The following is a 288,358-nucleotide window of genomic DNA, read 5'->3' as shown; positions in this document are numbered from 1 at the left end:
GTGCTGGTCAGGACGCACAGTACAGCGACGCCAGCGTATATCAACCGTATGCACTCTTGGCGCATGTCTCAGCTCGCCCGCCGTCTGCTCCTCTGGAGTCATCCGAGGCTTAAATCGCTGCGCGCCGTTCACATCCCAGGTATGCTCAACCGTGCAGCCGATATGCTCTCACGGCAGCAAATTCACTCTGGAGAATGGAGACTCCACCCCGAGTCTGTCCAGCTGATATGGGCGCGTTTCGGGCAGGCTCACTTTTGTGCAAGGTCAAGGAGGACGAGGAGCAGGTTCTGCTAGTTGCGCCTCTCTGGCCCAACCGGACCTGGATATCAGAGCTGTCCCTCCTCACGACGGCCCTCCCCCAGGCGGATCCCTTTGAGAGAGGACCTACTCTCTCAGGGACAGGGCACCATCGGGCACCCTCGCCCCGATGAATCATTCACTGAATGGTGTGTCTTTTGCAGAGAAGACCCCCAAACCTGCCAGATCAGTGTTGTGCTCTCTTTCCTTCAAGAGAAGCTGGAGAGCAGGCTGTCGCCCTCCACTCTCAAGGTTTACGTGGCTTCCATCTCTGCTTATCATGACGCGGTAGCTGGCGGCACCATGAGAAAGCACAACCTCATCATCCGGTTCCTCAGAGGCACTCGGCGAATTAATCCAACTCGCCCCCCTCTCATGCCCTTTTGGGATCTCGCCCTCGTTCTCACGAGCCTGCATACAGATCCCTTTGAGCCACTCGAATCAGTATCCTTAAGATTTCTGTCTTAGCCAGCTCTGCTGGTCGTGATGGCCTCTATTAAGAGGGTCGGGGACCTGGAGGCATTTTCGGTCAGTGACTTGTGCCTGGAACTCGGGCTGGATTTTTCTCACGTTATCCTGAGACCCCGCCCGGGTTATGTGCCCAAGGTTCCTACCACTCCTTTTAGAGACCAGGTAGTAACCCTGCAAGCGCTGGCCCCGGAGGAGGCAGACCAAGCCCTTTCCTTACTCTGTCCAGTTCGCGCTCTGCGCATCTATGTGGACTGTACTCAGTATTTGGATCATCTGAGCAGCTCTTTGTCTGTTATGGCGGTCGGCAGCAGGGAAGTGCTGTGACCAAACAAAGATTATCCCACTGGATTGTGGAGGCCATTTCATGTGCTTATTTGAGCAGAGGCGAGCCGTGTCCCCCGGGAGTGCGTGCCCACTCCACTCGGAGCGTTGCATCCTCTTGGGAGAATGCACGCGGCGCCTCTTTAACAGACATCTGTAGAGCTGTGGGCAGGGCGACACCCAACACATTTGCTAGGTTTTAGGTAACCCTTGGTGATTGAGGAAACAACTCGGTGGGGTGTTGTAACACGCTTGCTGTGCCGTTTTTCTCTAACACGGAGAGATGTGCACCTCCCTGTTTGTCAGTAAGTTCCCCGTCAGGTGAGCCCTGCAGATTCCTCCGTGGCCCCCAGCACTGACTCAGCGGAGGAGTCACTTGCTAGTACTTGTTGTAGGTCTGCCCGCTAGTCAGCCCACGTTATGGGTATAGGTGCCTGGTATGTGCGATCCCCACTAGGCGATCCCATATGCTTTTCGCCACGGTTCAATTCCCCCTCTTGGGTGGACCCGTGCCTTCCCTATCCGCTAACAACCTTCTTATGCGCTCTCCCCCTTCTTAGGGCTAGTCCATATGTAATTGCCATTGTCTCCCCCATTGGGTGCGGATGGTCTCCGCAGCGTACTCCCTACCAGGTTTGCACGCTTCCCAACGTACTGTCGTATTTCCTAGAATTATCTAGACGCTAGCGACTCCCAAAAAATATACCTATTCCGTAAAACTTCCCTTAAAGTGGGATAAGTTGGGGCCAAGGGCACGTTGAAGGACCGCGCCTTCCATGATTTGGGTACATCACGCTTGCTTGACTGCCCTCTCATCGGAGGCGTTGGTAAGGTGCAGTCATTATGGCGTTTTCCATTGTTCTCCCATACAGGGATTTTCTAGATCAAATCCACCTATAGCATTGGAGTTCCCCAACCGAAGGGGAACGTTCGAGGTTACAGAAGTAACCCTTGGAAATGCTATATTCCATCGCCATAATGACTGTCCCTTAGCTGTTAAAAGTCTCTTCAGTTTAATAGGATGGCGTTTGTTCGCTCCAGGTGTGCTTATATGCCGGGATAATTGGCAATGAAGCACACCTGCGCAAGCTTACGCTGTCAATTCATTGGCCCGTTCAATACTCTTTCAGACAAGTGGCTTCTGAACCGAATCCTCCCATACGTGGATTTTCTAGATCAAACCCACCTTTAGCATTTCCGTTCCCCTCCTCGGGGAACGAAGGGTTACTTCTGTAACCTCGAACGTTTCTTGATATGTTACAAATTTAATACTTGGAAAACTGACTACTACTAAAGCAAACAGAACAAACTGTAGGCATTATGAAAAATATTGTGCATAAAATAGCAGCTTTGTTGTCAAATTATCATATCATGTATCAAAATTAGGCAATCTGAACTAATCAAAAGTTTTAATTACATAGAAAAAGACATTACAATTTAACCTTTATTTTTCATTTTTAAAGGGACAGTTCACTCCAAAAATAAATAAAAATCTGTAATCATTTACACTTTCCTTCTTTTATCCCATCCTGTTTGGTTTTCTTTCTTCTGTTGAGCACAAAATAAGTTAATTTGATATATGTTGGAACCCTGTAGCCATTGACTGCCATCATACGTTTTTGATTATTTTATGGAAGTCAGTGGTTACTGGTTAATGACATTCTTCAACATATTTTCTTTTGTGTTCAACAAAAAAAAAGGAATCTCAAAAAAGTTTTTAAAAAGTGGATTGATAGATCAATAAAGGATTACAGAATTTTAATTTCTGGGTGAACTGTTCCTTTAAGCTTAGCCATTTGAATTAAGTGGAAAACCATTAAAACCATTCAACAGAAGCAGCTATAGAACATTTACTGCGTCTGCCGACACCTGGAATCTCATTTCTTTATAATGCATGCTGTCATGCAACTATAAAAGTTATTGTCAGTTATAAATTTGATCTATAACTCAAAATGACAGAGGACTGGTTTACAATGTACAAACATCCTCATCAAGTGACTCTGGTGCCCACCTGCATAATTGACGTTAACAGACTGAGAGGCAGTGCCAACCTCATTGGTGGCCAGACACGTATAGTTCCCAGAATCCTCAGGTGCAGCTCCTCTTATTGTCAGCATGCCAGACTCAGATATGCTCATCCTGAAAGCAGAGCCAGGCTTATATTAAAATATTAGTATTTTCTTCCCTCAAACTGACTTCTGACGGATCACAGGCCAGATTTATTCTGATGTCTTGACCAAAATTGAGACTATTAATGGTATGCGGATCACTTATTTAAACTGAAATTAAATATAAATGATCCGTTTTAGGAAAGTAGATAAAAATGACTTAATGTAGATGTGTAATGAGGGAAGGGAGAGGGAGATGGTTGACTACCGATGGTGGTTGGACAAAAAGATGTTGCCATGGCTCCAGAAAACCTTTGGAGGAGGAGATCCAGATGCCGAGCAGGAGATGTGTACCTCTGCACCCAGAGAGAAGCTCTGTGTCTGCGGGGAGACAACCACAGATGGGGCCTCTGTAAAGGAAACGAATATAAACTGTGAATCATCCTACACTTAAAGGAATGGTTTAACCAAAAATGAACATTTTGCCATTATATACCCAACCACATGTTGCTCCAAACCCATATGCTTTTGTTTAATTTTTCATGGGACAAAAATAGGATCTTAAAAAAGGGTCTGTACACAAAGCTTTTTCAAACTTTAACTGATTTAAAACCAAATGTAAATTGCATGACAGAATGCAGAGCTGAAAACAGAATGCAGATGAATTTCAATAAAATGAAATTAGCTGTAATTTGTAACTAGAAAAAAAAATAAAAAAAAATAAAAGTAACTTAAAGGGCTCAAGTTCATAAACAGATGAAACATAAAATAAAAGTCGAAAATACAGACAGACAGACAGACAGACAGACAGACAGACAGACAGACAGACAGACAGACAGACAGACAGACAGATAGATAGATAGATAGATAGACAGACAGACAGACAGACAGACAGACAGACAGACAGACAGACAGACAGACAGACAGATGATAGATAGATAGATAGATAGATAGATAGATAGATAGATAGATAGATAGATAGATAGATAGATAGATAGATAGATAGATAGATAGATAGATAGATAGATAGATAGATAGATAGATAGATAGATAGATAGATAGATAGATAGATAGATAGATAGATAGATAGATACGGACGGGTCTCTACTATTACTTGGCACAAAGCCTCTGAGACTGCAGACATGGGAAATGGATAATGAGGAGTGCACACACTATAATGGTATAATAAAGGTGGCAGTCTGACAGCACAAGCTCACAGTGAGATACACTTCATCGATTTGCTCGGCTATTTGTCTCCAAACGGAGCCGCCAATCTAGAATCACATTAATCTTGCTGATTCGAAACATGCAGGGCTCAATCTTGCTGGCTGAGTGGAGCTCGTGCTGTGGTTTGGAGGGTGGTAATGGAAAACACATGACGGTGGGGCTCATGAGGCCGCAGGAGCTGAGTGTTTGACCAGGTGCTGCGCGATACCTAGGACCACCAGCCAGACGACAGCCTGACTCTCTCCATGGGCGTTTGAGGCTCTGCACTGGTACGGCCCGGCATCCTGGCTGCGAACCCAGCTGATCTCCAGAGAGGAATTGGCTAGTACTCTGACCCTTCCTGAGCGGGATGGTAAAGCGCTGCCTGTCCGGTACCAGGTCAGATTGTGGCGCACAGAGCCTTGAATCTGGCAGGACAGCACTGCCACTGTACCTGGGGATGAGGTCACATTCACAGGAGGACGCAGGACAGGAGGAGGCTCTGAAATTAAGTGAAATTATGATTACAGTCTTCAACACTAAAACGGCCAAGGATGAAATGAATTTAAATATTTAGTTATTAACAACTCACTATTATTAAAAATAGTTTATACATAAAGGCATTTATACCTCTCTACAGTAAATATTATACAGTAACAGAGCCATAGTCAGTGTTGTAACACGTAAAAAAATAATGCATCAGAATAATGTATTACTTTTTGATGTGACACAGTTATGTAATCAATATTTAAGTGGTTCGAACAACCCACCCCTCATGGCCAAAAGGTCCAGAATTTGTCCTTTTAATTATTTGACGTCATTTTAAATATATACAGTATATATTATAATAAAGTGTTATTTTAAATAACTATGGCCAGTAATTCGAATCCTATTTAGCCTTAAAGCTACAATAATATGACGCGAGTCATGTCACATAACCCATCGAGCAGTAACGTTTAAATCTTTGATGTGACATCCTCATGCATATTGAGTAACGCTATGGGTCAAAACAAGAAAGACAGAAGAGAAAGCAGGCAGCAGCGTCCTTGTCACATAATATTTAACAAATGTTCAAAAAGACTGCCAAACAGGATAAGGCTAACGAAAGGGCCAGTCTGTGGCACAGGCAGTATAGGCAAATGCTAAAGTGCCATACATCCAATTTCTAAGAAAGCAGTTCAGACGCAACTTTTTGCATTCTTTTAAAAGAAGAGAACAAAAGGTATGATATATAGTTCTTCAATATAATATATGATTGCTGTAGCCGCCATACATAACCGCATTTCAGAACAGTTTAGGCAGCTTGAAACAAGTGTAACTTAAGCTGTTCAACGTTAACTTTAAAACACAGTTAACATTTTACATTGATAAACATTTACTTTAGCGATCCAGGTTTTGCCGTTAATATCTAAGTTACAGCAGATTCTAGGTTCCCTGTTTCAAAAATGAACTGTTATTTTTATCCCTAAAATCAGAACGCAAATGGTGTGATGCATTTCTAGAATCATTGTTGTCCAAATGTTGCTCCGTTTTCTTGAAAATACTTCCAAACAGCTCAGCTGCTGTACATCTGAACCTATCTGAACCTGCTGTACAATTGAACCTATCAATTTACAAGATTCAAATGCCCTGTCCTGTTTTTCTAGGCTTTATTGGTGATAATGGTTAGGAATGTTGGACCATTATCGCCTTTTTAGCATAAGAAGAGGAAAGAATATATATATATATATATATGCTTTTATTCAAGTCATAATAAAAAATATATTTGTAGAGCAACCTATGTTCTCTTGTCATTCATATTTTAATAAACTTTATTAGGTAAAACTGTCTGAGATATGGTTAAAAGCAAGTGATGCATAAAAGTTTAATTTAAAACATCTTGAATGGTTATAAAAATCTTTATAATCATTAAAATAATTTATAAAAAATAATTCAAATAAATAGTTAAAAAATCTTGAATGATAATAATGATATGACTTAGTTCAAGAAACGTTCTACTTCTCTGTTTATCCGTCTGACTGTACTGTGGGTTCCTTTGACCCGAAGGCGTCAATTATAAAAGCCTTGTCCGTTTGAGGTGCGCGTGCACTCAGCGGAGGTGCGCGATGCTGCGCCAGGCAAAAGTATAAATCAGGTTTTAGATTGTTAAAGGTTGGTGCTTATTAAAAAAAAAAAAAAAGTTTTAATTTTTATTTATTTATTTTTTTTTAATAAAAAATGTATTTAGACTTTCGTTATCATTGTGTTTGTGTAAATACAGGACACCATCCCCCTTGAAATTTTTAACAATTCCATCACTGTTTACTTATTATTGTATTGTATCAACAAACATTAATTTGTGACTGCTATTTAATGTTTATTCATCAACACTAGTGATGTTCTTTCAATCTATGTGCATTTTAAGGTAAATAAGATAGTGCTTTTGTTATAACGCATAAATAGGCTGACCCAGAATCTGCGCGAGATTTTCAACAGATTTTTAGCCCATCATTAATTCTGTTTATTCACTTGAGTAAATGTGTGTAAATATATATTTATTCCATTTTTTAATTAATTTCAGTAATATTATTGACTAATGTAAAAATATTCATATGATTTATGAAAATTGCAGTTTGTACAGTAATATTTACTTTCTTTTACTAGATTTATTATATGACGAACTTGCTTTATTTACCAAATAAAGTGAATCTAATTGGATTTGCATTTTAAACATTAAATACAAGTTAAAAGGATATTATTTTTTATTTCACATATTAAGGTTTTAGTTATGATACTCCCAAAATAATTCTGCAGAAATCCGCAGACTTTTACCAAAATTCTCAGCAGAAATAGCAAAAAACATCAGCAAATTCCGTCTGGCCCTACACATAAGTTACATGTAATATTGTAAGGTAAGGGATTACATATTTTATATAACAATAACACATTATTTTTTAAGTATTATAAGAGATAATAAACACATAGCACATCCCTTTCAGTTTAATGGTGTTATAGCAGTCAAATACAGGACCTTTGGCTGTGACCTATAATTCCTCCACAAAAGCTTTGCTCATTTACAGTCTCCTTTAATTCTGGAGATTATACCCTCCTCAGCAAACTGAAGCCTTGTTTACACTTTCACATGACCCTCCGCAGACTCTGCATGCAGTTCACGACGCTTGAGAGGCTTGACATGTTCCACATTGAACAGCTCTGCACAACGACAGAAGCAGCAGGCAGAAAATATTAGCTGAACCGGCTAGAAACAGCTGTGAAGAGTGTTTAAAACAATTTTTATGATATCCTAGCCAGGAAAAAAGATTCATGTTCTTAAGCTTCCTTTTTTCATGGTAACTTTACTGTGAAGGAATTTTCATACATATACAATAGCCTGTTTATTATTACGGTGGCTTGAGAAAGCCAACATACTGTTATACTACATAAACTTAATATTCTTCTGTCTACTTCTTTTGAGACTAATTTCTATATGCATCTCCTCCTAGACTGTTCATACTACAACCACCAAACTAACACCAAACCTCCAAACTGGTCTGACTCGGGTTGCTATGTCTTTTCCAGCTGATCCGACTTACTGTTATTCCAAAAACTGGCTGGGAACATCCAGAAAAATCCCATTGACTTAACATTTTACCAAAATTTGTGACCTCATAACTTTGTGCCAGACTGTCATACAGACTTAATGTCCAGCTCATTGAACTCAGACTACCAATCTGCCAAGCACTCATGATCTTTTAACTTACTAGCCCCACCCTAGCAAACACTTACTGCACCTTACCAACTGTCCCATAAACTTCCATTGTAAAAAACTATCATTGACTTTACATTGGACATGCTAACAACATACCAAATCATGCTAACAATATACTAATCCATACTGGAAACATTCTAACAACATACTAACATTTTAGCAACATGCTAATTCATCCTACAAACATGTTAGCAGCATACTAATTCATACAAGAACCATGGTAATTAAGTTACCAACCCCTAGCAACACCTAAAAAGCCACTCAGAACACCTTAGCAACCGCCTAGCAACACCTTAGTAATCGCCTAGCAACCACTCAGAACACCCTAGCCACAACCTAGCAATGCCTTGGCAACCATTTAGAACACTCTAGCAACCGCCTAACAACATCTTAGCAACCACCTAGCAACCACTCAAATCACCCCAGCAACATCTTAGCAATCACTTATAACACCCTAGAAACCACCTAGCAAGAAGCATGCCAACCCTTTCTAGAAACTTACTAACATATGTGTAGTTATCTATCTATACCAGGGGTCAATCACATGAGTTGCCCGCGGGCCCTGAATCTAATATATTTTGTAGTTATTCTTTTTAAATCACACTTGCATTGATGTACCTGAAAATGACATTAAGTTATATAAAAAAACGGAAAAACAAATATTTCTATAAAATATAATTGTTTTTAAAAGTGATTTCAAATTATATCAGAGCTTGCGGGTCTCGGCAATGAGTGCAGTGCAGTAAAGGAATAGGAGTTCTTTTTTACTTCATTTGGCGAAGACAAAGCGGCACAATGTTGAGAAACATTTCAGAATGTGTCAGGCAAGCTAATGTTACCATGCTAAGTACCCACCGGGCAGCGCACTACAAGTGGAAAAAGTCCGCAAACTAAAGGAAGGTTTGTGGAAACTGCAGGCTTTTTTCACGAGCTAAACATTTTTATTAGAAAAATGAGGCATTTTCAGACAGGACAGCAAAACTGTGCTTAAAGACTAGAATATTAGATTAGAATATAATCTGCCCTCCAGAGTACATTTAAGTGCATGATTTGTTAAAAATTGTTTGTGGCAAGTGAAAATATTGTAGAAGTAATAATTTGAAAATCTAAATACTAGTAGAGATGTATAGAAATAAAGTGTGGCATACTGATATTTATCTGTTACCTACCCTGTTTCTCACAATTGTTTACTACTATTGTGAGAAAGCATTAACATGATCAGTGTCTTCACATAGAGGAATTTCATTAATTATTAATAATAACATACAATTAAAAGTACATTAAGCAATTTTTTTTGTTGAGAAGTGTGTATCAAACTAGTAGCCCTTTACATTAATCGCTATAATATTTGTTTATTTAAAATAATTGTGTTTTAATATTTAGATAAAAATAATCAGAAATTTAAAATAAGTATTGCACTATTATTTAGTGCACAAAATCACATTATTTCTCTTTACACACACTCATACTGAAACAGTTAACGTATCCTACTACTTTTACCACATGTACACTCTGCTCAAACAGACATATAAAGTATATACAAGGTTTGAGAGTATGCATGACTGTGTAGCATATGGAAATCTGTACGTAAATGTGAATATCCACACAATACCTCTGACAGTAAGTTGCGTGAGAGCTCGTCCCATGCCGGCAGTGCTCCTGGCCACACATTCATAAGCTCCCTCATCATCGCCTGAAGCATAAGGAATTTCCCATGATGCTTTACCTGAAGCCCTTCAATTACAAACAAATTAGCAGGTTTAAGTGATGAGTCTTAAAGTGCAGCCTTTGATCACAAGCATGCATTTAGCTTTACACAGTACCACTTGCAAGAGTGAGGTCAAGAATGGAAAGAATTACGCACAAAATATAGTGTTACAGATTACAAACGATATGAACATAACAGATGGCGGCAGGTGAAAGGAAGAAAAGGAAAAAAGATAGCCTGATGTCACTAACAGCTAGCTTGCACAGAATACCTTTCACTTTAAGTCAATGTTATTTCATGTTCAAAACGTAACTCAAAACAGAGAGCCTTCAGTCTTTCATTTTTCAAGATGACTTTCTTTTGTGCAGTTCAACCACTGCTGTTCATATCCATTCCAGTATTGATATGTCAGCGAAAGCTCACAAATCCGTCTGAGGTTCGGTTTGTATTTCGACTGTGAATGAATGCTCAGTGTCAGCATGCTGTATCAAACGGAGCAGAAAATCATCTAGCAGATGTTCACTTTAACATCTGCTCCATTATGTTTACCTAAGGTTATATCACTGGAGAGAATACCTGCAAAAGTGTTTGTATGTGTTTAGGTTTGTTGAGAAAGAGAGAGAGATGAAGCTGATATGAAAGAGAGAGTACAAGGAGAGGGGAAACATCTTAGAATGATAGGATTAGCGTAAATGTGTGCCAGATTCAATTATAGGGCGTACAATTAACCTCCTAGGGCTTAATGTCCACATACTAGGACAGCACCTTTTAGCCCTTAAGTGGCTATTTACAATACTTTGAATTTTTTATATTTTGTTACAGACATACAGTACAGTGTCATCCTGCAACTGTTTTGCAGCTTATGAAATGTTCCAACTACTATTTTTAGCTGTCCAAAATGGGGAAATAATGTTGTTTTTTCTCTCTGATAGTCAAAAACAATTATATGTTATAAATGCATTAAAACAGTCAGGAAAAAGTGTTTTAGATATATTCTTTCTCTAAAAGTACATAATATCAAAACATGATGCTTAGGTTTTATTCTAAGGGTAAAATTAGCCCAAATAGCAAAGAAAAATAAAAAATGCGTGTATAAAAACATCTTGGGCCTTAAGAGGTTAGGCTGTTTAACAACAGGCATTTCTCTTTTAGGAATTTAGGAGATACAATTGGTCATCATCTTATGTTTTACAATATGCATTCATTAAAATGCATATTGGTTAATGCCAAATTCTATATATCTGTAGGGATATTTCAATTATGGTAGGGCTGTTCATTTATGGAAAAAAACAAATCATAATCATAATTATTTTAGTCAAAGCTGTAATCACGATTATTTAAAATGATTATGACTGGGTCATGTGGCCAACCTTTTTTGATTGATTATTTAAAGATCAAACTACAAACCTATCAATAATACACTGACCTCTGTAAATAAGGTTGTTATCATGGCATTTAGAGACAATTTAGAGATCATGCAATTTCAGAGTTCTTAAAGTCCTTAAAATATTTGAAAAGAATAAAAATAACAACATAATAAAGCAGGAACGTGCACACATAGGGCTCAACCTGTGCAGTGCATATGCCCTTTTTAGTCTTGGATAGAAAGTGCCCTTCCAAAATGAGCTAAAGTGCCCTAGCGACCAGCGACCATTTATCATGCATTTGACCATTTAGGCACACGCTAAACAATACAAGACAATACTTTACATGTATTCTATAAATCAAGCACAAGTCCCATGCTACAAAAGTTACATGATTTTACTGATTTCCATGTAACTTTGGTCTTTTTAGAGGAACAATTGTGGATTGCTTAGAAAACGTCAGAATATGATGCAATTATAATTTTGATTATTGTTTTTCATAATAGCTAAAAGGCCACATTTGAAATCTAAATAAAATTTCAATCAATTTCATAACAGTTATTTTGAGTATTAATAGAGACTGATGTGAAGAACTGATGAACTGATGTGCTTAAAACATGATATTTTTCATGCTAATATTTTGATTCGCATTAATGTCTAATGTCTAACACAAGGATTTTGTGCCTCTAATGAATCCAAAAAAAAAACTAACAGGACATCTTATTGTACTGAATTAAAGTGCAAGGTAAAACATAAATAGAGTGGAGAAAGAGGACTTGAGTAGATGTGAGTAGAGGCTCACTCATAGGTTCTTTCCTCTCCCAATGTGTCTCCACCTCTGATGAATCTCAGTTTATAGGGCAGGTCACTCTCCACAGAGCAGTCAATTACAGCAGGCTGCATGTAGAAGCCCCTCACCACTGTGGGCATCACCACCACTGGAGGCTCTGGAGGGTCATAAAAAGGGTAAACTGGTTCATCACAGTTGGATTACAACACAATACACACAAAAGAGTATTTTTTAGCACAGTCATCATGACAACAAAGCTTTCAATCATCACATTAAAGAGTATGATGTCCTTTTAAACTAAGTTTAGTGAATTTTGAAAAGAAATGAATATCCATACAGTGTTGTGAATACACCTTTAAAGCATTCTCCTCTGACCTCTGGGATCAACACGACATTTGCACCCACAGAACTGCCGCTCACTAAATATTTTCTGTTTTTTAGACCATTCTCTGTAAACCCAAGACAAGGCTGTACGTGAAAATCCCAGTAGATCAGCAATTTCTGAAGCACTCTGACCAGCTCGTCTAAAACCAACAACCATGCCACATTCAAAGTCACTTAAATCCTCTTTCTTTCCCATTCTAATGCTCGGTTTGAACTGCAGCAAATCATATTAACCATGTCTACATTCCTTATTGCATTGACTTGCTGCCATGTAATTGGATAATTAGAAATGTGCATTAACAAGCAGCTGAACACCTAATAAAGTGGCCGGTGAGAGTATAAATATTTATATTTAAACCGTTCAAACTGTTAAAAGGTCGCATTTGAATTCCAAAACAGCAATTGAAAAATAATTTAACCAAAGTAAATATAAAACTAAACAAATAAATAAGCAAAACAGCACAAAGCAAAACAAACAAAAAAAAATATTACACAGTGTTAAAATAGTTTAGAGTGTAACAAAACTAAATAAAACCAAAAAAAAAAGAACTAAAAAATATAAGCAAATAATAAAACAAAAATATATAGAGAGAGTCCAAAGCAAATTTTTAAACTTCAAATGCAAATTAAAGACATAAATAAATAAACAAAACTAAAATAAAACAGGGAAATTAAAAGGCTTTTATACAGTGCTCAATTAATTCAAATGGGTTTTAAATGACACCACATCAAAGTATTTAAAGAGTATTCAAAGTCTTCAACATGTAAACGGAGTCAAGTGGACTAATAAAAATGTTAATAAAGAGTTAAAACTCACCTGGGATGATGTTAGTATATGACACACTTGACAGTCTCTGAAAGTTGTATCCGTCGCCATCATTTCCAGACACTCTGAGGAAAAAGCTCTGAGAAGGTGTTCGAAACTCTGGGATGCTCCAGATTCCTCCAGAGCCTCCATCGCCAGGCAGAGGCACAGGGATGGTGCGCAGCGAGCGGCCGCCGAGAGACACTAACTCCATATTGGTAACCAGACCAGGAGGCTTCAGACCTGAACACTTCAGCATCACATGTGCAGGAACACCTGGAGGAAAACGGGATGTGTTAAATCAATAATTCTTAGGAAGCCTAAGTGCTGGACAATCATGATAAATGCAGTCGAAGGACTTAAATTCTGGCACAAAACTAAGTAAATAAATGTGGCAGGAGCAATTTTTAAAAAAAATGTTTTTTTTTATTATTATTATTTAAAATTAAATACATATTCAACCCTGAATACCACTAATCCTGCACCCATCAGTGGAAAAATAGTTAAGTAACCATATAAATAAAAAAAATGCTATCAGGAATTTCATAATTTTATTTTGGCTACTAAAAACATATTTGTAATATTATCATTAAGACATACATTTCTCTTACGCTTACCGTCAGCATATTTGGAGACATCTTTTTAAGCATTTTTATTCTAGAAATTTTCACTAACGATGCACCAAGTTAACGTGCAAAACCATTCCTTGATGTTAGATGGAGCTTAATGAAAATCAGAAATACCCAGGTACACAAGATGGCGTTATGCAACATTACACTTCTGACACATGTTTGTACAGAATAAGAGGTTACCCTCACACCTTTTCCACTTGTATTTATCACGTAAGCTCTTCCTCCACCACTACATCACACAAACACCTGGGGCCTCATGTATCAACGCTGCGTACGCACAAAAACTTTGCGTACGCCAGGTTTCACGCTCAGAATCGCTCACGTTTGGATTTACTAACGATAAACTGAACGTGGGAATGTGCACAGCTCCACGGCAGATTTATGGCTGGCGTACGCACATTTTTTGTGCGTGTCTGTTTTATTTCCATTGGCGACTCCTAGATGCAGTTGTTAAATTGCACTCTATAAAGTGTCTTTGAGCCTTGCAATGGCAGCTGTATGAGACGGGTTCATCTAGCAGGTATATAAGGTTTCCATACCATACAGTTGACCAGCTAAACATTAAAGCGCAATTTGCAGCGGTCGCCTGTTTTCCCAATGTAATCTGAGCTATCTACCGCACGCACATTGCTATAAAGACACTATCTGAAGATGAATTTGCATGCGTGAATCAGAAACAATTCCATTCAATAGATGTGCAAATAAAATATGATGCACAAACTTATTGATTCCTACTTGTCTTTCTCGTGATAAATAGTTGGCAAAATCTGATATGTAGCGGGGGAAAAAAGAAGAAAGAGTTCATCAGATGCTGGATTCGAACCGAGTTCATGCTCGAACGTGTCAAAACATGTTGACATGCGTCTTATGAGCTGCGCCACTGAGACTGTTACAAGTATTGCAGCATTTTACACCTATAAACCACTCTATGTTTTTCTTTTGTTGGTAATTCCGGAGAACAAACTTACAAATAACACCGCTTTTCTCCATTCTACCTCCGAAAGGAGCACCTCCAATTCACATTCTGTTCAAAGTTTCTCTTTTTGCTTGATTTTGCCATTGCTTTTTCGTTGAGTTTTGCCAAAGTATATCATTAGCATATTCATACGGGGGAGGAGGCAGGGAGGGGTTTTGTGCTCGTGCATGTTACGCTTAGTTTCACGTTCATTCAGATGTACAAAAGAATATGCGTGAGATTCGGTGTATGCAGTGTTTCATACATCTGAATTTTTTTCTGCGTACGCACATTTACAGCTTTGTGCGTACGCAAAGTTTTAGTATGATTTCCACGCAAGTCTTCGTACATGAGGCCCCTGGTCTGAGGTTTGCTCGAAAAAGTTACAAGCCATGAAAAAAAATTCAGGTTAAATGAAACTTATCACTGGAGCCTATTTGATCTGCGATTTCTGTGTACTCGTCTAAACCTTTTTGTGCTTGAGCACTAACAAGTTGTGTTTACCTTTAGCAACATATGAACAAAAGCATCAATCTCATTGGTTGACCCATTTTTAACACACACTTTGCATCAAATAAAAAGGCCTGGGGCATTTTATAATGGCGATTTTACATTTGCTGTTTTGCACATTGTTGTATGTGATCACACAGGTATGGTTGCAAGGTGTTTAAAGTTGGGTGCAATGCATATCACAGTAACGCGTTACTGTATTCTAATTACTAGATTGGGGAACGAAGTAATGTAATGAATTGCATTTTAATTTTGTGCAATTTGATTACAGTTATTAAAGTCAATGTAATTGCGTTACTTACATTACAAATATAGTTTTTAGAACAAAAAAATGCTTCTTTTAAATCACGATATCCACTGAAATTTCAGTTATTAAGCATACTCTTAAATTGCTGGAGAACGCAAGCTCACGAGAGTGTTTGCTTCTTCAAGTGGAAATACAGACATTAGGCTACTTTGATTTTATTGAGCGTAAACTAAAATATTTCTGTGAAATTTAGTCTATGTCCAGTCTCTAAAGAACTTTTAACTGCTTTTAACTCGACCAGCAACTTGTTCAAGCACTTGAACAGAAAGCAGTCTACAACAATACTTGTTGCCAAGAAGGATACTGGCACCCAAAAACACAGCCGCCCAACTCAGTCTAAACAGGCTTTTGGATTTTTGTGCACAATTGAGAGTGAAGGTATCTTCTGAACATGAAGAGAAGCATAGCTGCTTTTGAGGTCGTTCACATACTGTATCACGTCTTTTGCACATGCAAGTTTGATATTTGCAATGGAGGCGCACGGCAGGCACACCCAGTTGAAAACCAGGAGTCACATGACAAGAACTGACCAGCTTCATACTTTGTATAAAATATATACATTTCGGTAGACTAATTCATTCAGACAAACGCAGAACAACCACACACTGCAGTGCCTTTTCATACTATGGATGTCAATCGTTACAGGTATTTACAGCTTTTGTATTATTACAGGTTTTATACAGTGTTTTAAAAGTAACTTCAAAGTAAAGTATATAGTAATTTGATTACTTTTTCATATTTTCATTCATTTTCCTTCAGCATTTCAGAGGTCGCCTCAGCGGAATGAACCACTAACTACTCCAGCATATGTTTTACACAGTGCATACCCTTCCAAGCGCAACCCAGGACTGGAAAACACCCATACACTCTCATTCACACACACATACACTCAAACACTATGGAGGCGAAAGTGCTAAACACTGAGCCACCATGCCACCCCTGACTACTTTTTACATGAAGTAATTAGTAATGTAATCAAATTACACATTTCCAGAGGTAGTCTGTAATTTGTAATCTTTTATTTTTTTAAAGTAACTTGGAGGTGTTAAATGTCAAAAATAAGCACATGCAAAAACTGTCCCATTGTGCACATTCCTTAATTCTTGCACCTGTTGTGCTGATGTAGTAATACCTTTAATAGGTCTCTCTCTGGTCCTGGTGAACTCAGATACAGGTATACTAGAGAAACCAGCCCTGAAGTCTAGGTTGCTCACACCAGTTACTCTAAGTGTGTGTCTCCCACTGCAGCCCACCTACACAAAAGAAAAACAACAATCAATGACATTTTTTAGGATCATCTGTAGTGTAAATACTAGACACAAATGTGATTTATTCAAAGAAACCTTTAATGTCCATGGTCCAGGTCGAGGGTTCTTCAGGTTGACCACCCGTGCTGAGTTTGGGATGTTGAGCAGTTCTCTTAGACCCTGCCTCTCTCCAACTGTGCGGCCTATAATTATTCAGATTATCATATTCACATGTTAAGGTATGACGTATGGAACACTGATTTAAGGTCTGTACACCTCAGCACATTTTAATTGAGAAAAAGCAATCCAATCAAATCAAATAAAAGCAAATTATCATTAAAAGATTTGCTGTATTGTATAGACAACAATATTTTAATAATTTATAAAAGATGAATCACTGCCTGATCATATGAGATTAGAAAATGGATATAAACATTACAATCATGAAAATTCAATAGTATGACAACACACTAAGATGCCATGTTAGGTTTATGTTAGCCTTTTAGACTTTTTATACATAAAAAGCAGATTGTAAGGACTTTTGAATTACAAAGCATAGAATTCATGAATAACTGTTCAGTATAAAACAACATTTTGTTACCAAGAGGGTCTCTGAGTTCAATTTGTGGTGCTGGACCACTCAGCGACACGGTGACTTCTTTTAAACTGGGGTCAAAGGGCACCTCCCACTGGGACTCCTGGGCAGTTTCATGGTCAGATGAGAGAAGATGTACCTTCATGGTCTGGATTGTTTCCTCCACCCACTTAAGAACCTAAACTCAATAAACAATCACCAAACTTGTTTCATCATGTTTTTATGGTTCATTCAAAATCATCTTGACTAAGTTTGAACTTTGAACATTTCAAATACTTCATTAATCATTTTACTTTTTTGTTTGATGTAGTTTGAATTGACCAGTTTGAACTCCTAGTATTTTTTATTTACAGTAGTTTCATTTTAAATGTTGGATTTAAAATCCACAGTTTTAACTGGTCAGTTTAAACACTATATCAATACTTTTTTTCTTTCTTTGTGTTCAATTTAGTTACGTTTTACTTTGGACATCACATTTGTTTGTCAAATCACAAGTGCTTTGTTCATTTTTATTTGATGTTTGACATAATGTCAACTCAAACAGAAAGACAGGGTGAGACACCGTCTTAGCTCCTTCCAATGGGTTCTATGCACAGTTATGCCAATGACAAACTTCCGATGGAAGCTTAATTTGACAAAATTTCAATTTCACCAGGTTGTTTTTACAGCATCAATAATGTAATGTAATTAGAGTACATTCGATTAAATGGACTTAGTAATTCATTTAGTTGTTCAAGTGTAAAATGAGATGAAAGACCATTGTAACCAAAAGCGCTGTCAGTAGCAACAGGCTAGTGCAGAAATTCCATTAAAAATACTGGGGTAAAATAAAGTGACAAGAAATATTTTATTCATTCATTCATTTTCTTGTCAGCTTAGTCCCTTTATTAATCTGGGGTTGCCACAGCAGAATGAACCGCCAACCAGCAAGTTTTTACACAGCAGATGCCCTTCCGGCCGTAACCCATCTCTGGGAAACATCCACACACTCATACATTACGGACAATTAAGTCTAACCAATTCACCTGTACCACATGTCTTTGGACAGTGGGGGAAACCGGAATACCCAGAGGAAACCCACGTAAACGCAGTGAGAACATGCAAACTCCACACAGAAATGCCAACTGAGCCGAGGATTGAACCAGCAATCTTCTTGCTGTGAGGCGAACGTGATACCCACTGCGCCACTGCATCGCCACAAGAAATATTTAACAGACTAAATAGACATGGCAGGGGAAAATGGGATTGAATGCAGTGATTCTCGTCTGATCTGAAACCCACTTTATATTGTATATCTAACAGGCAGTGAAGATCGCTGATTTTTAAAGAAATTTTGTAAAAGAAAGACAGTTCATAGGATGCCCTTGGGCTGCCTAGCTGAAATCTAAAATTGTGTGTGCATATAGCTCATTTAAAAAAAACAGCCAATAGAGTTTTTTAACCAATAGAGGTTCAGGAGGAGTCTGATCAGTCGACTTTTGTTCCAGCATCCCTCCACCTCCTCATCTCCTCCTCTGTTTAAACAAAATAGCAGCAGACACCAACACCAAAATCATTTACCATGTTGATGCAGTAGATTAAGCAGGTGAACTTGTGAATGTTCTGTTAACAGCACAACTCTGCCAGTCACGACTGTGTAACTCAAGCGCCTCAGACTTCTTACATCCAGAGTCTATGTTAGCAATACTGAGTCTGACTTGTCATTTCTGATGTGTAATTTAAATGGCTCTGATATTCTGTGGTCTGTGTGGACTCATGAATATGATCCACTCTGTGCAGTGTCTCGCTGGACTGAAGCAGACTGTATATTTGCATGCTGTGGTGGTTCACATGACATTAACATGAAAATCAGACTTCCTTCATCCCAAAGAAAATCATATTTACACTGTCTAGTACAGTCTTAGTGCTATTTTCCAAGTAAAAATGGACAATGTCTGTAACAGATTTAATTTTGACACTCCTAGTTCCCTGTATGCTGACCTTGTATGTGCGTGTGCACTTCATTTTGTGCTTTTTTTTTATTTATTTAGTTTTTGTTAGTTGCATTTAAAGCCCACTTGACATGATTTAACATAAGAAACATTATTTGAGGAAAGGCACATACACTGCAGAAGAACTTTCTCCTAAATATATTTATATACTGCAGGTTTGTAACAACATGAGCACACAACAGCAGAATCTTCATTTTCACCATTTCACATATATTGCATGATCCAGTCTATAAACTAAAGACTCAAGAGGACATGTCTGGTAAAGCTCAGACTAACTCAAGACAGGGTAGCATCCCGGTGACATCATCTCTGTTCCTGCGGACTGTTCATTGTCTCACAGGCAGATCCTTATTAAACAGTGAGGAAATGAGATCAGATCATCTGTCAAAGAGAGAATGTGAACTATTCCTGCACTGACAAGCTATTCATCTCTCAAAGAGCAGCACTAACAGTAAAGGCCTGCTGTTTACCTCACACGAACATGAAGATGATCCCAGTAGTCATCCACATGGAAAAAAAAAACATGTAATGCATTAGTTGTTCTCAAACCATTCCAGCGGAGACACACAGCACTACATTCACACATGGATGATTTATAAGAACGGTTAATGCCATATTCAAAAATAAACATTTTAATATTAACTTGTCACCTTCATGCTCTTCTCAACCTTTTTGACTTTCTTTCACAAAATGAAAAAAAGCAGTCTCAGTGAGGTGAAATGACGTTCTTTTTTCTTGATTGTCTATTTGTGCGTGTCTAAAAGAAAATAACAACTTTTCACACATTTGCTCAAGTCTTGCTTCCAAAGTCAATTGATCTCTTTGATCAGCCACATTAGTTTTCACGCACCTGTTTTATGGTCATTTTGAAATATCACATCAAAATGTTTAATGGTCATGCAGAGATGGGCAATTTTTTTTTGATAATGTGCAAAGCACTTCGAGTGTGAGTTAAATGATAACATTACTTTTCTAAGTAACGAGTAAATGCATTACTTTAAAAATTAAGTGATAATATTTGAGTTACTTTTTAAAAAATGTAACAAGTTTTGTTTAATCAGCTTTTAAAAATTTAATTGCTGAATTAAAATTGAGATGTAAGTATGTGCTCATTATTTTAAATACATGGAGAAAAAGGAATTTTACTTGAAAATGGTTTGTACTTCACTAATAAAACAAAAAGCACAATAGCAGCAAACACATTGCTTTAAATTTTTAATCTGTATATACTGTACGGTATGCAAAGCTTTGGGCTCTCTCTTCTTGTTTTTTAAGGTAAATACATAAAAAACCATGCAAGTTCTGAAAGAGATCAAGCCTCAGACGAGCCTCAAGCCTTCAGAAAAGTCAAGTTTATTTCTAAACTAATTTTGAGAAGATCACATGCTTATGATTGCTTGCAGCCAGTCTTGCATCATTCAATTAATGATTCACCAATCAGATGATTTGAATATAAGTTCAATATAACAGCCATCTTCGTTTTGAAGAATTCCCCCTTCCATCCATACTCCTCCTCCTTTCCTAGATGGGTGGCACGGTGGCCCAGGGGTTAGCACTGTTGCCTCACAGCAAGAACGTCACTGGTTCTAGTCCTTACCAAGCCAGCCGACGTTTCTGTGCAGAGTTCACACGTTCTCCCTGTGCTCAAGTGGGTTTCCCCCGGGTTCCCAGGTTTCTTCCCACCGTCCAAAAACATGCAACTTAAGTTAATTGACTCATTCAAATCGGCACCATAGACATGCTCCTAGTAAGTAGTTATCTCTTTAGAGCAATCACTATGCTGCCGGTTTTCTGCTGGTAACAAAATTGAATGCACTTGGAATTTACTGTTCTGAACACTAAATAAATACTTTGTGTTCAACCTCTTGCAAAGTTGTTTTTTTAATTAATCTGTTAGATCATTCACGTATTCAGAATCTGACTCAAGTTCGATCTTGAAAATTTAAATATAAAACATAAACTCGACGTATATGAACCATATGCTACACTGTAAATAATCTGTTGCTGCCTGAAATTTTTTATGTTGATTCAAATTAACATTACAAGTATTTTCAGCATCATTTTAACTGCTTCAAAAAAGTTTTTAAAATGGTATAATTAAAAAAAAAAAAAAGTTAAAGCCTGATTAACTTGGCCATTTTCCTTTATTTACTAATAATTCTTTCACCTAAGGATACATGACTGCTGTAATACTATTATAGTACACAAAAGAAGACATGAAGTCATACAGATTGGGATTAAATAATGATGATCAGTTCTGTGTACTAATTTTTACCTCATTTATTTTGACCTACTACATGGGTCATATGCACAAAACAGCAGACATGTACAATATATATAATGTTGAGACAGTAATATGAATTTAAGTTCATTATCAAACCAAACAGCTGACTGAATGCACTGCAGTGGCCCTAAATAACTCAATTACATTTAATATCCACTATTAACGTCTATAAGTTGATAATTTGCCATTAGAATTTTATTAAATGCGCATCAATTATACCTCATCATGGAAAATTTGATCGGCAACAAAGGAAATGGAAATGAGAGTGTTTTTACGGCAGCTTATTAGCACAAGGAGAGCAACAACTAACGAAAAACTGTTTCCTCACTTTTTGTATTTTTAGATGTCAGCCATTAACTCCTTTAGCGGCAGCTGTGTGTATTTATTCTGACCTTTTTATATGGAGTACAGACATAATGGCTGCTCTGTGTCCATAACACTGAGCGAAAACATTGCTTCAGTAAACCCGCGAGAATGACGCTTATTTAACACATCTTTATGCATTTAGGAATGAGAGAGAAAATTGGAGCGAGCGTAGTCTTTGATAATTTCATTACTCAGATTCTCCCCTATTTCTTTCACTGTAGATCTCTCTCTCTCTCTGCAGACGGCAGCTGGTTCCTTTCGGAGTTTACAACTGGAAACAGCTGTAATGAGTGCCACATGTGCAGCTATCCCCCACAGAGCAGCAAAAAGTCCAGCAATAACCTACATCTGCCTAAAACTAGTGTCTGTTTCAGTGGACGCCCCATGGGAGACAAGAAGATTAGCCTTGTGATAGATAATCGACAAAAAGGCCACTGCTGAGCGATATATAGTCAACTATATTCAGCCTGTGTGGGTCTCAAATGTTGGAAAGGCACCCCAAAAGGGAACATCAAAGTCAAAATACTCTTGAAAGCACATCCAGCGTGACAATCCTTAATGGGAGGCAATAGAATGGTTTCCTCTGGAAGTTGAACTGTCATGTTTCAAAGATTAGTTGTGGAGGAGGGTTGGTCGGGAAGCAGAGATGTGAAGAGGATATGGAGGTCAGCTGAGGATGAGTCAAATTCCAACTTAGCACCCACACTGCTTGCATAACTGATGGTTTAGCCTAAATGGAGAGTTATTTTACTACTAAGTTATATGCTACTTCAGTGAAGTTGCAGTAACTTCAGACAGGAATTTTGACTTATTCAAATAAACAGAGAACAAATGTCGAATATATCCCAGGACTCTAGAGGTTATGCAGCACCATTGATGCAATCCATGACCTGTGAAGAAATGATGTCAAGGTATACATAATCCTGGACCAGGCCATATCCTGAGCTGATGATGTGGCAGTCATGGAGGAGCGGAGTGCATGAGACTAATTCTTGAAAGACCACAGTGACAGTTGAGTCTCCGCATTGATCCCGTGGGCCAGCCTGACCTACTCACACCTGCAGCTTCTCAATGATAGATGTCCAGTGTTCTCCAGCCTCCGGCACCTTGACTGCAGCTCCGAGGAGAAATGGTCATGCTGAGCCTGCTTTCATTCAAGTTTTTTTTTTTCTTCACTTTCATCAATTGGTGAAGTTTGTTCCTTGCCACTGTCTCCACTGGCTTGCTTGGTTTGGGACTTGTGGAGTTGCACATTGATGGATTTGCTCTTTAGTGTTTGGACTTTCAGCAGTGAAATTTAAACCACACTGAGCTGTACTAAACTTAACTTCAACTTTGAAATCTAGACTGACACATTTTCAGTTTACTAGAACTTCTATGTTAAGCTACTTTGGCACAATCTACATTGTAAAAGCGCTATAGAAATAATCATGAATTGAATAATTCAATCAAAATTAGAGCTTACGAATCAGAATTGCATTAAATCATGACATCTAAACTAATAGCAATTTCAATTTCATGCAGGCTTTGCATTTTAAACTTGAATCACTTAAACCTGAACACAGAATTAAACAATATTTATTTTGATTTCCTATTTAACACTAGAACTACTGAGGCAGTTTTTCCCCAGGCCTTTGAATATGCGTGTTGTTGTTACCTATCAACTTTCTGCTAACAAAAACATAATATTGTAATTGCAAGAACATAACTGTACTTAAGACATGTCTTGCAAAGCAATATTTTTTACTGCAGTGACAAAACCTTCCAGTCCTTGCTGGACAAAGTGAAGAATGCACCTTTGTCAGCAGTCTAGAAACTTTTACACAATTAGGCTACACTCAAAAAAAAAAAAAGGTTTGCTCGTTCAAACAACTCAATATAAAATAAGCCGAAACAACACAATTCTTGAGATTTCATTGGCACAAGCTAATTTTTTATGTTCAATTCACATAAACTTGTTAAAAGTGTTAAGTTAATCAACTTGTGTTGGGACAACATGAATAATTTCTGTGAAACCCTGCATTTTTTACAGTATATATTACAAAAAAGACTGTATTGTTAGGGCAATGACTTCATAAAAATATGACAACAGACATTCAAAGCTTACTTTTTAATTCTCAATAGAAGCTTTAAATGTAAACATGATGCGAAAATATGAAGTCTTAAGTGAACAGTCAGATTGACTGCTATTGCCATTCACGTGTTTATAGATTTCTGGGAGTTCCAGTTAGGAAACTGAATTGTGACTTGATTCATCAAGCTCTGAAAAGATTAATTTTAAAAAAAGTGTTATAAAGGTAGGTGTATCTGACATATAAACACTGTGTTAAGTGGTGTTGAACCACTTTTATTGTGCTACAATATGGGTAATAAACTATTGTAAAGGTCAGGGCCTGGCTGCATGAAAGCCATTAAATCATTTGACTCTGGGGTATTCCTGAGGGGGGAAATCCCTGAGGCAAGGGATTTTATTAAGAGCATTGAAACAAACATCGTAACTCTTCTCACCTAGCATTTCTACAAAGCATTTAACTTTAGTTTCTGGCAACACATGGGAATGAGTGCTGCAGTTACTATACTGCATCACACAGTAAATCAAATGTATTTGTTTTAATAAATGAACAGTAAAACTAAAAAAATACCCTCCAAAGTTGCTATTATCTTCAAAGTTCCCAATCATTTGCAGAAAAAGTATTGCATTTGCCTTAGAACTAGTTAGTTATTGCTTTACTAATAGGGGTGTAATGGTACACAGAAGTCACACCTTACCTCTGTTTTGGGGTAACAGTAGGATATGGGTTCAGTATGCAGTGCTTGGTGTTTTCTGTTATTTTATTTTGAACAAGCATACAGTAAGTGTTTTGAAACTTTCTGAAAAGCTGCTTGTGATACAAAAGTACAAAACAAGTAAAGATTTAAAAAGTTTTACTTATATTCCAACTTCTAAAAAATTAGGAGACTCTGTGTTAAACTTAAGGTATGCTAAATCTCAATCATCTTTTAAAACAACAATAAACATTAATTGTGCAATAAATTTAAGATTCAATAAGCTTCAAAACAAGTTTTCACACTGTCTTTCACTTCACATGTAAGCATTCAGTTATGACACCATAAAAAATAAAAAAAAATGTCAAGATTTACATGCAGCGCTGTGAGCCAATCAAAAGAACTTAGGGCAGACCAAGCATTGTGAGCTTTTATTTATAGTACAAAGTATATACAGGAATCAGAAAGTGAAATTCAAGACATTTTTAGAACTCTTTTCACAAATTTTAAGATGTTATAACCACTGGCAATATTTTAACTTACAGTACATTTACTAATCGTTAATGTAACAAATGAATCCAAAACTAAAACATAATTTATATATTGAATAAAAGTCTATCAAATCTAGCTAGCTAATTCAGCAGGTTGGTGCCTATAGAACTGCAGAAATTATAGTGTTGCCTTGGTTACTGCAGTAAACACAGTAGCATGATGTCAAATCTAATAGGATTTCACTGATTTCATAAACTACACAACATTCACAGATTTAATTCAAGCTATTTAGCATACAACCATACATTGCATAATTAAAAATGATATCGAATTTAATAACTTGAAAAAATAGCATTTATGACTACCTTTTAAGGGCCTTAAATTTCTATACATCTATACATCACCTTTAATTCTTTTTAAGACACCACGGACACCCTGTTGTAGCACGTTGCCATAACAGCTGTTTTATTTGGAGGCAACACAGTGGAGTAGGCAATTTTTTTTTTTTAAACCATTCTTGAGTGCATAATCTTTTGTTTTCAGATGCAAGGACGTGTTCTGTGTGAATGACCTCTAATGGCTCATTTCCATTGACTGGTACAAAACGGTACGGTTCGGATTGGTACAGGTCACCTTTATCAGGCTTGCGTTTCTACTACCAAGGGTCCCCTTTTGGTGGGCGTGGTGTATGACAGAAAGTTTCAGTCGACGTAATTTTCGCTTGAGAAAATGTCTGCAGTAAAGCTGTTCGGGTTATTCACAAATCATATGAAAAGCACTTCTCACAAAACAGATGCTTAAAAACATAATAACTTGTGTATAAATGTTTATTACTGACTTTTCTATGAACAGGATTTGATTATAACTGCAGATCAATGGCAGTGTGAAATAGTGCAAATAGACGCGCGGCGAGCACAAGCAAGAAAGCGAAACCGCTCGTGCTTCAGACTGGCTCATAAAAAACTACGGGGCACAGGGTAAATCTGCTCTTCTTTTTGGCATTGTGGACGACGACGACATGGTTTGTTTGAGCCCTAGTCCACCATGGCTCGTTATTATATATTTACGCTGTAAAAGATTTCTCAGCTGTGTATTTTAAACATGGCGGCTCTTTTGTTTTCTTTTTTTTTATTGTGTTTTAACAATACAAACATATTAATCATAGCAATGGATAACATCAAGGACAATAGTATATAAGTAAAATTAATATTAAAATAAAAAAAATAAAAATAAAAAACAAGGGAAAAAAAGAGTACAGAGGCAAATGATTAAATTAAACAATATTTACAAAGTCCTTATAAAATATCACAGTTTGAACACTTTTTTTTGCTGTAAACATTTTGTAAAGTAGTAATTAAACAATTTAATTCACAAAAAAAAATTCTGCAATTTAGGTAATGATGAAGAAAATTTACATTTGTTTTACATAATATTTACCCAATGAAATAAATAAATTGCATATAAATTCTATGTTATGTTTGTCATGAGAAAAGTAACAAATTATATCACACATGGAAAAATCAATGTTAAACTTACATTTTGATGAAAAATAGATGGATAAATCAGACCAAAACATAAAAATGTGGGTATTTGTCAAAAAGATGATTAATTGATTCGATGCTTGAGTTACAGAAGACACAATTAGAGTTAGGATTACCAAATTTAGAAACAATCTAATTTGTGGGGTAGATATTGTGTAACACATTTAAATGTAATTCTTTAACTTTGTTGGGAACACACAATTTGTAATGTAAGTTTTTTGTAATTAGTTGTTTTTTCCAATTAATTTTATCTATTAAAGAATTCCAAAGAAATTTTCCCCTTGGAGTAATTCTTTTCTTTGACTGAAACACGTTTCTTATATTTTTGGCTCTTTTGTTTTCATTCTGGCTTGTTGCATAAGCGAATGACGAATCTCTGTAAACCAATAGCGTCCAGCTGCACGTATAACTCCGCCTTCTCGTACCCTTTCTCGAGTTTGGTAACCTTTCGAAAGGGTGCAAAAAAAGTGGTATGGTACGGTTTGGTTCGCTACGCCTTTAGACAGTGGAAACGGCCATAAAAGTGAACCAAACCGAACCGTACCGTACCACTCAGTGTAAACGGGCCATAAGTTGCACCACTGTGATCTTTTTCTCCAGTTACTGGCACATCTGGACTGACTCTATTTATCATTAGAGTACATGAACCAAACTGTGATGCCTGCACCATGATGGTTCTGGATGAATACATTTATTATATATGATTTTTTCTATATTCTGTATTTAAGTTGACATAAGGGAGCTGTTTTGGTTTCTTAAGAGCATTAAAGGTCCTCTTGAAGTGCTTTGAAATGTGCATTTTTTATTCAGTGTTTGAAACATGAAGACAGAGCAGAACATAGAGTAGCCCCTCCCCTTTTTGAAAACAGCCAATAGCATTTTCTTTTTATCATAGCTCTGCTAGTTGAAGTGGTTGAGCTCAAATGCATCAAATGAAAAGCAAATGAGAAGAGTCTTAAAGAGGGCAGGACATGTCAGATACTACAGAACATTTAATTGGTCAAAAGATTTTATGAAGAATAAAAAAGTATTAGGTGATGTCAAAAAGAAATCATTGACCCATTTAGGCAGAAGTGACAATCTGCAGGTTTTGAATGTTGGTGCAGCACACTAGCTTATAGATATCCTTAAGACTAGCATTCCATCATTTTCCTTCGGCTTAGTCCCTAATTTATTTGGGGTCGCCACAGTGGAATGAAACACCAACTATTCCGGCATATGTTTTACGCAGCAGACCCAGCACAACCCAGTACTAGACCCAGTGCTAAAAAACACCCATATACTCTTGCATTCACACACACACACCCATACACTATGGCCAACTTAGTTCATCCAATTCACCTATAGCGCCTATATTTGGACTGTGGGGGAAACCGGAGCACCTAGGGGAAACCCACGCAAAAACAGGGAGAAAATGCAAACCCCACACAGAAGCAGCAACTTTTCTAGCTGGGACTTGAACCTGCGACCTTCTTGCTAGGAGGTGACAGTGCTAATCACTGATTAGTAAATAACTAAAAAGATTTATTAGCTTTAGGGCTCAGGTAATTAAAGAAAACCTCATCCCTACATTCTATAACTGACTTTCATTATTCGATCTATATTTCCCTGTGTTTAGTTAAACTAGTAAAGTATATCTCATACTAATTAAAATTATGAACAATTTCTGCAAACAGACTAAAAATGACAGAATTATAGCTTTTGGGTTGACTGCTATACTGGAAAGATACTACACTGTACTGACCTACCAAAGACACATTCACACAAAAACAGTACTTTGAATTTATTGTAACTCGCTTTGCATGAAAGCATTGCTCTAATGCATCACTGGAAGATCCAAGAATTTGAAGTCATTAAAGTGATTCTGTTTTACATTTTTGTTAATTACTTGTTATTTTTGTTAATTATTTTTGTTATTTTATGTGGTGTATTATGTGAAGAGTCAAGAGTAAAGAGTTTTTTTTTTTGTTTTTTTTTTTAAATAAAGTATATGATAAACTGTGGGATGCGATTCTGAACTGTCTTAAAATGAATCATCAGTACTTAAAGTCTTACTTCCTGCATGAATCTACATAAGTTTATAAAAGTTTATACTTCAATAATGTCTTCACTGGCTGCCCGATATCAGCCAGGCCTTCTGACTATTAAACACTGTATTGTGGTTGAGGCCTGTAACAGTTTTGTTTGTTAAGTCAATATTAAAGGAAATCCTTTATGCATTTCTAAAACCTGAGAACTCAGACACACATAGTAACAGCACAACCAACTTCATTGTCAGTGATTAGCAAGCCTCCGGCGCTGAGATTCAGTTATGGTAATGAGTGTTTTGTTTCCGCATTATGCATTATAAATACACCAATGGAAAAAGACTAATTCATCTGACCAGTCAGGTCAGAGTAGACTTTCTGAAAGGAATGGTTTAGAGAGGACCACATCTTCCCTCATTCGAATGGTTTTCATTTGATATATTCACTGGAGAATGTCTAACATCTGCTTGTCTTTTCCGGTGACACCAAAGCAAGGGGTTAATATGTTTGTCTTTTTCTCAAAGGTGGCCCACAAAGGCTCTTTATACACAGACTAGACTTTAGTGACAAAAACAGAGCAAGAGATCCAGACTAAACTGGATCTAGTTACACTTGCTCACTTTTGCTGTTAGATCTATTTGACAAACACATGCACTGGTTTAAGTGGTACTGAACCACTTTAACTGTAAATGTGTTAAAATATTGGATCGTTAACTGGTGTAAAGTTCAGAATATTAATGAATTTTTAATCCCTACATTTGTTCCACTAACTAATATAGGATATTCCTTTGTTTTGTATAAGGAGGTAGAAGATTTCCCTGCAACCCTATAAAACAAAACAATTACATTCAGGTTGTGGTGAAAAAAATTCCTAAAATTGATTAAGAGATTTGCAAAATTCATCACAGTTATTGCTTGAAGCAATTCTGCAAACTTACTTTTGAACAGAACATGGAGCTCAATGATATGACAGCCATAAACGGCTTGCATCAAATTCTTTACAAATACTACTTGAACTTAAAATAATTAATAATAAAGTTGGGAAAAGGCTAACCAAAATACAAGTGTTTATAGTGAGCTGTGTTTATATTAATTTCATAAAAATGCATATTACAGTGTGTATGTATTATGTAAAAATGAAAAGAAAATGTCAGAAAATAACAGAAAAAAATCACTAACTGTTAAAAAAAGTGATTTCTTGACTTCACTTTTTGATTTAAAAAAAAAGGAAAAAATCATTCACATTCCTTTGGTTATTTCCTGCTTTATCAGAGGTCCCCACAGCGAAATAAACCACCAAAACTGAGAACACAGCGGAAACCCACGCAGAAACATTGAGAACATGCAAACTCCACACATAAATACCTTTTGGTCCAGCCGGGAATTAAACCAGCAACCTTCTTGCTGTAAGCAGGCACAGGCCAGAATAAGAATCTAATGGTATGATAACCTTTGATAAAAAATCACAGTTTCACAGTATTATGATTACTGCTCTAAAATATATTCTTTTTAAATGTCAAGAAGTTTTTTTTCCGCTTTGAACACAATGACTGCATCTGAAATCACAGACTTACATACGATATTGGAATGCTAAAAACAGAACGCAAGCCGAGTAGTATGTCTGAATTCATAGAATTAAAAAAAAAATAGCATGTGAGAAGTACGCGGATGACCTACTACTTCTGGTGCATAAGTATAGCATAGGATAAGAGCATAGTGAATAGTGTGTCTTTTGGGACGAAGCTATAGAATTCGAAATGCAGTATGTGAGAAGTACCCAGATGACCTACTACTTCTGGCAAGATGCTGAAGTGCGCATCGGATGGATGCTACGCTATCCCATGATACACCGCGAGAGAACTCATGAATGAGAGCGAAGCGAGTATGTCACATGATAATGACAAAATAGCATCCGTAGTATGTCCGAGCTCCATTAATACTACTTACATTTATACTGTATAGAAGTACTTTTCCATCTCTCAAGTACTAAAATCAAATGCAGCACCTACTGAGTAGGTGTTTCAGACACAGCCAAATATGTTGTATTTTAAGAAATATTTAAAATATTTTAGAACAGTAAATATATCAGGCTAAATAATTCAAATGAATTTTTGACTTCTGCTATGTTGGTTAGTTTCAAAACAACAGATTTCTTTACAATTTAAAACAGCATCTTTGCATATATTTTCTGCTGGAGACACTATTGTCCTAAAAAAATGTAAAAAAAAAAAAAAAAAAAAAAAAAACAATCTTACATATACAGTAGAAAAGGTTTAACATAAAATTTTTGTCGTTTAAAACCTTAAGTTTTCCAAACCACGGTATACCTTGAAACAGTTATCGTCCCATGACTAGCTGTGAGGCAACTGTGCAAACCACTTAGCCACCATGCCACCCTGTGAGTAAACCTTATACACCCTGTGTATTGCCTTACTATTATTATAAAAATTAAACCAATTCAACTTCATAGTTCCAAGTTACAATGGGTTTACTCATTTGAGTGTAGTAAAACTATATTTATATACACAACAACAACAATATATATATATATATATATATATATATATATATATATATATATATATATATATATATATATATATATATATATATATATATATATATAATTTATTTAACAGCACTGATTCAATGTAAATGCACTGATTCATACAAACCAAACTAAATATATGAGAAAATCTGCCAGAAATGGTTCTTAAAGATAACATTTGTAGGTGGCCCTCAATTACAATGTACAGGAAGTTCTCTCTCTGCCTTCATATCTATAAACTAAAAAAGGTACAAAATTTTTAATAAACAACATCTTCCAAAAATGCTAAAGTCTTCTGTCCAGCATTATCGAAATCTCCACCTTCACCTTGAGTTGGGCCAGCCTAAAATTTCAGCCAAACCATTAGACTATAAAGCACCGCCACGCTTTCATATAGCTTTATCTGCATATCACTCCAGTGATTAAGCTTAGCCCTGTCCTTTGTTTAAGTAGTGCCTCCTCCTTCAGCTCCACAAAGAGCTGTCTGTTGGAGACGTCCAACCTGGACCCTGGACAGGCAGCTGTGCTGGATAGAGAAGGCATGATAGATCATATCCGGGATTACTAAGTAAAATAAGCCCTGCTCCCTCTATATGCCCCCTTTCCCTCCCAAAAAATTGACAAAGCGCTGTGTGTATTTGATTTGGCTCTAGCTTATTTAACTCCTATCATAGAAGAAATGCTCTGGTTAGATGTGGAGAACAATCATGAGGTTTCTGGGGATTTACGGATTTGCTTTTATTCATTTTTCGAAATCCCACCCATAGACTAATCAAAAGAAAAATGCACCTGACATGGGAGTGTGTTTTCATACCTGGAGATAAAAATGTTGAAGAATTCAAGAACATAATAACAGGGGGTGAAGAATAATTAGGGCACTGCAACATACTGCAACATATATAAATCAAAGTGGACATAAACTTGAATTGCCACAAAGCTCAATACTAGGACCACTTCTGTTCAACCTGTACATTTTCAAGCATATATAATAAAATAGAACCAAACTACTAACTGCAGCTATGCAAATGACACTTAACCCTATTGCTTGATGACTCCCTCTGCCAACGCAATAATAAAATTAACAGTTGGATCATGTGTCAAAACGGTCTTCAGATAAACAGGATGAAAACTGAAGTCACTGCATTTGGAAGAAATTATGAAGTTTTCAAGGTCAATGCATTCCTTAACCTTGATATTTTTGAAGCACTGCGAAATATAATTGCACCTGCTTCCTTAATAATTAAGGTGAAATGAAAGTGTAGTTTCAAGCCATATCTGCCTAAAAAATAACAACTTAGTAACAACGTTACAATATAACTTTCATTTTTTATTATTAGTACACGATAAGGCTGTGCAATTGAAATACAGTTGAAGTCAGTATTATTAAACCACCTTAATTATTACCACCCCCCCCCATACACACACACACACACACACACACACACACACACACACACACACACACATTTCTGTTTAATGGAGAGAAGAGTTTTTTTAACACATTTAAAGATAATAGTTTTAGTAATTCATTTCTAATAATTGATTAATTTTATGTTTACCTTGATGACAGTAAATAATATTTTACTAAATACAAGACATATCTATACAGCTTAAAGTGACATTTAAAGGCTTAACTAGGTTAATTAGGTTAACTTGACAGGTTAGGGTAATAAGGCAAGTTATTGTATAACGATGGTTTGTTCTGTAGACTATCAAATAAAAGCTTAAAGGGACTAATAATTTTTACCTTAAAATGGTCTTTAAAAAAATTAAAGTTGCTTTTATTCTAGCCAAAATAAAACAAATAAGACTTTCTCCAGAAGAAAAAAAATATTTTCAGACATACTGTGAAAATTTCCTGACTCTGTTAAACATAATTTGGGAAATATTAAAAAAGAAAAAAAATTACATTTTTTGTTTGACAGATATTGGGATTTCAATTTAATTTTTAGCTGAATTTTGTAGTCAAATTTTATTTTGTAGTCAAGCTTCACCTTAATAATCTGCATTAAAGCTTCTTACTGCTACACTGCAGTAGGTGTTAGGTAAAAAAGAACTGAAAATATATTAAGTTAAACATTTATTCAAATTTATTTTTAAATATTAAAAAATTAAATCCTTATTTTTCTCTAGAGAAAACGTAAACACAGATAAAATGACCTTACCTTATGTAAACAAGTTAAACTCAAAGTAGGGAAATTGTGTAGCTTATTACAAAAACAACAACAACAAAAATATTATTATAAAACTCAGCAAACTAACAAGGCTAAAACAACTCTAAAATTGTACCTAGCTGTTGCTTGCTAATAAATTGAGTGTCACTGGCAATACTTTCAGCTGACTTTATAGCAAGACACTCATCACTCAGCTGTGCTCACTTAATTGGCTGGTAAGATTATCACACACAGTCGACAGTCATGCATTTGCTCTGGACAGGAGAAATAAAATAAAATCGCGATTGCGAGTCAATTTCGATTAATCGCACAGATTACACAATGTAATCACAGAAAAGTCAAGCTATAAATAGAAAAATTATTGATACTCTTCAGTAATTTTTCAGTAAGATGCTAATGGTCTAATCCGATTCAATGATCAATGCTACGCTAAGCTAAAAGAGATCCACTGAATGGATTAAAAATGATAATTCTGTCTGTTTGACTTGTAAAATTACCCCAAAAAAGTGGAATGTTACATTAAGAAGACTTCATTTTCATCCAGATTACAGATAGAATGCACGAGAAAGCTTGTAATCAATGTTTTCTTTAAAATGAAAGTCAAAGTTTACCTATGTGACCCTGACCTTGAGACAGTTCTCACTGAGCGTCCAGGGAGATGAAGAGTGTTAACAGCTTAAGATTGCCCAGTCATGCTCACCAGCAGGTACAGGTGGTAAAGCTCTCAAACACAACTACCATCAGCACCCCACCCCCACAGAACCATAAATCAACAACGCAGATATCCAGTTCCAAACACACGTTCGCAAAAGTGCTTTTTTCACTTTTTGGCCCTTCTCTCTTGTTGTCTTATGGATTACTGTTTCCAAAGCTGTTGCTGGAGGACTCCGGCTCTGCCATGTCCTGTGTTGACATGCATGATACCACCGTCTCACAAAGAGGAAGGTCTGCTTTCTTTTATGTCTGACTTTGACTGAACATGCTTCAGTTTAGTCTAAGTTCCCTGAAACACGTGCCCCCTTCAGATTACTGAGCCAAGTGGATTTTGGATTCAAAACACAGCTGTACAATTAATGCTGTAGGAGAAATCACTAATGTGTGTGTCTAAATTTAGCCAGGCCAATCTGAGGACAAGTCGCCCACTCTCCCCCCAATAATTACTGTAGAATTGGTCCAACTGTACCCCTCCAAATAACTGATGTTGATGCTGCTGTGTTTTGTTAGGTTGTTAACATTTTAAAAGCAAAAATTCTAACCTCAGTGTCAAAATGACTGTGAGGAACAATCAAATGAGAAAAGACACCAGTCATTGATGCCAAACGTGAGCTGAGATGCAAAAGTTTTTTGTGTTTGTTTGTTTTTGTTTTGTTTTTTTTACACTGAAAGCACACTGCTCAGCATAATTGAGTACACCAGATTTTGAAAATGAGCATTTGTATCCATTTCTCTGTGAATGTATTGTATTTTGGTGCATTTAAACAAAACAAATTTATTACATTACTTTATTTATTAATTAATGACTATATTTATAGTCACCAAACATATTTAAAAATTGAAAGATTATACAATTAAATTCAAGCTAAATATTGCAACAAGAAAAATTACAACCTACAAAATTTCAAAAATGTTTTGCTTTTCTTGATTTTCTCTCTTTTTTAAAATTTGTATTTAATATTTGTCTAAAACATATATATGTGGCTGTACTCGTTTGTGGAGCGATGTTTTGGGTTATTTTGTTTGATATGCTCCAGATTTGGCTTCAGTACTGACTAATCTAATGTATGTATGCACAAATCTAACATTGTATAGCTTCCTATAAAAAATGTGAATTTAAAAGATAGATTCGTGAGGGGTGTACTTATAGTGAACACTGCATGTAAATGAATAAATCATTTTAATGCAAAATACATTTAACATTTTAAAAATATTATGTATATTATTTTTCTTATATTTTAAAATGCAAATAATAGGTCAAAGTAATTGAAATTGACTATTCATTCATTTACTTTTCTTTGGCTTAATCTCTTTATTTATAGGGGTCGCTACAGCACCGCCAATTCATCCTGTATATTTTTTACTTAGCGGATGAACTTACAGTCGCAACCCAGTACTGAGAAACACCGATGCACTCTCACATTCACACACACTTATACACTATGGCCAATTTAGCTTATTCAATTCACCTGTACCACATGTCTTTGGACCGTGGGGAAAACCAGAACACCTGGAGAAAACCCATGCAGACACAGGGAGAACATGCAAACTCCACACAAAATGCCAACTGACCAGTGACTTTCTTGCTATAAGGAAATATATAGGAAATATATAGATATATAGAAAATCATCATACCCTCTGAAAATCTAAACAATAACTCACATTACATAAAAGACCTGCAGGATAAAGTTGTAGAAAGACACAGGTAAGGAGGAAGCTACAAAAACATTTCAAAAGCTGGAAAAGTCATTTGGAATGTGATTTGATTTCCGGCTATATAAAATAATAAAGTACTTATTTCAAAGGGGTATTATGATTTTCTATAGCCACTATATATTGTGCATCAAAAATAGTTGCTCAAGCAAAAATCACTATTTTTTTTTAAACATGGAGCTTATTTTTAAAATACTTTTAAGCTTAAAAATGTTTTGCTTCAAAGCCTTTTTGCAAAGAGTTCTAATTAGGAAACAGTTTTGTTAGTTTGTTTATATACTTTGTGTATATACAATACTTTCTCTTGTAACATGTGGAGGAATAAAAAATTGCCAATATTTTCTTCTCTGAAAAATCATTATATTTTATGTCATAATTTTTTCATTATAATTATTATTTTTTTTATTTTCTGATGTACAACTAACCACGCTAAATTTCAAAATAATTGCTTTCACTGCTTTGTATAATTAATATATAAAACCAGCATGTTACAATGAAATACATTTTACAATCATGATTCTTTGTGTAGAACACGGTGATTTTTTTCATCATTTATTTTATCAAGACTTTAACATAATGACTGCATACTTTTGACCTATATTGAACTATTTTCCTTTCTCTTATTGGTTTTCCATCTTACTTCTAACTGCATTTCCATGCATGTGAACTTTCTAAGTGTGATCTGCAATTTACATGCATATAAATGTCACACTAGTTCATGCGTCTCACCTCATTGACTTGCTGTTTGTCCAGGTGAAAAATCTGACCGGAGCTGGTGGCAGCAATCTCCTCATAGGCCCTGTATCCCGGCTGAGAGCGATCCCCGCAGTCCCCCGTCAACACAAACACAACCTGGATTCACAGAGACGTTTATGAGAGTGAGTGTTTGGTTAGGAGATTGAGTGTTAGGGTTAAATGTCAACATTGTGTTATATTGCTTGACGAGCAGATGGATTTTTAAAATGGGCTGTGTGAGAGATTTAGATTTACAGCTTACAACTTTACAACCTTAGGGAGCAAATTTTAAAGTTGACATATTTTTTGCACCATGACCATCACTGGATGTAGAGATGCACTGATCGATCAGCCAGAAATCAGGTTTGGTTTTATTTTTGCTCCAAACATGCAATCAGCAATCAACAGTTTTTGTTGTTGTTTGTTTGTTTTTGTTAGTTCTTTTTTTTTTTTTGTATTATCTTGACTGAAAATGAAATAGAATTGGGTAAACTAGCAGTGGGCGGAGTTACACAGACCAAAACAAAACCTTCTGATATACACACATTTTCAAAGGAGATTAACTGATTTCAGCATTGTTTTTCAGATAATAAGTGTCATGATTACCAGCAATGTGAGTTCCATAGATTCATGGAATTCACTCACAATCGCTTATGGACTACAAATCCGCCATTTGTGGACTACATTTTCATACATGCACCCTGCTCACACACACATGCTTCTTCATTGTGGCTGATTACACACAGACCGCCGAAGGATTGTCAAGGACTGATTACACACGCTACTTAAGCAGCACATACACTCACTCCAGTGGCCGAGTGTTGTTTACATCCTTTGTTATGTTTTCCCGTGTTTTGACCCTCACCTAGTTTGCCTTTTTTCCCTGTCTGCCGCCTGCCTTTCGACCAATCGCCTATTATTCTGACAACGATTCTGGACTGTCTTTATACATTTGTTTGCACCCGTGTTGACCATTGCTTGCCTGACTGCCTTAATAAACCTGCATGTGGATCCGAACTCAGTTGTCTGTCTCAGTTGTCTGTTACTGTTACAATAAGTATGTTCACTTAGCACATTTCTAAAATATCTGCAAACAAGTTATGGCTTTAATGTTTTCAAAAGAGTCAAAAACTCTGAAATCTGAAGGTGATCCATCATTTGACGGATTATGCTGAGGGTGATCTATTGTAATTAGTTGCTGTAATTCCTACTCCTGTCCAGCTGATGGCGATTGCAGTATTTTTTCCCAGTGAAACGAGTGCTTGCAAGACCGGGAAATCCCACATTCAGAAAATCCAGCAAACTTCTGATCACTTCCTTTGGAGAAATGTTTCCTAACTACAAAACGCTGGCTGAAGTGACGCTACCCAGATAGCAGGCAGTAATCGGTCTGAGCTCGGCTGCCCTTCGGTGCCTCCGGCTCCGACTCGGCATCGGCGAGTGTTATGCGGGCCGAGTATGGCCCGTGTTTGTGATATATATATATATATATATATATATATATATATATATATATATATATATATATATATATATATATATATATATATATATATATATATATATATATATATATATAATTTTTTATCTACAATCTTTAACAATTTTTTTTATTAATTTTGACTTTTTTAAAAACAGAATTAGCCTTTTTTTTGTAAAAATCTGCAATCAAAATCAGCAGTGAAAAATCAAGATCAGTGTATCATTATTGTAAAAGAATTGCAATAAGACTGAAACAGGTACCTGAGACTGTCGTAGCTGTACTAACTGGAGAACGTCTCTCTTCAGCCGATAGTCTTTGGCTCGTGCATCTGTGAACACATAGATGAAGGATCCAGGTAGAGAAACCTCCAAAGCCTTCTTAATTGCCCCAATGCTCATCTCTGGACAATCCCCTCCACCCTGAGGAAGAACAACAAGGCCTTCATCATTGACATCAACATTTATACACTATCCAGAGCTCAAGAAAGCACATATTGTATTGGCTCAGGGTACGAGTTCTAGTATTTACACTAGAGCCCAAAGGGACAATAAGAACAGAGTGCAAATAAAACTGTAATGCTGAAGACAGAAGTGCTGAAAGAAGCCAAGAAATTCAGCAGAAGAACACAGTACAGAATATGATCCAATGATGATTTATGAAAAAATAAACTAAAAACACAGCATTGGTTAATTTTTATATAATAAAATGTTAACATAATAAAATAATAATCATTTTAATGTTTCTATTTAACAGTTAGTAAAAATGGTAGGTCTCTGTGGTGACCAAGGCAACTAAGCAGTAAATTGAATAAACTGGTTTGACGTACAATCTTCTTATAATTTATATACTATTGCCCACCTGAACAAACAGCTCTTGAAGATCTTTCTGAAACTTCTTTGGGTCAGTTGTGATGGAAACCGGACCAATGTCTAGAGGGAAAAAACAAGAAATCAAGAAACATTTACAACCCAAATTATTCATCCACTTAATAGTAATACATAAATCATACTTAATTTAATTATGACACATTTCAACTCATTTAAGCCTCTACTGTACGCATTATGATAGATCTATAAAAAACTTGAAGTTAGCTTGAAGTGCTGTAAAAAAAAAAAGAAAAAAATATATATTTATAAGGTATTTTATGATCTGTTGCTATACGACAACAACATCCAACAGTGGATCTAACTAAATATAAAATTTTCCTTATAATTATTAATTTTGTTGTTTGTAATGATTTAATTGGTGTTGCAGTACTGTACGCTTTAACACAGAACTTATAAATGACACCTTATACACACTTTCCAACAATTGATATTCCAACAGCTTTTATTTACTCCATTCTTTTTTGCTGAATATTATTAAAAACAAACCCTTATTGTAGTATCATGTATACAACATACAGTAAATATAAATATTTTCTCCAGTAAATATTATAGTAAATAAATAACAAGTTTAGTATATCTAGATGCATCAGAACAATGTAGCTACTAGCTAACAATGTTTATATAGTATTCTATATACTATACTACGCCTGTCTTATCTGCCTCAGAGTTAACTTGTTACTTGAACTGTCTGCATCCCTGCTCTTATCAAATGTCCAATCTGCATCATTCTCATGGTCACTAAAACCCATCTCATCCTCACTTTCATCGGCAGGAAGACCCAGTTTTGTCCTTTTCTTCTCTAAAATAACCATAGAACATGGTGGGGCTCGCTAATACACTGTTCCCTGTATTCATATCTATTCAAAAGTAGTATTGCCATAAAAACATAAAAACTTTGCATTATTAAAAATCCATAATGCAAATGCCATTAACACGACTAATCAACATTATATTATTAGCATTCATGTTGTTATTGTTACAACTTAAAAGATCCCAGCTGACCTTGCTAGCTAGCTAAACCATTGCAATATTACACATTTAATTGATTTACTAAAAACTCATTTGATTAAAACTTTTTTTAGTGATGAATATGTCATCATAACTTACTGGAGGTGATGTTTCACATTTTTTTTTTTGGATCTGAGATGAGTTGAGCCTTTGTTTTTATTGATGTTTATTTTGCATTCAGCAACTACTCACAATAAATGCCAGTCTGTCAGAAATCGCGCTACAGAAAAACACTGCATGTCATGTGACTTAAACATAATTAAACAACTTTAACAACTTTTTCACTGCGCACAAAACTTTCACATTGCCAGACATAGCAAGGCACACACCTTCACAGGCAATATAAATCATACACACGTATAGGCTATATTACAAAAACTATTTAGAGTAATGACTTATTAAATTTGATGACAGGCATTCAAAGTTTAATCCTAAAACATCAGGATAAGCTTCAAACTTTATATTAAATATAATAGAAAACTAATTCAATAATTCAGAAGTCTTACATGTACTACTTTGAAAATTGCAGTAATTACAGAATTCTGATGGATCTGCACTTAAAACATGAGCCCTACTGCAAGATGGCAACCTCAAAACTCAAAACCTGATTTGAAAATCTTCGAAATCTCCAAAATAAGTGAAGATTAAACTTTAGCAAGTCTTTCTCTTATAATTTATAACACCTAAGATTACTTTTGTTGTCATATGTTAAGAACTACACATCCACTACTTACACCTACACAATGTCTTTATAATGTCCCAACAAAAAACAATCAAGTTAACATAATAAAGTAAATTGGCAAAACAATTACATTAATTGTGTCGTTTTAAACAAGGAATTTAAACAAGCAGCAAACATTGTTTAGACAACATTAATGTTTGTTGCCTTTCTCAGTGAGCCATAACTGTGCTAATGCTAGTTCTGAGATCAGTCTCAGTCCACAATAAGCATTATTAAAGCAGTTGTTTTGTTTGAAATGCAAGAAATAACAACAATTCTGGTTATCCAAAGAAAGCGATTGAGATTAATTGACTCAACCATCTGCATTGCTAGGCCCCCTTAAAACTTTTGCGATTAGCTCCATGATCCCAGTCCCTCTTAAATCTGATATAAAAAAGGCTGCAGACTTTAGCTCCTTCCCATCTTTTAGCTCCTTCTTTTTTTAATCTACAGACCACAGCAGTGCTGGACAGGAGAACAAGGTGTGTGTCTATAGATAGTTTGTGATATCATCTACATATTTCCAGCACTTTGTTATAGATACAGTTTAATGAAAGTCAAGGGGGAGCAATCTGTTGTCCTGCATTTACCCCTCATCACACATTAGCAGATTTCCTGCAATAAAATTGTAGCTCTTGATGAACATTTCGCTATTTTAATTTAATAATAATTTTTTTTTATAAAACATATTATATTGCATGTGACATTAATTACCATACAGTCATTCACAGAAATTTGTTTGTGTAATTATTTATTTATTTAATGCCATTTTGAAGTAGAAAGGTTCAATAAATTTTATAAATAGGAAAAATGACAATTTTGAGTATACTAAAATTATTGTAATCAAATGCAGAAATGCAAACAGCAAAATTTTGTTCATTAACACTAAACAGGTGTATGTGTTATGAGAAATACTTGTAGGCCAACTTGCTTTGCATTTATTGCTCAAATGTTATATAATTATCTATGCAATGCAGTGGAATACTGCTTTAAGTGTCCCGTGAAGCATACTTTTATTTGATGTTTGTTGTAATCTCAATAGAAACATAAAATCAGAGTAGGATATCTAGTAGCTCCTCCCCTTAAAAAAACAGCCAATAGCATTTTGCTTTTATTACAGCTCTGCTAGTAAAAGTGCTTGAGCTCAAGCGCTTCCAATGAAAAACAACATCTTAAAGTAGGCAGGACTTTTTAGTTACTAGAGAGCATTTGATTGGTCAGAAAAACTGAGTAGAAACTGATGTTGTGATGTCAAAAAAAAAACGATGATCTATTTATGCTGAAGTGACGAACTGCAAGCTTCGGATGTTTATAATCCTCTAAATGCTAATTGTACCACTGTTTTGAAGCACACTATGGATATCCTTAAAACTAAGTTGCTAAAAACACTTTCATTTAAACTTTTTAAATTTAGTATACAACTTTACCATATTAGTCTAACATTTTTGATTTATTATATTTTATTTTTGAAATAATCAGTAGTATTATACCCTCATATGGGCCTCAGCCCCCTAAACTGAAAATCCTAGAATCACTCTACAATAGTAAGTTGTGTTCCAGGTAAGTTTATTTTACAAGGTAATTTAAATGAAAGTGTTTTTTTTTACCCAACATTTTTTTAGGAAAGCTTCATTGGGTGTTTTGAAAGTTTATTGAACGCTTCAACAAACAAATCTCTGAGGAGCGGAAGTTTTTAAAAGCTTAACCTTCTTCACCCCCATTAATGTATGTTAAACAGTGAGGATTATCTCCAACTAAAGCTCCTTCCACAGACACGACCCTCCTAATGAGTGTCCGTTTCTAGAACCCACTAACAACCCAGCATTAAACCCAGCCAACTTCCAATCACCAAACATATTTGTCCCGCATTCTACCTCATCAACATCTGCGATTACAAATGAATGTCCTGAACCTGACAGCTGAGGCAATAAACTATAGAGCATGCATAATTCCAGCAGTCCTCGTGCAACAGCAGACCTCATAGCGTCATTGTTTAGGACTGTCATCATCCACCTAGATAATCCCTGACCTCTTCCCCTTTGTCTCTTGTTTCTGTCTCTCCCTTTCTTTTGTCTGAGGATGAATTGTGTCCTCCCTGAATTTGGCACTTATTTGGACTCGCTCAGAATCTGATTGATTAGAAAGCTCAATATACAGCACAGCACATGGATGAAGCGGCATACAGAAGAATTTTATTATGAAGATTATTTACAATAGTCAGGTAGTATAAGTCTGATGTCCACACATGGCTTGTTTAATACTCTGACAAAAAATAATAGATATTAAAAATGGAAGACAAAGAGGTGGATTATAATTGTGACAGTGCTTTGGTAAAATGAACAGAAGAGGAAAAAAATTGGATTATGTTTGAGGTGAAATCGATCTTCTTTTTAGAGCAAATGGGACAGATCAATACAACATGATGTCATTTTTTAAAATAAAAGCATTTTTAAGTTATGATCTTCTTCATTGAATGCCAACAAACATTACACTGAATTCAAATATAGTTTTATATTATATTATATTATATTATATTATATTATATTATATTATATTATATTATATTATATTATATTATATTATATTATAGTTTTGTTCACGTTATTTTATAATAAACCTATTAAGACTAGTTTAGTTACTGGTACTATTATTATTATTATTATTATTATCATTAATAATAAATAAAATTAAACAGTTAACCACGTGTAAATTTAGTAGAGTAGCTAGACCAGCATAAAACACACTAGATAACCAGCCAGGTGTGATTTTTATTTTAATGAAATAATAATACAGGATTATAACAAAAGCACTATTATTTTTTTCTCATTTTCCTTCTATTTACCAGGTGTCACCACAGCGGAATAAACAGCCAATTATTGCAGCAAATGTTTTACTCAGCGGATGCTCTTCCAGCTGCAACCCAGTATTGGGAAACACCCAAACACACTCATATTTACACACTCATACACTATGGTCAATTTAGTTTATTCAGTTCACCTACAGCGCATGTCTTTGGACTGTGGGGGAAACTGGAGCACCCGGAGGAAACCCACTTGAACACAGGGAGAACATGCAAACTTCAGCAGAGACTGAAACCAGCAATCTTCTTGCTAATTAATCAGGGGTCGCCACAGCGGATTGAGCGGAATGAACCGCCAACTTATCCAGCATATGTTTTACGCAAGCGGATGCCCTTCCAGCCGCAACCCAGCACTGGGAAACATACATTCTTGCATAACACCCACATACACAAATATGGGCAATTTAGCTTATTTAATTCCCCTATAGCGCATGTCTTTGGACTTGTGGGGGAAACCAGAGCCTTTTTTATTTTGTGTTAATAATTTTCATTATGGCCAGAAATGCCAACTGGCCAGCCGGGATTCAAACCAGCAACCTTCTTTCTGTAAGATGATCATGGTTCCCACTGCGTCACCGTGATGACCCAGATAAAAGGACAGTTCGCCCAAAAATATATATTTTTAATTCTATTTTTCTATCCATAAACAAATACCACAGAATACCACAGAAGTCAATAGTACAGGTTACAAGTTTCCAGCAATTTAAAGAAATGTGTTCAACAAAACTAGTAAGGAGTGAGTAATTCATGGCAGAATTCTTATTTTTGGGTGAACTACCCCTTAAATCCCTCAATAAGTGAAGTTTATTAATAAACTAATTTAGAGAAGATTACGTGCTTATGATTGCTTGCAGCAAGTCCTGCATTATTCAATTTATGATTCACCAATCAGACGATTCCTAAACCACTATAAATACACCAAGTTCCATATAACAGCCATCTTCGTTTTGAAGAATCCCACCTTCCACCCCTACTCCTTCTCCTTTCCTAGATGGGTGGCACGGTGGCCCAGTGGTTAGCACTGTTGCCTCACTGCAAGAACGTCACTGGTTCTAGTCTTTACCAAGCTAGCGAACGTTTCTGTGCAGAGTTTACACGTTCTCCACTTGTGCACGTGGGTTTCCTCCAGGTTTCCTCCCACCGTCCAAAAATATGCAACTTATGTTAATTGACTAATCCAAATCTGCACAATAGATATGCTCCTTGTAGTAAGCAGTTACCTCTTAAGAGAAATTACTATCTGTTCATTAGCTATTACAGCAGGGGAGTTCTCGAGATCTACCTGAGCTCAAACTCCCCTCTCGCCTTACAAACGGGAAGAAGCCATGTAAAACTAGCACACCATCTGAGATTAGTTAAAAAAAAAAATGTTCAACAAACACTAATAAACTGAACAACTCAAGCCTCAGCTCTAGCATTCATTTTCATTCTCCACACTTTCTCCATGCCTCTCTCAGCTGTGAGGGGTCATTAGCTGTGTATCTGTCACGCCTTTCTGTCTGTCACCGGCTGTCTTTGTGATCTCAGCGGTTTACAAGATCCTCAAGGGAATGCCACATTAAAAGGTGAGGGAAGGACTGGCACCATCCCCCTACCAGTCTAGGAATGACGTCTCTCCTCTGACTGGGGGGCTGGGTCGACTCTTCCGGGGAATTGGATGGAGTTCTCGGGGGTGATTGTGTTAATTACATACTACCAGACAACATGTGCTTCTCATCAGCTCCTCTGGCACCCCCATCCCTCCCCCACCCCCCACCGCCAAGGCTAACAGATAGTTGGTTTGAACCATGCAGGCTAGATTTGTACCTGGGAACACAATGCTTTCGCTGCAGTCTGTGACCAGATGTGAATTTTAAACAGATTTAATGAGTGTGACAAACAATGAATAATGCAAACTGACAAACGAGGACGTTGTGTAGAGATTGAACAGTTCAAGAAAATCTGTGGAATTGTTTGAATAAATTGCAGGTCTGTTGTTTAAAGGTGCATTAAAAATAGTTATTTGACCCAGTGTGCCTGTTGGGTTTGACACCAATAAAGTAAAGCAGCCAAAAAGTAAAAACTAATTCCCTATTAGTTTCCTCAAGGTTTCTGGAGGTTCTCCTGAAGGTTTTTATAATGGGGTATTTTAATTTCTCTATTAAACATGATTGTTGGTAAATAAATAATTAAAATAATTTAATGCAAAAGTGTACATTTAAAAAAATAAAAGATTTGTTTCATTTATAAATTGAAAAGAGCACATTATAAAACAGATGGTAACACTTTACAATAAGGTTCATTAGTTAATGCATTTACTAACATGAACTAATCATGAACAACACATGTACAGCATTTATTAATCATAATTGAACATTTACTAATGCATTATTAACATCCAAGTCCATGCTTGTTAACATTAGTTAATGCACCATGAGTTAACATGAACTAACAATGAACAACTGTATTTTCATTTACTAATGTTAACTAGCATGAACAAATACAATAGTAAATGTATTGTTCATTGTTTGTAATATTAATAAATGCATTAATTGACATTAACTAATGAACCTTATTGTAAAGTGTGACCAAACAGATAAGTAAATCTCAGATGGCAAATTAAATTAATCTTTCATCCAGGGTGCGAATTACAGAGGGGTTTGGGGGGTGTTGACTCCCCTAATTAACGCTTGATCCCCCTGAAGGACCTCAAAACAATATGTATGGGGGGTCAATCCTCTAAATAGTGCGAATAAGTTTCCTCTGATCTGTGTTTTATATAATATTATGAATAATTAAAAGAATTGATTTTATAAGCGCATTTGATTACCCCAAAATGGTTCATACCACTGTGAATCAGTCTATGCCGGAAAAAAATCGTTAAACAGTCTGAAAACGGCAGATTTAGAGCACCGATGGACTAAAAACTATAGAAAATACTGCATAATACATGCCAGGCCAGTAGTTGGCAGTGTCACTTTGTAAAGAAGTTACAGGTTTCCAGCATAAAAAAAAAAAAAACGTGTTCAACAAAAGAGAGAAACCCATAAAGGTTTTGAAACAAGTAAGGAGTGAGTAAATCATGACAGATTTCTTTTTTTTTTGGGTGAACTATACCTTTAATCCCTCAATAAGTGAAATTTATAAACTAATTTCGAGAGGATCTTGTGCTTATGATTGCTTGCAGCCAGTCCAGTATTATTCAATTTATGATTCACAAATCAGACGATTCCTAAGCCACTATAAATACACTAAGTTTCATATAACAGCCATCTTCGTTTTGAAGAATCCCCCCTTCCACCCCTACTCCTCCTTTCTTAGATGGGTGGCACTGTTGCCCAGTGGTTAGCACTGTTGCCTCACAGCAAGAACGTCTCTGGTTCTAGTCCTTACCAAGCCAGTCAATGTTTCTGTGCAGAGTTTACAAGTTTTCCCCGTGCTCACAAGGGTTTCCCCTGGGTTCCCAAGTTTCCTTCCACCGTCCAAAAACAGAGGGTTCAAAATCATTGGTAATATAATAGTTTGTTTAATGCTTCACTTTGTAAAGAAATACTTAATGCCTCTGCATATTGTCCAGTAGTCCTCCACTGTTATTTTGCATGTCAAATGTTTGCGTATAGACTAAATGTGTAATAATATTCATGTAAATGACATGATTGGTAAATATATATATATATATATATATATATATATATATATATATATATATATATATATATATATATATATATATATATATATATATTGTGAAAACGGGTGATGTCAAATTCAATCAAGGACTTTAACTCTGATAATATATATTTTTTTACTTCTGTTTTTTTAGCCACCAAACATCATTAGCCTATTGTGTTTATAAAAGGGTTTTAGGTAAAAATTGTGTAAATGCTACATCAGTCATGGCAGCACCCTTGAGAGGCCATTCATTGTGTTTTTGTTTGTTTGTTTATCTGACAAAGGCAATAAAATAAAGACATTTCTCAACAACTCAATAACAACTTAGAAAACATTACTTCTGTAATTCTCTATATGAGAATATATAATCATCAAAAACTGACAGAGCATCTGTAACACCTCACCATGATGCCATGCATCGTTACCTTTCAGCGGTCCCTGCTGGCGAAAATGTTTGTAGCAGCCCAAACTTTGTTCATTTAGTTCATTGATATCCTTCATTTATACAACCACAAAAACTTCTCAAAACATTTTCAAGTCTCTTCTAGCTGAACTTTACTGTTTATATTCGACCAAAATGTTTTCCTTCCAAGAAATCACTTGAATAAGTCAACATAGCTAACATGTGTGATTCATAATTGACATTATTCATCATGAGACTGCAACATGCTTGTACTGTATAGCTTACCTGGGTCATGGAAAGGAACCAGGACGAAGTTTTTGATTGGTCTTGTCCTGCGGCTCAGTGTTCTCTCCAGAATCCGAGATGCACCTTCTATCACCTGTTTGAGGTCGTCGTACATGGAGCCGGTCACATCGAACACAAAGGCTAGTGTTGAAGCGCTGTCATCCGCGCCGGAGTGTCTCTTCACCGGCGCAACGGACGAGCAGCGCGCGCCGAGAGTCAGCGCCCAGATGAGCAGAGTAACGACAAACTTTTTCATACTCACTTTAAATTCATTAGCTCACTCTTTTAAACGAGTCAAACTAAATAAATAAGGAATTTAAATATAAATTAAGTAAACCAGGTGATGATTTAGATAATTCCCAACGTTTTAAATGGTCCTTGGAATGTTCCACCTAAGTGGCTTAGAAAAAAGTTCAGGTGTAAATAATCCTAATCTCGCTGGATAAACGCAACGTGAAGTAAACTCCCAACGTCTCGTCCCATCTTTGGCCGAGTTTTGGAGAAAACTTGTAAGAAGCGCGTGGACCCTCTGGAGCTAAACACTGCAGTGTTGGGGAGGGGTGTGAGAAGTCCTTACAACCTGATTTTTTGTGTGTAACTTGACCCGAATGTGACTCCCAACCACATCCCACATGGCCTGCTCTACTTTAACATGGAGCTACTCAAGAAACCCCTGCCAAATGCCATGAGACAGAGATATAGAACTACTGTATAGCGCTGTATATTATCCTGTCCATCTTCTGTCTAACAATAACAATGTCTGACTACTAGCAGCTTTACTAATTAACCACATGATGTTTATTAGAGTAACAACACTTATTTATGCAACTATTTTGAAACAGCATGCAAATGTGACTGGAGGAATTGATGGAAATTTAGAGAGAAGAGTGGGATAAGTTGACAGAATCTTTTCTGTTAAATATGTTTGAGGTTTAATTTTGAAAGGCAGTTTCTGAGTGGACACATACCTTAAAGTATTGGCTACAACAAAGCGGTTTCACAGTTTTTTTTCCCTGGAAAGAAGATAAAGTTCATTCAACACTAAAACAGAGGCAGAGCATGTTGCCCGTGAGTTGTTTCAGTTAACTTAAACAATGACTAAATAAATAAATAAATAAATGTTATTATTTTACAATAAAAAATATATTTAAAATAAACATTGTTTTACTTTTTTATTTACACAAAAGTTGTTCTGCTGCTTGTTTAAACATATTTGAAAATTAGCTGAAACAACACAATTCTTGAGATGCTGTCCTAACACAAATCGATTGGGTAGAACCCAGTAATTTTCAGATTGTACAACATTTTATATTAACTTGAAAAACTGTCAAAAACCTACATAGACGCATAAAAAAGCAAGAAATAATAAAAGAAAACACAAAAAGCAACAAAACTACTAAAACTGTAAAGTTTAAATACCAAGAGGGGGATTAAAAAAAAATTAAATACTGATTCAAAATAAAAACGTTATAGTAAATAAACAGGGTTGAGAATGTTTATACCTTTAAAAGAATAGGTTACCCAAAAATGAAAATTTTAACATCATTTACTCACTTTTAAGTGGACATTATCTTTTATGTTACTTTCTTCTGTCAAACACACACACACACACAAAAATGTTTTGAAGAAAGCTGAAAACCTTTAAAAAAATACTATGGAAGTCAGTGGTTACTAGTTTTCAGCTTTCTTCAAAACATCTTCTTTTGTGTTCAATAGAAAAAAACAGAATTGGAACAAGTATTAAAACTCACTGAACATCCGAAACAGTGCCGTATGCTGGGATGAAGGTAGGCTATTCTTTGTATATGATGGATGTATATTTGATGATGTATACATGGGGTATATTTTTTATTATCACCTCAAACAAATTGTTTTACAAAACATTGCTTGATTAGTTATGCATCAACAAACATCTGCATCTAGGAGATTCATTATTGTCACCTGTATTTAAACAGAAATGGGCAACATTATAAGAAAAAAAAACAAGAATGCTTGAGCATTTTGTCTTTTTTTAGTTGCATCTAGTATCATCATATTCTATTTTTGGTATGTTTAGATGGTTCTTCTTGTTCTGTTCAAATTCCAATGGAACCCCACCAGGCTTTGTTTGGAAGCATGCAGAGACAAATATGCAGTTGAAGTCAGAATAATTAACCCCCCTTTGATTTTTTTTTATCTCGCAAATAATGATTTACAGTACAAAGAAATTTTTACAGTATGCTGATAATATTGTTTTCTTCTGCATAAAGTCTTATTTGTTTTACTATTTTATGGTCAAAATTATTAGCCACCTTAAGCTATATTTATTTTCGATAGTCTACAGAACAAACCATACATAAGTTATACAATAACTTGCCTTATTACCCTAATCTGCCTAGTTACCCTAATTAACCTAGTTAAGCCTTTAAATGTCACGTTAAGTTGTATAGAAGTGTCTTGAAAAATATCTAGTAAAATATTATTTACTGGCATCATGGAAAAGATCAAATAAATCAGTTATTAGAAATGAGTTATTAAAACTAGAAGAAATGGGTTTAAAAAATCAATTAGTTAAACAGAAATTGGGGGGAAAATAAACAGGGCGGCTAATATTTCTGACTTCAACTGTATGTAAAGTTTGTAGGTTTGAATGGCAGCGTTCACACTTCAGTGTTCACACCAGTTCAGTGTTTTCACACTTGATTTGTTTGCTAGTCTGAACCAGAGTGCGATTCATCCCCCAACTAATTGCAGGACTGTTTGCATAGTGGCTTTTGGTTTTGAAAAATGTTTCATTTGCTCACTTCATTTTTGTGCTTAAAATTTTTAATAATAAATTGTGAATAAATCACGAGTCTCTTCACAACCATTATATTTTCACAAACATAATGTTTCAAATAAAAGCTAGAATCAATTTCTACAGCAGAAATAATTCAGACGAGCATCACAATAGTCAGGAAAGCCCTTCAATAAACACACCTAGTATTACAATATATTAAGCCAAACTAATCATAAGTGAACAACACTACATTTTTATTGCTCTCAGTGGTAGTCAACAATGCATGCGTTTTGCATTTGTAGTTGAATTAATTTGTTTAAAAAAATACAATCTACTTTCTGTCTTATATTTGTTTAGTTGCCAGTTGAAATTTAAACTCTGTAAGTTTGACATGAATGGCAAAAAAGCAAAGTTCTCTCACCAATCCTGATTCCAACACAAACCCACAATGTTTTGCATAATTTTTTGGCTATCAAAGCATAAATGAAAGCTGCTGCTGCAGCTGCCTGCATCATTTTCCCATTGTCTCTTTAATGTGAATATGTAAAGTGCACAATCATATTCAATCGTAATAAAAAAATAGATTTAAAAGTAAACCAAACATGAATACATCTGCTCATAGACCCTCACTTAAAAAGTGGCAAAAATCTGACAAAAAAAGATGGATTAAATGGAGGTAAATAGTAAATGTGTTGTGATTTGTGATCCAAGCTGCTAAAGTACCAGAAAGCAGGCCTAATAACACACACGCTTTGATCACTTCATATAAAAGCTCACTTCAGTGGTTTAGTATGACTGCCTACACTTTAGAAGCCATGAACAATATTAGAGTTGTCGAAAACTGTACACCAGACCACCCTTTTTCAGTGGTTCTGCAGGTGTGCAGAAAAGAGTTTCTATAGTTTGAAAGAAGCAAATGCTGATGATTAGCAAAATGCTAGTCTGAAAGCCACCTTTAAATGAACCAAAGCTAAGTGTGAACACATCCTTAAATAACACCATAGTCACAAATGACCAGGTCAAAAACAGTAAAACAATTATGAAACAAAACAAGCAAACAAATTCCCGAAATGAGATTACAAACCAACCCAGGCTCATTCTGAAAACATGTTACTATATGCATTTCTAAAGAGTGTCAAAAACGTCCCAGGAAGTATAATATGTGTTTATTTTACAGCTTTTGATTTTCGTGATTCCACCAGAGGTAAAATTTCTCTTGCGAGTGCCATTTGTGTCTGCTTTTCTTGCTTAAATCCACCAGAGGCCGCTGTCAACTGACTGACTGAATAACTGACTGACTGACCGATCGACTGACCCACCCTCTTCCTTCACAAAACCCAACCAATAGTGTTTTCAAAAGGAATCCAGATAAAGAAACGCCCTCGCCTGATTTTTTTTACCACATTTTCAGATTTAATCACTTTCTCACCCTGTTATTTACTTGTTTATTTTATGTTTTAGTCTTTCTGCAACCATTCTTTGCTGCACTTGAACCCTGTGGTCGTGCTTCTCAAGTCCACCAATGTACATGGTGAGCTACTGAACAAACTGGTAACAGCAGGAATGTCCTCCATAAAGAGGTATGCGGTCAGCTGGTTAGCGTGAAAAATAACGGCGTCATACCGCCCTGTAGCGTTCGTTTTAAAGACTAACACCCCATTAACACTGCCAGTTAAATGTGACCCAACTCCAATTTTTTGCTCATATGTGACACAGATCGAATCTATTCTATGACTGTGTAAACATGAAAAAAACACATGCATTCGGATATTCAGAGATCGGTTTCAGGCCAACTTCATATGTGAAAATAAATCCGATATAAATCGTATATATAAAAATGCGACTGCCATGTAAACAGGCAGATCGGATTTGTTGAGGCATTGCATTTTGCACGTCATTAAACTTGCGACAATTTGGTACTTCTCCGCAGTTTTATGACATAGAAGGAAGAGCCTGTGTGGAGACATCGACACGGTAAACAACAACAGAGGAAGCATGAAGGAAGAAAGTGGTCAGTCAACCCAATTTGCTCCCACCAGATCTGAGATCTCTCTCATACCCACAAATTCCTCTGAATGGTGGAGGACACCATATATAAACCATAGGCGCAAGCTGCGATGACGGCCCTTTCCCTCCTCCTCTGCCTCAAAATCATTATAAAGTTCACAGAGCAAAAAGCAAGATAATATCTTCTATCATGGCTAGTGTGGCGCAGATGCTAGAACCTGGCTTTACGCATACGCGACATCATGAATTATATGGCAAGTGTAAACACATGAATTGGATATGGGTCACAATTAAAAGAATGTGTAAACAAAAAGGCAAAAAAATCCGATATAGGCAGCAAATCGGAATTGGGCATCAAGACCTGACATTGTAAACGTGGCCAAAATATCTCCAGAAATGTATATAAGGCTACATTTGAGCTTGTGTTGTTACTAATACATATCTTGATTACACTTATACTGGATTTAACTTTAAATAACTTACCCTGCACTGATATGTATCAAAAATACTCGTGTCCTTAAAACAAGGTTCAATCTATCAATCATTATAATTCACTTATGTCCGCGTATATGTCAGTGTGGTTTTATAGTGCTCACTTGTTTAAACACAATAAAACCACTTTCCACTCCACTGAGGAGAACATATTTTATTCAGATTTAAGGTTTGAAACTGACACCAATGATAGACAAAACATGCATCAGCATTGCTAGACTTTTGGCTTAAAAGTTAATATCAGACACTAAAATATAGCATTTGCGACAATCATCCCCAGCCTCCCTCTACATACTTCATGGGAGTAATATTTAGTGCATGGATAGGGCTGAAATTATTTTAGGTTTATTAATAGAGTGAGTTTATACTCAGCTGCCACACTTCTAATAATATACATGCTATTCTCTGGACTCGGCATACATGACAAGACTCCAGTAGAGGCATCCCAGATACTTTCTAAAAGGAAAGACTCCGGATATGCCTCGACCCATTTGTATATCTGGATAAATTATATTGCTATTAGTAATTCTTAGATACAATCAAACTTTGTGCACCTTTGGGGAATACTTTCACAAATTGTTGCTTTGACTTTGATAGCTAAGCTGAGAATTGTGGATGAGGATGAGAAGTTGATAACAGAACAATACAGAAAAACAAAACATGTCAAACATAAAAAGGGGGAGGGGTCTTTAGTGAGATGTCAGCAACTGCATAACCTTTTAAAAATGTGTTGTACAATACATTACATTGTTAATACATTCTTCTGAAACATTAATAAAATAGGATATGGTTAGTGAAGTGTAAAGATGCCATTGTTGTGAAAATTTAATTTAACTCCAACAACAAAGTTGCTCTCTGGTCAACAATATGATCGAGATAGCTTTGTCAAATGACACTGTCCGAAATTGCATACTTTCACACTATATAGTACACTAAAAACAGTAGTATGTCCAAATTCATAAGGTGTGTACAAATCACATACTTATGCACAATTCTACACAATACAATTTTGATGTATAAATAGTGTAAGAAGTGCATTCACACTGAAAACTCTAAAAAGAATAAGAGCACTTTAAATACCAGGATAATGCACTTATTCAGTTGTTAAGATGAAGTGTGGAATTTTGGACATTTCACAGACTTAACAACCACTACTTTGTTAAAAAGCATGCAATCGGGCAGATCACGTGATGACAAAATAGGGAATGTAGTACGTCCGAGCTCCATTCATACTACTGACATTCATACTATACAGAATGTACTTTTCTAACGGCTGAGTAGTACATTTAAATTCAAATGCAGTGCCTACTGTGTAGTAGGCGATTTCGGACACATTCAAAGACAATGATTTCATCATTAGGATAGGCATGTACACTCAAAAAAAAAAAAAAAATTATATATAAATATTTGTAAATGAAAGACTTCTGTTAATTTAAACAAAAAACAAATATTAAGCCACACTGTAAAAAAATGCAGGGTTTCAAAATTCATTTAACTCATTGTCATGTTCAAAAAAAAAAAAAAACAGTCTGAGATGATTCTCGCTTTATGACATGGTGTGTTATCCTGTTAGAAGTAGCCATCAGAAGATGGGTACACTGTGGTCATGGGATGGATATGATAGATTCAGATAGGCTGTGGCGTTGACACGATGCTCAAGTGGTACTAATGAGCCCAAAGTGTTCAAGAAAATATCCCCCACACCATTACACCACTACCAGTATGAACCATTGATACAAGGCAGGATGGATACATGCTTTCATGTTGTTGACACCAAATTCTGACCCTACCATTTGAATGTCGCAGCAGAAATCGAGACTCATCAGACCAGGCAACGTTTTTCCAATCTTCTATTGTCCAATTTTGGTGAGCCTGTGCAAATTGTAGCCTCAGTTTTTTGTTCTTATCTGACAGAAGTGGCACCCGGTGTGGTCTTTCGCTGCTGTAGCCCATCCGCCTCAAGGTTGGATGTGTTGTGCTTTCAGAGATGCTCTTCTGCAGACCTCAGTTGTAACGAGTGGTTATTTTTTGAGTTACTGTTGCCTTTCTATTAGCTGGAACCAGTCTGGTTTTTCTCCTCTGACCTCTGGCATTAACAAGGCATTTGCGCCCACAGAACTGCCACTCAGTGGATATATTTTATGTAATACTTTCTGACCATTCTCTATAAACCCCAGTGATGGTTGTGCATAAACATTTCTGATGTTTTGATGTTTCAGAAAAAAAAAAAAAACCTTTGATCTCTCTTTCTCACACTCTACAACTGGTAGTCACACCTCTGTGTGATATTAGATTGATTTTAATATTATATTATTGTTGTTCATCGAGTTACAGTATAATGTTTAATGTCACTTCTTAAAGATGAACTCTTATCATGCCATAAATCTGCTTGTTAAAAATAAGAAAATATTATGTTTTTAAAAAACACAGTTTCAGTCTTTTTTCTTATTTGAGTTACATCATATGAAAATAAACCATCTATTGCAGTTTACTGGGTTTTTCAGGGATTGTTTTTCTAGCAAAAGGATTGCATAATTTACCTTCAAAAAAGTAACATATCAATACATATAAATTGCCTTTATTATATGCACTCTGTGGTATGAGTGGCTCATTACATCTTAAAAGAGCAGTCAATCCATGAAGCCATGGTTTACAGTAAATTTAGAGTAGCTCCATGTTTTGTCTGTTCTAACTTTACAATTTACCACAGCTTCACAGGGCTTATTGCTTGCTTTAATCACCATAAGTTCTTGGAAAACAAAACATTTTCTAAAAAATGCACTCCTTTTTTCCTAAACAATAACAGTCCCATATTTCAGCTCTATTCTTAGTGTCCTGACATATTAAAGAAAATGTTGATTGTATATCATATTTGTAATAGTATTCAGTTTCAGGACATGACCTCAATAATTTTTAGCTAAATTTTACTACTATTACTAATTCCTTACATTTATATAGCGCTTTTCTGAACACTCAAATTGCTTTACACACCAGCCGATTGGTGGAGAGGAGACAGAGTGATGAAGCAAATAATTAAGAGGTCATGATAGACCAAGACCCCTACTGTTTTTTGAAGGACATCCTGGGATTTTTAGCGACCACAGAGTCAGGACCTCAGTTTAATATCTCATCCAAAAGACAATGCTCACCGAGCAGTATAGAGCCTCTATCACTACACTGGGGTGTTAGGACCAATGGGTTAGGACCCACACAGACCACATGTTGAGCACCCCCTGCTGGCCTCACTAACAGCGCTTCCAACAGCAACCTAGCTTTCCCTTGTGGTCTCCTATCAATGTACTGATCAGGCGACCATGTGCAAGTTTCCAAGAGCTAGCTGCTGACTACTACACTGTAAAAAAAAAATGCTGGGTTCCACACAAGTGATTTGTGTTGGCGTGACATGATAGAATTAAATTAACTTATTAGTTTTTAAAATTTTATTGGATTGAACAAAAAAATATTGAAGTTTTCAAGAATTGTGTTGTTTCAGCTAATTTTAAATAAGTAGTTTGAACAACAGCAAACATCATTTTGTAGTTTTTTTTTAAGTTTAGTAGTCTTCTGGGACTTGAAATTAACCAATCATGTCAGCATATTTTTGGATACCAAAATTAGCATCCAGTCCAATTTTTGTGTCAATTAAATAGGGCGTACTCACACTATGTACAGTTGCCTTGAACCGGGCCAAAGCACGCTCGTCCCCCCTCCCGTCTCCCCCAATGGCCCCCATTCACATTACATTCGGGCCTGAGCATGCTTACATCATCGATGATGCACAGTTCAGTTGGCACTTTCGCTCATTACAGTGGAGATTTCTTTAGTTATATTGTTTTAGTCGTTTGATATGCAGTAACATGCAGTCAAATATTTCGCTGAACAGGTCAGCCACTTTTCATGCTCATAAACAATCATAAAGTCCTCGTGCTGCAGGAATTAGGAGGTTTGCTGAAGGTGCAGCTGTCGTGCAGTAAAGGGTTTGTGTCTTTAATAAACTATGACAGTTTGTGTTCATTGAACATTAAGAATGATTAATTAATCCATATGAAACAGTCCCGTAAAAGTCACGTCTCGCTTTCACTTTCGGCTCAGGCGCGCTTTGCACTCATGCACAGTGCCGACAAGTTAACCGTGCCTGAACCCGATTCAGAGCACTCACACTTCTCAAACGATCCGGGAAACGAGCCTGGGCATGGTTCGGATAGCATAGTGTGAGTATGCCCGTAGTGAATGCAGGACCTGGGCCCTCTGGTGTCTCTGGAAGAGATCAAGGCAGTTTAGATAAAAACATGAACAAACAACACTACCTTAAGTTAAAGGCAATTTTTCAATATTTAGTTCAATACAAGTGTAGCCGAAATAGCTTCAGAAAGACCCTTTTTGTTCCACGGAAAGTTTGTAACGACAAGAAAGTGAATAAAGATGATTTTTGGGTGAGCTGCTTAAGACAAAAATCTTAATAAAAAGATAAAAATGTTAATCCCATTTCTGAAAAAATATATTAAAGTAAATAATACCAAGCACCCAAGATTGCAGCATCATTCCAAGTCTTCTCATTTTCCCAAACAGCCAGTTCATCACCTCACTGCTTCTAACAATATGATATAAACTATCCAGACCACACAGAGAAAAAAGCAAAAGCAAAACATGTTTATGACCCTTCATGTAACAATTCATGCCTGTGCGAAACATACATTCCTGTTCTCTACTCAATGTTATTCTCTAGCTGTCCCGTGTGGCTACAGTGTGAAGTCTGTTTTGTTTTAGTGCTGGTTCTGGAAACTAAGTCTGCAAGCTGAGCGTGGGGTCTGCTTTACTTTTGTAGTGAGAAGTTTTCTGGTTAATGCTGATTCAGAAGCCCCAGATGTCATGCTGACTGGGCCACCGGCCTTGAGGACCTCATAATGAAACAGAAGACGTGCCATAGATGCACAATATGAGCTCCGTTACAGCAGGGTGAGACATTTCAAGAGGAAGCAACAAGACTTCACAAGACTTGACTGATACCTAAAACCCTTGTGTGGCTTCATGAAGTGGTGCGAGCCGCAGTGGCATCCATTCCAACAGAAAGAAACGTCAGCCATAATTAAAATGATGCTGATTTTTTGGTTTTTCAAGACAAGACCCCTATAAAAAATAATTTAGATTTTTTTTTTTTTAAGGTAACCATATTTTCAATGTAAATTATATTCATTGCATATTGCCTTTATATATATATATATATATATATATATATATATATATATATATATATATATATATATGAAGAGTTTCGTTGCAAAACGAGATATATCCATTTTGAAAAATGTTGGTTATTTGATATTATTATTTAAGACATCAACAGTCAAGTTCATTCACAATTTTTGTACATTAAACTTTTACTTTTACAACAGTAATACCATTAGGAAAAGCTAGTGAATCAATGTTTTGTTTTATAAGTAAGATTAAGTTAGTTAGATAAACAACTTGTAGCTTGTAACAGAAATAGTGAAGGGCGGCTCCTTCCAAACCACTGCTGAAAACCAAACCTGTATGATCAGAGCGGGCGGAGCCGCGGTGTCACAGTTCTCTGTGTCCACGACACAAGTTCGCCCTGTCATATTTAATAATTCATTTCACTGTAATAATAATAATAATAATAATAATAATAATAATATTAATAATAATAATAATAGCTTATTTATTGGTTGTTGTGAAAAAGCAAAACCGTTTATTTTTCTCCATAACAACCTTTGCCCTTTATGTTCCCTTATAATAAATCAACAACAAAAATAAACGTGAGGTTTTAGGCTTTAAATAATAGGTGCAGCCTTATAAATAAATCTTCAGATAGGCTACTCAGCTACATGTAAGATATTATAAAAAAAATAATCTTACAAAGGACACTATGTCGCCTTGCAGACAGGTATCTTGTGATGGGGAGGAAAGCAGAAAAAAAGGCGCTCCCTGGCCTTCCTCTTAATTGACATCAGCGGAGACTCGTTTCCTGCTGCATTTGTGTATTGTTGACAGACGCAGAAGTCTTTTTGTAAAGTTGAAGGCTTCATCTTCTATCACTAAATAAATGAACAAACTCGGAGCACTTCATTGGTGGTGACTCTCTTCCCAGGGGATGCTAAGCTCGCGCCGCATCCTTAACGTTCTATAACTGTAATATCGCACTTTGTAAAGAAACTGGTCAAGCGGATATCGCATTTTGTGAAAAAATACATTTTGTAGTAGGCCTAAAATGTTCTCAAATTGTTAAATGTTATTAATGGCAGCAATTCACACATAGATTAAGGTACATCTAAACAGTGATTTCCAATAATAAAATCCAAATATCCCATCCAAACTCTTCATATATATATATATATTTAACAGTTCTGTCTGGTTCTCAAATCTGATTGGCTGTTAGCTGTGCAATATTCTGCAATAACAGCATTAGTACAGCCTCCGCACCCTTCTGTATTACTCCACCCACATAGAGTGACAGCAGATGAATAAACTCACTACAGTTTGACAAATATTGCAGCTGATGGACATCATAATTTACTTTTGAGGCTTTTTAGGCAAGAATGTAGCTGTTCAGATTGCAACTAAGCAGTTTATTTTCAAGGACAGTGCCTATTTTAAATATTTATCATTTTGGAGATACAGCATGTTATCAGCCTGTCATGCTGAGCAAGGCTAAGACGGTTGATGTTGTCCATCCACAAGATGGCGACAGAGACAGCATAATAAGCCCTTAGAGGAGAAAAACTCAAACTGGTAAGTGGCATCTCTCTATTTTGTATGTTGTAATGCTGTATTTATACCATAGTGTGTTGAGTGTGATATGGGACTTACATGTCAGGAATGTATGTATTTTGTGTTGTGTTATCACTCTTTGTATAACCCTGAGTTGGTTGAGTGGGTTGGCCATCTGTTTGTTTCCAACGAGTCTCCTGTTTTTGTTACTGCAGACTAGTTAAATAAAGAGAAAAAAAGAAGAAATACCTGCATGTGTTTAGCATTTTTCCTAATTGCAAACACAACAGTAATCTAGAAGTGATTACGCTGCTTTGGCTTTTTCAGGGTTAATTATTGTGATCTCCCAATTGCAACAGAGAATTACCGGGAAATCTCTGTAGACTGATGGCATTTCATGCCGTTCAGCCTTATAATCTTAAAATGTGAGCAAAATCACCTGTTTTGTCATCACTTTAGATATTACACTAGAGAATCATTCAAATACTAGCTCTAAAGTGATGTTGGTGAAGTAGCAATAGTTTCTGCTGTTCTGACGTCAGTTGCAGATGTGAATAAATGGCGGAAGAAAGTAGTTAATATACAAAAGCGTTTTTAGGCTGCGTTTCCACTGCATATCTTGATGGTTAATTCTGATTTTGTTATGTATACAATTTTTTTGTTGACCGGCATACATCATCTAAAAGTGACTCGTATCCGATTGTTTGCATTTACACTGTACACGGCAAAGGCGCAGGAAAAATGAGCGCTGACTGACAGCTGAGAATAAAAGAGCACCCTTTTCTCTGTTCCTGTGTTTAATCTGTTTGCACAAGTTTTCTTTTTGACAAGTTTTTTTTACTATAGTTATGACAGAAAAGTTCTCATTTGGCCATCTTCCTTTAATCTAGGCTTTTTTAAAACAGTAGGTATTTTAATGTAATGTCCATGATTTATGCATGTGATGTATTCAACAGTTTTATATTAGTTTATATTGGTTACGTAGCGGATATTGCTCTCTCTCTCTTTCTCTCTCTCTCTCTCTCTCTCTCTCTTTCTCTCTTTTTAACATGCCTAAATACTTGTGCTATATGACAATATAAAAGCTTTTAAGCCCTCGTTTATGAGATTTAAGGTTTGGGAATCTGCTGATGTCTGTTCTGAAATGAAAGTGTCAGATTTGACGTCTTTCGCTATGGTTTTTAATAATGACGCACATTGACAGGTAAAAATCCACCTGCTTACACTGCAGACACGAGGGCCTGGATTCGATTCATATCAAATAAAATTCCACATATGAACAAGATTGAATCTGATTTGAGTAAATCGGAATGCATGTGTTTTTTTTTTCTGCTTACACATGCATGGGCCATATACGATCTGTGCCACATGGGAGAAAAAAAATCGGAATTGAGTCACAAGAACCAGGCAGTGTAAATGTAGCCTTAGACTCCATGTTTGATTTTGTTTTTTATATACACGATTATGCCATCAAACTGTTGTATAAGCGCAATATCACACTTGTAGCAGGGCGATAGGGCTCTATTTCATCACTGGTGGGACGCTAAAGCTGACACCTCCCACCAGTGCCGATATAGTCATATCACACTGCTACTCGTGTGATATTTCTATGAATAAAATCATAAAATAAATATATATTTAAATAAATAGTGAATTACTGTTTTTATTAATACGTAAAATGTAAATGTATAAATAAAAACTAACAATATAAGTAAATACAGTATAATTAAGAAAGAAAAAAAATTTAATAAAAAGATAATATAAATAAATAAATACTCTTTATATTTCCAGTTGAGCTGCTTTTTCATGAAAACTGTGACAGTTTTTTGGAATTTTAATAGATAACAGAATAATTATTTTAATGCAATTTATTTAAATTTAAATTTAATTGATTTTCTATTTAAAATGCAATATATTTAAATTAAATTTAAACATTTCAACTGCTGAATAATAGTAGCAGTATATTTTGAAATCTTACTCAGCATGCTCTTGTGATTATAATGTTACGCATGCAAACCAAGAGCTTTATTTTACATATTTTGTATGATGAATTAGATGTAAGCTTCAATTCGGGTGACAAATTTGATTACTTCCGAGATTCACTGACCAGAGAGAATTCTCCTGAAAGACTGCCAGCAAATCCATTGTGCTGATGGAATACAAGGCCCATGCATCTATTTAATATTGTACTATTGTAAGCACCATAATTCCAAATGTACCATACAGTGATAAAAATGGATACAGCCATTGTTGAAATATCAAGAGAGGACCCGTCAGATATTAAAACCTCCATCTTACTTACTGATGGCAAATAACATTAGAGGCAATTATGCAGTGACTCAAGTTTAATCTTCAGCCAGAGAGCGACTGATAAAGCATGAGACGCATTTCAAACCCCAGCCAGCACATACCCACATTACTTGCTTCGAAAGGAGAATGTCATAGTTCAAGTCTATGGCTTTTGTGTGACAGGAAAACGACACAGGAAAGACAGAAAGGCAGAAGTGTAGTTTAAGCTTAGCAGATGCAGGACTGTTTGTTTCTCCATTACAGAGGTACTTACAGCAGTTGAGGCTGATCTGGAATAACAGTGTTGTACGTCGCTCTGTTACAGTGTCTTGTTTAGCTTGAAAACTTCACAATGAGTTTTGCCAGCAAAGAATAGACTGCTCACTCTTCACGATGGGAGCTGCGTACCGCGGATATAATAAATTAATCTCCTTCCACATTCACAGTTCCAAAGAAAGAGCAAAACAGATTAAAAAGTCTTTCACTCCAAGAGGATTTTAGAAACATTGAGGCTCGTGACAGCAGCAATCCATACACTTCAAGGTAAGCAATAAATAAATAAAATATCAGCAGTCTGTTAAATTATATATGAAGAGCACATTTACAACATCCCAGCCAGGTATGATTAAAAAATATGAAATGTTTACACATATTTACATGTATAATTTAGGGTTCTCAGCATGCTTGAACAATCAGTGCCATCTTCAGTCTCCAGTGCACTTGTGAAAATCCCATGGGATCCTGTAGTACAGCATTCACACACACATACATACACCCACAACTTTCAGGATGACATGTCTCTTGTTTTCTTTCTCAGTGCTGAAATGTGATTTGCTTGAGTTGAGAAGATGAGGATGAATTCTTCTCCCTTAGTCTTAAATGTCCAGATAGAGAGGTCAGACTCATCTCCTTCATGGCACTGTGGGATGGCACGGCACTGGATCCTCTGAGGTACCTGTACAGTGAACATGATAAAATGCTCACAGAGGGTTGGGTCATTTTCGTTTAATAAACAGCTTTTATTTTATTAGTTGGTATTTAAATTGAATTGGCCACATTTAACAATTGGAATGTTACCTAAGTTTCCTAAGTGTATTTAAAGGTGCCACATAATGAAAATCTGGATATACTATATAGCTTAATAATAAGAGTTCAGTACATGGAAATGACAAAAGCCACTTTAAATCCTGAGTGTAAAATCCTGGTCAAAATCAGACAAATTAACTTTACACAACGTTACATAAATATGCACAACCAATGCTAATATTTGATTGGCCACGGTGTTTCCTGGTGAGATTACAACAATAATCTCCACCCCCACCCCTTATTTTGAATTTTTTCTAAGCTTCTATTAAACATACTATGTATGTGTATCTGTAAAACAAGTAGCCATGCGTTTCATTTGTTCACAGCTTGTCAGAAATAAAATGCTGGATATACGGATTAGGGTTGGGTCAATAGACGATGCCATTGTCCATTGCCGATGGTCAATAGACAACATGATGCTGAGCCGGCATCGCCGATCATCCGCCTCGCCCCTGTCGCAAACCCAATCGCGAAAAATACACACTTAGGCCTCATTTACACCAATACGTCTTAGTATTAAAATGCCACTTTAGAACGAAAATTATCCACATCCACACCGTGTTTTACCTAGCATTTCTGAACAGCCATCTGTCCGCACACACACACACACACACACACACACACACACACACACACACACACACACACACACACACACACACACACACACACACACACACACACACACACACTGTCATGTGCTCCTCTGAGCTCTAGAGAGCAGTGCACGTTGGACAGTTCATCAAGGATGTACCGATGTGTCGCATCACGTGATGCGGGTCAGGTAGTTAAAACAGTAGGCTACAAATAATAATTCGTTATGAATTAATTAATTATTCATAAATAATTAATTCATCTCTGCCTATGACGGCAATGAAAACCATCCATCGTGATGTGTCACATTAGACATTGTACAATGCCAAATTGGTCGACATTGCCCAACCCTAATACAGATAATACATTCATTCAGTGCCACCGAGAAGAAGCATGAGGTACATTTAAATGCATCATTTGTTAGTTTAAGGAACACCTATTTTACCCCTTTTACATGATGTAAGATAAGACTTTGGTGTCTCCAGAATGTGTCTGTAAAGTTTCAGCTCAAAACACCCATTAGATTATTTATTATGTAATGTAGAATCTGCCCGTTTAGGTGTCTGTGGACAGTGTAACTGTTGTGAGCTGCTTTTCCCTGCCCACCGCTTCGATGTGTGTGTCTGCTTCTCGTGCATTATGTCAGATAAACAGCCGTCAGTGATAGAAACAGAAATTTAATGCACATTTATGCATCATGTCGTATCACTCAGCTCTTAGTTTGAGTAAAAGAACACCTTTATAAACACTCCAATTATTTTAAATTAATTTCTGCCTCTTTTTTCATATATGCTAACGGTTCCATATACTGCATTGGTTCTATAAGTTAAATTGTTCTGTAATACGTACATGTAGGTATAGGTAAGTTAAAAACAATCTCCGGAAAATGTTTTAAATGCTAATTTTTTACTCAATAAAATACATTTGGAATCAGATTATTTTGTGTCTGTGTGTGTGTGTGTGTGTGTGTGTGTGTGTGTGTGTGTGTGTGTGTGTGTGTGTGTGTGTGTGTGTACTGGTTATGGTATTTTACAAGGACCGAAATTTGTATAATGACATGGGTAGGACCTAGTTATACTTTATTGAGGTGTTTTAAAGGTACCTGTCATGTGTCCTCATAACTCATTGTTTTAAAATCATACTTAACAGGGTTTATATCATTCAAATTTTACCACATGTTTCCTTTGTCTTAGAAGTAGGGGGAAAGACTGCTTAAGAATTCATTGGCTCGATATTGTCAAATCTGATACCAACATGAGTATGTGCAAACTCAAAGTGGTGATTAATAGAACTGTGTGGAGGGGAATGATCCATAGAATGACTGAAAATCAACCTTAATTGAACTAATGATTGATTTTCTTTGTCCAAATGAAGCTCTCAGTATTGCATTTTAGATATTACTAATTGAAAATAACAATTTTATATAATTACACTAAAAAATACACAACATGGAAGATGATTTTTTACTTAATATTGTAATGATTTCTGGCTATTTCTACAAATAAACCAGTGCAACTTAAGACTTGGTTTTGTGGTCCAATGTCACACATTTCTATTCAGCTCAACCAACCTGTCTCCTTTAGACAAGCTGCTACTATACCAGGCCATCATAAAGCGACAGAGCTTGTACAATAGAAGGATCTGCCTTTGATCCCTCCTGAAACTCCTGCAGGGTCAGTTTCCCGTCAGCATTCTGGGTACAAAAACAAAAACAAACGTTGCTGAGAATCACAACTGTGACTTACAAGCAACTGGGTTATTTTAAGAGTGTTTGTGGATATATGTTCACACATTAAAATTTTTAAAAGAATGTGGAATAGACTTAAAGGTTATATCAGTTTACAAACTAGAGGATACTTAAAAAAACAGCAATGAGGATTTTTAATTATGCATGAGAAAAAAAAACTCTCCCTCTTTTAAGTTTCTTCACATGCCCAGCAGGGGGCAAATGCTAATAGGCTGATCCATTGAGAAAACATTCACAGCAGAGTAAACAATGAAAACCTTTCTTTCACCTTTTGTAGCTGTGTAGTTCTTGTTTGAAGAAGCATTTGCAGTTATGTATAATTAAGTCCTAAGAGTAACCCTACACATTCTTATGATTTGGGAAAGGCTCTGTAGGGGATTTTTATGCACTTAACTTAAGCTATGGTCACTCTAAATGCTATTTGTTACACCCGTTTAAATCTATGACACCTATTATAAAACCCTGCTCTAGAGCTTGGTTGGTGCACTGCGGTCATAAAGGAAAGGACATGGTCTAGTTGGCTGTTTTATTGATGTTCGATTGATTCTATGATGCCCAAAGTGTGCCTAGAAAATCTGCCTCACAACATTTCACCACCAGCAGCATGAACTGCTGATAGAAGGCAGAATGGATACATGCCTTCATGATTTTAATGCTAAATTCTGACCCTACCATCAGAATGTCGCAGCAGAAATGAGTACTCATCAGACCAAGCACCCTTTTTCAGTCTTCTACAGAGCAGTTTTGAATCATATAGCATAATATATTTTTTTATTATTCACCAGTGTGCTCTTCTTCTGCTGCTGCAGCTCATCTGCTTCAAGTTTCAATATGTAGCATGTTCAGGAATGCTCTTCTGAAGACCTCGGTTTTAACAGGTGTTAGGAGCCGATCACACCAAACGCACATTTATGCCCAAAAACGCTAGGCGCATCACAATTTCTTTTTTAATGACAAGAAAAAAAGAAGCAGGGTGTGCTTTTTTTTATGTCGCTATAGACAATGACAAAATCAGCTGCGTATTGTGCAAGAGTGTTGCTGTTGAAATTAATATATTTTTAATATTTAATAATATTGTGATATTCAAGATTTGTGAAGTCATACAGCTCCTCTAAACAGCGACCACAAGTCTCTTCTCCTCAGTTCTCCACAATTGTCTTGACAACACAAACAGTGCAGCCATCTCAACAGAAACCCCGCCTCTGCTTTCAATTGATTGGAAAATGAAACAGACGCGACTGTCATAACGCACTTTTTCTGCTCAGACTTGACTTTTCTTCAACCACAAGCACTTCAAATGAACCTTTTGTGTTGAGAAGCGCCTTTTTCACATCACAAATCTTGAATATCACAATATTATTAAATATTAAAATTATATTTATATTAACAGCAACACTCTCAAACAATATCCAGCGAATTCATTTGTTGCCTTGTAGCGACATAAAAAAAGCAACATTAAATCTGTCATTAAAAAGGCACTGTGGTGTGCCTCGCGTTCTTGGAACGTAAATGCATGTTTGATGTGACCAGCCTTTATATCTGCTATTTTCTATATCTGGATATTTTCTCTTTAACAAGTTTGACGAACATATAAAACATTTGTTGGATAAAAAAAAAATATTACAATTAATAACCACGGGGAGTGACACAAACAACTGAAGTTCGAATCCACATGCAGGTTTATTAGAATCGTCAGGCAAGCAAAGGTCAATTCAGGTGCAAACAGATATATGCAGACAATCCAGAATCGTAGTCGAATAACAGGCAAGGAGGTCAATTCTTATCCACGCATTAGTTACTTCACGTCTTGACTACTGTAATGCACTTCTTTCTGCACTTCCTTCCAAACTTCTCCATAAACTCCAACTGGTTCAGAACCATGCAGCTCGTGTCATCTCTAGGACCCCATCTCACGAGCACGTCACACCACTCCTCTATCAGCTTCATTGGCTTCCAGTAAAGTATCGAATTGATTTTTAAATATTACTTCTAACTTTCAAGGCACTTCATAATCTCGCTCCTCAATATCTCACTGAACTTCTCCATATCTACACCCCTTCTCGTACCTTTAGGTCAGCTAACAACTTCACTCTGGCACCACCTCGCACTCGACTGAGCAAAAAGGGAGACAGATCTTTTAGCTCTATGGCTCCTAGGCTATGGAACTCACTTCCAGTAGATCTTAGGAGCAGTGATAGTCTTCACAATTTTAAATCACGTCTAAAGACCCATCTTTTTAAGCAGGCTTTTACTTAATTTTTTTATCATGTTTTTATTATGTTCTTTTATATTCGCTATTGCGTTTTAACTTGTTTGGTCAATGATTGTTTTTAGTAATGTTTAAGTTGTTTAGCATGTCTGCTGATGCTTACTGTAAGGCGACCTTCGGTGTCCAGAAAGGCGCCATTTATAAATAAAATGAATTATTATTATTATTTATTATTATTAGAAGGCAGGCGGCAAACAAGGAAAAAAGGATAAGCTAGGCTAAGGATCAAAAACACGGCAAAGGCAGACAAAGGAAAACGCTTTGTAATGTCACTATCATCAGTAAACAAGACTCAGCAACAGTGAGTGTTTCTGTGCTGTTTATGTAGTGCAGTAATCAGTCTAGAAGCAGCATCAGCTGTGGGAGTCTAATCAGTATAGACTTGGAGCAGGTGTGTGTGTGTGTGGCATGACTAAAAAAATATAGTCCATTTAGAAGCAGATTTGTAGTCCTATGTGTGTGTGTGTTTTTACCAGCGACCTCTGGTGGTTAGATCGCTGGCGATCGTAAAAGCAATGTAGAAGGAACAACAGAACATTTTTTAAAAAGATAAAAAGTTGTTTCTAACAAAGGAAAAATCAAAGGAATTTACTGCAGTCAAAATCAAATAATGAGATACATCCGGACAGAAATTTTGAGCAGCAATCTTTCTAGTTGTAGTTCTAAAAACTTTTACCTGAAACAAAGCTGCTTTACTTTGGATGATTAACTTTTGTTTATTCTTTTGACTTATTATTATTAACGGTGAGCAAACTCACAGTTGGTGAGCAAGAGATGGTGTCTCAGTGAAGATGGATTCTGGCTCACTGATTTGCTGAAAACTTTTTTTTTTAAATTGTAGAGTAAATATTAATAGTAAATAAACTAATTTTACATTAGTTATACTAATTTTTAAAAGATTGTTGGTAAATGTTATCGATAAAGATAAACGATTGCTGGTAAATGTTCTGATGTTGATGGCCATTGGCAGTTATAGCAAAAAATAAATTTTAGACTGCTGTGCATAAAACTCCTAGTAGATCAGCAATTTCTAAAACACTCAGACTATAGCAGATCTGTCTCCAGCAAGCATGCAGTGTTCAGACACTTGATTAACCTTTTTTCCCTCCTCCTGATGCTCGATTTGAACTTCAGCAGATCATCTCGACCCCATCTACATGCTTAAATGCATTAAGTTGCTCTAATGTGATTGGGTAATTAGATACTTGCATCAATGAGCAGCTGAAGAGTAGTTTCTAATAAAGTGGCTGATATAAGGTGTAATATGTATGCACAGCACTAAAGCCAGTGATACCAAACAGTGCAAATATATGCAAATGCACAGTTTTGAAATAGGCTTGTCATCTTTATTTCTATAGTGCTTTTTAATGTAGATCGTGTCAAAGTCACATGAACTAACTGAAATGCAATCCATCTATTCTGCTAACCAAACTAACAGCATAGCAAAACTATTTGATATAAATCAGAATATGTGATGATTATCTTTAATGCTTATATGGACTCGCTGAAACAGTTTTACTGAATAAGTTTGTTTCACCTAACCACAATTCCCAGAATTAATTTTTGATACTGGCTAAACTGTAATCATTGGAGCTTACAGTGATCCAGAGTCAACTAAAAGATTGTCTGTAAACAATCCCAAACAAGTCCTCATCTTTTAGAGACTGAATTGAGCATTAATGCTAGTCTCCAATGTTAGCAGTAGCACATGCCACACCAGCGTTTATAGTGTTAGTGACGCTAGCTTTGCCACAGATATGAGCTCTTGTTTCGTAATGTATCCCTGATCTCTCCTCCTTTGGCCTGACGATAAGGATGTGGTTAGTAACTTGAATCGAAGCTATAAATGTGTGAATGTTCTTGAGAAGATTAGTGGTATTTGCATAAGACTGCATAAAAATACTTAGCTAGTCAAAAGGGGTAGTCCACAAAAAAAAATCTTCAACTAAACATTAAATGAAATCGTTCGCAGGATGCTGTTAACCAAGTTGTTTTGGGTCCTATTGCCTTTTTCTTTTGCCCATGCAATAGATAATAAGGGTACTTGTCCACCAGAGTTTTTTTTTTCTTTCTTAAGCTTAGAATATTCTTTTCAGATGTTGTCAAAGGTTGTGCCGTGTTTTTAAGAACACCTTGAGCATGGCAAGGACAATCCATCCATTATACATGAAGCGAGTGTTCAATATTATTTAAAATGCTTTGACAGTTGAGGAAATTGGCAGTAGTGTATGTAAGTGTCTGCAAGAGTGTGTAGGTTGTGACCGAAAGGGCATCTGCTGCATAAAACATGTGCTGAATAAGTTGGCGGTTCATTCCACTGTGGCTACCCCTGATTAATAAAGGGACTAAGCCGAAAAGAAAATGAATGAATAATGACAGTTGGGAAAACACTCACAGCTAAGCGTTTTTTTAGAAGAGCAATGACTTTTTTAGCTTTGTAAAAACACGTTGGTGGACCAGCTGAAACTAACACTGGATACCTGAGGTATACTTTTATTTTTATTCTTCAATTTGTCAACTGTAATTCACTAATTTGCCAAAAATCTGTGAATTTTAATTATTATTTACCATATTATAAAAAATGGTTTCCACGCTAGTCATTATCTTTAAACAATCTTTGAAAAAAAGGCTTAACATCAAGTCGTGCTTCTCTAGGATGTCACCTGTATAGCTTTAAATTACTCAAGCCATTTATATTTGAATGGATTCTGAATGACTGTCAGTGTTTTATTATTTATAACATACGAAAAAAATGTTCCCAATGATATAGTTTCACCACATCTTTATGGTCTGACCTCTGCTGTTTTACATGTATTTTACATTCAGAATTATTTTCAGCACAAAGTGTTTAATCTAACACCTTTAGTGAGAACAGGACTTTAGTCTTATTTTTCTTATATTTAGAGTTATTTTAAACTGTTGACAATCTCCACTGACTATTTGCTCTGTTTCCCTACAATGGAAATCAAAAGGGATCATTAACTGTTTGGACTGTCATTTTTGGGTGAATTATCACTTTAATCATCACTTTATTTTAGATTTTTGTTTGACTTATTAGTATGATCAGTGTGATTGGAGTCAATAACAAACAACAAAAAAGTAACCATACCTTATCCATCATGGCAAAAATGCGATCCACTCTTTTCTCTGGTGTGTTTTCTTCTTCAGGAAGGTCAACTGTGTTTCCCTTAAAAAAACAAAAGAGATATTAGAGTCATTTCAGAGATATTTTGCTCATTAAGCAAATGATTTATGCTCTGACTGTAATTACAGCTGAAATGAAGTGACTTACCACCATCTGATAGATGGCATCAACGATATTGAGCATCTCATCACGAGTGATATAGCCATCGTTATCAAGATCATAAAGCTTGAAGGCCCCTAAAGCGTGTAATAAGAAGTGCAACAGTGAGTGTATGCAGAAATATTATTACACTTTCAGTAAACAGAGCATGAAACACTTAAAACTACTTCTTAAATAGATATTTTTAAATATGTTTAGTTAAAAATGTAATAAAATACATAGTAACATTAATACTATTTTAAATTTAAAATAAAACTGTAGGACTTTTCAAATTTCATTTGCCAACTAACTAAAATGTAAGAAGCTTAGTAAAATGAATAAAATATATAAAGATATAATTATTAATATTATTCATTATTAATATTATCAGAATGTATATACAGATTAATATTTATATGAATATTACTATAATATATAAAACACGAAGAAAAGACATTTGATGAGCATAAATATATAAAGTATATACAGTCCAAGTCAGTATTATTAGCCACCCTTAGAATTTATTTTTCTTTTTTAAATATTTCCTAAATTATGTTTAACAGGGCAAGGAAATTTTCACAGTATGCCTAAAAATATTTTTTCTTCTGGAGGAAGTCTTGTTTTATTTCGGCTAGAATAAATGCAGTTTTTAATAAAAAAAAAAAAAAAAAACCATTTTAGGGACAAAATCATTAGCCCCTTTAAACAATTATTATTATTTTTTTTTTTTGATAGTCTACAGAACAAACCATCATTATACAATTATTTGCCAAATCACCCTAACCAGCATAGTTAACCTAATTAACCTAGTTAGGCATTTAAATGTCACTTTAAGCTGTAAAGAAGTGTCTTAAAAATATCTTGTAAAGTATTATTTACCTGTACTGTCACCATGGCAAAGATAAAAGAAATCAGTGATTAAAAAAGAGTTATTAAAACCATTATGATTAGAAATATGTTGAAAAAAATCTTCTCTCCGTTAAACAGAAATTAAGGTAAAACTTAAACAGAGTAGGGAATATTTCAGGGGGGCTAATAATTCTGAGTTCAACTGTATAACCATTTTCATAAGGTTTTTTTTTTTTTTTTTTTAACCTCCAATGCTTTAAAAACATGTATGGTACCATATTTATAGAAACTGTATAGCATACATATTTCCACATTTCACATTCACATTCCACTCAGCTTAATAGAAACCCTGAAAAAGCAGCACTGTAAATAATGTTGAACTTCTTACATTTCATTTCTAGCAATTATAAATTGAAAAGCATAGTTAGCAGAGCGAGGACATCTTATCAGCTTATCAGCACTGCAACGGATGATGGATGCAGGATCCAGAGATAAAGGCTTGCTTTGTATGAGCCCAAAAATTGCACAGCAATTATAACAGTGAGGAGTGACTCTTTCATCTTGCCATCTATGGTTTTGTCTTTACTACAGGACTCCTGGATGTCTCACCCATACAGTCCTACTTCATTCCTCTCATAAAGAGGCAATCCTAAAACTCCTAGTGCAAACAAAGGTCTGTGCCTGGGGTGAAGACAGTGGAAGAGGAGGTACCCAAAACATATTTGTGAAAGCATCTGTTTAATTTCAGAGAGGAAATTACTTTGGTGTTTAAAATTGAGCCACTTTTTCTTTTGATGAACTTTACTAAGCCCAATGGCCTCAAAATATTCCATGCCACACCACATTTTGGCATTTGATAATAAAATATGAAACCAAGTGACATGTTTTTCGAAAGAAACTAATATTTCATAAAATACAGCGACTTGGAAGTAAAGCTATATACAATACTAAAATCCTAAAATAACCTAAACTTAAATGTGAATGTATATAAAAGCTTTATGAAGATTATTATTATTATTATTATTATTATTATTATTATTATTATTATTATTATTATATATTTTAAATGGCACACCTCAAAAAAACTAAAACAGAAAATCTATTTAAAACAACTAATACTTTTTGTTTTACATAACCTATGTAGGGACGTATAAAAATAAAATAAAATTATTTTAAATTATATCCAATACTAAAATTCTAAAATAACCAAAACGTAAATGTTAATGTATGAAAGCTAAATAAAGATATTTTTAAAAAAGCACACCTCAAAATAACTCAAACAGAAAATCTATAACATTCTATATTATATAAAAATCTAAAACATTTTGTATATTTTTGGGCTTGGTGTATTTTACATCGCAAATGCAGAAATGGTGAATTTTAATGCTTCTAATACTTAATGAATTACTAATCAACTTAATGTCATTTTTTTTATTTGAATCTCACATGAATGAGCTTTTATTAATCAAAGACTTGCTTACAGCGAAGCTTTTCATCCAAAGTCCCACGTGAGGTCACAGACAGCGCCTGAATGAACTCAGAGAACTCAATTCGTCCATCCTGTAGAAGAAAAAAAACAGAAATTAAATTACCAATAAATTGTTTAGCCACCAAAAATACAAAAAACCTTTCAATATAAGTTAATATTATCATTAAATGTATTATTCTGTTTAAAATTTATTCCCACACATCTAATGTAATCTTCAAATCTAATGCATTCCTACAAATCTAATCTAATGCATTTTAACACAACCATCTGTGTGTGTTAAGACAGGATTGTAAATTAGCTAAAAGGGAATGCTAAAAGAAAAGATGCTGTAAAAACTTAGTTTGTCCATGCTAACTAATGCACTAATTTTAAAGTAGATAGGCTTATTGTAAAGTGTTAGCCAGAGGCTCTCTGTTGATTGGCAGGGTAAAATGGGCCAGTGGGCTGCTATTCTTGTTCCTCCCTCTGCTCTTCCTCAGGGCTACATGCTGCCACTTTTAACCATTACATGACACATTCTGCTTTTAAATATCCAAAGACATTTGCAAAGAAAAATGTTAAATATGAAAAAACTATCAGCTTTGAATGTTATTACTCGATTAAATGGGCATTATCAGTGGTTATCAGCTGATAGATATGGGCAAGTAGGGGCCTTATGCGCCTACTAGTAGGCTCAAAAGGCTGGTTTTATTCATCCACATGGTTAATCAGCTATATTAATATAGAAGACTCCACATCCAGCTTTTACATTACTGTGATGGTTGGGTTTAAAGTTAGGTTGGGGTGGACGTGAATAAAATACAATTAATAGGAAATTTAATAAATAATATAAATAATTCTTGTTAACTTTCACCCACAGCCGTATGTGATCTTTAACTGATTAAACATGTGGATGAATGCCTTCTGCACCTACTAGAAGGCCACTATATCTATCAGCTGATAACCACTGATAATGCCAATTCATTTGAGTAATAACATTCGAAGCGGGTGAAATAATATTAATAAACACATACACATTATCCCACACATAGGCTTCTAGTGCATTTTAACATGTAGTGCACTAAAAGAACAGATGCCGTTGGAACTTGGAATGTTGTTGGAATGCTGTTGGTTTGTTAAAAAGTAATAACTTGAATTGAAAAATGAATTGTGCAAATAAAAGTGCAATAACATTATTAAACACACACATGTAGTTTCTGAACAGTTTTGATCACAGTTAGAAATGAACACATAAACTTTAGCAGAAATCATAAATCAGTGAAAGATGACAACGCTTTCATTCCTCTGCATAATCTGAAGGACACACTGATGTGCTTCACCAGAGAACTGATGGGCATTAACCAGCTTGCAAATATGCTCCAAATTATTTGCAAAGAGGTAGCTATATGTTATAAAAGCTATTAGATATGCCTGTGCCATTTGCACACAAACGATCTCTCTCTCACACAAGTGCCCTCTCTGTCTGCATGACTGATGGTTCAGTGCAGGGACTAGGGGACAATTGAAAAAAAATACAAAATTGGTCAAGTGTTGCACTGCAAAAAAGCAAAACTAGTTTTTACTACACAGTAAATTCATTAGTGTTTAATTTCAAGTGTTGTGGTAATTCAGAGTAAAGTGTTAAAATTCTATAGTTAGATAAAGATAAAATGACCCTCTCAGTGTTAGAAGCTGATTTGCCTCCTTGTCAAACATAGTTACATGTATCTAACACTAGTACAGTGTTGACTACTACATCTGGGAATTTAGGCAGCAATATTCCTGGAGGATTTTTCCAGGAGTTTTTAACCATCGTTATACATGCGTTAGTTTTAAATATCTCACAAAAAAGCATATTTTTTCATATTTATTTTGTTTTGTACTAGCTACACTAAAAGTAAAGAAATAAAGCTGTCTTAAAACTGCTCTGTTTGGTTAAAAAACAAGAAAATACGTTTTCTGACTATTTTGAATTGTTTTCCTTAAACATTAACCAAATAGTTAATAAATTGTTGCCGATATTAAACAAGATATATTATTATTTCTGTGCAGTGTTGAAAATTTGACTTACGAGCACATAACACTGAGTGGTGCTCATATGAAAATTTGTGGTGTTAATATTTTACACTATAAGAGTTTGCTAATTAACACTCTCTGAATGTTAATAATGTTAACTCTTTCATAATCTTATTTTAACACTTTTATAGTGGTCCCCATATAAACTAAGGGAGTGTTAATTTGAACTCTAGGGTAGTTAAATCTACTATCTAAAATTTGCAGTGTAGGCTATAACTTGGCAAATGACCATGACATAGTGTATTAAAGGATTTTTTATGCACTTACATACAACACGCACATGCACCTATGGTTGACCTGTAAGCTGTAAGTCATTTACTATGTAGAAAAATTATATTGATCCTTCAGCAAATGTTAACTAACTGCATATAGTAGTGGTATGATATTTTCAGATCAAATAAATAGATTGTAATGCCATTCACTGACTATATTATTGCTCAATTGAAGAAAAATGCATAAATAAATCAACATAACCAACACAAGCTGTTTCTGAGAAAACAAAACACGATTGCTAGCACCCTTCACTAGACATTCCACTTTGAAACTTAACTTAAAAATAAACGCTATGTATTTTTCTTGAGCTTTGGTTAACTTAATGATCGAAGTTTTGTGTACTGTAGCTTTAAAAAACGTACAAAACCTTCCTTAAAACTTCAAAGTGTAAAACATTTTAGTGTGCTTGTTCAAACCCTGCTGTATGATTCATGACTAGGCACTGTGTATTCTGTCGTCTTCAGATGGAGCTGGTGGGCATAAGGGAGTTCTGAAGAGGCACTTACAATGACAACAAAATGATCCCACCAAGCATTGTTCTACTAATAAGCTTTAACACACAAGTGACCCTGACTGATTAGCAGTTTATTTCTTTTTGCAATATATTGTCTCAGACTGAACTGTTCTTGACCTGCAGAGAACAAAATAGCATGTAAAACTGTAATTATGCTTGTCAGCGACTAGACTATATCAAGGGCTCATTCTAGACAAGCAAGGAGAAAAATCTATTAAAAAGCATTCACTGCCCTGCATTTTCACAGATGACTTTGTGCTATAGCATAACATATGATACATTTATTTTAGCTGGTAAAGAAACAAGGGTTTAAAAGGTTTAAAAACACATTTTAACACATTATAAACACATTTGAATTTTTATTACTAAACCTGCACTGTAGACCCGTTTATTAAAGGTTCACGACACCCTGGAGTTAAAAAATTGTAACAGATTTGTGTGTGCTGAACATCAGTTAAGACAACGTTAACTTTAATAGTGGGGAAGCTTTAATAGTACCTGTTAGCTTTAATAGTGGGGAAAACTGGATAATTTTGAGCTTTTGTCAGCTAATTTTATCTTTCGAGATTAAAATAATTTTTGGGTCGGGATAAAAATGATGTACTGCGAATCTGCTAGTGGAGTGATTCTCATTATTATTTATAGTAGAGTTTTCTTATCCTATGAGAAGACCCTGCTTCTTAATTATTCATGAGAGCAAATGCTTTCCAAAGGCAAGGCAGACCTGCAAAGCTGTAAGACCCAATGACTGGGTAAGACCGTGTCTGTGTATGACACGGGTTGTATGTATTTGTTTCTGTTATCCACAGGGTTTCTTGCGTGGCTTTCCCTGCGATTCTGTCAGGGCCGATACAGCAAAGCTGTTGGTTTGCAGCAAGCATTTTTGTCAAGAAAGCTGTATGAGAATTGGAGAATGTCGTACTTTGTCTTTTATCAGTTGAGTTTGTTACCATTCAGACACATCGCCTACATTAGTGCTGCTGTGTTCGCCTATGTTTAAAATCCTCCAGATTACTGGCAAAGGTAATGGTTGGAACAGACAACACGAGACCTGCTGCACTGCTATGCACTGTGTCTTCATTCAGACCCCGGGATTCAGGAGAGAAGTCCTCCTCATTTATAGTATTTAGCATAGACATGATTATCTTTATGATGATATAACAAATTGTGGTTATATGTATATGAAATTATGAATAACAAATGTAGAAGGACACTAAATTACTTACTGTTTATTTCTTTGCATTTTAACTTTGTAAACTATGAAATCTTGGGTCTTTTCATGGTTTGTGTCTCATTTTGTGAGCCAACTGACAACAGATGTTCGCTCCCTTCTTTTCCCCCTGCTGGCCATGCCCACTCCTCCCTCAGCTCACAGAGATCCACACCCATCTTAGAGCATTTTTAGGAAAAATTCTGAGGTAGACTTGAACTAAGCTTCAAAACTTTACTGAGCTAAAGTTGGTTTTGTATTCACACAAAACCAATAGCTGTGTTTCCATCAAAAAATGCGAACTTTATGAGCAAAACTAGATTATCACATAAAAGAAGTGCGAATGAAGCAGCTTTTCAATCCAACGAGTCAAAGCTAACAAAATCGTCACTTCCTGATTAACTGCCGCCAAATATCAACAGTAAAAACTGAATTTGCTGCAGTAGGAAAATCTGTATCAATCTTTTCTTCATCTGCCTCAGAAGGCAAATCCTGCCATGAAGTGAACGCGCAGTGGCATTTGAAGGTGTCAGACACAGAGAACAGACACTCTTGATTCTGAAGGTCATTAATAATATAATAACACTAATACTTAAACGGTAAGGCATTTTAGAATGACCAAAACAAGATTTCAGATGTTTTATAATGTGCTCAGCCTGCTGGTTTGTCCGTTCACACACATTTTTTATCATCACATGATCTCTTATAACAAAATCACATGACCTTTTTTAATGCGCATGCTGGAGTTTGTGCGGTAAAAGTGTTTCCATCGTAGTTTATGTGCATCTTTTCCTATCGAATGAAAAGTTTTTATGCGCATTTTCAAAATTTATGCGCATCTTGGCGGTTCCATCAACCATTTTTTCATGATCATATGCGCATGGGATGGAAACATAGTTAATGACAACCTCTGACATGCTCCCTATATTGTTTACCATGCTGCATTAAATATTCGATCTGAAATAGCATGTAAGTATGGCTTAGTAATAAGTGTAATTCATACACTCCACTAGCCAACCACTAAGCATACACTTTAGGACAAAGGGCTTGAGAGAGTAAGACCAGCCATCCTTGCATGCATGAAATTTTGCACATTATGACAAGTTTTGCTTGCTACACAACTGAAAACTTGCTAGATTTAATACAGTTTTTGTTCGGAATTGTAGCAATAAAAGTACTGTAAAAGTTTCAAAATGGTCAAGTGGGTCTCTGTCATCTTTAAGGTGTGATCGGGATTTCAGGAGGTGTGGCTTTGGATGGCAGGGGAGGGACTGTGTTTTCAAAGATATTACGCTAACAGTATTTTGGCAGATCACCTACTGCACTTTCAAATGAGCTTGTAATCTTACACAGCCACATGTTCACTTAAGTATGGTTAGTTTTTATTGCTGTTAAACTATTTCCTGGTTAATTATAATCACAACTCAGATTCTTCAATGTGACTACTGCATATTCGCACATATCGATAGACTGTAAAACCCAACAGTCAACTTTATCAAATGAAATGAGTGTAGTTAATTCAAAATTTACTCAAAGTTAATTCTACTCATTTGAAAAGAGTTTTAAACTCGACGTTGAAGGTAAATAGTTAATTAAATACCTCATCACTTCAACCTAAATGGAGTAAGATCACAGTAATTATATAGATTAGCTCTTTAGCTCAAATAGTTTGTAGCAATCGGTTTCCTCGAACGGTTTGAGTTGCCTTAACTTATTGAGTTTTACAGTACTCAGTTGGTTTGAGTTCTCTTCATTATTGGGGTTTACTGTGCTCAAATTTCTTCGTTTACTCAAATGGATTAAGCCTACAGCACTCATTAGGATTAGTTTTTGAACTTAAATGGTTTGTTACAATCGGTTTCCTTAAATGGTTTGAGATACCTTAACTTTTGGATTTTACAGTGTGTTGATGCTACAATTTAGCCCTAATATAGGTATCAGAGTAGTAAATATTTTATCAGATTTTAACTGTTTCAATAAAGACCACAGAAAAAACTTAACTCACATATAAATATAAATAATAATAGAAAATAATAAATATACAAATACAAAAACAAATTATTGAACAAAAATCTAATTAATTTTACAATTATTTTTATTATTTACATGTAACTGAGAATACAATAGCTAATGCTAAATTATCTTGTTTGCTGATGGAACATGAATCAAGCTAAAACTACTACCTTTACTGTTTATCTTTCCAATTCCCTTCTGTAGACCTGTATCTAGCATGCATTTCATTCAAACACAGACCACAAGATCTCATTAAACCAAATTGTTGCATTTCCTTTTCACCTCAGGCAAACTCTAGGTGACTGAACTTCTTGCCACCCTTCCAAATGAGTCACATTAGTGAAGTGTATTTGCTTTCACTGTCTCATGTAGTCTGTCATAGAGAACAATAACAAAAGTTACTGGTACTGCCCTACAATGCTTCCACTATTTCAGGCACTACGTTTTGGACGACTGCCATTTATACCACCTTTTATCTCACTTTTAATGATGCTTTTCATTGTGGTCTGACTAGTTTTCCACAACATAAAACATTATCTTCTTGTCTGCACTTGCTTTTTATATTATCTGTCTGAAATGTTACATGGTCATAATGGTTTAGTATTTCATTGAAACTGCACACAGCGATCAAGCCAGGTTTGGCTCATCATTAAGGATATACCTGTATTAGCCCTGTTAGTAACAGATGCAAAAATTACACTATTTATATAAATCACATGTATTTCATTAAACAAATCGGTAGCGAATGTGTGATGCTATTGTGTAGGTATGGACTAAAATAGATTTTAAATATATTATTATTCAATATATTAGCTCACTAATGATATTTTGGGTATTGATTCTATTTTTAAACGTCTCTTTCATGTTTACCAGGCCTACATCGGATCTAAATTCAATGAACGATAATAGTGTGAAATACTAATGCAACAAAATGTTTTCTATTTTGAGAAATTTTAAATTGAAACATACGAAAGTAAGTGGTTGTTTAACTGGCTGAAGAATAGAGTAAATGCTCTAGTAACTTAACAAGCAGTGTACTGTATATATGATGTGAATAAAGCACATCATCCAATTATACTAAAAATATAATTATTACTATAGTATTATTATAACAAAACAAAACAAAAATTATTTTGCTAATATATGAATTAAATGATAAATTGTGAATAATGACAAGTGCACTGCACAACTGGCACCGTGCAAACCATAGTGGAAAAGCGCATTTGAATTTAGCAGCTGATCACTTGTTGTGCTGAATGTTCTAATCACACTGGTGTGATTGTATGCTCCAGGAAGCAGCCTAGATTGATCACACATTGATATTACATTTCAAATTTGCAAAAATGTGAAGTCCTTCCACTTTGCTTTCAAATGGCAGCACACTATACTTTGCTGCAATGTTCCAACACATGATTTTTATGATCAGAGTGAAATTTATGCACATGCTTTTCATTCACTTGCTTTCCTGCTTGCAGATACTGTAAGTCTAGTAACATACTGTAGGTTTGTGCATTCATTGATACTTGTGTGTCACATTACAAAAGTGGATGTACAGCATGATTAAACTAAGGTACCAGGTCTTGACAAATTTCAAACACAAGAGACACACTCTTTCCTTGTGAAAAAGGTAATGTAGCTCAGCTGACTACTTGATTGAATTACTGAAAACATATTTTAATATCTGGTGCAAAGAGGGCCTGAAAGTGTTCAAGACATTACTGAAGCTTTTTGCAAGAGCAGACAAATGCCCTCTCCAGAACCATCCTCATGAGCCTCCAACTGAAATAAATCTGAGATTACCACAAAGAGCAAATAAAGGCCAAGTCTAATGCATCTCACTACCAACAGCGGTACCCTTCAAAATCTGTAAATGAACAGAGGGGCTTGTTTGAATGTGTGTGTGATCTCTGAAAGTAGTTTGACTGCCAGACAAGTCTTATCTAACAAGGCTAACTGGCTCCTAATCACATTACAGATTGCTTAGATAACACAATGGGGCTATTTAATGAATAATTAATAATGGGAACCAAGTCTCAATTCACAAGAGAGATGGAATAATTAACCTTTCACCTTCCATACATATACATACGTGCTCTGTTGCAAAACTTGAAGTCTCTCACTGTCTCCTACTAACATCGGCAACTGCCTTCAGTCTAGGAAACCTTATAAATGATTTATATACACTGCAAAAAATATCTGTTAATTAGCAGTTGCCAATAGTTTGCAATTCATGGGGGGTTTCAGTTTATTTATGCTTTTGAATTGCATTATGGAACCTTGATCTCTGATACAAACAACTTTAGATGTTGAAAATTTAAGATTTGATGGCTATGTTAGTAGTTTTTTTTTAATTATATGGGATAGTCATATAAATTGTGGTACAAAAACAGTTAAGTTGCCAATTGAATGAGTTGCCAGTACTGCTATATTACAGATTTTTACATATTGTTTTTTACATACTATATTTCTTTTACAAAATATTGTTTCAAGCTACAAAAAGAAACCATTTGTTAAACTGCATAGTAAATTTTAAAAAGCAAAAGTTGCCAAAGCAGAGATCAAGCTCCCGAAATGCAATTCAAAAGTGTAAATAAAACACCTGTCAATCGCAAATATGCTAATAAAAGTGATTAATTCAAACTACTCGTGTGTTTCCATAAGGCAAAACAGTAAAAAAGAAAAAGGAAAAAAATTAAGATAAAACTTCCAGTGAGGCAGAATTAGTAGTATACCAATGGCATTTCATGCACTAGTTAACAAAGAGGTGTTTTCGAATCACTGTATGCTTTGTAAAATTGCGAACCTTTATGAGAGACGTCATTATATGGCACTCTAACTATTTTACGCTCTGTCAGTTTACTGGTTAATTCATACATGTTCAGTCGTTAAAAAAAAGTATGATTTTAAAAAGAAGGCATGGCACCCAACACTGCCTCTAAACCCAACCGTCATTGGGGATGAGCAAATCAAACTAAATTGTACAAATGAGATTGTACAAATTCATATGAATTAGCCACTAAATCAAAAAACTATGAATGGCATTGAGATTGTGTTGGCTATACATACTGTATACATACTGTATAACCAACCTAATCTAGTTCAGGGTTCATGAAACCACCCTCCTTCATTTCAAGTCTACCTCTGATTTTTTTTTCCAAAAACGCTCCAAGATGGGCGTGGAGCCTGTGAGCAGAGGGAAGAGTGGGCATGGCCGGCAGAGCAGGGGAAAAAGAGGGGAGCGAAGTGAACAACTGTCAGTTGGCTCACCAGCTCAAGACAAAAACAGACACAAAATGTAAGTAGACCCATGATTTTGTAGTTTACAAAGGTAAAATGCAAAGAAATAAGCAATTTAAAGCTCTGCAACATATATGATAGGTTATTCTTAATTTTATATAATATAGTCTACACACAACCACAATTTGTTATATTCTTATAAAGATAATTATGTTCATATAAACACTGAATGAGGAGGACTTCTCTCCTGAATCCCTGAGTCTAAATGCAGACACAGTGGATAGCAGTACAGCAGGTCCTTGCTATTTAAACCATTAACCCTGCCAGCAATCTGTATTTAAACATAGGTGAACACAGTTGCATGAATATAGGCAACATGGCTGAATGGTAATGAACTCAACCGATAAAAGACGAAGTCCGGCATTCTCCAACTCTCGTACAGCTCTCCCGACAAAAATGCTTGCTGTACACAAACAGGTTGGCTATATCAGTGGCCCTGACAGCATCGCGTGGAAAGCCATGAAACAAACCCAGTGGATCATGAAAACAAACACATACAACCCTTTATGAATGACTAAATACTGTGTGCCGTGGGCGGCTGCACTCACACAGCTTGGCCGGTCTGTCACAAGAAAGCACGTGCTCCCATGAATAATTAAGAAGCAGGGTCTTCTCATAGGATAAGAAAACTCACTATGAGTAATAATGAGAAACAGACACATCATCTATGGATGATTTTATACCCAGAAGATGAAATTAGCTGACAAAAGCTCAAAATTATCCAGGTTTATCCACAATTAAAGCTAACAGGTGCTAACATTGTCTTAACTGATGCTCAACACTGCCGTTAAAATCTTTAAAAAAAAGTACTTGAGGGTTTCTTGAACCTTTAAACGTGAGTGTTTTAAACATAAACAGCCTAAAGTTAAATCAGTGTTCCTGTCAATGATGAAATACTTTCCACCACCTCCCAAAAGACGATTCAACAGTTTGTTGAAGTTGTGTTCCCATTAGTAAGTTTGGATCACTAAATTTTAAATGACTGTCTGTTGAATTAAAGAGTGTCACGTCTAGCTTGTTTACTTCAAACAGGGAGACAATACCACTTTGGTGCGAAGCCTCATAGAGTATAAGAAAGTTGTAGATAGTCTAAGTCATGTGTCTAGTTTAGTTTCATGTGTCATGGAAAAGTAAAAAAAAATCTAATCAAATATAAACAAGGACTCTCTTTTAAAAATTTGTTTAGTCAATTGTGTAGTTTATGTTATATTATTAGGGCTTCCATCACCAAGACAATCTACTAATCAACAACAAAAGAAGAAAGAGAGTGAGAGAGAGGGGGGAGAGAGAGAAATAAACAATTAAATCAAATGAGACAGACAGAATGTCTCCAACCCTAAAGAAAATCTTTTGTATAAAACCATAACAAAGTTGCACTTTACCTTGTTCTCATCAAAAACATTGAAGACGAATGAGGCGAACTTGGTGGGGTCACCGAAGGGGAAGAACTGCTTGTAGATCTTCTGGAAGCCTGCAGCATCAAGCTGACCACTTGGACAGTCTTTTATGAAGCCCTTATACCTGCAGGAGAGGAACAAAAATAGTTTATTATAATGTCATGTACTGTCTTTGTTATCTCTTGTATTTATGAAAACCTTTTTTTTTATTTGAAGAATTTATCTTATCACTTTTTCATCCACAATTTGTTTATGTTTTGCAATTTTCTTTCTTCCAATTGGGAATTTATAGTCATTATTATTTATATTTGACTATATTTATTTATTTGTATTATTATTTATATTTGACTATATTTATATTTACTACATTTATACTCATTTGTAATTTGAAGTTTTAAACTGTAAGATATAAAACCACAGAGATAAATCTTTTTTAAAATCTTTTACATTCTTTTTTTTTTTTAACCCATTTTGTTATTGAAGACGCAGTAAAAATTTTTCAACATATTAAAACATACAGCTGAACAGTATATCCGTGAGTAAAGAACTTGACTTAACTTCATGCTAACCAAACTTGCGTACTGTATGCCTTAATAATCTGACTCCTCCTTCATGAGATATCTGAAGTCTGCTTTCTCTCTGGCAGTTAGAAATAATTCATAGCTACATCTGTCAACTTCCTGGACCCCACAGAGACTTGAGATTTAACAATGGAACTTATACAAAATTAAAGTTAGTAGGTGTCCCCTGTATGATATGCTAATCATAACTTCTCATTATTAAGCAAAAAATAAAAACTTTAACGTTTCCTTTTTTCTATAGAATTTGGTGGCACAGTGGTTTGGTGGACAACACTGTCGCCTCAAGAAGGTCGCTGGTTCGAGTCCTTGCTGGACCAGTTGGCATTTCTGTGTGAAGTTTGCATGTTCTTCCCGTGTTGGTATGGGTTTCCTCTGGGTGCTCTGATTTTCCCAACAGTTCAAAGACATGCTCTATAGGTAAATTGGATGAACTAAATTGGCTGTAATGTATGAGTGTGTGTGTGTGTGAATGTGAGAGTGTTTGTGTGTTTCCCAGCACAGGGTTGCAGCTGGAAAGGCATCTGCTGTGTAAAACATATGCTGGATATTGATGGTTTATTCCACTTTTGTATGCTTTCATCTGTTGTGTTTGTGATGTCTGGAAGAAATCAGGGAAAAAAACTATAGTAATTTATAATAAACAAGCACATAGTTTTAAAGCACATAGTAAAATGTATTATGTGTACAACTCTTTGTTTATGATTGCTACCAAATACTGTAGCATAGTAAATACTGTGACGTTAGTGTAAACTGTGGTGCATCATGATGGTGTATAATTATAGCGTAGAAAACTGAAGCCTATTGAATAATTTATTTATTACTACAGTATAATCACTATGACAGTTTAATTCAAGTACTTATCTATAGCATTCTTTCAAACACTATAGTATAGTATTTATTCATGTTACAATAGCTTATACAGCATCTACCACCTAGAAGACAGGCAAATATTTTAGTTCAGTAGAAAACTTGGCGCCCTTCATGATCATGCCCAACATATGTGCTTATTTTCTATATATGTTTCCTTTATAATTATAGTATAAATTACAAAAATACAGACTTTGCTTTATGTCTCCCCTTCAGTTTTTTTACTTCCTGCCCTCCATCTAAATTTCATGCATCACCACATGATTGCAAAAAACCTATAACAAGCCCCGTCCTCTAATGGACATATATTGTACCAGAAGGCCATGTATCTGAACAAAATGCTTACTAAGATATGTCTTTTAGATTTACAAAAATATAGATGGCGCTCTTTGGTGAATTTGCCATTCCAAACATACAACAACAAAACATAGTCTTCCGCTGTGTCCGAAATCGCATGAGTGCGCATCCCATGCACGCTGTGCTATCCCATTATGCCCCACGAGAGAATTCATAAATGTGAGTGAAGTGACGCAAATGATGCAGTTAGGTCACATGATGTTGACTAAATGGCGGATGTAGTACATCCAAACTCCATTCATACTGCTCACATTCATGCTGTATAGAACGTACTTTCTAACGACAGAGTTGTAATTTTAAATTCAAACACAGTACTTTCTGGCTTTGTCCAGCGCTACATGGGCATACATTTTTAAATCAATTTCTGAATGCTTTCTTTTAGATATCGAGCCTTGACCCCTAGTAGCATTATTTGGACTTAACCCTAAATGTTTCCTTATCATCTACATAATCAAATACACTTCCCTTTTGTTTAATATTTGTAAAAGACTTATAACACTGAATTGGAACAATCCCTCCACACCCAGTTACGTCCATTGGATGCATGATCCATAATACTGAAAAATTTGACATTATTTGGCAACCCTTCCTCTTACACTTTAAAATTAAATATAATAAATATATAAATAAATATGTGTATATGTATGCAAGTATACAGCTGAACTATTCTTAGTTATGAATGGAGAGTGTTTTTCCATATTATTATTCTTTTTATTCATTTATTTTCTATTGCTGTGCCCTTTGCATATTTTTATTTATATATTTTCTGTATTGTTGTTTGGCCTAATATGTGTTACTTTTATTTATAATGTTATTTATTTCTATCTGATAATTATTATATACATTCTTTTATTTGTTTTGTGTTTTTTCCCTTAATGCAAGAATATGTAACTGTATTACTTTATTCAGAGAAAAAGAAAATGTGAGCATATTGTGTTCTGCAGCTACATTGGAGCAGTTAATGTCTAATGATTCTATGTATCTGATGCTGTGGCTCTCAGACTAATACATTTCAATAAAAAACAAAGTTAAACTAAAACATGTAGGTTAAGGAATGTATTTCCAATAAGCCTGGAATGAGACTTCTTATCCACAATTCTATAGTGGGACCAAAGACAAAGACCATAAAATATCCTTAAAGGGATATTGGTGTAACCCACATAGTTATAATCCCAACTCAAATGTCACTGTTGGTGTTATGTCCTGATTTGCCGTTTTTTCGGTGGTCTTTTGCTCAAACAAGATTTACACAAGAATGAAACAGTGTGTCATTTCCATTTACTGAACCCTTATTAGTCAACTAAGCCTAGGTATATGTAGTTTTCCATGCTATGGCACCTTTAAATTTATAACCACTTATGCAAGTTCATTTAAGCAGACTTTCAATGCAGCTCAGCTTATCGCACTCTGGGAATCCATGCTGTTATATGTGATGTGACTGTAAAGGGGTCTAACCCCTATCTCAGCCCAACACACTCAGCTTTGACTTACATGCTTAAACTCTCAATGGAGATTCAGAGAGATTTAAGTCATAAGCCTCTCTTTTACTTAGTTGTCTCTCCTACTTCCTGATGATAAGAGGGAGGAACTTCCTTTTTCTAAGGAAAGAAGACACTACTAACATGGGCGGCAGGTTAAGAGCAAGGTCATATGTGTCTGTTTGCATACCCCAGCTTGGTTTGGACGGACACCAATTTTGGCGACATTTTGAGACATACAGTAAGACCCTCTGTGCTACCCCAGTGCTAAATTGGTACATTTGACAACAAATGAATACCCCTCAACAACAGATGAAATGAACCTAGTCAATTCTGCAGCTCAACAAGTAGATCTACTGTACAGCTGGTTTACTTGTCAGACCAACTGTTAAGTGTCCAATACCTAATCTAAAACAAGCCAACAGACTGCTAAGGTCAGCATCAAAAACAACAAATGCTCTTAATTTAGACTCATGTAATATTTTTGGTCTTGCATTTAGATGTGTGCAAATGCTAGGAACAGGAAACCCAAAATGCTAATTATTTAACATTTCAAATGTTTCAGCATTTCATATGGGTCTGTTTGCATACCTCAATTTAGAGTTTCAAATGATTTTGGATTTCTGTTTGCATATCCCAATTTGGTTTGAACTGACACCAATTTTGACGTCAGTGTTTTACAATATTTGTGTTACAAAAATTATTTAGCATTTTTAATTATTTAGCATTTCATTTGGGTCAGTTTGCATACCACAATTTAGCATTTCAAATTATTTAGCATTTTAAATGATTTAGCATTTCATATGGGTATGTTTGCATACCTCAATTTGGTTTAGACCAGTGGTTCTCAAAATTTGGTACGTGTAGCACTAGTGGTACGCGGGCTTATTTCTAGTGGTTCGCGGAGGAAACACTGAGTAACAGAACAAAAAATTAATAAAATTTTAATCATTTGATGCGTACGATAACACCAATGTGATTAGTATTGGCTGTTCTCTAAAGCCTATGATCAAAGCGCTGTGCTTAGAATGTTTACTTTAGTGCATCACGTCATCAGCTGCTAAAAATCTATTCAATTGGCACAGAACTAGAGAAAGGGGTGCATGGTGCTTGCAGAGCAGATACTGTACGGGCTAAAGCAGTGTTCCCCAACACGGACTGGCACCGGTCAATAGATCAACTGGTTCCAGACCGCACAAAAAAAATCATTAATTATTTCAGTTTTATTTATAATCTGAGTCTGAACAATCATTTATTATGAAAAATCTTTTATTTTCATCATCTCGGTCACTTGAGTGCCAAAATTTAACCCACAGGCTAGCAAAATGTGTAAGAACTGCAGCACGAAGTGCTTGCGTATTCCAGCCCCCAGTTGAAAACATCTTATCTTTTCAGAATGCCGCACCGCGAGTCAAGTGATAAAAACTGATTGTTCAGCTTCATATTTTGTATGGAATATAATTTCATTGAATAAATATGACTTTGCCTCGTTTTCGAACCGTGGAGTGCTGTAGCTGCTTAATTTGACCAACTACGCTTTATTTCAATACTGGTCATTATAGTGGTACTTGAAGAGGCATTTTTTTTTCTGAGGTGGTACTTGGTAAAAAAAGTTAAAAAGGTAAAAAAAAGTTTGAGAAAAGTTTGAGTTTTGGTTTAGACTAATACAAAACCTTTGGGATCAGTGTTCTACAATATTTCTGTTTTACAAAATACAACATATACAATACAGCGACATGATTTACAATATTTGCAATGTACTTAGACATTTTGTGTATTACGACTAAATGTTTACAGGATTTTTGTTCCAGTAGGGATAAAACTACAAATTCTGTGAAACAAGTTTAAACAACATAGCATTTACAAGCAAGGTAAAATTCATGGTTGCTTCAGCAAATGCATTTGATTTTCAAACCGAAGCTGAATTTTAGCATTTATATTGACCTAATTTCATTCTTTTTAATCTAAATGAAATCATTCAAGCTATGTGATCAGGGTGATGTGGCATGTTTATTTCATAAGCATCAGATTTGTTCTGTTACCATAATTGCACAAACATACAGAGATTCATACAGAGAAACATACAGAGATTCTCTTTCAATTGCTTATTTTCTTTGTTTTAAAGAGCAGACTAAACATTCAAGTATTTACAAGATGTGAGTTTTACATGTCATACATCATTACAGCCTCTTACTTAAGTCTATGTTACATTATTTCTCTGTACTTGTGCATGCAGTAGCTCTCTGTTTTGGTTTTCAATCCAATCAAGTGTTTACATGTAGAGTTTCTATGAGGATGTAAACACTTTATACTAGTTGGAATCTTGTAATCATAGTAATTATGGCATAAAACACATAAAGGCTTTTCACACTGTGCTTAACCTCAGGTAATCATCACAAGTGGTGTTAGCACCGCATTTTATCTGGGGTTATAAAAAATAAACAAAAAATGGAGTACGTTTAGTACTGCATTTGGGGTGTTAACTCTGCATTCAGTTTAAAACAGAGTTTTTCTGCTGGATGCTTTAGGAAAAGACAGCCAATCAGATATTGAGCAGCAAGGCTCATGTCATTTCAGTAATAGCAGCACGTAAGAGAATATTAAGAAATGTGTTAAAAGATTGTAAGTGTGTAAACTGTGATGAGGAGATGAAAAGATGCCATACTTTGCTGACCACTTTCATACACTTGTACATTTGTCTTTGTTTTTAATGTCATTGTGCGTTTTATGAGGTGTAAAACAACTAAAGTCCTTTGAGGCAAATTTTTTTTTAAATAACTGGGGAGATGTGATGGGCAACACAATGTCTCGCTCAGGGGTTAGCACTGTCCACTCAGCAAGAAGGTCGCTGTTCTCCTCATGTTCACATGGGTTTCCTCCGAGTGCTCTGGTTTCCCTCACAGTCCAGAGACATCCGCTATAGATGAATTAACTAAATTGGCCATAAAGTATGTGTGTGCATGTGAAAGTGTATGGATACTTTCCAGTACTGGGTTGCAGCTGGAAGAGCGTCCGATGTGTAAAACATATGCTGGATAAGTTGGCAGTTCATTCCACTGTGGCAACCCCTGATGAACAAAGGGACTAAGCCGAAGGAAAATGAATGAATGAATGGGGAAATGTGGGAAAGGCTGTATAAAAAGGTTTCCTGCTATTCGTCCAAACACTGAAAGTGACACCAAATAAATAAAAATAATAATAGTAATATGCTAATTCGAATTTTAAGTTGGGCTTTGTGAAAGTGTGTGAAACCTCTGTCAAAGAATACCCAGAGTAAACAGTTAACCACAGGAATAGTATGAAAAGTGTAAAACATGAGATTGCAGATAACCCAGGATTCTGTTTATCTAGGGTTTTAGTAAACTTTAGCATTAACAATTTCAAGTATGAAAAACCCTATACATTATTAAAAATAAATGCTCTTAACTAGCATTGAACTTTGAACATCCATGGAAATGTTTAACTCCACAAAATGTTACTTTAGATTAATAAAATGTATTAATAAATAAACAATTTTGTTCATATACATTTTTTTATTAAGATCTACTTAACTATGTCTATTTTGAGCTTCTTAACTATGCTTGATTGATTGTATAATTTTTGTATTGTTTTTTAGGGTGACAATTTTAATATCCTTCCAGGGATAATGGATAAAAATTAGCCTTCTGGATAATTCTGGTGCATTTGAATGAATGCTAATTAATGTACACACACACACACACACACACACACGCACGCACGCACGCATGCACACACGCACACACACATACACACACATACATACATATATATATATATATATATATATATATATATATATATGTATGTATATATACTGTCATCATGGCAAATATAAAATAATTCAGTTATTACAAATGAATTTATATATATATATATATATATATATATATATATATATATATATATATATATATATATATATATATATATATATATATATATATGCCAGAAGTTTACATACAAGGTATAAAAAGGCACAAAACCATTTAAAAAAAAGTCAGATGTTAATGTAAGTACACTTTTTCTCTTTTAGGTAAGTTAGGATTATCAAATTTGTTTCTTGTATGCTTAATAGCAGAATAATAGGAGAGATATTTTTTGAGAAATTTTTATAAATTTTCTTGAAAGTCAAGTTTACATACAATAAGAATATTATGCCTCAATAATATTAATAAAAAAAATATTAATATGAATAAAAAGCTCAGATGATGGTGTCAGGGTTTGGATGTTTTTGATTGGCTAATTGACAACATTTGAGTTGATTGGAGGCACAACTGTAGAATAGTATTTAAGGAAAACCTCAAACACACTGCTTCCTTTTGTGACTACCTTTTGTTGAATCAACAAAAAAGCTGATTACAGTTTGCTAAACTACAATAGGAAAACGCTTACTGTGAAGAATACTTCACAGCATAGATGGCATCATGAAGAAAGAACATTATGTACATATACTGAAGCAACATCTCAAGACATCAGCCAGTAATTTAAAACTTGGCCACAAATAGGTCTTCCAAACTGACCATGACTCTAAGCATACAGCCAAATTATTTAAAATGTGCTTTAAGGACAACAGAGTGAATGTTTTGGAGTGGCCATCACAAAGCCCTGATCTCAATCTGATAGAAAATTTGTGGGCAGAGTTGAAAAAGCTTGTGCGAACAAGACAGCCAACAAATCAGAATCAGTACAGTTGAAGAATAAAAGCAGTTTTTTATTTAAAAAAAAAAAAAAAAAACATTTTAGGGACAAAATGATTAGCCCCTTTAAGCTATATATTTTTTATAGTCTACAGAACAAACCATTGTTATACAATAACTTGCCTAATTACCCTAACCTGCCTAGTTAACCTAATTAACCTAGTTAAGCCTTTAAATGTCACTTTAAGCTGTATAGAAGTGCCTTGAAAAACATCTAGTCAAATATTAATTACTGTCATCGTGGCAAAGATAAAAGAAATCAGTTATTAGAGATGAGTTATTAAAACTATTATGTTTAGAAATGTGTTGGAAAAAAATTCTGGTGGGGGGTGGACAAAAAAGCAAGAAAGTATGTAAAATTAGAACAACACTAGGGTAAGTAAATAATGATTGAACTTGCATATTTAGATGAGCGTGTTGTATGCAGATTTCTCTTATATTAACAGTTATGTGCACCAGAGAGAGATTCTGTACACAAGCACGAAACCACTCAAAGATATTTTCCACCACATGTACACACGTGTATCTCTGGATGGTCAGGGGTCTATAACCTCCTGTTGCTTCATGACGCCATCCTCTGGTCACATGCAGAGCAATGCCAACTGTGTAATGTCTCAGCAATTGCCCCATTACAGGAAAAAAAAAACACTCAGCCAGGCACACTCCGATGATTCACAAATCAATTTGGGCTATTTTTACAGCTTCAAGAAAACCGAAAGGAGAAAATGTTCTCTCTAAGTATGATTCATGCTTTATCCATTCATTGGCAAGGGGGGCTGTAGGTGGTGGTGGTGGCGGCTTGGGAGGAGACTGGTGTGCCCTGTCAGTGAGCCTTGAACAACCTTCTACCTCTAAGCACACACATGCAAATACACACACGCACTTCAAACACTCCACAGTATTAAGCATGCATGGAGCGAGCACAGGGCAAATGAGAGGGGTAACAGCATTTCGTTTTCAGCTAATCCGACTTGATTGGGGCTTAATTTTAGGGAGCCGCTGTAGTCAAAGCGACGCCTGCTGTTTTTTAAAAAGCAAAGAACGCAGAGCACTTATACTTTATATTCGATGCGTCTCGTTTAAATGAACACAGATTTCAAATGAAAACAAATTTGCTCTATGAAAGCTTTAGATAAACATCAGCTTTTTACTGAGACGCGGTGATGAACTTTCAACATTTTAGTGTCTAAAATTAACTTTAAAAGCTCCTTCTCTAATTACACAAAGTTAATACAAGTCTCAAATTTGAGTAATATGAATATAAGCCTAACATACTGTATCACTCTCGATTGCTGATCGAAAAATCAGTAATTGTAGTCTTTACCAGAGGTTCACAAACGTTTTAACCCATGACCCCCAACAATGCCAGTGACTCACGACCCCCAATATCCTTTTAGGTGGTTATAAATATGTATAAACCTTGCACAAAAATGAAGCACACAATAGCCCTATTTTTTTATTAATTTTGGAGAACACCTTTAGGACATCCTCTATGTTCAGCTGTAGCCTGTACTTATTTTTAATGTATGTGAGAGCTTTAAAGGTGTCAGAAAGTTTAACAGCGTGCCATAAAATCAGTTTGCATCTGACGCTATTGCTTTGTCTTTACTATAACATTATCACCCAAGGAGTCGCTAAAAAATCGAAAGGCGCAAAATAAAAAAAATCACTGATTTTATTTGCATGTTGTTTTTGTAATGTTACTATTACCCACATCTCTTCCTCTGTTGGTTATGGATAAAATATGGTAATTCTAATAGTTTAATAAAATGAATTAGATTTTTGGAAATCACCAAGTGACCCCCTCTCATTGTCCCACGACCCCCACTTTGGGAACCACTGGTCTATACTGAAAAGACCACCGCTGATGGCACAAGCTGGTTCAAGAAGCAACATCAAATGTAGCATCATTAATATTTAGGCCATTTTTTAAATCAGGTGTGTTGCTGAAACATTGTAAATGAAAGCCCTAATTTTAGTTTGAAAGTGATTTGAAGCTATAACTGAAGCTAAAATTATTAGCACTCCAGTGATTTTTTTAAACATATTTTAAACAATAGTTTAAATAAGTAATTTTTTATATAATTTTTGGTGTTTGCCACGATGACAGTACATAATATTAGGGATGCTTCAATCAGGATTTTACAAAGTACCAATTCCTTGTCATAGTGATCTGATTCTAATGCTTCAAGCTTTATAATGCATTAAGCACATTTCCCCTCTAAGTATGAACATGAAGACTATCTCGCCTTACCTAATAAAATAAATTTAAGATGCTGCATATAATACCATATATATAATAAACATGTTTCTTTATAACCATTTAAGTGTGAACATGTCATGGCCAAAGGCAGCTTTAGACTGTATAACTATGGAGCCAGATCAGTCTAAAAAATAATACATTTGCAAGATAAAATTCATACATGCACAGCACAATTCACATTTACAAAATCCAATCTGTAAACAAAATTCATGATATCACAAGTAAAAATCAAAATATTTTACCAAATGAATTAGATTTGTGTATTTATGAATTGTGATTTGAATTTACAAATTAAATTAGCATTTTTTTAAATAGTGTTTAGAGTTATAAATTTGATTTGTAGTTTTTTATATTTACAAATTTGATTGTGTATTTTTTTAAATCTTTTTTTAAATTAATGAATTGGATTTGATTTTTTTAATCGTGTTTTGAATTTATGAATTGAATTTGCATATTTTTAAATAGTTTTTTATATTTACAAATTTGATGTGTATTTTTTTATCTTTTTTTAAATGAATTGGATTTCTTATTTGTGTTTTGAACTTACAAATTGGATTTTTTAAATGTGAATTGTGTTGTGGATGTATCATTTTCAGTTTGTAAATGTATTATCTAGATAATAGACTGTATAAACAGGTCACGGCGCATCTGGATATATTTTAGTATCTAAAAAGTATCAAAAAAGTATTTTTAAAAAGTATTAAAAAGTATCAAAAATAGTATGAAAAACCTCCTGCCTATAAACCATCAGTATAGCTGTCAAAAGTAGACAAAAGACACCTGATTGACACTCAGATTGACCAAAATGCATCTTAATACCAGGTGTATACAGGGTCTTGGTTATGTTTCATGCATAAATTTGTGTCATGCATGAATTTATAGAAACAACATGTGTAAACAACATTTGGTACTTCATTGACAAAAAAGCAGCATAAACATTCTTCAAAATATGTTTTTTTTTTTTTATGTTCAACAGAATAAAGTCTGAGTGAGGGTGGGTAAATAATTGCTGCATTAACATTTTTGGGTAAATAGTCCACTTAACTTAATCTAGATGTACTGGCAACCAAACCACAACATATGCTGGACTGTTCCACAGAGCTGAGCATTTGTTCTAAAGTAAACTTAGTTGCCATTCCTCACACAGCTGTTCTGGCGGTGTCTCATTTGAATGTTATCACTTTTGAACCTCTCTGGCTCTTAATAGAAAGGGAAACGCTGAGGGAATGTAAATGCACCAGTGTTCACCGGCAGTTATTGAACACAGTGATTTAATCAGTGCAGCATAACATTGCTGTAGCTTGATTGAATTGTTGCTTACAGCTTTTGCTCAAGCACTTTGGTAAATTCCTGACTAATTTTTCTCTCATATTTACAAATTTTTATTTTCTTGTTTGAAACATGATGTTTTATTTAAACTAATTGCCCATTTGCAAAAAAAGTAATCACAATGTGTATAATTTGCACAAAACACCCCGCAGGTGGCTTGCTGATATAAATCAGACTGATACTTATCAAAATTTTCATTGCGTGTAAACCATAACATGCAAAATGATCTAAATGTATGATTAAATTTAACTCGAGGATACAGTTTCAGTTCACAAAAAATATTTTAAGCACTTCAGCTATACCTGCCATTAGATATTAAAATATTGCATAAAACATTTGCAAATAAAATCCTCACTTACTGGAAAACTCTTTCTATAACTACTAACATTTATGCAGGCAGAGATTTCACTTTAGCTGTTTTTTTATATCTCCATAGTAAATAAGTTTCATATCTGAGCCTTAAACAACTTGCAATAACAATCCCTGTCATGTTATTTTGCATTTGGAGTCCACTAGTTAGGCTGTTTAGACTTGGATGACTTATAATTTTCTTGGATAACCAATATCTTTAAGACTAAATTCAGAATAAAAACCTTCTCAGAGGTCTTGCTAATTGGACCAAAAATCTCTTGCACAAAAACTTAGAATACTGCCTAACGCCTGTTTCACACTGCAATCGCAAGCAGAGCGTGAGCAGCACATGCACAGCACGTATAGAGAGCAGAAGCAGTGCGCAGGAATTTGCTTTTCACACCGACTGCGTCTGCAGTGCGCAGCTGCTGCACAGATCAATCAATCTCTGTCTATTCTATCTAGTTAACTATCAATCTATAAATACACTTTTTTTTAACTTTTCATCTGCACCAAGGCCTGCGGCAACTTCCCCCTATGCTGTTTCCTAACCTGCATTTATTTATTTTACAAATTATTTAGATCCTAAAGAACTGTATGCTTCTCATGCTCTAAGGAGTGTCATTCATTGTTTTGCAAGTGCACTCGGTCAGAAGACAATCACTTGTGATATAATGTCTTTTTGTTTTTAATTTTCACTATGTAGGCCTATAGTTATAATAATATTTACACAATATAGTAATAATGATATTTGTACATGATCAAACTAGTGTGCAACTTAAGCAAAACTAATACTAAAATTGTTTTAAATTTGGTCTTGTAGTTTGGGTCATTTTTAATCGTTTAAATTGATTTGATTGAATATATGAAAATCAGTGGATATTATTGATGCTTTACTTGGGTAATATTGCTACTTTTTATTATCATTCAATGTGTTTTTGGTCATTATCAATGCACTGTTATTTTAATTGAGCCTCGCGCTGACACACTGCTTCTGCGTGCAGTATGAAAGCTCTAATCTGTTAAAATTTACGCTGAAACAAACATGCACTGCTCAAACTCTGCTCACACTTGCGGTGTGAAACAGGCTTAACTCTTGATTAATGTCCTCATAGAGCCTTTTCTGGGTTTCTCAGTAGTAGAAGGTGTTATTGTTAGGTAAACTTAAGAGCGCAGTGAATCAGAAAGTACAAGAAATACTTATTTACAATCATATTTACGATGGTGTTATCAAGACTTCTAGAAAAAGAAAAAAAAATTAAGACTGATGACGGCAGTTAGAGGAGAGAATAAAGTCAAATGAACTCTCAGCCCCATAGACGCTGCATTAGAAACACATTGCATAAGTGGCAATTTGTTCTTTGTAATTTGACGTAGAAATTATATAACACATTTATAAATCCATATAAATGTTCATATGTTAAAAAAAAATTATATTAAAAACTTTCAAGGATTTAAAATTATGATGACCGTTATAAAGAGTCATAATAGTCTTTTGAAGAGAGTCCATTGTCAGTTAAAAATTTGGGGGTGATATTTGATATCCACATATCAAATGAAGGCAACATTTCAAGCATCTGTAAAGCTCTCCCAAAAAAAGACACTGGAATTTGAATGGCATTTATGCTCATATTAGTCCGTTTTCCTTTTTTAGGGGTTCACCTTATCATGCATCCAGCTTGTTGAGTCTTGTTATACAGATACTGATCTTTACAATACGTTTCCCTTGCAGTGTACTGAGCTTTGCTTTGTTTTGTTTGTTTTATGCACTGCAAAAACTGAAATCTAAGAAAGTAAAAAAATCTTATTTCAAGAAAATGTGTCTTGTTTTTCTGCTATTGAAGATAAATTGTCTTATAAAATACACTGTGGAGTAGACTATAAGTCTTAATTTAAGAAAACCGATCTTCTTCTGGCTAGGCAAGTAAATGTTAACTAATTTTAAGCAAGATTTTACTAGAAACAAGAAAGAGCTATAAAGCCCAAATTTGTGCACGTTCAATAAGATAGTTGTGCTATTTTTAAGACTAATACACCACTAAAATTTCTAATTTTAAGAATATTAAAAAAATATTGTTTTAGATTAGATTTAATTTTTCATACAATTTTGTGTGGGTGAGACTGTCTGTTTTTGAAAGAAAAATTGCTGTCAACAAACACTTGGCTTAAAAGGATTTTAATTCGTATTTCGTACTGAAAAAAAATGCAAAAGTTGTATCAACAACAAACTCATTCAACATTTGTATTCACATAATTTATGTAAATGCACAATCACTTATAACAGATTTCTTCCTGTCAAAATGGACAGCACTTTACAAGTATTAAAAAATTAACCTAAGGAATATTCTGCATTCATTACAGGTTACCCTTAATTAACAGCATTTGTTGCATAATGGTGATTATCACAAAACATTAACTTTCACTTTTTCTGGAAAAATAATATTATACGCCACACCACACAGTGAAACACGAAATTAGAATGCGCACGTTGAAATAAAATAAAATAATCATCATCATTGATCCTGCCACCTTAAAGCTCTCTTAATAAATTAAGTTAAATAACTAATAATTATAAAATGGTTTTATTATTACAATAATATAAATATATATATAATTTCCTGTCTAGCAGTTTAAAGGCTACCTGCTCTTTCTGGGAAACTTCTACATAGCTCACTTATTTTACCTTTTGTTTTTTTCAACACAATCTTTTTGGATTAAAATGCTTTTTTTTTTTAAATGCATTTATTATCCAAAATAATCTCATTTATTAAGACCTAATCAAAACACCTTGTTTTGCTTTTTACATTGGAAATTTTTATATCTATAATTGTACATATATGTACCTTTTTTAGCATATTCAAACAAGAAGTATTAGCCTAAAGATTGATGTTTAACTCCTAGAATTTATGCTTATTGCTTTGTATTTAATAGACCTGTTCGTTTTTATGTTTATATTAACCTCTCATTTCCTCTTATTTCTCTCATGCATTTGTTATATTTTTTATTCATAATTCTCTCCTATTGTTTAAAAAGGAACTATAGTTTATAGAGACTGTATTTTGTTTTATTTGTAAATGTTTTGTTGTTATAAATAAAAATAACAAAAAAAAAATATGATGACGCCATGTGATCGGTCATCATGACTGCAGCAACTTTTTGAGTCCCGAAGTGTCCAGCTGTCCGTCTTGACGGCTCCGTTATCAACTCCGCCCCCGCCTGCGCTCGGCTAATCTCGTTGATCACCGGCTGCAGCTGAGCTTCATGTCGAACGCACCTAGACCGTGACGCATTTACGTTAAGACGCATGCGCACTTACAGCGCGCCAAAGGGAAGTTAGGAGAAACAGGTACTTCCTTGCGCCAGTTTCTCACCATGGATGGGCTCGACGACGTTGCGATTTCCACTCTAAAAGGTTAGTAATTTTTTTTAAATCACTTATTTGTTTCTTATGATAAATTTGAGTTTGATTTTAATGTAATATGCAATGCTTTCTACCGAGAAAAAACAAAACAAAAGCACGTCTTTGTAATCGAATGAAATTAAGGATCGATCCTTAAGTTACAACATGCACTCAGAATGATTTTATTTAAATGTAGATACACTTGTATTTATTATTGTATAGTAACATAAATTGTTGTTCTGCTGTTGTACAATACTGGGTGCTATCAGGCTGCTATTAAATGAATCACAACTCCTTTTTTTCACAATACCTAATGCTAACAAAAATAACTTAGTCAAGTGTTAAAGGATCTTTTATCATTATTGCCTGTTTGTTTTACTACATTCAGACATTTCATATTTGAAAGAGTAGGCCCAAACACAAAGAGCCTCGGCTGGGTCAGTTGTCATTTCTGTGTGGAGTTTGCATGTTCTCCCCGTGTTTGTGTGGGTCTCCTCCGGGTGCTACGGTTCCCCCACAGTCCAAATACATGTGCTTTAGGTAAATTGGGTAGGCTAAATTGTCCGTAGTGAATGAGTGTATGGATGTTTCCCAGTGATGGGTTGCAGTTGGAAGGGTATCCGCTGTGGAAAACATATGTTGGATAAGTTGGCGGTTCATTACGCTGTGGCGACCCCAGATTAATAAAGGGACTAAGCCGAAAAGAAAATGAATGAATATTAATTTCAAAATTTACTAATGCATTACTAAAATCAAAAACACAAAATATACATAAGCTATGTTGTCTAATGTACTGTATTTGCATGTGTTCTAAGCTGCTAACATTGGGGAAGACATTTTGCCATCTCTCTCGCGAGAGGATATCCGAGATCTCTTTCCTGGTCCTGAGCACTTCCTGCGGCGCAAAGGTATTTGGCGTTTGACTCATAAGGAAGAACAGGTAATTAATTTCAAACACTTGTATATTGGATATTTTTAATCTATTAGTGGGCATAATTTCAGTACAGATTCATGTGATTTTCATTTGTGTTTTATTGTGTTTTAGGAGCACATCATTCCTGTTGAAGGTTCATCAGCAGATGATAAACATACTGAAAGTTCAAAACAAGATGACCCCAGTACATCAAAGTTTTTAAAGTTACCCAGCCCAGAATATGTTCTCTTCACTGACAGTGAACTACAACAGATGAGACGCACATACTTTGAGCAGCAGCGTCTTGGAAAAGAGGGTGACGTCACCTTATCAAAGGAGCTATTCTGCCGGCTCATCCGAAATACCATGACAAACATGGTATCAATAGCAAGAGCATCTTCAGATGACTACAAATATCCCACTAAACATGAAGTTATTGCCATGGCAAAACGGTTAGTGGAATACTACCCTATGATAAAAGATAAGTCAACTGGATCTAGGCACGAGTGGGTGAGTGACATCATTTACTTAATTATTGAAAAAAAACATTGTTTTGTTGCTAACATGCTTTTATTCTGTTGTACAGGACACTGTTGCTAAAAAGCTCCTGAAGCGACTTTCAAATATCCGAAGTCCCATGAAGGCCAAACAGCCTCCTTTCAAAAGAGCACGTCAGGACAAAGAACCTTCCGCTGCTGTGGCAAGTGACTATGATGCTGATTCCAGTGCTTCAACAGTCATTCTGTCATCGCCTTCAAGTTCAAGCACCCCACGGCAAGAAAATGACAGCATTGATGAAGCATGTAAGTACATTAAAATTTACTTTAAAATAAAGTAGTCAGTAGGGATGCTCATTTCGGTTAACTTTGCCAACCAGCTCGTTAATCGGATATAAATGGTTAACTGGTGAGATTAATATAAAATTATTATTATTATTATTTTTAAACTGAAGTGTCTATTTTGTGTCTGACACATTAAATATTGCTATTTAAAATACTGATTTATTTTAACATGCGAACATGTTAATAACAGATCATAACAACAGAACATCTTCACGCACCTGCCATCTTTCCAACAGGAAAAGGAAAGGAAAATGAATAAAATAAGTAGGCCTGCCCTAATTTTTCATTTAAATTATTAATTTATATTACAAAAAGAAAACACTGACTGAATCCTTTTAAAGAACCGGCATAGGCTGTTTTTTTCCAATCATGTTTTTTTTTTCTTCCGTCAAAAATAGCAGACTTCCTCAAATCGCTCGCTCCACGGAAAATATGCATTTATTTAATGCCCTGCTGTTATTATAATCATAAAACATTTTTAATAGAAATCATTATTGTTAAGATTATATATTGATATAATGTTCTCTCTCTCTCTCTCTCTCTCTCTCTCTCTCTCTCTATCTCTCTCTCTCTCTCTCTCTCTCTCTACCGTAATAAAAATATGCTTAAATGAAAATAATGAAAAGACAATGACAACTCGCACATATGTTGACTTTTTGTGAACAGTATTGCTGTTTTTTTCCCCTTTCTAAAAACACCTTTTATGTTGACAAGGAAAAAAGAAGTGCGCCGATTTCCTCTGCTTGTGCACAAAACTTCTTGCACACCCCTCAAATATAACTTACGATGGTCAAGCGCGGATCTTTTGGTGCGCTCTCAAATAAACACTGCTGAAGTGCGATTTAGTGCGTTTATGTAGAGAGTATGTCTAAAACATTTATTGGATTTGCTAGGAATATTTCAGAATGTCTCCAATAAACTTAGAGCGGCATTAATGTGTCCTGAAGTAAAGTGAAACAGCTATAAACTCCAGCAAGATAAAGTCAGTGTATGCAGAACCACAGGCCATCTATAAATAAATGAAAATTATTGAAACTGTGTTCATCCTAACTGAAAGCTACGTCGTGTTTGCTGGCTTCACGCATCACGCACCTGTCAGTCAGTCAATCAGTCAGTCTGTCAGCACACAACCTTAAAGGGTTTAACAAATAGCGCACATCACCGATACAGAAAAGTTTGCGCTGTTATAATTCACTTTCCTTTTAATATGTTTTGGTGCGATTATAACCCGCTATTAAAAAATAACCCGCTATTAAAAACAACAACAACAACTAAATGATTTGAATAGGAAGCTGTAATGTAGCCGTGAAGGGATGCATTTTGGTGTCGCACCCCGCCATAGAAGAATGAATGTAACGGGATCCATGCTCTTTAAAAGTTCTCTGTAGTTGTCTTGACAACACACACACTGCTGCTCTGGGTTGAGCCGCGTGCAAAACACTTGCGGCTTTTAGTAAACCATTCAAAAGATGCCCCTCTTAACGCAAAAAACGCATTCGATTGGCCCCTTATGCAGCTAAACTAAAAATATATAAAATAGTATTTTTTAATTGTTTAACTGATACCATACACATGATACAAACGCATCCTTTCGGTTAACGGTTAATCGATTACTTTGAGCATCCCTAGTAGCCAGACATGTCACTTCCATGGGACATGTTCTGGCCATGATTTTTATATTTTTATATATATATGTGTGTGTAATACATAACATCTTATTTGGTGATATATGCATGCCGAATTTGTTCTATTTGTAACGTAAAATACATTATTCAATTGTTGATTTCTGTGCATCTTGTTCAGTAATTATATTGTATGGCTAAATTGCAGCTGATGGTCCTGACAACAGCCTTGACAGCCAGAAAACCCAGGCAAGACATTACAGGACCCTACAAGAAATGTACAAAGCAAAGAAGCCAAATAAAGCTGCTGTAACCCATCTATTAGACCTGGAGTTCCAGTCCAGAAGAAGTTTCATTGACTCAAATGTATTGAAGGAGCAAGACAAACCCACAAATATTTTGCAAGCGTACCCCTGCTTCAAAGAATTGGACCATGTGGGTACACGAATGCTTACATTTTAGACAGATGTAAAACATATTAACACATATCCCATATCCTCTGCCTAACTGCAGACAGCCAAATAATTTTGTTTTTAATAATAAATAATTCTTTCAGGCAATGGATGAACTACGAAGAATCATTGAGCCAAACAACTCCAAATACATTTCTGAGGTGAAGGACAGGTGGGAGACCTTCTACTCCAAGGTTCAGTTTTATGGAGTGATGAAAAAAGTCATGAAGCCTCCAAGGACATTAAATGGAGGTAAAACTTTAATTTAATTTGAATCTGTATAGATCAAGGGTTCTCAACTCTGGTCCTTAAGGTCCAGTATAACTCCAATCCTAATTAAACAAACCTGAGCTAATCTGTGTTTCCAGTTTCTAACAAAAATCTACAGGCTGGTGACTTTAGAGCTAAAGGTTGGAGCTGGCCTGTAATCTCAAGGGCCAAGTGTTGAGAACCCTTGTTATAGATCAGTTATTTTTTTAATTCAAGAAGTTTTCTGTTTTCAGTTGAAAACAATGTTGTGTAAACAGTCCCTTAATTCAGGTCTCCAGGATCAGAAACCAGTGGTATAGATTATTCCCATACATCTACAGTAATATCTGATGTTAATATCTTTTTTTTTTTTTTTTACTTATCTAGTTGAACATGCCATTGCTGTTTTTACTGCCCTACCGCTGCTCTTCCCATCTGGGTCTGCAGCACCGAAGAAACAGGTCCCAATCAGTGAGGCTCTTTTCCATGTTCTGACGGTGAGTTTTACTTTAAGTAGTGATAAGTTAATAACAGGTGACTACATTGTCAATAAAATACTAAGTTAAAACCATCCCAATTGCACTACGTAAAATTGGACATGCAATGTAACAACTAACCTAAAGGTATTGTAGAAATTTTTTTAATTATGTCTTGATTTACTTAATCACAACCTGCTGAACACAAAAGTAAGATATTTTGAAGAATGTTGATACGCCAACCCAGATCTGTTGGGTTGGCATTCACTTCCATTGAAGAAAAAAAAATATGGAAGTGAATAGTGACCCAGATCTTATATTAATTTTTGCTGTGTTTGTAGTCTGAATTCTGTATTTTTGTTATTTGGTTTTCTAGCCCTCAGAGGACCCGGATACCTACATCCACAGGCGTGCATTTTCCAGTCCTGTCTTGCTGGTTGGTGAGGAGAACTGCATGGTGGTTGTAGGTACAACCCCAGTTCTAACATTTGACAAAGACTTGCTCTATGAGGGGCCTCTCTACCTCCTGGCCTATTACTATGCATTTCATCTCACATATCCAAAGTGTCTTGCAACACTCCTGTCTGTGTTGCAAACACAAGTTCTGAGAGATGTCATCCACGAGCAGGATGAAACCCCCTCGTACAAAAAGGCCATTCATGAATGGAGAATGTTTGTTGACTAATTGCTGTTTCAAACTGCTGTGGCTGAGAGACAGCTGCATATTTTTTTTTCGGCCATTATATTTGCACTTGATTTGTGCTGTTAGGAGATTTTCCCCATTTTCAGGAGATTAAATGTATCTAACATACAGTAATGCAGCACAGCAAAACCAAAAAAAGTAATTGCTGTGTGTAACTTTACAGGACTGCTGAGGGTATACAGTGTTGTTTTGTGCCAGAGTATATTTTTTGTTGTTATTATTAACGTTGGACTGTTCATCCTGTTTTGCTGTACCTCAGTTGTTTAAGAGGAAAATGTTCATTTTTGAATCTGCCATGGATTCAAGGCATTGTTGACCCAAACTTCAATTACTTCTTAATCTTATGTTGTTTCAAACCTGTTTTTTTTTTTCTTTTGGCTACAGAAGATATTATTTAGAATGTTGGGAACTGTTGATGGTAGCTATTGACTTTCATAGTATTTTTTTTTATTTATTTTGTATATTTTTCTTGCTATGAAAGCTGGCAACATTCTTCAAAGTGTCATCTTCTGCAAAAAAAAAAACTCATAAGGATTTGAAGAACATAAGGGTGAGCATGATAATTATTTGATTTTTGGGTTGCTATCATGTTACGAAGTAAATTGATCCAGGCTGTTTGAAGCTTAAATGCTGTTTGAGTTTGTGTAGACTGAGGCAAAGCATTTTGCATAGAATACTTGCGGTTTCTGTGCCAGGTATTTTATTTCATTTTAAAGTGTAAGCTTGTCTTTGCTTATCCTGCCTTATGCTCCATTTGTTTAGAATTTTAAAGAATGTTCTTTAATAAATGTTCAGCAAAGCTGGAAGTTGTTTCTTCACTTAAAGTGGGGGAAGGTGTGGGAGGTATTTTCTTTTAAGAGTTTTAATCTCATTTAGGTTTTTGTGTGATTTAAAAAAAAAATCTAAATAGGCTGGATTTAAGGTAAACTATTCTGCTTTCAATGCATTTTCCCCCTAAAATTATTATTGTCGTGCTTCAAAAAAGAGAAAACTGCTCAATTTTAAGCTTATTTGTCTAGTTTTAAGAACTAACTGTAGATTTACTGACTAGATTTAAGTTCAAATATTCTAGTTTTAATGCAATTTGTTCTAGAATTATTCATGTTCAGTGCTTATAAAAAGAAAAAAACTGCTTAATTTTAAGCTTGTTTGTCTAGTTTTAAGAACTAACTCTAGATTTACTGACTAGATTTAAGTTAAAATATTCTAGTTTTAATGCAATTTGTATTAGAATTGATAATATTCAGTGCTTATAAAAAGAAAAAACTGCTTAGTTTTAAGCATATTTGTCTAGTTTTAAGAACCAACAGTGTTTTTAATGCCTAGTTTTAATACAATTTTCACTTATTTATGTTCTATTAAATTCTTATAAAAAGCTAAAATGCCTAGTTTTAAGAATTTGTGTCTAATTTTAAGATCAATAGAAATGTATTATCGTCTAGATATTAATGCTATTTTCAAGAATTCTTACCAAGTCAAATTTGCTTACCCCATTGGCAGATTTATTTGCTTGATTTTGTTACACTTTAACTAGATTTAAGTCATTTTTGCTTGTTTCAGGAAGGGCATTTTTTGCAGTGTGTTGTCTGCTGCTTGCTTTTGACCATCCGCTTGTTTATGACCACATCTCTGGATTTGCCTGTATATATCTGTTTGTTTCTGTGTTGACTGTTGCTTGCCTGACCGTGCTCTACATAATAAACCCTGCATTTGGATCCACACTTCCTTGTCAGCGTCCAACTTCACATTACACCAGCCTGTACCCAGTGCAGATGGAGTCTGAAAGAGACTGAGCCTGGCTTCTCTCAAGGTTTGTTCTTCACTTCCCAAATGTTTCAAAAAATTTTCAAATCCAGAGAAATAGACAACTTTACCTAGAAACACGGATCATGTCCTTCTGTATTGCCTTACTAATGACCACATACTCCCTCGATCTTCAGTTTGGTTTGATAGAAAACAGGGAAACATGAAAGACTTCATTAGACTGCACAAAGCAGCATTATAATATAACATTACAATGTATTTATCATGATAAAACAGCACTGATGTGATCACAATCAACTCTGGCATAATAAAAGCTCAGCTGGTTTCGTGATGCATCGCGATAGTCTCTCATCAGCAACTGCATCAATGGTCTCATTTCACTTCAACAGCTTTCAGTCTAACTCTGCCTCTTACTACTATACCATACCATACCATACCATAAAACCTTTGAATACATAAGCTAATCCATAAACATGATTTCTGAAGGAATCTTGTAGGATATAATGAAGACGACAACTTCCATGACCAGTCATCATCAACCTACATTTTTGTTTGTTAAGAATACATGCCCTCTAGTGGTGAAAATTACAAACTGTTTTTATTAAATCCTTAAATGTCCAAAAAAGTAAGTAAATGCAAACACATTGCTATATGTTGAGTGGCACTTCAGCAGATTGCGGTATATCCTAATACAGGCTTTCATTAAGATGGCCAACACACACAAGTCCATTAGATCCTGCAGGGAAAGACAAATTACTAAATTAGATGCTCACATGTTTAATTGGCGCCCTCTAGGCTGTTAACCTATGCACATCCATTAGTTCAGTCTTTGTGCTGGTTAACCACAATGCAAAGTGGCTGATCAATACACATCGGAGCATATGAAAACAGTCATTTATATGCATAAAGCGAATGTGGAGATTTAATTTCTGTCTGAATAAACTGAGATGGAATGTCTAGGTATAGGATAAGAGAACAATGAATGCTGTAGCCTACAAATATACAAAGGAGAATGCAATCCTGTCAGGAAAATATACTATTTCTCCATTTCATTTGGAGATTGGGGGAAGATGGTGATGTCAGCTCCATTACGCTTTGGGCCTAAGATTTAAAAGAGAAAGATTAAAATCGCAAGTTGAATGACTTTATGAATTTTACTTTCAGACACAGTTTGTTCACTGACCATCTGATGAATAAAAAAAAGAAAATAATAAGCACTTACTGACACCATCTCCAAAAATTTCCAACTGCAATAAGTTGACTTTAGGCAACTTCTGTAAAGTTAACCCTCATGGTTGACATCACATTTAAAAGGGTGGTCCACTATGAAAACATATTTTAAACTTTAGTTCATGTATAATATAGCTGTGTGAACATAAACAACATCTCCGACTGTAATCTGCTCAAAGTTCAATCCAAAGGGAGACACTGGCTTTTACAGAGTTATGCTCATTCACCATACGCATACACCCCGCACAGCAAAAGGGTCGTGGCCAGAGGTGCTGTAATGTTATAGCAGAGAAAGCTACAATGCCGTCCAAATTCTGTTTCTGTACAACTTATAAATAATTGATTAAAAATATACATATACATTATAAATTTTAACTTAGAAATTATATTATACATTCGTTTCAATGTGTGTTGTTTCAAAGAATAGTTTGCATCTATATAGACAGATGGACAGACAGATGAACAGTAGCATGAGTATAAGCAGTTAAATGCATTTAAATAAACACTTTTGACATTTGTGCCGCACATAAGTAAAGTGGCTAAAATAATACCAATAAAAGCATGTTCTTGCACTATGTGCCACTTCAGTGACATTATTCATCCTCAGGAAGGATCCTCAAAGGGATGATGGCTACTGAAAAGGCAATAGTAGAGGACTCTGACAGGCAGAGCGAGTTCTTACATTCAGGAAATTCAAAAGGCACAAAGCTCACGTCCCACTGCAGCCTCCCATCCACATCCCTCCATGCTGGCTTTATGTCTACCAGCAGAAATGAGTCAACAATTTAGCCTGGCAAACACCCAGGGACAACACAGTGCCAGGACTGGATTGACCTTGGCCAGTGCCAGCAAAGGTGCCAGCACTTGGACTCTGTGACAGACTGCTGTTAAGTGAGGTGTGCCAAGCTATACACTGCCGCTCGCTGACATTTGGGCACACGAACAGAAGGACGGACTGTTACATTACTGTCAAGTGTGTGTGTGTGTGTTTCAAGGGTAGACACTGAGCTTTTTCTCCTGGGAAACACAACTACAAAATGATATGAGGGAATGCAAAATGATGGTGTGTTGCATGGCTAAATCAGATGGAGATTATAAAGATAGATAGACAGACAGACAGACAGGACACAGTCTTACCATTGCTGAACCTCCTTTTCTGTAACTGTAAGGGAAAAGAGAGGAGAACAAATTAGATTTTTTTCCACAATCAACAGGCATAATTTGCCAACCAAACTGAGCTAAATGATCTATATACGTTAACTGCCTTTTGTAAATCAACTCATTGTCTTATTGTTTATGGGCTTCATAAAGTCATTGACATCAATTTACCATTTAGCTGATAATCTAGCATAAGAGAGCAGCAGAACAATTATTAAAGCAACACTGAAGGGCTAAATGAATAACAATATAAGAGAGAAGCAGACATTGAGGGTTTGTGGTGGTTTGTTGTTCATCCCAGGTGGTGAATTATGCAGGCCTGTGATCAATACTTAACAACAAATACCTTGATAACAAAACATTTTACTTTTATCTCCACATTCTGAGAAGCAACATTCAGAACCGGACCCAAGGAGCCCCACCAGCCTAACAAAGGCCTTTTACACTAATGCGTTTTAGTTTGAAAATACATAAGTTTTGCTACGGTTACGCCATCCATCCACACTACGCCGGCGTTTTTGAGCGCCGAAAATGGAGCATTTTGGAAACGCTGAAGAGGCCGTTTTCATCCTAAAACGCTGCTGCTCTGTCTCAGTGCTGGATGGGGAAAATGGGGACATCTGAAAATGGAAGCGGTTCTGCCGACATTCGCCTCTCTGATTGGGGCTTTTCCTCAGTATTAAGTAGCCTACACACAATTAAAGTTCTGCATCTTCTCCTTGTAAGATCAGACTTTGCAAATTTGACATGGAAAACAGACTCCCGAGAACATATCGGGAAAATCTTCAAAGGGAACAGTGCACTCGATAACCTTATTCACATCACCATGGCTACATTGTTTCACTTTCTTAACAATAAAACAAAAACATGAGAGAACTGCTATTTTCATTTTGATATTAACAACTTAACAGACAGCAGAAATGTTGAGGCGTTGTATTGCATATATGAGCGTCATCTTCACTGTATGCGTATTAATAACAAAACGAAGCCTAACATCACTGCCTCCTTTGATTTTTATTCAAATTACAAAACACACCCTCTCTTTTGCTGAATATTAGTTTTAATAATCAATAATGGCCATAAAAGTATAACGTACAATAAGTTTATACAATATAGAAAATAAAGGCAAGCAATTACTCAATATACAGAATGTACATGGTTAGATTAATTATTAATTTATCTTTGCGCTCAGCCAAAACACGTTACCCGAGAACAAGTAATAGATTCAAAAGACCAAAGTCTGGGAATATGTTGTTAGATACAGACAACAAGATTAACTAAATATCTCGTTTAGCAAATATAGTGAGATTAGATCCAGCAGGAGATGCTTGATGAACACTCATCTTGGTAGATGGGCTGCAGCGCATGCCAGAGAGTGCGTGTGTGGTGACGAGATGTGCGTTTCATTTTCAGCGTTTTGGTGTAGACGTAGAGCTGTTCAGAAACGCTGGGTTAAACGCTAGTGTGAACGCGGATCGTTTTCATTCTAAAACGACGTTTTACCCTTTACTAGTGTAAACGGGGCCTCATAAAGCATTGGTTTGCATCTGTTCCTAGGAAAGGAACTAGAAGTTAAAAAGTTTTGCAATGTTCTTTCTAACTCATATTGTATTTTTGTTCATATATCTTTGATTTTCATGTGCGAGGGCAATCAATTTAAACCGAATTAATGTTAGCTCATAAAAGTTAGTTACTATTTACTCACCCTGAATTGGTTCCAAACCTTTATGATTTTATTATTTTTACTGATTTTTAGCTTACTTCAAAATATCTCCTTTTGCATTGAAGAGTGAACCCTTGAAGGGAAAGTAAATAATGACAGATTTTTTTTTCAGCTTTAAATAATCTAGTTCCTGTTTAACCTATTTAACCACCCTTCTGTCTCGCTACAATCCAACCCGCTTTTTAACATCTCAAAACTCAGGGCTTCTGGTAGTTACCAGAATAGCAAAGTCCACTAAAGAAGATTGAGCCTTCTCATTTATGACTCATAAACTCTAGAATAGCCTTCCTGATAATATCCAAGGCTCAGACACACTTTCACAGTTTAAACTACTAGATTAAGGATCTATCTCTTTAGCAAAGCATAGACACAATGCATCACATAATGGTATGATGCATGAATGTGCTCCACGCAGGTGAGTGGGCTTGACAAACATCTTGTAGGACACACTTCTCCTTTCTGAATGCACTAGACATTTAGTTAGAAACACTCATAAGCTTTACATGTTTGTTTGTATAACTACTATTTCATTTATAGTACTTCATTTTTGCATCTTGTTTAAATACAAAATAAACAACAGCTACGCTCATTTTTTTCTTTATTCTCTATTTCCACCTGGTGATACTCATCCAGAGGCCTCTAGAGATTATACAGCACCATTGATGCGACCCAAGACCTGTGAAGAAATTATGCCAAGGTTTCCAAAATCATGGACCAGGCCGTATCTTTTGCATTCAAAAGAGTGAACAAGTTAAGGGAAAGTAAACGATGACAGATCGTTTTTTTTCAGTTTTGGGTGAACTATTCTTTTAATACAAAAAAAGCATCAGATTTTTTTACATGACTTGAGAGAAATCTCTAGATTGTTGATATACATACACAAAACAACTTGTAAATTGTAAATAAATAAATACAATTATTTGAAGTTAATAAAACAGATCATTAACAAAATGTCCATTCCCATGTGTTATTGTCACGGTCGTGGTGGGGAAAAGGAGCGAGGACTCAAGTGCAAAGAAACAATGGGTATTTATTAATAATAAAATAAAAACAAAAGGCAAAACAAAACCACCCCGAAGGGGAAAACATGAATACAAAGGCAAAAACAAACTTGACAGGGCTGGCAGGACAAGACAGGGCTGGACACAACAAGACAGGAAACCAGCAACGACGAACTGACAAAGGACTGAAAACATGAGGGGGATTATAAAGCAAAAAAGTAAATTGAAACACAGGTGAACACAATTAACTAAATATGGGTTAACAAGGAGGGTGGGACTAGACAATAGACGGGAGAGCGCATGACACAGAGAGACAATACAAGCCATGCGCTCACATAACACAACACTGAAGCACACGACAAAAGCACGTGACCAATGTAAACACCGAGCCATGTGCTTTGACAAAAGACACAAGACACGAGCACACGATGAATGAAAACACTCACCATGCGCTCACATATGCAGCATGCATGCTTCATCCCAGCGCCGACCAAAACCGAAACCAACAAGACTGAGACGCTGGGAATGAAACACCATGCTGCTGACAGACGAAAACACAAACACGAGTACAAGAGCGCACGCGTCTGAGGGACGCAGAGCGCGCACGCGGCCGCGTCAAGCAGAAGCGCGCACACTCTGCGTACACCCACGACGGCGCGCGCGCACACAGAGACAGAAACAGGACCGGACATGGGTAGTGTCAGAGCTCTGCCACCAAAACAAGAATTTACAAAGACCAGAGTGGCAGAACCCTGACACTAGCCCCCCCCAAAAGGGACGCCACCTGGCGTCCCTAAAGGGAACATCCAACAAGGTACAAGACAGACAAGAAACACTACAAGACAACAAAACAGGCAACATCAACAGACACAAGACAGGGGGGTGAACAGGCAAGACGACATGAAGGGGGGGAGGGAGGGAAGCCAAGCCGGACTCAACAAGACAAACAAGGGAGGGATGGGAGGGCAAGACCAGGGAGGATCAGGAGGGACAGTCCAGGACAGGTGCAATGGGTCAGGGGCCCCGGCAGGGAACCAGAGTGGAGCCGGAGGATCAGTCCAGGGTGGCAGAGGCATGCTCCAAGGTGGAGCAGGAGGGACAACCCAAGGAGGATCGGCCTGGGATACCAAGGCAGGAGGCCTGTAGGGAGCTGGCTGGGATGAAGGCCTGTGGGGAGCCGGCTGGTCTAGAGGTGACTTAACTAAAGCCGGCGGGGCTGAAGACCAGAGGGGAGCCGGCGGGGCTAGGAGCCGGGCTGGGGCCGGCTGGGCAAGACGTCTGGGGTGCGCTGGCAGGGCAAGGAGCTGGGCTGGGGCCGGCAGGGCAAGACGTCTGGTTGGGGCCGGCAGGGAAAAGAGCCGGGCTGGGGCCGTCAGGGCAAGGAGCCGGGCTGGGGCCGGCAGGGCTAGACGTCTGGTAGGTGCCGGCAGGGCAAGGAGCCGGGCTGGGGCCGGCAGGGCTAGACGTCTGGTAGGTGCCGGCAGGGAAAGACGTCTGGTAGGTGCCGGCAGGGCAAGGTGCCGGGCTGGGGCCGGCTGGGCAAGACGTCTGGGTGGCGTCGGCAGGGCAAGGAGCCGGGCTGGGGCCGGCAGGGCTAGACGTCTGGTAGGTGCCGGCAGGGAAAGACGTCTGGTAGGTGCCGGCAGGGCAAGGTGCCGGGCTGGAGCCGGCTGGGCAAGACGTCTGGGTGGTGCCGGCAGGGCAAGTAGCCGGGCTGGGGCCGGCAGGGCTTGACGTCTGGGTGGTGCCGGCAGGAAAAGACGTCTGGGTGGCGTCAGCAGGGCAAGGAGCCGGGCTGAAGCTGGCAGGGCAAGACGTCTGGGTGGCGTCGGCAGGGCAAGGAGCCAGGCTGAAGCCGGCAGGGCAAGACGTCTGGGTGGCGCCGGCAGGACAAGGAGCCGGACTGGGACCGGCACTGAGCGGCGCTCTGGGGCTGGAGCCGACACTGGAGGGCGCTCTGGGGCTGGAGCCGACACTGGAGGGCGCTCTGGGGCTGGAGCCGACACTGGAGGGCGCTCTGGGGCTGGAGCCGACACTGGAGGGCGCTCTGGGGCTGGAGCCGACACTGGAGGGCGCTCTGGGGCTGGAGCCGACACTGGAGGGCGCTCTGGGGCTGGAGCCGACACTGGAGGGCGCTCTGGGGCTGGAGCCGACACTGGAGGGCGCTCTGGGGCTGGAGCCGACACTGGAGGGCGCTCTGGGGCTGGAGCCGACACTGGAGGGCGCTCTGGGGCTGGAGCCGACACTGGAGGGCGCTCTGGGGCTGGAGCCGACACTGGAGGGCGCTCTGGGGCTGGAGCCGACACTGGAGGGCGCTCTGGGGCTGGAGCCGACACTGGAGGGCGCTCTGGGGCTGGAGCCGACACTGGAGGGCGCTCTGGGGCTGGAGCCGACACTGGAGGGCGCTCTGGGGCTGGAGCCGACACTGGAGGGCGCTCTGGGGCTGGAGCCGACACTGGAGGGCGCTCTGGGGCTGGAGCCGACACTGGAGGGCGCTCTGGGGCTGGAGCCGACACTGGAGGGCGCTCTGGGGCTGGAGCCGTTGTGGTGGAGGAGCCCTTTCTCCTCCGACGCTTCCTTGGTCTGGGTGGCGGGAAGCTGGCCACCTCTTCAGACACTGCAGTATACTCCACTGCCTGCAGGACTGGTGCAGTGTCTGTTGCGGGTGCCTCAGTAAGTGATGCTGCAGCCAGGATGGTAACTGAAAGGGCTGCAGCAGGTTCGGTCACCTCTGGGTGGGCGACAGGTAAGGCAGACCCGGTCTTCCTCCTCCTTCGCCGTTTCTGGGTCATTAGAGGACTGGGGCCCCCACTGATTGCAGATGGATATGTGAAGCAGTCAGTGGGCTGGCGCTTTGTGCGGAGTTGGTGGAGCTTAAACACAAAGCGCCAAAATGGCAGGTTCTCCAGCCTCTCCATCTCCACAGGGCTGAGGGGCTCCGTTAGGCAGATGTTAAATGCCTCCTTGAGGTCCAGGTTATCCTCATACTCAAGGCCATCCACTACAGCAAGGAAGTCGTGGGCGAAATTTCTGATGTCCACCTCTCCCTGCTGCAGGGAGATTTCCTGGACAACCTGAAGCAGCTGGTGTTTGACAGAGCCCCCAAGAAAAGGAGATGGAAAGAGGAAGCTACCCATTTTTCTGCTGAGTCCTCTTCTTTGGTCAGTTCGTACTGTCACGGTCGTGGTGGGGAAAAGGAGCGAGGACTCAAGTGCAAAGAAACAATGGGTATTTATTAATAATAAAATAAAAACAAAAGGCAAAACAAAACCACCCCGAAGGGGAAAACATGAATACAAAGGCAAAAACAAACTTGACAGGGCTGGCAGGACTGGCAGGACAAGACAGGGCTGGACACAACAAGACAGGAAACCAGCAACGACGAACTGACAAAGGACTGAAAACATGAGGGGGATTATAAAGCAAAAAAGTAAATTGAAACACAGGTGAACACAATTAACTAAATATGGGTTAACAAGGAGGGTGGGACTAGACAATAGACGGGAGAGCGCATGACACAGAGAGACAATACAAGCCATGCGCTCACATAACACAACACTGAAGCACACGACAAAAGCACGTGACCAATGTAAACACCGAGCCATGTGCTTTGACAAAAGACACAAGACACGAGCACACGATGAATGAAAACACTCACCATGCGCTCACATATGCAGCATGCATGCTTCATCCCAGCGCCGACCAAAACCGAAACCAACAAGACTGAGACGCTGGGAATGAAACACCATGCTGCTGACAGACGAAAACACAAACACGAGTACAAGAGCGCACGCGTCTGAGGGACGCAGAGCGCGCGCGCGGCCGCGTCAAGCAGAAGCGCGCACACTCTGCGTACACCCACGACGGCGCGCGCGCACACAGAGACAGAAACAGGACCGGACATGGGTAGTGTCAGAGCTCTGCCACCAAAACAAGAATTTACAAAGACCAGAGTGGCAGAACCCTGACAGTTATTTGTAGATTTGTTGTGTATTTAAACAGCAACTGTTTGAGTAAAAACTGAAAAATCAGCATTTTCACACCACTAAAACAAGTTCCTGATATCAGCATAATTATACAGGTCTCTGATCCTGGATCCCACCACTACAGAACAGGCAAGTGTATTTGACCCATTGGGTAAACACGTTACCAACCTCATAAATGGAGCACATATAGTGGTTCTATTTCTAAAATAAAAATACACATTTCCTCATGCAGCATGTCACTCTGGGCAAAGCAATGTAAGGAATTGGCTACACGAAAATACCCACACAACTATAGCGCTCGCATCGTGGCACTGTTATGTTGTTGCCGGGAAACAGCAGTTACCTAGAAGCTTGAAAACAATGACTGAAAAACGGAACAGACACAATGACCCAACACTCATGTCAAGCACAGCACAGCATGGTTACAGTTTATATCTGAAAGTACTCGGACAAATAAAAATAACAGTACATCAGCTGTCATGTTTGACTAGCTGCTGTTTAATTGGTTAGAGAATTCAATGTTAGTTGATAGTCATCGAAACTGAAATACGGTTGTTTATACAGCAGGAGCTTAAGTCCATGACTGAGACAGGAAAAGTGTTTTGAAGATGTGAATGGGCAATGTCTGTCTACCATCATCCTGTCGTGCTCTCCTATGGGAAGGTTGTGCTCCATTTGCAAGAAAAGATGAAGAGAGAAATAGAGGGAGAGAGATTAAGAGATTAAGAGAGAAGGTAAAGAAACTTGGGCACCTTGGAAAAACAGGCCATTATGAAACCTTCCTGATTATTTAAATAATATACTTATAAGATGTATACAGTGAGGACACACACAAAGAACCGACCTGTTATTTGGCCAATCGTGTAATGCAAAGGAGAGCTTACGAATAAAATACTGGATGCCACTGCCATTTCCTTTCTAACAGAAAACCCAAAACAAATATCAGCTCTTCTTTTGCTTGTTATTTATAAGATAAGACCTAGATGGCGATGTTTCACTTCTGGTTTAAGGAGATAGTTCACCCAAAAATTGTATTTACTCATTTACCCTCACTTACGTTGTTTCAAACCTTTATGAATTTCTTTATTCAGTTGGACACTAACAAAATAGCTGAAAACCTGTAAGCATTGATTCCAAATACTATGAAAGTCCATTAGGTTTAAAGCTTTCTTCAAAATATCTTCTGCTGTGTTTTAACAAAACAAACAAAGTCAGGTTTGTTTGGAACAAGCTGAGGGTATGTGGAGAGTAAATGGTGACAAAATATTGAGTTTTGTATGAACAATCCAATTAAAACCTAAAGTCAACAAAAGCTAAAACTAAGACTAAAGCTATTGGGTAAAACATCTTAGTTAAGTGAAATAAAATAAAAACTACAGTTCCTGAAAAAGCGACTGAAATAAAATAATAATTAGCAAAAATGTATTATCATTTTTACAATTCGTATGGACTAATTCTGTGGAGGAAAATCTAACCTGTGACTGTCTAAGAGAAATAACAGTAGATGGACCAGCCAAACGCATCAGTCAGTTGCGAGATTACTTACAAATATCCATCTTTAATAATATAATGCAAAAATATAATATAAAAAAATACATATTTTCAACATAAATTTGTTTGCCAAAAGATTAAAAAACGTACACACACACACACACGCACGCACGCACGCACGTGCGCACACACACACACACACACACACACACACACACACAGGTACAAAACTGTGCATTTTTAATGGCTCTAATGAGTGTAAAAAATATATTTCTCATGAATTACTGCAACAGAACTGAATTACAGTATTAATATGTGTATAGAGAGCTTAAAATGCTGCAATCAAGTGGCATCCTCCAGCTCTCCCTCGTGAAGCCAATACAAAAGTAACTGAAACTGCAATTCATTGAGTCGCCTTTGGGGGCTGGCTCCATAAACTCCAGACGTTCACTGACTGCAATGCTAAATTGCCTATTTTACAGCTGATAAAAACATGTTTACAGCCTGGTACAAAAGATGGTTTGGGTGCATATAGCTAATATTACCCTTCATGACAACTGTGAGGGGGTATTTTTTTTTCAAAACTCATCTGTTTCATTTTTATTCAGTTGACTGACAGCTAGATAATACAGCACGCTGTGTGCACTTAGTTGTGCTTACAAAGCATTCACATGGCCTCAACAGGTGAGTGAAATTATATACAAATATACTACATCTATAAATGTATTTGTTTTACTTAAGATTATTTGTCATTTTTACTTTTCTTTAGACCTGTAAAGCATTCAAGAATCTGACAGATTGATTAGCTGTAGAGTATAAAACTGTCATCTGAAACATTGTCATACAGTGTTGTGCCTGGATTTCATAAATAGCCTTCCATTTGTGCAGTGCAATCTGGGCTGCATCCAATGCTTTTTAATGGGCTCACCTAACCCCAACCCTCACAATGACGTCACTAGCTCCATTTGAGTGCATTGTGTCTGACATTGCATTGCTGAGTGATGTAATCTCAGCTTACATCATAAATGCTGATACTATTGTTCCATTTACTAACACAGACTATTTAAAGTATTTGGAAGTAATTTGCGTTTTCCTCCTGTAGTAAAACATCATAAGAACAATGTTTAGTGACTCAATGTATTATTACAGTGTTTTTAAAAGACTAAACACTTGTTAATAAGGTATACAACCAAGCACATGTGGTCAGAACACAAATGAGTCGCAGGTAATTCTCCCGAAGAAAAGCCTGTCCAAGCAAAATGCCTCACGCTTCGCCTCTTTGCCCTTGTTTGGTATTCCCCGGTCAGTGCAATGACGGGAAAACAAAATTGTGACAGTTAGCCATGCCTACGTGTAGCTTCATTTGCGCTCTTCAGAAACTAATGGGTGACGCCACAGACACTACATCCATATCTTTTACAGTCTATGCTTGAAATAAAAATAAAAATCTTAAACCACACATTGCATCCATAAATTCCACAAACAAAAACAGTTTTAAAAATATTTTCACTTAATGCAGATGGCTTCAACAAAAGCACAGACAATAGATGAACAGCCTGCACAACAAATCAGCTTTAAAGTTTTATCAGATTATCAAGATCAGTTTCACAGCAGAGAACTGCACTCCAGAGCCAGCTGAGCACTATTGTCTCAGCAAGCTAGTGTTCCAATTTTGTAAATTGCACTGGTTTCTAGTTCTTGTCATTGCCTTGTTCATTTAATCTGTTCTAATTGTGTCCAGGTGTGCTTTGTTTGTCATTTTGGGTAGCTTGTCTGTGTCTGAAGGAAAAGACAGCTGCTTCAAAAGACCTCAGAAGAACATAAACACATGCATACGTAATTGGCTAAACATCTGAATATGGCTCAGTAAACCTAAAGTGTGCTTCATTGTTTATGTGCATGCTAACTAGGGTATCTCAGCTTGATCTCATGAAGAAATCAATTTTACGTATTGTCAGAAAAGGATTTTTAAAAGAAAGTGTGACCCTCAAATCCCACCCCTAAACTTACCCTTCATTGAGGGATGAGCAAATCATATAAAATTTTATAAATAAGATCATACAAATGAACATAAATTAGCCATTATTCAAAAAGTTAAGAATCACCATGAGATTTCTTTTTGAATTGAAAATGGCAAACTGTGCTTGCAAACTGAACAAGATTAAACAAGAATTAACTGTGGTTACTTTAATATGCACATAGCTTTTATCTTGTTTCTAGTCCAAGTTGCTAATTATCCTTAAATTAAGAAACATTTTTTTGTCAAGTTAAAAATATTGTTTTGTTTTTAGAAATAATAAGTACAAATTAAGCGACTTCTTCCTATAAAGCAAGCAAATTAATCTGACTTTGGGGTCAGTAAAATAGCCTTGTTTTTAAATTGAAATAAGAATATTTGAAACCCTTATCTGTCACTGTCCCGCCACTAGGACAAATTAATTTACATTCTTTTGCAATTAAATCCTGATCCAATAGTGACAAACTATATATCATTGGAAAGTTCAAAGACTTCTAAATAAATATTTTACCAGGTTTTTTTTTTTTTTTTTTTTTTTTTTACGTATAATGCCGAGTTCAGACGTTTTTCAAAGTAGTGGCGTCACAGATGTTTTCACATGAGTATCTGGGGTAGCATTCCATCGCTGCTGTAAGATGGATCAGCGGCAGGGGGTTTCACGCTGCATGACTTTACAATAGGAAGAATCACAGACAACTTTGTCTCAGCCCTCAAACTATGTCTTACAATCAAACACATGCAAGAAGTGACATGGAAAACTTTAGTGGGGTATTGCTCAGATGCGGTACTGCTTAGATGGCACGTCAGAAAGACACGCGTGCTCCTGCCAAATTTCTGCTAGTTTTTCCTCCATTTCTTGGGTCCTTAGTATATACTGAAAATTACTTTTAACTTCTCCCTGAACCTCCCACTGGCCTGCAGGTAAATAGTGGATGCTGCGCTCTCATTGGCTGTAAGTAATCGGCGATGTTATTTTCAATCAGAACACATTTTACATGGCATGATTTTGAATTGCTGAAAGATCCAGATATTTAGCATTCCAAATATTTCATGGCTGTCTGCAACCCATCGGCGATTCTCTCAGATTGCATCTTTGATAGTTCACACTGAGTGATTGTTACTTAGGCCCCGTTTAAACTAATGAGTTTTCGTTTAAAACACAAATGTTTTGCTACAGTTACGGCATCCAACCACACTACGCTGGCGTTTTTTTTCGAGCGCCGAAAATGGAGCATTGTCAAAAACAAAATGGCGGACAGGAGGCTTGGTTGATTTTAGCATATTTGGTATCAATGGTCCCGGGAAATGATCCAGGGAATATAACAAGATACATGTCATGTCAATGAAGAATGTTTTAAAAAGTTATTAGCATTTTTCAAAAATTGCTTATAACTTTTGGCCACACGGTGGCACTGCTTCAGAAGTTTTTGAGTACCTTTATGGAATGGTGCCAAAAAAGCATACCATGTTTGTAATGATGCGTAAATATGTTTGAAAAAATGTAGCATTTTTTGACAAAAATCTAAATGGGAGTCTTTCAACTCGCCATGCTCTGTCAGATGTGAAGAGACCAGCTGTATAAGTTTTGGATGAAGGTTGGGCAGATATAAGCAAAAAAATAAACATTGATTTTGTATCTTCGGATCACTAGGGGGCAGTGCACCGAAATGCTGCAGATAACCTCAAACTGCGGTTCAGAGATGCTCTTCTGCAGACCTCAGTTGTGGTTTTTTGAGTTACTGTTGCTTTTCTATCAGCTCGAACCAGTCTAGCCATTCTCCTCTGGCCACTTTTTTTAGTCTACTCTCTGTAAACCCTAGAAATAGCTGTGCGTAAAAATCCCTGTAGATTAGTAGTTTCTGAAATACTCAAACCAGCCCGACTGGCACCAACAACCATACCACATTCAAAGTTACTTAAATCACCTTTCTTCCCCATTCTGGTTGATGCTCATTTTGAACTGGAGCAGATCGTCTTGACCATATCTGCATGCCTAAATGCATTGAGTTGCTGCCATGTGATTGGCTGATTAGAAATTTGCGTTAACGGGCAGTTGTACAGGTATACCTAATAAAGTGGACGCTGATTGTGTATCACACGGATAGCCTGAAAGTTTACCATTGTTTGTCAGATAAACTGAATTACTTGTAAAAAGTTAAAATCAGAAAGATGTGTGCAAAACAGACATGCAACAAGATTTAATCTTGGTTATGTACTAAGTGCACACTATTGCAAAAATCAAGGCTTATTCCTTTTGAATCCTATGGCAAGTTGTACAGTCATGTCAAACTATGCCAGTCTTGAATGAATTAATAATGTCGGTACGTCATTCTGAAATTGTAGATGCATTAACCCACTCCAAACATGACGCAGAACTGAACCAGCTGTTATTAGTCACACTGCATGATAATCAAAAGGTTTCTTCCTACCTAAGTGGGCGATCATTGGCCAGCTGAAGCAAATATAGAACCAAAACATTATGCCATTAGACCTTATGCCGTCAGCTGCCAACTAGTCAGACATGTTTTTGAATGAAAGTACTGCCTTGCATTATTTTCATACTTACATAATGATTATTCATAAGTTTATTACAAAACATTACCAACAAATAAAAATGAAACACACAGCAGTGGAATTTTTGAGAGAAGTCAGAGCCAATTCCATAATTTTGGGTAGCAAAGATTAGAAGTAAGCTCAATGAAATCCTGCAGGGACTATATTGTAGGCACCAAATGATGCATCTTTGCTGCCCTCAGAAAAATCGACCAGATGGAGGCAACTTAATTGGATGTTATGCAAACTTCAAACATGCCATGATGCTTCCTTCCTTTGTATTCTGCCTAAATGGGCGTTCACACTAGGGACAATAACTATGAATATAATAATAAATACATTTGTGACCACGCCAGCAAACAAAAACAATCTGTTTGTTTTATTTTATGCTTTGCTTTTTGCATTACCGCCTTGCAACCAGAATATGTCCTCCGTGTGCTATGTTTTAGTAAATATGTTCAGTGAATCCAGTTTGTACAGTCTATTAAATCATCACTAAGAGAATTTAGCGATCTCAGTCAGTGTAGTGGAATGAAACCAACACAAATGATTTTTACCTAGCATTTTCAAAGGAGACTATGCACAAACTATACTGGACACCTGAGGTAATTTTATTTTTATACTTCAATTTGCTAGCATAGCTTACATTTTAATAATTCCCACCCATTATACAACCAAATGTTTCCATCAGGGGTCTGAGGTAATTTTGGACGCTTTAACATGCTCTGACATTTGTGCTTTTTTCAGGGACCTTTTACATAGTATTGGCCTACATATGCATGTATATTTTTTGCTTTTAGCACAAACTGTGCTACAATAATATGTGAGAAATGTTGATGTACATGCTTGCATTTTCTTTAGAAAAAAAATGACATGTGTGGTTAGTAGGTTTTGGGGAAAAAAATTTACCTGAAATAAGATTAAAAAAAAAAACATATTGAATGGGCCTGAACAAGCCTTTAAAGTAGGCTAGGATATTTACTTCACAATTATGTAAGACTTTTTTCCCTCATTCTAAGAAAACATTACAATGATTTATATTTTGTAAAATCTATTTGGGTCATCTTAGCTGTATATGTGGGAGTCACAATGTCATGAATAATTCACACTTGGAAAGACAAAAGACACTGCCCCACTGGCTAATGTTCACCCATCAAGGGCAGTGTAAAGGAATGTCCAGCTGCAAAAGCAAGCCCAATATTACCATGTACCATGGCAGCAGCAAGTGCAATGATATTACACTGCACTGTTACCTAGTTACATAGCTGGATGCTATTTCCAGGTCCTGTATAATATCATTGCACCTGCTACAGTCATGGTATGGCAACAAAATTCCTTGATTATTACACCTGAATGAGATTATAGCTCCTAGCCATATAAACCTTTAAAATTACAAATATAAAATAACACAATTTATAAAATAACTTTTCATAATTGTCTAATCTGTAGAGTCTGAAGTCTGTAATAACCTGTGTGCATTTGTTATATTAATAATTTACTGATTTGATTTCTTTATTTTTATATATTTCTTATTACTTGTTCTACTTTCAGTGCTTTTTCCATTGTTTAGTCTTAGTGATGGTGTTTCAAAAATTGTTGCTCTTCACTGGTATGAGATATGAGTGTGTGTCTGTAGTTCAAGGTCTTGTGGCCTGATGTATAACAACATTTGTTATATTTGTGCTGTTCAGATGAAGTATACTAGAACACATGCAACTAAGATTATTCAATAAACCCTGCTCATTTATTATCATCCCTTTGTCTTCTGCTTCTGTTCCTCTCTGGCTTCCTTCCGCAGTCAACTCCTATATCGATTGTAGACTGTGAATTCAGTTGAATAGTAGTTAACAGGTTTGGGTATTGGAAACTCTGCTGAGTTGTTGTAATACTGACATTTCCTGACAAGATCCGGCGTCCGGGGCAGGATCTTGATTATCTGGCATGGAGAGTGTGATCTAACAAATCCAATTCAATGATTTATGTTAAGCTAACAGTGTTTCACCCAAACCCTGAGATCAGCTGAATGGATTGTGAAATGGTAAAATTCAACAGTTTAAACTTGTAAAGTTGTAAAGTGAGTCTATTTCCAAAAAAAAAAAGATTGAGTGTTCATTTAAATTGCATGAGCTTTGTGTATTTCAAAACATTCAAACTGGTTGTCAGTGCTTTATTGTTTATTAGCTGTAAAAAAATATATATATATAGTACTGAAAGTCATCCCAATGGTAATGTTTCTCTACATCTTTATACCTGCGGTCTGAATCTGCTGTTGTTTTACATTCATAATGATTTTAGGAAGATATCTTTATTGTTATCTTTATATATAACGATACATAAAGATGTCTTTGGTGTGAATGGCCCGTTAAAAAATCTAAGGGCTCTATTTTGACAGTCCATGCGCAAAACGGAAACCGCAGGGCGCAAACGCTTTCAGGGCGTGTCTGAATCCATATTTGCTAATTTAAGGATGGGAAAATCCGCTTTGAGCCATGGCGCATGGTCTAAAAGGGTTGAGTTTATTTTTTATGTGTTATAGGTGTGTTTTGAGAATAAACCAATCAAAGTATCATCTCCCATTCCCTTTAAGAGCCAGCTGCATCGCGCCATAAGCGCATTTGCTGTTTACAGGACGTATAGTAAGTGGAAGTAGAAAAATTGAGCATTTCACAAGCAAACAGTTAACAGTTAACAGTTTTTTTTTAACAGAAAACAGTTAAACAGAGCATCTACCACACAAGAATGAGAGATAATCGATAACAGATAATAAATAATTAATTTTGTTTGTTGAGCGCAAATATTTGTTTCAAAACTATTTCTAAATTCAGTTCTAATTTCCAGCAAACGAATAAATGAACAATAATAACGAAGTGTGTTCAAAAACCTGAGTTATATCCTAAAACACATGCTGTGCCACACATGGTCTAAAACCTGAAGGTGGGCAAATCTAAGCTCGTTTTTAATAAAACAAATAGAATTATGGATATAATAAATAATACTGCTAATAATGATAACATTATACAAAAGCAAATTGTTATGAATGAACTGAAAAAGCCTCCTGAGATAAAGAAGGCAAAAAAGCAGTGTTGTTTCATATTTATGTAGGCTAGAAAATAATGTTTTGTAAAATTTTAAATCCTTTATATTTATATCCTATATATATTCTTATTATATCCTATTTATAGGCCTATCCTTAATATTTTACTTTTTTTATATGTAAAGATATTTGCACCTTGTGTGTAGGCTATTAAGCAATGTGTAAGCGAGGCGCAACTCTGCGCTGGAGTTTAGACCGGGTTAGTTTTGGTCTAATGAAAAATCTATTATAGTTTCTCAAAATAGCAACGCGCCAGCAGTGCGCCTCAGAACGCCTTCCTTTTTAGACCAGAACGCCTATGGGCGCACATTAGGCTTGGGCGGTGTCCAAATTTTGAGACCGTCAAACCGCCTCCATATTTTACCCCGGTATCCGGTATTACCGGCGTAATAAAAAAAATTATGACGTAAGGCATAGCGTCACCAAACTGTTGGCTTGAGCCTAAACCATTCAGAAACTGAATACATTCAATGCGACCTTAGGCAGAGAGAGAGAGAGAGAGACAGAGACAGAGAGACAGAGACAGAGAGACTTTCTCTGTCTTACACAAACACACACACACATCTCTCCCGCGATTTATTCAGAAATTTACTCCCATACCGTAAGAAATCTGGCCGGCTCCCGCGGGAATGCAGAGAGCTGTAATCGGGCCATAAAAATTATACCCGATAGGTCCCGAGTCCGACACGTACATTTTGATTGACAGCTTTATAAAGCCCGAGCCCTTACAGCTCTAATGCATTTTTTCAAGAATGAGTCATTTATATGTTTTAACAGCATTTATTCGTAACAAACGTAGACTATATCCCACTTGAAAGTTGGAACAAAGAAATAAAATAAGTCCTCTGTAACATCGTAACATCTCAGCACTCTATAGGTCTACATGCACTTAGCCTTTAAATTGGCCAACACACCAATGAAAAGAAATCTTGCTTAACAAATCAAATAAACTCTAAATGATGACGGGTATTTTGGCAGTAACTAAATTGAAGCTGAATATTAAAAGAATAATGCCACCATTAGTCTGTATATTCTGTCTACATTATGATTATATGGTTTAATTAATATTTATTTATAATTTAAAACCCTTTACTCACCAAGATTAGGCTACGTGTGTTTGTGGAGGAACATTATTAAATCCACTGGCTTTAGCGCAGTCTTGCGCTCATGTGCGTCCAGCAGCACTGAACACCGTTTCACTGCTACTGCTACAGGCCGAGATGCAGAGTTCTGATCTGGCTGATTTTGCAAGTTTTAGGTAGGATTGTTTATTCATCTTATACCAGTCAGGAACATGCATTTAATTTTCCATGACCGTAGTTTCAGGGTAGCGAGTGGCCTCGTCATTTTACCTGTCAGCTTGAGGTTTAGGGCTCTACCGTAATACGCAGTGTATGAGCGACCGCTAAATACCTGCGGCTGGAATAACCGCTCTTTCTGACTGGCTTGACCGCCGTCAAAATTCTCTTTTTTTACTACTTCGTCATAATTTGCTTCACCTTTGCAGCGATGGATTTTAATGCAGGGATTTGGATTTTTTCGGGTCTCGCCGGGTTCGGGCAAAGATCTTCAGCTCTAATGCAGACCTCTCGTTCATATTAACCACGTCTCCCTTCTGTTCAGTCTAAACTGCCAAACTGCAGGACACTTTGAAGCGCGACTCGTCACGTCACGTCTCCCTGTCCCTCTCTCCCTCTCACCCTCTCACCCTCTCCCCCTCCCTCTCCCTCTCTCTCTCTCCTCCACACTGTCCCGTGATGACAACCACACACACGTTTTTTAGGCATTAAATAAAGGATATTTAATACTTTATGACGGTATAACGGTATTGAAACTGACACCGTTGCTATTTTTAGATCCCGCGGTATACCATAATACCGTAATATCGCCCAAGCCTAGCGCACATATGAGCGCAAATGCATTTGCTATTTAAAGATCATGGCGCAACACCTCAAAACGACTCTTGCACCATGAAACTATAGCAAACAAGTATTGCGCCGCGCCTTGCGCCACATTGCGCCGGGTGTATGATATCTTTCAGGTTTTTGTGTGTGCGTATACCACTTTGTTCACTGTCAAGCATTTATATTTGCATGTCCAAAATGCTGCATGTCTCTAAATGGTCAGCCGAGAGAAAAATCTGTGAATTCAAGCTGGTTTCTTGTTTTATACACAAATCACTCAAACATCCCTCCTTCCATTTTATGAATGACTTGTTTTGTTTGTTTCTGTAGTCTGCATCTCTTTGTACTAACACTCCTAATCACTTAAAAAACCACACAGTGGCAAGATCTTTTCAGATATTGTAATATGCCTTCTTGCTAAGTCACAGGAAATCATTGTTGAGGCAGACTATTTTGATGGGGGTAAACAAATAATTTGTTTTTCAAGCTTTGGAAAAGAGATTTAGAAAAGCGTGACGGAAAAGGAAATGACTGGCATTTAAACATAGGCTCACTGTCACGGCACAATGACTGCAGGCAATTAAAGGAACAGTTCAGCCAAACAATGAAAATACTTTACAAGCCAGCGTGATTTAACAATTTGCACTAGTGAAACACAAAAGGTGACCACCAGCTGTTGGGTTTTAATATTATGAAAGAGAATAAGTAAGGTTGTCAAACTCAAAAAAATAAAAAATAAAATAAATATATTCTGGAAGTAGTCCATGTGCTATTTTTTATATTTCAATTCAATTTAAGAACAGATTATTCTCACCTTTTTGACTGAATTAGTAATGTTATGACATTATGCCACCTCGAAATTAAGGTTCTATCTGCATTCAGAGCAGTTTTGATATATTAAGTGGGCTTAAGAGTTTTGCACAGCAGAAATTACATGGTAATATTCATGAGACCTTAAATGTATTCTAAATGCACAAAATCAAATCCTCTCAGGTCTCAGATAAGTGGGGACTTTTGGAACTTCTCAAAAGTACTTAAAATAATACCTCACTTTTATGCTAATGTAAGGTTATGGCTTGCAAAACATCAACTGAACTTTGGGTTAGACACAAAGCATATACTGCAATTTCTGTCATTTTATACAAATCAGTATGACTGAAATTACATAAGTGCCCTATTTGTCAGGGATCGCCACAGCAGAATGAACCATCAACTATTAAAAGCATATGTTTTATGCTGCAGATGCCCATCCAGCCGCAACTTGGTACTGGGAAACACCCATACACACTTGCATTCACACACTGCAGCCAATTTTGTTCAGTTCTCTTTTAGCGCATGTCTTTGGACTGTAAGGGAAAAGTCACATGAACAAGGAGAGAACATGCAAACTCCACACAGAAATGCCAACTGGCCCATCAGGAACTTGAACCAGCGACCTTCTTGCTGTGGGGCGACAATGCTAACCATTGAGCCACAGTGCCACCCTTTAACATAATGTTTCTAGATGTAATTAAGATCTCATCAATTGTTAATTATTTGTCTTTTAACACTTAATATTGTAAAAAAAAATGGTTTAAATAACATAAACATACAATCCAAATTAGCCATGCATCAACTCAGCATTTACCAGTGTCATAAAATGCTATAAATCAGTGTGTTGAGAGACTCATGTTTTATTCAAAAGGGTGAGAGATGTTTATGAGCTCTGCATTTAAAAATGTACATCTTCACAGAAATGTATTCCTAAGTGCTGCATCCTTTGATTCATCTTCTAAGATGAAAATACATACTTTTAATTTTAAACACATCAATAATCATCTATCTGATAGTCTTTAGAATTTAAAAGGCACCTATGTTACCCCATTTTCAAGATTTAAGATAAGTCTTTTGTGTCTCCAGAATGTGTCTTCAAAGTTTCAGCTCAAAACACTGATTAGATTGTGTATTATACCTTTCAGAATAGTAGAATTTTCTGCTTTAAACACAAAGTAGCTGTTTTTGTTGCCTGTGCCTCAATCTCCGCCTCGGCTGCATCAGATAAACAGCACAGTGACAGACATGAAGGAAGCAGATCTTATGTAACGTTTGTGAGAAATATTACAGTATGAATGTTTACCAATGATTATTTGATGTATTTGTTGTAAAGTTAATTCAAGCCTTTTGACAAGTAACACAAAATGTCCTTACAAAGTTCACTCACACACAGACACACACGCACACAAACACATGCATTTAACTTTGCACTGTTTTCTTCCTGTCTTGTTTATATGAGTAGACACGTTACTATAGAGACATGTTAATACGCGGCTATCAATCAATTTGGTGGGTGGGCAATCCGTCACCGTACCTACGTCATGTTGTGGTCGACCTCAAAATGGGAGGGATTTGGATTATATTTTAAGATCAGGAAATTTAAAAAAAAGAGACTAATTTTCTTTAAATCACCCCAATATGACTCTGGACACATCTACACACGGTTCTGTCCAAACAGCTTACAAAAGATGATTTTCATATAGGTGCCGTTTACACTAAATTTCACTCATCTTGGCCACTGAGATGCTCCTGATTGGTCCTCCTGTGTTCTTTCAAAGTGTTGATTGGTTTGCAAAGAGTTTGACGTATTGTTTTATAAACAAAATAGTACCAATTTACCAAAATTTACTTAAAAATAATTAGAATAAATTTTAATTTTAATAAAATTAAAAAACTATAATTCCAATGTCACAAAACAATAATTAATTAGTAAATAGAGTGGAGGAACTATAATGTCAATTTGTATGCAAAAACCCGGAAGCGAGTTAGCATTTTAGCAGTTACGGTTCCCTCGTCCCAAAGTCAATGGGTTTTTTCAATGGGGTTTCAGTAAAATCACTTAAATAAGGTTTGTGGCTAACACAAACTCAAGATGCTTTCACGTTTTGTTCTACGACATAAAACACATCAGTTACAGCACATTCTTGAATTTTAAATCGGTTATGCTTCTTTAAAAAGACGGTTGCTATCAAGTTGCTAAATGGGACTACAGGCGATGTTGGGGACATTATCATGCGTTGGGCATTTGGATTTGTCTGTTATTTAGGTATTTTCATGAATAGTATTTTATAGTTTGTAGTATTATTCTAATTGGGAATTCAGATTGTAGGGAGATAATTCCTTCACTTGTAAAGGCTGTCGAGACAGATTCATTTGTTGATAATTTATTTTAATAAACATTATGAAGATACTGCTTAGTGCAGCCTGTCTCTTTCCTGCTCTCAGTAATGCAAACGTGTGAATAAATGTGTAAAAATACATGCATGTTAACTGTCATTTTCACAAGATTTAGTGATTTTTAATCTTTTTTCTGCACCTGAACACATTTAACTCGGTTATAACAGCAATATTTACAGTCCTCCATAAAATGTATAACATATGTGACTGTATGAGCTGCTTTTCACTGTAATTCATGACAAAAAAGGAATATTGAATGTTGCTCTGTGTCCATGATGGAACTTGCAGGCATTTGATAGACTTGTTCCTCACGCCTCATTTCTGTTGTCTGTTAAGGTAAGCAGGCTGTGTGCAAGCGAGTGATACACTTAAATTATTACATTACATTTAAATATGTATTATGATAATAATATGTAGGCAAATTTATACACACAGTTTTAAAACTTTTAGAACAATCGTAAAACAAAACCGATGTATCTCCCACGTAAAAACGATCCAAAAGGCACATAGGTCTATGTGTTTTTGTGTATTATGGATTATGGTTTTTGTGGATTACAATTTAATAAACAGAGAGATTAACTCTTTGTCATGGACCAGATTTCTTAAAATAAGCTTGATAAGTTGTCTGTAGCAGGGTGGGGCGGTGGGGCTGACGTCACAGACGAGCGCCCAGAGGGCACTGTTGTCCGTTTATAGCCTAATGTTAGCTTTTCAATTCTTGCGTTTGTATTTAAGATCCAAAAGTGCTCAAAGTTGTATTCTTGTGTGATGATTATCCGACTGGTCAAAACGTGTAAGTGTAATGAACAGTGTTTGAACACAGAGCTTATTATTTGCAATCTTCGAAAAGCCTATGGGAAAATACTATAGGGATTTTCATGAGGGAACCAGTTTTATGCTAGCAGCCGATTAGCCTACAAAGTGACATCATAGTTCCTGCACTCTATTGCGAGGTCCCAGAACAGATCGAGGTAACAGATTCTGCATTTTACCTGAGGTTGGAGAGGTGTTATGCATGAAAGTGCAGAGCAGGGGGGTGTTGGATGGCAGAGGGGTGTCACGGACAAAGGATGAAAGTGAAGAGGGTTGGGGAGTCGCGGAAGAAAGTTAAAGTGAACAGCGAACAAGGAAGGAGGGCCGTTGAGGAGAGGGCGTGTTCCGGCACAAATTAAGCCCTATTTATAATTATAATAAAAATAGTCTCTTTTTGAAAGTGCCATGTATTATCAATTTAGATTCAAATATGTTTGATGTGTTCAACAGAAGAAGAAAAGGTCATACAAGGGCATAAGGATGAGTAAATGACGACACCATGTTCATTTTCAAGCAAATTACCCCTTAAAGAGTTCATGCACTTATATTTCATTTGCTTCTGGGAACCTAAAATGTCAATTGCATGCAAATCTGCTAAATGAAAAGGTAAAACTTTAATGGTGCCATTGCTCCACTGCTTTAAGTGCAGGGATCTCTCCAAAGAAAGTGCCATTACAGCCTAATACGTACTTTAGTGAGATGAAAGCAGGCATTGAACTGGCAGTGATATAGGTCTTTGTTGAAATTTTCTTTATTAAATCATTCAAGCCTATTATACCCAATGCTGTATAGTTCTTTGAAGTTACAATTCTCCATAGAGAAGCTACAGCAGCTTACATTCGATCAATACTAAGAGATGTGTCCTCCATTAAATAATCTAATGATTGCGATGAAAATGCCATCAGGCAGTGTTACATAACCCAACAGAAGAGAAGTGCTTCATATTTGTAGTTAAATGCCATGAAAAATGTGTTCTACCACACTGAATAGGCGAGCCAGTGTTCTGATTGATAAGCGTTTGATGAAGGCCTTCCTGGCAGAACGAGAAATCCTCTGCCTACATTAAAATCTAGTCTGTATTCATACACACTTCCCTTTGCTCTTCACCACGCAAATGAAAAAGAATTAAATCATGTAGCCCACTCATGAGAAATAAACACTTACAGCAGCAAGCCTCCACAGCTGTAAAACAAGTTAAGCTGTCCTCTAATTGCCATAAACATATGCAAAACATAGACGTGAAATAGCTGAAACTGTTGGTCAAATTAGTCAGTTACATCTGGGATAGAAATGATGAGATAGAGGCCAGCTGTTACATTTGGAAAACTCTTTTTGTTTTTAAAGCTTTTTTTTAACATGTTTTATATTCCATTTACAATCGGTTTCTAAAAACAATCACAGTGAATCAGCATACGGTATAGAATCAAACAGCAACAGTTATATTTTGTGTATATTTTTTTTAAAGCATTATTTAAAAAATGAAGTTAAAAGTTAAGAGCAGCTAATGCATACTTGTAATGTATTTTTTTCTTCCAATATTCATAACATGTTGTTTATTTAGGGACAAAAAAGTCGTTAGACTAAAGAATAATTAAATGTAGACAAAGATGAAGCAATTACATTGTACATGTAAATAAACATGTAATTAAAGGTGCTGTATGTAAGTTTTTGACTCTTCTAAAGCATAAAAATACTATGATATGCTTGCAAATATTTAAGAAACATGCTAAAATTCTTGTTTATTTGAAAAACAATGCTAAAGTCAGATATTCTGCTTGGAAAATGTGGGTTACGTGCCAGAACGTCTGTCTTTATTTTTGTCATTTAACCCGCACAATGCCAGTTTAGCCAATTAAATTTCAGCACCCAGGGTTGCCTTGGTGGAAATCTGTGTATTTCATTCATTCAGTCAGGAAGGCTCTCCAAATGTGTGCCTGGGACCGAATTGCAACCTTCAGCACACAGTAGAAATTAGGGTTATGCCGATAGATGATGCCATCATCCATCGCCGATGGCCGACAAACTTTATGATGCTGAGCCAGCATTGCGATCCGCGATTGTACAGACTGATTATTGGTTTCATCATTATTATAACAATAAGTTTGTTTGTTTTTTGTTTTGTTTTTTTTTAATGGAAGGACATATTACCAATATATTGTAAACAATAAGATATTGCCCATCCCTACCTATGCAATAGAATGAATGTATGGCCACACTGCAGGACAGGCCAGCAACCATCATTTGTAGGCTGAGTGAAGTGAGCTATTGAGAAGCAAGAGGTGTGGAGGACTAGCCCAGTGTATTTACTCCCACTGTGACCCTCAGATCTCCATTAACACTAACTGTAGAGCAGGTAGTAACAGAGAGACGCAATCTCAGTGTCACCATAGTAATCGCCTCGCAAATAGGGCATGAACTACTCAAAAACACCACATCAACCCCCAAACATGTAACATGGCACTTGTGAATGTCCCCTGAGAAAAATGAAACCACTACAGCCAGAAATGCACGGTCAAAACACGATTTGCTCTTTTAGAGAGTGGGAATCACAAGTACCGAGGGATGATGAGGAATGCTCAATTCCCAGTCACACCTATGTGCCTTCATACCACTGGATGACCACTGCTGCTCTGAAATGAGAATCAGATTGACTGCACATGTGCCACTTAAATAGGCATATGGATGTGGCATTATATGCAGAATTCACTTGCCAATTGTTATTGGCCCAATCTGAAACAAGGTCAAACTGATTGAACTGGTCTTTAACATGATGCACAGACTCAAGAGTTTATAAGGGCTAACATAAAGTTTAAGCATTCAGTAACTTGAGTCACTATAGAAAGGGCCCTAGTCATAACATTTTACTACAATTTCGAAAATTCACGACAAGAAATACTTGTAAAAACGACCTAAATATGCATGACTTTAATTTAAATTAGCAAAACATGTCTGATAATGTGCTACAGTAAATGGCAACAGTTTCTAAGGCTAGATTGCATAATGTATAAATAATAATAATGATAAATAACATGAATTTTATATGATCTCTCTTACTTTGTTAAAATTATTCACATTCTGCAAAAAATTTTTTCCTTCCTTGTCATCCTACACTGCCAAAATAACTATATTTAAAGCCTACATGAAGGCCTCCATACTTTTACTTCACTTTCTTACAGTAATCTCATACAATAGGAATAAGAATATGCAAACTCTAAAATATGTCTTCCTGATTAAAAAAAAAAAACATAATTTCTAGCTATGGGCTCAAGCTCACAGAGAGTTGAAAGACTTGGGGAACAAAAAGAGGAGAAACTGATAAAGGTTACAAATGGGGAAGGGGAGAATAAAAAACAAAGGAGGGAAAAGATAAGGGAGTGCTTAGGAGAGAGAGTTAGAGGTAAGAAGGATATATGGATAGAATGAAAATGCAATGTCCTTCATTTCTAAGCACAGCTGATAAGACCTTAATTACAGTATTCTATTCCATACTCGCAGAGAGGCAATTAAATGTGAGAGAGAGGCTAGGATCATGCAAGAAAGAAAGAAGGAAAGAAAGAAGGAAAGAAGGAAAGAAAGAAAGAAAGAAAGAAAGAAAGAAAGAAAGAAAGAAAGAAAGAAAGAAAGAAAGAAAGAAAGAAAGAAAGAAAGAAAGAAAGAAAGAAAGAAAGAAAGAAAGAAAGAAGGATTCCATGGAGTCCATCCCAGTACGGAGGCACATTTCCCTGCATGCTACAATTTCCTGCCCAGTGCCTTTCCATGTAGCGCCCACCACTGAGCCCAAAACAGCAGACATCATCATTAGGAGGCCATTGGCTGTCACTTCCCATTCTATATCTGCATGACTTCAAACCAGCTCTGCCTACTTTACTGCACTCACTGCTTATTAACAAAGACACTACATATTTACTCACAGTGTCTTGGCTTCTCTCAATAAGAAAAAAGACAGAGATTAGGTTCTTTAAAAACTATTAATAAACCAACAAATATTTGTTATTTGTTCTTAGTCAGTATAGACATGGTAGCCTAAAACATTACACAGATATGTTTTGCTTTATATCTAAAACTAGAGTCTAAAACACTATTGTAGGGCATCTCCTAATTTAACGTTGCACTATGACATTTAACGGTTTAAACAGAAGCCACTTTTCTTTTCACCTGTTTTTAAATTAATTTTTAGTAATCTGATTATGGTTACACTAATTACAAATCTAAAACATCTTGAGCTAGTCAAAACTTTAATGTAAAAGCGCTTGTCCATAGTGATGTTAAAGTGTGACTAAATAAATGAAAAGTTGTGTTAAAATAAAAACACAGATAACAAGTCATATGTAAATGTATGTTAATACCAGGTGGAAACAGGCTTCATGGGCTGACCACTTGCGATCAGATTACTGGAAAAGCTTGATGGTGTGCCTGAATACCGTTGATGCATCACTATTTGCATACTATACATGCTAAATAGTGCTTTAAAAGGCACCCAAGATGTCTACTAAGTCCACTGGAAATGCCAAGTTTCTTTCTTTCATTCTTACTTTTATTTTGTGAAGTTTATTTATAATTTTGAGAGAATCACATGCTTATGATTGACCTTGACTAATCCTGCATTAGCTAAGACATTATTCATCAATTTGATGATTCCTAAGTTACCATAAATAACCAAAGTTCCATACCACAGTTATCCTTGTTTTAAAGAATACCCCCTTTCACCCCAACTCCTCCTTCTTTCCTAAATTGTGCAGCATGGCAGCCCAGTGGTAAGAACTGTTACCTCACAGCAAGAATGTCACTGGTTCAAGTCCCTACAAGACTAAGTCCTTAGGTTGACATTTCTATGTGGAGTTTACATGTTCTCCCCTTGCACATGTGGATTTCCCCGGGTCCCCCAGTTTCCTCCCACCATCCAAAGACAGGCAACTTATGTTAATTGGCAGAATTTGGCAGTATATCACTTCATAGCAATTTACTAATTTGTCATTAGCTATAAACAGCAGGCACGTTCTCAACAACATAGGCTCATTCTGAAAACGTAACGCTATATACGTTTCTGGAGACCACAATATATGTACCAGAAGTACGCATGGCTGCATTTTATTATTAAAATGAACTCTAGGGGGCAGTATGATGCCGTATTCGTTTTTAAGTACCACCTGACCGCTTACCTCCATATGGACGGCTTTCCCACAGTTTCCAGTTTGTCCTGTTAGTTCGCCATGTACGTTGGTGGACTTTAGACACAGAGAGAACTTGACCATAACGATGGGGTTCAAGTCCGGTGAAGAAAGATTCCAGAAAGCGGGTAAGACAAAAACAGAATTAAAAAAAATTAAATAAACTAGTAAATAGTAGGGTAAGAATGTGGTCAAATCTGAAAACGTGGTAGAAAATTGTTGGTTGGGTTTAAGTGGGTGGGTGGGTCAATCAATACTATTGGTTAGGTTTAGGAAAGGAGGTGGGTGGGTCAGTCGATGGGTCAGTCAGTCAGTCAGTCAGTCAGTCAGTCAGTCATTCAGTCAGTCGACAGCAGCCTCAGGTGGGTTTACGCGAGAACAGCAGGCGCAAATGGCACTCAAAAGAGAAATTTGAGATCTCAAAAAGTGTACACAGCAGCTTTTGGTGGATTTGCAAAAATAAAAAACTGCAAAAAAAAAACGTAGCTTCTGGGACGTATTTGGCGTCTCCAGAAATGTATATAGCGGTACGTTTTTAGAATGAGCCTGGGTTTGGTTTTCGAGATCTCCCTGAGCTCAAACTCCCCTCTCGCCCTGCAAACAGGAAAGAGGCCCAGGCTTGAGAATCTTATTAGCTCAGGGCTCTCTCCCGGGACAGCATGCCAAACAAGCTTTATAATCAATCATCAGCTAAAGCCTAGTTCACACTACAGGATTTTAAACATCAGCAGATCGCTGTGCCGTTCACACTACATGACTTGACTTTGTGTCTTTTAATCTCTGAGGTGTTCACACTACGCAACACTCTGTGAATGATCCACAAGAGGGGGGTCACACACTACATGATCTGACAACAACTCATTCCCCATCAGCTCATTCAAGCTACCAAACCACAGCCAATGAAATTTTGAGGGAGGAGTCTTCAGAAAAAGCTGAACACTATTGGCTGCTTGTGTGCTGATTACATCACTGACAGCGTTTTAAGCTTTGGAGAAAGCATTTAAAAACATCGTCAAATCAGCTGATTTATCAGCGGATTAATCACTTATCTGCAAGGTTCGAGTAGATAGATACACAGAGAGTTCTTAATTTTTGTAATTTTATAACTCTTTGAAATAAAACTAACATATTTATAACACCCTGCCGTTTTCTAACTATCAATGTATTTCTTTCTGACATTGTTATTTTTTTTATTACAAAACAGTAAAGAACTGAGCATTTCTGCCTTAAATTACCATATTGGTTAAAATGACTGCATGCATGTCTGATACTTTTCGCTGTGACTTTAAATATGTGTGCATTTTCTTGCCTAGCAACTTCCTGCTAACATAAACAAAACTTTTTGATGGCAAAAACATCAATTTACTTCAGATATCTTTCAAAACAGCATATTCTGTGCTGTGAAATAGCTCCTGTTTGAAAGTTAAAATGAAAGCCAAGACCTTTAAGTGTTTTAGTATCTTAACTACATATTTATAGGCTGTATTACCAAAAAATATTATATTTTTAGGGTAATGGTGTCATTAAATATGATGCCAGACATTCAAAGCTTAATTTTAATATCTCAATAATAGCTTTGAATGTAAATATGTTGTGACAGTATGGCGTTTTATATGAGAACGGTCAGAATGAGCAGTATGGTAATTCTAATAGTTACAGAATTCTAGTTCCACTGTTAATATAGCCTACTCTCATGTCTGTGTTAAAGCAGAATGAAGCGAGTGCACCGATGCCCATTCTGACCAATCATAGATGTTTCTGCTGAGCTCCTGAATACACAGTCATTCAGCTCATGCTGATATGCTCTCTCATTGGCTGCAGCTCGTCACTACATCTGACCACACGTGGGGTTGAGTCGGCCGACTGCTCTGGAATATTTAGCATGCTAAATGTTGGATTTCCGTCTGCGAGGAGTCGGCGACGCGTCAGCGAGCCTCGTAGATGCGTTGTTCAGTAGTTCACACATAAAGAGCGGCGAGCGCCGAGCACCCGCAGATTTCTTCCCGATCACAACCCGATCTGTCGGCGAGCTCGTTAACTTCCAAATCAGGCTCAAATCAGGCTTAAAATCCTTTAGTGTGAACTATGCATAAGTGTGAACTCTTAAAAAATTGCTTTTGTACAGCGTAAAATTTTTTCAAAAACTAGTGGTTGGAGACACAATTTTAACAACTAATATCACTCACAGCATGTTGCACAATGGACAAGGATTCACTTAGAACTGCAAACATGAATAAAAATGTAAAAACTACACTACAGGCACTCATGGCAGATCCACATGACCAATAGATGCAACATTGGAAACAACGTGGGAAACTTTTGTAAACATTTTGCCACTTTTAGGATAGGATTATTTGGTCCTTTCAGGGTTCTTACACCTTTTCCAACTTAAAATTCCAGCACTTTTCATGCACTTTTAAGGTGCATTTGTATGCTTTTCCAGCACCTAATAACCACGGTTAATTAAATTTTTATATATTGTATGTACTTTTTCACATTTAAATCCATTGTGCTATTTAAAAAAATAATAAAACTTGATGAGCACTTTAGAACATAGGGATATTTTACCCAAAAATCACCCAAAAATCCAAGTTTTTGGGTAAGGTTACCCAAAAATGATTTACCCAAAAATGATTAAAAAATACATTTAAAAAAAGTTTAGTTATTCGATGAAGTATGCTTTTAAGTTTGGTCTCTTTTGATCTAAAGTTGATATCTTAAGAAATGAGCTTACAGTAAGATTTTGTTTGGGTGTAGTATCAAACTTTCATGACCAGTCGTTCATGATATTTCATGTGCATTGCTATTATTTTACAGTCATTGGATTGTCGTTTAAGGTCTGAAAATATGTATACAAAAAATCTGACTTAAAAAATGAAGTTGTCTTAAATTTCAAATGTTCAATAATCAAGATAAAAAATACAAATTCAAAACATTTCTAATAGGACATAATCAGTATTATTAAATTACAACTGTTAATAATTCAATTGAACACAATTCAAATTCAGATTGTTTTGGCTTATTTTTAGCTTCATAAATGCGCGCATGCGGTGAACATTTTGCAATGAAAACTGGTCGCACAACAACAATTTATGCACTCGCACAAATGCTCCCAAATATAAGTTGAGGTCACATAGACAAAATTGTGCACATATGCAACCAAAACAGTCACAATTTTAAGCCCTGCAAATTCAAGCAGGTTCAAGCACTTTGTCCAAAATCCAAGCACTTTTCTAACCTTGAAAAGATTATATTAAAAATCAAGCATTTTCCAGGATTTCCAGCTCCCATAAGAACCCTGTCCTTTCTGCATTTTGAGAAATTGATCTTTAAAAAATTTGCATTATATAGAAAAAGTGATAAAACAACCATGTTTTCTAAACAAAAAGTCCAACATCATGGACAACTTTGGACACAAAAGTAAAGAATATAACAAAATAAGAATATAACTCTGTTTTGACAGAAATGTCAGATACGTAGAACCTTTTAAATCCAAGGTGACCATTTCGTCATCAAGTTGTAAATGCATCATTTTGCTTTTCATAAGGAGGGTTCTCCACATGAAAGACCAGGAACCGGCATCAATGTGCTAATTATCTCCAATGTGGTGGGCAATTAAATATAAAGAAATCTGGAGGATGTAAACTGTGACAAGATGCATGTAACTAAGCAACAGTATGCTCCACTGAGCATGACAATTATGACATTATGAAAGTAGTATGTCCCATAACTCTTCTGGTACTTACTATATACAGTGCTCAGCATAAACGAGTACACCCCTCTTCATTACACTTTATATTAATATATACTATTGACCTTATTCTCCAATGCAATGCAATTTTGTTGTTGTGATTTAGTTGCCTATGGGAGAAATGACTATATGAATAATAAACAGCAGAAAACAGTCAAACTACCTGCTCAACAAACAGTTGTCTTCATGACTATAAAAAGTAGAATAACACAATAAGAAAATATCAGTTTCTAACATCAAGCAGCATTACTAGTTGTTTTAACGTCAAAATATCAATGGAAGTTGCACATGAATTATAAGGTCCATAAAATGCTTTTTATCAATGGGCTGTTGTAGACAGCACTACCTACTGCGATACCGTGTCATTCCTTTCTGAAACAATATATTGAAAATATAAATTTCAATTTGAAATTTCAAAATTTCAAATATTCATTTTAGGGGCGACGCGGTGGCACAGTAGGTAGAGCTGTCACATCACAGCAGGAAGGTCACTGGTTCGAGCCTTGGCTGGGTCAGTTGGCATTTCTGTGTGGAGTTTGCTTGTTCTCCACGCGTTTGCATGGGTTCCCTCAGGGTGCTCCGGTTTCCCCTGTTAGTCCAAAGACATGCGGTACAGGTGGATTGGAAAAGCCACATTGTCTGTAGTGTATGTGTGTAAATGAGTGTGTATGGATGTTTCCCAGTGATGGGTTGCAGCTGGAAGGGCATCCGCTGCGTAAAACATAAGCTGGAAAAGTTGGCAGTTCATTCCATTCCCCAGATTAATAAAGGGACTAAGCTGAATAGAAAATGAATGAAATATTCATTTTCAATAGGGGGTGTACTAAATGCTAAGTAATGTATGTACAGTGCTCGCCGCTCAGCATAACTGAGTACACCCCATTTTGAAAATGAATATTTTTATCCATTTCTCAGTGAACATAGGCAATGCATTTTAGTGCATTTAAACAAAACAGATTTATTATATTTATTAAAATATTATTTGTCACTAAACATATTTAGAACCTGAAAGATAATACAATTAAATCCAAGCAAAATTTTGCAAAAAATTACAACCTACAAAATTTGAACTAAATTATTATTTTTTTTGCTTCTCTTGATTTTTCTTCTTTTTCAAATTTGTATTTAATATTTTTTTATAACATATAAATTTGACTGTACTAGGTTTTGGACCATTATTGTAAGTTATTTTCTTGGATAAGCGTAGTCCTGACTAATCTAATGTATATGCACAAATATAATACTGTATAGCTTCATAATAAATTTAAATTTCAGTTTATGAAGGTGTAGCAAACTGATTCATCAGACTATATACTCTATATTAAGGTATTTTTTTTACTCTTAAGGTAATTAAGGTAATTAATTGTACAATGCTGTTTTTATACACTTTATTTTATAAATGGAATAAATACATTACATATAGAAATAAAGTGTAAAATACACAACAAATTTAACATGAATTATATAGACAATATTTCTGGCATTACTTCACTAAGGCCCTGCCTCCCTAGTTATAACATTTTACAACATCTTTGAAAAACTCCATAAACAATGTATGTAAACAAACGACCTAAACATGCATGACTTACATTTGAATTAACAAAACATGTCTGATAATGTGCTAGATGGAAACAGTTGCTAAGGCAAGATTGGATAATGTAACAATAATTACATTCTACCCAATTAGACAGCAAATTAATGAAGAATCTTTTTAAAGCAAATACCTACAAAGCATGCAGTGAATTGTGCTCTCAGCATTACCCACACTGTTGTCATTTCACTGCACTAGTTTTAGAAGCGAGACCTACTGTAGCTCACTGTGTTTACGTATACATGTATAGCTTGTGCATCCATGGAAACCCAATCTGCTTCACTGGCAGAGAGCAAACCACTTTCAGATATCTCTCTGGGCAACTACCAGCCTGATTGCAGATCTCAAGATTGGCCAATTTGCATATTCATAAAGCTTGAGTCCCAATTGGAGGGCTTTTAAAACATGCTGATTAGGCTGACTTCCAGGCTTCGGCTAATCACACTTTGAGATGCCATGAGAATTGTGATCTTCTCTGATAAAATATACATCGTATATGCCACAGGATCTTGAATGTGATTTAAAAATGTTGTTTTCAAACAAATCAGCCTATTTTCCCCTAACTAATTAGCACTTGTGCTAGACCCAAAATAATAACGGAGAATAACAAATGAGCCTTAAATAGCAAACATGGCCTTTTTACTCTAAGACTGAAATTATAGTAATGGTGAGGAGAAACAATTTAAATATGAAATGTGAACACCATTCAAATAGGCTATAAACAATATTTATCACATTAACTAATATAATAAAGGCTTGTTAGTAGCATCAGATGTTCCATTAAGCACATTTAACATCTGTGAAACCTTTTAATTGAGCAGAATGTTCTTTATAGAAGACACTTTTTCCTGCAGCACTGGTTCTAAAACATTCATTTTCTTTTCGGCTTAGTCCCTTTATTAATCTAGGGTTGCCACAGTGGAATGAACCGCCGACTTTTACCGCACATGTCTTACACAGCAGATGCCCTTACAGCCCGAACTTAACACTCACATACACTACGGCCAATTTAGCTTATTTAATTCACCTGTACAGCATGTTTTTGGACTGTGGGGGAAACTGAAACTTCAGTCAGTCGAACCAGCGACCTTCTTGCTATGAAACAATTGTTCTACCCACTGCTCCACCATGCTGCCCCTGTTCTGAAACTTTTCGTTATTTCTTTAGTATTACAAGTAGATGTAGAAAACTTGTACATAGTGTTCCTGATGTAACCCATACGTTTCTGAAGAGCATTTTTGAACCCCAAAGTGGGTGGAGCCAGCTATCGACCGCATGGCTGTGCAAAAATGTGCAAAAAGGCAGAATGTGGGTGCAGCTATACTCTGTTTATTTTCCTTATATTGATTTTCTTAATTAAATGTGTGGAGTTCATATTCTGTGCACATCTGCTCGGTTATGCTTTATTGCTAATGTTTTATTGAGTTTTTTATTGCGTTTTTCAGGTTTATTGAAGCATTTTTAAAAACATTAAGCATTCTATTAAATGCCACGCTACGATATAACATGGCTGTTTTATACAGCCTACTGCTAATCTGTCTGTCAGATTATGAGGTGCAGTGAAGTTTTAAAAAAAATAAACAGATAAATAATTAGGAAATTATTTTAAATAAATTAAATAAATACATAAGTAAAATAATAGAGTATCACACATAAATAAAAAAGGTCTGTCTGTTAATAATCACACAACAAGCATTATAACTTGATGGATAATATAATATAAATATAACATTCATTCATTCATTCATTCATTCATTCATTCATCTTCCTTCGGCTTAGTCCCTTTATTCATCAGGGGAATTAACCGCCAACTTATCCAGCATATGTTCTACACATCGGATGCCCTTTCAGCTGCAATCCATCACTGGGAACATCCATACACACTATGGAAAATTTAGTTTATTTAATTCACCTATTGAAACCAGAGCACCCGGAGGAAACCCACGCGAACACAGGGAGAACGTGCAACCAGCAACCTTTTTGCTGTAAGGCAACAGTGCTAACCACTGAGCCATAAATATAACATAAAAAAGCAATAGACTGCATAATAAACAATAAAGCAAAGGCACAAACATGGTCAAGTTTAGTGGCTGGAACTAGCTGAGGTTAGTTTATGACTAGCAGAAGACAAGTTTCACTCAAATGACCATGCCCTTAATTATGTATTCATTTATTATTTATTTTTTTACTTAGTCCCTTTATTAATCTGGGGTCGCCACATTGGAATGAACCACCAACTTATCCAGCATATGTTTTACACAGAGGATGCCCTTCCAGCCGCTACTCAACAACGGGAAAAACCCATACACTCTTACATTCACACACATACACTACAACTAATTTAGCTTGTTGAATTCACCTATAGCGCATGTCTTCAGACTGTGGGGGAAACTGAAGCACCCAAAGGAAACCCACACAAACAAGGGGAGAACATGCAAACTTCACACAGAAATGCTAACTGACCCAGCCAGCGCTCGAACCAGCAACCTTCTTGCTGTGAGGCGATTATGCTAGCCACTGCGCCACCATGCTGCCCCGCACCTTGATTATGCAGAAATTTAAAGGTTAATATACAGTCATTTGAGTCAATAAGTTATTTACGCACATTTTTAGAAAACAAAGCACTTTTTTGTACCAGGCTGTAAACTAAATTACTTTTTCTGTTAATTTGGACACTCTACCTCTGGGCAATGTGGGCATGTACATCGGTTTTGGAGCCAGTCTCTGCCTGTCAATGAATTGCAGGACAACTGAAGGTTGCTACTTATTTATAAGCCATTAACCAAACCAACCAGCTACAATGTAAACACCAAAACTCTATATTTCAATTTGAAGCTTAGAAGTTTATCAAAGAACAAAATACAAAGCGACTAAAATTTTAAGACAACATACAACATCTTCAATGATGGAACTACAAGTCCATGAAGCATTGCAAATGACATAATTAAAATAAAAGGTAACACTTTACAATAAGGTTCATTAGTTAATGCATTTACTAACATGAACTAATCATGAACAACACTTGTGCAGCATTTATTAATCATAATTGAACATTTACTAATGCATTATTAACATCCAAGTCCATGCTTGTTAAAATTAGTTAATGCACCATGAGTTAACATGAACTAACAATGAACTACTGTATTTACATTAACTAACGTTACTAGCATGAACAAATACAGTAGTAAATGTATTGTTCACTGTTTGCTCATGTTAGTAAATGCATTAATTGACATTAACTAATGAACCTTATTGTAAAGTGTGACCAAATAAAAATACAAAACTATTCATTTAAAGTTGTTGGTTTTACCAATAGAAACAACATATATAAAGCCTACAAAAATATGCATAAATATACAAATAAGTATTGTCAGAGTAGATATAGATTGACTGGCTTGTTAGATTTTGCTATATTTGGCTAAACAGTTCTCGGGTGGATCGCCAATGTATTAGATGACTCTAATACATAAAATAACTAAGCTGACCAAAGTTCTTAAGGGGTGAAGACTTTATTCAAGACAATGAACAGTGCAGTTCCTCAGTAGTGATGATAACTCGTCTGTCTTCTGTGAGACACTACTTTATAACAAGGAATATGACCTTAGAGATTACCCAAATGGTTTATTTGGTTCACAACTCTTGAGTTCCTGTAGGCCATTTGGTTAACACCTTTTCAGATACAGATAATTGTTTGCATATGAAACAAGCCATACAATCTATCATGCTTCATTAAAGTGGCTGGAGCTATAAATCTTTCGCTATTTATTACTCATTGCCGTTCCCTAATTAGTGGAATTTTCTGTCCACCATGTTGAGTTTTGCACACATTCTGCTATTAAATATAATTGTTTCAATAAATATGTTGTTTTTTGTGAACAGATTGGTTCAACAAAAGCATAATTAACACCCTCAGAGTTCACAAAAAAATTATAGGTAAGTGTGTAAAAACAATCAAACAATATAGTCGGAAAGTACTTACAGTAGGTCTTTCTGGTCAGTTCCTCCACCACCTCCGGTTTGAGCTTGCTGTTTGATTTGCCCATGATCGCCAGACCTCCTCCAGATACAGTTTGTGTGGTCCAGTGTGAAACTGACCCGTACCTGAGCCCTTCAGCAGCTCGTTTCTCCTTATGGCAGAATTTCAGAGACTTAAAAGCACCAACAAAGTGACAAACAAATCAGCACTGCCAACAAATCCAAGAAAATCCATCCAGCATAAATGTTCGTGTTCTTGCTGACTTACTGAGCCCTTTAAAGGTCTAAAGTCACTATTAGAATCCTTTTCACAAAGCAAGACTCTTAAAAATCCATCCTCAATAACTAGCACCTCTGACGAGTCCTTTAGAACTGTTGCTCCTCAAATAAAAGCCCATGCGTTTCGTTGAATGCTGAAGCAATAGTGTCAGATTTTGATCGTGATCTGTTTGGTTCTTCAATTTAAAAAATAAGGCTTTGAATGTATTTAAATGCCAGTGGTTATAAGAGACGCTCGCCGTGTTCTGTGTGCTCTCTCCTGCTCACACTTAAGCGCCAATTCTCTCTGGCTCTACACTCGCCCTCCCTCTTCTCTCCGTCTTTTTACTCCCTCCCTGTCTTGTTAGCTCTGAGTGACTCTTAAAGGAGATTCCTTGCTCTAGTTGTCTTGGCAGCTGAGATGAAAGGTTTGGTGGAATTAAAAGAGAAGTGCAGATTAGTTAAATCTTAACTAGCGGAATCCATTCATGTAGACATTTGGGTAGAATTAGTTCTGGTCGAAGTCGTCATGTAGAATTTGCTCTTGTCATTTTTTTTCTGGTAGAAGACCTTCTGGTAGACTGAGTTCTGGCTGAAAATCTTCATTTAGGATTCATTCAGTTGAAATTTCTGGCAGAGTTGGTCCTGTTTGAAGGTTTTCTGATAGAATATGCTCTGGTAAATGTTGTTTTTGACAAATTCTCTCTAGTAGATGATGAACAGTCTAGAATAATCTGAACAATCTTAAATAACACTGATCCCTGGCTGTGATTATTGAGGTAATTTTGAGAGCAAATACTGCTAAAATGGCAAAAAGTGTCGAATAAATCATTTGGAGAATAAAAGCGCTGAGATTCACCACCGCCGATTGCATTAGGAAATATGTGGAAGCTGGAAATAAGCAGTTTTTGAGTGTCCCAGTCTGCAAGGCATTCACATTCTCCTAGTAACCATTGTTTGCTTCTCTCTAGGCCTGTTCTTCTTCACACCTTCTGTTTTTCAAAGCAGCAACTCCTGTTCGCCAAGATCTAGTTGTCGGTAGAAACCTCCAAACACTGCGGGAACAAACAGCAACAAGGTCAGACTGCATTGGATGATAACAGTGTCATGAGTCTAGCAATCTTGATAGAGCCACTGAGAGATGAGGGGTGGGGGGAATTGCTGACCGCACACTCTTCTTGCAGATACACTTGACTTTCATGAGAACGATTTTCTCCCTGAGCCCGTGTAAGGACGGCACAATGCACTATTCCTTTGGCAGCACTGCAAGTGCATCGATACAGTATCCTGAACCAGGGTCAAACTGCATTAGTCAAATTATGTTAGAAGCAGTCTGGAGGATTCTATATTTGGTTAAGGGTTGTTGAGTTCACTTATACAGATTTAGCTACAGTACGCTTCAAACAATAAAAATTTTGCTTGTTCCGTGAGCAGATGCAAAAAAATAAATAAGCAGCAAATCAAAAACATAAAAAGCTATGAAAATGAAACATTGATATGAATAACTCCAGGCTACAGGAAAAACAAACATCTTCCTCTGATCTAGTAATCACAGGGAAAACACTCAGGGAAAATGTTTCAAATGAAAGCACAGAATATAATAAAATAGTTTCAAATACAATTATCTCCTTTAAAGATCATTTAAAACAAGCTGTGATATACAGTATAGTCTCAATGCAACACCGAGCTGCAAATCTAATGATCTCCTTAAATCGGCCTAAATAACTTTATGACCTGTGGTTGCATAATATGCTGTAATCTTTGGCTTATTAACTTTATTTTGCTTTATGAAAGATTTAAAAAATTGTGTATATGTTGCTTTGAGATGTGAAAGGCATAGGTACAACAGAGGCAATCAATTGTTTTAGTCTTATTTGAGGTTATATGTGATACACTGTAAAACCCAACAGATGACTTTATCAAATGAGTTGAGTGTAGTTAACTCAAAATTGACCTAAAGTTAATTCTACTCATTTGAAAAGAGTTTTGAACTCAGTGTTGAAGGTAATGAGTTAATTAAATACCTCATGACTTCAACTTAAATGGTGAAAGTTCACGATAATCATATACTGTAGATTAGTTTTTACTCAAACGGTTTGAGTTGCCTTAACTTATTGGGTTTTACAGTACTCAGTCGGTTTGAGTTCTCTTCATTTATTTGGTTGTACTGTGCTTAAATTGCTTAATTTACTCAAAAGTTTACAGTACTCATTTGGATTAGTTTTTGAACAAATGGTTTGAGATACCTTAACTTTTTGGGTTTTACAGTGTACAAATATCTAGAGATCACAATGTCTTTTGTAATGCTGATATAAATAATATTCAAAAAACAGAAAATGTTCAAAGGTAAAATTAAATAGCACGTATTTGTTCTCAAAAATATAATAAATCTGAAAATGAAAAATTATTGTCTTTTTTCACTGTATAAGTCGATATATAGATAAGTACTTATTTGGAGTCAAAGGGTTAGTTCACACAAACATTACAAATTTAAAGTTCTAAATTCAGTGTACACCATGGTTTCTTTGGGCTTTTTGTTTTTATAAAGTAGTTCCAAAAACATGTCAATTTTTCACATAATAAAACAAAGCAACTATAACAGTTTCTAATTTAGGCTCACTACTGAGTGGAATGGTTGCCAAGCAACAGTCATGGGTGTATGTTTATAAAGTAATATTCAAATTTAAAAATTAAAAATGTCATTTTTAAAAGCGCTTTAAAACTCTCAGTTTCACTGAATTTGCAATTTATCGTTATTTTAATCTTTTTAGTTTTTTTTGTAAAATGATATTTATTTAGAAAGTAAAACATCTTGCAAGTTTATTGTTTGTGTGTGTATGTGTGTGTAACACTCTACATGACAATTTATTTATTTTATTTTTTTATGGAAGAAAGCATGGTGGTGCAGTCGATAGCGCTGTCGCCTTACAGCTAGGAGATCCTTGGTTCAAAGTCTTAGCTGGGACAGTTGGCATTCTGTGTGGAGTTTGCATGTTCTCCCCATGTTCGTGTGGGTTTCCTCCAGGTGCTCCTATTTCCCCCACAAATGTGGTGTAGGTAAATTGGGTAAGCTAAATTGTCCCTAGTGTATGAGTGGGAATGTGAGAGTGTGGCGGGAAGGGCATCTGCAGCGTAAAACATGCTGGATAAGTTGGCGGATCATTCCGCGGTGGCGACCCCTGATTAATAAAGGGACTGAGCCGAAAAGAAAATGAATGGAAAAAATGTGATATCACACAATTATTAAAATTTTACTCAAACCCCACACCTAATCTAGTAAATGCAGAGAACGTGAGAGTTTTTGAGTGTTCTTTTAATGTTATTTCTCTTTTTTCTGAAGCTGTAGTAGCCTACACACACATGTACAGGGTGTGTTTTGTATGCTACGGCTACTAAAAAAAATAATAATAATGTAATAAATCTCTTGGCAGCATGGTGGCGCAGTGGGTAGCGCTGTCGCCTCATAACAAGAGAGTCACTGGTTCGAGTTCTGGCTGGGTCAGTTGGCATTTCTGTGTGGAGTTTGCATGTTCTCCCCATGTTCGTTTGAGTTTCTTCCGGGTGCTCTGGTTTCTCCCACAATCCAAAGACATGCAGGATATTTAAATAAAATAAACTAAATTGGCCGTTGTGTATGTGTGTGAATAAGTGTTTATGGGTGTTTCCCTGTACTGGGTTGCAGCAGTAAAGGCATCTGCTGTTTAAATATGATGGATAAGTTGGCAGTTCATATCACTGTGGAGACCATAAATAAAGCCACTAGGTGATGAATGAATGAATGAATCTCTTATTTGTTGTATGCCGAAGTTAATGTCTTTAAGAAATAATTGTGAATAGCTACTAGGCTACACGTTTCTTATAATACGAAGTGGACAAAATAGGAGCGTTGTAGGCTTTCGATGAAACGACGTACTGTACGCTCATTCAAACGTTAATAACGCACTGTGTACCTGTCAAACGCAAACGTGCACGCGTTTGACAGGTACACAGAGAACGCCGGCCATCACAGCAAATCGATGAAACTAGGACAGCATCTAAATATAACTGGGGTAAATAAACATACCTCTGGTTTACAAACATCTTTGACTGAAAGCTTAAACTTTTCAGCGGTGAAACTTGATAGATGACTGGTTGTTTCCTTAACGGTACATGAGGGCATCTTGCCATCAAGCTACGTGTCACATAAGCCCTTCAGCAGTGTCTGTTAACGCAATGTTTTTCAATGAAAGTCAACGTCACATGAGACTCACCGAGCTGTTGTTTGTCTTTCTCATTCACAGATGGCTCTCTGTCAGGTTGTGTTTGGCTTTTCCTCCTGCTGCCTCTCTGGGTGTCTGTAACCTTCTTTCAGACGGGACTGTTCTCTACTCGAAGTCTCTCCAGAGGCTGGACAAACTAAACTCACCGCCTGCCGTTAACCCTTCAGCCTTCAGTTTCTCTGGAATGAATGTCTTCTACTACAGATAATAATAATAATAATAATAATAATAATAATAATAATAATAATAATAATAATAATAATAATAATAATAATAATTAGTGATTGTTAATATTTTTAGTAGTTTGGGTCAGTAAATCGTGTAGCTACTTTGCTTAACGGATTCATTTAAGCCACAAAATAAAAGCAATGTTTTCTCTAATTTGCTGGAAACATGCTAATCATTATGATTTAACACTGTGCTAACATAATAATGGCATGATTCTAAAACAGCAGCAGATGGTGTGTTGCTCCTGAACAAGCTACTTCATTCATAACACCTCCTACAGTAGCATCTTGAGAGTGAATGGTACCTTTTGGCTCCATGATTAGTGGAAAGCCATCTCGTAATAATAATAATACTGAGATTATGCACACATGCACAGTCAAAACTGCCAAGCAATGCGTACTGTATTTGGCACTCTGGTGGTTGACTCCGGCCCCTTCACCATCTGTTACTGGCTATATCAAGCTCACAGTTTCATATGAACCCAAAGCATTAATTAGCTGTACAGTTTTACAAATACACCCTCATTTAGGTCTTTGATTGCTTTTCACGGTTGCCTGTGCCATCAAGCTGATTCCATTGGTTAGTTTCTAATGCAATGAAATGCAATGCAATTGAGTAGTGGAATCTGCATATACAGTGTTGTGAAAAGGTGTTACTGATTTCCCTTACTGATTTATTTATTTATTTATTTATTTATTTATTGATGTTTGTCACACTTTAATGTTTTAGATCATCAAACTAATCTAGATATTAGATATATACATTATTATATTTAAATATATTAACAAATTTAAATATTTTAAAACATCATGCAGTTTTCAAAATTAAGTTTTTAATATTAAGGAATACAAAATTACACCTTGTGTGAAAAAGTGTTTGCCTACTAGTTGGGCCACCCTTAGCAGCAACATTTACAATCAAGCAATTTTGAAAACTTACAATGAGTTTGTTACAGCACTGCAAAGGACTTTTGGCCCACTCATCTTTGTTGAACTGTTGTAATTCAGCCATACTGGAGGGTTTTTAAGCATAAGCTGTTTTAAGGCCATGCCACAGCCTCTCAATTGGATTCAGGTCAGGACTTTGACAACACCACTACAAACCCTTCATTTTGTTTACATTCAGTCATGAACATGCTGGTGTGCTTTGGATCATTTCCCTGCTGTAGAACCCAAGTGCGCTTCAGCTTGAGGTCATGAACACATGGCCAAACCTCCTTTGGGATATTTTGGTACACAGCAGAATTCATGGTTCTATTTATCACAGCAAGTCTTCTAGGTCCTGGAGCAGCAAAACAGTGTCAGGCCATCACACTACCACCACCACATTTCACTTTTGGTTTGATGTTCTTTTTTTAAAATGTGGTGTTACTTTTAAGGCACGCATAATGGGACACACTCCTTCTAAGAGTTTAAACCTTTGCCTCGTCAGTCCAAAGAGTATTTTCCCAAAAGTCCAGATGTTTCCCGCAGAACTGGGACAAGCCTTTATGTTGTTTTTGCTCAGCAGTGATTTTTGTCTTGGAACTCTGCCATGCAAACCATTTCCTGTCTTATGGTGGAGTCATGAACACTCATCTTAACTGAGGCAAGTGAGGCCTCCAGTTCTTTGGATTATGTTCTGGATTTTTTTTTATGTTTATTTTTTATTTTTTTGTGACCTCTTGAATGAATTGTCACTGTGCTCTTGGGGTAATTTTGGTCAGCCGGTCACTCCTGGAACGATTCTCCACTGTTCTAAGTTTTTGCCATTTGTAGTGGCTGCAGTCCCAAATCTTTAGAACTATTTTATAGCCTTTTCCCAACTGCTGGATCTTAGATATTAGCTTTCTCAGTTGTTCCTGAATTTGGTGGGATCTCACCATGATATATATCTTTTAAGGATAATTTGGTCTACTTCACTTTAGGCAGGTCCTTCTTAAGTGATTTCTTGATTTCAAACAAGATTTGGCAGCAATCAGGCCTGGATGTGGCTAGAGAAATCGAACTCTGGTATGATAAACCAGAGTAGTATTGTGTTGTAACAGGGGCAAACATATTCATGTAGTTTTGGATTTTGTTTTCCTTTAATTTGAAAAAACTTCATTTCAAAACTGCATAATGTGTTTACTTGTGTTATCTTTGACTAATATTTAAACTAGTTTGATGATCTGAAACAATAAAGTGTGATAAATATGTAAGTGGCAAAAACTAATTCACACCTATAGCGCATATTTTTATTTTTAGTTAATAATTTATTATAAGGGAATGCGCGCACAAAGCTAAGGAATTATCTTATTTTTCACTCTTGCTGGTCTCTGATGTAAATAAAACATCCTCTTTTTTAATTCCCATGGTGTTAAGTAGCTGTTAAAAGCAACATTTGGCCTTTGGAAAAATCTGGGTTAATGCATTCTCAGTTAGTCATGGAGGAGGGACATCAAAGGCTGCTTTTAAATGTTTACACCCAAACGCATCAGGTCAAACGATAAAATGCATTTTTTAAATTATTCTACAAGTAGTGGAATTTTAAAGTAGACAGGTCTTTCATGATAGGGCGGGGGTCTTCTTAATTGACTCACAGTAAGTTATGATTTCATCCTTGTACATTTAAGCCTATAGCTGTCAATGCACCACCACCTATAGCAACCACCCATGCAGGTAAACATCTGTTTTGGCCTGATTTAGAGTTTCAAAACCTTGTATTTACTGATTTTATGTATTGATTTTCATATATTTATTTTCACATATTTATTTTCAGACAGATTTCAGGCTTTAGCTTAGCTTATCTAGAAATATACATTTTCTATTAAAGCAATAGTTCCTAAAAAATTCTGTCATAGTTTACTCATCTGCCACTTGTCACAAAACCTGTTTGGGTTATTTTTATTTTATTTAATTTTTTTCTTGAATACAAAAGAAGATAATTTGAAGAATGTTAGAATCTGGTAACCATTGGCTTCCATAGTTTTTTTCCTATAGATGTCAGTGGTTACCAGTTACCATTCATTCATTTCCTTCAGCTTAGACCCTTTATTCATCAGGGGTCGACACAGTGGAATTCTGTCCTTGTTATATTGTGAGCTCAATTTTTAGCTTTTTTTTTCGTTTTTTTATTTTCTTTCTTAGTATCTATCATTTAATCTGTCCTTGAAACACACTGTAATTCGAATGTTTCACGACTGTGATAACAAAACTATGCAAAAAGCATGACGGTGTATTATAAAGGAAGAAATCCTCGTGAACATCGACCTTAATTGATTCTGAACTTCACAGGACATGAACAGACGGTCATTTCTTTTTAACTAGGTTGCATTTAAATACGTATTAACAGCACCCCCCATTGGTCTTGGGTTGAATTCTGTTAACATGGTCAATTTATGAGCTTACTTGTTTATTCAATTAGACATATGGGCTGTTTATATGAAATATAGGGAAGACATGTCCCGTTACATAATATAGTTGAGTTTAACTTTTATTCAGCCTTTATGCCCAAAGGCCATACTGAAGGACGTAAATGTAATAGCCTATTAATAAATATATTTATATATTTGGAAAATAATATTTTTCTGTTAGTGACATTATTTTGTATCATTTATTTGTTTACTTGACATTTGTTTATTTCCTCATGTATTTAGCCAGTCATTAAAATATTTTTCATCATTTTCATTACAGTATTTGTTTAATCACAATTAAATGACTTATTGATGTAAATAAAAATATAGGCATATTTCATTGTCTTATTGAATTTTATTTTTTTATTTGCTTGTTTATTTTACAGGGACAATACACTTGACATTGTTATACAAAGATAACCGATGTTGTGTACATAAGGCATAGCATAAAGCTAATTTGCAGCCCTCGTCCCTGGTTAGGCTTTACATAAAAAAAATATAATTAAAAAATAAATAAATAAATAATAATAATAATAATAATAAAAACGGCAAGAATAAAACAATACAGCAAACATTTACAATATTTACAGAGCCATAAACATAAGATGCAAGTCCATATGGATAAAGAGAAATGTAAATGGGACCAACCTGAAAGAATAATGCTTAATGTTCACATTGCTGTAAAGATTTCAACCATTCCTTCAGCTTTACAGAAAAAACTGGGAGTTCGGATTGTAACTTTAAATGAACAGGCATGGCATTCCGTAGATGTGAACCTTTTACTGAAAAGGATGACTGACCCACAGCGGTTCTGCATCTGCGGATTCTACAATTCCCACTTACTGCCCCTCTAGTCTTCGCCCCATCACTACTGAATTTATTTATTAACTCACAAACTACTTAAGGAGCAAGACCATGTATACACTTGACTTAAACATGGTTTTTAAAAACGAAAACTTTAAAAAACTATCAAAACTTAACAAATTATATTTTTTAAGATTTTGAAAATGGTGCCATCTTATTGGTTTCTGATCCATTACTTTTAAAGTTTGTTTGTAAAGAGATATTACAGGCTTAACAACTGACTGGGTTGCTTGACCCCAGATTATTGGACAATAAGACATACGTGAAAATATCATAGCATGCACAAACATTTGCGCTGCTTTAAGAGAAATATATGGTCTTATCATACGAAAACAGTTTAAATTTGTCTTAATGGCCTTAGACATTTTCTTGATGTGGGCATCAAACTTAAGCTTAGAGTCTATGATGACACCTAGGTATTTAAATTCACTCACTTCCTTAATTTCCTCTTGGTCAATTTGGATTTTAAAAGCGTCTAGTGCTCTGTTTTTTGAGGAGAAACACATTAAAACTGTTTTGTTGTAATTTAGAGTTAGACAGTTGTCCTTCAGCCAGTTGGAAATACAGACCAGTTGGTTAGTTAACATTTCTGCAGCCTTCTGTGAATTTTCTGCTGTTACATAAATAATTGTATCATCAGCATACATTTGACAACCAACCTCCTTGCAACTTTCAGGTAGATCATTTATATACAAACAGAAAACCACCATTTATATACCCACCATCTTTCCTTGATCCAAACTGCTTTTTATCATATCTATAAAATTACATTTTGCCATTTCTGTTGAATATTTTGGTATATTGGAAATCATTGTTTACAAAAAACATTTTTTGTATTTGTTAGATTATTTTACTTATTTAACTCCATAATTTATTTTTACAGGCGTGTTTAATTATTTATTGTATAATAATATAAAACTGACTATTTATTTTACATTTATCTTCATTATTTCAAGTAATTAATTTATAATAATTTTTGGAAATAAATATACATATACATATAATATATATATATATATATATATATATATATATATATATATATATATATATATATATATATATATATATGTATATGTATATATGTATGTATGTATATATAACAACAATAATAATAATAATAATAATAATAATAATAATAATAATAATAATAATAATAATAATAAAACGCATTTATAATAGGTCATACATTTTTTCACAGCAAATCTCTTTATATTATAAATTATTCAGGTGCCTTTTATATTTTAAAACATTTCAAAATGAATATATATGAGAAAAGTAAAAGTGTATCTTTAAAAAAAACAGAAAGAAAGAAAATTAACGTTATTCATACACGGTCTAAACTTTTATTTTGAAACCCTTTAACCGGAAATATTTACACCGTGCATTGTTTCATTTCGTAGTTTCCTTGCTAAATATTTACGTGTGATTCATTCCACCTATCTAGTAAATTACACATTTCTAAAATTGTGACAGCTGTCATAAGAGTATTACCACATGTTGAAATTAGCATTTTAACTATATGTTCAGAGTAGTTACCGTTACGCTTAAAGTGTTACGCTTTAATTTGTGATCTGCATATGACAACACTATAACATTTGACCAAGTTACATGTATTAAAATTACCCGAGGATCTCATAATACGTAGACTGGGCTTCTGGAGAGAAGAAATGTCATCAGGGAGGCGGGAGAATAAAACAACGTTACAAAAACAACAGCTAACCAACTACATAAGGTAAGGTAACTAGTTAACCCCGTTAACCCACTGCTCTTCAAAGTCACGTGATGACGTGCGCACAAAGCATAAACTAACGAGTAGTACAGTATGCTTTCATGTGAGCGAAGAGCGTAGAATGATGATTCTATGCTCTTTGATGTAAGTAACACACCACAGAAGTTCAGATTTTATAGTGGCTTTTGGCTTTGCAAAATGTATTTATGTTTTATGACAGCAGTGAAGGATTATCTGGCTATTTGATTTCATTTATTTTCATTTATTTATTTTCAAACACAAACATCATACATATAAATTCTTTAACAAAAACAAAAAAACAAAAACAAGCTTATTATTTTTCCACCCCGTGACCACTCACATAATTCGTCTTGTGATTCCAGTTGTACATTTACATTTTATAACATAGACACAAAAATACATAGTACTGCAAACAGCCATTGATTGAAATGTCATCATACCTTTCTCATTTTATTCTTTTTCAATCACTTCTAATCATCATTATATTCCTTTAACAATATACATTTATGCAACTTTTTAAATTGATCAATATCCTGACATTGTTTGAGAATCTGTTCCAGACTGTTTCATAATTTTATAACCACATACAGACATACACAAACTTTTTAAAGTTGTCCTTGTTTTCAACCTCCTAAAATGTTGTTCTTCTCTCAGATTATATCCCTCTTGTCTTTCTTCAAAAAACCTTTGTATCCATTTCAGAAGTAATGTTTTCCTAGCTTTAAACATAAATTGTGCTGTTTTAAATTTAACAAAATCATTGAACTGAAGTATTTTCAATTTAGAAAATAAAGGATTTGTATGCTCCAAATACCCCACATTTTATATCAGTCTAATGACTTTTTTCTGCATTATATATAAGCATCGAAGTTAGATTTCAACACAAAAGTTTTCAGTGCTTTGTGTGAGTGTTTGAGAAACATTGACTTTGAACAAAAAATATCGACATTGTATTCCTGCTCTTTTGGGCCTTACAAGAAAACCACCTTTAAAAACAGCCAACAAATTATGTTGCTTTGAAGTTTATTTCAATTCAAGTTTATTTGTATAGGGCTTTTCACCATAATTATTGCTTTAAAGCAGCTTCACAAAAGGATCACATTATTGCATTACGGTCAAAATCAGAAAAAATTAAGCCTATTAGTTAATATAATTTTATTAGTTACTAATAACTTTAACTAATTACTTATAACTTTATCATTTAAAGTTATTATTCTGTATGTGAACAAAATTAACCTGCAGTTATTTAGTATATACACTAGCTGACAAAAGTCTTGTTGCCTATGCAAGTTTTAGGAACAACACATGATAACTTGTCTTCTAGTTGCTCATTTGGCATCTCTGTATGGACTCATGTAACTTATTAATAAAGTCATCTGGAATGGCAAAGAAAGTGTTCTTGCAGGACTCCTAAAGTTCATCAAGATTCTTTTGATTCATCAATGCCGCCTCCTCCATCTTACACCAGATATGCTCAATAATGTTCAAGTCTGGTGACCAGGCTGGCCAATCCTGGAGGACCTGAAGTATGAGAAGGAGCGCTATCCCCATATTGAACGTAACCCCAAACCATGATTTTTTTCTTCCCCAAACTTGACTGATTTCTGTCAGAATCTTGGGTCCATGTGGGTTCCAATGTGGAATATGATGATTGGGATGCAGTTCAACAAATTATTCATCAGAAAAATCTGCATTTCCAAATGATCAACTAGAAGTTAAGGTATTATTTGTTGCTATTACTCCTGAGATCAACAATAAGACTTTTGTCTGGTAGTGTAGTTGATGTCTATGTGTACATATTCAGTAATGTGTATTTGTCTATTAAGTGTATGTGTTGTCCATGAAGTCCTCGAATGGTTCATATCATCAAGTTTGCTTTTATAATTAAGTGGTCTGTGAGGGTTATGTTAAAGTAATATGGTAGGGTTAGGGGTTGAAAGATGATTACCTCAGTTAAATTATCATGATGCCTTTAGGAAAGTAGACACAAAAACTGCCTTTGGTTGTGTGTGTTTGTATTTATATAGATGAACTTGCACAATTTTGATGGTGTATGTTTTGAACTATTTGACAGTGACAGAGGAGTGGATGAAAAACATGAGCTCTGATGAAGATGTGCCGGCTGCATCTAAACCTTCTCATCTCATAGGGAAGAAAGAGAACATCATTAAAGCCAGGCGAGTGGTGAAGTCCATTGGAGGAAGAGATGTTCTGGTGATTTACCACCAGGGCCACTTCTATGCTATTGATGCCCGCTGCTATCGTAAGTTAAAGCAAAATATTTTTAAGGCTACAGTTCAGGACCCATTTAAGAGGCATCAGAAAAATCTTTTTTGCTTATATCAGGTCACTCAAAGTTTTTTTTTTATTTATTTTTTTTTTTTTATGGTTTATGGTACGTGAGGAAGCATTTGTGGTTGAAAAAGCTAATTAATAAAAAAAATGTCTGTAAATTGATAACACATTAACGTTTCATCTTAAATATTACACCAAAAAACATTTTAATTCATGTTCTTTTTATTGTAAACATAACAGCAAACATATGTTTTTATTACGTATGTTTTTATCACAAGAAAAATTTCAATTGAAAATTTAATTGAAAGTAGTATTGCACTTGTTTGTTTTTATTGCTTGAAAGCCATTTTTTAATGTTTTTTTTAATATATTTTATATTTATTCATATAAGAGTCAACAAGATACAAGTAACAAAATTGAATTAGAAACTGAAGTAGAGGTCTACATTCCGACCAGATTTCTGCGGCGCGGCGATAAATGTCCGAATAAAGCGCGGGAGCGGTCGGTAACTCTTCTACTCTGGTTTATCTCACCTGAGTTCAATTTCTCTAGCCACAACCAGGCCTGATTGGTGCCACATCTTGTTTGCAATCCAGAAATCACTTAAGTGGGACCTGCTTGACAAAGTGAAGTAGACCAAAAGTTCCTCAAAACATTCTATACTTATAGATATCATGAACACAGACTGAAAACTAATATCTAAAAATTTAGGCACCTTTAGTAACATTTCACTTTTTCAGATGATATATTGTGCTGTACTGTTTTAAAACTATATATAAATAACATTTTGTTTGCCTGCAGACTCTGGAGGTCCACTTCAGGAGGGAGATATAGAGGTGAGTTGTAGATATTTATAAATACAATTGAAACCAGAAGTTTACATACACCCTAAAAAAGGGAACAAAACTATTTTTTTTTAAATGTCTGTTGTTAAATCATACTAAACGTTTACTATTTTAGGTCCGTTATGATTACCTAAATGATTTACATTTGCTAAATGCCAGATTAATGAGAGAATTTTTTTTTTTTTGAGAATTTTTATTAATTTCTAGACAGTCAAAAGTTGACATACATTTCCTTGATATATTTTTAGCTTTGCTTTTAAACTGTATAACTTTGGTCAAATGTTTTGGGTATTGTTCCACAAGCTTCTCACAATAGTTTGAAGGAATTTTGGCTCATTCCTCTTGACATAATTGGTGTAACTGAGTCAGATTTTTTAACTCTGCCCGCAAATTTTCTGTACGATTGAGATCAGGGCTTTGTGATGGCCACTCTAAAACATTCACTCTGTTGTCCTTAAAGCACATTTTAACTAATTTGGCAGTATGCTTAGAGTCATTGTCTGTTTGGAAGACCCATATGTGGCCAAGTTTTAATTTCCTGGCTGATGTCTTGAGATGTTGCTTCAGTATTTCTACATAATTTTCTTTCTTCATGATGCCATCTATGCTGTGAAGTGGATCAGTCATAGTTGGGATGGTGTTCCATGGCTTGTAAGCTTTCCCCTTTGTCCTCAAAATGTAACACTGGTCATTATGGCCAAACAGTTCAATCTTAGTTCCATCAGACCTCAAGACATGTCTCCAAAAATTATTCTTTTTCCCAGTGTAATTTAGCAAATTGTAATCTGGCTTTATTTTTTTCGATTCTGGCTTGTTGATTTTCCCGTGTTGTCTCAAAAGGAAGCAGTGTGTATGAGGTTTTCCTTAAATACTATTTTACAATTGTGCCTTCAATGAACTCAAATGTTGTCAATTAGCCAATCAGAAACATCCAAACCCTGACTTCATCATCTGAGCCTTTTCAGAGGCATAATAATGTTATTGTATGTAAAGTTGACTTTCAAGAAAAGTTATAACAAATTTTCAAAAAATATCTCATTATTCTGCTACTAAGCATAAAAGAAACAAATATGATAATCCTAACTTACCTAAAAGAGAAACACATTAACATCTGACCTTTTTAAATGGTTATTTTGCTTGACTGTATGTAAACTTTTAGTAATAACTGTATATGACACAAATCTACTTCAACTTTTTGATGCTTTGTTTTTTGCGTTGAAGGATTTTGATGGACGGACATGCATTGTGTGCCCATGGCATAAATACAAAATTACATTAGCTGAGGGTGAGGGTCTCTATCAGGCTGTGGACCCTACTGTGAAGCCTCTGAAACCAACCTGGTGCTCTAAAGGTATTAAACAAAGAATCCACACTGTGACCGAGTCTAACGGAGACCTGTTCCTCACCCTAAATGACTGTGCAGGGGCCGTTGACTCTGATATCTATCAAACCGAGAAATACAGAGACACTTTTTTGAAAAAAGGAGTGAAGAAAACAAATTGACCTCTTAAGAAGACACAAAAATCTCTCTGGTCTCAGTTGATCTGCAGGAGGAAATTAATGTGTTCATCGAATATTGTTCTACTTTTGAAAATCTACTAAATCTTTACTAAAGGCTAGTCCAGCTTATTTCTAACTGGTCTGAGCTAGTCTTACGATCATACAAGTTGACTGACCATTAACCATTTTCCAAAAAACAGCCTGACAACTTTTAACAGGTATAACCACGTTGCTGTTTTTCATGCACAACACTGCATGTTTCATTTTTCTTTTTTCACGTGAGACGTTGTTCTAATTTGACAATTAGTGCCCTGCAAAGATGACTACGCAAGCAACACATTAATGATAAAAATGGATCTGTACGTGGAATAGAAAATTATAAAAGTGATTTCCTTTCCTTAAAGTATTTAGCACATACAAATGTTTATGTGCACATAATATAGTCCTGCAAAACCAAGAGCATTGCTTAGCCCTATAATACACTTAAACTCAGCTACATGTCAGTATGAGGACTAGTCAGATTGAAAAGCAAATTATGTAAAATGAAGGCTTCACTGTTCATAAGTGACTTTTTTTCAGTACTTTTGAGAATTACAACCTAATATATTTTTTAAAAAAGAAAAATAATCAAAGGTCACCAATGGTGATATAAAAAACATAATTCAGTGAACTTTTGATTTGTTTGTTGAGAAATAAAATATTGTTTTTTTTATTGACATGTAAAGCGTTTTGTTTTTATTAATTATTATTAAAGAACACTTTCTGTCATGTTCAGATGTGTTTTTAATTAAATTTTTGTGCTATTCACAATGTTTTTTTAATTTATTATATAAGCAATTTTACATTTTTGAGATTTTTGTTTCATATTAAAACTTTGTATTAGTTAGAGAAATAAAGATCTTATATAAATGCTTCAACAAACTAGACTTAAAAAAACAAAAAATGTTTGCCTTTGCCAAAATGTAATAAACACGATATACTCAAAGTATGTACAGTTGATATCAGATTTATTAAACCCCCTGTAAATATTTTCCAAATGATGTTTAACAGAGCAAGAGAATTTCCACAGTATGTCTGACATAATTTTTTCTTCTGGAGAAAGCCCTATTTGTTTTATAAATCGGCTAGAATAAAAGCAGATTTAAAATATTTTAAGGACCAAGCCCAAAAAAAGATTGATTGATTGATTGATTGATTGATTGATTGATTGATTGATTGATTGATTGCGGCATTCATTTTTAGCTCCACTTATGAAAAACTGTCTGATTTTAGAATTGAAATGTGAATATTCATCCTATGAACCAGACTCGTTACTTTTTAAAGTATGTTATATAAACTCAATGAATAAACTGCCGTAGACCAACCATAGACTTAGGTGGTTGTCATAAATTGTAGACTTAAGTGACTGAGGGAGCACTTTGATCGTCATAGTTGCATAAAATATTCATCAGGCATAGATATAAATAGCATCAGATGCTTGTGAGCTGTGAATGTGTTTGTAATTTATCATTTAATAGAATATTTGTATTTATTAGAAGGGTTTTTAAAGTTGTATGTTGTCTTTTGTTGGTATTGATGTACAGAGGATCTCTTTTTTTAAAAACAAATTTGTCCCAAGGGAGTCAACAAATTTAAAGAGTATCATAAGTGTATGAACCACATCTGTAAATAAAACTAAATGTTTGATTTTATCTTATATCAGCTTTTTTAGTTGTATAGTGAATGTTTGTTTTGGGGTGGATTGACCATAAAATAAAACACATACAGTTTTTTACAAGTGGATGGTATAAGTGAACCAAAAGAAAACGCATAATGTTTTCATTTTACCATGCAGGTCTGCCAGTTATGTAACTCATCGGCCCATCACAGCTCAACTCACTCCTTCAGGCACATGCTTTCTTTGCATGGGGTATTTATTTGTGTGTATGTGTGTGTGTGTGTGTGTGAGCGAGGTGTTCACATGTGGGGACAAAATGTCTCACAAGAATAATACCAAACATTTTTTTTTATCTTATAGGATTGTTTTGTTAATCCCAGTGAAATAAACAGCGTGTAATTATTCTAAAAAAAAAAAAAGGAAAGTCCTCATAAAACATTGAAAAATTGAAGTGTTTATGTGTGTCTCTTGTATTCCTGTTGTTGTGGGGACCACATATCCCTTACAATAGCAATACCAGTAAATTTGAACCCTGTTGGTACTTTTTTTTGGTCCCTATATCGAAAATTGCTTATAATTCACACGGAATTAAGTATTTTAAAAAATAAAAATGCTGATTGTTTCCTGTGAGGTTTTGGGATTAAGTGGGATCTGTACAGTTAAAAACCTATTAAGTTAAGTGGTCCCCATAAAGATAGCTATACATGTGTGTGAAGACATTTGTAAAATTAATTAAATAAGACTTATTGTAAAGATTTTGAATTTTCTAATAGTTAAGGCTTTATAATATTATACACATCCATATAAAATAGAATAATCAATGTCAACATAGCTGTTTAAATAGTTCTGCGAACCAAATGTCAATGTATGTATTGATGTATCTCAAAAACATGACATTTTGTGACATTTAGTCTGCTTTTGGTATAGCAAAAAAGACTTCTAAATCAGCCAAAACATGCCTTTATTTAAATATTTTTTGCACAAGTTTCTGTGAGAAAATACAGGTAACCTGTTATTAAAGCAACAGAAATTTATTCAATATCCTCACACAATAGTGAAGCAAACATATGTATAATGGGGGCTTAATTGAAGAAAGAGAGCAAAAATATGTGTATCCAAGTCTGGAAATGTTGTGTATACAGTAGGCTATATCATGTGTTTAAAAACCCTTAGAACAGTCACATTTGTCCTAAAAACTCAATTATTTAACAGCAGCCTGTTAAATAATTGATTAGTTAATAACTTTTTTTTTATTTCTTGCACGTATTTGCACATTTCTGGATTGTTTTATATTTAGGGTATTTGTACACTGGAAAAAATCATGTGTGCAAAATTGTTGCAAACATGTTATGTGTTGAATGTAAACAAACGAATTAAATGTAATAATATTCAACTTAATTTGTTAAAATTCAGGCCAAATAAATGGTTTACAACCACTTAACTAAAAAAAAATTTATAAATCCAAGGAATCATCTTTGAATCATTGTTTTCAGCGTGTAGGGTAAAAATGTATTTATAAATTCATTTAAAATATATTTGAAATATGGTTAACATTTGAACATGTTTGATCCACTTTAAATGTTGACCACTGTATATAATCTCCGTATATTTCAGTCACATTCAAGAGTAACATTAAGAAAATCTTTATTTGCACATCAACCAATCAGCATGCTTAAAATATCATTGAAATGATCATAATAATTTCAGATTAACATTAAAACATATATCCTATTTTATGAGAATACTGTAAATTAAAATATACCTTTTACGCTTTAAAAACACGTTTACCTTCCTTTTTTCGAACCATTTTGAATCTCTTGTGTGTGTGGAATAGCGTTAAACGTGACTTGTGCTGACAGACTAAAGTAATAATGTTACGCAACCTTGCAAAGAGCTGCGGGCTCTGCCCACTTCATGTCATGATGATCATGTAGACTGATGCTGAGGAGCGTGGACTGCGCTGCAAACCCCCTTCCCGCTATAGGCAGACACAGTAATGAAAAAAAGTCAACACGCCTTTAAATAGAAGCATATTGTCATCCTGACTGCTGTTACCAGGCTCGAGAGAAGCGACGGATCCGCTCATAATCTATTGCCTCACTGCGAGACCGAAGAAACAGACTTTAAATTCTTTCATTCCTCACACACTTGCAAACAACAACAGTAAACATGCCGAGCAAGAGAAAGAAGAACAAGCGCCGAATGAGAAGAGTGGTGAGTACTTTTACTTGCACACTAGTTTTTATTAATAGTTAGTATCTCATATACCTCTTATTAGAATATCATTATTAGATTATTTTTGTATCCCATTTTATTGTTCTCTAGGCTTTACATGAGTTTTATATATTTATAAAAATAATGCACTTTAGTATTTTTTCAATAATGTTATTTATTTGTTTATTACTTGGTTTAATACTTAATATTATGTAATCTGTTATTTTGGCTATATCTGTCAGTTAGGCTACATTTAGTGAGCTGCCTTAATAGAGATGTGCAATTTTCCGTTCTCTGAATGTTAATTTATTTCAGCATGAAGAATAAATTAATGATGGCATATTTAAAGGGAAACGACGAACAACGGAAGCTAAATAGTAGGGGGTGTGTCCAAAAATAATGTTGAATTACATCTATGTAGCCTGCCTGTATATCCAGTAAGATTTTGATTTTAAAATAATACATTAATGAAATTTATTTTAGAGGGGAAATTTAATTTATTGTAGGGAATATAAATGTTCAGTGTAAACGTTTTATTTATTTATTGCTTATTTATGTTTATTATTGCCCTTTTATTTTGTTTGTTTTGTCTTTACTTATAGTCAGGGACGGACTTAGTGATTTGGGAGTCCTAATTCCAGGTTTGGGGCACAAGCATTAAAACTCAAAACAAACTCTTTCTCTATAGATTTTTTTTTCTTTGTGATTTTATTTTATTTTTTTGTAAATAAACTGCATGTTTAAAATATATTTGACTGAAACCTTTGTCTTCTTAATGTAAAATTAATTACAATAAATTCACATACAAAAAGCAAGCTCACAAACTATGTAGAGATAATTAGTCATGTTTGTTATTCGATTTTTAGTATTTGCTTGTGCAATAGGAACGTTCTACTATTCATGGGGGCTCTTGGTTTTGAAAAAAGTAATAAACTTAAAAATCTTAATATTTATAGACAGATTTTACAACATATGATAGAACTTTTATAAAGGAGCTATAATTTATCTATTAATTTAGGCTACTTGGCATTGGTAGGGGCCTCTTACTTCCCTAGGACCCTAATCGGCTGCTTACCTTGTTTACTGTTTAAGTCCACCCCTGCTTATAGTTGATCGTTACTTGCAGCTTTATTGATTTATTCATAATTGTTAAATTAACAACACTATTTAAAAGGGTTTCATGATTTGAACAAAAATAAATAATTATTAGGGCTTGTTTATTTTCAGTTTTCTGACAATATTAAATTTGTTCTTCACTCTTAAAGAGGGTTTTTAGAATCTTTATTGGCATTCCATGGAACATTTCCATTGGTTCCTCCAAGGCATCCGTGCAAAAACCCCTATTTTGGAGCCTTTACTTTCAACAGTTGTGAAAAATACTTATTTAACTATTTAAAATGTGCTTTGCATGACTAAAATTATGGTTCCATTAAGAACTGTTTACTCAAAGACTCTTTTGTGAAGTATTGTGTTTTAATAATGAATCTGTTTTTGTATTTTCCATGGGTGTGTTTCACCTATCGAGTGTGGTTGTTTTGCTTCATGCCCCTTTTTCTTTGTTCGGTCAATACAACAAACCAGATCATGCCCTTTGCCAACGCCCCCTATAACACATATGGACTTTGTTGATTCTGGCACATCCCTTAGGCCAGCAGTTTGATTCCAAACATGGTTGAAGGCACATTCTTTCAGAGGCAGTTAGCTGAGAGACCACCAGAAAAACTTTTGCATTCATTGGTTTCCTCTACACTTTCCTAATAAATGTATTTTTTTAGTCAATTGCGATGGAATGTTGCCCTATATTGCCCACCAGTCGAAGACATTTGTGTCGTTTGTAACCAGTGACATAACACTGGATCCTTTGTTTGGATTTTGTAGCAGTTTTTTAATACGTCACTAAAATCTCACCCTTTTCAGTCTGCTTAGTGAGGCATAACTTATTAATGTTTAGTTGATGTCTCAAAAACCCTGGCATGCAGACATATCAACATAACTGCCTTTCAAACAAGTACAAAAATAGAGGGGTATCTTTTATCTCTCAAGCTGTTAAGCCCCTCAGATACAGGGATCATAAACAGAACACATTTCACCCTCGCTAATCATCCCGGTAAAATAGAAAATGGTCATTCCTGGGGGGCGAGTACATACCAACACTCTGTTTGTTGCTAAACAGCACTTCAAAACAGCAGAAACAGCTTTTTTTAAAGTCAGCTGCCAGATCCAATTAACAGAACTCATGTACATCTCCCAAACTGGTTTCTCCTGTTCATGTTAGAAGGAACAATGAAGCAAAAGCTGTTTTTATTTTCTTTATTTTTTTACCCTCAACGACATTCTCTGTTCCCCCGAACACCAGACCATTTATTCTGTTATGCTGGCCGGTTTCGTGGACTCGGGCCCATGTTTTGCCTGATTTGGCTTTGTCAGTGCTGATGCTAGTCTTCACACATGGTTGCATAATTTGGCCTTAACTGTGCTGGCCACTGTACACCCCATACATGCACAATGGAAGCTTAAATTCTTTTGAGGCCTATGTAAACCGCACTGGCCGGCCCTTGCTTTTGGATAATGAAGCTGTGAGTGTGATTATAATGCGATTATGGTTCCATTATAATGTGATTAGCATTTTTGTTCGTTCTGTTTAGCCCCATCCAGAGCTCCGAAGGGTGCTGACTCTTCCAACTCGCTTGACTAGGCATGTCTGAATCAATTGGATTCAGAATTTTTTTTGCCATTAGATGGCCAACTTTAGTTCACTTATGTAAGCTCTCAGTGAATTTGATAAACTCTGTGTAATACCATTATGTGGTTAACATAACTAAAGTTAAGCAATAAATTGTCTAAGATTTCAAATCTAACATTCTTTCATTTGTTTTGAGCAGCAGGCCCAAAGAAGGGCCCTAGAGGAGCAGTACTCCTCCTCTGGAAAGGGAACACCAGGAGTGGGTGCTGTCTCAGCCCCTGTTCCTGAACGAATTGCAGTCTCCAAAACCTCAGAGAGTCCGGTTGCGGTAACAATTCCTCCGCCGGTGGTGGCTCCTGTTGAAGTTCCACTTGCAGAACCAGTCGTGTCAGAGCTATCAGTCACAGATGGCATCAAAGACAAAGTGGTAAAAGCTGCAGAAGAAACCCTAGAACAAACCCTTGCAGAACCCCTCATAAAAGAGACAGCTGTGATTGACAAAGACGAAAGTGTAACCATTCCAGTATCAGAGGTAATGTGATACGTCTTCTTTGAGTTTAGTCACTGAGATTCAGATAATTTGGAATTGCACTCAAAATACTACTTTACAGGACATGTTCCCGGATCAACATCTGATGATCCCAAAATAACATTCCAATCAGCCAGTCAGATTTAATTGATAAGTTCACAATATTTAGACTTGCAGTTAGGGATATGTGTTTGAACATCATTGTTATCCAACTAATAATCTCCTCTGACTTTGGAAACAATTTATATTTAGGTTTAGGGGTAAAGACAAATAATGTTCCAGGATCAATATAGATGTTAATCCATTATACTTGGCAAAATCACACCCACTCAAAAATAACAATTATTACACTGACTGTACTTTGTAATTTATTAAGCTGATATTGTTTTGACCAATATGAAAGTAATGGCTTGGCGCTAATGGTTCCTTGCAGCCAGGAATGAATATGGGGTGTGAATACAAATGCAATGTAAGAAGAGAATATTGTAGAGAGTGAACATTCTGTACAGATGCCTGAAGCAAAGCAGATGTTTTCCATAAGTTGCTGTTATTTTGAAAATAAGGTTGTTACCTTTTCTAAAATATTGCTTCCTTTTTAGGAACGGTATTTCAAACTTGTTGTCAGTGAATGCCAGTTGGCTCAGTAGTATTTTATCTGGGGACCTTTCTTGAATGTATGAGATTAGGTTTATCTTTAGGCCTGTTTCACACATAATGTGTCTGTTGTCAATCAGGGAATCCAAATAAGGAACAAATTCAAAATGTCCCTGAGCCAAGAGAGCTCATAAAGATATCTTGATTTTAGCCTGGGGGACAGGAAAATATGATTTTATCCAATGAAACAATTACACAATGAGGGAAATTATGATGATTTCTTTTTGTACCGTGGCCAGCAAACAATTTCAAAACCTGTTTTTTGGTTGTTGGGCAAAGTTTTTGATGCAAAGAAATTGGTTATTCAAATACAAATCTACATGATCAGGAGTTTTACATTGGAGCAAAAGATTTGCTCATCCAGATTTTCAGTCGTTTAAAAAGTGTGCTTTTACTATTGCAAATGTCATGGCCTATTTGTGGAGTTCGACATCATTTGCATTTACTTTACAGGAAACAGACTGCTGCAAATAATTTCAGTTATTTTAGCATACTTCAACACTAAAGCAACCAAAATTACGAAGACAACTACTAGCCACTGAATTTATTTCTTAATGGGATGCACCATAATTGGAAATTTTGATCAGTACTAACAACAGTTTCTAAAATGGTATATTTGAAAACTGACAACTGATATATACTGTATGTAGGCCAGTAAATACAAATCTTAATATATATTTTTCTGAACCTGTTTATTTCTGAAGTGCTCCTTTTTCACAGTTAAACATTTGATTTTATTCTTATTTTTAATTTTTTTTTTCAAAAGTGTGCATATGCTCTACGTAACCTCACATCATTTACTGTAAATTACAAAAACAAAAAAAAACCTTGGCCAGCAAGATCTGAAGTGGATCAAGTAGTGTAAACAATCCATTAATCCATCAAGCCATTGGTGTTTTAGAATAGTGCATTGTAGAGGTGTAATCCAGCTTCATGTTGTGACCCCATTACCTCATGGGATATGGACTATTATAATAACTAGGCCCACACGGAACATGCGCAAACAGAATTCTGCAGATTTTCGGCCCATCATTGAATTTATATATTTACTTGTGTAAATGTGTGTAAATGTATATTAAGTATGTATTATATATTATTCAGTTTTTACATAATTTCAGTAAAATTATTGTCTAATATGAAAATGTTAATATGATTTATTTACAATACAGTTTGTAAAGTAATAGTTCTTTTTTAGTAAAAATATGAGATACTTGTTTTATTTACCAAATAAGTGGATCTAATTTAATTTGCATTGTAAACTTTAAATAAAAGTTAAAAATGTATTCTTTTTTATTTCATATATTAAGTTTTTAGTAATGACACTCCCAAAATCATTGGGAGTGTCGTTACTGAGTAATGTAAAACTCAATAAGTTAAGGCAACTCAAACTGTTTGAGGAAACCGATTGCTACAAACCATTTGAATTAAAAAACTAATCCAGTACTGTGAACTTACTCCATGTAACTTGAAGGAATGAGTAGGGCCAGATGGAATCTGCGGACATTTTTAGCTGTTTCTGCAGAGAGTTTTGTAAACAATCTATGGATTTATGTGTAATTACTATGGGAGTATCATAACTAAAAACTTAATATATGAAATGAAAAAATAATAGTTTTTAAATAATGTCTACAATGCAAATCTATCTACATCCACTTATTTGGTAAACAAAGCAAACCTCTCATATACTGGATCTACTGAAAGACAGAACATATGACTATAAATATGATATAATGTGAATAATTAAATGATCACATTCATATTAGTCAATAATATTACTAAAAATAAATTAAAAACTGAATAAATATAAATTTACACACATTTACACAAGTAAATAAATAGAATCAATGGTGGGCTAAAAATCTGCGGATTTCTGCGCGCAGATTTCGTGTGGGCCTAATGAGGTATTTAATAACTTATTGCCTTCAACACTAAGTTCAAAACTCTTTTTAAATAAGTAGAATAATTTTTAGGTAAATTTTGAGTTAAATACACTCCTTTCATTTGATAAAATTGACTGTTGCGTTTTACAGTGTTAGGACCCATGGAACCTGTTTATTAATGAAGATTGTTTACAATGTGCATATCAGTGCACTCCCATATAATACCAAAATACATAATCGCTGTCACTCTTTTCTCAACCTCCTGCTCCTCACCCTCCCTCCAGTTTTTCTGAATAGAAGCCAAGCCTTAAAGCCCACCCTTCTTTTCCTGTGAGCTCTGCTTCAACCTCTCCCCTCCACAACTGCTTGACTTGAACATCCACACACACTGAGAGTGGCACAGGGCAGGGATAAAGAGAGAGAGAAAGAGAGAGAGAGAGGCATTTATCCTTCAGTGAGTGTCAGGTTAAGGGCAGAGTTTACTCAAGCTTTAAGTCTGCAACACTATGGGGCTCATTCTCAGTTGGCTCCGAGGCCCTCGCGAGCCAGTTGACCTGCTGGATGTCTCTGTGGAAGCGCAGGTGAGCTCCCACCTTAGTTTTAGCTGGTAGAGAAAGAACGTTTTGTACTCCATGGTTCGCCCCCTTGCTTTCTTTCTCCTTGTGTTTTTTGTAGGGGCAAAGGTGGGCGTTTTAATGGGTGGTGTGTTCGACTATGTGGAGGCGGAGCTTAAATGTGTGTTGGTTTGGTTGATTGGTGATTGGTGGGTGGAGTTGAGGAATGTGCTTGGGTGGGGTGCATGGCCTAGTCATGCATGCTTATTATTTGTTGTTAAATCAGAGTGTTTAGTAAAAAAAACTGCATAATTAGATCTGCAAAAAAAAAAAAAACAAGTGTTCAGTGATTAATCAATGACAATGTTATTGTATTGGTATTGTATATTGTATTGTGTTTATTTTAATGTGAAGTGGATATCAGACTAAGGGATCCTTTATAATCACATGCACTTGCTCGGCTTTGAGGAAGTGTTATGGGTAACAGAGCCTCTTTTGTGTGTGTGTTTTTTTAAATGAACAATCACTTGTGTGTATGTTTAGTCTGTGTTGGTCTTTGTGTGGATTGGACAATACGTGTCGTGAAATGTCATGGAGAATCTATGATGTGAGCTTATATTAAACTGAGTTAGACTGCTCACTCGGGGTTATTGTAGCTTTGATTTTTGTTTGGGTTAGGACCACCACTGTATTTTAAATGATTTTAGTCTAAAATGGTTTAGTTAGTCTTTATATTGTTTTTTGTTTTCAACTGAGCAAATATTGTTCTTTTAATTTGTTCACTTTGTTGTTATTTTTTTTCTACACTGTAAAAAATAAGTTTCATGAGTTACATACAATTCCTTCATGTTGTCCGAACACAAATTGTTTAAGTCAAACGGTTTTACAAATTTGATTTTATTGAACATAAAACAATGGGACATTGCAGTCAGTCCCAGGGCTTCTAATTAATTGTCATCCCATACAAAATTGCTGCGTTTCAGACCTGATTTCTTTAAAAACCAGCAATCATCACTGCCTGGCTGAGATACAATATAAAGTGGGTATCAGACCAAACAAGAAGCGCTGCATTAAATGATAATTTTCCCTTTAAAATATAGAAATTAGTTTTACCACAGTATTTTTAATGGAATTTCTGCGCTAGCCTGCTGCCTGTCTTTCATCTCTTTTTCCACTTTAACAACCAAATGGATGCTGAGGTCTGTTTAACTGAATGTATTTTAATTACATTGCAACAATGATGCTGTAAAAAGAACCTTATGAAATTGAAAATTCAAAAGTTGTCCCAAAAAAAAAAAAAACCTTAAGAATTGTGTTATTTTTTTAATAAGTAGTTTAAACAAGCAGAAAAAGTTTTTTTTTTTTTTTTAGCATTCTCTAGTTTAATTTTTTGTGTTAATTGATATCTAATGACATTTTTTCATGCTTTATCATTATTATTATTATTATTATTATTATTATCATTATTTGAATTGACGTAAGTGACAAAACTCTTAAGTTGCAGAGGCATATTTTAAAAATACATTGGAAGAGTCAAATAAAAAATTATAGATTTTTTTATGCCAAAATTATTGGAATATTAAGTAAATATCATGTTCCATGGAGACATTAAGTACATTTCCCAATGTAAATAACAATTGTACACATTTTGATTCGTAATATACATTGCTAACTTTAAAGGCAATTTTCTCAATATTTACATTTTTTTTGGAACCCTCCAAAAAATCTAGAAAGTGTATTTAATCAACTTTTAGATGATGAATACATCTCTATTTCCAAAAAAAAAAGACACTTATGGGTTGTTTTGCGCACCAGTGTCACATAATCTTAGGAACACTTGTGGCTATTAACTGAATTGCAGTCAGAAAGAAATGATCGTGCACTCGCTTCTGAAAAGCGCACTGCACATAAACTCAAAAACCTCATTTTTATATGAGGTTATAAGAAAGCCACCGATCCTTTTAATATACAAAAGATCAGTAACAGAAGTGATAGAAGAAAAAGACATGCAATTGTTATAATAATAAAAATAAATGTACTTTTACCACGACTATCTCATTATTTTGACTGTTGATGTTGTAATTTAGACTTTAATGTCACACTTGAGCTTACAAAGTGAGCAATCACAAAACTGCCAGGCACACTTTTCTTAGTGAAGACTTAAAGTAGCCCTGGAACATTTTGTTCTGCTCCCACAGGAGGCGTTTTGGGCTTTTTCCTTCTTTGAGAAAGCCATGTGCTGTGTTCATACACTCAGAGATGCATCAATATTAAATAATACTCAATATTTTAACAGCACGCCATATGCTGTACTCGTATGTTACACTTTGCTCTGATGTGAACATACATTATTAACATTTTGCATTTCAGTTTATGCTTGTTTTCCCACCACATGATTGTGTGTTATTTTTGTCTAAAACGTATTATTTTTGCATAGTTTATTTTATAATATAGTTAAAGAACCCCTTAAATGAGCAATGTAAATGAATGTTTTTGTATGATGTGGATATTGAGCTTTAAAATGTCTTTTGTCATTTTTATTGTTTCTTTGTTTGTTCAGGTCATTTCATCTATAGATGAGCCAGTGTTTATTCCTGCTAAATCTGAGGTATAATAACTTTATCAATCGTCTACATTTTAGCACTCTATATCTACCAAACACCCTTGCCTTTGGCCATACACATGAATGGGCTGGTAAAGAGGTTTTTTTCTAATTAGCAGGCCTCCGGCACCACACCTTACCTTTCATGCTACATTAATGTGTTTTAGCTCACAACCTTGCTTAATGAGGTGTAACGGAAGCTCATTAAACAAATTTTTCCTTTATTTTTTTCAAAGACAACTAGCTTTAAACACGTAAAACATATAGAAACAGGATGTCTACATAATTGGGACTTTGAATTTGCTCGTTGTTTAACCATGACTCTTTTTTTTTTTATATTCTATATTGACAGATCCAGTTTGAGGAAACTACATCTGTAGCCACAGAGGTAGTTAGTCTTGTTTATTCTACATATTTAGAAATTTATTTATGGTTTTGTTTGCATAAAATAAGGCTGTCATACATTTTTACCTTGATTTTTACCAGAATTATTACTAGTCTTTGACAGAGAGAAGAAATTTTTAAACACATTTCTAAACATAAAAGTTTATATTTATATTTATAAAATAACTCATCTCTAATAACTGATTTACTTTATCCTTGCAATGATTACGGTAAATAATAATTTACTAGATATTTTTTAAGACACTTCTATACAGCTTAAAGTGACATTTAAAGGCTTAACTAGGTTAATTAGGTTAACTAGACAGGTTAGGGTAATTAGGCAAGTTATTGCATGATGGTGGTTTGTTAGACATAAAAATAATATAGCTTAAAGAGAATAATTATTTTGACCTTAAAATGGTGTTTAAAACATTTAAAACCACTTTTATTCTAGACAGAATAAAACAAATAAGACTTTCTCCAGAAGAAAAAATATTATCATCATTATGTGAAAGTTTCTGTTAAACATAATTTAGGAAATATTTATATATATTATATAAATATCATATATATATATATATATATATATATATATATATATATATATATATATATATATATATATATATATATATATATATATAGTATGTAATGAGTTATTAGTAAGTAATGTATCGTCAGCACTCAATCATCAAATTATTTCTGAAGCAAAACAGGAATAAATTGCAGACTAAATATCTAATAAAAAGATACATTAATTTTTAATCATAATAAATTATAAAGTTTCACAATATTACTGTATTTTCAAATAAAAGCTTTAATGGTGCATGTATTTAATTACCCATGTTTTAAAACCTAATATTACTAATGTAACTGAATAATAGTATTGCATCTTTTACCTATACAAAATGATGCATAAATAGTTTTTATGATACAAAAACATATTTTAGCAACACAATATAGTTCTCAATATTCAAATATCATCTTTTACATGACTAACATACATTTCAAAGTAGTTCGCTATACGGTAGCAGGATCTGCAAAAGTAAATGTGACCATTTTGTTTTTGTGTTTGCTTTTAAATGATGATGCAGACACGTGTTGTATCTCCACTGTTGGAGGCGGTTGACACTGAGTGTGAAATTCCTGCTGATGATCCAGTGATAGACCTTCCAGTACCAGAGGAGACGGTGCCTGCAGCTCAAACTGATCAAACTGGGTTAGAAAAAGTAGCTGAAGATGAGCCTGCAGTTGAAGCTGCCTCAGAAGTTGATGGACCTGTAGTTGAGCCTGTCTCCGATGCTGCAGCTGAAGTGGACGGACTTGTTCTTGAGCCTGTCATCGATGCTGCAGTCGAAGTGGACAGACCTGTTCTTGAGCATGTCATCGATGCTGCCGTGGAAGTGGACGGACCTGTAGTTGAGCCTGTTGTCGAAGCTGAAGCCATAACTGTTGAAACTGAGCCTCCGGAAGTCCACACAGTCGCAGAGGTGACAGAAGTGCTTGACAAAATACATTTTTATGGCATATTCCAATGTTGTATGTGTGTTTTTAGTGTATTTGGATGCACAGCAGGTGACTTTCTATTGCCTTTTTAGCACCTGTGTGGATGTAACTGGACATGACATGAGCCTCACGTCTTCCATTATCTTAGATATTTTAGAGCATGTTTTATAAAGACTGTAAACTAACTAGAGCTATTAAATATGTTTTTTTTTTATGTTAAATGTTTTCCTGCAGGATATATATCCAAAGCCTGAAGCAGAAGAATTTCCAGTGGTGAGTTCAATTGATTGACTGACTGACTAATTGATTGATTGATTGATTGATTGATTGATTGATTGATTGATTGATTGATTGATTGATTGATTGATTGATTGATTGATTGATTGATTGATTGATTGATTGATTGATTGATTGATTGATTGATTGTAGACAAAATAACTAGCACTGCTGTAAAATTTAAGTTCTTTTTTAAGTATTTTCCAGGGGATGTTTACCAGAGCAAGGTGTTTTTCTTCCACAGTTATATATATTTTTAGTTGTAACAATATTCACTCTGTGAAACAGCACTGTATTTATTGGTAAAGCTCTTTTGTGTATGTAATTAAGGATGGACGGACGGATGGACGAACAGACAGATGGATAGACAGACAGACGGATGGACGGACGGGCGGGCAGGCAAAGAGACAGACAGACAGATGATAGATAGATAGATAGATAGATAGATAGATAGATAGATAGATAGATAGATAGATAGATAGATAGATAGATAGATAGATAGATAGATAGATAGATAGATAGATAGATAGATAGATAGATAGATAGATAGATAGATAGATAGATAGATAGATAGATAGACAGACAGACAGACAGATAGAGAGAGAGAGAGAGAGAGAGAGAGAGAGAGATAGATAGATAGATAGATAGATAGATAGATAGATAGATAGAGAGAGAGAGAGAGAGAGAGAGAGAGAGAGAGAGAGAGAGAGAGAGAGAGAGTTGGTAGGTGGGTGTATAGACAGACAGCTGTTGCCGTGAAGAGCTCACTTAAAAAACATTGCACTTCAGTAGGATTTCTTGCCAAGGGGCAAAGAAATAACACACGCATTCCTTTTATTAGAAAGCTGCAGTACCTACAGATGCTTTAGTGGAACCAGAGCCACAGCAGCTGGAGCAGCCAATCCCACTGCAGGAACCCACGGTATTAACCCAACAACTATTTTATTAACTCCTTTCATGGGATCATCTCAAGCATTTCTATTCAGAATCCTTTTTTATTGAAGTTTAATTTTAAGCAATGTCTCTTTCCCCTAGGGTTTCCACATGCTTAAGCTTTTGGTTGAGTCCACTATTGACCCCATCGCTGAAGAATCTGTTGCGGCTGAAGAGCCAGTCGTAGCTGTCGACACAACCACTACAGAGGAACAGGTGAGCAGTTAAAAAAAAAAACAGACACACCTACAATGTGCACATCAACTGTTAAATCCTATTAGCCCCTTGGATGAATGCAGTAAGAATAAATGGCTTTTTTCTCACAGATTCCTGGAACAACGAATGCCCCAGAGGTTTTGTCAGAGACGCTGACAGAAACGGTTTCTGCTCCTGAGCCTCTGCCTGTACCTGTAGCAAAAGAGATCATACATGTGAGATTTTTAAATGGTTAATGCCGCATAGCATTATTCACAGATACATATAGAGTGTGAATTACGGTGGGATTTCGGGAATTGACCACTTTCTGTATTAACAGGTTTTAACAGGTTCCTTGTTTTGTGATTCTGTTTTTGTATATGGTTATTTTCAGTATTACCCTGAAAAATGTGTAAAAGATGATTCCTTGGATTTACTACAGTAAAAAAAAAATGCTTTTCTGTTTCTAGTCCAAATATCTTAAAATTATTAAATCAAGAAGAATTTTCTAGACAAGCAAAACATATTGTCTTCATTCTTTTTCTTTTCGGCTTAGTCCCTTTATTAATCTGGGGTTGCCCAGCAGAATGAACCACCAATTTATCCAGCATATGTTTTACGTGGCGGATGCCCTTCCACTTGCAACCCATGCATGTCTTTACTGCATGTCTTTGGACTTGTGGGGGAAACCAGAGCACCTGGAGAAAATCCACGCGAACACTGGGAGAACATGCAAACTTCACACAGAAATGCCAACTGACCCAGCCGAGGCTCAAACCAGCGGCCTTTTTGCTGTGAGGCGACAACACTACCTACAGCGCCACCATGTCGCCCATATATTGTCTTGTTTTAAGAAATAATATGCCAAAATGAAGTGAATTTTCCCCAAAACAATAATCTGCCAATAGGGTAAGAAAAACAATCTTATGTCAAAAGGAAAAAACAAGATTATTTACCTCATCGGCAGATTATTTTGCTTGTTTTAAGGAAAAACTCACTTAATATTGGCATGTTCTTTTTGAGAACAAGACATTAAGATTTGCCTACATAGAAAATTCTTCTTGATATAAGAATTTTTAGATATTTGTAAAAGAAACAAGGCAAATAAATCTAAATGAGAAAATCCTTTTTTTTTTTTTTTGCAGTGTAAATATTTTAAGGTAAGTGGTTGTAAACAATTGATTTAGGCTGAATTTAAACAAACAAAATTAAGTTGAACATTACTACATTTAATTTATTTGTTTAAATTCAACACAAATTGTTTGCAACAATTTTGCAGACATCATTTTTTCAGTGTACAGGACCTTGATTTCTTTCACTGTCCACATTTGATGTTGAAAACTCAACTGTGCAGTTTAACAAAGTAACTTTTTATGACATTAAGTAGTTAAGTAGCAGTAACAATATACTGTATGGGAAATAATATGAAATAAGTATGTAAAATAACATATCAAAACACCAGCAGTACTTTTAAGTGTTGTTTGCTTGTTTTTTTGCAAATATTTTAGGCTCAAGATGAATTTATGACACAAGTAGAAGCAGAAACCATAAAGGTATCTTTATCCTACTGTTTTTTTATACATATTTTAGCTGTCTGAAATGCTATATTGCCACAACCCCTTTAACAAATGAAGAGTTTTGATGCAAAAACCTCTAAAAGCCATTTGATATTTTCTTCTTTTCACTGCTGCTGTAGGCTCAGTAATTTTACTTTTATAATGACGAATAAGTTCTTTTCATTGCCTTTAAAGTGACATAACTGAACATTATCATTTTAGGAGAAAATTTCAGATGGAAGTTTTTGCATCTGAACTCTTCAAATAGTGTTTGTTTCAGTTAATGTCATTTCTCATTTTCATAGGACTTGGCAGTGGCTGCTAGCCGAAATGTGGACGCCATCAATGGATGTCTGGGAGTTACAGAAGTAGCAATCGAAAGTTAAAGTGCCTATGGTGAGGATATCAGTCAATATAAAAACTAAATTTATGGGATCATTTATTCATCCTCCACAGTTCTAAACCTGTTTGAGTTTCTGTTGAACACAAGGGAACATGTGATTGATTTCCATAGTAGGAACAAAAATACTATGCAAATGAATTTGTTCCAGCAACAGAAGAAATACATTTACAATAGTTTAGAACCACTTGAGTGTGAGTAAATGATGAGGAAATTTTTCATTTTAGCGTGGACTACCTCTTTAACAAGCCATGGTGCCAATAAAAGATGTGTTGTCTGTGTTTTACAGAATCATAGGACATAAAGGGATGGCTGAAATGTCAGGAAACCTTTCAAAGTGCCTTTCTGTGCTGATCCTCACCTAAAATCTGACAAAGATGTGTGTGACTGTTCTTCACTGGTGGAGTTTTTCTAAACTTCCAGCTAATTTCCATATGCATGTACAGTAGATTTGCAGGTGTTATGCATTGCATATCTAGTAGAGTAAAATGGATGGGTGTTGCTAATTTCTGTGTTTTTACTTGGACCATTTTGTAATTGGGAATAAATACTTCTTGTTGTATTTGTTTAATTTGATCAGATGACTTGGAGTGGAGTGCTTTCTCAACAGAGCACAACTTCATCTTAAAATATTATCAGCACATCCTCTGTACCCCCCACAACCATCCACATGTGCCTTTCTCCAAATAATAAATAAAGGGAGGTTATTAAATTCCATTACATTCTCCTGTGTTTAATCTATGCTGTTTACATTTATGCTCTTAGATTGTGATTTTTTTTTAAATAAGAAAATACCACTATTGGTGAGTTTGGTAGTAAATTTTAACATTCAGAGTAAAAGTCTTTATTGAATAATTAGATCACAAATTGAATATTCAGCAAGAAATAGTAAAACAACACATTATTAATATCACAAAATATTTTTATTTCAAGTAAATGTTATCCTATTACACTTTTGATTTATCAAGGATGATATAAAAAAAAGTATCCAGTTCCCAGTCCCCATTTCATTTGGAATAGTTGGAAAATTTTGTTTCTGACGGATCATGAGACACTGCAGGCAGAAGTATTTCTACAGGTTTAAATCTTTTCATTTTTTTCCTTTTTAAATAAAGGTTATCATTATTCAACAATAAAACTGTAAACAAGCCAGAGTTAGCCACAAGGGCTAATTCTCATCTGTTGCCCCTGCCAGATTTTAAAAAGGCAATTTAAAATCAAAAACACATACAATAACAATAAATGATCAAAAAGACAAAACTTATAAGGATTTCATAAAAAGCAAGAGAAAAGAATTACACATGATTACAAACTTAATTTGCTTTTAGCCATTTCTAGCCTACCACTTAAATCATTAGGAAGTGTGTTGCCCTCCAGAAATGCCTGGCTCTAACTGAGAAGACTGCAAAACTTGTACATCTATACTGCACAGATACAGTTCCCTCTAGTAGCCTAATAGATTGTGTTGCTCTACCATTATGTTTCTTCTGTCACAAATTCACATGATGGAAACAGAAATAAACTCAGAAATATAAGTAAATAATGTACTTTCTTTCTTTTTTGTTGTTGAGTACTGCTGGCTCCTTAATAAAGGTTTAGGACGTGAGCCTTATTACGAAATTTAAAATATTGAGCTTCATGACCTTTAGTGGTCACAAAGGATGCCGTCATTCTCTTTCAGTGAGTCCCGTTTGTGTTTTCGAAATACTTTAGTCCTTATGTGATTATATGGTTAGCTGGGGTTGTAATATAGGCCTATTAGTTTCATAACCATTAATTTTATGTAGTCTTAAGGTGTTGTGGTTTAACTTAGGCCAAGCTTGGGAGAGTCAGAGGTTTGTATTTTTTAATGAAAACTAGATGGAGAAAAGCTGAACGAAGCCTGCAATCACCGTGAAGGAATCTTTCACATGCCATGGGATTATGCACATGGATACGTTATGGTAAACATTTTACTGTTTTCTGGTCAAATAAATGCCATTTTCTAAAACTTTTCTGATTCACTTCAAATGTTTTGTACTGTACATTTAAAAACCCTAATAATCCCAACCTTCTGGTAACGGTAGGTGGTGTGTGGTCATGTGTGACATTACAAATTCAAATTAAAAATGTTATATTTGATGATTCCTATACAGAAACCTTGATTTAAAATCTGACTGTATAAAAATCTCCAGTGGGTGGCGTCGAGTGACTGTCTCAAAGGAACAGTTTAGCCAGAAATAGCTCCTCCTTCTGGTTTGTCTTCAAGCAGGTGATCAAAAAGGTTCTCCATCCCGATTGAGAGTGTGGCTTATCCACCCCCTTCTCTTGTTAGGAGTGGGAATCGAGTCTGTATCATTTGGATGACAATTCCAATTCCTTAAACATTCAGCCACAACAAACCCAGTATATGACTCTGTCCGGATGCTTCATCCACGAAAAGGAGGCACGGCCAAATTTGACTGTGTTTCGTACTAAATTGTACGAATTAGATCGTACGAATTCATACGAATTAGCCACTAAATGAAAAAGTTACGAATTGCCGTGAGATTGTGTTGGAGTTTCTCGCTCCCTCCCTCATCAGAACTTGAAGGCATAAACTATCCCAGTTCATATTAACAACAACAGCACAATACACTTGTTAGTTTATTAATTGTCCTATTTTAGGGGCTTTTGGGTGAGCAATACCCACATTTCATGAAAGAGCTTTGGTGTAGATCCTGAATAGAACAGTATGTCAGGACATAATATGTTTTCGAACAGATCATTTGATATCATTGATGACGAAAGCATGAGGTCTGGTGACGCAATCACCACAATCTAATCAGTAAACAGCATCCCTTGACCTCCATTCCAATCACTCTTTTACTTAGGCTACAACATCAAAAGTGACTGAACTAAAACGAACTGCAGTCACACATGTGCCAAGAACTGTTTGACCATGTTATGGGTTAATATTTGAATACTTTGTAGTTCTGTTAACTGTGGTGTATCTCTTAAATATAGATTTTCATTAAAAAAAGTGGTGTCCCAACTCTGGCTAAGGTTAAAGCTCAATGGATATATTTGAGTGTGTGTCTAAACATTTCAAAAATCTGAAACATTTTTTCTTCCTTCTGATTGCCATCTAGCCATCTAGCCATTACAAGGAAGAAAACAGGGACGAGTCTTGTGAGAGTTAAATTTCCTTCTAAAGTAAAAAGTTTGAAGCTTCATTTAACAAAAAAATGCCTGCAGTCTTACAATCAGCATGATTATTTTCTATTAAGAAAACTTTGTGAGCTGAGAACTCAAAATCAGGTAAGACCAGGTTTGAGTCTTTGTACAGTACTGGTCAAAAGTTTGGGGTCAGTAGGATTTTTAAATGTTTTAAAATAAGCTTATCCTGCTCACCAAAGCTGAATTTTTTTTATCAAAAATACAGCAGAAATTGTGAAATGTTATTGCATTATAAAATAACTGTTTAATTGAATTCAATCATTTATTACATTAATATTTATACCAATAATATTGTTATTTTTAATGGTAATAGCAAAAAGCAATAGTAAAAGCAATACTGACTGGAATAATAATTTAATTTGAAAACTACATACAATAAGAAAGCAGTTATTTATTTTTTACCTTTAATAAATGCCGCCTTGATGAACAAAATAATTTTTCAAAAATATATGAAAAAAAACGGACCCCAAACTTTTGACTGGTAGTGTGCGTGTGCAGACAATTTGTGTCCTGACAAAACAGAACATTAAGCTGCATCTTTCTTTAAAGGTATGGGCTCGTATATCATGAATGGAAAAGCATAGTCATGATGTAACATTTGTTTATTTAAAAAAATGAAAATTAATTATTACATTCTAAACATTGTTTTAAATTATGTGATTACATTAGAAGTAGCCACAGTGTTATTAGAATGTAAATACATTTAGCATTTTACATTTACATTTACATTTAGTCATTTAGCAGACGCTTTTAGCATAGAACAACCTGTTACATTATGCAAAAAAAAAAAAAAAACTAGAGTTTTTGTCTTATTTCTAGTCCAAATCTAGTCCAAGCGTTTTCTAGACAAACAAAACATATGTAATGTTTTAAGAAAGAAGGTGTTAAAATTAAGTTTTTCCTTATGTCAAACAAAATAATCTGCCAATGGGGATGGATTGTCTTGACTTGAAATGAGTAGACCCATTGATTTTAAAGCAATTAGTTGATTTTACTTTTTAAAAAAGTGATCAGAAAAGAGACATAAGAAGTAGCCACAGTGTTTTTAGAATGTAAATACATTTTTCTCACAACAACCTGTTGCATTATGCAAAAAAAAAAAAAAAAAAGTAGAGTTTTTTCCTTGTTTCTAGTACAAATCTAGTCCAAGCATTTTCTAGACAAACAAAACATATGTAATGTTTTAAGAAAGAATGTGTTAAAATTAAGTTTTTCCTTATGTCAAACAAAATAATCTGCCAATGGGGATGGATTGTCTTGACTTGAAATGAGTAGACCCATGGATTTTGAAGTGAAATAAATAAGCAAAATAATCTTATTTCAAAGTAAAAACTAGATTTTTTTGCTTAACCCGTTGGCAGATTATTGTGCTTGTTTTGAGGTAAAACGCATAATTTAAATCTTATTATTTCTTATATAAGGAAGAAATAAGTGCATTAAAGTTATAATGTGCTTGTTACAACACATTCAATTTTAATATTATGAGTTATTCATAAGCAGTTATTACATTTTGAGTTATTCAAAAGCTGAAGTAAAAAGTGTTATTATTATTATTTTTATTATTATTAATTATATATATAAACCCTTATCCTAACCCTAACCATATTCTGTGTAATGCAGTACAGGTAGTTAACTAATATTACTCGGTACTTAAATGTGTAATTGTTTACAGTGTTACAGGGACACTGCAAAAGATGTGTTGCAAGAAAAACATATTGCTAATAAGTTAGAAAAAAGTTACAAATAAGTAACTTTATTAATTACCATTATTGATTGGTTGCATTATTAATAAAACACATTCTTTTTTTCTATTTTTATTTTGGTCCACATAGGTATGGATACTGTTTCTATGATTTTGAGATTAATAATCACGCTGTATGTGACTTGTTCACTGGAAATGCAAAGCCTGAGTCATGCACAGACAGTGAATCAGGAAATGCTCGGATTAAATACATGGCGTGCAATGCTTGTAAGTACACCTAATGGAACGCAACAGATAACTGCTTTTTTCTTTTTTGTATCTTCTACTGTGATAAACCACATTTTTTAAAAATCAGGGTGAATTCAAAACAATCTTTGCAGTTATTTAATAAATGCACATTTTAACTGAGCGTAGCGATCTCTGGAGATAAATGTTTATGTGTGAATGTGTTTTCCTCATACGATTGTGTCACATGTGTCTTAAATTCCAGCCAACTTACATGGATGAAAAAGCAAATAACTTCAACCAAGGACAGGGTGAGTGTTAATAAACAATGGATGGAGGTTTGCTCATCACTTTAAGTTTCTGGGAGTCAATTATTAAACAACTATTCAATGAACATTCAGGAACTATGTATTTGACTGAATAAAATATGAAATTCTTGTTGTTGTTGTTTAAGTAAAATCGTCACCTTAGAATTATAAGGTTCTATCTGACATTTTTGTCAAAATTGAGTTATTGACAAATTCTTATTAAAAGGACAACTTATTTGTATGGGATGTTTTTTATAAGTTGTTTACATTTTAAGACATTTTATTGTGAAAACAAATGTTACACACACACTGTTTATATACTATATGGAATGCAAAAACTTTGAAGCTCAATATCTCAAAATCATTCAGAACGCATATAGAACCTTATTGTTCCAAGGTGGCCAGGTTACACAAAAGTAAATATATAAGGACAAACTGAGATAAAGTAACAGTATTAGTACACTGTAAATAATTCTTGCTGCCTTAATTTTTGTTCTAGTCATCTCGACTTACATCAATCAAACTGACTAAAAATATAAATTTTAACTTTAGTTGAATCCTTTGCTTATTAAACATATAAATGTTTGTGGTCTTGATTTTTGTTATTACATTTTTTTGCAGTGTAATTTGAGGTTAGTTCACATAAAAAAAAAATTCTGTTATTAATTACTGACCTTCATGTAATTTCAATCTCAAATCTGAGATCTTTGTAAATTTTCCGAACAAACATTAAGATATTTTAGGTGAAATCTGAGAGCACTCTTGTCCACCAGCAAGAGTCAAGAAAAGTTCAACATCCAGTAAAGAAACCAAAAATACAGTCAAAACATTCCATGACTTCAGTAGTTATAAAGTAGTGTATTTACACACATTAGCTCTTAAAACACATTTGTGTGCCAAAAAATAAATAAATAAATAAATAAGACTCATGTGTACATTTCATAGTAAATGTACATAGTGTACATTTACTATGAGCAGTACAATGTACTGTATTTTTTATCATCATTTTGCCCATAGAAAATGCACACCCTTTTCTGAAATGGAAAACAATGGATAAAGCACTGAAGTTGCAAGAAATGTTTCTTACAAAGTTTTTGGTTCCTTTTCTGGACTTTGAACATCTCATGACTTGCGGAATTTAGAGGATGAGAGAGCTCCATTTCATCTAAAATATCTTAATGTATGCTCTCAGGGTTTTGAAACGACATGAAGATGCGTAATTAATGATGGAATTGTCTTTTTTAGGCTTATATAACCCTTTAACACATTTTATTTTAAATTTACACTGCAAAAAATCTGTTTACTAACAGTTTCTGTATTGTGTGATTCACCTGTGTTTTTCATTCATTTACGGTTGTAATTTGCATTATGAGAGCTTGATCTCTGCTCTGTCGATTTCTGATGTAGAAAAGTCTCTACAGTTTAACAAAAAGACTTTGACATTATAGCAGTTTGAAATAATATAATGTCTACAAAGTAATATAAAGATAAATAAGTCTGTAAAATAACAGAAATGGGTAACATTTGATGGTCTAGTTGAGTATTAGTAGACTGTCTGCTAAATATCTGATGATATTGCTCCTTCAACAGACATTTAACTGACTATAAAAAAAAACTTTGCAAGTGCATGTCAACTTACACTAGCCCTAACCCCAACCCAACAGTCTACTTATATTTTATTGGGAAGTAGTTTGCATGCAGATGCAATGTAACTTAAATTCAACAAACGGATTACCAAATTTAAGTGACCCAGAAATGTACTGGCAGCTTAATACAAATTTATTGTAGCATAATATACAACACCTACTCAGACAATATATCACTTTCAACCAATAAAAATGTTAATAAAAGTCACTTTTTCAAACATTCCAAGGTTAAAATTTGTTATGAAGATGAAGGTCCCACAATGCAATTCAAAAGCAATAAACAGTGGGAAAAAAAGAAAACATGAATAAAAAAAATATGGAAAACTGATCATTTAAATATATTTTTGTACAGTGTAGATTTTATTTTTGCTTAAATATTCAAAATAAAAGCATTATGTTTTACATTATGAACAGTGAGTTTTTTTCCTTTTCACCTCTTACAATATATATATATATATATATATATATATATATATATATATATATATATATATATATATATATATATATATATATATATATATATATATATATATATTGTAAGAGGTATATATATACACCTCTTTTTATAAATATTAATTTCTTGTTTTTTGGCAGCAAATGGAAAATCATTCAAATACTTGATCAGCATCAAAATAAATGCCTCAAGGGAAATGATACAAGATCGCTTGAGGACACTTCTTCAAGGACGTTCATTTTCATATGGCATCGGCCAAAATGTAACCATAACCAATGTGAATCCTAATAAAAGTAAGACTGATATGTATACTAAAATAATTTTTTGTTACTCATGGAGCTAGTAGGTTACTTATAGAATAATGCATATCATGAATATTTTATATTGTAGTCACTGAAAACTACATGCATTATGATGCAATTTTATAATGTCATTTAATAATTTTTCTAGCTTAATGAGTAAATGTATAGTACATGCACGAATGCAGTTAACATATAAATTACCTTTCTGCTATCAGGGAGCACTGCACAATAGTTGATATTAAATATTTTTCTCTGTTTTTGCCAGCTCAACCTCTCAAGCTTTTTAAATACAAGACTGATCTAAAAATCACTGCTTCAAGAGAAACCGTGATAGACCAAATGAGGGACATGATCCGTGAACAAAAATTCCCCATGTGCATCAAGAAAGGCATGGAAATCTCCAGTGCAAGCATCACTACAGGTTTGAACTCAGTAATGCCGTTCTTTTGAATTAATTTCTTAATGTGTTCTCCATCCGCTTAACATTTTGTTGAATTTGCAGTGTGTCTCTCAAATTTGAGCAAAACTGAGTGCAAGTGTGAGAATCAGTACATCTGGTCCTCTGAACAATGCTCTATACATGGCGTTTGTGGTTCGATTCAAAATAATACATGTGGATGCATCACTTCTCTTCCAACTGATGGGACATTCTGTCATCTAGCACCAGGTAAAGAAGTCTTTTGTCATTTGTGACTGCAAGTTATGATTTTAAACTGGTTGAATATTCTCATCTTTGTTAATTTTTTTCAGCTCGACTGAAGTCGTTCAGATATACAATTGACATAAATATCAATGCTTCAAGAGAAGCTGTGATCAACCAAATGAAAGTGATGATCAGAGAACAAAACTTCATGTGCATCAAAAAAGGTGTAAAAATCTCCAGTGCAAACATCACTACAGGTAAGAAAAGAATGGACAGAATCAATTATTTAAGTTATAAAGTTATGCTATCTTTTAACGATTTGTTGAATTTACAGTGTGTCTTTCAAATATAAGCAACACCGAGTGTAGATGTGAGAATCAGTACATCTGGCCCTCTGAACAATGCTCTAAACATGGCGTTTGTGGCTTGAGTCAAAATAATACATGTGGATGCATCACTTCTCTTCCAACTGATGGGATGTTCTGCTGGCGATCAACTGGTAAAGAAGTCTCTCTGCAAATTAAAGCTAACAATAAAGTGTTGCAAGAATGATGTTTGAACTAAAATAAAACCCTCCATGGGTTCCCTCAATTTTTCTTATTGGGGTTTTTTAATAGATATTTTCAATTAATGTACAAAACATCTAAGGTAAACATAACTTAATGCAACTTTAACGCTTATTCTACAGCATAAACAACACAATCTCATACTCCAAACATTCTTATCTAGCTACACATTCAAAAAAATATATTTTATAAAATACACTTAACAAAACTATCAATAATATGAGTGTTTAATTGAAGTTGTAGAGGAAAATGTTAAAGAATTGTCAGGTTACAGTATGTTTACTACAGACCTTATTTTTCTTCTAAATTTAAAAACATATTGTAAATCCTCATAGGAAAAGCTTAAGGGAACTCATTGCTAATAATTTGGTAAAACCTTATTTTGATGGTTCATTTGAGTATTAGTAGACTGTCTGCTTAAATTCTGTTGATACTGCTCCTTCAACAGACATTTAACTGACTATAAGAAACTTTGCAAGTACAAGTCAACTTAGACAAACCCTAACCCCAACCTAACAGTCTACTTATAATCGAATGAAAATATTTGCAATGTAACTTAAATTCAACAAACGGACCATCAAAATAAAGTGTCACCAATAATTTTTCTAAATTTCTGTGTTTTTTTTCCTACACGGCTCTATTTGCTTGATAATAATATAGTAATTTCTGACAAATTATTTTTTAAAATTGATGTCTTTTTGTATAGCTCCCCTGAAACCTTTCAAATTCAGCATTGACATAAAAATCAATGTTTCAAGAGAAGCTGTGATCGAGCGCTTGAAGGCAATAATTAAGAAACAAAAATTCCCAATGTGTATCAAAAAAGGCATGGAAATCTCCAGTGGAAACATCACTACAGGTAAAAAAAGATGAGTGTAGTGTAGTAATGCTGTTCTGTTTCTAATTTCAAAATATGTTTTTCATTCTTTTAACAATTTGTTAAATTTGTAGTGTGTCTCTCAAACTTGAACAAATCTGAGTGCAGCTGTGAGAATCAGTACATCTGGTCCTCTGATCAATGCTCTAAACATGGCGTTTGTGGCTCGAGTCAAAATAATACATGTGGATGCATCAATTCTCTTCCAACTGATGGATCATTCTGTCGTCCACCAAAAGGTAAAGACAGCTCTACTTGTTTTAGATTTATTCTAACAACTGGCAACCGTTTGCTAATTTAATTTTTGTTCAATTTTACATTAGCTCCACTGAAGTTGTTCAGATACACCATTGACATGAAGATCAATGCATCAAGAGAAGCTGTTATTGACCACTTAAGGTCAGTAATACGTACACAGAAATTCCCAATGTGTATCAGGAAAGAGATGAAAATTTCCAGTGCAAACATCACTACAGGTAAGAGAAGCATGAGTGGAGTAAATCTGTTCTGTTCACATTACTCTGACATTGTTATGGCTTCTCCATTACTTTGAAACTTGTTGAATTTGCAGTTTGTCTCTCAAGTTTGAACAAATCTGAGTGCAGCTGTGAGAATCAGTACATCTGGTTTTCTGAACAATGCTCTAATCATGGCAATCGAACATGTGGATGCATCACTTCTCCTCTAACTGATGGATCATTCTGTCAGCCACAACCAGGTAAAGATCACAGTCTTTCTGTTGCATAATGTGACAACTGGTGTGATTGTAAAGCATGTTTTAACTGGGTAAATATTCACATCTTTGACCAAATTTTCAGCTAAACTGAAGTCGTTTAGATACACCATTGACTTGAAAATCAATTCTTCAAGAGAGGCTGTGATCACCCATTTCAGGGCATTGATTAACAGACAAAAATTCCCAATGTGTATCAGGAAAGGGATGAAAATCTCCAGTACAAACATCACTACAGGTAAGAGAAGTATGAGCAGAGTAATGACATTCTATCCATACTCATCTGAAAAAATACTTTTAAATATTTTTAAAAAATAAAATTAAATAATTAATAATAAAAAAATATATATTTATATATAAGTAATATATATATTACTTATTTTCGTTTCATTTTATTTAATTTTTTGTTTATTTTTTCAGTTTGTCTCTCAAATTCAAGCAAAACTGAGTGCAGCTGTGAGAATCAGTACATCTGGTCCTCTGAACAATGCTCTAAACATGGCGTTTGTGACTTGAGTCAAAATAATACATGTGGATGCATCACTTCTCTTCCAACTGATGGGATGTTCTGTAATGTACCACCGGGTAAAGAAGTCTCTTGTCATTTTAGATTCAATGTGTCAAGTGCTGTATTTGTAAAGTATAATGTGTTTTTATCTGGTTGAATATTTTCATCTTTGCCTAATTTCTCAGCTCAACTGAAGTCCTTCAGATACACCATTAACATGAAACTCAATGCTTCAACAAAAGCTGTGATCAACCAACTGAAAGCGATGATCAGAGAACAAAAATTCAGAAAGTGCATCAAGAAAGGTGTAAAAATCTCCAGTTCAAACATTACTACAGGTAAGAAAAATATGAGCTTATTAAATTATCTCTACATGTATTCTCCATTCTTTTAAAAATTTTTTGTACATTTGTAGTGTGTCTTTCAAATTCAAGCAGAACTGAGTGCAGCTGTGAGAATCAGTACAGCTGGTCCTCTGATCAATGCTCTAAATATGGGGTTTGTGGCCCAAGTCAAAATAATACATGTGGATGCATCAATTCTCTTCCAACTAATGGGATGTTTTGCCGGCCACCAACTGGTACAAAAAAAAAAAAACAAAGTTAACAATTGGCTTGATGATATTTTCACATGGTTTACGAACTGAATTATTTTTATATTTTCAGCTCCTTTGAAGTCCTTCAGATACACCATTGACATGAAAGTTAATGCTTCAAAAAAATCTGTGATCAAACGTTTGAAGGCAATTATCAGTGGACAGAAATTCTCACTTTGTTTCAAGAAAGGCATGAGCATATCTACTGCAAACATCACTACAGGTGAGAGAAGCATGAGAAGAGTAATGATATTCTGTCCACACATTCATCTGACAAACTATTACTCCATTTGTTGTTTATTTTAACTTTTATTTTTATTATTTGTTTGTTTTGCAGTGTGTTTCTCAAATTCAAGCCAGACCAAGTGTAAATGTGAGAATCAGTACATCTGGTCCTCTGAACAATGCTCTAAACATGGCATCTGTGACCCGAGTCAAAATAATACATGTGGATGCATCACTTCTCTCCCAACTGATGGGATATTCTGTAGACCACAACCTGGTAAAGAACTCTCTTCTTTTGCAAATTTAAGGGCATCCGCTGCGTAAAACACATGCTGGATAAGGTGGTGCTTCGTTCCGCTGTGGCGACCCTTGATTAACAAAGGGACTACTCTGAAAAGAAAATGAATGAACAATCAGTCTGTGCAAAAGCTTAGTAAACTAACACACATGCAATGCAATTTTAAGCTTATTTACATACAGATTTTATATGACAGAATGAGGAAGAAATCTTTTTTTTTTTTTTTTAGTATTCAGTACAGTAATGCAGGTTAGGTAAATAAGCATTGCACTGTAAATATACTTTATGCTTATAAAATACTAAGGGTGTCTAGAAGAACAGAAATAATCCACATAGTGCTAAAATAATTTGTTAAATGGGTTTAATTTGATCCATTTATCAGTTTTTATCCTCTGCTCTGCAGCAGCCAGTTATAGCAAAAGTCTTTATCTCAATGTCAAAAGCCTCAGTAATCTTTCCCCTTTGGTTGGGGAACTTCAGTGCTATACAGTGGATTTGATATTGAAAATCCACGTATGGGAAGGATTCGGTTCAGAAGCCGCTTGTCTGAAAGAGTATTGAACGGGCCAATTAATGCAATGAATTGGCAGTGTAAGCTTGCACAGGTGTGCTTCATTGCCAATTATCCCAGCATATAAGCACACCTGGAGCGAGCAAACGCCATCCTTTTCGCTACAGAGACTTTCTGATCGAGTCGATGAGGGTTCCTCTTGCTGAATTAGCGACTTCAGAGCGAACGAGTGTCTCCTGGTCCAGAGTGGGTTTTCGCGGCGGCAGACGGTCGAGCTGGGTTTCTCCCTTGCCTCTGGTTCTTTGGGTCCGGTCCTCCAGAGCGGTGCGTATTGTTGCAACTTTCCTAAAAGAGCAACACAGTCATGCAGCACGTCCTTTTCAGGATGGCGCTCCGACTGTGCGTTTCTGGATGCGGGGGTTTCCTGGCTCTGGATGATGGACACGATCACTGCATTGCATGTTTGGGGGTCCAACATGTTAATGCGGTGCTCGCGGGCGGTTCATGTCGTCATTGCGATGCCATGACCGTTGCACAGCTAAGATTGCGGCTAACTTTCGTAAGAGAGTGAGCCACCCCAGTTGCCTCATGTTCTAAAAAAGCAGCGGGCGCTCGGGCAGATCTGAGGGTTCCAATGGGAGATAATCCGCCGCCCAAGGGCTCGTGGACCTCTCGCTCCTCAGAGCGCTCCATCCAAGCTTAGGGCAGTGGGAGTGATCCGTCTAACCAGATGGTAGCTCTCACGCTCGATGACACCGGAGATCAGATGTCCTCCACGGCATCGGAGGGTGGGCTTTCACTGTCCGATGAAGATCCGGACCCGCTCGCCCCCTCCGGGCATTGTTAGCCGTGCTTTCCCGGGCTGCTTCGGCCGTGGGGTTGGAGCTGGTTCATCCCCCAGCTCTGCAGCCGGACCTAATAGATGGGTGCTATGTAGACGACCAGAAGGCGAAGCCTTCGAAGCCTCTCTTCCCCTTCTTCCCGGAAGTGCACAGTAGGCTCACGCAGTCTTGGAGGGCACCTTTCTCTCCCCGTGCTGAGTGTCCCTCCGCCCTCACCGCCCTTGACGGCAGAGCTGCCAGGGGGTATGAGGCGATCCTGTCAGAGGAGCGCGCTATCGCGGTCAATCTTTGTCCGCGTGGCGCCTCTACGTGGCGGGGTTTGCCCCGCCTCCCGTCCAAAGCTTGTAGGTTGTCTGCCTCCCTCGGAGCTAGAGCTTATAAGGCTGCGGGACAGGCTGCGTCTGCTTTGCACACGATGGCCACTACAAAACTACAAAATCCACCACGTGTGCGCTGGGAAGGACGATGTCCACACTTGTGGTTCAGGAACGCCACCTCTGGCTAAACCTGGCCGATATGCGCGATGTTGACAAAGTTCGCTTTCTTGACTTGCCCATATCCCAGGCTGGCCTGTTCGGCGACACCGTCAGTGAATTCACCCAGGAATTCAAGGTGGTGAAAGAGCAGTCGGATGCAATGGGCAATGTCATCTATCGGCGCGGCCGTAAGCCCGCTCCGCCCGCCGAGCCATCCACCTCCGCTGTTCCTCGCCGAGGGCGTAGCATACACCTCGAATGCAGGCAGCCCCCCCTGCTCAGGGCGCCGTTAAGTCCGGTAAACGGACCGCGAAGCGTCCCTGAGACAGGCCATCCGGAGAAGAGGAAACTTGCTCTTTCCCTGCTGGAGGGCGGGGCCCCGATTCCAACTGTACTTTTCAGTGCCACCAAAACATCAATGAAAGAGCACTTTTCCCCTTCCCCGGATGTGACAGCACGAACTCTGCCAGTCCAGGACGCGCTGCCTTCCGGCTCGCAGATTCTTCGTGCTTCGCCAGTGGCTCACAAGCGCTGGGGGGACGGTCTCCCTTCCAACGGCCCCCCAAGTTCACGGGCGTGTATTTCACCAGGGTCAACCCCCTGTCCGCCCCTGTCTTGCGAGAGGAGATTGCTGCCCTCCTGGCAAAGGGTGCAATCGAGCCAGTTCCTCCAGCCGAGATGGAGAGTGGGTTTTACAGCCCATACTTCATCGTATCCAAAAAGAGCGGTGGGTCACGACCAATCCTAGATCTGCGCGTTTTGAACCGCTGTCTACACAAGCTGCCGTTTAGAATGCTCACGCAGAGGCGCATTCTCCAATGCGTTCGTCCTCTGAATTGGTTTGCAGCCATAGACCTGAAGGACGCGTATTTCCATGTCTCCATTGTTCCACGCCACTGCCAATTTCTGCGGTTTGCGTTCGAGGGTCGAGCGTGGCAGTACAAGGTCCTCCCCTTCGGGCTCTGTCTGTCTCCGTGGGTCTTCACCAAACTCGCGGAGGGTGCCTTAGCACCCCTTTGGCTCGCGGGCATCCGCATACTCAATTATCTCGACGAATGGCTGATTTTAGCCCACTCGCGGGAGCAATTGATTATGCACAGGGACAAGGTGCTTCGGCATCTCCGCCTATTGGGGCTTCAGGTCAACCGAGAAAAGAGCAAACTCGCCCCCGTGCAGAGGATCTCTTTTCTCGGGATGGAGCTGGACTCGATCACCATGGTAGCACCTTTCCGAGGAACGCGCTTGCCTGTTGCTGAACTGTCTGAGGGTGCTCGACAGCAAACTAGTGGTCCCACTGAAGTTCTTTCAGAGGCTCCTGGGGCATATGGCATCCGCAGCCGCAGTCACGCCGCTCTGATTGCTCCATATGAGACCACTTCAGCACTGGCTTCACAATCGGGTCCCAAGACGCGCATGGCACGCGGGCACACACTGGGTCTCTGTTACTGCACTGTGTCGCCGCGCCCTCAGCCCTTGGACCGACCCCTCGTTCCTACAGGCCGGTGTGCCTCTAGGACAGGCGTCCAGCCATGTTGTTGTTTCAACAGATGCTTCCAACACGGGTTGGGGGGCCGTGTGTCGCGGGCATGCGGCTGCGGGCCTGTGGAAACGTGCCCAGTTGCATTGGCATATCAATCGCCTAGAGCTGTTGGCAGTGTTTCTCGCTCTCCACCGCTTTTTACCGGTGCTGGAGCGGCAACACGTGCTGGTCAGGACGGACAGTATGGCTGCGGCGGCGTATATCAACCGCATGGGGGGTATGCGCTCTCGCCGCATGTCTCAGCTCGCCCGCCATCTGCTCCTCTGGAGTCACCCGCGGCTGAAATCGCTGCGCGCCATTCACGTTCCAGGCACGCTCAATCGTGCAGCCGATGCACTCTCATGACAGCTGTTACGCCCTGGAGAATGGAGACTCCATCCCGAGTCTGTTCAGCTGATATGGGCGCGATTCGGGGAGGCCCAGATTGATCTGTTTGCTTCCCCCGAGAACGCTCACTGCCAGTTGTTTTTTTCCCTGACCGAGGGCTCTCTCGGCACGGATGCACTGGCCCACAGCTGGCCTCGGGGCATGCGCAAGTATGCGTTTCCCCCAGTGAGCCTGCTCGCGCAGTTACTGTGCAAGGTCAGGGAGGACGAGGAACAGGTTCTGCTAATTGCGCCCCTTTGGCCCAACCGGACCTGGATATCAGAGCTCTCACTCCTTGCGACGGCCCTCCCCTGGCGGATCCCTTTGAGAGATGACCTACTCTCTCAGGGACAGGGCACCATCTGGCACCCTCGCCCCGATCTTTGGAACCTCCACGTGTGGTCCTTAGACGCGAGGAAGACTTAGGTAACCTACCGACTGCGGTGGTTAATACCATCACTCAGGCTAGAGCCCCCTCCACGAGGCGCGCCTACACCCTGAAGTGGAGTCTATTCACTGAATGGTGCGTCTCTCGCAGAGAAGACCCCTAAACTGCCAGATCAGTGTTGTGCTCTCTTTCCTTCAAGAGAAGTTGGACAGCAGGCTGTCGCCCTCCACTCTCAAGGTTTACGTGGCCGCCATCTCCGCTTATCATAACGCGGTAGATGGCGACACTGTGGGAAAGCATAACCTCATCATCCGGTTCCTTAGGGGTGCTAGGCGAATTAATCCATCTCGCCCCCCTCTCATGCCCTCTTGGGATCTCGCCCTCGTTCTCACGAGTTTGCGAGCAGATCCCTTTGAGCCACTCGAATCAGTATCTCTAAGATTTCTGTCCCTGAAGACAGCTCTGCTGGTTGCGTTGGCCTCCATCAAGAGGGTCTGGGACCTGGAGACATTTTCGGTCAGTGACTCGTGCCTGAAACTCGGGCCGGATTACTCACGTCATCCTGAGACCCCGCCCGGGTTATGTGCCCAAGGTTCCTACCACCCCCTTTAGAGATGAGGTAGTAAACCTGCAAGCGCTGCCCCCGGAGGAGGCAGACCCAGCCCTTTCTTTGCTATGTCCAGTTTGCGCTCTGCGCATTTATGTGGACCGTACTCAGAATTTTAGATTATCTGAGCAGCTCTTGTCTGTTATGGCGGTCGGCAGCAGGGAAGTGCCGTATCGAAACAAAGATTATCCCACTGGATTGTGGATGCCATTTCACTCGCTTATTCAAGTCGAGGTCAGCCGTGTCCCCCGGGAGTGCATGCACACTCCACTCGGAGCGTTGCATCCTCTTGGGCGCATGCACGTGGCGCCTCTCTAACAGACATCTGTAGAGCTGCGGGCTGGGCGACACCCAACACATTTGCAAGGTTTTTCTGCGGGTGGAGCCGGTTTCCTCAAGGGTATTAGGTAACCCTTTGGTGATTGAGGAAACAACTTTGTAGGGTGTTGAAACACGCTTGCTGCGCCATTCTCCCTAACACGGAGGTACGTGCGCCTTTTTATCTGTCAGTAAGTTCCCCGTCAGGTGAGCCCTGCAGATTCCTCCGTGGCCCCCAGCACTGACTTAGCGGAGGAGTCCCTTCCTGGCCCACTACGTTGTAGGTCAGTCCGCGTTTTGGGTATAGGTGCCTGCTATGCTTGATCCCCACTAGGCGATCCCATATGCTTATTCCGCCACGGTTAAGTCCCCCCCCTGGGTGGACCCGTGTCTTCCCTCTTCGCTAACCACTTTTTTTCTATGCGTACTCCCCCTTCTTAGGGCTAGTCCATATGTTAACTCTGCCATCTATCCCCACCTTGGGTAGCGGATGGCCTTCGCAGGGTCCTCCCTATCGGGATTGCACACTTCCCAACGTACTGTCGTATATTCCTAGAATTATCTAGACGCTCACGACTCCCAAAAAAATATATCTAAATCCGTAAAACTTCTGTTGAAGTAGGATAAATTAGGCCCAGGGACACGTTGGAGGACCGCGCCTCCCATGATGTGGATGTGTCACACTTGCTTCACTATCCCCTCATCGGGGGCATTGGTAAGTTGCAGTCATTATGGCGCTTTCCATACTTCTTCCATACGTGGATTTTCAATATCAAATCCACTGTATAGCACTGAAGTTCCCCAACCGAAGGGGAACGTTCGAGGTTACAGAAGTAACCCTTCGTTCCCCAAGGAGGGGAACGGAAGTGCTGTACTCCGTCGCCATAATGACTGTCCCTTAAAAGGAGCTTAAAAGGATGGCGTTTGCTCGCTCCAGGTGTGCTTATATGCTGGGATAATTTGCAATGAAGCACACCTGTGAAAGCTTACGCTGCCAATTCATTGCATTCATTGGCCCGTTCAATACTCTTTCAGACAAGCGGCTTCTGAACCGAATCCTTCCCATACGTGGATTTTCAATATCAAATCCACTGTATAGCACTTCCGTTCCCCTCCTCGGGGAATGAAGGGTTACTTCTGTAACCTCAAACGATATGTGGTATTTATGTGTGAGTGCGCCCTCTAGCGTTCAGCATGAAGATACAACGTGTGATCACACAACACTATTTTATAGATCTTCAACACTGCTAGATTCCCATTGTCTTGCAAAGTTTATTTCCAACCTGCTTCAGCACATCTGCTTGTGTATTTATATCATGCTTAAAAGCTTTATTAGTTGCTTCAGTGTGTTTGGTTATGGTTGATCTCTGACAGATAGTAGGCATTCAGGAGCAGGCTTGAACAATAGTATATATGGAAGGCTGTTGGGGCCAAAACAGTATCTGAATGCAGCCTTTATGATGCAAGCTGAGATTGCATCACTCAGTGATTCAGCGTCAGACACAATGCACTCAAATGGAGTGAGTGACGTCATTGTGAGAGGTAGGGTAAAGGATGGGGATAGGTGAGCCTATTAAACAGCATTGAATGCAGCACAGATTGCACTGCACCAGCTCTCGGCTTGAAGGTCTCTGCTGTATTTAGCATTATTTACTTATTTAATTTACTTAAATAATTAAATAAATAAATAAATAAATAAATAAATATTTACTTAAATAATATCAAATTTAAAAATGTTAAAAAAAGATATATAATAATTTTCTCTTAATACACGTACAGTGGCTAGTCCCACACTGAATCTACATGCACAGAAATCCATAGATTTAGCCCATCATTGCATCTGTCAAATCAAATCACTGTAATTGTCACATAATCAGCAGCACATGTACTAGGATTAGAGAAAAGCTTAGGTGCTGACTCCAGACAGTGCAAAATATGACATACTCCAAAAACAACACAATATACTATTAGCAAAGTTGACAATAAGTACGTAAAAGACAATAACTAAATGTTTATTTACTTATGTAAAATTGTGTTAATATATTTATTGATTTTTTACATTAATTTCAGTATTATTGACCAATATGCACAGTTATATGATTTATTTACAATACAGTTTGTAAAGTAATATTTGATGTCTTTAAGATATATTATATGAGAGACTTACTTTTTTCCAAACAAGTGGATCTAATTGGATTTACGTTGTATAGTTCTTTTTTATTCAATGTTTTAGGTTTCCAGTTACTACTGTATACCCCTCAAATCATTCCTCATAAAATGCATATTTTTAAAAATTTTTCTTGCACAAAAATAGTAAGAAAATGTCCACAGATTCTGTATGCCCCTACACAAAACATTTTATCTCTCAGTGGATACTTATGGTTTAAATCAGCATTAATATTGTTATTACAATAACTACCAGAAAAAGTTTTTACATGGTTGAATATTTTCTTCTTTGCATAATTTTTTCAGCTCGATTACAGTCATTCAGATACACCATTGACATGAAAATCAATGCTTCAAGAGAGGCTGTGATTGACAGTTTGAGGACATTGACCCATGGACAAACATTCTCAAAGTGTGTCAAGAAAGAAATTAAAATCCCCAGTACAAAAATCACCACAGGTGAGAAAAGGATGAGATTTAAAAATTATTTTTACATGTGTTCTCGATTCTTTTAATAACTTTTTAAAAATTGCAGTGTGTCTATCATCTTTGAATAAAACTGAGTGCACTTGTGAGAATCAGTACATCTGGTCCTCTGAACAATGCTCTAAACAAGGCGTTTGTGGCCCGAGTCAGAATATTACATGTGGATGCATCACTTCTCTTCCAACTGATGGGTCATTTTGTCGGCCACCATCAGGTACAATAAACTTTTTTTTTCATTTTGAGATGGTTTCTGAACAGATAATTATTTTTGTTACATTTTTTCAGCTTACATGAAGTCATTTAGATACACCATTGACATAAAAGTTAATGCTTCAAATAAAGCTGTGATCGACCGTTTGAGGGCGATGATCAGTGGACAGAAATTCCCAATGTGTGTCAAGAAAGGCATGAAAATCTCCAGTACAAACATCACAACAGGTGAGAGACGTATGAGATGAGTAATGACATTCTGTCCACAATTATTTGACAAATTATTCCTCTATTTGTTTAATATATATTTTATTTAATTAATATTTTTTTGTTTGTTTTGCAGTGTGTGTCTCAAATATGAGCGAAACTGAGTGCAGCTGTGAGAATCAGTACATCTGGTCCTCTGAACAATGCTCTAAACATGGCGCTTGTGGTTCGAGTCAAAATAACAAATGTGGATGCATCAATTCTCTTCCAACTGATGGGACAAACTGCCATCCACCACCAAGTACAATAAACTCTTCTCATTTAATTTCAAAATGAAGTTGACAGTTGGCTTGATTGTGACATGATATAGTTTCTAAACAGATAATTATTTTCATTTTGTTATATTTTTTAGCTCCTTTAAAGTCCTTCAGATACACCATTGACATAAAAGTTAATGCTTCAAATAAAGCTGTGATCAACCGTTTGAGGGCGATGATCAGTGAACAGAAATTCCCAATGTGTGTCAAGAAAGGCATGAAAATATCCAGTACAAACATCACTACAGGTGAGAGAAGAATGAGAAGAGTAATGATATTCTGTCCACATTCATCTGACAAATTATTTCCCAATTTGTTCTTTATTTATTTTAATAATTGTATTTTTTTTCGTGTTTTTTTTTTTTTTTTTTTTGCAGTGTGTTTCTTAAATTCAAGCAAAACTGAGTGCAGATGTGAGAATCAGTACATCTGGTCCTCTGAACAATGCTCTAAACATGGCGTTTGTGGTCCAAATCAAAATAACACATGTGGATGCATCACTTCACTCCCAACTGATGGAACAACATGTCATCCAGCACCAGGTACAGTAAACTCTTCCCATTTATTTCAGGATGAAGTTGACAGTTGGCTTGATTTTGACATGACATGGCTTCTGAAGAGATAATTATTTTATTTTGTTTAATTTTTTTCAGCTCCTTTGAAGGCATTCAGATACACCATTGACATAAAAGTTAATGCTTCAGAAAAGGCTGTGATTAACCGTTTGAAGGCAATAATCTGTGGACAGAAACTCCCAGTGTGTGTCAAGAAAGGCATGAAAATATCCAGTACAAACACCACTACAGGTGGGAGAAGAATGAGAAGAGTAATGATATTCTGTCCACATTCATCTGACAAATTATTTTCCCATTTGTTCTTTATTTATTTTAATTAATTGTATTTAATAATCATTTTTGGTTTGTTTCTTTTGCAGTGTGTCTCTCAAATTCAAGCATGACTCAAAACAATACATGTAGATGCATCACTTCTATTCCAACTAATGGGATTTTCTGTCAGCCACCAAGAGGTAAATATTTCTGTCTTTCAGTCAGGGTGAAAACTTGTGGGTTTTAACTGGTAAAACATTTTTTTTAGCACAACTTAAGTCATTCAGATACACCATCGACATAAAAATCAATGCTTCAAGAGGTTTTGGGGTGGACTGTTTGAAGGTATTGATTAATGGACAAAAATTCCCAATGTGTGTCAGGAAAGGCATGAAAATCTCCAGTGCAAACATCACAACAGGTGAGAGAATAATGAGAAGAGTAATGACATTCTGTTTATATTCATCTGACAAACTATTTTAAAATTTGTTCTTAATGTAACAATTTATTGCATTTGCAGTGTGTCTATCATCTTTGAATAAAACTGAGTGCAGATGTGAGAATCAGTACATCTGGTCCTCTGATCAATGCTCTAAATATGGGGTTTGTGGCTCAATTCAAAATAATACATGTGGATGCATCACTTCTCTTCCAACTGATAGATCATTCTGTCATCCAGCACCTGGTAAAGAATTCTCTCTTAATGTAAATTTTGTGACAACTGGTGTGACTGTAAAGTCTAATGCTGTTTTTTAAATGGCTTTCTTTGGATCAAAATTAATGTGATGACTCATGTGATGCCTAAGTCTACTCTTGTTTCAACCACTCAGTTTTTGTTTGTCATTGACCATTTTTTCAGCTCCTCCACTCAGATTGTTCAGATACACTATTGACATAAAAATCAACGCTTCAAGAGATGTTGTGATCGACCGTTTGAGGACATTGATTCATGGCCCAATATTCCCAATTTGCGTCAAGAAAGAGATGAAAATCTCCAGTACAAACGTCACTACAGGTGAGAGAAGTATGAGAAGAGCGATGACATCATGTCCACATTCATCTGACAAAAGATTTTCCTGTTTGTTTTTCATTTATTTAATTTAATTAAACCTTTTTGTTTGTTTGTTTGTTTTGCAGTGTGTTTCTCAAATTCAAGCCAGACCAAATGCATATGTGAGAATCAGTACATCTGGTCCTCTGAACAATGCTCTAAACATAGGGTTTGTGGCTCAGGTCAAAATAACACATGTGGATGCATCACTTCTCTCCCAATTGATGGGCCATTCTGTCGGCCACCAAGAGGTAAAGAATTCTGTCTTAGTTAAATTCAGGGTGAAAACTTGTGTGATTGTAAAGTCTAGTGAAGTTTTTAACTGGTTAAATGTTTTTGTTTTTGCACTTTTTTCAGCACAACTCAAGTCATTCAGATACACCATCGACATTAAAATCAATTCTTCAAGAGAGGTTGTGATCGATCATTTAAGGGCATTGGTTTTTGGACGAAAATTCCCAGTGTGTGTCAGTGAAGGCATGAAAATCTCCAGTATAAACATCACTACAGGTAAGAGAATAAAAAGAGTAATGCCATTCCGTTTTTAAGTTTGTTCTTAATTTAACAAGTAGTTCAATTTAATCCATTAATCGCTCTTGATTAATTAAGAATTATGTGGCTGCCGCTTCCATCATATTTTCCACAGCCTCAATATTGGCTTGTATTAAGCATGAGAAATGAAATATTTGATTAGTTTGTTATAATATAACGTTATTTCAGTTTTCATTCATAAATGGATCAAGTTATCATTTCTTAGTTATTGCAACTGAAGTGCATTTAAGCTCTAATATTGCTCTATCCGCTGTATAAGCACTCTGTGGAGCAAAGTCGAATTCTCTCCAAACTTCATTAAAAAGTTTAGACCTGCAGCGCTTCTCTGCAGGCAAGTTTTACTGACTGTTTATGTCACACACAATTGTAAAACAGAGGTAAATGAAAGACTTCTTTCTTGCAATAAACCACGTGCAGATTATTGGGGCATGATGAAAGACACCATTTGGCATTTTTAAAGTCTTATGTAATTGTTTAATGTAATAAATTATGTTATTACATTAAAGTTATTCCTTGTTCATAAACCAAGTCAACAGAATATGGTTAGCACTGTCACCTCACAGCAAGAAGGTTCTTTGTGGAGTTTGCATGTTCTCCAGTTTTTGTGTGAGTGTGCTCCATTTTCCCTCCTATAGTCCAAATACATGTGCTATAGGTGAATTGAATAACATTAAATTGTCGGTAGTGTATGACTGTGTGTGTGAATGAGAGCATGTATGGGTGTTTCCCTGCACTGGGGCCTAAGAGTTCAAGAGGTGATGTACTCCCAGTTCTGGTTGTGCTATAAGGGCTGAAAATTAACCACAGATGAAAGTTGGCTTGATTGTTACATGATATGGTTTTTGAACAGATAATTGTTTTCATGTTGTTACATTTTTCAGCTCCATTGAAGTCATTTAGATACACCATCGACATAAAAGTTAATGCTTCAAATAAAGCTGTGATCAACTGTTTGAGGGCGATAATCAGTGAACAGAAATTCCCAATGTGTGTCAAGAAAGGCATGAAAATATCCAGTACAAACATCACTACAGGTGAGAGAAGCATGAGAAGACTAATAACATTCTGTCCACATTCATCTGACAAACTATTTCCCCATTTGTTCTTTATTTATTTTAATTAATTGCATTTTGTTTGTTTGCTTTGCAGTGTGTTTCTCAAATTCAAGCCACACCCAGTGCAAGTGTGAGAATCAGTACATCTGGTCCTCTGAACAATGCTCTAAACATGGCTTTTGTGGTTCCAGTCAAAATAATACATGTGGATGCATCACTTCTCTTCCAACTGATGGGTCATTCTGTCGGCCACCACCAGGTAAAGATTTCACTCTTTGCATCAAATTTAATGTGATGACTCATGTGATGCCTAAGTCTACTGTTATTTCATCCAGTCAATTATTTTTGATACTTACCTTTTTTTTCAGCTGCTCCACTCAGATTGTTCAGATACACTATTGACATAAAAATCAATGCTTCAAGAGATGTTGTGATCGATCATTTGAGGGCATTGATTCATGGATCAAACTTCCCAGTGTGTGTCAAGAAAGAGATGAAAATCTCCAGTGCAAACATCACTACAGGTAAGACAAGAATGAGAAGAGTAATGACATTCTGTCCACAGTCATCTGACAAATTATTTTCCCATTTGTGTTTTATTTATTTTATTTAATTGAACATTTTTGTTTGTTTGCTTGTTTGTTTTGAAGTGTGTTTCTTAAATTTAAGCAAAACTGAGTGCAGTTGTGAGAATCAGTACATCTGGTCCTCTGAACAATGCTCTAAATATGGTGTTTGTGGCCCTGGTCAAAATAATACATGCGGATGCATCACTTCTCTTCCAACTAATGGGTCATTCTGTCAGCCACCACCTGGTAAACATGACTCTTTTTTTTATTTTAATGAGATAAGTGTGTGATCTGTGATCATAAAGTTTAATTCTTTTTTACTGGTTAATTATTTTCATATTTTCATAATTTTCTCAGCTCAACTGAAGTCATTCAGATACACTATTGACATAAAAGTCAATGCTTCAAAAGATGTTGTGATGGACCGTATAAGGGCATTGAGTAATGGACAACAATTCCCAATGTGTGTCAATAATGGCATGAAACTCTTAAGTGCAAACATCACTACAGGTGAGAGAATAATGAGAAGAGTGATGTCGTTCTATTTATATTCATCTGAGTAATTTTATTTAACTTTTTAATTTTACATTTTGTTGAATTTGCAGTGTGTCTATCATCTTTGAACAAAACTGAGTGCAGCTGTGAGAATCAGTACATCTGGTCCTCTGAACAATGCTCTAAACATGGCATTGGTGGTCCAAATCAAAATAATACATGTGGATGCATCACTTCTCTTCCAGCTGATGGAACAACATGTCATCCAGCACCAGGTACAGTAAACTCTTCCCATTTATTTCAAAATGAAGTTGGCAGTTGGCTTGATTGTGACATGACATGGTTTCTGCACAGATAATTATTTTCATTTTTGTTTAATTTTTTTCAGCTCCTTTGAAATCATTCAGATACACCATTGATATAAAAGTTAATGCTTCAGAAAAGGCTGTGATCGACCGTTTGAGGGCGATGATCATTGGACAGAAATTCCCAATGTGTATCAAGAAAGGCATGAAAATATCCAGTACAAACATCACTACAGGTAAGAGAAGTATGAGAAGAGTAATGATATTCTGCTCACATTCATCTGACAAATTATTTCCCCCTTTTGTTCTTTATTTATTTTAATAATTATTTTTAGGTTGCTTTGTTTTGCAGTTTGTTTCTCAAATTCAAGCCAGACCGAGTGTAGCTGTGAGAATCAGTACATCTGGTCCTCTGAACAATGCTCTAAACATGGCGTTTGTGGCTCAATTCAAAATAACACATGTGGATGCATCACTTCTCTTCCAACTAATGTGTCATTCTGTCAGCCAAGACCAGGTAAAGAAGTTTCCTTAATTTTACATTCAAGGTGACATCTGGTGTGAAAAGAAACTAAAGCTATTTTTAACTGGTTGAATATTTTAACCTTTGGCCAATTTTTCTCAGCTCAACAAAAATCATTCAGTTACACCATTGACATAAAAATCAACGCTTCAAGAGATGTTGTGATAGACCAATTGAGGGCATTGATCCAAGAAAAAAATTTCCCAATGTGCATCAAGAAAGGAGTGAATATCTCCAGTGCAAACATCACTACAGGTGAGAGAATAATGAGAAGAGTAATGCCATATCGCATTTTGTCAACATTCACCTGACCTTTTTTATTGGTTCATTAATTTAAATTTTTTTTTTTTTTTAGTTTGTTTCTCAAATTCAAGTAAAACTGAGTGCAGCTGTGAAAATCAGTACATCTGGTCCTCTGAACAATGCTCTAAACATGGCTATTGTGGGTTGAATCAAAATCATACATGTGGATGCATCACTTCTCTTCCAACTGATGGCTCATTCTGTCGGCCACTAAGAGGTACAGAATTCTGTCTTAGTTTTAAATTCAGTGTGACAACTTGTTTAATTGTTTGTTTAATGCAGTTTTTAACCGGTTAAATGTTTTTGTATTAGCTCAACTGAAGTTATTCAGATATACCATTGACATAAAAATCAATGTGTCAAAAGAGGTTGTGATCGACCGTTTGAGGACATTGATTCACAGACAAAAATTCCCAACATGTGCCAGGGAAGGCATGAAAATCTCCAGTGTAAACATCACTACAGGTGAAAGAATTATGAGAAGAGTAATGTCGATCAGTAATGTCGTTCATATTAATTTAACAAAATATTTTAACATTTGGCTTTTTAATTTAACAATTTGATGAATTTGCAGTGTGTCTATCATCTTTGAACAAAACCAAGTGCAGCTGTGAGAATCAGTACATCTGGTCCTCTGAACAATGCTCTAAACATGGGGTTTGTGGCACGGATCAAAATAATACATGTGGATGCATCACTTCTCTTCCAACTGATGGGTCATTTTGTCGGCCACCATCAGGTACAATAAACTTTTTTTTTTTTTTCATTTTGACATGGTTTCTGAACGGATAATTATTTTCATTTTGTTACATTTTTTCAGCTTACATGAAGTCATTTAGATACACCATTGACATAAAAGTTAATGCTTCAAATAAAGCTGTGATCGACCGTTTGAGGGCAATGATCAGTGGACCGAAATTTCCAATGTGTGTCAAGAAAGGCATGAAAATATCCAGTACAAACATCACTACAGGTGAGAGAAACATGAGAAGAGTAATGATATTCTGATATATATATATATATATATATATATATATATATATATATATATATATATATATATATATATATATATATTAGGGATGTAACGGTATCAGAATTTCACGGTACGGTAATACCTCGGTATGAATGTCACGGTACGGTATTTATTGAATCATTTACAGGAAAAAACAAAACTTATGAAAATACTCCAAAAAAGTGCCAAAAGTGTCAATGACATACAAATTAGCCATCTATCTGTAAGCTTTGAAACAGGAACTTCAATTTTAATAACAAAAAATTATTAAACCATGTAAAAAAATTAAGTTTCAATTTAGTATTGTTGAAAACTCATCACATTCAACATTTAATCACACTCAGCCCATCTACCCAGATGAGAGCTCTGCTAGTCGGACTTCTCATCAAGCATCTCCCGCTGGATCTAATCTCACTATATTTATTAAACGGGATATTTCATTTATCTTGTTGTCTTTATCTAACGACATATTTCCTGACTTTGGGCATTGGAATCTATTACTTGTTCTCAGGTAATGTGTTTTGGCAAAAGAGAGGCTGTGTTTCGTATTTTCACTGAAATTGAAAGTAGGCAGTTGTTATCGGTTCCGTTTTGTTATAAATATCCACACAGTGAAAATGACGCTCAACTTATGCAGCACGACGCCTCAACATGTCTGCTGTCTAAGTTGCTAATATTAAAATGAAAATAGGCAGTTCCTTAAATCATGTTTACATTTTATTGTTGAGAAAGTGAAACAACGAAGCCAGGGTGATGTGAATGAAGTTATAAAGTACACTGTTCCCTTTGAAGATTTACCCGTGTCCTCGGTATAATCTGCTTTCCATATCAAACTGAGAAGAAGAGACTGCAGCCTTGATCAAACTTGGGAAGTCTGAACTTACACGGAGATAATGCAGGACTGAACTGTGCGTGTTAGGCTACTTAATATTCAGGAAAAGCCCCAATCAGAGAGGCGAATGTCTGCAGCCCCGCTTCCGTTTTCAGATGTCTCCGTTTTCCATCATCCGCACTGAGACGGAGCAGCTGCGTTTCAGAATGAAAACGGCCTCTCCAGCGTTTTCGAAATGCTCCGTTTTCGGCGCTCGAGAACTCCGGCGTAGTGTGGACGGTTGGCGTAACCGTAGCAAAACTTATGCGTTTTCAAACTAAAACGCATTAGTGTAAACAGGGCCTTAGAGTTTTCCAGCTCTTTTCATCCCCGCTTCTAGCAACACACTCCATTTCCGCATTACTGGATCTGTAGCGACAACAGACCGCAAGGGATGATGGTCAAGCATGGGCTGATGGCAATTGTAGTTTTCGCTACCTCCCGTTCGCTTCATTCGCCTGAGCAAATTTTCTCAGAAGACCTATAGTTTTACCGAGTCATGCGACTTCGGTAATATCGGAAAAAATTAATATTGCGGTATGACGGTATTTACAATACCATTACATCCCTAATATATATATATATATATATATATAATTTAAATACTATTTTTTGTTTGTTTTGCAGTTTGTCTCTCAAATATGAGCAAAACTGAGTGCAGCTGTGAGAATCAGTACATTTGGTCCTCTGATCAATGCTCTAAATATGCATTTTGTGGCTCAAGTCAAAATACCAGATGTGGATGCATCACTTCTCTCCCAACTGATGGTTCATTCTGCCGACCACAACCTGGTACACAAGTCTCTGTTTTTCTAGTCTTTCTTATAGTTCATCATTTTAATTTTTGTAAATTTTGTTTCAGCTTACTTAAAGTCATTCAGATACACCATTGAAATAAAAGCCAACACTTTAAGAAAAGCTGTAATCGACCAATTGAAGGCGATGATCAATGGACAGAAATTTCCAATTTGTGTCAAAAAAGACATGAAAATCTCCAGTGCAAACATCACTACAGGTGAGAGAAAGGGATGAGCATTATTAATTATTTCTACATGTGTTCTCAATTTCTTTAACAATTTGTTACATTTGCAGCGTGTCTCTTAAATGTGAGCAATGAAATTATGCATTTCGCCCACATTCACCTGACCTTTTTTTTCAGTTTGTCTCTCAAATTCAAGCAAAACTGAGTGTAGATGTGAGAATCAGTACATCTGGTCTTCTGAACAATGCTCTAAACATGGCGTTTGTGGTCCAAATCAAAATAATACATGTGGATGCATCACTTCACTCCCAACTGATGGAACAACATGTCATCCAGCACCAGGTACAGTAAACTCTTCCCATTTATTTCAAAATGAAGTTGGCAGTTGGCTTGATTGTGACATGACATGGTTTCTGAACAGATAATTATTTTCACTTTTTTACAATTGTTTTCAGCTCCTTTGAAATCATTCAGATACACCATTGATATAAAAGTTAATGCTTCAGAAAAGGCTGTGATCGACCGTTTGAGGGCGATGATCAGTGGACAGAAACTCCCAATGTGCATCAAGAAAGGCATGAAAATATCCAGTACAAACATCACTACAGGTGAGAGAAATAGGAGAAGAGTAATAATATTCTGTCCACATTACTGGCGTAGTAGACCTGTCAAATGTCTGCGTCAATTCATTTAATATTTTGTCAAATTTGAGCAAAACTGAGTGTTTATTTGTTCAATTATTATTATTATTATTATTATTATTTGCAGTTTGTTTGTCAAGTCCAAGCAAAACTGAGTGCAGCTGTGAGAATCAGTATATCTGGTCCTCTGAACAATGCTCTAAACATGGTGTTTGTGACTACAGTCAAAATAACACATGTGGATGCATCACTTCTCTTCCAACTGATAGGTCATTCTGTCGGCCACCACCAGGTACAATAAACTTTTTTTTTTTTCATTTTGACATGGTTTCTGAACGGATAATTATTTTCATTTTGTTACATTTTTTCAGCTTACATGAAGTCATTCAGATACACCATTTACATAAAAGTTAATGCTTCAAATAAAGCTGTGATCGACCGTTTAAGGGCAATGATCAGTGGACCGAAATTTCCAATGTGTGTCAAGAAAGGCATAAAAATATCCAGTACAAACATCACTACAGGTGAGAGAAACATGATAAGAGTAATGATATTTTGATATATATATATATATATATATATATATATATATATATATATATATATATATAATTTAAATACTATTTTTTGTTTGTTTTGCAGTTTGTCTCTCAAATATGAGCAAAACTGAGTGCAGCTGTGAGAATCAGTACATCTGGTCCTCTGATCAATGCTTTAAATATGCGGTTTGTGGCTCAAGTCAAAATACCAGATGTGGATGCATCACTTCTCTCTTCTCAACTGATGGGTCATTCTGCCGACCACAACCTGGTACACAAGTCTCTGTTTTTCTAGTCTTTCTTATAGTTCATCATTTTAATTTTTGTAAATTTTGTTTCAGCTTACTTAAAGTCATTCAGATACACCATTGAAATAAAAGCCAACACTTTAAGAAAAGCTGTAATCGACCAATTGAAGGCGATGATCAATGGACAGAAATCTCCAATTTGTGTCAAGAAAGACATGAAAATCTCCAGTGCAAACATCACTACAGGTGAGAGAAAGGGACGAGCATTATTAATTATTTCTACATGTGTTCTCAATTTCTTTAACAATTTGTTACATTTGCAGCGTGTCTCTTAAATGTGAGCAATGACATTATGCATTTCGCCCATATTCACCTGACCTTTTTTTTCAGTTTGTCTCTCAAATTCAAGCAAAACTGAGTGCAGATGTGAGAATCAGTACATCTGGTCCTCTGAACAATGCTCTAAACATGGCGTTTGTGGTCCAATTCAAAATAATACATGTGGATGCATCACTTCTCTCCCAACTGATGGAACAACATGTCATCCAGCACCAGGTACAGTAAACTCTTCCCATTTATTTCAAAATGAAGTTGGCAGTTGGCTTGATTGTGAACAGATAATTATTTTCACTATTTTACAATTGTTTTCAGCTCCCTTGAAATCATTCAGATACACCATTGATATAAAAGTTAATGCTTCAGAAAAGGCTGTAATCGACCGTTTGAGGGCGATGATCAGTGGACAGAAACTCCCAATGTGCATCAAGAAAGGCATGAAAATATCCAGTACAAACATCACTACAGGTAAGAGAAATAGGAGAAGAGTAATGACATTCTGTCCACATTACTGGCGTAGTAGACCTGTCAAATGTCTGCGTCAATTCATTTAATATTTTGTCAAATTTGAGCAAAACTGAGTGTTTATTTCATCAATTATTTTTATTATTATTATCATTTGCAGTTTGTTTGTCAAGTGCAAGCAAAACTGAGTGCAGTTGTGAGAATCAGTATATCTGGTCCTCTGAACAATGCTCTAAACATGGCGTTTGTGACTACAGTCAAAATAACACATGTGGATGCATCACTTCTCTTCCAACTGATAGGTCATTCTGTCGGCCACCAAGAGGTAAAGAATTCTGTCTTAGTTTTAAACTCAGGGTGAAAACTTGTGGAACTGTAAGGTATCATGCAGTTTTGAACTTTTTTTTATTCAGCTCAAAGGAAGTCATTCAGATACACCATTGACATAAAAATGAACGCTTCAAGAGATGTTGTGATTGACCATTTGAGAGCATTGGTTCATGGACAAAAAATCCCAGTGTGTGTCAGGGAACACATGAAAATCTCCAGTGCAAACATCACTACAGGTAAGAGAACAAGCACCAAACAAAAATCAAGATGACATACTGTAAATGCATGTATTCTATAGCTAGAGGCAAACAGAAACTTGACAGGTCCTCTGCACTATAACATGACTGAAAACTGTGAATGTGCACTGTCTGATCTGATGAATGAATGGCACATTATTGTTGATGAAAGAATTCAATATCAAAATGCAAGAAAAAAGATAAAAATCAACCAAAACAATAATTTTATATACACTGCATTGAGATTTTATTGGTTAAATGAGCGGATTGGAGCACGTGCATTCAGTCACATTACTGGCGTAGTAGACCTGTCAAATGTCTGTCAACTTAGTGATTTAACATTTTGTCAAATTTGAGCAAAACTGAGTGTTTATTTGTTCATTTATTGTTATTATTATTATTATTTGCAGTTTGTCTGTCAAGTGCAAGCAGAACCGAGTGCAGCTGTGAGAATCAGTACATCTGGTCCTCTGAACAATCCTCTAAATATGTGGTTTGTGGCTTGAGTCAAAATAACACATGTGGATGCATCACTTCTCTCCCAACTGATGGGTCATTCTGCCGACCACAACCTGGTACACAAATCTCTGTTTTTTAAGTCTTTCTAACAGTTCTTCATTTTAATTTTTGTAAATTTTGTTTCAGCTTACTTAAAGTCATTCAGATACACCATTGACATAAAAGTTAATGCTTCAAGAAAAGCTGTTATTGACCGTTTAAAGGCGATGATCAATGGACAGAAATTTCCAATTTGTGCCGAGAAAGGGATGAAAATCTCCAGTGCAAACATCACTACAGGTGAGAGAATAATGAGCAGAGTGAATTATTTCTACATGTTTCTCAGTCCTGGACTGCTTTCTATTTGCGTAAACACACAATTCTCTACCTAAATACACAAAATTTCAAGAGTAAGTGATTGCTTTTTTCCCCAAGCACAACCAATCAAAAATATACACTTATTCACCCGGTAACACACACTCCTCACTTGTGAGAAATGACCTATAGAGAACTAAGTTTGTAAAATAACAGAAAATGTACTGGCAGCTTATTACCAGGTTTTTGTATCATAATATACAACACTATCATGGACAATATATCACTTTAAACTATTAAAATGACATCAAAAGCTTTTGAAGGAAAGATCACGGTCCCATAATACAATTCAAAAGAATAAAAAACATGAACCACAAAATACAGAAAATTGTCAATTTACACAAACTAGCAAACTATCTCAAACTAATTTCGAGTGGAACAGGTAGTATGATTGATCGCGGCTGATCTCCCATTCGCAATCATTAGTAAGCTAATCAGATTATAAAAAAAAAACTCACTATAAATAGCTTGTCAAGCGCTACTCCCTTACAATATCTTCATTTTTGAAGAATCCACCATCCACCCCATTTCCCTTTTTTCCTCCTTTACCAGGGGAAGCTCTTGACGACAACTACCCGATCTCGTACTCCCTTACATGCACATTGACCAGGTGGGAGCCCTGGGCTCAGTTACCTCAGGGTTCTGTCCTGGGACAGCATGCCAAACCTGCTATTATTATCAAGTAATTTTGAACTCTTGAAATCTCATAAATAAATAGCTTGGATTCAATCTTGTTATTGCGTTTATCACAAACGTTCTCTCTGCCCTTTACTCTAAACATTGCCCAATGAAAATGCACAAATAGAAGCTAAAGAAAGAGGAAGAAATGCTTTAAGTTTTGAATAACAGCGTGCTGGGGAACTGACAGTTTTAACCCAATAATAACCAGTCTGTCAGAGGAAGAACACCCGACACAGATTCAATTATATAAAGTTTACTGAAGATAGTTTGCAGAGGATTATCAGCAGAAACCAGCTTCAACACTCACACAGAGTTCGTAGGCCACTCTGTTTACCATCTCAATACAACAACAATTATACTGTAATATGCATCACTAACTGCGTCATACTAACCTGATTGGTTAAAACCCAGATAGACTTGTGTGTGTGCGTACAATTCCAAACAGTATCTCCAATGATTACTTAAGCGTCAAGCATACAAAGGTCAAACATAACAGGAGGATATTTCCGTGGTCAGGATGATCAGAAGTGATGTTCAGCTCATCTTCATGTGTCCAAAAATGTAGAACATGCACACATGGACAATGAATACTTATCTGCTTCAAGGCTGTCCTGCCCTCTAGCAGGATTTTTACCAGGATAGTAAAATAAACATAGCAGACTAATACCAAGAAAGCTTCTCTTATAACAGAATCATTTAAAAAGTATTAATTCTTTCACATAGTAAAATTCACAGCTATTCAAGTAGCATCAAACGTCCAGTTTCACATGAGAGGTCTTTGTGACTTCATCGATAGGCCTGAAGATGGAACATATCATTTGGCCTGCAGAGAAGGCAATTACACACATATCATTTAAAAATCATCTCTGAAGTGGAATGACACTAAGGTCAATATATAATCTGGGCTCTTAAACATTCAACTGTATAATCATTAAGACATAAGAAAGGATATGTGTTACTCCATCCTGGAGCAGAAATCCATCAGACAATCCATGCCATTAGGTGTGTATATGATCTATCCAAAAATATATTGTAAGACAATGGCAATTGTCTTTTCAATTTAAAACAAATGTGTGAGGCATTTTGCAGTTTTAGTGTGCAGTTCTTGGAATTGTGTATAATTTTGAACAAAATGAGACAGAGTTTTGTAAATGTAAGCAGTAAAAAAAATGTAATTTGTACATTTATTTATTTATTTATTTTAGTGTGTCTTTCAAATTCATGCAAAACTGAGTGCAAGTGTGAGAATCAGTACATCTGGTCCTCTGAACAATGCTTTAAACATGGCGTTTGTGACTCGAGTCACAATAATACATGTGGATGCATCACTTCTCTTCCAACTGATGGGACATTCTGTCGTCCAGCACCTGGTAAAGAAGTCTCTCTTAATTTTACATTTAACTGATGTGATGGTAAAGTGTAATGTTTTTTTAACTGGCTAAATATCTACAATTTTGCCCATTTGTTTTCAGCTCAACTGAAGCCATTTAGTTACACCATTGACATAAAAATCAATGCTTCAAGAGAGTTTGTCCTTGACCATTTGGCATCATTGGTTCATGGACAAAAATTCCCAATTTGCATCAAGAAAGGCATGAAAATCTCCAGTGCAAACATTACTACAGGTAAAAAGAAAAATAAGAGTTGAGTAATGCACTTGTGCCAATATTCTTCTGACAAATTGTACCTCCATTTTTTGTTTATTTGAATTTTTTGCAGTGTGTCTTTCAAATTCAAGCAAAACTGAGTGTAGATGTGAGAATCAGTACATCTGGTCCTCTGAACAATGCTCTAAACATGGCGTTTGTGGCCTGAGTCAAAATAATACATGTGGATGCATCTCATCTCTTCCATATGATGGGTCATTCTGTCGGCCACCACCAGGTAAAGATTTCACTCTTTGCATCACATTTGATGAAACAACTGGTGTGATTCATACGTCTACTGTTGTTTTAACCACTCAATTCCTTTTGTCATTGACCATTTTTTCAGCTACTCCACTCAGATTGTTCAGATACACCATTGACATAAAAATCAACGTTTCAGGAGAAGCTGTAATCGACCACTTGAGAGAAATAATTCATAGACAAAAATTCCCTATATGTTTCAAGAAAGGCATGAAAATCTCTAGTGCAAACATCACTACAGGTGAGAAAAGTATGAAAAGAGTAATGACATTTTGTTCACAATCATCTGAAAGAAAATATTTCTTCATTTGTTTTTGTTTTTTTTGCAGTTTGTCTCTCAAATTCAAGCAAAACTGAGTGCAGTTGTAAGAATCAGTACATCTGGTCCTCTGAACAATGCTCTAAACATGGTGTTTGTGGCTCTGGTCAGAATTATACATGTGGATGCATTGCTTTTCTTCCTACTAATGGGTCATTCTGTCGTCCTTCACCTGGTAAAGTAGTCTCTCTTAATTTTAAATTTAGGGTGACAGCTGGTGTGACTGTAAAGTCTAATGCTATTTGTTAGTGGTTGAATATTTTCATCTTTGCCCAATTTTTTTCAGCTCTTCTAAAATCATTCAGATACACCATTGACATAAAAATCAATGCTTCAAGAGCTGATGTGATCGACCGTTTGAGGGCATTGATTCAAGAACAAAAATTCCCAATGTGTGTCAATAAAGGCATGAAAATCTCCAATGCCAACATCACTACAGGTGAGAAAGGGATGAGAAGAGTGATGACATCATGTCCACATTCAACTGACGTCTTTTTGTCATTTTTTCATTTATTTATTTCTTTTTTTTTTCAGTGTGTCTTTCAAATTTAAGCAAAACTGAGTGCAGCTGTGAGAATCAGTACATCTGGTCCTCTGAACAATGCTCTAAATATGGGGTTTGTGGCCTGAGTCAAAATACATGTGGATGCATCACTTCTCTTCCAACTGATGGATCAGATTGTTGTCCAGCACCAGGTACAAAAAACTCTTCTGATTTAATTTCAAAATGAAGATAACAGTTGGCTGGATTGTAACATGACATGGGTTCTAAACGGACAATTATTTTCGTTTTTTTACTTTTTTCAGCTCCTTTAAAATCATTCAGATACACCATCGACATAAAGGTTAATGCTTTAAATAAAGCTGTGATCAACTGTTTGAGGGCGACAATCAGTGGACAGAAATTTCCAATTTGTGTCAAGAAAGGCATGAAAATATCCAGTACAAACATCACTACAGGTGAGAGAAATAGGAGAAGAGTAATGATATTCTGTCCACATTCATCTGACAAATAATTTTCCTATTTGTTCTTTTTTTATTCATTCATTCATTTTCTTTTTCGGCTTAGTTTCTTTATTAATCTTGGAGCGCAACAGCGGAATGAGCCACCAACTTATCCAGCACATGTTTTACGCAGCGGATGCCCTTCCAGCTGTAACCCATCTCTAGGAAGCATCCATACACACTTATTCACACTCATACACTACGGACAATTTAGCCTGCCCAATTCACCTGTACCGCATGTCTTTGGACTGTGGGGGAAACCGGAGCACATGGAGAAAACCCATGCGAACGCGGGGAGAACATGCAAACTCCACACAGAAACACCAACTGACCCAGCTAAGGCTCTAACCAGCGACCTTCTTGCTATGAGGCGATAGCACTACCTACTGCGCCACCGCGTCACTGTTAGTTCTTTATTTATTTTAATGAATTGTATTTTTGTTTGTGTGTTTGTTTTGCAGTGTGTCTCTCAAATTCAAGCCAGACCAAATGCAGCTGTGAGAATCAGTACATCTGGTCCTCTGAACAATGCTCTAAACATGGCGATTGTGGTTCAATTCAAAGTAACACATGTGGATGCATCACTTCTCTTCCAACTGATGGGTCATTCTGTCGGCCACCAAGAGGTAAAAAAAAATCTGTCTTAGCTTAAATTCAGGGTCAAAACCTGTGGGATTGTAAATTTTAATACAGTTTTAACTGGTTAAACATTTTTGTTTTTGCAATTTATTTATTTATTTATTCAGCTCAACTAAAATCATTCAGATACACCATTGACATAAAAGTTAATGCTTCAAATAAAGCTGTGATCGACCGTTTGAGGGCGTTGATGAGTGGACAGAAATTCCCAATGTGTGTCAAGAAAGGCATTGAAGTCTCCAGTGCAAACATCACTACAGGTGAGAGAAGTATGACATTTTGTTCACATTCATCTGACAAATTATTTCTTCATTTGTTTATTTCTTTCTTTTGGGTTTGTATTTTTTTATTTATTTTTTAGTTTGTCTCTCAAATGTAAGCAAAACTGAGTGCAGCTGTGAGAATCAGTACATCTGGTCCTCTGAACAATGCTCTAAACAGGGTGTTTGTAGCTCGAGTGGAAATCATACATGCGGATGCATCACTTCTCTTCCAAATGATGGGTCATATTGTAGGTCACCAAAAGGTAACAAACTTTGTCTTAGTTTTAAATTCAGGGTGACCACTTGTGTGCTTATAAAGTGTAATGCATTTTGTAACTGGTTCCATATTTTCATCTTTGTCCAGTTTTTTCAGCTCAACTGAAGTTGTTCAGACACTTTATTGACATAAAAATCAACGCATCAACAGCTGCTGTGATTGACCGTTTGAAGTCATTGGTTCATAGTCAAAACTTTCCAATTTGCATCAAAAAAGACATGAAAATCTCCAGTGCAAACATTACTACAGGTAAAAAAAAAAGTATGAGTAAAGCATCTCCCTTCTGACCACATTCCACTAACAAATTGTTCCTCAATTTGTTGTCTTTTTTTTTTTTTTTTTTGCAGTTTGTCTTTTAAATTCAAGCAGAACTGAGTGCAGCTGTGAGAATCAGTACATCTGGTCCTCTGAACAATGCTCTAAACATGGGGTTTGTGGCACGGATCAAAATAATACATGTGGATGCATCACTTCTCTTCCAACTGATGGGTCATTCTGCCGGCCACCACCAGGTAAAGATTTCACTCTTCGCACCAAATTTAATGTGACAACTTGTGTGATGCCTAAGTCTACTCTTGTTTTAACCACAATTATTTTTGTCATTGACCATTTTTTCAGCTGCTCCTCTCAGATTGTTCAGATACACTATTGACATAAAAATCAATGCTTCAAGAGATGTTGTGATCAATCATTTGAGGGCATTGATTCATAGACAGAAATTCCCAATTTGCATCAAGAAAGGCATACAAATATCCAGTACAAACATCACTACGGGTGAGAGAATGATGAGAAAAGGAATGACATTTCATCCACATTCATGTGACAAATTATTTTTTTATTTGTTTATTTATGCATTACTTCATTTGTTTGTTGTTTTTTGTTTGTTTTGCAGTGTGTCTCTCAAATTCAAATGAAACTGAGTGCAGCTGTGAGAATCAGTACATCTGGTCCTCTGAACAATGCTCTAAACATGGCGATTGTGGCCTAAGTCAAAATAATACATGTGGATGCATCACTTCTGTTCCAACTGATGGGTCTTTCTGTCATCACCCACCTGGTAAAGAACTCTTTTTTGTTTATTTATTTATTTTTCATTAAAATATTTTAAAATTACTAGAACAGTTTCATATATATATATATATATATATATATATATATATATATATATATATATATATATATATATATATATATATATATGCTTTTTTATATTTACTTTTGTACCAAATTTTTCTAAAATGTTTCAAAGAATGTTCAAATCCATAGAAATAGGAAATAACACAGACAGTGTCCTCCTGTGTGGCCATGCTATTGGCATCAAACACCCTCAATTGCAGGTTTGGTTTTGTAAAAAAACTGTCAAACACTAAAAACAAATCAAATGCGTTATCAATTCAATCCAATTTGATAAAAAAAAAAACGTTATTTGTCCCCTAGGGGCAATTCAAGGCATATGGAGCAGCACCATGCATTTTATTAAACTGTACCGAGCAGCATTATAACAGAACCTTCAAATTTATAAAACAGCACTGCTTCTTACCCACATGATCATGACCACAAGAACTGAAAGTGATTGGCTGTGGCATAAAAAGCTCTGCCTCTTTCATGTCACATCACCCTCATTTCTCATCAGCAATTGCTTCAATAGTTTCGTTTCTCTGTGACAGCTTTCAACTCTGCTTCATACTAACATGATAAGTTTAGAATATTTCTCATCCTAGCTCATCCATGACCATGATTACTGCACAAGTCCTCTAGTCTAGGTCACTGCATCCTCAAATTATACTTTGAATATGCATCCTCTAGTGGCAATAATTACATATTTTGTCTTTAATTGGTTGAATATTTAGATTTTTGCTTTGCCATATTTTTCAGCTCAACTGAAGTCATTTAGATACATCATTAACATAAAAATCAATGCTTCAAGAGATGTTGTCATTGACCGTTTAAGGGCATTGATTCACGGACAAAAATTCCCAATTTGCATCAAGAAACGCATGAAAATCTCCAGTGCAAACTTTACTAAAGGTAAAAAAATATATATATGGGTAGAGTAATGCACTTTCTGGCCACAATTCTCTGACAAAGTATTCCTCTATTTGTTGTTTTTTTTTAAATTTTTTTTGCAGTTTGTCTCTCAAATTTAAGCAAAACTGAGTGCAGATGTGAGAATCAGTACATCTGGTCTTCTGAACAATGCTCTAAACATGGCGTTTGTGGCTCTGGTCAGAACTATACATGTGGATGCATCACTTCTCTTCCAACTGATGGATCATTCTGTCGTCCACCAACTGGTAAAGAAACTTCTCTAAATTTTAAATTCAAGGTGACATCAGTTGTGACTATAAAGTACAATTATGTTTTTAACTAGTTGAATATTTTCATCTTTGCCCAATTTTATTAGCTTATCTAAAATCATTCAGATACACGACTGACATAAAAATCAATGCTTCAAGAGTTGTTGTGATTGATCGTTTGAGGACATTGATCCAAGAACAAAAATTCCCAATGTGCATCAAGAAAGGAGTGAAAATCTCCAGTGCAAACATCACTACAGGTGAGAGAAGTATGAGAAGAGAAATGACATTTTGTCCACATTCATCTGACAAACTATTTCTTCATTTGTTTGTTTGTTTTTGCAGTTTGTCTTTCAAATTCAAGCAAAACCGAGTGCAGCTGTGAGAATCAGTACATCTGGTCCTCTGAACAATGCTCCGAACATGGCATTTGTGGCTCTAGGGAAAATAATACATGTGAATGCATCTCATCTCTTCCATCGCATGGGTCATTCTGTCATCCACCATCTGGTAAAGAATTTTGTCTTAGTTTTAATCTCAAGGTGACAATTTGTGTGATTATAATGTGTAAAGCAGTTTGTAACTTGCTAATTATTTTCATCTTTGCCCAATTTTTTCAGCTCAACTCATGTCATTCAGATACACCATTGACATAAAAATCAATGCTTCAAGTCATGTTGTGATGGACCGTTTGAGAGCATCAGTTCATTTGGAACAAAAATTCCAAATGTGTATTAAGAAAGGCATGAAAATATCCAGTCTAAACATCACTATAGGTAAAGTCTGAGCAGAGTTATGACATTCTGTCCACATTCATCTGACAAGTTATTTTTTTTTTTTACTTTTTTTATGAAGATGGCAAATAGATCCAGCTGAATAAGAACTGATCATTTGAAATCTGCTTTTGCAACCTTCAGTATTTTATACCCCCTTTCCACCAAGGAAGTTTTAGTGCTACTTCTTTGTTTGGCTATTTACCTTTCAACACTGAAAGCACCAGAAACTATAGTTCAGAAAAAGTAGCACCAAATAATGCTGGGCAGGAAGCAAGAAAAACATGCACCAGGGTCTGAGGGCAGATCAACTGTGACCATCGAGATGAATAGAAAATGTTTTGACCACCATATTTGAAACAGAAGTGGCACATAATGCTAAAAACATAATGGCCTCTAATCTCTGTCTATTCAAATTACAATGCACTGCACTTTATTCTCCCTTGTTTTCTCCATTTATACAAACTACGGCGCGACTACAGTGTCCGGATCGAATCTAGTTATTAAATTAATATTAATGAATGCCATGTTTGTATTTGGTGCTTTCAAATTTGTAAGCTGGGAAAGATGAGATGTATACAGTGATGTAAAACCTGGCTCTACATTGACTCTCTAGCTAAAAAGCAAAGCAAAGCAGTTCTTAGAAGTCTGAACTCGGAACAAGCAATAGTATTGGCTTCAAACTGGTTAATCCAGCAGGTGATCGTTCAGTTATTGAAGATCATACCTAACTGAAAATGACTAATTCAAGTGTTTTTTTTATTATAAAAGGGGGATAAACAGGTCTTTATCTACTGTATCTACTGCTAAAGACAACTGTTCATTATGGGTTTTTAATCAGAGGGCTTGCTTGAGTTTGCTTGAAATTTAAGGTGAAACTGGTACAAGATTAGGAATAACAGTAATAAAGATGTAAGGAGACATGGTCTAGACGGCAGGTTGTAGGATGACTGTCTAAGTGTGTTTGTGTGTGTGTATGGACCTAAGATGACTATCAGTAACTAGTCATGTGATGATAACATGGCGAATAGTTATATAATACATGTAATATAAAACATGGCAAACTGTTACTATAATACTTACATGTTGAAGTCAGAATTATTAAATCCCCTGAGTTATTAGCCCCCCAGAAAAATTCAAAGGGGGGCTAATAATTCTGACTTCAACTGTATAGTACATAATATAGAGAACGTAATGGTCGTGAAATAAGCTTATATTCAATTGTAGTACCATCTCAGTCAGTACACTGTTTGGGTTTAATATTAATATTACTTTTTGTACTTTTGTTCATGAACATACTCTATATTGGTGCACAATTACCTTTTTCAATCATGATTAATATTTATCAATTATGATAACATAACACATGCTTTATTAAAAGGCTGTCCTGCACCTACAACCATCCCAAGCACAACCCCAAGTGTACCTACACCATCTACAATATCAATGCCAGCATCAACAAGCATCACAGCAGGTATTCATTTTTGTAGCAAAGTTGGCAACCAAATCATTTCATTTTTGTAAACATTTGACACATGTGAAATTTTTATTTAAATGTAGTTTTCAAAACATTTTGTCAAACCACAATGATTTCTTTATTTGCTACAGTTTCACACATCGATTTTCAGATTATTCTCTTTCGCAGTGGAAATATGAAGAATTTCAATTAATTCAATCAATTAATTTTTTTTAATTAAAAAATGAAAAACACATACCGTTAGCAGCTTTAGGTATTATTAAATATTATTGTCTGTCAAAGCAATATTTAGTTCTTATGTCAGTTTGAAATAGACTTTATATATTGCAGATATTACAAGCCAATCAACACTGATCCCAAACACACCTGACATTGATACAACAACAACAACAACAACAATAAGCAGTCCAGAACCTACCAGAACTACAACTGCAGAAATTACACGTAAGTGAACATATAATTTCAATTACACTATGTTTAACATACAAATAATTTACATTTTGAATTATAACTCAAACAAGAAAACAACTGCAACCTATTTGGATTAATGCAAGAGAGAATATTTGCATGGTGAAATTTCCACATGCTGTATTTTATTTAGCTTTTAGTAAATTTGCTTGTACTGGTGGCTTGATGTTTATACTAAATGTTTTTTTTTTATAGAGAATGCCAAAACTGTACACTGAGACCTGTAAGTGGTTGCAGTTAACTGAGTTAAATGAGCCCAGTATTATGTCAGCCGGTCACAAAGATTGGTGCAATGTTAAATAAATGAGACTTTTCCGAAGATTCCAGGTCATTTTTCGAAAAATCAAAAGTATTGTATGATCAGTTGGAAAAGATACAGCAACTTGAGTCAGAATAGTTTGAAGTCGTAGCTTGAAAACCGTAAAAGGAGATGTATTCCTAATATAGTCTCAGAAGAAGAAGAATGGCACTGTAGTGCATAAATATAAACTGTGTTCAGCGCTTGCATCTTTTTTTCCTTTTGCAATATCTTTTTTCTTCATTTTATAGTTATTACAAGCCTTTCAACCCCAGTGCCAAACACAACTGAAAGTTCATTTTTTTCTGAGAATAACAACATGCCAACAATGCACCTTAACACACCTCTTTTTTAGACCAGAATACCCATGAGTCCACAAAGTGGCGCAAATGGGTTTACTATTTAAACAATGTGGCCCAAAACATGAAAATTAGGGTTGCGCTGGTCTGAAAATAGCAACAAATCACACTAAACACGTCTTGTGTCTTATTGCGCCAGGTGTATGATAAGGGCCATAGTGTGTTTAGTAGCGTCCAGACAATGTTCTTTATTTTGCAGTTGTTACAAGCATTTCAACCCTAATCCCGGACACAACTGATAGTTCAGCAACTCCAGCTCCTACTACAACAGAAGAAACTACAAGTAAGATCTTTTATCATTTTATGTTCAGAACATGCCAATGTCACAAATAACTAACATCTGACATGTGTAGCACTTACAGTACCATGTTTATGTTAGTTTGATGACAAACAATATTTATTAGCGTATTTTCATTTTATAGTTATGACAAGCCCTCCAACTCTGTTCCCAAACACAATGGAGAATTCAACAGTAACAAGCACTACAACATCTACTACAACAGAAGACATTACAAGTATGTGATCATATAATTAACATTGTTACTAAGAAGCAAGGAGTTTGAGGAGTAAGCCTCAAGGCTCATTGGCTGTTGAGGCAACAGCAACCATTCTCCTGCTTCATTTAGTTGGAATAAGACTGGATAGAACTTAGCAGCCTGTGCACCAATTAAGTTTGACAACTGATGTATTGTTTTACCAGGACGTTATCCATTGACTGCATAATTATTGAGGTGTTGGTGTGTTGTTTAGCCTGTTTACTTTCTGTTCAGTAGTTCTTTTTGTCCTATTTTATAGCTATAACAAGCATTTCAACTATGATCCCATATAAAACTTAGAGTTCAACAATAACAAGCACTCCAGAACCTACTACAACAGAAGAAACTACGAGTTTGTGATCATACGGTTTTATCCACCTTGTCACTGTTGGAATATCTTCCTCTATTCCTTGCGTGTTCAATAAGAAAAGGTCTGAAGAGGGTTTTCTTTAATGCCAAAAATATTAGTGTAGAGGCTAAGCCTATTGCTTGAAGTCCCTGAGATGTTGTTAGACAGGCACCCAGCTGACGCACACTGTCCTCTGGCTGATGTAGTGTAAATGAAATGAACAGTCTTACTTGTTTTCGAAGATGTTTACGTTTATTGCAGTTGCAAACTCCAATAGTTCACAAATTTCCTTTCAGGTAAGTTTCCGTTCGTAGAAGTCAAACACTGCCACATATCTTGACTTACAAACAAAACAAACCGTCATGCTAAAGCATGAATGAATGTGTGCGGCTCTCTGTGTGAATGCGCGTGAGCGTTTGTTTGTGGGTGTGCGTTTGAAAGTGTGTGCGTTTGAAAATGTGTGGTCAAAACTGTATGTGCTCCCTTCCGTCTAGCAACACCTGTTACCTGAATGTTCGTTCCCACTTATAAAGCCTGTTAAAGAGCACCACCTAGTGGAACAATGAGCAAAGTTGCCAAATGGCTCCTACAATTAGTAATTTATTAGATACAAATTAATAATTTGATGACAGAGCTCTGGTTTACGTTACCCTAATGCAATACAAGAATTACATTCAAGAGGTTCGCAACTAACATACATTTCCTGACTCCAGCATGTATACACAACTGATATTAACAGGTGGAGTTTTGGTTTAGCGTCACTTATCAGTCAATCTGCAGTCCTTTGGCTCTTGTACCCCAGACATACTTCCTCTTTCTGCAACCCTTCTCTACATACCAGAACTGAACAATTACGTGCATCTTTAATATATTTCACAACTTCTACAAGCATCATGACAACTTGTGACATGTCTAGACAACATTCTGGAACAAGGGCATCCACCCTAAATTTATTCTTATTCTGCAATTTCCTCTGATCAGCAGTTCCTCTAAAAGTATGCAGCACAGTAAAAAAGAGGAAGTTTGTCTGGTCAAGATGTGATCTCATACATAAGAGAAAGATTTATTTATCTGTTGTTAGTCTAAACATTTTTCTAATAAAAAATAAAGACACAAAAGTAATAAAAAATAAATTCCACATCACCAACAACTATAATCTTCAGTAATGTGTTTACCTTCAGCCATGTGTAGCTTCAGCTCAGTAATGTCAAACAATATTGATTATCTCTTTTTCATTTTGCAGTTATAACAAGCCCTTCAACTCCGATCCCAAACACAACTGAGAGTTCAACAATAACAAGCACACCAGCACTTACTACAACAGAAGAAACTACAAGTAAGCGATTATACCGTTTTATCCACAGTGTCACCCACAACCATAATCCTTAGAAATGTGTTTATCTTCCGCCATGTGTAACTTCAGTAATTTCAGACAATATTTATGATCTCTTTTTCATTTTGCAGTTATTACAAGCCTTTCAACTTCGATCCCAAACACAACTGAGAGTTCAACATTAACAAGCACACCAGCACCTACTTTAAAAGAAGAGACTACAGGTAAATGATCAATCATACAGTTTACATGCCATTGTTACAGAGCGTGTCATCTTGATTTAGTTGTGATTAACAGCTTCTCTAGGCAAACCGTCAGAGCTTCGGGAGGAGACTAAATTATCAATGTTCAATTTCTGTGTTATTTTACTTTGAATTGTTCAGCAGTAAACTGTATTTACAGACCTACAGGATCTGATGGATCACTATTTATTTGGTAAAGTGTGGGCTTTATCATAATTGTTTGCTGATACACTCCTAATGTTATGACAGATAAAAAAACAGGTGATCTTTATCTAGCCATTACTAATTCCATTTATATGTATGAAATAAGAATGCCTATGTTCACATCCATCTCCTGTAACGTTATTTGAACTTGATTTAAAGGACGTCTACCGAATTTTCTCTTTCAAAAATATGAATGTTCTAGAAATGTAGCATGTTTGCTCCATGCGATTTCTTCTGCGTATAACCAGGCTCTTTTCTCAGCAGTTTTTTGTGACAGTCTATGACCGTAAAAAGCATTAAATGGAGGAAGGCACTGTCACGTCGTGCATGTTTTTTTACAGTCTGTGGCAGTTGTGCCCAAACTCTGTCCTGGAGGGCCGGTGTCCTGCAAAGTTTAGTTCCAACCCCAATGAGACTCACCTGGGCTCGCTAATCAAGCTCTTACTAGGCTTTCAAGAAACATCCATACAGGTGTGTTGAGGCAAGTTGGAGCTAAAATCTGCAGGATGCTGGCCCTCTAGGACTGAGTTTGGGCACCCCTGGTCTACGATATGTATACTCTTTGGCAATGTTGATGAATATGGTTTTGGCTTTGATTACTGGGACAGAGCAAGTAACCAAGACATAAACATTCTTCCCAGGAATATAACACACTGCTGCTGCAAACATAACATAAATGAAAGAAACATAGCAGATCTACAAACAGGTGAAGCTGGGGTGGAGGAGGGTATCTAAAACCATGCTGGAGACTCATAACACAAACAACACTAAAGTATTTTGGGGAGCAAGCTCATTATCTGCTGAGGCAACAGCAACCAATCACCTGCTCTACATAGTTGGAAGCAGAGTAGATAGGACTTCGTGCCCATAGAGTTTTATGACAGAACTTTGTATTAGAACACATTTCAATGTACTGTTTGACAAAGAGCTTATCCATCCACCTTTTTCATTTTGTAGTTATTATAAGCCTTCCAACTCCGATCTCAAACACAACTGAGACTTCAACGATGACAAGCACTACAGCATCTAGTACAGGTAAGTGGTCATATGATATGGTGCTGTACAATGACGTTGTTACCAGCAGTTACAATCTTTATACAATCTGTATACATTTCAATGTACTGTTTACCAGGACATTATCAATTTGCATTTTTTTCAGTTATTACACCCCTTATTCCAAACACAACTGAAAGTACAACGGTAGAAACTACAGGTATGTAATACAATTTTAGTAATTGGCTGTGTTCAGAGATTTGTTTAGCAATTATTACCATATTTATGTTTGATTTAATTGTTGTCGGACATTTTTTTAAACTTTTTTTATGTTGTAGATATGACAAGCCTTTCAACAATTCCAAACACAACTGAAAGTTCAACAGTTACAAGTGTTTCAACTTCAACAGCAGAAACAAGTAGGTCTTTGTGACATTTTACTCTGAGCTTACAGTGTTATAAGAAAGTTTGTGAACCTCTTGCAGAATCTGTGAAAATGTGAAAAACTTTTAACAGAATGTTTTTCATACAAAAGGTGTGTTATTTTTTATTTACTGCTGTCTTAGCAAGATATTTTGGTGACACTTTAGTTTGTTGTCCTAGAAATCTGCATACACCGGTTTGTCGTTCAGGTTAAAAATTATCTGCCTTCACAAAAAAAAAATAATAATAATAATAAACCACAAAGAAACCTGAAGAAACAGCCTCATCTACTTCACAAACTCTATTTATAAATTTAGGCTGTTCTCTTATCAGTGTGAATATTTTCATCAGTGGCCAACACTCATTTTTAACTAAAGTTCTAATGCTAAAAGTCAAGTCAAGTTAAGCAATATTGTCATTCTGCTACATATGTGGACAAACGGTTCAACATAAATCCACGGTTCAACATAAATCGAATCATAAATATGAACACAACATTAGACATCAGAGCTTTTTAAAAAAAAAAAAAACAATAGAGTGATAATCTGATTATACTAACTACTAACTATACATATTATATAAATACTTAACTATACACATAACCAAGACATATTATACAAGAGTGTATATTTATGACAGAATGATGCTGTACAAGATATTGTGCAAAAAGGATATTGTGCACGGTGGCTCAGTGGTCAGCACTGTCACCTCACAGCAAGAAGTTCGCTGGTTTGAGTCCCAGCTGGGCCAGCTTGCATTTCTCTGCTTCTCATTTCACTGTGTAAAACATATGCTGGATTAGTTAGCGGTTCGTTCCGCTGTGGCAACCTATAATAGATGAAAATATAACAGTTTCCTTATTAAACGCACAAAGTAAAGTGTCCGGTACACAGTGGTGGAAATCGTACCGAAAAATCATACTCAAGTACCATTACTTGCCTAGAAATGTAGTGTAAGTACAGTAAAAGTATCTGTTGTAAATATTACTCAAAGTATTAGTAAAAAGTAGCCATTTCAAAAGTACTCAAGAGTAGTGTGTTGTGGCGAGGGGGCGTGGCCGAGAGCCATGGGAACGGGGTGAGGCCACCGCGTGAGTGGATACACGTGCGGTGCGCACCTGCCTCGGATCCCACGGAAGGAGCTCTGGACCATAAAAGGAGGACCGATGGCAGAGGAAGCCGAGAGAGGACCAGGCCCGGACATGTTATTTTACTTTTGCTTTCAGTTTGACGGCAGTCTCCGCGAGGAGCTGCCGTCCGTTTGTTTTGATTTAAATGGCAGTCTCCGTGAGGAGCTGCCGTCATTATTATTATTAATAAATCATTTTAAAACTCCGTCGGTTCTCCGCCTCCTTCTTCCCGGCGGCCAAAGGGCCGTAAACTTCATTACAGTGGTGCCGAAACCCGGGAGAAGGAGGGACGCTATGTCCAGATGCCCTCGCCGCTGAGAGAGGGGGCGAGTGTTCGGGAGTTAACCCGAGTGGGGGAGAAACCCGTTCGTCTGCCCAGAGTGCCGGGGCGGCCTGAGGCTGGCGAGGAAAGGATCTGCCTGCTGCCGTCTCCCAGCATGGGGAGGAGCAGGGGACGCGGGGCTCACCACCGGAAGGGAAAGAGCTGAAGGGAGCCATCCCACAGAACCCGGGGGAGTCGCCGCGATCCGCCATGACGTCAAAGCCTGCATCCATCCACCGAAGCGGGAGCGGAGCAGGAGACCAGAAATGCCGCCAGCCAGCCAGGAGAACCGCCGCCGGACGCCAGAAGACGGACGGGTGGATAGATTCCTCCACAGGGCTCCCAGCACGTCGTCGCATCTCTCAGCTGGTGGAGGACCGAGTGGCAGCGTGTCTGGAGAACCGAACCCCAATTTTTTTTTTTTTCCTCTCTCCCCTTTCTCGGTCGACTCTGTCTTTCCTCCTTTTTTTTTTCCATCTCCTTTTCTCTCGGCCCGTCTCATATAGGTCTCGCGGGTGCTGTGGCGCCAAACCCCCTCCCCGGCCTGTGATGGGAGATGGGGGTATGTGGCGAGGGGGCGTGGCCGAGAGCCGTGGGAACGGGGTGAGGCCACCGCGTGAGTGGATACACGTGCGGTGCGCACCTGCCTCGGATCCCACGGAAGGAGCTCTGGACCATAAAAGGAGGACCGATGGCAGAGGAAGCCGAGAGAGGACCGGGCCCGGGCATGTTATTTTACTTTTGCTTTCAGTTTGACGGCAGTCTCCGCGAGGAGCTGCCGTCCGTTTGTTTTGATTTAAATGGCAGTCTCCGTGAGGAGCTGCCGTCATTATTATTATTAATAAATCATTTTAAAACTCCGTCGGTTCTCCGCCTCCTTCTTCCCGGCGGCCAAAGGGCCGTAAACTTCATTACATGTGTGTATTACGCTTTTAAAAGCTGATCCGTTTACATGTAATTTGTCCATTTGTGTGTAAACGTAACATTCTGTAGTACATCAACTTATTGCCCAGCAGGCACACAACATCATAAGACATTAACATTAGGTTAGATTGTCTAGTCAGCGTCTAAGGACAATGTTATTTGTTCAATAACAACATCAAATGACGTTGATATTTGGTTGACTTTAGGTTGTGTTGGAAAGTGACCAAAATCCAATGTCGAGCAAACAGCTAACATCATTTTGGCATCACATGCTGACACTTCCATGATTTTCATGGAAAAACAAAATGAAACACCCCCATGACACTGACTGGGGTAACACTTCATTCTGACATCATGTTGACATCTTGTGCCTGCTGGATGTGTAAAGCCATTTCGATCACCATACAGTAAACATTCGTCATCTTCTCATCAGTGGCATGCATCTAAACAGTCTCTGGGTCAATTCATGTAAAGATTTTGGACATCTTGTACACTTTTAATGCTTCCAAACAGTTTGCTGCAATTATAAAGCGCACATGTTTTGAGGTAGGGTTGTGTATCTTTTGGGGTTATTTTAATACCAGTGCTAAATTAATACGGTAACGGTGCCAAAACGGTGCCTGAACCGATACTTTTTTTTTTGTCACAAAATTATTTGACAAAAAATATATATATTTTTATCATTATAATTGAACAATATAAATATATATATTTATAATTAGTTCAAAGTAAACATCAATTCATATATTATATATTTGAATTGCAATAATATATTTCTTTTAATCAACCCTATTTTGAGGTAGTTCATTATGAGGCGATATACCTTCTATGTGTGATTTGATTGGACAGGAATCACAGGACTGATTTTTCTAATCCCCATAGACAAGAAAAAATAAAGTAGTGGAGTAAAAGTAATGATTACTGCACTGAAAATGTACTCAAAGGAAAGTAAAATTACACATTTAAAAAAAATCGACTTACTAAATTACAATTCCTGAGAAAAACTACTCAATTACAGTAATTTAATTATTTATAATTAGTTACTTTACATCACTGCCAGTACATATAGAAAGAAGAGTGTTTCTACAGGTGGTTTGTCAAGCTCACTTTTCCATGTGAAGCACACTCAGAACTGCACAGTTTTCTTTTTTCTAGAGATATGGAGTGTTTGAACCAAGTGTCTGGGGCTAATGTGCAAACTGGTGTTTCCTTTAAAAGAATGATGCTTTTAAAGGATACACAATGCATTAAAAACTTTTAAAATGTGAAAACTTCTGAACAGGATGAAGATGTCAACATTTTTCTTATTTTGTTAAAATAAAATACCTCATTTAGAAATTTTGTAAATTACAGAATATACTGTAATGCAGAATTTCTCAGAAAGCAAATTACAGTAGTTAATTAACTTCAAATTCAATGTGTTTATAGTTTTGTTAGTTTTATCACCATTTGTTAGTTGCTCTAGATAAATGCATCAATGAGCATTTGAACTTTTTTTATGATCTTTAATTAATTAAAAATGTCACCATCAAGTTCAGCTATGTTTTTGTCTTGGGAAATCTATGTAAATTTCTGTTACGTAAAACATCCTACTCAGCACACTACTAAATGTGCATTTTGTGTATGTTTTATTTTATTTCATTGATTCTCTCAAACTTTCACATAACACTGTATGTTTCTATAACAAAGCAGCAGTCAGATGATACGGTGTTGTGGGTCAAGTTGTTTACAGTCTAGAATTTGTAATTACTTGTCATTGTAAATACTTTACACAAGTTGGAATCAATGTACTGACTTTAGTAATTCCGATGTGGTTTGAACACACCATCACATAATTATACATTTTCATATTGCTTGTAAACTTTGCTTTAAAGTATGAATTCCTCCTAACAAGTGCACTTCTGAACCCTAATACTGTTTGATGCAACATTAATGAAAATGCAAGCATCTATGTGTTAATGAAAGGATAAAAATGTGTTCATTTATTTTGTTCTCTATCCTTAGACCAGTCTACCACAACAGAACCACCAACAACAACAACAACGGCAACAGCATCACCACTAACAACAACAACAACGCCACTGCCAGCAACGACAACAACAACGCCACAAACAACCAACACAACAACAACGACAATACCACCGCCAACAACAATGACAACAACACCACTGTCAACAACAACGACAACACCACAGACAACAACAACACCACCGACAACAACACCACTGCCAACAACCCCACTGCCAATAACAACGACAACACCATCCCCAACAACGACAACAACAACACCACCAGTGCTAACAACAATGACACCACTACCGACAACAACAACAACAACAACTCCACCGCTAATGACAACACCAGCACCACCAACACCGCCGCCAACGACAACAACATCAACGCCAACAACAACGCCAACAACAACAACACCACAGCCAACAACAACACCAACAACAACAACACCACCGCCAACGACAACAACAACACCACCACCAACAACAACGACAACAACACTGCCAACAACAACACCACAGCCAACAACAACGCCATCACCACCAACAACAACAACGCCACCACCAACAACAACAACACCACAGCCAACAACAACGCCACCGCCAATGACAACAACAACAACAACACCACCGCCAACAACAACAACAACACCACAGCCAACAACAACACCACCACCAACAACAACAACAACAACACCACTGCCAACAACAACAACACCGCCAACAACGACAACAACAACGACAACAACACCACCACCGCCAACAACAACAACACCACCAACGACAACAACGCCACCTCCAACAACAACACCCCCGCCAATGACTACAACAACGCCACCACCAACAACAACAACAACAACAACACCACCGCCAACGACAACAACAACACAACTGCCAACAACACCACTGCCAACAACAACGACAACAACAACAACGCCACTGCCAACTACAAAAGTAATAATAATAACACAAACACCTAAACCAGAAACACCAATACCAACAACCCAGGCACCTGGTAAGTACAATTTCCAATATTTTCTTGGTAAACTCTAGAAATGCAGCAACAGAAAGAAATCTGAAGACAAAGTTGTTTAATGTGCATAAAAACATTCCTTAAATATAATTTATTATATTATTATTACAATTTTAAAATATTTCTGAAAAAAAGGATTGGTTTTCTGTTCGAGGTTGCACAGTTGCAGTTTTTTGAGTGTCTGGTATAAAAAACTGGGGCCTCATGTATCAACGCTGCGTACGCACAAAAACTTTGCGTACGCCAGGTTTCACGCTCAGAATCGCTCACGTTTGGATTTACTAACGATGAACTGAATGTGGGAATGTGCGCAGCTCCACGCCAGCTTTATGGCTGGCGTACGCACATTTTTTGTGCGTGTCTGTTTTATTTCCATTGGCGACTCCTAGAGGCAGTTGTGTTAAATTGCTCTCTACAAAGTTTCTTTGAGCCGTGCATTGACAGCTGTATGAGACGGGTTCATCTAGCAGGTATATAAGGTTTCCATACCATACAGTTGACCAGCCAAACATCAAAGTGCAATTTGCAGCGGTCGCCTGTTTTCTCAATGTAATGGGAGCGATCTACTGCACGCACATTGCTATAAAGGCGCCATCTGAAGATGAATTTGCATACGTGAAACAGAAACATTTCCATTTAATAAATGTGCAAATAAAATATGATACACAAACTTATTAATGATTCCTACTTGTCTTCTTTGTGATAAATAGGCAAAATCTGATATGCAGTGGGGGAAAAAAGATAATTGAGTTCACCAGACGATGGATTCAAACCGAGTTCATGCTCAAACGTGTCAAAACATGTTGACATGGGTTTTACGAGCTGCACCACAGAGACTGTTGAAGATACTGCAACATTTTACAGATATAAATCACACAATTTTTTTTTAATTCAATCAGTGAGATGTTCAGACCCAACTGTGTTAACCGCATCAGCTAAACTCTCCCACTCAATTTTTTCTTTTGTTATTAATTCCGGTGGACAATCTTGCAAATAACACCATTTTTCTCCGGTCTACCTCCGAAAGGAGCACCTCTAATTCACATTCTGTTCAAAGTTTCTCTTTTCGCATGTTTTTGCCATTGCTTTTTCCTTTGGTTTTGGCAAAGTAGAGTCATTAGCATATTCATATGGGGGAGGAGGCAGGGAGGGGTTTTGCGCTCGTGCATGTTGCGCTCAGTTTCACGTTCATTCGGATATACAAAAGAATATGCGTGGCATTCAGCGTACGCAGTGTTTCATACAGCTGAATTTTTTTCGCACATTTACAGCTTTGTGCGTACACAATGTTTTAGTATGATTTCCACGCAAGTTTTTGTACATGAGGCCCCTGATGTTTGACTAAATGTAAGCTACATACAAAAGCAATAATTGCAGTATCCATGATAACGAGTATGTGGACAATATATTTTAAATAAACGACTGCAATCATCCAGTCATTTCTTTGCAAACATCTATAGATATCAATATGGACATCTTTGAGATCAATATTGGCAATGAGACAATAATGTCACATGCAATGCCAGCTTGTTTAGTGTTGTTTGTGTGCTTGTTTGTGTGTAATGACTGAGCTATTCTCACTCCTTTTTCTTTTTGTTGTACTCCAGTAAGTTATCCCATGTCACTTTCATTAAAAGAGACTTTTGATGCAAACCTGCATAACGTAAACAGTGACAAATTCAAGAAATACAAATCCGATATTGAGAAGGCAGTAAGTGTCTAAACTTTCTCTATGCAGTTTTAATGAAATGTCAAAATTGCCGAAAGACTGTAAGTTAGTGTATGAATTTAAAGAGAATGTTGCTTGAAAATGTAATGCTAAGATCAAAAATGTGACAACTTCACATTATTAACTTATTTTTTGCACACGATATTCATTTCTATGAACTAAAAATTCTATTGTCTCATGTAGATCAGTGAAAGTTACAAGGGTGTAAAAGGTTTCATTTCTGCGACTGTCACTGGTTTTAGGTATGATATATTTTCCTTCCTTCAGTTTCTGCTATGGTATGGTCATTATACTTTTGTTGTAGCAATGCACAATTTCTAGTTTCTAAATAGCTTTTGTGTTTGAGCAGGCCCGGAAGTGTGGTCGTAGACTTTTTTATCACATCATCTACAGAAGTAGCAATTTCTGTGGAAACAAGTCAAGCGATCGTCACCAACATGCAGGATCTGAAGTACACAGTTGACACCGCTTCGGTCGCTCAAAGTGGTAAAAGAAATGCTGTGTTTTTTTCTTTAGAACAAATCTGCAAAATGATATAGTACGAAAATAGAATTAACTGTATATTTCAAAATAATATTTTAATAATGAAAACCCATTGAAGTTGTTTGTAGGGGTTTCTTTAACATCTAAATCTATATATTTTAGAGAACATAAAGCTGAGCACAAGAGACTCTGTGTTTCCTGAAGAAGATATGACACTATCGTGTCAAGCAAACAATGCAATTGGTAATATAGACTGGAGGTTTCAAGGAACTATAATACAGCCAAAACCTCATCATGTGTCCTCAGCAGATAATCGCACACTCACAGTTAAAAGTGTTGACATTAGAGATAATGGTAAGTTTAAACCCACTGAAATATCTGTCTGTCTGTTTGTCTGTCTGTCCAGAAGTAGTACCAACCAAACACACAAATAAATCCATATATGCAAATGAAAAAAAAAAAAATCTAATTAGTTTACAAAGTAAGTTGTGCATAATAAAGTGAAATGGTGCAGGGAAAAAGTATTGAACACATGAATAAAAGAAGCTGTAGAAAGTCAGTGAAAGCCCAGACGTACAGCAGCTCTCTCAATAGTTTTTCAGCAACCCTTTGCCCTTCCTTTTTGTAAATTAATATCAGCTTCTTCAGTGTAACGTCTACATTATCAGGACAAAGAAGATGAAACCAGGGTGGCCATTTCAGCAATACAAAGATCCAAAGCACAGCCAAAGAATCTTTCAAATCTTTTCAGAGAAAGAAAATCTGAAATCTAAAGAAAAGCTGTAGAATGGCCCAGCCCATCAGCTGGCTTGAATTCAACGTAAAATACAAAATAAAGGACAGATTTGATTGACCAGACCCACAGAACCATTAAGATTTGACATAAGCAATGCGTGTAACTTCATTCTCTATATAAGAGTCATCCTTAAGCTGCCATCACTAAAAAAGCCTTTAATATAAAGTATTAAATATGTTTCCATATTTATATATATGTATTCCATGTTTCCATACATTCCAGAATGTCTGATAATATATATATATATATATATATATATATATATATATATATATATATATATATATATATATATATATATATATAGTGGCAATATACAGCCATATCGCACTGCTACTCGTGTGATATTGCGTTTGTACAACAGTTTGACGGCATAATTATGTATATAAAAACAAAATGACAACATGGAGAGTCTCAAAAACCCTTTTGTATGAGGAACTACTTTCTTCCGCATTGAATTCAAATCGTAAGCTGACAGTTAAACAGCTGAGCAAGCATCTTTTAAACTTTAATTCTGTAGTGTCTGCTTTTAGCTGGCTGTATGTGGGCGGGGTAATACACAAAGGGTAAAGAGGCTGTACGGGTGCTGATATTACTAAAATATATCACGGCTATCAGCCAATCAGATTCGAGAACCAGACAGAACTGTTGTATAATATATATATATATATATAATAACTTGCCTAATTACCCTAACCTGCCTAGTTAACCTAATAAACCTAGTTAAGCCTTTAAATGTCACTTTAAGCTGTATAGAAGTGTCTTGAAAAACATCTAGTAAAATATTTATGTCATCATGGCAAAGATAAAATAAATCAGTTATTAGAAATGAGTTATTATAACTATTATGTTTAGAAATGTGTTGAAATTTTTTCCCTCCGTTAAACAGAAATTAGGCAAAAAATAAACAGAGAGCTTATAATTCTGATGCAAAAAATAACGCAAATGATGCAGTTGCAGTTTTTTTTATTTCCTGTTGTGGTCTACGTGTGTTTTAATTACAAAAAAGTGTGATTAATTGCGTTAATTTTTTTAATCATTTGACTGCCGTAATATATATTTATCTTCTTTTCTATATTTAGCATCTTTTCTTCAATAATCTTTATGTGGTGTTTAAGCCCAATGGCGCCCTCTAGCACTCTACTAGCATCGCATAAATACGATCACAGTGTGTAATCACAAAACACCACTTAAGAGGTCTTGAACTCTGCAGGACAGTGGGTCCCCAGAAGCAAAGTTAATTTACATCCTGCTTTAGCACGTCTGCTTATGTATTATATGATCCTAAAATTGATTAGCTGCTTCAGGGTGTTTGATTATGGTTGAGCTCTGCTGAATAGTAGGCATCCAGCAGCCTAAAATAAATAAATAATAATTATAAGTGATACTTTTCTCTAAAGATACAAGAATGTCTGTCTTTAGGTTGATACTTATGAATTATATCATCATTAATATCATTACCGCAATGAATACCACAATATATATTTTTATCACTGATCCCTACATCATGTTTGAAATGACAAAATTTGTTAATATACCTGTATATACATTTTATGACTTTGCAGAAATGAGAACTGCTGCAACAAATACAAACAAAAACTGTTATTTGTCCCTATAAAAGTCGCTTTATACTATTGCATCATTATAGGAAAATACACCTAAATTGTAGAACGCTTTATTTAAAAAAGAAAGCATGTAAAAAATCTGTATAGGAAGATTGCATGACCTATTTAAACCATTCTCATATCTTTGAAACTGAAATAATTCTACGTCTCTTTTATTTTTGTAGGTCGTTACGAATGTTTGTTTAACACAGACAAAGGGCCACATATTTTTTGGGAAACAATTGATTATATTAAGCCCTATCCTGCTATTCAACTGACCTCGAACAAAACATACGAATGTAATGGTCAGTCAGTGGAACTTAAGTGCTGTGTGAGTTCTGATTACTCAGTGCAGTGGATGCAGGAAACACAAATACTAATCTCCAGTAAGTGTTTATCAGCAGTGGGGGAATTGTGTAATTGTACAAATTCATTCTTGGAAGGGCAATGTCATTTTTGTTTCTTTTGTATTCCCAGATACTGATTCACAGAATTGTATTAGTTTCACACCTCAAGTTTCATGTGGAAAAACAGCCATATTCATTTGCAAACTGACCAATGCAGACCTTTATAGATACTCATATAGCTCAAGAGCTGCGGAAGTGTCTGTTTCCAGTCCAATACCTCAAGTCCCAAACAGCCGTAAGTACAAATTCTGTTTTACTAAGATAGTATTTACTTGGAACATAAGTTAAAGGGATTTGTTACCTTACAATTAAATATTCCTCATTTATTCACACTTAAGTGATTCTAAACTTTCTGAATTTCTATCTTTGCTTGAACACGAAACAAGATTTGGATATTTAAATTTTTTTTGATCCAGATAAAAACAACCGTTTAAAAGGACAAAAGATACTATGGATGTAAATGGCTGCTTTTTGCAATATTCTTCATTATACACTCCCCGGCCACTTTATTAGGTACTCCTTACTAGTACAGGGTTAGACTTCCTTTGGCCTTCTTGGAACTGCCTTAATTCTTCCTGGTTATTATTCCTTTGTGTTCAACACAAAAGAGAAACTCAAAACGGTTCAGAGCAAGTGGAAGATGAGTAAATAATGACTTAAATGATTTTTTTAAATCAACTAGTCCTTTACATTTACAAGATATCATACAGAAGATCTCGTCATTACTCCTTTATTTTAATTTTTGGTTGCCTACTGCAATGATAACTTTAGACCAAACTGTTTTTTTGTTTTTTTATACAGCTGCCACATGCAAAGATGTTGTGTTTGGTTTTGGAATATTTGGTGACCCACCTAAAAAAGGAGACTGTGACCAAAATCAAGTTGGCTTCAAAATAGGAGTGTGTGGAGCTGATGGGAATTGGCAGATTGTTACAGACAACTGTGTTCTTCGTATCATTAATGTTCTGAGCCAGGAATCAACGGTTTGATTTTCAGTTTTACTGCATTTCCTTTTTTTACAATGCTTGTTTAACTTTTTACTTAATGCTTAACTTTTCTGCAAGCATATTTGTCAATTTTAAAATTATACAAATAATTACAAAGTCATTTTTTTCTGAAATGTACTACAGTGTAAACTTTATTTTACAGTCGGGTTCTGATTGTGCATAATATATACTTATAATAACTTTGTAATAACCATTGCCAAAATTAACCCTAAACCTGCTTCTAGAGCTAATCTTAAGTGGATCGTTCTCCAACCCAAAAACGTGTCCTTATTTACCCACCCTTTATTTGTGTCAAATATTTATGAGTTACTTTATTATATTGAACGCAAAAAAAAAAAAAAACAATATTTTGAAAAATGTTGGAAACCTGTAACCATTGACTTACCTATTTTTCCTACTATGGAGGTCAATGGTTAAAGGTTTTCAGCTTTCATCAAAATATCTGTGTTCAACAGAAGAAAAAGAAAGGGTGAGTAAATATAAACTATGCGTTTAACCCATATAGTTATCTGTAGTTTACTAGCACATTCAATAGGTAAACATAGTGTATGTACAATGTAAGGGCCCGTACTGCAAATAAAGTGGAAGGATATTCAGTACATTAACATGTTCAAAACTTTTTTTGTCCCCTATAGGTTCTAAGCACCGTTAATCTAATAACATTTGTTGATAAGGTAAACAACGCCACTGGAGACAATAAAGAAGAAATAGTGAACTCTCAAGCTACTCTTTCAACAGTTGTGCAAATACTGAGCAATATTGCACAAGTCTCGCAAAGTGTGACGCTGGATCAAACCGTGATAACGGCAAGTTAAAACAATATGCCATTACACCTGTATTTAAACGCTGTTAGAATTTGCTATTTCCATGATTGTTTTGCTGGTGTGTTACAGTGGAGATCATAAATAGGTAGTAACCTCACAATATTTTGAAGCTCCAAGGTTTTTCTAAGCATAATTCATGAGACTAAACGTTCTGAAACACAATATTGTAAAATTGAAGACAGATGAAAAACAACACTCAAACCAATTACAGAACACTCTCAGATGCCACCAGTTATTGGTGTAAATCTGCATCTGATGGCGCATTCTGTCATTTAAATATGGCCTTTGACAAACCCATATTAACTGGCAGCTAACAGCAGAATGTTTGGTGATCATGTTTTAGTTTGTGCTGCGTCATGTTTAGGGGTTTGGAAATGTCTGCATAACAGCTTGGTGTAGGCAACTAGGGCGTCTTTCATTTATGAACATTTTTTAAAATATTAAAACAACAGCACGGGAATATCCTTTTTTTCTGTTTCTGATTAGATTGGTGACGCAAAAAAGTCCACACAGACTGAATTGAAAGTGCAACTCTTTTACTTTCTTAGGTTTATGCAATCAACTGGTTTTGTTGTCTATGAGTCTCCCTCGTATCTGACAGTTCACTGCCATTAGAAAAAAAATATCCGCAAGTATAAGCATGTACGCGCTTAAATTGTTTTTATAAGCAGGTACCTGCGTGTATTTCAGGGTTTTTTTTTTTTTCAGTTTTACAATTATCTGAATGATGAAGATTATATTATTCCTAAAAGAAATCAAGTACTTATAAACAGTCCACTGTACAGTAAGTGAATCAAACAGTACTTAACATGAACTTTAAAGAGGCATTTTCATAATTTTGGGTGTTTCATTCTTTATTTGACAACTTTAATTGCAGTTTGGCACTTTTACTTTTATTCAGGATTAATTTTTATTCATGCCCTTCATGACAAACGAGATACTTGATGCAAGAAACTACTGGAAGAGTGTAGTTTTGATAGAATTTTTGATACCGCAAGCCCCTCTGTATTTCTCGGTTACTTAGATGCACTCAGTAGGTGCAGAGAATAGTGTCAAACAGCCGTGTGTATAGACTGTCCTGTCACAAATGACATGTTTACATTCGGAGAGCAGCATTTACAGCGGATCTTTCAGTCCATGATATTATATCGTTATGTAATGTGATAATATAGCCCATTTATTGTGTATGGCCATACACCCAAAGCGCTTCACAGTCATGAGAAGGGTCCCCCACACCACCACCAGTGTGCAGCATCCACTTGGATGATGCGACAGCAGCCGCAGGACAAAGGCGCCAGTGCGCTCACCACACACCAGCTATTGGTGGAGTGGAGAGACAGTGATAGAGCCAATTCAGTGGATGGCGATGATTGAAAGGCCATAATCGTAAGGGCCAATTGAGGGACTTTGGCCAGGATACCGCATTTACACCCCTACTCTTTACAAGAAGTGCCATGGGATTTTTAATGACCACAGAGAGTCAGGACCTCGGTTTAAGGTCTCATCCAAAAGACGGCACCCACTGACAGTTTAGTGTCTCCTTCACTTTTGTTGGGGCATTAGGACTCACACAGACCTTGATCGCACCCTTCTGGCCTCTCTATATCTTTAAAAACTAAAAGAGTACTGCTTACGATACTAACTTAGCCATCTGAATAATCATAAACAAAGAATTTTGATCACACATTTACCAAATCTGTAGAGACAGGACAACCAACACAAACTGGAACTGCATCTTTTTTAAAAGAAGCGGCTAATCCGTATTTCACCATTTTCAGATGCGAAAATCTCTCAAGTAAATAATGTTCCTCACAAACATATTTTTGTCGCGTGTTAGCAGACCACTGCAATCCACACATTTGAGACCACATGATGTGCTCTTACAGTGGGGAAATTAAAACAAAACCTTTGTTGCGGCAGTTTTTTAATAAACACAACAACCCATGACGACCCATGTCTCCAAAGAGTTCTTCTTCTTTACTTGTTTTAATTACGGTTGGCAACAAAACGTGGTGTCTCTCTGCCATCTGAACAATGTAACACAGCTTCAAAGCTACATGCATATTAATGAAGTTGCGGCTCATTCACAATAGAGCACGCTGATTAGTTCAAACCAAGTCTATCTTTTGAATTAATGATGAAAACTCAAAGATGGATAGAAGAACAAATTTGCTTGAAACCATGCAAAAACAATCCATTTTGACTTTTTTAGTTAACTATATGTGTCTTAATAGTTTTTTTAGTAGCATGTTACATATATATGACTGTCAACATCTCAAAAAATGTGTTTGGGTGTTTCGTGACCCTTTAAATCGTTCTCTTCAGCATGCTTCTAGAGCACATCCTGCTGTTTATAAATGAGCTCACAGGCAGAGAGATTGCAGTATTAACAGCTGTTTAAATGTGTTCAACCACGAATGCATCCACACGTCAAAAGCAATCTGATCGAATGTGTTTTCGACTATCTCTGAAAGTGGACAAGCTCAAAACATTTCACACTCTATTCACACCTGTACTTACAGTAGCCCAATTCTACCCCTTAGGCCTTCCCCTTACCCGCGTTCCCGTGAAAGGGTAGGGGTGTCCCAATTCTTTTTAGCTTGAAGGTGTAGGGCTAAGGGAAAGGGGTAGAAAGCCCTTCGAACGAAGATTTTTCAGGACCACACTCGAAACCAAGAGGTAAGATTATTTCTACGAAATACACCAGCCACAACGGCAGGATAGCTGCACCCAGAAGTAAGGAGATTCACAAATTAGTATTTTTAGTCATTATTACACATTTTTACAACAAACAAACATATTTTAATACATTCATAACCGTGTTCATGTTTCATCGCCATGCTTTTATAAAAAAAAAAAATATATATATATATATATATATATATATATATATATATATATATATATATATATATATATATATATATATATATATATATATATATATATATAATCTAACTCTTGTATAGCAGTCCCACAACATTCTGACACTCAGTGACACTCGAATACCCTGTTAGAAAAGTTTAGTGGCTGGGAATGGGCTTTTTACAGTGTCTGCTATAAAGTTAATGTTGTTTTTGATTGGTTTATATAGATGAATATGGCCCCTGTGTACATGCGCAGTATATTTACGATCTTATTGCCACATTAGATTGTTATGATAACATGATGTATGCCTTCAATTATTTCCTAAAGATAAATACTAAAAAAATAACACAATTGGAATAACTACAGCAGTCGTGATCGTCTGATCTCATATGAAGCAAGAGATCGTGATGACATATGATGACGTGTGCAGGTGCTGTAGTGCTGTCCCATATCTTAGGGATAAATTCTGAAGCCCTTCTCCTTCACACTCGGTTTTAAGGGCCAAGGAGCAGGGTAGGGGAACAAAAATAAAATTGGGATTGGACCTTAGTTATGTCCACTTGTGATCAAAGTGATGAAAACGCCTCTTAATACCAGGTGTGCACAGGGCCAAGAAATCTAAATGCCTAATAACAGTTTCTATTGTCTGTTTATTTTACAGAACTTCCTCACTATAGTGGACGTAATCTCATCAGTGAACGCAGTACCTGTATGGACACAGCTAAATCAAGCGGACGCTAGCCAAGGCAACAGCTCTCAACTCCTGAACTCCATTGAAAGTGTTCTAAAAGCAACATCAGACACCGACTTCAACATAATAAGTCCTTCTAATTCCTTCCTGTTCAAAAAGGTTACAACATCAACCCAAGACTTTAGAGAAGAATTAAAGCTCAACTCAACGGCTACGATATACATCCCAGATCTAACAGCCACTCAAAAAAATGTCACAATCACAGCAGTGGCCTTCTCCTCCCTGGGCAACATCATGCCTGCAAGAAATCGCACCGATACACTGAACGAGACTGAAAACGTCATCAATGGACTCATTGTGGTGGTGAACACTAGTGTGACGCTTAACAACATACAGCTGACCTTTGAAAAACTCAGCAATTCCACCACTCGTAATAATGAAACAGTCGTTTTAGGGAACCTCCAATGTGTTTTCTGGCAATTTAACCTTTTTAATGGCAGTGGGGGATGGGACTCAACAGGATGCTATCCTACGGTGGTAAACGGCACTGATACTTGTCAATGCAATCACACCACTTCATTCTCAATTCTGATGTCCCCTTACGTTCCTGAAGATCTTGCGTTGTCTGTTATCACGTATGTTGGTGTCACCATTTCGATGGCCAGTTTGGTAGTTTGCCTGATCATCGAAATGATCACCTGGAAGGGTGTAACCAGAAACGCTACATCACACATTCGGCATGTATCCTTAGTCAACATTGCCCTTTCTCTACTGATCGCTGACATTTGCTTCATTATCGGCGCTGCAGTTGTTAATCCCGGACAGGATTTCATGAAGTCTTGTAGTGCTGCGGTATTCTTCACCCACTTCTTCTACCTGGCCCTCTTCTTCTGGATGATGGTCTCTTCAGTTCTGCTCCTCTACCGCACCACAATGGTCTTCTCTACCATTTCCAAAACCATCATGATGGTATCTGCTTTCAGTGTGGGCTACGGTGCACCTCTCCTCATCGCGGTTATTACTGTTGCCTCCACCGCTGGGAATAACAGATATGTCACACAGAATGGAGCATGCTGGCTGAATTGGGATCAATCCAGAGCTCTTCTGGCTTTCGTCCTGCCGGCTCTGGTCATTGTTGTTGTCAACATTATTGTTGTTGTGATAGTTGTGGTGAAAATGGTCAGGAGTGGAGTGGGAGAAAGCAACAGGGACGAAAAGAACGTCTTGGTAGTCATTCTCAGATGTGTGGCCATTTTGACACCTCTCTTCGGGATTACATGGGGTCTCGGTTTGGGTATCATGATTGACCCTAAAGCTTTGGCCATCCACTACTTGTTTGCAATCTTCAACTCTTTGCAGGTATATGTATAAAAGTTATATTTCAATGTTCAACATTGACTTTTTTGAAGGAATACTCTTGGTTCAATTGGTAAACCCATGTTTTCTCGTCAGTTGATTGCCACAATTTTTTTTAACCTCAATCTGTGAATGAAAAAGGGAACGTAACAAGCTTTTCCCCAATTTCATTTTAATCTTGATTGCCTGTAGAGTAGTACTGCAATTGATATTGTCTTCGAAGACTATTTAGTAATTTAAAAAGTAGATTTTAGTTACGACCCCAACCCAAAATCTAACCGAGATTCCAACTCAGGATGCCCAGAGCTTTATGTAGTTATCAAATTGTTGATACGAACAGCAAAATGAAAAAAAAGTATGATTAAAATCAAAGTCAGAAAAATGTAAAACTATTAATTTATGCTGATTGCTGGTGGTATTTATATGTTTACTACAAAATATATTTACATATTTAAGTGTTTTTAGAGTATAGGACTCTTTTAAGTAATTTGCAGTGCTTCATGAGAGTGAGCCGAGCTTAAGATGTACTTTTTTGTGCTTTACTTTTATGCTTATTGCTGGAATATTCTATATAATCGATCTAAGCTTTTGACAGTGTCAAATTTTCTTGTGTCGATTAATTGCTAAAGCATTTATCATGGTATTCAGTATTAGCACGATATTGACCTAAGCTGCTAAAAAGATTACTTTAACAGGTATAATAACCAAAATGTATATTTGCCCCATACATTTGTCCAGTCTATATTAAATATAATATACTTTTAGTAATATTATTGAAAAAATGTGCAAATGTTTAGATGACTTAAAGATGAAGTCAGAATTATTGGCCCCCATGTTTATTTTTTTCTCCAATTTCTGTTTAACGGAGAGAAGACTTTTTCAACACATTTCTAAACATAATAGTTTCAATAACTCATTTCTAATAACTGATTTATTTTATCTTTGTCATGATGACAGTAAATTATATTTGACTAGATATTTTTCAAGACACTTCTATACAGCTTAAAGTGACATTTAAAGGCTTAACTAGGTTAATTAGGATAACTAGGCAGGTTAGGGTAATGAGGCAAGTTATTGTACAATGATGGTTTGTTCTGTAGACTATTGAAAAAAATATGTAGCTTATAGGGGCTAAAAAGTTTTACCCTAAAGGTTTTTTTTTTTTTATATAAACTGCTTTTACTCTAGCCGAAAAAGAAAACAAAATAAGACTGTCTCCAGATGAAAAAAATATTATCAGACATACTGTGAAAATGTCCTTGCTCTATTAAACATCATTTTGGGATTTTTAAAAAAATAAATAAATCGAAGGGGGCTAATAATTCTGACTTCAACTGCATGTGAAATACAGTTTGTACAGTAATATTTTCTTTAAGTTGATGTATTGTAGCTTAGTTCACCAAACAAGTGCTTCTAATTGGATTTGCATCATCATAATCTTAAATAAAAGATAAGTGTTATTAATGTTTTGTCAGCTTCTATTCTCCCAAAATCAAAATGCATAAATCTGCAAGACAATTTTTTCCCCCAATTATATGCAGAAAAAAAAATGTCTTCTGCTTGAAATATTTGTTATTTTCATCACGAGTTTAGCAAAATTAAACAATGTAACTATTGAAGCCTTATTAATAACGTATATACAGTGCTCAGCATAATGGTGTACATCCTATTTTGAAAATGACATTTTTTTAAGCAATTTTAAATAATCATTTAAAAATGAATATAGGCAATGTATTGTGGTATATTTAAACAAAACAGATTTATTAAACAGATATATCTATTAAAATAATATTTTAGTCACCAAACATTTTGAGAAATTGCAAAAAAATTACAACCTACAAAATTTCAACAAAATTGTTCCATTTTTTTGCTTCTCTTGATTTTTCCTCTTTTTTAAATTTGTATTTATTTTTTCTATAACATATACATTTGGCTGTAATAGTTTTTGGACCATTATCGTAAGCTATTTTGTAAGACAAGCTCCAGATTTGGCTTTAGTACAGACTATTCTCATGTATATGCACAAATATAATATTAACAGCTTCCTATTAAAAACATGAATTCTAAGATAGATTTGTGAGGGCTGTACTTATATATGCTGAGCACTGTACATGTGAAAATGTTAATGTTTAAACTATTAAGCTGACCAATTAAGTCTCCAAGCATTTGGCACAAATACGAACTTCACTGCAAATGCAATCTGAATATTCTTAAAAAGCACTCTAAATGCTAAAATAATAAAGGGTATTTTTAAGTGCCCATGATATCAGTAATGGGCATATTCATTACCATGATTTTGTAAATTAATGAACAGTGGCAAATGTCTAACTCAACCACATGCTGGCATTGACTTCTTCCTCCTCCACCCCTTTTTTACCAAGTAATCCATTAAACTTAATACAATCCACACAGTACAGAAGATCTGTCCAGAAGATCCATTTCATTATGACTTTATAGAAATCAACGTTATACCATAAATGCTACTGATTGAGCTGAAATTGTCCTGAACATAGTATAATATTCCAGTAGCACTTTACAATAAGGTTGTATTAGTTCACGTTAGTTCATGTATTTACTAGCATGAACATTGCATGTATTGCAGTATTTATTCATCTTTGTTAATGTTAGTTAATAGAGATAAAGTTGTTAATTGTTAGTTCATGTTAACTCGAAGCTTATTAACTAATGTTAACAAAGATGAATTTGGATTTTAATAATGCATTAGTAAGTGTTAAACAAAGATCAAGAAATGCTCTGCATGTATTCTTCAATAATAGTTCATGTTAGTAAATGCATTAACTAATGAATCATTATTGACCAATACACTGCGGCATTTTACATCTCATTTAAAAAAAAAAAAAAACTATTTATCAACAATAAAGAAACTGGTATGAACTGGTATGACCTGTTGTCTAATTTCAGGGCTTCTTCATATTGGTTCTTGGAACGCTGATGGAAAAGAAGGTTAGATCTGAGTTCCCTGCTTTACTTGGCGTTACATTCTATGTATTTGGTGCCTGAGATATTTGTGTTTTCATTCCCCACAGGTTCGGGAGACACTTAAAACAAGACTGAGAATCCGTAGAGCCACTGGTTCACATGGCACCCGTGTAAACACCTATTTATCCCTATGTAATACATATTTTTGATGCAAAAACTTATGATGCAAAAACCAATTGCTGTCTTTTCTGTTACAGACTTCCAGCTCTGGATCCAATTTCTACAGCAGTACCTCCAACAGAACGACTCTCACAGATGTTATTAACACACTTATGAGACGAGGAAGGAGTAAGTTGAACGTATTGTACTGTAGATATTTGATGTATATTGTATTGTAAGTTTTATTGTAACGATCTTGTTTTACAGATGCAAGGGCCACTGGGAATACTTCACACACCTCTAGAGCATCAGAAAGTTTTCTGAATGCTTAACTGGACAGACAGACGGCTTACTGAAATGCAGAATGCTTCTACAAACACAACTTCATAATGTAATTGATCAATTTCTGTCTAGGTTTTTTTTAAACACAACCATTAGTTTCTTACAAGTGAACCAGATTGACAACATCTACAGTTAAATGCAAAATGATTGGCCCTCCTGTGAAAGTTTTATTCTTTTTTCCTTTTCTATTCTTATTGTGATGTTTAACGGAGCAAGGGCATTTTCACAGTATATCCAGCAATTTGTAACTTTTTGATTAGTGGCTAATTCGGATGAATTCATACAATCTAGTACGATTTGCATATCCCCCATTGATGGAGGGGTTTAGGTGCCATGCCTCCTTTTAAAAATTGTATATTTTCGTACAACTGAACTTATACGAATTAGCCACTAAACTGACAAAATGTAAAATACTTACGTTTCATCATGAGATCAGGCTGGTATATCCTTTAATTTTTAATTTTTTTTTACTGGAGAAAGTCTTATTTCTTTGGTCTAACTGGAATAAAAACATTTGTTATATATATATATATATATATATATTTTTTTTTTTTTTAATTTTAGGGTCAATATTATTAGCCCTCTCACGAAATTATTATGTTTTTCAATTGGCAAAAGAATTGCTATCCAAAACTTGCTTAATTAACCAAACTTACATATTTAGGCCTGTGAATTGCACTATAAGGTGAATATCTTGCAAACTAACTACAAAAATAATATGCACTGTATGGAGTCAATCTAGGGTCACATATACTTACAAAATTAAAAGAATTTGTTTCTAATAAAAATAAAGTATTGAGGAAAAACACATAAATAAAAGCAAATCTCCAAACATTGCAAAGCAACAATTAATATTTGAGAAAAAAAATTTTGCTAACAAAAATAAAGAACTGCAAAGGGAAAAATAAGTTTTAAGAAATAAAAATGAAATTTGCAAACAAACAAAAAACTGCAAATACAAAATATTTATACATAACAAAATAATATTATATTTGCAAAACATTTTTTATAGCATTGCCTCATTTGCTTTTTAGTCAGCCATGCTGTTTTCACTTTGCACTTCACATTTCTGCATGTTTCACTTTGTGGCCCTAATTTGACAGTCAAGGGAAGCGTTTGAGCGTTTCCCCTTGTCAAATCAGGGCCATAAAGTGAAACACGCAGAAGTGCAAAGTGAAAACAGCATCGCAAACTCATGGTTGTCTAAAAAGCTAATCCAAATGAGCATTGCTATATAGTTTTTCTTGTTTATTGCATTTTTTTTTTGTAAATTTCATTTTTATTTCTCAAAACTTATTTTCCTTTTGCAATTCTTTAATTTTGTTAGCAAAATGTATTTTTTTTTCTCAAAAATTTATTTTCGATTTATGATTTTTGGAAATTTGCATTTTTTTTTTTTTTTTTTTTGCTCAATACATTATTTTTTTATTTGTAAAGCTTTCTTTTATTTTGCAAGTATATATGGCCCTAGATTGACTCCATAGTACTGTCATCATGGCAAGACAAAACAAATTAGTTATTAAAACTATTGTTTAAAAATACCTTGAAAAGATTTTCTCTCCAATAAACAGCACTAAAAATATTTCCAAAAATAATTCAAATTAATAATAAAAATGTTTAAATAAATCAAAACTAATACATTTGACTGTTTTTTTTTTACCAAATTAGATGATTTGTTTATTTGTGCACAATGTTAAATGAAAACAGAAGTTAAATACTTATTTCTGTTTGAACACTGTTTAGTGCACCAATACTCTATTTTGACTCTTCCATTAAATTCATAAATAAACAAACCTGTCTGTTATCATTAGAGCCTTTGAGTGTGTATCCTTAAAGTCCTTTTAAGGCAAGCCATTTCACTCGGCAGCCATCTTTGAAATGCCCCTCGGACAATATGCTCAGGCACTTTGTCTGAATGGGGAAACAACAAATTCTCCAAAATTGCTTGCCAAGCTTATAAGATTAAATTTCATAATAGGAATCACCAATAAAATTAAACAGCTGTCTCGTAAGTTTCATTTCTAAACGTTTAAATCACACAGAATCTTCAGAAACTCACGGTCTTAACCCTTACCCCGGAGAATCATCAGTCTATACCGATTAATGATTGGCTCCTGTACTGGAAGGCGGGGCTTCATTCACCTTATTGACCATTACACCTTTCCCCACTCAAAACTATACGAGTGACACGTCTTGTGTAGTTTGGGTATCTCTCTACATTAATGCAAATAACAAGGATACATGTTAATACAGTGAATTTCAAACAAAATCATCTACACTGTTTTCTCATTATTCAAATGAATTTTTATTTAACTTTTATACAAATCTGCCAATAAATAAATATCAGATAGAAATACATTATAGCACAGCTTACATATTATATATAGAATTATAATATAATTACAGCTAAACAATAAATATCTGTTAACTTACACAATACATTCATTAAACAGGCAGCAGATGGCATTTAATTATGGATAAAAATAAATCTGAATAATAGTTCAAAACCATTTAAAATAATACAAGGTATGAACAATGTGTGTGTGTTAAAACTTTACAGTCTCAATGTTTAGTATATTCACCACTAAAAGCAGAACAACAGGTTTAATTGATGTAAAAGTAATGTACAATCTACTGTGGTTGATAAATTTTTACATGAATGTGTGGGAAAATATAGAGGCACAAACAGTGGCTTTGTAATTCTCGACCTGTCCTCTAGAGGGCGATACGTCTCACTTGTGGAGTCGTCTTGATCGTGTAAGTACTTTATTTAATAGCTTTATGTTTAATGAAATAATTTAAACCGAATGCTCAGAGCCACAGTTCTTGTAGGGTGGTGGTGACTTCTGACACCTGTTGAAACATAAACCAGAAAATATTCAGTTATCAATACAATGAATACTTTCATAACCATTGCACTAAATTGAATTGAAAGATTTTTAAAGAGTAAATAATTGAAAAACAATGCACAAAACATATAAATAATCAATAAATAAAGCATTTGTAACTCAACGTCTGGGTTTTACCTTTTCTTTAAGCAAAAGAAGAGAAGTACAGTGAGCATTCCTAAAAACAAAACTACACCACAGCTGATTCCGATGACTTCTTCAGGACTAGACAAACTTCTCGTGTCCATGATGATGTGTTCACAGCGCACGCCACTGTACTTTTCATTACATCTGAGGATACAAGTGGAAAACGTTTTGTCAGGATGGTCTTCAAATGTAGATGTTCAACCATTACAGATAATGACATACAGTACAGTACATAGCTTGTAGACTGGAATTGTTGGGCTTCGTTCAGTAATAATTGCATGTTTTGTTAGCACAGGAGCATGTCTAATAAAAAATAAAGAAAAATCTAAGAAATGCTGCCCTCAAGATATCACAAGAAATGCCAAGTGTGCATTTAATAAATCTGTAACCTGAAATGGTTGTGCCCAACTGAGCCTGGTTTCTCTCGAGGTTTTTTTTTTCCTTTACTTTTGTCAATTGGTGAAGTTTTGCTCCTCACCACTGGCTTTGTTTGGGACTTGTGGAGCTGCACATCGATTGATTTGCTCTTCAGTGTTTGGACTTTCAGCAGTGAAAGTGGAACTTTTTTTTTTACAGTGTACTTTTTTCCCCTCTCATGTTCATTGACTTTTTGCTTGAAGATTTTTATAAATTTCTGCATTTATAACAACCGGACAACTTGAAATATTAAGTTCAAACATACTGATGAGTTTGCAAAGAAAATGTCAATCTGAGACTCACTTTATATTACATATCAATCAGACAGTCGAGATCATTGATTTTTAAAGGAAACAGACCATAAATGAGCAGATTTTGTAACTGCATACAGTTCACTGGAAGCAATTGAACCAGGTTACTGCAAAATTAAAAGTCCTTCTGCATACCAAGGCATATACCCTAAAGCTTGCTTAACTCGTAATGTTAACTTATAACTCATAAGTTAAAACATGATTAACTTCGTTTAATAAGTTAATATTAATTATAAACGTATGGTGGCATGATTTATAAATCATATATATATTTGACATCGTAGAGAAATAAAAAAAGAAAAACCAGGACATGTTTGCTAATTAGTGCGTCACGGTGGCGCAGTGGGTAGCATGATTGCCTCAAGGCAAGAAGGTGTCTGGTTCAAGCCTCAGCTGGACTAGTTGGCATTTCTGTGTGGAGTTGGCATGTTCGCGTGGGTTTCCTCTGGTTTCCACCACAAGTCCAAAGACGTGGTGAATTGTGTAGGCTAAATTATCCGTAGTTTATGTGTGTGAATGAGAGTGTACGGGTGTTTCTCAGTGATGTTGCAGCTAGAAGGGCATCCGCTGCGTAAGACATATGCTGGATAAGTTGGCGCTTCATTACGCTGTGGTGATCCCAGTTTAATAAAGGGACTAAGCCGAAAAGAAAATGAATTAATGAATTAATTAATTAATTAATGTTTGCTACCTATACAGAAACATGAGCAGATGTTTAGAAAACCTAAAAAGAAAATTGCGTGAGCATATCAAATGATGGCCGAACATTTATTTAACTAAATATTTTCATACTCTTCCACTGTGATGTAATGTATTGTATAATATACTGCATATTAAAGAAAACCTTATATAAATTATATATTATACATAATTAATATTGTTAAAAATAAACATCGATCATGCATTAACAAGGCCACTTAGGGCACTTTTATTTCATATGCATGGTTTTAGTTCTTACATTTGTTCTGGCCTTTGGTTTATCATACATTTTGAATACATTTTAACACAAAAACTTTTTTTTGCCGAATCAAGATTTGTTCATGACAACAATTTTAGGGAAATGTGTGTGTGTGTGTGTGTGTGTGTGTGTGTGTGTGTGTGTGTGTGTGTGTGTGTGTGTGTGTGTGTGTGTGTGTGTGTGTTTGTGTGTGTGTGTGTGTGTGTACATGCTTAGTGAAAGTAATCCATGATCTCTAGACTTAGTGTTATTAATTTTTTATAAACTGGCTAAAATAAAATCAACTGCTGTAGTATTTTACAGTACCTGTTGCTAGTAAACTGAATGTGTCATTTTAAGTGGTATATCTGTAGCATTGTAAAATGTATTTGCAGTAGCATTTTTGTACGTTTTTTGTTAACTTTATTTTGATGGTCCATTTGAGTATTAGTAGACTGTCTGTTTAATATCTGTTGATGCTCCTTCAACAGACATTTAACTGACTATAAGAAATTTTGCAAGTACAAAGTCAAAGTCAAGTACAAAATGTCAACTTACACTAACCCCAAACCTAACCCCAACCTAGGTCTACTAATAATCTAATGAGAATTAGTTGATACAGTATTTAGATGCAATGTAGCTTAAATTCAACAAACGGATCATCAAAAAAAAGTGTGACCCTTTTTTAACATTGTAAATTCATGTCAACTGAAACTAGAAACTTGGGTGGAGCATCCTAGGGATCGTCCTATTTTGCAAATATCCAGAAGGCTTTATACACATTGAAGCCACAACCTAAGCTTCATGATTTCCTAGTTTGCTAATCAAACAAACATGAACAAGATAATCAGGAGGTCATGAAGATCAAACTGGGCTTTTTTGGTGTCCGTTCTCACCTGCAGATGGGGGTGTCCAGTTCAGTAGAAAACGAACACACACCATTGACACAGAATCCTTCATGTTCTGAACCGCAAGGCCTCTGAGCAGCCAGCACAAGAGGTTCCTCTTCAATTTCTATTGATAGACAAACACATAGTTAGAGTTTGACAGCATACGCATGAAGGACTGAGCTTAACTGAAAGGTATTCAGACTTGTGTCCACACGCCAAAGAGCCTGCATTCTTAACACCATGCACATGGGGGGAAAAACAAAATCTAAATTACATGTTTGCTCCTTTTAAAAACTACAAAAATGTGGATACAGATTAAATGACACATTTTTAGACACTTTTTTTAAAACAAGGGTTTAATATTTTGAAGTTTAAATTCTTATGTAGTTTTTAATCTTTATGTATTTTATTTATATTTCCCAAGTGCTGCTTAATAGGGAGAATTTTTTCCAACTAATTTTGAACATAATAGTTTGAATAACTCATTTCTTTTGTCTTTGCCATGATGACAGTACTTTATACTTTACTAGTTATTTTGCAAGACACCTGCAATTAGTGATAAAGCACAATTTAAAGCATTAAATAAATTAAAAAGTATCTAGGTTAAGTAGACAATTTAGGTTAAATAGGCAAGTAATTAGTTTGTAAGTGGTTTGTTCTGTAGCCAATAAAAAAAAAATCTAATGGGAGCTAATAGTATTGACGCTGATGACTTTTTTTGAATGTAAAAACTGCTTTTATTCCATCCACACATAAAGAAATAAGACTCTCCGGAAAAAAAAAAACAATACTGTAAAAATTTATTTTCATTGTTAAACATCACTTAGGAAAGGTTTAACACTTAAAAAATAAATAAACACATCATAGGAGTTTTTAATAAATATATCTCAGTGCCATCTTAATTTATCTTCTAAAATGAGTATTTTTTTCTTCTCAGCCTCTTAGGTTATGTTCAGTTATTTTACTTGAAAGGGAAGAAAAAGAACCTATTCACTGGCATAAAACTGAAATTACTGAACATATACACAATAGCCTGAGAAAATGCTCCTTTTATAATAATAATAACAATTAATAAACTTTCTTTTTATATTGCACCTTTAAAAGTTGCATCTTTACGCACTTTACAGACATCAAGAAAAAAATATAATAATTAAAAATAATTAAAAACACATAAAATAATAATAATAGATCTAAAAATCATATTAAAGTCAAATAAAATCCTTTAAGTTGGAGGTGTTTTGCATCTGAACTCTTCATATGGACTGTTCTTTAAAATTCTCAGTTTCTCTAGATTTATGATTTGCAGTAGCAATTGTTGTTTTTTTCTGTAAACTACTAAGATTGAAAACAAAACAAGCTGCAATTTAAAAGATTTTTGAGCTAAAGGACTGCAATTTAGAGCTTTGTTGATGCAAAATTTGAGCTAAAGATGCCATATTCTCAGACATGTATCTTTATTTTTACATAACACAATATTTGGTGAAACAACTATGATTCTAAATTATTGACAACCAGATGTGAAAAATGCACTAAATTACAATATTTTTATTTCCAATTTGAAAGAAATGCCATCAGACCTTTACAGAAGTACACTTTTAGAATTACTCAAAGCCATTTCAAATTATCATTGTGGTCTTCAAGTGGTCTCTTAATTTTTTTTTTTCATAGCTACCCCCATGAAGAAATACTAAATATAGCAATTTATGTTTTTAAAACAGATTATAGTTAAATGATCTATACTATCTATATTATTGAATTCATAACTCTTTGGTAATGAATGCTACAACCTACTTCAGTATCAACTATAATAAACTATAATAAACAGCAATTAATACAGTGACATGCTTTAGATTTGTACAATGTGTTGTATTGTAGATGAATATATCCTACAGTTATACAATCACTACATCATTAGGTCATTTGCTTATATATCTACAGTTGTTGTGTTACCATAGCAACTATAGTATTATCAAAAGAGACAAATTTAAGTACTTAGTTCAAAAACACTACAGTGTTTAAATACATTATTCTAGTAATTTTTTTCATGTGGGTGTACATACTGTGTTAGAGTCCATATCAAATACTGTATTTGATAGCTATCATAAAAAAGGATGCATGATATGATACAATGGTAACACTTTACAATAAGGCTCAATTATGTAAGTTAATGCACTTTTTTTGCATGATCAAACAATGAATATTTCATTTATTGCAGCAATTTTTTTTCATCTTTGCTAACTTTTTCATAAACAAAAAATATAGCACTTGTTAAACTGTGCACTGTACTGCTTTACTGAATGGAATTGTAAGGTGTCTGTGTGTGTGTGTTTGCTTACCATGACTATAAAGCAGGTTTTCTGTTGTGTTGTTCAGAAGCACATCCTCTGATTTCTCCTGAGCTTCTCCAAGTCCAGAGAAGAGGAAGAGCACCAGCATCAAACCCAGTACTGATGGAGTATTAAAACCACATTCAAGTTACTACACATATTTTCAATCTCTTAAATAAAAAAAAAAAACTAAGCAGTTATTAGCTTCTCATGTTATGAAAATCATTCTGACTCACCCTGTGTCATGTTGTGCCACAAAAACAGTTGGGTTTCGACTTGAGATTCTTCCTTAAAACTCTGCTGCTCTCCTGAAGAAAGTGCTTTTCTCCTCACAATTTATACTGTCCTTCTGTACACCTTTGTGCGTCACCAATTGTGGCCAATCATTTTTAACAGGAACTCCAATGAATCCAGTCTTTTTTAGCCATACCTGTATAATGTCCCGCATCACTTCCTGATCCAGACGCAAGTAACAAGCACAGACGTGTTTCTGCCCACTCCACGATTTTCTTTTCTTCAGTGACCAAAGTATTTGCCTGTAGCTGCAAAAGTAGACTCTTAAGACTCAGTTTAACATAAAAAAGAATTATTTTTCATGATTACATTTGTCTTAATGTTTACATTTGTTTTAATGCTCATGTCCTGTCACATAACAAAAGGCCCAAAATGTTACCAAAAAACCCTGTTTCTGTTGTCTACGTAACATTAGACCGAAACTGGGAATCTGACATCCCATTTAGTGGTTAGTGATGGATAGGTGATGTAAGCATGTAGGCATGTATGTATGAATGAATGCATGTATAAATAAACAAAAAACAACAAATAAAAAAAAAAAGTGAGTGAATAAATTAAATAATCATGGAAATTAATCAAAAAAGTAAACAAAATAAACACAATAATAAATCAATTCAAATAATAATAATTCTAAATAAAATAAAACTGGTCACACTTTACAATAGGGTTCATTAGTTAATGTTAATTAATGCAATTACTAACATGAATTAACAATGAACAGTACATTTACTACGGTATTTGTTCATGTTAGTTAACGAATGAAAATACAGTAGTTCATTGTTAGTTCATGTTAACTCATGGTGCATTAACTAATGTTAACAAGCATGGACTTGGATGTTAATAATGCATTAGTAAATGTTCAATTATGATGAATAAATGCTGTACATGTGTTGTTCATGATTAGTTCATGTTAGTAAATGCATTAACTAATGAACCTTATTGTAAAGTGTTACCATAAAACTAAACTAAATAAAATTTTAAAAATAAATAAATAAATAAAATTAATAAATCCACAATGAGAAGAAGCTTTATCCATCATTGTAACGTTAAATACATCATCAATAACCTTTATTTTTTATATTGTTTACATTTTGGACCCAAGAGATGAAATTTTTTTCATCATTTACTCCCCCTTATGTTGCTCTAGACATCATCATTTTCTGTGGAACATGTAAAAAGATATTTTCAACCATGCAGGTGGCAAAACCGTTTTGTTTACTGGCTTCCACTATCTGGACAAAAAGATGTCAAATCAAAACAAAAAAAAGACAGGCATTTGACAAAATCTCGTCTTTTATGTTGGAGATGAAAGTCAAACAGGTTTGGACATGAGAGTGAGTAAACTTTCAATGAGTAAAGCTTCTCATTGTACACAACTAAAATTTAAAACCATTTAACTATGATAAGAATCAAATCTATTTCAAATATTCTTTTATGTGATACTGCAAGAAAACAAAAGCTATAAAAGGAATAGATTATGTTATAGCCGAGCCTCCGAAAATGAAAATTCCGAATATCCGAATATGAAATGTCCGAGCTGATCTTTTTCACACAACAAAAGGGATCAGTGGCCAAAAAAACTACTAAAAAAAAGTGTTCAATTTGATCTCTGAAATTTGAATTTGCAGACATTTACACTTTAAGATGTGTTACATCGGCTCTGAAATCAATGATCCAAACATCATGGATTTTTTTATTGCCATTCATGAGCTTCGAGATATATAAAGGAGATGGTATTCATTGAACAATGACTTACATTACTGATCTGTTCCTCATTCATAAAACTGTATAAAAACCTGTGCTTGGAAGTTTTTGTTTTCGTTTTGTTTTTAAAGATGTTTCTTTCACAGTCTGTTTCAGGGTAAATAAATATTCACTTTATGAAATTTGTAAAAAAAAAAAAAAAAAAAAAAAGAATCAAGTATTTTAACCTTAATGTTTTTTATTGTAATTATTGGAAGTTTGGATATAAAGGACCCAAAAATGCAAATAAAAGTGTTTGATGAAGACCATAAATCACACAGATAAACAAAACTTTGTGCTTCGAGGCAATAAAAATAACTATACATACACATATACACAAAAAACAGTTAGTGTGTATATACACATATCTGCATAATAAGCATTGATGTGGTTACATAGTAGATAAAATAATAAATAAAATAAATAGTAAATAAATATTAAATACAGCAGCATTGTTGTGTTTTTTGCCATTTTGTTGTAAAGAATTTAAACTTTTAAAACTCTGGTGCAAAAATGTAACATTTTTGTTTTGCTTTTCCACTATTGGGCCGAAGAGATCTGTTAGCTTAACCTTTCCATTTCATGTCAAATTGGCTCAGTCAACGCAGAAGCACTTACACTTACACTCTCGTGCAGATAATGGAACTCTATGGAATGTAATACAAATGCGTCGGATGTTGCCTTGTGTAATGTAAACAAATGATATGGATGATGATCGAATATTTCAGTGTTAAAGACTTCTGTCTTCTGATATTTACTTCATTTAATACCAATACCAAACACACAAACAAATAAATAAATAGTGCGGTAGGGAGAAACAGGCAGTCGGGCAAAAGAGTGGCGACATCATGCGCTCTACCAGCCAAGCGTGTTTCAGCACAGTTGTCTTACCATGCCTAGAATTCCGAGCCGAGAGCGGTTTGTAATTGTGCCACACCGTTCAAGGCTCACAAGGAAACAACTGGAGCCATACCTAATTGTTCCTCACATGGCACGATAGTGGAAAAGCAGCTTGGTAAAATTTTCGGCACTCGCCTAAACAATCCTTGGCGAGAACTTAAAACGTAAAAATAATTTTAACACATGGAAATGTTTAGCACTACACAAAAAAAAATCTTGCTGAAAGTCTATTTGAAACAAGGGGATAATTCAACCAACATTAAAAGTCATTATTTTCTCACCCTTCAATTGTTCCAAACCTGTTTGACTTCCTCTCTTCTTTTGAATACAAGAAAGCTGGGAACCATTGACTTCCATCGTATTGGTTTCGTATTGAGGTCAATGGTAACAGGTTTTCAGGTTTGAATGTTCAATAGAATAAAGAAACTTATAAACTTATAAAGCTTTGGAACAACTTGAGGGTGAATAAATAGTGAGTAATATTTTTTTCTGAGTGAGTGGGTGGGTGAACTACCCCTTTAACATTTTTCTTTTCTTTTGATTCTCTTGCAGTTTCGATGTTAGGCAGATTCTGAAAACACCCTTTTCATATCAGATTTATAGTTGAAAAATATGACATAACTATAATTTAAATACACATACAAAAAACATAGCTGAATAAAATTACAGTACATTCATTTAAATGAAATAATAATAACAATATTCAATTAAAAAAAATAACATATGAGCAGCACCAGAGGATCAAAATAATTCCTGAGAAAAGCATAATGTCCTTTAATATTTTGCATTAGTGTCCACAGATTCTTTTGTCAGACACCTGAGAACCAGCTATTACTCTGCCATGAAGCCACCTGTCAAGTCCCACCGAAACTCTCCAGTAAAAAATGATGCAAGACTTCCGACTTCAATGAGGCATTGTAAGGAAGGAAACACTACCCTTATACAGCAAGACCCACCTTATTTTCTTAACCTAACACTGTTCAATATGCAGCAACTTCTTAGAATCAATCTAATTTTTAAGGAGAGAACTAGTAAGAAAAAGTTAGGAAAGAATTAGGGTGTAATTCCTGTCATGGATGTGCATGGTGGCCATGCCAACAAAAGGTAGAGAGCCTGTTACAGCTTGCTGATGGGCAGGGAAAGGAAGTTGTAGGGGAAGCTTGCAGAGGCTTGCATTTATAATCAGGAAACGAACAAATAATCCCAATTAAAGTATCCAGACTTCGTCAAGTGCTTGCATCTTTTCCAGTTTAATAGCAGGTTTTGTGCTTCAGTATGTTGGGGCATTTTTGGCAGCAGTGACTGTGTTTTTCATTACCATGGCGATGGTCATTGGTCCGACTCCTCCAGGCACGGGAGTGATGAATCCAGCTTTCTCCTTCACAGCTGAGCAGAGACAAAAAACATGTCTTAAATAACACTCTCCTTAAGCCAAGTATTTATTTTATACTTCTGAGAGAATAAACCATCAATCTTGTTGCTAAGTGACATCTGGTTACTGTAGCCAAGGAATGCACAACAAGCTCTATACAAGAGCCTACAGTGATTGAGAAATGATTATCAGATAGATTGACTGACGCACGTGCAGAATTACATTTCATTTTAAATGTATAAATCATTCAAAAATTAATGACATTCATTTATTTTAAGTACATTGTGTCTTTCTCTCTCCCTCTTCTGAAGACAGCCTTGTGTGAGGAACAAACCAAATCACAAATCATCTTTTACTCAAAATCTTGACAACATTTTAACTCAGATCAGATATGTGATTGTTCACAAAATTTATTTTAAATTATAATTTGTGACCCTGGACCAAAAAACAATGTTCAAACAAGGTATGAATGAAAATGATAGATTTTTCTTTTTTTACGCAAAAAAAATCTGTGAAGTAATAAAGGTATTTTGTAAACTGTGTGTGTGTGTATATATATATATATATATATATATATATATATATATATATATATATATATATATATATATATATATATATATATATATATATATATGTATGTATGTATGTATGTATGTATGTATGTATGTATGTATGTATGTATGTGTATATATATATATAACTCTATATTTTGGTCATGACAGCATATATTGACATGACAGCATCACACAGTTGCTGCGGATTTGTCGGTTGCACATCCATGATCCAAATCTCTCGTTCTACCACATTTCAAAGGTGCTATATTGGATTGAGGTCTGGTGACTGTGAAGGCCATTTGAGTACAGTGAACTCAATGTCATGTTCAAGAAACCAGTCTGAGATGATTCTCGCTTTATGACATGGCGCGTTCTCCTGCTAGAAGAAGGCATCAGAGGATGGGTACACTGTGGCGCTGACACGATGCTCAGTTGGTATTAATGAGCCCAAAGTGTGCCTCAGTTTGCTGTTCTTAGCTGACAGGAGTGGCACCTGGTGTGGTCTTCTGCTGCTGTAGCCCATCCGCCTCAAGGTTGAAAGTGTTGTGCGTTCAGAGATGCTCTTCTGCATACCTCAGTTGAGGTTATTTGAGTTACTGTTGCCTTTCTACCAGCTCGAACCAGTGTGGCGATTCTCCTCTGACATCAACAAGGCATTTGTGCCCACAGAACTGCCGTTCACTGGATATTTTATCTTTTTTGGACCATTCTCTGTAAACCTTAGAGATGGTTGTGTGTGAAAATCTCAGTAGATCAGCAGTTTCGGAATACTCAGACCAGCCTGTCTGGCATATTAAATCACCTTTTCCCTCATTCTGATGATAAGTATGAATTGCAGCAGATTGTCTTGATCATGTCTACAAATGCCTTGAAATTTGCTTTAACAGGCAGTTTGACAGGTGTATCTGATAAAAAGTCCAGTGAGTATATATCAAAACTCATTTTTGATTAGGACCATACCTGTACATTGCTAATAACTTCATTAGGACACCTTTAAAGGTGATATTATCTTTATTTAGATTTTTTTGAACACTCAGATTCCAGAATGTCAAATTGTTGTCAAAAGATCTTGGGTCAAAAATATTGAGTCAGCCAAATATTGTCTTATCCTAACAAACATGTGATGCATAAATGTTAATTAATGTTAAAAAAAAACCTGACACTTATTTTTGTTGTCCTGGATCACATTTATAAAATGGAATTAATCAGTTCTTAACCTAAATTCACTGGACAATTGCACAATTCTGTGGGATAAATCAATATTATCCTGGGGATAAATTAAGAACCAAAAAAATATTTTATTACAGAAATGTTTAACAAAACCTCTTTAATATTTTGTTAATTTCAATGAATTATTGTTTAGATTCATAATTTCCTGGTTTCTCCTTCATTTTCAGTTTCATTAGCTCCGCGGGAAGGAGGAACAATTCAAAGATCTGTCTGCTAGGTCATGAAGGGGCAACTGCAGTCTAGAAAGGTACAGAGAGGTCACTGTCATGGACAGAATGCCATGACCTTCTGCTGTCTATCAAATATAGCTAGAAGCAGAAACACCAAATTGAACAGAGGCAGACAAGACTCAAGAAACTGAAAGAGTCCATAGATGTCGAGTCTCCAGACTACTGCAATGGCTGTAGGAGGATTCTCAAGGGTCTAACTAGGGGCAATGGGGGTATTTATGATGAGTGGTGCGAGGGCCAAAAGCCGTGGGAGAGAATGAGGGCAGTGGAGCACAAGTTAATGAGTGACACAGAGGAACTCCAAAAGAATAAAAGAAGGAGCTGCGAAAGTGGTAGATGAAAAGAGGACCAAGCCTGAGATATTTACACTGCTGTTTTATTTATGTTTATGAGGAAGACATCCATAAGGGGCTGTCACATACTTTTATTTTGTTGATTTAAGTTACATTCATCTTTTTACACCTCCCACCTCCTACTTCCCATGACTTTGAACTTTGTAATAATATAATTCATTAACAAATGTATTTTAACAGTTATTGGTCATCACAAACTGGTTAGGTATCCCATATCCAAACTGTATACTTTTATCCTAGTAATAGAAATAACAATACTAGAAGTCTAAACAATTTCAATGGTGACATAAATTATGGTTTGTTGGCCTAACACAAAGCTATGTGGCTTCAGCTGACTTGTAAAATAGTGCACAAGTTCTACAGCCCATTTTCATGGTGTTTTGCATCCTTTTTAAAGCTTTAAGCTCCCCATTTTGTTCAACCAGAAGAAAACGTTCATGCTAGTAAGCTTTAACTCAAGAGCTTAAGCTAAAACTGAAAAATTCAAGTTAAAATTGAGGGAAACAAAATAAATATTTAAAAGGAAAAATGCTAAACATGAATAATAGTATTTACACAATTTTAAAAATGTCTTCAAATGCTATGAGAACAATAAAGCAATCATGTCTTGTTTACCTTCAAAATCCACATCTCCGACAAGACGAGATTTACCAGTGACTGGATCCTGCATGCGGTTTATGCCGACATCAATAACTGCAGCTCCTTCTTTTACCATATCTGCCGTTATTAAGTGAGGCACACCTGATGACAAATTAATTACAATCATCAAGCAGCTGTTCAGAAAGACACTTTCTTGAAGGAAAACAATACTATTATTTTCTTATTCAAACATATTTAAAGTAAGCATGAATAATGTTTAAAGTCTGCATAACCAAATGTTGCTGAGACTTTTATTTCAGTATTTTGATTCGCAAAGCCAAAACAGAAAAGGTTGGGACAGTGTGAAAAACATTTTTAAATTTACTTTGACTTGTATTTCATTGCAGAAAATCCAACAAACATTATTTAATGTGTTCCTCGTGATTTAAAAGGGTTTGAAATTAAACAGGTATTCCAATTTTGGCTCTTGCAACACATTTCAAAAAAAGTTGGAACAGTAAAGCATTTACCACTTTGTAATGTTGCTATTCCTTTTCACAACACTAAAAAGACATTTAGTAACTAAATACACCAAGTGATCAAGTGTTTCAGATGTAATTTTGTCCCATTGCTCCTGCAAACAAGTTTTAAGGTGGGCAACAGTATGGGGTCTTCGTTCTCGCATTTTGCACTTTAAAACGTGCCACACATCCTCTACTGGAGACAGATCGGGACAGCAGGCAGTACCTGTATCTGTGCATGTGCAGAATGTGGTGAATTATCTTGTTGAAATATGCATGGGGGTTCCCTGGAAAAAAGGCAACATATTGTGCTCCAAAATTTCTGTACTTTTTAGCATTAATATTGCCATCACAGAATTTTTTTTCAGAGAACATTTTCACTGGTATTTGTGGATGTTGTTGTACTTGACAAAGGTTTGCCTATGTAGTCCTGAGCCCATGTGGTGATATCACATATAGATGAACGATGATTCCTGATGCAGTGTCGTCTGAGAGATCGGAGATCACGGTAGTTCAGCTAAGGATTGTGCCCTTGTCCTTTATGCACTGAAACTCCTTCCTTGAATCTTTTAATATGTTATGGACTGTTAAAGATAAAATATCCAAATGTGTACCTATCTTTCTTTGTGGAAAATTGTTTTTAAACATTTCAATCATTTTCTCACATATTTGTTGGCAAACTAGCAATCCACGGCCCATCTATGCTTCTAAAGAACGAGAACTTTCTTGAATGCTGCTTTTGTACCAAATAATAATTACAATCACCTGTTGACATCACCTGTTTCAAATCACATCATTATTTAACCAATTTACCTAATTACCAGCCCTAAATCGCTCCTTTCTTAAGCTGCGGTCACACTAGAATTTAAGCTTGCAAAATTTTGTCATGCAGCGCTGCGAAAAGGGGTGGGATTAAACAAGCTTATTAGACATTTAAAAAAGCGAGCGACTGCTTCATGTTTTAAATTTCTGTCCAGAGAGGTCATGTTTTGATCCTCGATTGGTCTCCATAATCAAGTAATGCGATTTCGCAGGTCAGAGTTCACCAAGTTTAAACTTTGCCCCGCAGCAACCTGCGAAACTTGACGCATGGCCCTGCGTTTCTGGTCTAACGCATTTGCGTGTGTATGAATGGAAGTCTATGGGAGGAAAAGCCCAGTGTGACCGCAGCTTCACTTAACAACTGAAACAGAATATTGAGTAGGAGGTGTGGCTTTCATTTGCCTATCATTCCCTTATAGCAAACTAACTGTAAGAGACGGTGTTAATATGCAATTGCTATGACAGCCCTTAGGTTGATGTCAACAGTAAAACCACCACTGCAAATGCATAAGCAAATAGGCACACTTTCATTGAAGATAACCAAAACAAACAGTAGATTAACTTTCACTGATTACTTATTCATTTTAAAATATAGCGAATCAAGTTAGTAAAAATAAGCATCAAAAATTAGGATTTCAAGCAGACTTTAGACAAACTCAAATTACATGTCAACTTATGGAAAAATAATATGTTTTAAATGTGTTTCATGAACAAAATCTTAATAAGGAAGAATATAGTCAGTTAGTCATTATTAGAAAGTGAACATTAGCGAAATGCAGTTATTAAAATGCAACTGCTGACCAATCAGAATCAAGTATTCTAGGGAGCCATGTAATAATAGAGAAAAACAAAATGCCTGACCTGCAGCTGCAATCACGATATCAGCCAGCCTGGCGAGTTCTTTCAGCCGTGGTAAAGGAGTGCATCTATGAGCCATTATAACAGTGGCATCACCTGGGAAATACAATACACATTGTCAAATGTATGAGTTTACACAATCAGTGAATGTATAGCAGACTTTATGTTGATACAATCACATAATGTAAGTCATAACCAGCGCCAGATGGAATCTGCGGAAGTTTTTTGCTATTTCTGCTGAGAATTTTGGTAAAAATCTGTGGATATCTGCGGAATTATTTTAGAAGTATCATAACTAAAACCTTAATATGTAAAATAAAAAGTAATACTTTCTTAACTTTTATTTAATGTTTAAATTGCAAATCCAATTAGATGCACTTTATTTGGTAAACAAAGCAAGTCTCTCATATAATATATCCAGTAAAAGTCAAAAAATACTACTATACAAACTGCATTGTGCATAAATCAGATAAACATTTTCATATTAGGTCAATAATAGTACTGTAATTAATTAAAAAACTCAATAAATATAGATTTAGACACATTTACTCAAGCAAATAAACAGAATTAATGATGGGCTAAAAATCTGCAGAAATCTGCGGAAGTCTGCGGAAAATCTGCGGAATGCTGCGCGCCCAGATTCTGTGTGGGCCTAGTCATAACTCTGAATTGTCAATATACATGTATTAATCAGCTAATTACCAGTGCACTCAGTAAACTTTAGATGTAGCAATTTATGTACTGTAAATTAGCTTTTGTGTACTCAGTCTGTTTTATGTTTCGAAGATCTAAGTGCAAAAAGAATTTAGTTTTTGCTCCATAATAAAGATGTTATTCAGAAATAAGACATCAATAACTCTAATCGACATCCAGATTTTACATCCATAGACTCATTTATTTCAAGCCACTTGATTTGAGACATATTTTCCCAAAAAAATTTAAAGGTGGGTGGTTCGTGCCCAACGGCTAGATGATGAAATTAAACAGCAAAAATTCCAAGAATGTGCAACAGCACATAAAGCAAAAGGTGTCAAATGTGTCTAATCACAGGGCTCATTCTGCACAAGCATCGGATGTAGTAAATAAAATGGCAGGAACATTAATTATAATGTGAAGCTCACCGCTGTCACGGGACCTCAAGATTATACATATTTCCCTAAAATGTTTCTTCACGTAACCGCAAATTCACTTTTATAACTGTGAAAGGCTATGAGTCACACACCAAAAAATGTAAGCAAAATCAGGGCAGCTTCTATCATTGAACAAGGAATTTTTACATGTTAGAGCAAACCTACTATTAAAATGATTGATTTCACAACTCAATTTAAGCATGTCTTGCGTTGCACAAACCTAATCGCAACTTTGGATCTAAATACAAGTTTTCCTGTCCTAACAATTATACACTTCCAGAATGAGGAAAGAACTGGTCTCTTCCTTTCCTTTGTTCCAAGAAGCATTACAAATGTATTTTTTATAAAAATTTATTAAAAACTTTCTGAGTCCTGAGCATGTTTCTGGAGATATGCCAATGCCAGCGATGACGCAAGAACTTAAGAAAGAAAGAAAGAAAGAAAGAAAGAAAGAAAGAAAGAAAGAAAGAAAGAAAGAAAGAAAGAAAGAAAGAAAGAAAGAAAGAAAGAAAGAAAGAAAGAAAGAAAGAAAGGATTTACTTTTAAGATATATATAATTTTATAATTTGCACAGATGTAAAATACATATATATTAATAGATTTCAGCACTTTTAATAATTTGATATTATGCCAAATAATAATCATAAAATATCTCTTTTGTTTGAACATATAAGTGTGCATTATAATGGATTTTAAACATTAAAAATACTCCTTTTTTACATTTTATTTTTACATAGAGAAGCATGAAAATGGTTTCAGTAGATTTCCATTTATACAATGAGTTGGTGATAACAGGTAACAGTCAACATTGATCTTTGATAGTATTGATGTAACTGCTTGCATCACCAGCGCCTACATGCAAGGTTTATTCTGTGAATCTGTAATTCACAATCGTCTCACTCCCCTTCAACAAACAGTGTGACTGGGTTGTTGCTTTATTGATTGGAATTCTGAAAATGGACCTTTTGAAAACATGTTCCAATGAAAAAAAAATTTAAATGAATACATTTGTTTTTCAAATAATCATCTGTTCGCAGTAAAGCCTTGTTCTTCCAAACCAAACACTGTTGATAACTAGTCTTAAAGTCTAACATTACAAAAATGTCACTGCAAGGTTTATTTCTTTTGTTTAGTTTTTGTTTTTCTTGCAGTTTCCTTTCAATTCATGTATTTATGGGTGTAATAACACACATGGTTTTCACATTCTGTGCAAGGACCACTGTCTTATAAATCAACCATAATTTCTCAGCAGTGTGTAAATATGAAAAAAACATATAGATACATTTAAATGTTACCATGTCTTTAACTTGTTACTACTGCATTTAACCATTTTTAATATTATTATTATTATTAAAGAGCCCATATTATGGGTTTTTGAAAATTCCCCTCCATGTAGTGTGTAACACAGCTCTAAGTGAAGTGAAGTATCCAGCTAAGGCTTAAATCTGTAAGAATACAGTGTTTAAAACGGTTGATTCATCTATAAAAGAGTCGACTCATAGTGCTTCAAACGAGTCGCCTTGATACCGATTCATTTGGTGTTTCGCCATGACGTACGAACGAAAACAAGTTATTCACGTGCACGCGCAAACCCGGAAGATTTCAAACCTGAGGCCCCGCCCTCTGACGCAGAAACCCAGACACACACACACACACACACACACACCCACAAACACACACACAAACATGCCGGTCGATTGAAGTCACACTGCAGATGGATATTATATTGAGTCTCTACCCAAAGATGAAACATCAGCATTATAACCAAGCAGTTGGAAACTACTGGAAACTGCATGCTACAAAGAATACTTCATCTGCGTTTGTTAAAAGAAGGATCAGTAAAGAGTAACTTACTGATGGACGTCAGGACGGGTTTCCATTTCTCAAGTGTAAGTACGTGCGGTTAAAGTTGTTGCCTCGTTGACACTAGCTTGCAAATGTATTTGTATTTGTGATTTGTTACTTGTAACCGGTTGTACTGTATCCGGTTAACTGGCTATATTCTCTTATCGCGTGCAAAGTCACGTTAAAAACGCGACGCGTGCTGCTTTGTTTATGGAGCTCCGTGGTAGAGTTCTGCAATAAATTTCCGAATAAATCGCGGGAGCGGTCGGTAACGGGTTTAATTTGGGACGGGAGCGGGCTGTCTAGCAATATCACGGATATTGCTATGCGAATGAGAAAGAGAGAGTCTGCTTGGTGCTTGTGTGTGTGTGTGTTAGTGCGCACGCGCGCGCGTATGAGAGAGAGAGAGAGAGAGAGAGAGAGAGAGCGAGCGAGAGCGAGCTTTGTGTGCTTGGTGCGGTGTGTGTGTTTATACAGACATCTTGGCTGTCTGGACTGTATAGCTGGGTGACTTTTGGTTGTGTTCTCCCCCGCTCTAGCGGGATCGGGCGCGGCGGGCAGAAAACGGAGCGGGTTCTCAGGCTAAAACCTGGCGGGTGCGGGCGGAAGCGGGAGCATTGTCATCCGGAGGTGTGTGTGTTTTTGTGTGTGTGTGGGAGCTAAAATCAACGCCTACACTATCGAGCGTGTATGAACTGTGATTACTTTTTATATTGCTGATTAGCTATTGGCCATTTCACTCTCTGACTGAAGGCAGTCGACCAATCGCAACAGGCTGTCATTGGTCCAATCAGCGCAGATTAGCTTCGCGCTAAGGAGGGGTTTGGGAACAAATGAATCACTGGACGATTCATACAGGAGTCGCTGGGATAATTAGGTAAAAATAAATGCAGATTATAAGACCATAAAAGTGTTTTTTGACCTTGCATGCATATTAGACTGTTGTTGGAGACCCTTACAACCAAGATATGACCCTATTTCATGTATAATATGGGCTCTTTAATACTATTCATAATAATAATAATAATAATCTATGAAATTTAAAAAATAGAACTGTTAAATAGACAATAATCACACCTCCAGATCGTTCATGCTTTCTATCTGAATGCAGCAGCATTGCAATAGGCATCCCAACATTCTTGGAGCGTCCAACAACGAGCACATTTTTTCCAACAGTTTCAAGTCCTATACAAAAAAAAAAAGATAAAATTTCAGTAAACATTAATAATTCAATTGTACAAATTGCCCATGGCACGGAAAAATCATCAAAAGACAGATAAAATTGCAGAAGTATATTTTCAAACCTTTTAAGTAATACAAACTGACACTGGATACCATTGTTACATCTGCTGCTGACCGTTGTAATCATAGACAACCCAATCAAATCTCTGCTGGGGACGCAATACGAGAGCTCTGAGAAACTGTATTCACCCTTCGAAGAACATGTGAAAGTTGTCCCATACCTGTTCTTCTGATGATTTCCCACACTGCCGCAGCTGTAGCTGGTATCATACACCTCTGGTCCAAGCAGAGTTTCCCGATGTTTACAATGTGGAATCCATCGACGTCCTTTTCTGGGGCGACAGCATTGCATATGGCTCTCTCATTGATGTGCTCTGACATTCAAAATATAAAGTCACTTTTACAAACCTGAACCATAGACACACCAGCTAAAGTGATTAACATGAATGCATATTTTAAGTTCCAATGCAACAAGATTCCAACGACAAGCAATATGACAGTCTTCATCAAACATAATGCAACACAACACTAACAATTAAATACTAGACATTAATTTAAATATCAGCCACTGCACTCCCAACAGAATGTTAAGGATTAAAATCTAATAAATACATATTAAACCAGTTTAACATCATTAAAAGGACATGGGCTGAGTACTGATGCTGTTGGTTTGCATTGACTTTCCTTTTCAAACTGTTCGCTAGTTGTTTTATTTTCGAGACCTGAGGTAAACTATCTGCTGCTGCCTTCAGCATCGTAATACATGATAATGATGATATAATGAGGTGATAATTGAGACAATAGTCTCGTTATTAATCAGGGGTCACCACAGCAGAATGAACCACCAACTAATCCATCATATGGTTTACACAGCAGATGCCCTATATTCACCTATACCGCGGGGGAAACTAGAGCACCTGGAGGAAACTCACACCAACATGGGGAGAACTTGCAAACTCCACACAGAAATGCCAACTGACTAGCCGGGCTCGAACCAGTGACCTTCAGCAAGTCAGAATTATTAGCCCCCCTGAATTATTTGACCCCCTGAATTATTAGACCCCCTGTTTATTTTTTGCCCTAATTTCTGTTACCGGAGAGCAGATTTTTTTCAACACATTTCTAAACATAATAGTTTTAATAACTCATCTCTAATAATGAATTTATTTTTATCTTTGCCATGATTACAGTAAATAGTATTTGACTAGATGTTTTTTCAAGACACTTCTATACAGCTTAAAGTGACATTTAAAGGCTTAACTAGGTTAATTAGGTTAACTAGGCAAGTTAGGGTAATTAGGCAAGTTATTGTATAAAGATATATAATAGCTTATATATATATGTATCACCAAAATTATTGATATCATAGCCATGTGTGGCAAGATAAATCAGTATATTGATTATTGTGACAGGCCTAAACACAACACACAGGCCTTAACTATATACACAATTTAGATTTAGCTTGTTTCACTAAATGTATTAAAGACCTTAACACTGAATGACCCCGGTCCTTTCCTACAAAGCATTTTAAAATTTAGACAATATTTACAAGTAATTACTAAACAAAATATAATTTGCCATTTTGCACTTTTATTCAATAGTATAGAATATTACCTGGAAGAGGAAGTTGGACCAGCAAGCCACTAATGTTTCTGTCTCTGTTGAATTTATCAATCAGCTCCAGCATCTCCTCCTGAGATACAGATGACGGCCTGAAGATTGTGCTGCTTGACATGCCTTTTAAACAAGTCAAGTTTCAACAAAAGATTAGTGAAAACATGCTCTTGCTTCACTTTGTCTATTTTACACCACCAAAATAAACTTTAGTTCACATAAAAATATATCATCTTTACTTGCCCTCAGGTCTTTACAAACTCATAAGAACTCATTTGTTCATCTTAATGTAACTAACTGTAAATCTTTGTGAGACTTATGGACTCCTTTCACATTTTCAGGGTCCTCAGAAATAAAAATTGTACAATAGAAACTAATTAACTTCTGTTAGTGCTGAATGGAAGATAATGTCAATTGTCAATCTATTTAGTATTCATATTTTCAACAATAGCAGAAATAAATGTTAGATTGCATCACCATAGCTTCCCAAAGCAGTAAAATATCCAAAAACACTCCAGACAAAGGAGAGAATGATGTTTTTTAAAATAACCATAATAAAATAAAGCACATGACTTAAAAATCAGGTTTCAGAAGATGACTTCTGCAATGAGACTTTGCATCACATTTAAATTAATTCCTTTTATTCAGAATTTTAAATAATTGAACCCAGCAACTACAATATATAAATAATTTCACAGTACTGTCTAATTACAAATTTGAATTTTTTCCAATATTCTTACACATAAAATTATGTCTATTTCTAGTAGACATCTAGTCTAAATATTTTTAAATCAATAAGCATTTACTTGAGAAGCAAAATGAAATAAAAAGTTGTTGTTGTTGTTGTTGTTGTTGTTGTTTCTGGGAATCTGATTAAAATGAGGTGAAGTTTATGGTTTAAACAACAAATATCTGCAAGTTATCTCAAAAATATCTGAAGTAGCAGATATAGGTTCTTGTTTATATCATAAACACTTTTTTCTAGTCACATTTCTAAGAAAACAATAATTAATTCTGTTGATTTGAAGTCATATCTTGGCTTAAAACATGTTCGTTCATATATATATATATATATATATATATATATATATATATATATATATATATATATATATATATATATATATATATACACACACACACACACACACACACACACACACACACACACACACACATACATATACATACATATACATATATATATATATATATATATATATATATATATATATATATATATATATATATAATTTTTTTTTTTTTTTTTTTTGCCACGAATGCATTATTGAATGCATTGACCTAATGCATTTAAGACTTTGCTCTGATTTGTGGAAGTTTGCTTACACCCACAGTTGAGCACCAACGCTGTACACATTAAACAAGTGGAAGTTCATTGACTTTGTGTTTTGCTCACCCAGCAGTGAAGCCGTTCTGGTTTTGTTTCTCACGTAAGTGTGACTGGCGTGATCATCTCCCACCAGGATGACACTCAAATGGGGTCTTCTGTTGCCTTCAGCCACTAACTTTGCTATATCACTCTGGACTTCTTTATGAATTTGACGAGCAAGTTCTGCCCCTGAGACCACAGTGGCAACATGTCTATGTGGACAAACAAAACATATCGCGTTAGACATATGAACGAAGTATCCAGTTCATTAAAAACAGTTGAAATATATGATGCTAAGTAAAATTCATTTAAATGACAGTGTCTGTTACTCCCACAGGGTGGCGGAATATTCAAGTGCACAAAATATATTTGTTATACCCATCGACCTTCTGAAAAAAACTGACGTTATATGTCGTTTGCTATTATGCTCATATGCATACACGTTTAGGATGATATGATGTTTACGTCAGAAAACACGCGTGTTTGGCATATAAATGCATGCATTTATAAACCTTTGTTTTATTTGTAACCTGGGGGAGAATTCTGTTCAAACCTTTTCAGTGACTGACAAAAAGAGCTTCTCCGGTTGACCGTTTTCAGGTTAATCCATCGCTTTGGTCGTCGACAATATGTAAAACATGACATTAATGTCTGTATTCTGGTATAGTTCACCGTTAATGCACCGGGAGCTGCCATAGTAACTGATCACCTGCTCGTCCTGCAGCTCGCGCGTTTTGACGCGTCACTCACAACGACAACAAAATCACTTCCGGTTGTGTCTAAAAACATCTAAAAGGACTCCGAAACAAAACGTACACGCTGATTTCTACGTGTCATGAACTACGACACAAAAATAATAATTTAATTAATACTTGTTAATCAAACCTGCACGAAATTACATGAAATAGGATGTAAAAGCCGGCGCAGATCTTAATAAAATCAGAGCGGACGAAATGTCGGACTTAAGATATAAAGATCATCTATACGTTTTTTTTATTTTGTTATTAATTTAAATAACATCTGAACACATTCTAGACATTTATTCACTCAAAATAGATTTAAATCTTTTGTGCCCTAAATTATTTATTTAATTCTTATTTATATATGCAAAAAAAAAAAAAAAAAATATATATATATATATATATATATATATATATATATATATATATATATATATATATATATATATATATAATTACTATTTATTGTTATTATTATTAGTAGTAGTAGTAATAGTAGTAGTAATAGTAGTAGTAGTAGTATTAATTTATTCATTCATTTTATTTTCGGCTTAGTCCCTTAATAATCCAGCGTTGCCACAGCTGAATGACTCGACAACTAATCCAGCACATTTTTACGCAGTGAATGCCCTTCTAGCCGCAACCCACAACCCCTCTGGGAAAATTATTATTATTATTATTATTATTATTATTATTATTATTATTATTTGTCATCAGATTATGTATTAATTATAATTAGGCTACAAATAGTTTTTTCAAAAATATTTTCAGATTTTATATTAATGTAAAATTTGAAAAAATGTGTTTTAAAAATCTAAAATTGTTTAAAACATCAAAAACCAGAAATACACTTTAATAATAATAATAATAATAATAGTAAGGACAAATTGAGAAAAAAAAAATCACATCTATATTTGCATAGCCGTGCATAATTTGCAGAGTTGTTTGTTTCTGTAAATCTAAACTATTTAAGAATGCAATTCTGCTAAATTATTTTAAATATTTAGGCCTAACTAGTTTGTTTTAAATAATTGTTATTTTTAGACTTCCATCCAATTTATATTGTAAGGTTGGAAATGTATATATAACATACAATAATAATATATAGTAATAAATTTAGCAATATATTTTGATATGTGAAGGTTAAAATTAAATATATTTCTGATTTGAAAAATATGCTCTGTAAAGCCTCTAAGCAACAAAATATATTTAGCATATTTACAATTAAGTTAGATAAAATGTATTTTTATGACTAAGACCTGTGTCTTGAGTTGCCAACTCAGGATTCATTATGCAAATCCCCATTGACCTTGGTTTGGACTTCCAATCCTGCTCCCAGATACATATTATCCAAAATACTTACTATCCAAAAGCTTAGCTGCAACCATAAAATACACCTGAATCAGTTAATGAAGCTTTTCGGATCATTTCAAAATACGAAGGTATAGGCTACAGAAGAAGCAGTATAAGCTTTGTAGGAAAGTGAGTCACCATGCAGGTTGAATATGAAAAGATCCTCTGTCTCTTTATTGTGTTTATCCTGTTTTCCATGTGTGTAGAATTAAACCTGTTTCTCTATAGCTTTCTTAACCCCCTCCCAGTGTCATTGATGGGTCCCCTGTGTATACAGTGAGAAGACTGCTAGACTCAGGTGCAGAGGGCATGGGTTCAGAGATTGTTGCATGTGTTGGAGAGATGTGGGGTCCCAAAGGGATATTCTGGATCAGGCATTGATGAGGGAGTAACACCACTGCCAATCACATCCAGCTTTGAGACTATCCAGTGATCCTCCTCCTAATCCTAGTGGGAGGACACTGCATCTGTATTTCTGTGTTATGTGCTGTGCTCCTTTGTTTATCATGTCTTTGTCTTGCCTCCCTCATTTTCCATTAGTCTTCTGGCATTGGTCATTTTCTCCTCATTTGCTGCTCTAATTTCCCTTGTGTGTGGTGTTTATGCTTCCAGCATTTAGTTGACTTTTTGATGGTTTTGTCCATTTTTCTTTTGAGTTTGACTACAGGTCTCTCTGTTCCTGCCTTGCTCTGCCTCCTGCACCTGTCCTTCTTGAGCGTCTGTTTTGGTTACCTGTTCTGGTTCTGTTTTGTTTTCTTGCTGGGTCAACATCCTGTCCCAGGCATGCTAGAGCCATAAACAACAAGGACAGAATATAAAACAGTCAATTTTCCATTTACAAGCACAACACCACGAAAATAAAATAAACTTAGATATTTTTAGCAAGTCTTGTTATTGTACACTGCTGTCACGTCATTCTATCTCTTAAATAAATTGAACCTAAAAATATTTTCATGAAACCCTTGCAAGACAGATTCTATGAAACAATAATCCTTTTCATTTTGCTGTGTACAGATTCATACAGCTGTTTGTTTATTTGTTTATTTATTTATTTATTTATTTATTTATTTATTTATCTAGCTATTTATTTATTTTATAAGCTTGCATGCAGCTTGCACTATTGTACTACAGTGTGTACTACACAAGTCATGTCAGTGTTTTGGACATCAAATGCTGTGTTTTTGTTAAGCTCTCTAGCTCTTTAGTATGCAGCCCTTGTTCTCTATGCACGGGCTTCACCAGGGCGTTTTCTAAGAGAACACTATAGAAATGGAGGGATGGGGGCCAAGCTTTTTTCAATATGACCCACTTGGGTTTCACCAGCCTCCAGTTGGGTTTATTCATGCAGACAAAGTTAATATAATATGTTTGTTTCATTCACACTTTTGGTTAATTGGAATTCATCTTAAAATGCAACACTGTTCAGTTTAAAATTGTAAACTTGGGTGCCAACAACTCACATTCTTTAAAATATATTTTTGTATGTGTGTGAGAAAGGAAAATCTAATAAAGATTTAGAACCACACAAGGAAGAGTAAATGATTAGTAGAAGATTTTCATCTTTGGGTGTATTCTCTATTTCTTTAAACCACACAAAACTTCTTGTCCCGATTAAGAAGAGAGTAGCCAATTATTTTAGCATTTTGTACAAAAACTATAAAACATCCATCCAAAACAATAAAATCTGTTGCCTGAGACTATTTTGGACATGTCAAATAATCATTATAAAACAAATCTGTCCACCCATTGTTTTTAGTTTAGTCACTGGGACGAGGTTTCATTTTTTGTTCTTGTTCCAACTTAATTCCACACATTTTAAAGTTTTTGAAGATTTCTATTTTCAGACTATAATTTAAGTAAATGTCTTTGAATTAATAGGCTATTGGGTTCAAATGCATCATGTAGGAAATAATAAACTGCATACTTGGCAACTTTTAGTGGGTGGGTGGCGGGGGGTATAAGAAACAATGAGTATAAATAGCCTTCTTGCAAATAAAAAAAAAATATGTCAAAACTTTGTGTGATAGAAATCTCAAACACATGAGGTAACTTACCTTTTAAACTGACGTATCTAACCAATAACTTTCATTATTATATAAAACACAAATGTTACCAAGAAAACAGCGGTGACCCCCAGAAGACCCGTGTTGCCAACTATCCCTCACAAACACGCCATGTTTGCATATTTGTAAACAAACAAAGTCATGTGCTGCACTGACGGTTCGTTAAACTTCGGCATGCAGCGTGCGTCAGCGTGCGCGCGCCCGGAGAGCAAAGGGTTAACAGCAGCGTGAGAATTGTGCCAGTCTTCACTACACTTCATTCAAACGCACATACCACGCCCTCGAACGTAGTTGCAGGGGCTTGACCAATTAGAAAGAAAGAATTTTGTCGTAGATATCTGCCGATGGTCAGATGACTAAAAAAAAACTATTTAAAACTCTAATGAGCAACCTGATACAGGTTCACACACTTTCCTAGCACCTCTCGTGAAGGATTAACACGCTACACTTCCTTGGTCATTTCACTTTGGCAAAAGAATAAAGAAACCGTTTTAAAGCCCTGAACATTATGGTAGAAAAATCATTGAAAATTGCACTTTGCTTCTTATGTGTTATCCTGTGCCATTCATTCAGTGCCTTTGCAGCTGCACCAGACGAGAGCGCGCCTTTAAATGGTAAGTTTAAAGTACTAACGCTATATCTACTGTATGTTTGCTAGCTAATTAATTACTGTTTAAATGTGCCAAGTGTTTAGTTTAATTTGTAAAGGTTTTCATTCATATGTGTATGTATTTTTATGTCTTTTGTTGACAGTCATTCTCTTCATAGACAATAGCGAAGAGTAACTGATGTTTCGTTTAAACTGTGAGAAACACGCAAAGTCTAATTGTATTAAAATGATTATCTGAATGAACCTGTCAATGAAAACACGCACAAAAAAAATGAATGAGTTCAAAGTTAAAATGTCCGCTTTCCTGACGTGTCGGCGACTCGCTGATGTAAAACCCGGACAATCCACTTTGTTTCGGATGTTCCTTTTAAAGGGACGTCCAAATAAATCCACGTTTTATCAAGGATCTGCAGTGCCGCGTTGTCGGCTTCAGTGACTGAATGTGTGCTGGAAAGCTTTAGGCTGCTCTGTATGAGGGGATTTTTAAAATTAGACTTTTTAAATAAACGTTTGAGGAAGTTTAAACGTTAGAATTTCTTTGACGTGGAGCAAATGTGACATGCGTAAACGTCTGTTTATGTGTTTTTGCAACGTTTATGCGTCTCAACCCATGTTTTTAATATTTATTTGCTGCTCAAAGTTTTTTCGTTTTTGAATTGCGGACATTAACGTTTATTGGACATTAAATTTGCTTGTGCCATCAGCTGATAAGTCGTCTTAAAGCGGTACGTAGTTCACTCAAAATTAAAATAATTTTTAAATTTAACTTTAAATTAAATAAATATACTCTCTTTAGAAAGCTAAAACCTGTAATATTTGATTTCCATAGTATTTGTTATTCCTACTATGAAAGTTAATTGTTACTGTTTGTCTGCTTTCTTCAAACTATATTTTATGTTCAATAGAACAAAAAGGTTTTAAAAAGCAAATCGCCATATAAGAGTTTCTGAAGGATCACGTGACACAACGCTGGTTGCTAAATTCAGCTTTGTGTTGCAGGATTTTTATTACAACATTTCTGTAAAGAAACAGTAACTTCAAATTTATTAACAATATTACTATTTTTAATATATTTTTTATCAAACAAATACAGCCTTGTGAGCCAAAGGGCTTTAAATGTCTCATACCAACCACACAAGACTTCATCTGTCCTTATACATTACTCTGGTAAATCCCTACAAAGACACAAAGGCTTACAAATTATACTCTGAAAGGTTATGATTATAAATTCCCACCATAGCTTACTTCTAACTGGTTATGATGACGTAACTGCAGTCTTGCTTGGGTTAATAAGTTGTGTATGAAACTCTTTGAAACTGTTTATAAACTCCCAATCCCAAATAATTCCCAATCAAAGACTATATTTGGCATTCCACTACTGCTAAACTCATTTGTTCAAAAACAAACTCTGCATACCCCTCTGTCTACACTGGCCTGATTGTTCAAGCTAGTCATTAAAACGAGATGTTGTCACAAGGCTTATAATAGACTGAAGCTCAACGCCTTGTAAAACAATTAAGCATTTGTAGAAATATTAAAACCGATTAACCAACAAAATTCTGTAGTATTACTTTGGATATTTGCATAAATTCCACTAATATTTGTTTGCTTTTTGTTTCGTTCTAGAAGATGCAGAGAATTTCTTCCCAACAGATTCAGCGGTACTTCATGACAAAATCAGCTACAACATGCGGAAGTCCTTGGATCTCGATGACGGAGCATGTTACCTTCAACCGGGGAAAAAGGAAAGCATTGTGGCGTGTGGGTTCAATGCTACACTTAGAACAATTCTAATCATCCACGGTTGGACGGTGAGATTTTAAGAAAAATCATGTGCCCAATTATTATTTTTTTCATTATTTTGGCTCATCCTTTAATATAATGTAGTTAGACATACTGTATGATGATGTTCAATTCCAATTATCAAAAAAAAAAAAAAAAAAAAAAACAACAATATCGATATCATGGGAACTTTATAGTTATGTGAAATATTTGGTTATGTATCTTTGAGTTACTTTTAAGAATATTCAGATTGATGTGTATTGCAGTGTGCAGTGGTGTTCATCACTTCACCTAATGATTGAAGACAAAAACAAATATTTTAATTGTTAACCTGGCCTCCAACATTATACAATTCACTCTACATTTTGTGACTATTATTAGGTCTTTTGTTAGTTAACTCTATATGGTAAAGTTCTACATAAGGTTAAATTAATTAAGGTCTATAAATTGACAATCAGATAAGCATTTATTAATATTAGCTAATGACTCTCTCTTATTTAACTTCCTAAACTCTGTGTACATAGTACCGGGTCAATGACATCATTTACTACTGCATTCTTTAAAGTTTTAAGGGTCCGTACTGGCCCAATACCCCTTAAGTGGTTCTGTTCTCTGATCAGTTGGAATAGAATAACTTTTGCATAGATTATGATAGACATTTTTCTTCCTATGATTACTGACATGTGCAAGAACCATTAAAATAAATTACAGCAACATAGACCACACAGAACCTAAAAGGTACACTTTCAAATTTCAGTTTGCAAAAAAAAAAAAAACGCTTTCAAGGTTTATTCTAACACGGGCAACTTGTACAATTATTTTAATCACTTTCAACAGTGTTTTATAAAAATTCAAAGGCTTTTCTTTAAAATGATACACTTGTGCATTTACACCTATGCATGTGGATTTGGAAAGCTTTTAAATTTTGTTTGTTTGCAAAATCCAGGCGGAAAGCCCAAAATAGCCCATTGATGCATTAAAATCAAAACTCTTTATCATTTTACTAAATGGAGTTATTAACCTTTGAAATTCTTTTTGTTTGTTTTTTTATAACAAACTTAAACATTCAAATACTGCAAAATATGGTTATTTCTCACTGTTATTTTGAATGGTTTTAGTATTTCATATCATCCTTTTACGATTTTAATTGGATTAAAACCTTTATTAACTCAGGACATGTACAAAACACTAAATATTCTTTGGTTGTTATGCTTTTTAAAGTAATCTTTTGTCACTATCATGAGAAAACCAAATATAAAGACAAAAGCTTCATCAATTAAACAACTTCTAAAAAAAATTTATTTGAACCTAAACATAACAATGTACTCCCTTCAAAAAACCCTCTTCACTGTAGCAATGCATTTACAATTCGGATGTAAAGCAAATATTGCATTTTGGCACGTGATTGCTGGAAGTCAATGGGTGTGGTGTCTTTCACAGATGAGTGGGATGTTTGAGAGCTGGATGCACAAACTGGTGGCTGCTGTTCAGAGACGAGAGTCCGAGGCCAATGTGGTGGTGGTGGATTGGCTGGGCCTTGCTAACCAGCTTTACCCTGATGCCGTCAACCACACTCGTCGGGTTGGGCAAAGCATAGCTACACTTTTGGACTGGCTCCAGGTATGTCTATATTGTACATCCCGCTGGGTGTGTTTGTTTTTCTCTGTGCTTTTTTTTGAGAGAACTGGCAACCGTAAAGACTGCTTGTGGCCAATTTTATTGGTTCTTTGTTGGTATTATTCATCTTTTCTTAGGAGAGCAGATGTCCTGTTGAAGTACAATTTGTCTTTTCCAGATGGATTTGTTTTGTTTTGTTGTTTGATGTCGGGAGTTTGCTGAAGGCATTATGGGTATTTCTATGGAACCATAATTATTCATTCACTGTAGCTGATTTCTTTTTAGAGTGTGAAGCACTTTTTGAGGGGGGAAAAAGCCAGTAGTGTAATTGAGCAGCTGAGCGTAATAAATCCCCCACAGATGCCCATGGATGCCCCAGCTGGCATTGAACATGGTACAGCAGTGATGTGCATAAAGCATAATGTTTATTTATTTCTTAACTCTCAAAACTGATCTCATCAGTCTCGTGGGATTCCAAAAATTCCCAGAGGTTTCCCTTCATATAAATAGTCTATTCTAGAACATTTGTCGAATATTTTTATTATGTGGATCTTTTTTTTTTTTAATTTTATTTTATTATTATTTTTTAAAAAGCTTTTCCAGTTGGATTCATGCAATATTCATGTTTTTTTATTTTTAACATTTCACCTTGGCTTTACTAGTTAGTAAGAAAAAAACAATAGGTAAATCATTTTTTTAATTTCACATTGTTTACTAATAAATTGAATAATATAATGATTATAGAATATAATTTAAGACATATTAACATATGTCATATTAGTCTTATAATATTAATTATCATAATAATTTTTGTTTTATTTTTTTTAGGAAGAAGAGCAGCTCCAGCTCGAGAATGTGCACATAATCGGATACAGTCTTGGGGCTCACGTTGCTGGATATGCTGGGACTTTTGTAAATGGAATTATTGGCCGTATAACAGGTCAGATGTCCATTTCTTAAAGCGTTTTGTAACGAAGGACTTGAGTCGCTCACCATTTTGCACACATTGAGGCCACATCTAAATATGTATCCATCTTTGAACAGGTTTAGACCCAGCTGGCCCCATGTTTGAGGGAGCAGATTCCTACAATAAACTCTCTCCTGACGATGCAGATTTTGTCGACGTCCTGCACACATACACACGTGGAGCTTTGGGTGTCAGTATTGGGATCCAGGAGCCAATTGGCCACATTGACATCTATCCCAATGGTGGCGACGTTCAGCCTGGCTGCACTTTTGGAGAGTTTCTGTCCGCTGCTTCTGGAAGTAAGTGCTTCAACTTTTTTGTTGCTTTGGCACTTTTCATCTTTACCAACGTACTTAATGTGTTTTGTCACCACAGATTTCATGGAAGCCATGAAGTGCGAACATGAGAGGGCTGTTCATCTTTTTGTGGATTCCCTCATGAACAAAGACCATGTGAGCTATGCTTTTCAATGTACCGGCCCTGATCGCTTTAAGAAGGGCATTTGTCTGAGCTGCCGGAAGAACCGCTGCAACAGCATTGGATACAATGCCAAGAAAATGCGTAAGCGGAGAAACAGCAAGATGTACCTGAAAACTCGTGCTGACACGCCTTTTGGTGGTAAGTAATTTGAACGGCTTTTTGTTTCAAAGTCACACGCAGTAATGATGAGTCACTAAAAATGTTCTTTGTTGCCATGCTCTACAGGTTACCACTATCAGATGAAGATGCATGTGTTCGACAGGAAGAACGCAGAGAATGCAGATCCCACTTTCTATGTCAAACTTTATGGATCTTATAATGATAGCAGTAATCTCATTGTTGATGTGTAAGTAAATCATGATTAAAGTTCTATTTCTGAAGTAGTCCTTAATTAAAGAATTGGTTCACTTAAATTACATTTGTAAATCATTCACCCTGATGTTTCAATTCCCTGAGATCTGAATTCACCTTTGGAACATAAATTTAGATATTTTAGATTCAATCGGGGAGCTCAACAGACCGCAACTGTCCAGACATGTTCAGAGAACAGAAAGACTTTCTTTGACCAAAAAGATCAAATCTTTCATGTCAGATTGTGTATGCTATATAGGCTGTACACTTGCGTGTGACACCATAAGTTCTATTGAAGATACGTGTTGTTAACGCACTAGTAATAGTAAACTTACCCAATAGTAAATGCATTCTGACAAGGAAGGAAAAAAGATTGGTGAACAGCTCATGAAGTCACTGTGAGGGGTAGGGTTGGGGGCGGGGTTAGGTGTGCGCATTAAAAGTGTCCCATGCAGCTTTGCTTGTTTCTGCAGCCAGACTCTTCTCACTTGACTTGGGCCAAAGACTGTAGTCTTTGAACTACTCAAACGCCCACAAATTTGTAAACCGAGTCGCTGTTATTTCTGGAGGAGACTCCATCATGACCAAGTTGTGGATTACTTCAGAAGACCAGTGCGATCAGATGATCATTACCCAGAGGATGATAATGTGTAACATGACCATAAATGAGGTTGTGTCAGGATCTCCTTGCTTTGAGTGCCTGCAAAGATGGCATCCGAGTAAAATGGCTTACCCTAAAGGGTCTTTGCTTGGACTCAAGTCCCAAACTTGATTATAGAAGACTCTGGACTTAACTTGGACTTGTCTGACTGGGCTCTGGATTTGACTAGGATCCTAAATGCAAAGACCAGAGACTTGCTTCTCTTGCAGAACTATGACTTGGTCCCAGCTCTGGTTTTCACAGCGTTTTGCTGTGTTCTCAGAGCTTCACATGGTTCCAGTTGAATTCCTGAAGTCACGTGGTGTGTTTTACACTGGTCCTTTTTCTAAGCATTCAAACTCTCTGGACTGTTGCTCACTGTGGAGGATAAGAGAGCCCTTAAAATGTCTTTGGTTTTGAACAATCAGAGGTTTGGAACTGTCATGATTCACCCTCATGTAATGTTAATTTTTAGGTGAACTAATCCTTTTGCAACCTTCTATATAGGGTATTTTGAAAATGAATGTAACTTCAGCAAGATTAAAACTGTTTTGTTTTATTCACAGTACCGAAGGAATTGGTTTAAACCTCACAAACACGTTTCTGGTCTTTACTGAAGAGGACATCGGTGAGTTGCTCAAAATCTCACTTCGCTGGGAAGGACCTTCTGATTCTTGGACATCCGCGATAAAACACTTGGGGTCCTCGTTCTTTTCATGGTCGAGTGCAGCAAGCCAAAAGATTCTAGAGGTTCGGAGGATCAGAGTCAAAGCAGGAGAAACGCAAAAGAAGTGAGTGTCTCCTTGGCATTTATCGCTTGAGTTTGTAAATTGACCTTCGTTGTTTATTAATGCCATGTTGCATTCACAGGTTCACTTTCTGTGCTGAAGAGACTGAGATCTCGCCAGGAGAAGAGATTATGTTTGTTAAATGCCGGGACGGCTGGGAAGTAAAACCCAGGAAACGGTATGTATACATGCATGTTCTACCATTCACATTTTTGTGCACGTCAAATGCAACAACAAACCAGGGTCACGGTAGACTCCCCTTAAAACGGTTAAATGTAGTAATTTGCCACTTTTTATTTAAAGTTGTGTGTTTAGCTTTCATGATTCACTTAAATATGCTATAAATAACCATACCATCCCATCCACTCAATAGCTCAAACCGGTCACTTCTGAAATTGGTGCATATTAATGCGTACTAATAGTATTAATACAAATTAAATCAAGTAAGAATGCCAGTTTTAGTTTTTTTTTTTTTTTCTTCCCATTCCTGCACAAGTGTGTGTGCACAGATAATAATGAATGAGCAGATGAATAACAAATGAAGTTTTGTTTTGAGTTGGGAGGTGGATGCCTGATGTTTACCAATTAACTATGATGACAGACATTGGCTCAGGCGTTTTTAGAATAATAATGTAAGAATGCATGTAAGAAGCTGAACTTTTGAGACCAATTTGCCGGTTAGACCAGTTATCTGATTACATGAGCCTTTGCCTTTTAAGTTTATTGAGAAATTTATTCCATCTTTTGTAGTTCTTGTTTTGGGATTGGATCATTTTCTAAATGCACATTTTTAGCTCTTTGTGATCTTAATGTGGGCTAGAGTTTCTTAGTTTGACTGCAGATAAATGAATGAACGAATTTAGAGTAGTTTCTCAGCCACATTTAAATGCTCCAAACTGTCTACCTTGTTATATTCATTTTTAGTATCGGTTTAATTTAGGTAGTGATTCTCCCTATAAAGATGGCAGTTGCACATGTACTAAAGCAGTACATGTTCTAAATCAGTGTACTCAAACTCAATTCGTAGAGGACCGCAGCGCTGCATGGTTTTGCTCCAACCACCTCAAACTCGCGCCTGCTTAATAGTTCTAGTAGTTTTGAACACCTTGATTAGTGGAATCCGCTGTGTTTGATTAGGGTTGGAGCAAAACTGTGCAGAGCTGTGGCTTTCTAGGAATTGAGTTTGAGACCCGATCTAAAGCAGGGGTGTCCAAACTTTGTCCTGGAGGGCCAGTGTCCTACAAAGTTTAGCTCCATTTTGCCTCAAAATAATGTCAGGACGTTTCCAGAAAGCCTAGTATGAACTTGATTAGCCAGTCCAGGTGTGTTTGATTGGGGTTGGAACTAAATGCAGGATACTGGCCCACTAGGACCAAGTTTGAACACCCCTGTTTTAAAGTAACTAAACTACGTTCCTAATTCTACCCAATACTTAAACCAAAATACTACCTTAACTATCAATAAGCTGTAAAATAGGAGTTTTTTTTTAAACTGGAAGTCATAGTTAATGGTTTGTTAATAGAAAGAGAGCTGTATCTTACTGTAAAATGATTATATTTAATAATTTGCCCTTGATTTTAATTATATTTACAGATTGCACTACTGAGAGAAAGCACTGTTACCCCGGGACTCATGACGGTGCAGGGCCTGAGCACTTTTTTGTTTTGGTACACGTTTGGTGGAAATGCACCATGGTTTTTTTTTTTTTTTTGGGTGGATAGAAGTCAACTCATGCTGCTCAAATGTCCAGCTCTGATGGGTGATGGATGGTTACTGGACTTGCTCAGGGCATTGTTTTTTCTACCATTGAACTGTTCTGGATTGATTGAGATTACATATTTTGTCTTTTGATACTGTTTGTACATTTTCCGTTGTCAGAAACTGTTTGCGGATCGCCGACTCCTCCTTAACAACATGTTTGTTATATATTTTTGTACGTTTTTAATTTATGAAGGAAAGCACTGTTAAACCTAGCTTATTTATCAATCTAATACACACCTTGTACCAAGGCATAAATTAATTCTCTCCCATGTTACCTGCCGACCACTTTTACATGTCTGTCTGTGGATTTCAATAGGAAGAAGGATTTTATATGAATTCACAGTATTATTTAAGGTCGGAAGAATGGAGAGCTGTTCTGTCTTCATAGAATTGTTGTACATTTTGTGTCTTATGTTTTATGTAAATAATGTGTATATAAAACTGATAAATTTGTAATAAAATTATTGTAGGTTGAGTTGTGTGAGTGTGTTCATGATTTCAGTTCTTAAGAACAAATTTGGTGTTTGCTTGGTTTCATTTTTGTAAAAAAACTTGCTTTTGTGTAGCTATGAATTCATAGAATTTTATGAATTAAAGTTGGTCTCTGCAAAGGAAGTGATTGTAAAAAATGACTTTGCAGCTTCAGTTGGTAAATCAGCTTATTACAAACCGGTATGACTGACTGACTTCCAAGAAACACAAAGGCATAAAATTAGGAATGTTGCTGTTTGACCTTTTTGCAATTTCACCCAGCAAGCATTTTAGCGATAGACAACTCTGCTAAAACAAGGATAAACTTCAGATGTTAGTAATTTAATCGAAGCTCAACTAGACTGAGTATGCAGGAAAGCATGACTACATGTCAATCAATGGTTGTGTTTCTTTGTATTTGACAAGTATTCCAGTGCTGGGCTATACTTATAGACGTCTGTTAGATTTTCACTGACAGCCCAAATTTAGCCTTGTTTTTGCAAATATGTCGATGTTTCAATGTCTATTAAACAAAATTGCATGGTTGGGAGTGAATGTGGATTATAAGCTTTCAATTATCAGACAGCTGCAAGAACACTATAAAAATATAACAGATGTTCGATTCTGCTGTATATTAAATCTAAAGGAATTCAACCTAAACCAAAACAGCTCAAACCAGTGTTGTAAACTGGACCAATAATGTAGTCTATTTTAAAACTGCAAGTCTGAACTCTTAAATTGCATCGAAAAGGCATTAAATCTTCCAGGAAAGTGAGGCATACAGGTCAAATGTGCTTGTTTTTTGGGGTTATTGGAAATAACCGTCTTAAGATGGCAACCCTGTGGTCATAAAGAGGTTGACACCGCCAGCAACAATATAACTCATTTAAACGATGGTCAGATGATCATAAAAATATTTCCCATACCATTACACCACCAGCCTGAACCACAGGTACACTGAACATGCTGGGTTACACGCAATCTCTTCATGTCGTGCCAAAACAAATTGATAAAGTTAACTTAATGGTTTTTACAATATTAAGTTTATTGAACATAAAACAATTACACTGTCGCAAAAAAAAAAAAATAGTTTAAACTCATTTTAAATAAGCAATAATAAACAAGCAGCAAAAAGATTTCCTTGACGTGTACAAGGCTGAATGGATCAATGCTTTCATTATGTTTATATCAAATGTTGACCCTATAGACCATTGAAGGATGTAAACGAAAACATTGGTCCCAACCTATTTCCTCTTTTACATTTAGAATTTCTGTAGCTACTGAGAATCCAAAACGAGCCACATATACTTGATAAATAATGTTATGATTGCTGTTTTAACATTAAGTTATGATTAAACTGCCTCTTGTTACAGTTATGAAATAGTTTGAGAACAAGCAGGAAATGTTTGTGTGCCAATGACATGACCACATTGAAAAAGTCTATATACTATCGAAATATTGCATAAAAAGACTCATCGCATCACCCAAATATTAGTGTGCAATTTTAGTGAGCATGTCTGCTTTTCTGCTGCTGTAGCTCACCTGCTTCATGGTTTGATTTGTTGTCTCTTTTATAGATGTTGTGAAAAGGGGTTATTTGAGCGCCTTTCTATTAGCTAACCCGAACCATGATTTACACTTGCTGGAAACTTTATCTTTTCACACCATTCTCCATAAACCATTAAGATGATTGTGAAGTAAAACCCCAATAGATCAGCAATTTCTAAAATAATTTTAATTAAGGATTGGAACAACTTCAGGGTAAGCAAATCATGACAGAACTTAAAGTTTTGGGTAAAACTTTCAGACTTTAAGAAAAAGCGTTTGTTGTGATGCTTTAATAGAAATCTCCACCTCTACGGAAGAATCTAGAATCTTATGTGCGTGTGTGTTCATGTGTGTGTTTGTGTGCCTGTTTACACGTGTGCTGCTTTCAGGAATGCATTAATCTGTTAGGGGTTGCCAAACCATAAACGTACGTCTGTTGACAAACCTCTCAGAAATGTTGAAGTCTTTCCAGAATTTTTTGTCAGTTTCTTGTGTAAAGAGAAAGAGGCGGCAAACGGATAGTTGTGAATGAGGTGAGAGAGACAGGAAATATTTGTTATCTGACACAGTGGTTTTAGTGGATAATACTGGTATAGGTTACTGTAGTGCACAAGAATATGGTCTGATTTATATCAGAGCTGAACTAATTCTATAATTAAAGGTTAATTAGTTTTATTATTTTGTATAACATTTCGATATTTGCCCCAATGAGTTTTGGTTACAACAGTCAAAATATCAGTCTCTTCTTTAGTCTTTTTCAGATTTTCTGGATATTTTCAGTCAGGTTTAGTTCAGGGCTCTGGGTTGCCGTTTTATTATTTGAGTGTTTTCAGCTTCATTAAACTGCTTTAGTCAATTTGCTGTGTGACAAGGCTCATTGTCCCGCATGAAAATTGCTGGCAGATTGAACAATGATTGCCAGGAATGGACTGCATGTTGCCATGGAGCTTCTGATAAACATTTGCCTTCACGCTGCCCTGTATCTGTATAAGAAGCCCAACCACTTTTAAAGAAAACATCCACCAAACCACATCACTTCACCTCCACTGTTCACTTCTTTGAAAACTTTGGATTCAAACATGTTTTCCATCAGGTATATTTAAATTAAACTTCCTTATCATTAAAGGAATTTTTAGATAACTTTTTTTGTTCACAAAATATGCTCCTCAGTGAAGACTTTCTGTTCAGATTGCCTTAACATTGAGACAAAGTTCTGTGCTGAGAACTTAAATCTGCTCAGAGCTAACCACTTTTACAAATATTGTGTCTTTTCTGAGATTTCAGAGATTTAGTGACAATATAAGGATGCAA

General features: G+C 35.9%; 8 protein-coding genes across 30 annotated transcripts in view; 4 read left to right on the top strand and 4 right to left on the bottom strand.

Annotated features, from left to right (window-relative positions):
• Positions 1–48,647, bottom strand: part of hmcn2 (hemicentin 2) — a 172,742-nt gene extending 124,095 nt beyond the window's left edge. Inside the window, exons 1-13 of the mRNA XM_001920466.9 lie at positions 48,099–48,647; positions 39,142–39,212; positions 38,544–38,702; positions 36,795–36,917; positions 17,455–17,626; positions 16,950–17,056; positions 16,739–16,859; positions 13,215–13,478; positions 12,026–12,170; positions 9,764–9,885; positions 4,633–4,905; positions 3,466–3,607; positions 3,101–3,228 (exon numbers count right to left, since the gene is read on the bottom strand). Coding sequence (XP_001920501.5) covers positions 3,101–3,228; positions 3,466–3,607; positions 4,633–4,905; positions 9,764–9,885; positions 12,026–12,170; positions 13,215–13,478; positions 16,739–16,859; positions 16,950–17,056; positions 17,455–17,626; positions 36,795–36,917; positions 38,544–38,702; positions 39,142–39,212; positions 48,099–48,354 — 2,083 coding nt within the window. The 5' untranslated portion in view covers positions 48,355–48,647. The remainder of the gene's footprint in view (positions 1–3,100; positions 3,229–3,465; positions 3,608–4,632; positions 4,906–9,763; positions 9,886–12,025; positions 12,171–13,214; positions 13,479–16,738; positions 16,860–16,949; positions 17,057–17,454; positions 17,627–36,794; positions 36,918–38,543; positions 38,703–39,141; positions 39,213–48,098) is intronic.
• A 13,767-nt stretch (positions 48,648–62,414) lies between these two features.
• Positions 62,415–150,106, bottom strand: ncs1b (neuronal calcium sensor 1b). Of its 2 annotated transcripts, XM_073909460.1 has the most exons (9): positions 149,988–150,106; positions 145,484–146,792; positions 109,182–109,206; positions 84,435–84,573; positions 73,683–73,761; positions 71,362–71,450; positions 71,179–71,256; positions 65,624–65,746; positions 62,415–63,328 (listed from the first exon to the last, which is right to left on the bottom strand). In XM_073909460.1, the coding sequence occupies exons 2-8, from the start codon at positions 145,545–145,547 to the stop codon at positions 65,648–65,650; spliced, it is 573 nt and encodes a 190-aa protein (XP_073765561.1). In that variant the 5' UTR covers positions 145,548–146,792; positions 149,988–150,106; the 3' UTR covers positions 62,415–63,328; positions 65,624–65,647.
• Positions 99,755–105,856, top strand: LOC101882414 (uncharacterized). Its single transcript, XM_073910487.1, has 8 exons — positions 99,755–99,805; positions 100,609–100,733; positions 100,839–101,216; positions 101,293–101,509; positions 103,379–103,605; positions 103,727–103,874; positions 104,259–104,368; positions 104,724–105,856. The coding sequence occupies exons 1-8, from the start codon at positions 99,766–99,768 to the stop codon at positions 105,030–105,032; spliced, it is 1,554 nt and encodes a 517-aa protein (XP_073766588.1). The 5' UTR covers positions 99,755–99,765; the 3' UTR covers positions 105,033–105,856.
• Positions 150,107–155,838: 5,732 nt separating the features above from the next.
• On the top strand, positions 155,839–212,253 carry LOC559859 (uncharacterized). Its single transcript, XM_683247.7, has 61 exons — positions 155,839–156,196; positions 158,289–158,477; positions 159,311–159,345; positions 160,576–160,705; positions 183,908–184,044; positions 184,268–184,313; positions 186,554–186,706; positions 186,981–187,136; positions 187,218–187,382; positions 187,466–187,615; positions 187,693–187,857; positions 188,631–188,783; positions 188,876–189,040; positions 189,125–189,277; positions 189,373–189,519; positions 189,620–189,772; positions 189,955–190,119; positions 190,228–190,380; positions 190,458–190,622; positions 190,708–190,860; positions 190,975–191,139; positions 198,681–198,833; positions 198,910–199,074; positions 199,146–199,298; positions 199,414–199,578; positions 199,690–199,842; positions 199,972–200,136; positions 200,248–200,400; positions 200,529–200,621; positions 200,690–200,842; positions 200,942–201,106; positions 201,281–201,436; positions 201,559–201,723; positions 201,830–201,982; positions 202,906–203,058; positions 203,174–203,338; positions 203,448–203,603; positions 203,730–203,894; positions 204,006–204,158; positions 204,254–204,418; positions 204,532–204,684; positions 204,801–204,965; positions 205,074–205,226; positions 205,327–205,491; positions 205,587–205,739; positions 205,849–206,013; positions 206,095–206,247; positions 207,788–207,952; positions 208,023–208,175; positions 208,320–208,484; positions 208,598–208,750; positions 208,911–209,075; positions 209,155–209,307; positions 209,426–209,593; positions 209,664–209,816; positions 209,961–210,125; positions 210,222–210,374; positions 210,532–210,696; positions 210,785–210,937; positions 211,348–211,512; positions 211,583–212,253. Exons 2-61 carry the CDS (start codon positions 158,303–158,305, stop codon positions 211,825–211,827), a joined length of 9,261 nt encoding a protein of 3,086 aa, XP_688339.3. The 5' UTR covers positions 155,839–156,196; positions 158,289–158,302; the 3' UTR covers positions 211,828–212,253.
• Positions 164,439–179,594, top strand: si:dkey-164f24.2. Of its 5 annotated transcripts, none has more exons than NM_001386315.1 (12): positions 164,439–164,725; positions 167,608–167,940; positions 173,586–173,633; positions 173,980–174,015; positions 175,106–175,510; positions 175,752–175,790; positions 176,635–176,715; positions 176,829–176,942; positions 177,053–177,157; positions 178,430–178,474; positions 178,783–178,873; positions 179,167–179,594. In NM_001386315.1, exons 1-11 carry the CDS (start codon positions 164,681–164,683, stop codon positions 178,861–178,863), a joined length of 1,332 nt encoding a protein of 443 aa, NP_001373244.1. In that variant the 5' UTR covers positions 164,439–164,680; the 3' UTR covers positions 178,864–178,873; positions 179,167–179,594. The 5 variants fall into 5 exon arrangements, 4 of the variants coding, with proteins under 4 accessions (NP_001373244.1, XP_005167251.1, XP_073765802.1 ...); XR_012383780.1 differs by having other exon boundaries at positions 164,562–164,725; positions 175,106–175,567; positions 175,666–175,790; XM_005167194.5 differs by having other exon boundaries at positions 164,562–164,725; positions 175,106–175,501.
• Positions 190,971–276,130, bottom strand: mthfd2l (methylenetetrahydrofolate dehydrogenase (NADP+ dependent) 2 like). Of its 18 annotated transcripts, none has more exons than XM_073909144.1 (11): positions 276,024–276,130; positions 274,108–274,755; positions 271,904–272,088; positions 270,487–270,609; positions 269,094–269,246; positions 268,708–268,815; positions 264,659–264,751; positions 262,491–262,616; positions 259,452–259,519; positions 255,627–255,738; positions 190,971–191,252 (listed from the first exon to the last, which is right to left on the bottom strand). In XM_073909144.1, the coding sequence occupies exons 4-11, from the start codon at positions 270,605–270,607 to the stop codon at positions 191,248–191,250; spliced, it is 786 nt and encodes a 261-aa protein (XP_073765245.1). In that variant the 5' UTR covers positions 270,608–270,609; positions 271,904–272,088; positions 274,108–274,755; positions 276,024–276,130; the 3' UTR covers positions 190,971–191,247.
• Positions 249,561–255,606, bottom strand: epgn (epithelial mitogen homolog (mouse)). The gene is made up of 5 exons (NM_001386684.1): positions 255,433–255,606; positions 255,206–255,316; positions 252,876–252,993; positions 250,306–250,458; positions 249,561–250,132 (listed from the first exon to the last, which is right to left on the bottom strand). The coding sequence occupies exons 1-5, from the start codon at positions 255,440–255,442 to the stop codon at positions 250,078–250,080; spliced, it is 447 nt and encodes a 148-aa protein (NP_001373613.1). The 5' UTR covers positions 255,443–255,606; the 3' UTR covers positions 249,561–250,077.
• Positions 276,131–276,433: 303 nt separating the features above from the next.
• lipg (lipase, endothelial) lies at positions 276,434–285,503 on the top strand. The gene is given in 10 exon segments (NM_200128.1): positions 276,434–276,646; positions 278,269–278,453; positions 279,865–280,044; positions 280,870–280,981; positions 281,086–281,307; positions 281,384–281,626; positions 281,714–281,834; positions 283,046–283,270; positions 283,350–283,445; positions 284,861–285,503. Coding segments are annotated over 10 exon segments (1,503 nt in total). The 5' UTR covers positions 276,434–276,540; the 3' UTR covers positions 284,874–285,503.
• Positions 285,504–288,358: the final 2,855 nt, after the last annotated feature.

Source organism: Danio rerio, chromosome 8 (assembly GCF_049306965.1).
Source record: "Danio rerio strain Tuebingen ecotype United States chromosome 8, GRCz12tu, whole genome shotgun sequence".
Lineage (NCBI taxonomy): Eukaryota > Metazoa > Chordata > Actinopteri > Cypriniformes > Danionidae > Danio > Danio rerio.
This window is presented reverse-complemented; position numbering and strand designations above follow the sequence as displayed.

Coding starts and splice junctions, on each gene's coding strand:
- LOC101882414 (XM_073910487.1), top strand. CDS start 99,766: ATGGATGGGCTCGACGACGTTGCGATTTCCACTCTAAAAG. Junction 103,875..104,258: donor TCCAAGGACATTAAATGGAG/GTAAAACTTTAA, acceptor TTACTTATCTAG/TTGAACATGCCATTGCTGTT. Junction 104,369..104,723: donor CTCTTTTCCATGTTCTGACG/GTGAGTTTTACT, acceptor TTGGTTTTCTAG/CCCTCAGAGGACCCGGATAC.
- ncs1b (XM_073909460.1), bottom strand. CDS start 145,547: ATGGGCAAATCAAACAGCAAGCTCAAACCGGAGGTGGTGGAGGAACTG. Junction 84,574..109,181: donor GAAAAGGAGGTTCAGCAATG/GTAAGACTGTGT, acceptor CCTCTCCTGCAG/GTATAAGGGCTTCATAAAAG. Junction 71,451..73,682: donor TTTGGATGAAAAGCTTCGCT/GTAAGCAAGTCT, acceptor TACACGCTTTAG/GGGCCTTCAAGCTTTATGAT.
- LOC559859 (XM_683247.7), top strand. CDS start 158,303: ATGAAAAACATGAGCTCTGATGAAGATGTGCCGGCTGCATCTAAACCT. Junction 206,014..206,094: donor ATTTTGTCGGCCACCATCAG/GTACAATAAACT, acceptor ACATTTTTTCAG/CTTACATGAAGTCATTTAGA. Junction 210,126..210,221: donor AACATGTCATCCAGCACCAG/GTACAGTAAACT, acceptor AATTGTTTTCAG/CTCCCTTGAAATCATTCAGA.
- si:dkey-164f24.2 (NM_001386315.1), top strand. CDS start 164,681: ATGCCGAGCAAGAGAAAGAAGAACAAGCGCCGAATGAGAAGAGTG. Junction 173,634..173,979: donor TTATTCCTGCTAAATCTGAG/GTATAATAACTT, acceptor CTATATTGACAG/ATCCAGTTTGAGGAAACTAC. Junction 176,716..176,828: donor TCCCACTGCAGGAACCCACG/GTATTAACCCAA, acceptor TCTTTCCCCTAG/GGTTTCCACATGCTTAAGCT.
- epgn (NM_001386684.1), bottom strand. Junction 252,994..255,205: donor AAACCTGCTTTATAGTCATG/GTAAGCAAACAC, acceptor GTCTATCAATAG/AAATTGAAGAGGAACCTCTT. Junction 250,133..250,305: donor TTCTTTTGCTTAAAGAAAAG/GTAAAACCCAGA, acceptor ATGTTTCAACAG/GTGTCAGAAGTCACCACCAC.
- mthfd2l (XM_005167146.6), bottom strand. CDS start 272,572: ATGGCAGCTCCCGGTGCATTAACGGTGAACTATACCAGAATACAGACA. Junction 268,816..269,093: donor GGAAATCATCAGAAGAACAG/GTATGGGACAAC, acceptor TTTTTTGTATAG/GACTTGAAACTGTTGGAAAA. Junction 259,520..262,490: donor CGGAGATGTGGATTTTGAAG/GTAAACAAGACA, acceptor GTCTCTGCTCAG/CTGTGAAGGAGAAAGCTGGA.